The sequence below is a fragment of the Parasteatoda tepidariorum genome, chromosome 8, assembly GCF_982258835.1.
Source record: "Parasteatoda tepidariorum strain Cologne lab strain chromosome 8, Ptep-v5.0, whole genome shotgun sequence".
NCBI lineage: Eukaryota > Metazoa > Arthropoda > Arachnida > Araneae > Theridiidae > Parasteatoda > Parasteatoda tepidariorum.
The window spans coordinates 12104195-12392552 of record NC_141762.1 but is presented as its reverse complement, the minus strand read 5'-3'; the positions used below and the strand labels follow the sequence as shown (position 1 = coordinate 12392552).

General features: G+C 29.6%; 8 protein-coding genes across 17 annotated transcripts; 5 read left to right on the top strand and 3 right to left on the bottom strand.

Annotated features, from left to right (window-relative positions):
• Nucleotides 1-51588: 51588 nt before the first annotated feature.
• On the top strand, nt 51589-72111 carry LOC107439200 (uncharacterized). Of its 5 annotated transcripts, none has more exons than XM_087149850.1 (9): nt 51589-51941; nt 53520-53762; nt 54995-55154; nt 56447-58166; nt 61151-61366; nt 61593-61660; nt 64175-64469; nt 68477-68577; nt 71663-72111. In XM_087149850.1, exons 1-9 carry the CDS (start codon nt 51776-51778, stop codon nt 71787-71789), a joined length of 3096 nt encoding a protein of 1031 aa, XP_087005976.1. In that variant the 5' UTR covers nt 51589-51775; the 3' UTR covers nt 71790-72111. The 5 variants fall into 5 exon arrangements, with proteins under 5 accessions (XP_087005976.1, XP_087005975.1, XP_087005974.1 ...); XM_087149849.1 differs by having other exon boundaries at nt 64172-64469; XM_087149848.1 differs by having other exon boundaries at nt 64130-64469.
• A 16113-nt stretch (nt 72112-88224) lies between these two features.
• On the bottom strand, nt 88225-92693 carry eIF2Bgamma (eukaryotic translation initiation factor 2B subunit gamma). Its single transcript, XM_016051711.4, has 2 exons — nt 92475-92693; nt 88225-89570 (listed from the first exon to the last, which is right to left on the bottom strand). Exon 2 carries the CDS (start codon nt 89568-89570, stop codon nt 88263-88265), a length of 1308 nt encoding a protein of 435 aa, XP_015907197.1. The 5' UTR covers nt 92475-92693; the 3' UTR covers nt 88225-88262.
• Myt1 (protein kinase, membrane associated tyrosine/threonine 1) lies at nt 90579-113780 on the top strand. The gene is made up of 14 exons (XM_087149362.1): nt 90579-90592; nt 93033-93192; nt 95387-95540; nt 98289-98386; nt 99131-99213; nt 99373-99498; nt 100578-100653; nt 102168-102293; nt 102379-102470; nt 104856-104962; nt 109828-109940; nt 110223-110295; nt 112511-112631; nt 113681-113780. Exons 1-14 carry the CDS (start codon nt 90579-90581, stop codon nt 113778-113780), a joined length of 1443 nt encoding a protein of 480 aa, XP_087005488.1.
• An 8967-nt stretch (nt 113781-122747) lies between these two features.
• On the bottom strand, nt 122748-141125 carry LOC107439196 (LIM/homeobox protein Lhx4). 3 transcript variants are annotated; one of them, XM_071180908.2, is made up of 5 exons: nt 141001-141125; nt 132762-132939; nt 130614-130825; nt 128148-128290; nt 122748-124357 (listed from the first exon to the last, which is right to left on the bottom strand). In XM_071180908.2, the coding sequence occupies exons 2-5, from the start codon at nt 132884-132886 to the stop codon at nt 124094-124096; spliced, it is 744 nt and encodes a 247-aa protein (XP_071037009.1). In that variant the 5' UTR covers nt 132887-132939; nt 141001-141125; the 3' UTR covers nt 122748-124093. The 3 variants fall into 3 exon arrangements, with proteins under 3 accessions (XP_071037009.1, XP_071037008.1, XP_015907189.1); XM_071180907.2 differs by lacking the exon at nt 141001-141125 and adding an exon at nt 140640-140916; XM_016051703.4 differs by lacking the exon at nt 141001-141125 and adding an exon at nt 135385-135534.
• Nucleotides 141126-148030: 6905 nt separating this feature from the next.
• Nucleotides 148031-232304, top strand: l(3)80Fj (lethal (3) 80Fj). The gene is made up of 54 exons (XM_087149853.1): nt 148031-148258; nt 148349-148439; nt 151291-151483; nt 152681-152783; nt 153703-153801; nt 157244-157378; nt 159927-159995; nt 160692-160800; nt 160888-160962; nt 161045-161173; nt 162209-162361; nt 162497-162594; nt 163113-163188; nt 164773-164925; nt 165544-165630; nt 166704-166776; nt 166994-167159; nt 168636-168804; nt 169955-170088; nt 170741-170919; nt 172514-172607; nt 175063-175185; nt 175495-175693; nt 176978-177309; nt 178513-178593; nt 180683-180826; nt 182228-182355; nt 183125-183314; nt 184791-185027; nt 188631-188825; nt 192885-193131; nt 193859-193980; nt 194068-194182; nt 195956-196135; nt 197227-197447; nt 198330-198398; nt 198493-198631; nt 200045-200241; nt 200615-200804; nt 203656-203726; nt 203801-204016; nt 205320-205522; nt 207193-207316; nt 207435-207527; nt 208200-208343; nt 209534-209803; nt 211395-211508; nt 212163-212393; nt 213789-213982; nt 215594-215805; nt 216913-217061; nt 218499-218603; nt 219416-219628; nt 232044-232304. The coding sequence occupies exons 1-54, from the start codon at nt 148244-148246 to the stop codon at nt 232170-232172; spliced, it is 7977 nt and encodes a 2658-aa protein (XP_087005979.1). The 5' UTR covers nt 148031-148243; the 3' UTR covers nt 232173-232304.
• A 114-nt stretch (nt 232305-232418) lies between these two features.
• LOC107439206 (transport and Golgi organization 2 homolog) lies at nt 232419-252963 on the bottom strand. 3 transcript variants are annotated; one of them, XM_016051717.5, is made up of 8 exons: nt 252727-252963; nt 240674-240815; nt 238507-238632; nt 237699-237813; nt 237544-237617; nt 234899-235061; nt 233600-233710; nt 232419-232660 (listed from the first exon to the last, which is right to left on the bottom strand). In XM_016051717.5, exons 1-8 carry the CDS (start codon nt 252742-252744, stop codon nt 232531-232533), a joined length of 879 nt encoding a protein of 292 aa, XP_015907203.3. In that variant the 5' UTR covers nt 252745-252963; the 3' UTR covers nt 232419-232530. The 3 variants fall into 3 exon arrangements, with proteins under 3 accessions (XP_015907203.3, XP_042907746.1, XP_042907747.1); XM_043051812.3 differs by lacking the exon at nt 252727-252963 and adding an exon at nt 244442-244580; XM_043051813.3 differs by lacking the exon at nt 252727-252963 and adding an exon at nt 244506-244537.
• elgi (E3 ubiquitin-protein ligase NRDP1 elgi) lies at nt 244685-246193 on the top strand. The gene has a single exon (XM_016051716.4). It carries the CDS (start codon nt 245016-245018, stop codon nt 245952-245954), a length of 939 nt encoding a protein of 312 aa, XP_015907202.1. The 5' UTR covers nt 244685-245015; the 3' UTR covers nt 245955-246193.
• Nucleotides 250913-286673, top strand: LOC107439204 (lysosomal acid phosphatase). Of its 2 annotated transcripts, none has more exons than XM_016051714.5 (9): nt 250913-251132; nt 258202-258297; nt 260554-260634; nt 272979-273134; nt 275025-275120; nt 279643-279732; nt 280917-281037; nt 281122-281207; nt 286021-286673. In XM_016051714.5, exons 1-9 carry the CDS (start codon nt 251046-251048, stop codon nt 286300-286302), a joined length of 1095 nt encoding a protein of 364 aa, XP_015907200.1. In that variant the 5' UTR covers nt 250913-251045; the 3' UTR covers nt 286303-286673. The 2 variants fall into 2 exon arrangements, with proteins under 2 accessions (XP_015907200.1, XP_071036793.1); XM_071180692.2 differs by lacking the exon at nt 250913-251132 and adding an exon at nt 251410-251559 and having other exon boundaries at nt 286021-286447.
• The last annotated feature ends 1685 nt before the right edge of the window (nt 286674-288358 follow it).

Genomic DNA, 288358 nt, shown 5'->3' with positions numbered 1-288358 from the left:
GCAAATGCGGGTTAGCCCCATAACGCAAATGCGGGTTAGTTCCGCCAAAAAGTCCTCCACGAAGGCGAAGCCGGGATAGCCTGGTCGGTAGGGCGCTGGGCCCATATCCAAGAGGTCGTGGGTTCGATCCTCGCAGGCCGAAGACTCCCCGTGTAGTAAATGGTGACTGATGCACGTTAAATCTGTCGAGTCTCAAAGTCCTCCATGTTCCCACAACAAATCAATACCTCTGGGGGTACTGATCCAGGAGTTTCCTTGTCTTCTGGATTGGTTCAAAATTACAAGGCTACGGAGTTGAACGTAAGTAGTCGTAAACCCATGAAATTGGGTCGGCTGTTCAACGACGGTTATAAAATAAAATAAAATACTTGATACAGGAGCTGCTTTGTTTTCTGGACTGGGTTTAAAATTACAAGGCTACGGAGTTAAACATTGGTAGTGGTCAATACGGAATTGGGTCGGCTGTTCTACGACGATTATAAGATAAAAAATATCACCTATATTCCTAACAAATTATTATTTTGTATCCTCTACACTCTTAATAGTAATTATATGCGCTAGAAAAGAAATAAAATGTTTGACGGAAATTCGAAGGAATTAAGTAATTGACGTTTAGAAGCTGATGTTATTTTAAAAAAAAGTTTTTGTATAAATAAACCTTAGATAATCTTTAACCTTTTCTTTATAAATAAATAAATGAAACAGAAAGAAAAAGAAAAGTTTAAAATAAGGTAAAGAAAACCTCTTTATGTTAATTTTTTTTTTCCAGGCTTATTCTAATTCAAGATTAAAGATTGGGTTTCTTTATTATTTTTGTTCCCCTCTACACTTTAAAGTAAAGACACGTTTTCTTCAAAAACGAAAGTATATTACGCCGAAGAAGAAAACAAAGATCCCTTTCGAAGATCTTTCTTCCCTGTGCTAGAAATTATCGATTCGAACGATGCTCGGCTTTGATTCTTTTCCAAGAAATTTCTGCTTTCACTTTCTTTCTTTTTTCTTCCCTCTTTCTTTCTTTCCTTTTTTTTTTAATGTCAGTAAAATTTATTGTGGCGAAGGGGGGAAAAAAAGTTGTATCGTAAGGGAAAATTCTAACTAGGTTATATAGGAATGGTGAAAGCTATAACCGGGAATGGAAGATGCAAAAGAAATTGCTGCATAAAAATAAATTTATCGAGTGACTAGAACTTGTTTTTATCCTAAAATATATTCCATTATACCAAAACGCATTCCATTATGGTAAATTAAACTATTTTTTATCATGTTAAGAAGGGTAGAAAAAATCTTTCAAAGCTTACCTGTCAAAAAGTATTTGAAGTAGCATTAATAAATTTAAGCGTCGAAAAAATGGTTGTAATGGTATTGATTCTTTCAAATTGGTTTTCCGCAATATATAAAGTTTTTTCGTTTTTTAACACCAAAAATGGAAGTAATTACTTTACTCCAAAGTGGTGCAGTACCAAAGACAGTTCCCAGCGTAGTGAAACATCAAAAATTAGTAATGCCGCTTCAAAAACCTGGCAAAAAGTATTTGAAGTGGCATTAATAAATTTAAGTGTCGAAGAAATTACAGTAAAGGTATTCATTCTTCCAAATTGGAACGTTTTCCATCCATAAAAAACTGGTGTTTCTCAACACCATAAATGGAAGTAACTACTTACTTTACCCCAAAGTGGGTAGCTCCAAAGACTGTCCCTAGCGTAGTGAAACATCAAAAACGTTCTTTTACACGTCTTGGTGTAAAGTAGCAGCCTCCATTTTGGGTATTCAGTAACATTAAGTTATTTATAAGTGCAGCATGATTAGATCAGTACAGACGAATCAGTACAGTTATTTTTATGAGGTATTGCAAATGCATTTACGAGGACGCATGGATACACTAATACTTGAAATAAAATTAGTTTGTAAAACAAAAGTACTCCTAGTAGTGAAAGAATAATAAAACGAATTCAAACTAGGCTTAACAGAACCAAAACGTATAGAAATTACACACTGTAAAACTTTTTACTATTCACAGAGACTTAAAAACTTAAGTATATCCTTATTTACACAAGTAAAAACATACAGACATTTTTCAACGACATATTTTTTTGAGGAAGAAATGAACTATGTGTGACAAGCAGTACTTATTAATAGTTTTTGATATTTCAAAATTTAATACCGGATGATAAAACCAAGAAAAAAAAATTGGTAGTCAGGGATAGTTCATTTCTTCTGAATAAACTAAAAAATTGAGCCATTCTCCCTGTCAATTATTCAATTCAATATAGCCAAATAACGAATTTCCGTCATTTGACTGCTAGTGATTGACTGTGAAGTGAAGAATTTTATTTTCCTAGGATTGGGTGAAATCTTTTTAATAAGAGTCAGAATCGAGCTCTCACAAAAGTCCGCAGTCAAAATTGGCCTTTACGTTTAACAGTTCCTGAACTGATTTTAATGGGAAGCAAAGAGTGGTCGTTTTCAAGAGGTTTCACTGTTTTTTTTTTTTTTTTTCCCAATGGCAGGCACTGAATTTGAATCTTTGCCTATGAAGATGCCAGAATTGTTACTCATTTCGTGTTACCCAGTGGGCACCTGTGAATCAAAGTCACGGAGGCGAGTAACGTTGCCCACGCCACACTGCCACAAACCCGTTTATAGGGTGGTCCACATTCACACATCACACACACACAACAGAGGACAGCACACAAAGAGAGTGAGAAACATCCATGTCCAGAGCGGAATTCGAACCCGCAGCCAATGGCTTCGAAATCAGGCGCGCTAACCGCTCGGCCAGCTGGGTTTTACACTGTATTAACTGGTGGTACTGCCAATTTTTTCTCTTTTCCGGAGTACAAACTGCCCAATTGTAGTTTCCCTGAATTATGAATCATGTTATATAAACGCTAAAATTGTTTACATAAAATGGTAGTCAGAATACATATAGAAACAACTAAATGTACGTTTATATATTAAATTAAACAAAAAATCCTGTACGTTTTGCAATCACAATAAATCCTTAAAATAATAAAACGATCAGGGAAAGATTCACAGGTATGTGTACACTGACAAATAACCGTGTTTGGGAACAAATAAAAACTTGAGTCTAAGTTCTCTCAAGACTACTAAAAATTTTATAAATCATGCTTCCGATTCAGCAAGTAAAGTCAATAATATTCCAGTATAATTGAATTTATAATATGTTTTTGGCTAAAAAGAATGTTCCCAAAGTCTGCGCATTTTTCAAAATTTCATAAATCATGCTTCCGATTCGGCACATAAAGTCAATATTCCAGTATAATTGAATTTATAATATGTTTTTGGCAAAAAAGAATGCTCCCAAAGTCTGCGCATTTTTCAAAATTTTATAAATCATGCTTCCAATTCAGCACATAAAGTCAATAATATTCCAGTATAATTGAATTTATAATATGCTTTCGGCTAAAAAGAATGTTCCCAAAGTCCGCACATTTTCCAAAATTTAGCTGCCGTTTTTAAAAATTTTCCAGACCGTGCACATTAAAAATATATCAGGTTTGAAGGCGTTTAAAAAAAATGAAACGAACTTATTTTAAGTAATTTATATAATTTTAATTGCTTCAATTTCGAAACGATTTTAAATTTCTTGAAATATAGCTGAAAAAGAGTCTTTATTTTTCTTCCTTAATTTTTTTAAAACTTTTTTTGCGAGCCAAAAAGTTGTAGTTGCGTGCAGCATCCTTTGCATGAATGAACGTAAATTATTTCAATATAAGTTGACGTACATCCTCTTTTATTCTTCAAACGTAGTAAAATGTCAATTTACGTCATTTCCGGGTGATGCGTTTCTGTGTCCGCAATCTGACAAAGAATGACATAAAAACAATTTGTGTTCACTTCATGGAAATGTTTGTTACTATTGCCACTTTGATATCGCTTAAATTAATAGTTGACGAAAGGAAATTTCCTCACTTTTTATTAAATATCAGATTGGATTGACGTAACTAAGTTAACATTTAATTTCTTTTAAACTTAGAATATGAACATGAAAGCCGTGTAGAATAAAAAGAACGGGATTTAAAATACTTTCTTGATAATTATTCAAATCACTGTTTTTTTCTCTAAATAATAAGTGTAGAGAATTTTTCTCTCTTTTTTTTTTTTAATAAGATGGCGTATCTAAGTTAACATTTACTTTTTTTTTAAACTCAGGATATCAAAGTGAAAGCTTTATGGAATAAGAAGAATGGGATTTAAAATATCTTCTTGATAATTGTTCAAATCAATGTTTGCTTTTTCACGTTCCTCTAATTAAAGGCAGATGGTGGAGAATTTATCTCTTTTTAAATATATTGACATATCTAAGTTAACATTTACTTTCTTTTTAACTCAGGATATCAACATGAAAGCTTTATGGAATAAGAAGAATGGGATTTAAAATATCTTCTTGATAATTATTCAAATCAATGTTTGTTTTTTCCCGTTCCTCTAAATAGTAAAAAAATTATAGAGAATTTTTCTTCTTCTAAGAAAATGGTTGAAAAAACTACCTTTTTCAAAAAGTTTCCGAGCAGTTTCACAAAATATTTACAGTATAAAAATGTATAATCTACGTTTGCAAGAGTAGTATTTTGGTCTAAGGAATTGATGACAAGTGTATATGTGTATATGCTTCAGATGGCTAATCTAAAGTTTTAAGCATGTTTATTTATTTATTTTATTGTTGGCAGCACTCCGTATGCCCCAGCTGCCACTTTTTATGCTTCCTACGTAAGGAATATTTTTCCAAAGGTGATAACAATGACATTGACAGCAACTAATCCTGAATTCTACTGGTATATGTTCTATGCTCTAACTATTAAATACTTATGTAATATACTTTTCGATTGAAATAAAATTAATATTAGCTTTTGCCATTAAATTTCAACACATAAAATGACCTTAAATAATGAATTTATGAGAAAAACTATCAGTGTTGCATACGTACCATTTTGTTTTTAAAATTTTAACTGGTAAAAAAATTTGGAATTCCAACTATGTTTCTTTTTTCTTTTTTTTTCTTTACTTTTATTAACTTATTTAAAAATAGAGATATCTTCTTTTTATTGTAGATTTAAAAGGCATGCTATGCCTGTGAACTCAACCATAACCGATAGATAAAAGTTTTAAACTGTTATTATTCCTTTTTATTTAATCTTTTTTTAAACATTTTACATTACACTTATCTTACTATATCTTTCAAATCAGATGAAAACTAAAACGCTAAAATGTTAGATTAGAAGTGGATGAATTACGCTCTTTTTTTCTTTTCTTTTTTTTAAAACATTTTCTGAACGTTGCTCCATTAGAATATGAGATTCGAAGATAAAAATAAAGAAACATATTTTGGCCAACTAAATGTTTTCCTTAATATCGTTGGATTGCTGATTAATTTTTATATGATTTTATGTATTTAAACTTTTTTAATATTCATTCGCTATTTTTTTTTTATTTATTTTTTTTTTTTTTGTAGAATAGAAGGAGAAAAAGAAATGTTTTCTTCCTTTCTTTTTTGTAAAAAAATTAATAAAAGATTCCAAAAACTATTTCTAAACTCAACTAATGTGTAAATCAAGAAAATAAACTATGCATTATAAAATATTTTAACTACAAAAATATTTTTCAAAAAAGTAATAAACGCCTACTAAAATCGCATCGTCCATCATGATGTTCTAAAAACCTGTCAATAAAATAAGACAAAATCTTACTTTAAAAAATATTCGATGACCCGAAAAAATAGGGATGGTATTTAAATATTTAGCTGTAAATGTACTAAAAAACGTGTAGTATGTTTTCTGCATCAAGTCAGCATGCCTAGAAACATATATATTTCTTGTTGATCATGTTCAGACAGTGTGTTCATGACGCACATGTTATGTACAGGCAATTTATTAAGGTAAAAACAACGAAAATGTGTTAATTTTATTTTGATTTAATACCGTCTTTAAGCTCAAAAAAATCAATATACATCAGTATTTCTTACACACGTGCTTAGATTTATTTATTTTTCATGGATTTTATGAAGATAAAAACCCGAATAAATCGAGTTATTAAAATAATAAAATGCTTCTCACTAGTATAGCAATAGATCATTGTCTGCAATCAGTATTACAGATTATGCAGCAGTCTTATAATTCTTCATAAATTGATATAAATTCTTCATAAAATAATATATAACTAGGAGGCTTCGCCACCTGCTCGCTGGCGTTCGCCATCCCCCGGAACTGCTTTCGCAGTTCATTTCGGATTGCTTCACAATCCGATGCTCGCTTTGCTCGCTCATTGGATACGTTCTTAACGTCTAGCTTTTGTATACTTTTTTGAACACAGAAGTTCCGAAAACTTTTCACTGTAGAAAATTCTAAACCTGCGCATTTCAAAATTATTTTGAAATTGCAAACAGTTCGCATATTTTTCTTAATCACACTATTCTAAATTTCAGTTGTTGAGAAAAGTAACTGTTGCAAGTTTTGTTTTAAAGTCTTTCCCACCAGAGGGCTAAAACCATGTGTTGTAAAACAATATGAAATAGTACTGAACGCCGGATGTAAGGCATCGGCTTCGATGAAGATAATTTTGTGAGAATTTTTCTGATAATTCGGTGAGAATTGACCCGATTAAACATATGATGCTTACTACGAGCTCTTGCGCGCCGAAGCCTATCAATTAAAACGTATTAGCGTTTTATATAATATAGATAAGCCATAAGATGCTCACTACGTGCTCTTGCGCGCCGAATCCTATCAATTAAAAATTAAAACTGTTGCCAATGCGAGAAAAGAAATATCATCGGTTTTATTGATATATACGTATTAGCGTTTTATATAATATAGATTCTTTATACATTAAGTATTATAGTAAGATAAGATTCTTTAAGATAAGATTATAATAAGATTCTTTATACATTAAGTATTATAGTAAATAATTAAGTACTATCTGATGCTCATGCTTTAATACAACAGATTATGCTGCAGTCTCCTGATGCTTCTCAGTTTTATAGTAAATAATGCTTCAATCTGATGCTCATGCGATCAGTACAACAGTTTATACTGCAGCCTGCATGACTTCGTAGTCTTATACTAGTAAATAATGTTTCTATCTGACATCCATGCAATCAGTACATCATATTGTGCTACAATCTGTTGTAACTTCTCAGTCTTATGCTAGTAAAAGATCATGGAATCAGTGACATAGTTTATGCTGAAGCCTCTTAATGATTCTCAGTCTTATAGTAAATAATGCTTCTATCTGATACTCATGCAATCAATATAACAAATCATACTGTAGTTTTCTAATACTTTACAGTAGACCTGAAAATTTAAACTTTCAGTAAGTCGCTAGTTGACGTTAATAACTTAATAGTCACTTCTCCAACCTAATTCAGTCTGTGACCGAAATCGATAGGTTCTTTTCATTTAAAAAACACTTTTTTCAATAAAAAAAACTTTTTTTGGTTGGAATAAATTATGTATATATATTTTTTAAAAAATAATGTAAATGTATGACAAAATTTAATCAAACATTCTGACTCTAAAGAACTTCATTTAAAAATATTTTAAGAGGCAAAATATATTTATTGCATACATTGCAACTTTGAAATGTATGAAATGTTATAGAACTCTTTTTTTTCAACATTAATTTTTCCAAAATAAATTGTTGGACTCTTAAGGATCAAAATTTTGAATGGAGATATTTGACATTTTTTACCAGGGTCTCTTTCTCCTGTACTTTCATACAGTATGATGAAGTCCGCCGTTATGGTCCACCTGCTATACCAGCCGTAAGCAAAAAGTTAAGCAATCAAAAGAAAAAACGGTAGGAAAATGTGATGAGAAATGTATGTTTTTTTAAAAAATTTTTTGATTCGTCCTTTCTTTTATTGACTCGCCACGTGGCGGGTTGCGAATGGTTATTTTCAGGTCTACTTGACAGTTTTACAGTAAATAATGCATCTGCCGAATGCTCATACAATCAGTGCAGCAGTTTATGTAGCAGTCTCTTCATGCTTCTCAGTCTTATAGTAAATAAAGCCTTTGTCCACTGTTCATGCAATCAGTAGAACAGATTATGTTGTAGTTTTTGAATCCTTTTAGGTCTCATAGTTTAGACTTCTGTCCGATGTTTACGTCATTAGGACAATGCATTGTGAGGTTGTTTGATGTTTCTCTGTATCGTAGTAAATTGTACTACTGTCTGATGCAATTGGATAATAGAATACTATCTGACATACGTTAATATCAAAATAAATTACACTGCTGATTGGCACTTATCATTTTAACAGATAATGAATCTGAAACATGAGAAAAAGCATGTACTGTAAAATGAGATACTATCTGATTGCAATACAGCACGATCGCTAATATAATATGATAGGTGTAACATGGCATAATTTTATCGAAAATTCGTCAATGTAGCAAATTATAATGTTGTAGGATGCTAAGTGGCACTTTATTAAATTCTGCATTAAAAAAAGCTGCCTATAATCTTTCATGTGATCAATTGCTTGTATTAATTACCCTTGTATTAAACCTTTTCTTTACATTATGGGGCAAATCGGGAGTCCTCTTGGTCCGCCTACACAAACTCTTCACATAGTGGTTCCACATAGGCTTACACTTGCACTAACTCACCTGTTCCCGATTTAATAGCACATGGGCCAAAATCAAGTATACTGCGCCAATCACTTTATAGTAATTGGAGGGAATGGGTTGCTTAGTATTATTGTCAATAGGGCTAATTACTACGATAATTGCCAAATACCGAAATAAAACTTATTTTTTAAATTTTAACCTTGTAAGGAATAGTTCAAGTTTGAAGCATCTAATTTTGTTGAAAATGTTATTTCAAATTACTCTCAATTAAGCTGATTAACCCGATTGATACAAAACATTGAAATCAAATCCTTTTTTTTTTAAATTTTTTATTTGTCTTATTCATGGCCCAAATTTGAGGCTTGGTAAAAACTTGTTATTTAGTATTACTGTCAACTAAAGCTAATTACCCCGGTAATTACAAAATATCGGAATGTTTTTTCATTTATATCGGAGTATTTTTTATTTTTATTTTCTATTTATGTCTCATAAGGAAATATATCTCATATATTCCAAATTTTAGCTTTTTTAACCCCTACTCCCTAATTACCCTGATAATTACAGAACATCGAAATGAAACTTTTTTTCAAGTTTCTCCCTTTATCTGATAAGGAACACGTGATCGAAATTTGTGACTTTTATCTTTGTATCTTTAGAAACTTTTTATTTAACATTAACTCTCAATTGGGGGTAATTTCCCCACAATTACGAAATATCGAAAATAAACTTTTTTTTATTTTTCTACATGTAACCCATGGAAAAAGAACCCATTTTGCGAAATTTAAATTTTTAGTCATGCTGCCCCAATCACTTGATAGTAGTTGGTGGGAATGGGTTATTCAGTATTACTGTCAATAAGAATAATTACTGCGATAATTAAAAAATACGGAAATAAAGTTATTTTCTAATTTCAATCTTGTAATTTGATAAGGAACATATACCACAAGTTTGATGATCCTAATAAGGTTGAAAAGTGTTACTTTAATTACTCTCAATTAGGCTGATTAACCAGATAGACACAAAATATCGAAATGAAATCCTTTTTTTATTTATCTAATTCGTGATCCAAATTTGAGACTTTTATTGTGGTAAAAACTTTTATTTAACATTAACTTTCAATTGGGAGTAATTTTCCCCCATAATTACAAAATATCGAGAAAAAAAAACTCTTTTAATTTTTCCAGTTATCTGAAAAAAAAAATTTAATTTTAAATTTCAAAATTAATTATTTTAAATTTAACTTTCTGACTCAGTAATTACAAATTTTTCATAGCTGGTAAACCCTATTTGATGGAACATCTTTCGGCGGAACCCCTAGTAAATAAATAAAATTAATAGTTGAGTATATACTAAAATAATAATTAACTTCAAACTATTTTGATCAAAATTAGTGAATGAAATTTATTCTGTCGTTGTTTTGTCAATAAAATACTTAAAATTATAAGTTTTATGTGAAACAGTTGAATTCGCAGGCCTGAAATGGCATCTCGACAAGTTCTGAATTTATTTTCAGTGTATGCAAAAGTTGAAAACGAATAAAGTATGCTCGCCGAGTTACAGTTTTCGAGAAAGAGCTGTTAAATCCATTGAGAAAATTTTTAAATTCATTTATCAGAGAAACATACTTCATTATTTTAGGATTTGATCATTTCATATTGAACTGAAAAGTTGGATGAGAAATAATTATGCAGTTTTTTTATAAATGCATATCATTTTCATAATTTATTCTAGAAAAAATGTTTCTTTAAAAAAATTTCTATTTTTTTTATGTTTTACTTGATATTTCATTTAAAAAAAAAATCAAAATTGCGAAATTTTATTCCAAACTGTCAAATAAATGATGATTTGTTGTTTGGATGTGAATATAATGACAGGTTTCAAAAATCATTACTGGTTTAACTCTCGAAACCCCTTTGAAAGTTCCACGGAACACCAGAGTACCGCGGAACTCCACTTGGGAACCACTGTTCTAACTTAATAGGAAGTGGGAGAATTGAAGATGAGTGAGTGAGGGCTTTGCCTTTTATAGATAAATATTTATCTTATTCATAACAAAATAGAATTAAGCAAAATAATGGAGTAATACGCTTTCACTTTTGCTCACGTCTATTTGCATATTATGATTTAGGTTTGGTAATTGTTTTGGAATGAGAATAATACTGCACTAGCGGGAGGAAAGGGAATTGGTGCCTTGATCACCTTGGACAGAAGGCTCTTCCCAAAACCAGGTGTAGCAGGGGCACCGGAACTGAATTCATATAGTTTCCTTGCCCTTCCTCTCACCTGTCCCCTTTCCCGGCACGTACGCCATCTGGGTTTATGTAACTGATTTTGAAACACTTGAGACTAGAATAGTAGTGCCATCTATGGAGCGATGTCTGAAATGACTTAAATATTACTGGTGCGACGGTTTTTATTAACTTAAAATGCTCATAATAATAATAATAATAATATCCAATGAAATTTTTTTTTTAAATTAGCCAATTTATTTTTTAAAAATGTGAAGCTTTAAATAACAAAATATTTCAGCAATATTTTGTAACTTCTTAAACTGCTTGTTAAATAAATTTGAGAACTAATAGGTAAATTACGAGTTGTTGAAATCTTTTAATGAATTCGTGATTAGAAATAACAACACAGTGCTTAATGTTTAAGAAACATACCCAGTGAAGTATTAAAATTTTTTTTTGTTTCAAAAAAGATGAAATTGAAAAAAAAAAGTTTCGTAGCAATAAATAAATAATAAATTATTTTGCTACGACTAACGAACATTTTTTTAAGAAATGTAAACAAACAAACCGAAGCATTCTATACATTGCGTCGTAAAATATTATTTAAAAATCATATTATAAAAAAAATGCTAATAAAAGTACATTTATTACAGAGTAAGAGGGAAAAGGTGGATTGTGAATTGTTATTTACATAAAATTTTTTTTTTCAAGAACAAGGGTAGTCTAGGGTCAAAAGTGAGTACTTTTTTAAAATAAATAATAGTAATGAGAAAAATTATTTCAGTAATTGATAGTGATATGTTAATGTTAATTACCACACAAATAAGCCAATAAATAATGAAAGGCTAATTTTTTGCTCAATTAATTTTTACTATTAATTTTTATTATTACTACTAGGCTCTACTCCCTGTTCGCTTCACTCACTAATCCCCTTAATTTCCTCTCCTTCATCATTTTTTTTAACGTTAATATTTTTCACAAAAATGCGGAACATTTTGTTTTGAAAATATACAACTATTGCAGCTTTATGTAAGAATATTTTTAATGTGTATATTGTAACGAAATAGACGATTACCTGGATTTGAAGCATAATCATTTGCAGTAGAAAAAAAATTAACTCAAGAAATACAAATTTGGGAATCAATAATAAGAAATAAAAGATGTATAATTTTATTCGCCGAGGAGACTTAAAATAATTAAAGAAAGAAACGGTTTCATCGGTTTTAAAAAATTTTAGGAAACAACAACTTTTTTATGCGTCTGCACAAAAAAGTAAAAAATAAAATATTTCTTGTAACTTACAATAATCGAGTTTATATGGTCTCGGTCAATTTGTCCAGTATTATCTTTAATATCGTAATTTTATCGTGATCTTTATTATCGTAAAATTTTTAATAATAAAACATTTATAAAAAATTTTTATCATTAAAAATTATTAGTAAATAGCAACTAGCCTGCGCGAAAAAGTAATAAATAAAATGTTTGTAATTTACAAAAATCGAGTGGTGTTTTGTATGGTCTCGGTCAATTCGCCCTGTTATATCTTTATTTTATATAAAGTCTATCTTAAATGGTGTATCCGCACGGATTTGTAGCGCCACCTAGTATAACTTGTAACACTGAGAGAGAGAGAGTGTGTGTGTGGAAGCAGAGCTGTAACGAGCTACAAAAAAGCTCTCTTCCAAATAATAATAAATAAATATTGTGAATTTACAGTCCGCTTATTTTCTGTTTATTGAGCGAGTTCATATTTACCTGAGCGTCGACATGAGTGGTCCGCTCACCAGGAGAAAAAATCAGCAAAATTAAAACAATTAACGAAAAGAGTTTCGTTATGAGTTCCAAGAGATAACCATTGTGGACAGTGTTACGAGAAAACTGTGGATTCGTGCCTTCCCATTCAAAGTAGGATTGTTTTGATTTTTTATAAAATACTTTAATTTACAATGTTTAAGAATTGTAAAAAAGATGATTTAAGGCTAATTGCCCGTGAACTAGATCTAGAGATTAGTGATGATATGACTGTGGTAAACTTAATTGATATAATTAAAAGTTGTGAAAAATATAAAACTGACTCTGAAACTGTTAGTGATCTAGTAAGTTTAATAGTAGAAGAGCGCAAGTCTGAAGAATCAAAACAATTAAAGTTAGAGAATATAAAGCTCGAGAGAGCAAAAACAGAACTAGAAATTGCACGTATTCGTGCTGAGCCAAAGGAGCTCGAGAGAACAAAAACTGAATTAGAAATTGCACGCATTCGTTCTGAGCCAAAAGAGAATAATATAGAGCTAATTGAATCTAATAATTCCCTAGATTCTTTGATTAAGAGCGTTAGAACATTGACCATTAAAGTGCCGAGTAAACCCGAAAATTGGGGATTCTTCTTTACATCGTTAGAACGAGCATTTATAGTTAAGTGTGTGCCAGATAAATATAAATCAGAGATTCTTCTTAATCTACTTGGGGAAAGATCGTCTAATATTATCACATATATAAGTGATGATGATCTTAATAATTATGAAAAAGTGAAAGAAATAGTACTTAGAGAATTTCAGCCAACGGCTCAATCTTGTCTGGACAATTTCAAAACAACCACGCGCCAGTTAAACGAAACGCACGTCCAGTTTGCGTCACGTTTAACAACTAGTTGGGATTATTACTTAAAATTAAGAAATGTGACAGATTTCAAAACATTAAATCAGCTAATAATTTCTGATAAACTCTTCCAAACATTGGACAGGGAAACCGCTACTTATATAAGTGTAAAACAATCGGACACCTGGTTTGAACCAATTAAACTAGGAAAGGAAATAGATTTATTTATGACTTCTCGCGGAAAATCTTTAACTAAGTGCTCTTATAATAAAAGTCATAATGAAAGAAATATTTCTAAAACCTTTTTGTCTGATGTTAAGAGTTCGAAGTGCATTTTATGTAATGAAAATCACCCCCTTTATATGTGTTCTACTTATAAGAAATTATCTGTGTATGAGAAACTGCAAATTGTTAAAGATAATGAATTGTGTTTTAATTGTCTTGGTAAACATAAAGTGATGTCTTGCAAATCAAAATATTCTTGTGCTAAATGTGGTAAAAGGCATCATATTTCATTACATTTTAATCGAGAACATAATTATTCCGCGAAATCAAAAATAAGAGAGGAGAACATTATGAATTCAGAATCGAATAAAAAACAAATTGATAGAGGAAATCCCCCCCTCTCTCCACTTGCTTCTGAATTTACACCCGCAGCATGCGAAGAGCAAAACACAGGCGCCAATATCTTTTCGGCCACGAGTAGTTATGTCTGGAATAAAAACAAAACAGTTCTTTTGAGTACTGCAATTTGTTATTTATGTGATTCTTTTGGAAATGAGAGTGAAGTTCGTGTTTTATTAGATTCGGGATCTATGTCTAATTTCATAAGTAAAGAATGTGCAGATCGCCTACAATTGAGAAAGAATAAAATAAACATAGTAGTGTCTGGGTTGAATGATTCAGCTATTTCTGTTAGGTCTCAAGTTTGTGCTACTTTAATAAATAAAGCCCGAACTTTTAACGCAGATCTGAATTTATTAGTTGTTCCTAGAATTACGGATCTCACACCCTCAAAGAAAGTAAACAAGTGTATGGAAGGGTTGGAAAACATTAACTTAGCTGATGAGTATTTTCACATTCCGCAGAGAGTTGATTTATTAATTGGTGCGGAATCCTTTTTTGAGCTAATAAAACCTGGGCAAATTTACCCTCCTAACTCGAATTTAATCTTACAAAATTCTGTGTTTGGTTATTTAGTTAGTGGAAGCATATCAAATATGGAGGATAATAAAATCCATTGTGGGTTAGTTAAAGAAACTCTTGATTTAGAACAAACTGTTAGAAGTTTTTGGGAGATAGAAAATATCGAAACTGAAATAATTGAGAGTAAAGAAAAAATTATTTGTGAAGAACATTTTAAAAACAACTGTGCTAGAAATTCTGAGGGACGGTACATAGTAAAGATGACTTTAAAAGAGGATCCTAAGCATTTGGGAAAATCTAAAGAGTTTGCGTTAAAGAAATTAAATCTGATGTGGAAACGTTTAATTAAGGAGCCAAATTATTTATCTTTATATAAAGATTTCCTTCATGAATATTTAGAGATGGGACACATGTCAGAAATTTCGGATGATGAGGAGGAAGAGGCCACTTACTACATTCCCCATTTAGGAGTTTACCGCCCTGATAAGCAATCAACTATCCTAAGAGTTGTTTTTAATGCGAGTTATCCTACCTCAGCTGGTAATTCCTTAAATTCTTTGCAATTAAATGGAGGCATAGTTCAGAGTGATTTATTTTCCATCATGACAAGGTTCCGTAAATATGTCTATGCCTTCACAGCAGACATAAAGAAAATGTACCGAATGATCTTAATTCACCAAAGTCAAAGAAAATTGCAGCGTATTCTTTGGAAAGAAAAAGAGAACGGACCTGTCAAAACCTACGAGTTGAATACCGTCACTTACGGTACGGTGTGTGCACCATTTCTAGCAACTCGTACATTAAAGCAAATAGCTATTGATGAAGGAGAAAAGTATCCTCTTGCTGCTCCAGTCATTGAAAATGATTTCTACATCGATGATGTGTTGATCGGCTCTGATAATTTAGCAACTGCAAGAGAACTTAAAAATCAATTAATTGGTATTTTAGGAAATGCTGGCATGCAACTCCACAAATGGCACAGCAACTGCGCAGCGTTAGTTTCTGATGGTGAAGAAATATATAATTTTACTAACTGTGATGGAACTCAAGTGCTAGGAGTTTCCTGGAGTCCGATGAAAGATAGTCTTTATTTTAAAGTTACCTGTAGTGCATCACAAAGAAAAGATTCGAAAGTCACGAAGCGCTGTGTCTTATCCACAATTGCACGCCTTTTCGACCCCCTTGGATTGCTTGGACCAGTAGTGTCAAAAGCAAAGATATTTTTGCAACAGCTATGGTCTTTAAAACTGGACTGGCATGAAGAACTGCCTGAGAAACAAATCCAAGAGTGGAAGAAGTTTGTCGAAGCTTTAGAGAGTGTTAACAACATGGAATTTGATAGATGTATACTTACAGAGGGAGCTGACATGATTGAAATTCATGGATTCGCCGACGCGTCAGAGGTTGCTTACGGTGCTGTTGTTTACTGTAAGTGTGTTAAAAATGGTCAAGCAGCGACTATCAAATTGATTGCTAGCAAAAGTCGTGTATCACCTTTGAAAAGAGTAACCATCCCAAGACTAGAACTTTGTGCCTCACTGCTTCTAGCCAAATTAGTGAAAAAAGTGATAAAAGCTCTCGATTTGCCTATATCCTACATCTACTTATGGAGTGATAGCATGATTGTGCTTTCTTGGATACGTAAGGAGTCATTTCTACTTAAGACTTTCGTTGCCAATCGTGTATCCCAGATTCAAGACTTAACTAACATTGACAGTTGGAGATATGTACCATCAACTGAGAACCCTGCAGACATTATCTCCAGAGGTCTCGATCCTGATAAACTTTCACAATGTAGATTGTGGTTTGAAGGACCAAATTTCTTGTGTAACAGTGAATATCCAAATAGAGACATTCCATCCAGAGTTATTGAAGATGAATTTTCTAATGAATTTAAACTATCTAGTGACTTTAATTGTTTTATTAGTGATAATGGTAATTTTCTTGATAATTTTCTGGAAGTTAGTAATAATTATAGTAGACTCATTCGTGTATTAAGTTTTGTATATAGGTTCATCGATAATTGTCGGAGCACTTATGACACATCAACTGGGTCTTTGTCTCCAGATGAACTTAAAAGAGCTGAACTAAAATTGGTAAGTTTAGTGCAGAAACGGGAGTTCAGCAAGGAAATCAGAGATTTAGAAATTACAGGTGAAGTTTCAAAGCAGAGTAAGGTAAGAAATTTATGTCCTTTCATTGATAAAAAAGGTCTCTTAAGAGTAGGTGGACGTTTGTCCAATAGTAATTTGTGCTTTGACAAAAAATTCCCATTGTTGTTACCAGAAAAACATAAATTAACAAAGTTGATAATTATTAGTAATCATATTAAGAATTTACATGTTGGACCTCAAACATTATTGTTTATTATAAGGCAAAGATTTTGGCCAATCAATGGCAGATCTATTTGTAGAAAAGTAGTTCGTGAGTGTTTGTTGTGCTTTAAAGCTAAACCAATAACTTGTGATCAACTTATGGGTGATCTACCCAAAAGTCGTGTGAGTCAAAACTTTCCATTTGCCATTTCAGGTGTGGACTTTTGCGGTCCATTTGCAATTAAATACAAGAACCAACGGAAAGGTACTTTTCAAAAAATTTATGTCGCGATTTTTGTATGTTTCGTCACAAAAGCGATTCATTTGGAGCTTGTGACAGAGTTGAGCTCTCAAGCATTTATAGCTACATTAAAGAGATTTTTTTCGCGTAGAGGAAAAAGCAGTATTCTGTACTCAGATAATGCGACTAATTTCGTTGGGAGTAATAATGAGTTACAGCGATTATTTAGCTTAGTTAAAAATCCTGATAAGAGTTTATGTAATTATATGAGTCATGAAAATATCAAATGGAAATTTTTGCCACCTAGGAGTCCGAATTTTGGAGGGCTCTGGGAAGCTGGAGTGAGATCCTTCAAATATCATCTGAAAAGAGTAGTGGGTGATAAGAAATTAACTTATGAAGATTTTTTGACTGTAACTACTCAAATTGAGTCAGTTTTAAACTCAAGACCGCTTACCCCGTTATCTTCAGATGCCAATGATTTGAGCGTTCTCACTCCAGGCCATTTCCTGATCGGAAGACCGTTCACATCAATTGTTGAACCAGATGTAACCAATGTATCTGATAATAGGTTGAGTTTATGGCACAAAACCACTAAATTCGTGCAATTAATATGGAAAAAGTGGCACAAAGATTATTTGTCAACTTTGCAACAAAGGTCGAAATGGTACATTGATAAGCAAAACATTAAATTTGGAGATATGGTTTTGATAAAGGAAGATAATTTAGCTATATGTAATTTTCCAATTGGTAGAATTGTGGAGGTCTTTCCGGGAAAGGATGGCAGAGTTCGTGTTTGTAGTATTAAAACGAACAAAGGGATCTTTAAAAGGCCCATTTCCAAGATTTGTTTATTGCCAATTGAATGAATATTTTTTAAAAAAAACTTTATATTACTTTTCATAATCATGTAAAATGTGAAATTTATCGTGTAATAGCAATTGTTTAGTATAGTAATATTTGTGTAATAGTAGTAATATTGTTAATAGTTGTATTAATATTGTTGATTGTTAAAACAATGCAACGCCCGGCGGTATGTATCCGCACGGATTTGTAGCGCCACCTAGTATAACTTGTAACACTGAGAGAGAGAGAGTGTGTGTGTGGAAGCAGAGCTGTAACGAGCTACAAAAAAGCTCTCTTCCAAATAATAATAAATAAATATTGTGAATTTACAGTCCGCTTATTTTCTGTTTATTGAGCGAGTTCATATTTACCTGAGCGTCGACAAATGGTGTTGCAAGAACTTTTTTTAAAAAGTTTTTAAAGAAAGCAGATTAAAAGTTGGTGTTTTATTTATATATTTTTATTTTTAAAAAAAATTCGAAAAAAAAAATCTTATTATTAACACTTTTATTAGTAAACGACAACTTTCTTTACGCGTCTGCACGAAAAATTAATAAATAAAATGTTGCTTGTAAATAACAAAATGGTCTCGCTTAATTTGCCCCGTATTATCTTTATTTTACATAAAGTTTTTCTTAAAACGTGTCGCAAGAACTTTTTTTAAAATTTTTTGAAGAAAATACATGAAAAGTTGGTGTCCTATTTGAATTTTTTAATTAAAAAAAATTTAGGAAAATTTTTTATTATTAAAAATGTTTAGTAAGCAAAAACTTCTTTATGCGTCTGTATGAAAAAGTAAAAAGTAAAATATTGCTTGCAAATTACCAAAATCGAGTTTATATGGTCTTAGTTAATTTGCCTTCATTCTTCATTATCTTCATTTTATATCCAGTTTTTCTTAAAACGTGTTGAAAGAACTTTTTTTTTAAATTTTTAAAGAAAGAAGATGAAAAGTTGGTGGTTTATTTATATTTTTTATTGTTATTCGAAAACCATTTGCTTTCTTTAAAAAAAAATTTAAGAAGTTCTTGCTACGCATTTTAAGATAAACTTCATATAAAATGAAGATAATATCTGGAAAATTAACCAAGACAGTATAAACTCGATTTTTGTATGTTGCACGCAATATTTTATTTATTACTTTTTTGTGTAGACCCATAAAAAAGTTGTTGTTTCCTAAAATTTTTTAAAAGCGATGAAACCGTTTCTTTCTTTAATTATTTTAAGTCTCCTCGACGAATAAAATTATACATCTTTTATTCTTTTATAAAAAATTATTATTATATTTATTCTTAGAAAAATTATTGCTTATTAAAAATTTTTAAATTATTTTATTTCATACTTTTTAGTTTCAGGATTCATTGTTTTTGAAAAACCTTGCAGCATATTCCCCCCCCCCCCCAGAAATACGTTTCGAAAGCAAACAAACAAAATAAACACGTTGTTTCGGGTAACTTTAGGAATGCTAAATCGATGACGTAGCACCGATATACGTGCCATTCACATACTTGCCAACTACCACGCTTTTTTGCAAAATATTTTATAGAGTGAAAGACATTTAAAAACCAAAGCTTTTAGAATTTTTGGTAATTTTCCAACATTTTAAAAGCCTTACGATGAGACAGCTTGAACTAAGTAGCGTTCCATATGAAATTTGAAATTATTTATATGTAGTGGTGTGGAAAATAAGTTTAAATGATTAAAAAATAATGCATAAAAACATAAACGTAGCTACCACTAGAATAAGTTTTTATAAAAAGCGTAGAAAATTGGCTGCCCTGCATTCACGCTGATGACTGAACTTGTAAAAAATAATTAAGCATCAAAGAGCGCGCGATAAAATCTTAAGTAGAATCGGTTGCAATTTTATTTATACAATGGCTAATGTAAAGCTAATGCGAAAAAATTATTTTCCAAACATTTCATTTCGAATGGAATACTTAAAACCTTTAAGTGATTTTCAGATCTGCAGCCGATATTGCTCTACAACAAAGACAGACAAAATACTAAGAAAGAAAAAAAAATTGGAAAAACAAAACAGATGCTATTATCAATTAAAAAGCAAATAATGTGGACAACTGGATGAATAACAGAGTTATTCCAGTTGTTCACATTTGCCCCATGTTCCCACTAACCCTCCTGTTCCACAATTTAGAATTTTTTGATCACTACTTTTTATCTGTATTTATATTTTTATCAAACGAATCCAGTGGGTTAAAAGATTACAAATATTTATATGAAAAAAGAAATTAAATTTTTTTTGTTGCCTGATGGCACCTAATGAATCATGCATAATTGAAAGAAACTTAGCAAGGAAATATGCAATAACAAATTAACAAGTCCCAGCTATTGCCCTAAAAAAGGTGGGTTACGTTAGAGGAAAAAATGCATAATTACATAATTGGAGACTTCAGCACCAGCAACTTTAATTTAGTGTATTAGAGACAGTTATAATTTTTTTTAAGTGTCTTATTCATATTTTTAAACGCATCGCATGAAGATGAAAATAACATATGAATATTTCAAAAAAAAATTTAAGAAATATTTTTGGACCAATTCTTATAAACAATTCATTTTTGAGAATTAGAAGCAATCGTGTACTTTACCGGTTATTTACCAATATTCGATTTAGAAAATCGAAACATGGCTTGGCTGAGAGGCATATTATCGAAGATAAACCACTACAGCCAAAATAGCTAAAAAAAAGCGATGCTCCCTTGCTACGCATTTTCGCCTTCTCCTACTACTAGCGCCACGACAATTTTTGCGACATTTTCCCATTTTTATGACAGCAGTTAAAGACTCATGCTGCTTAATTTCTTCATTTGAAATATAAGTAAAAAATATGAATTAAAAAATGTGAATACTCTTAGCTACATATTTTCAAAAGTCAGAATTTTCTAAAAATATCAAAAAAAGTTCTATTTTTTGTAAGAAGTAAGTGATGAAATTTTTTTTTCATGAGCACCACTAGATGGCGGATCCGGTCACTATAGTTAATAGTTCCATAAAGTTTTTAACTAATTAAAATCAAAGATATCGATTTACTAAACTATAAAATTTTATTTTTTTACAAAGTGGGCTCTCTCCTTTCTCCCTTCTTCCATTAAAAAAGGGTGAAAACTACTTTAATGACTCATGAATATCATATAAAATGAGTTTTGTTCATTTTATTCCTGTAAGGAATAATGAAAAACTATTATTTTCATAATTGTCACTGGATAGTAGCATTATTAGGAAAGACGAGCCCGATTTAAATTTTATAAACGTGTTTAAAGATGGAGAGGTGCCTATTGATTAAAATGAAAATATGGGGCTGAAAAAAAAATTGGAAGCCAAAGAACTTAAGGCCCAGCGAAAGATTCGAAAACAAAAAGTGCTTAAATTATGCAATAAAAGATCGAAACACATTAGAAATTACCTACTGAAAATCAAAGGGTTAAAAACAGGAAAGTTTGGAACAACACTACTGAACCAACCAAGGCCCATAATGGGCTGTAATACTGAAGTGTTGTTTTCATCACCTTAATACCAGAGAGACTTATTCAGAAGGTTAGCAAATATTTATCCACCATAGCTGTTCTATTTTTCATCCAGACTGTTGCCATCCAACATACAAGAAATAATTTATGATCATCTTGCTTAATCGATTCATTATCGATTAAGAATAATACTACAGTACCATAAAAGAAGAATTAATTCTAAAGACACACGGGTACAGTCGAAAAATATGAACTCTATTCTTTTTATCTAAATTCAATTTGAAACAAATCTCATGGTAAAAAATTAGGAAAAATTCACAAATTGAACCAAGTAAACAGACTCCATTAATAAAATGAAGCTGATTCAAAAGTTTAATTTTTGGAAATGAGCTTTTAACGCCACCTATGCTTTTAATTATGTATATTATGGAGAAAAATGGCTTTTAAAAAATTAGTCTAAATATTTTGACTCGTGTATGGATAATTTCACAATTGGGTATACTATAGCCTACGTCACAGGATGTGTTATTCCTACTAAATTTAACTAATAAACAGTATTTTCTGCGAACCTGATTTTTAGCAACAAGTAAACATTACATGAAGTCCCTTATGAAAATTTAAGGTATATTTAAGGTTGATTTGAGGTATTTTTGAGGTATTAAGGTTGTTTTGAGGTATACTTGAGGTATGTTTAAGGTTGCAGAGAAAACAGCAATAAAAATTATACCTCGTAAAGGTTGTAATTAAGGTGTACGAGGTTGATTTATATATACTTCAGCTTGTTTTGAGGTTGTTTAAAATTCACTTCAAATCAACCAGACTGATAAGGAGATTTTTAAGGTATACCAGGTTTATTTTCTAACACTTGTAACAAAAGAGGTATTTATTGAGGTATATGAAGTCATTTTATTTATACCTAAGCTTATTTTGAGGTTGTTTTAAATTCACTACAAATCATCCAGACTGATAAGATGATTTTTAAGGTATACGAGGTTGTTTCTCTTACACTTGTAACAAAAGAGGTATTTATGAGGTATAAAAAAATCAACCTTATTTCAACTAACGAGAGTGAGGTAATTACGAGGTATAAAAAATATACCTTATTTCAACTAAAGAGAGTGAGGTATTTATTGAGGTGTTGAAGTCATTTTATTTATACCTAAGCTTGTTTTAAGGTTGCTTAAAGTACACTTCATATTAACTAACTCACTTCCCAGAGTTCCATGCGAGCCGGCAAATGGCGTGTGTGTTGACAATCGAAAGTCTATTCGAAATTCGGTAAGTGTGCTTGACATTTATTAATTTAGTTTTATCACTTTTAATCAAATATGCTTCAATTTTGAAACTTAAATTTTATTATTTTTGTTTTAACGACGCGTCCTGATCTTAAATAATTTAAGTTGGAGGATATTCTTAGAGGCTATCGTTGTAGGCTTAGCAATAAGAGAGAATAACCGAAATATTTCTCGTCACTGTTTTGGGTAACATTACTGGTGAATCGTTACAGCAGGTTATGCACAGTATATTTTATTGTTTGTAGTTCAGTTCAATAGAACTATTCTTTTTATTTTGCTTAAATGTATATGTTTTAATGTAGCAGTATGCACGCTGATTAATTGAGAAAAATGCTCACAATTTCTCTTATAAATAAATCATTGAAAATTGAAAAATTTTTAAAATAGCAACTTTGCTTTGAAATTCTACTATAGCTGTATGCCTATCATTTGGATATCTGTTGCAAAGTTTATATTATTGTTTATATATATACAAAGTTTATATATATATATATATATATATATATATATATATATATATATATATATATATATATATATATATATATATATATAACATAAAAAGCTTCAATTAATCTTTTTATGTTAGTTTCTTTGCTATAAAACAACTCCTACTTTATTCCTAATTAATTATTCTATTTGAAATACTTTCTCACACTTTTAAAAGCCACATCCTGTTCTTAAATCTATTTTTGGCTCAACTATGCATTTAATTAAGAGCAGGACATATTTCCCTTGCTTTGTGTGGGAAACGCGCGATCTCTTTCATAAACCAATAGCAACTACTAAGATTTCCCTCTTTCCCTAAATTAAGACATTTTACGGATTTTACTTTGCAAGATTTTCCCTAACATATAACCAAGGAGCGCAACTTTTCACGTGCACTTTCACTCAATCTCATGACTGCTCTTGTCTAATAATTAATAAATAAATTTTGTACCCTCCTTCCCGACCTAAGACCTGTTTTAATCCTTCCACTCGGCAACGACGTTATATATATATGGGTCATTCTCACGAAAACTGTCATTTTTCAGTTCATGAAATCCCAAAAAAGTAAAGTGAATAAAAAGCTCTGAAACTTTTTATATTAATAGAAATATGCAATGGCATTATAAAGAAAGTATATATCCTATAAATTATACTTAATATTTAAATTAATTAATTTTTTAAATAATTAATTTATAATTAATTAATTTATAATAATTAATTAATTTAATAAATAAATTAATTAATTTAATAAATTAATTTATAAATTTTTTAATTTATTTTATTATAAATAAATTGCCCACCTTTTTTTTAAAAAAAAGTGAGGGAATGACACTAATAGTGAGGGAATGATATTTTATTTTAATACATGTTTTTATCTAAGTTACATCTACCTAAAGTTTGAAAATGATAACATACTAAGTATATCTAATATTTATTATAATTTAGTCTTATATATTTAATAGTTTTTACAGGTTTGGGAAATAAAATTGGCTGGCACGATTGAACAAAAAAAATTTGATAATATACTCATCTTGAATCATTCCCTCACTTCAACGTCATTCCCTCACTTTATACACTAGTGAGGGAATGACGAATTCAATAAAATTTAAAAATAGCAGTTAGGCCTAATTAATTTCTGAAGTTAATCACATACAATTATATTCATACAAGAAAGCAACATATAATTATCCACTTTCTCGATGAAGTTGTATTTTATTTTACTCTAAAAAATGACATGAGGGAATGACAAATGTAAAAAATTTTACCTGGTTTGATTCATTCAAATTTATTCCACAGCAAAGCTTCCTTAAGTTGAAGATGGAAACATACTGCAATTTTGTTCTATGATGCCAGTTGTTAACTTCTGAAGTTTTTATTAAAATATTTTTATTCTAAGAAGATTGCAGGTGATAAGAACATTGTAGTGAGGGAATGACGTGAAACACTGGGGACAAAGTTTAAAATAGTGCTGTTTTAATATTTTTATCAGAAATTAAACTTAAAATTGATTTTCTGAATTCTATATTTCAGTATTCTGAAATAAAAAACACGAATTTGTAAAAAAAAAAAAAAATTTATTTCAGAAACAATTTTTTTCTTTTTTTAAATCAGCAGTGGGGACAAGTGAGGGAATGACATATTGGTATATTTTAATTACCTAAAATAAATAAAAAATAAAAATTGATAATTTTACTTTTATTCTTTTGTTAGCTTGCATTCTGAAGGACACTTTCCCTGAATTTTTTTTTCTCGTAAGCTGTAAAACAAACATAAAATATACTGGGGACATAAAACTGACTGTTTTTGTGAGAATGACCCATATATATATATATATATATATATATATATATATATATATATATATATATATATATATATATATATATATATATATATATATATATATATATATATATATATATATATATATATATATACAGAGCTTATCCACAGTTCCCTGATATTACTGAGATGGCCTAGGCTGTAAATAGCACATGCGCGACGGCGCAGAAGAAGAGACAAGCAAGCTGCAGCTCAGCCTTCCCCTAGGATATAGTTCTGAATTTATACCTAAAAGAAAAAGTAATCTCTCCTAATAAACTACAGAATTTATGTAATTGTTGATAACAATAGTTTGCTAGATATTTGATAATTGAAAACTAGTAACTGTACTAGCTCACTTCTTCATGTTTGATCACAAAACTGCTATTTTCACTACATGTTATTTTCTCGCATTTTACCCACGTTAATTATTTACTAAGCAGATTGTTATTACTTATTAGAATATTGGGCAGAATGAAATTAAATCCAATTTCAAGTTTATATGACAATTTGTTTCAAGGTTATGAGCTTTTTCATGCAGCTGTTTATGGTTCACTACTTCAAAAATGTGCGAATTTCGGAAGTCTTAAATATTTTAGAAATAAGTCAGTATAGTATGCAATTTTAATCCTGAATTGAATAAAATCAATTGCGAATTTATTGTTAAAAGTAATATGCATTATTTTGAGTTTCATCCTATGGGATGTGTATTTATATTTAAACAAGTGTTTGTAACAACTAACTATTAGTTTTATTCTGCTCGGTATTATAAGTTATATAGGAGATGTTATACTCAACTTATTTTAAAAGTATTATTTCACATCATTCTCTCTTAGACATTTTCCTCTCATAAAATTACTCACAACTTTAAAATAAATGCCCCTTATCCGCTTGTAATTTGTTCTATTCGATTGAGTGTAAAAAAAGAATAAAAATTGGTACATAACTTTAAAATTTTAATTTATTAAACGATTGTAGATTCTTGATTACATTGATTAAAAATTATTAAAATAACTATTTTTTAAGAAACTCTGATGTGATTGACAATAACATAAGTCCTTTTCAGAATCAGCGTCAAAAATTTAAAAAAAAAGCTGCTAGTTTCATGAAGTCTGACAAAAAGTTGAAAAATATAGACTAGGTTTATTGAGTTTAAAGATTTTTAAAAAAGAAATGGAAGGAATACTAATTATTAAACTTACAAGTACCATAATGTTACAGATGTATAGAAAAATAAAGAGTGTTAAAATTGCATAATAAGATTGGAATTATACAGGGTGTTTATAAAGTCCCGGACCCATTTTGATGTTTAATAACTCATAAAATAATAAAGATAGATTAAAATTAATAACATTAATGGTTAGATAGACTCAAAAAATTTCATGAACCTTGTCAATGAACTTCCACGTGTGCCCCCTTCGTCGCACGGAGAATATCAAGTCGATAGTCAATTTCACGAGAGGTAGCTTTCTTTTTTGCAGAAAAGACAATCTCATCAGTCGTATACTTAGACACGTTGGAAAACTTCGTATTTCCACAACTAGAAGAGCTTCAGCCACATGTCTTTTTGCAACAAGATGGTGCACCACCTCATTGGGGTATCATCGTTCGTAGTTCTTTGAATGACCATTTAACAGGAGGATGGATTGGGCGAGGAGGTCCAATTCCTTGGCCACCCAGATCACCTGATATAACGCCGCTGGACTTTTTTCTTTGGGGATTTATAAAGAACAATGTTTACAGGAGGATCGTGTCGAACATTGATGGCCTAAAAGCCAGAATTACAACCGCAATAGCCTCTGTGGATGCCGACATGCTTGCCGCTACCTGGCGTGAAATTGACTATCGACTTGATATTCTCCGTGCGACGAAGGGGGCACACGTGGAAGTTCATTGACAAGGTTCATGAAAGTTTTTGAGTCTATCTAACCATTTATGTTATTAATTTTAATCTATCTTTATTATTTTATGAGTTATTAAACATCAAAATGGGTCCGTGACTTTATAAACACCCTGTATATTTGAATTTCTGTAAATGTTGTTAATGGTGATACTGTCTTCAGTGTATTTTATTTTGTGGCTGTGATACATGTCATGCTTTTTAGCTACGAGGATTGAATAGAAATGGCAGAAGATATTTATCTGAAAAGGAAAATTAAGTTCTTTCAGTTAATTTAAATGATAAAAAAGCATTTTTTAATATTTAGAGACCTGCCACTATTATTGTAAATATGACTTTCTTACTAATTTATATATTTTTTCCTTTTAGGTTCCAATAATTACAAGTTTCAACATGTAGACGGAAACAGTATTTAAAATAATTTTGTTGGTTTGTAAAAAAAAGTGAAATTTTAGTTTTAAATAAAAGTACTTTGAATTTCAGCTGACTTATTATTTAAATTTGTAGTTTTATAGTTTTAAAAATTCAAGCACCTTAGACAACTATCTTCTAAAAATACGAGTATGAGTTCCCATAAATAATTTTTACTAACTGTAGAATTTGGATAAGTGTTATTTTAAGATGATTTAAATCAATCTATTAAAATTATCGAAGAATTATGCATTTGAAACTTTCTTTTATAGCTTAACAAAAGAAGCAATTACTGCCGAAGGTTTAATATTAAAAATTTCAGGTTGATAAATGATCTCTACTAGTGAAAAAAATGTAATGTACATTATTCTTCACATATATATAATATCTTTATATATATATATATTATATTTTTTATATAGTGAGTCTAAAAATTAATAAACTAGGTGGTCCGTATAACACCTCACCTTCGTAAGTGCTAAAAAAACATCCTTGGTTGATAAATTAATGCTTCTAAAAATACAAAAATATATACTTGAGGTTACGAAATAATAACTTAAGGTAGAACCTGGAACACATGGCGCTAATTAAAAATAACCTTTCCAATTGTTGAAAATACACTTCAGGTTGATCTATAACAACCAGAAGTGTAAAATGGCCCACCTTAGGTTTAAAAATATATACCTCTACAAGCATAAAATTATATACCTGAGGTTGAAGAATAATTACCTGAGGTAGAACAAAATACATTTGAGGTTGATTTATAACAACCAGAAGTGTAAAACGACACACCACAGGTTGATAAATATATACCACTACAAGCATAAAATTATATACCTGAGGTTGAAAAGCAATTACCTGATGTCGAGCAAAATACACCTGAGGTAGATTTATAATAAGCTGAAGTGTAAAATGACACACCATAGGTTGAAAAATATCTACCTCTACAAGCATAAAATTAGATACCTGAGGTTGAAAAATAATTACCTGAAGTCGAATAAAATACACCTGAGGTTGATTTATAATAACCTGAAGTGTAAAATGACACACCTTAGGTTGTTGAATAAATACTTCCACAAGTGTAAAAAAATATACTTCAGGCTGAAACATATATACCTCTGGAGGTATATTTAAGGTATATTTGAGGTTGATTTTGAGGTATTCATTTGCACCCTTTTCAACCTTTACGACGTATTTAAACAACAACCTCCTTTATACCTTTAAAATATACCTCGTTTATTCATCATTTATACCTCGATTTTTTCATAAGGGGTGTGTTGTTATAAGTCGCTACTCGGCAGGTTGGAATTGAATTAGTCTAGTTCCTTTTGAAATATGAATTTAGTAAACATATTTAGAACTCAGCTTATTAATTAAACTAAAAGGTAAATGTTATTCCTAGTAAGTAGAAGTAGTTGTGTTTTTTTCATATTATACCCAATTCCTTTCATATGAAATCAGCTTTAAACGTATCCCACGTGGCAAAAAAATTATGAAAGAAATTTGAAGTTTTCGCCAGATGATATTAAACAAACAGACACTATTAATAATATGCAGCAAATAAGGCGTCATATTTGTAACTTTGATGAAAAAGAAGAGCTAGACAGTATTTTCCACCTGTCATAAAACATATTTTTATTATTGGCGATTCTAGAGCCATTTATACTTTTGAATTTGGGCGATTTAGACAAAATTAAATTTTTTACAAAATGTTCTATAAACCTTTCTCAGCATATATGAGAGTAAATGGAAAAAATGGCAATGGCTCTTTTACATGAACCCAGTTTCAAACGAAACTCTGAATAATATTTCAATTAGTACCCATAGCCAAAATTTGATTGGTAGGGCATTGGGTCCATGACCAAGGGGGCATAGGTTCGATCCCCGCCGACCAAATAATCCCCGTGTACAAAATGGTGACTGATGCACGCTAAATCTGTCGGGGTCACAATGTCCTCTAAATTCCCATAACTAATCAATACCTCTGGCTAAAATAGCCTGGTTGGTAGGGCGTTGGACACGTGGTCGTGAGAAAGGGAATTAGAATCAAACCGTCCGAAGAATCAACGTGTATTAAATGGCGACTGGTGCACGTTAAATCAGTCGGGGTCACGAAGTCCTCCGAGTTCTCATAACAAATCCATATTTCTGGGGGTACTGATTCAGGAGCTCCCTTGACTTTAGGATTGAGTTCAAAATTACAAGGCTACGGAATTGAACATTGGTTGTGGTAAATTCAAACCTCTGGTCTGTTGTTCAACGACGGTTATAAAATAATACGAAATAACTCTGGAGGCACTGGATCGGATATTGATCACGCTCTGGTTCAGGTCAAAATTACGATCTGCAGATGAATGAATGTGTCCTCCCTGTAAAACGTGCTGTGACATATGTGTGTGGCAGAAATTGAATTCTTGGCCTTAGATGACGCCACTGGAAAATACGAAGAGGCTCATCCCTCTGCCTTAAAATAGGCTTGTCAGTATTGACAAGTGCCATAAGACAACAACAACAACCAAAATTAGTTAAGCGTCATTTTATTTTGCTTTATAGCCGCCCTTAAACTGCCGACTCAATTTTTGAGTTTACGACTAATGATGCTCGACTCCGTAGCCCTGTAATTTTGAACCCAATCCAGAACATAAAAGAACTCTTTGATCGAGTATTGGAAGAAATAAGCCTTCGTGGATGACTTTTTGATTGGACTAACCCGTATATTAGCGTTACATCGAGAGGAAAACCACGGAAAACACCTACAGTTAGCTCGAGGTCAAGGGAACTCTAACCGATGACGCGTCTACCACTGGTGATATTTTACGTCAGCACTGTGGTCGGTGTGAGCCGCAGATCAGTTATCACTGTCATTCGAACCTGGCGCACTTCATTAGGAGGCAAGTGTTCCATCTGAGAATTTTGCTTTTCAATGCAAAATTAATTATTTTTTTACTTCAATTTCTGTTGATTTTATATTATTTAGTTTCATGGTAACACGTTTTAAAAACATAACTGTACACAAACTAAACATGTTTCATAACGAATGAAAAATAATTAAATATTATAGAGCGCTCATTAAACAACTTTTTTGATCAGAGCTTTTCTTTCTTTTAATTTTTTTTAAATCTAATACGTGAAAGTCCGATCATTAGGCCAAAAGTAACTTAAAGTGATTTTTTTTTTAAAATTCTTTTTGCACAATTTATATGTGTACAACCTACGTTCTAAAGTAGGAGTACGACCTCCCATTATAGAAACCTAATCTCCTAACCTTATACTTTCCATTATAATGACCTATTTAGGAAATCTTGCTTGCTGTTCCAAGGACGCAAAAATATTTTAACGCTCATTACAACATTCACAGCGAACTATCTTTCCGATATTGCAACTGAAATTTATAAAATTTTTTTAAAAAAAAGTGACTTAAACAATTGAATAAATAAGTCTAAGAAGCTAAAGTGGTTTGTTTCGAGATCTCAAAAATAAGCGCTCATGTTCAAGACTTTCCAAACTTGAATAAGAAGTGACAAAAGTGATTTGAAATAGAAAACGTAAAGTTGCCAGCGAAATATGGAAATATAAAGATGAGAAATTAAACAAGAAAAGCCATAATAGCTGAGAGAGGAAAAAAAAGACAAAAAACAGAACAGGAAAAACCGCAGTGGGCGAGAGGGGAAAATGCATTTCAACGGGCTATGGGCAACGGGCATGCTTTCATTCCTTTTCATAAAAGTTTCACAAATAAACTAATGATGAATATTTACTCTATTTTTACACTCTCTTTCGACGCATGTAAAAGTCCGTTACCCAATCAGAATTGGAGATATAAAGCGTGCGGCATTTTAGATCTTCTATTATTTTTTCTCACAAAATTATGCCAATACAATTCTGCAATCTTCAGTATTTAAATTATATTTAAATGGTAAACAGTTTTTCGATTTTTTATAAGTATCTTTATTTTTCGACATTCCTTAGAGATTTTTTGGGGAATTTGATCATTAAGAAATATCAAGGAATTTTCGGAGGGAATTCTGGAAAATTTTTGTAAAAACGTCAAGAAGTTGTGTGTATATACATATAAAATCAATTTACTTAAACAATTCTCAGAAGTATTAATTGTTTGATACTTTTAGCTGAACAAACCAATGTTTATTTCACTAAAATGACTTGTCAGAATTTTTTCACATATTTAAATAGAAAAGAATTTTAAAAAAAATCATAATGATCAAATTAAAATGTGTTATTTAAACGTTTATTTATCAAAATTCGTTTTTAAGAATTATTAGAAAATTAAAACTATGAGAAATAATAAAATCTGAAACATTTTTTTGAACTGTGATATGATCAAAAGTTTTCAAAAACTTATGATCGATAGAAAATACTTGAGAAAACATTTAAAAACTAGAGTTTTTTTTTCTAAAAAAAAGTTGAAATGAGATTTATAAGAAAGGAAATTTAAAATAAGGAATCTTTTCATTGAAATATCGAACTTTTTTAAAAAAAAGAAAAAAATTAAATTGTGATTTTTAAGAAGCTTTTAAATATTTTGAAAATACTTCTTTTAAATCGGAATTTTCAGAAACACGAATACTTTTTAGTGAGGAGTTTAAAAAATTATAACTTTTACTAGGTTTTCAAAAGTAGTTAATTTATTTTTTGTCTTAAATTATCAGAATTATTTCCTCTCAAAGTTTGCTTATTGTTACTAATTTGACAACAAAAAAAAAAAGGTGCTATCTTCACATCTTCTGTTCGAGATAGCAGCGATTCTACTGTTCCACCTACTGTGTAAAACCTTACCCTTTTTTTCTCCTGAATAGCAGTAGTATGCGAATAAAGGTGACCAGATTTTCATAAGCCACATTTTGGAAACAAATCAGTAGAGTATCCTCGCAAACATTTTACGATTTGAGAATACTCATATATTTATGGATTATAGTAATTTATGTGTTACGGAATCATTATTGTATCTAAAACACTTCTGCTTGGATACTGACAACACATGTGCCCATGGAGGAGTAGGCACAGTGTGGCACTATGCGATACAATGTCCGCTTACCATATTCTACCACATTAAACAACCAAAGCTAGAATTCCTCATAACCTGGAAGAGATCTATCTATAAAAATTTTAAGTTGAAACAGAAGGCAACCAATCTGAATAATTTTCTACAAGAATACGAGGAAATCCTGAAGTAATTTTCATGAAAAAATGTTGAAATTATGCTATATGGTGAACCTCAACTACTATTGAACTTGACCAATTAGCCCCGGATGCTTTCTAATCAAAATGCTTTAACTAATAGAAAAAAAAATTTTTTTTCCAGTTTTTGTGGGGTTTTTGTTTTAACTTTACTTTGTGTTTGCTTTCTTTTTTCTTTTTGTTTTTTATTTGTCTATCTGTCTTGTCTTCCAACCTTGACCATTAACCGACCAAAATTTTTTTTTAAATTGTAAATTAATATCAGATGCACAATTATCTTTATCAAGCGTGATTCCATTACTAAAGGTCTGGTTTCTTAGGACAAGCGCCTTATCTGAGCGTCAGCGGGACGTCAACGTCCCGCTGACTCCAACAAAATACTGGTTTGTTAGCTCAAGGCCTGGTTTCTGAGAACTAGCGCCTTATCTGGGCGTCAGCGGAAAGTTGACGTAGAGGTGACGCCAAAAATATACTTTTTTGTTAGCTCAGCGTGAGCAGTCGGTCCAACGCAGACATTATCTCTCATTGCGCATGCGTTAATAACGTAAACAAATATTTATTTTGAATTTGTATTGATTTTGTTATTGTCGACCAGTGTTTTAGAGAACAAATAATGACTTTGTCCAAGAAAAAACACATTATAGCTGAGCTAAATGAAGAGTGCTATGTTTAATGAAGAAGCTATGCTTAATGTCAAAATCAAAATCTTGGCTGATTTCAATGTGCTGTTGGATGTTGTCCGTCATTGCTTCTGTGGTTAACGTAGCGTTGTAATCCAACTGCAGTCTAGTTGGACGGCAATTGTAGTTCAAGATGAGCGTTCGATGACGTATACTATCAAACTCACAAATGGACCAATCAGAGGTTAGCGCTGATTTCCAGCTGACGGCGTCCTGTCCTAAGAAACCGGGCCTTAAGCAGTATTGAAGTATCACATAATATTCTGAATTTGAACACTTGTAAAATAAATGAGTACATGATTAATAAAATTTGTTTATTTTTTGCTGAAATTACTTGAAGACGAGTAAGGCGTTTCTATCTGTTAGTTGAAGCGCCTTAATTAGTTGTTATGTGGCTTTTTTGTTTCTCGTTTATATTCTCTGTAAGGCTAAACTATCTCGTTGAAAAAAAATGTGAGTTTCTGATTTTTTCTCTCGATGTTTTACTGCATGTAAAAAATATTATATGTTTTTGAAAAAATTCGAGGTCATTTGAGGACGCATGCTAAAATTTTGGGGACATTTTCTGTCTTGTTTGAAAGTTTTTAAGAGCAATCAATGGATTTTAGGACGTCTGATAACTTTAATATAAATTTAATACAATTCTTACATCCTCCACATTAAGAATATCTAAAATATATATTAAAATTAACGAAATTTAATTTGAGCGGTGTGCTTAGAGCAGCAATAATTTTCATACAGCATAATCATTGGAAGCAAATCAACTAAACCTAGCATTGCTAAATAATTTATGAATAAATTATCCGCAAGGCTGCTTATTCCAAATGAATAAATTATGTTTCGAAGACTCACCGAATTCTTGATTAATAATTAAAAAAAGCATAATTAGTCTCAACTCATCACTATGAAAATTTCCTTTCTAATAATATTCTTCTTAAAAGCATTATTTGGTTTTAATAAATTGTTATTATGTTGCTACGTATGACACTTGCCAATATCAGCAGGCTTGCTAATACTGCCAAGTGAATTATTTTTTTAATGCTGAGTAATCTTTCTTAACGCAGAGATTTCTTGTTCTTCAGTGGTGCCATCTATGGCCAAGAACCAAGAATAGGACTTCAGCCACACGCACATCACATCCCGTTTCACAGAGAAAATCTAATCATGCAACATTCATTCATCCACAGGTCGCCATTTTGATCTGTACCAGAGAACGATCAATCTCCAATTCACTATCCCTAAAGGCATTTTATTTTGATTTTATAACCGTTGTTGAACAGCCTATCCAAATTTTGGGCTTACGACTACTAATGTTCAACTCCGTAACCTTGTAATTTTGAACCCAATCCAGAAGACAAGGGAACTCCTGGATCAAGTACTGAGAGAAATTTGCCTTTTTGGAGGACTTTTTGATGGAACTAACCCGCATTTGCGTTACATGGAGAGGAAGACCACGAGAACCTCCCTCGGTTAGCCTAACGGCAAGGGGACTCTAACCCATGATCCGTCTACCACTGAGGATATTTCATGTCAGAACTGTGGTCGGTGCAAGCCAGATGCGGAATTCGTATCGACCAGCCATCGCCGGGACGAACCCCAGTTCACCTCACTGGAAGGTGAACGCTCTATCTCCTGAGCCATCGCGGCTCAACCCGAAAGGTATTGATTTGTTTTCGGAACTTGGAGGACTTTGTGCCCCGTCAGAATAAATGTGCATTAGTCACCATTTAATACACGGGGACATCCTACCGACCAAGCTATCCCGGACCCTGGTAATAGTGATACTAATTGGGCCATTTGCTATTTATTTGGCATTAAGCATCTCACTTTTTTTTCCTTTTCTGCACAAATCAAATTGACAACAACTCAAACTCAACATTTTTTATTATACACAAATTAACACAGTGAATTATAAAAATACATATATTGCAGAAACTTCTATATAAATCAAATAAATTTTTTTTTTTTTAGATAATTATGAGGTAACAGTTGCACTGATAGGAAAATAACAAAACTTCAAATTGTTCTAAAGCATTGCATTGACTTTTGCATTAAGAGGACGCCAAACAGCAGCAGAAACTTGCTGCTGTTTGGCAAAGGTGGTAAATATAGTTTTCAACGAATTTTTTTTTCCAGTTTGAATATTTTTAATGTGTTACAATCGGGAAATTTAGAATTAGTGGCCCTCGATTATTGACAATTCCATCTTTAAGTATTATTTTTTGCCAATAATTGTTCAATAGTAACTTATTACCATTTATTTTTTTGTTATCACGGTATGATTTTTCAAATTATTTTTGTTGAATTCTGATAATAGTGCAACACCCGATGTTCGAATTTAGTTATCACCTTATCCTCAATTTACTCCATTTTATAGCCCATTTTCTCCATAGTTATTTAGCTATTCTTAGTTTTTAATGCATTTTTAGCAGTTATTACAGTTATTTTCAGTACTCATTATAGTTTTACAGTAATACAGTTTTCAAGTATATTATTGATTTGCTTCTTGAAGTTACTATTAGCTTTGCATATTTATATATATAAAAAAGCATATTTTCTCCTTTAATTATGAAATTTAGCTAATGTTTAGAAACATTTTGAGATTACTGTAAATATTGATTCTTTAGAAACAGGCTGCAAATTCAATTCGTACAAACTATTGTTTTTGTCTATAGCAGATAGAATGTCAAAGCTGTTGACTAAATTATTATGAATTATCAAAAACTTTATTTTAGTTCAGACTTGCTGACGGTGGTGTGTGTGCATTCATGTATCCATGCACACACATATATATATAGCTTTGCACTTTGCACTATTTAATACATTTACCAATGTGTAATATTAAAAAAAATAAACAAAAACAATGATTTGTCGACATATACATAATAAATTTTAAATACTAATTTTGTTTTATTTTTATTACAGCTCAAATGAGACTATACATGGAATCAAAATCCATGAGCCTTATTGAAAGAAGCAGATTTCTGTCAGAAAAGATATGCGACTTTAATAAACCTAAACGTATTGAAAAAACTTTATAAATTATTTTGTTAATAAATTATTTTGAATTTTTTTTCTTGTCGATTTATTGCAAAAAATAAATTGTGTTTTGTAAATTGATTTAACATCTGCGTTTAAAATGTAGGTATTCTATTCTACTTTATGATTTCTTAATTATTCCGTAAAAAGAGACGGAGGAATCTTAAACTTTTAGGTAACATATTTTTCATCTTAATGCTAATTTGCCAATAAGCACCTTTTTCTGAACCTAGCTGCTGTTAGGTATGGAAATTGTACAGATTATTTTACAGGCTGCGTAGCGTTTTTAAAAAATGCTTAAAGGTGCTTATTTTCGATTTTGTTTTTTAAAAGCTCTTAAATGTCCTTTTTACATTGGGTGTTTTCAAAAAGTGCTTAATTTTCCCTTTTCCGAAATGTGATATTTTTCTTCACCATGTTGATTTTCGCCACAAATTATGCAAAAAGACATTGTCCTACTCAACGTTTTCACAATTAATTCAACCCCTATCTATTTGGCGTACCGCCGGTCTGTGTAGTGTATGAAAACACCATTTGTTTTACATGTTTGATGAAATACTTGCGGGTCCGCACTTGCGTATACTGAAGTGGATTCAGAGGTAAGGATTTTTGATTCTCGTGTGAAACCCTCCTGCATTTTGCAAGAGATTCTCAATTTCAGACTTCATTTTCTGCTCTCTGTAATGTAATCGAAAAATCTCACGAACTTTTGCTGATTACGGAGACCAACTGAACATTGTCACTTTTTTTTTCTCTATTAGCTATAGAAAATTTCATTTCTCTTGTTAATTTCATCGTTTGTGACGCGCACTCGTCTTCGTCATTGTAAATAAAACCGGATTATACGATCAACTGTCAAAAACTTGCCAACCCTGCCTAATTATAATATTTTTCGAAGTGCTTACAAATATTTTTTGAGTGCTTGTGAAAAGTGTTTATTTTTTGTTGAAAAATTTGGCTATGCACCCTATTTTAAATTTATTTAAATGAGGCTTTTTTAATTGATATTTTTTTAAGGAAATCTAAAGGTCCTTAATATATGAAATTATTGCTTTTTTAGAAAAAATTATGATAATATTAAGCAAAAATTTAAAAAAAACAAACAATGTAATTCCTTTCACTGAGATTTAAATTGTATGTAACTTAAAAAATTAGATAATTTGTGTTGTTTAATATGTTTGCCGACTAAGATCATTATAAAATATCACCAAGAGAGTAGTAAATTTCAATAAACAAGTGTACACCTATTTTTGTTATTAGGTTTTTTATGTTCCTCTAAAAATCCATTATACTATGATGGGCATGCTATGTGGGCCCAGTATAAACATCCAGCATACTATAATGGGTATGCTATGTTGGCCAAACATAAAAAAACCATTGCACTATGATGAGAATGCTATGTTGGCCCATTATAAAAATCCATCAAGCCTTGATGGGAATGCTATGCTGCCCCATTATAAAAATCCATCATGTCATGATATAAATGCTATGTTGGCCCATTATGTAAATCCATTATACTATGATGGGCATGCTATGTTGGCCCATTATGAAAATCCAGCATACTATGATGGGAATGCTATGTTGGCCCATTATAAAAATCCATCAAGCCTTGATGGGAATGCTATGCTGTCCCATTATAAAAACCCATCATGTCATGATAGAAATGCTATGTTGGCCCATTATGTAAATCCATCATGCCATGATGGGTATGCTATGTTGGCCCAACATAAAAAGCCATTGCACTATTGTTTAGTTTTTAAAAAATTTATTATTCATTGCTATTTAATTTTCAATCTGAATATAGTATATTTTATTTCTTAATTGTAACTTTAAACGCTAGCAGCATCAATTCATCATATATCATTTATTTTGTTTAATTCAAATTCAGAGATGTCAGCACAATTTTTGTTTGAGTCTGCGCAGTAGTAAGTTTCATTTTCGAACCTTTACTTTTACTTTGTTTTTCGTCACGGAGCAAATTATATACGAATTCGATGTGTTGTAGATGGTTATAATTTTCTTTTCGGGACCAGCTCCCAAAGATATTACGATGATACATTCAAAATTGTTATTTATCGATAGCTATTAGCTATATTAATTTACGAGGTGAGTCGTTTTTATGTTTTGTTGTCATTAGTTGTGCTGAACTGTCTGAAATCGTTTTCATGTTTAATTAACTAAATAATTTGCTGCTATCTTATTTTCAACTTGTTTACTGTTAAAAATTTCAATTCAAGTTTATCTTTTGTGAAATCAATTAATATCCAGTATCGTTAATTGTTCAATATATTATTTGCAGAATAAAATGTTCTTAAGATTCTTAATTTGTCAGGGTTTAAATTTTACAATATATATTTTTTTTCTTTCTCTTTTTTTATTTTGGTAATTAATTTTACCTGGTCCGTCGTTTTACAATTTACAACTATACAACTATGATGGGAATGCTATGTTGGCCCATTATAAAAATCCATCATGCCATGATGGGAATGCTATGTTGGTCCAACTTGAAAAGCGGCCAATTCCTACCTTGGGATGTTGGGAAAGTTTGATGGTCACATCAAGCTGTATGATGGTTTTTGTTGGGAATTCAAGTTGGTTACCATCATATTTAAGTTGGTCCATCAATGGAAAACCATCTTGATTTTTTGTCTTGGGCAGTGAATTATAAAAATACATATATTGCAGAAACTTCTATATAAATCAAATAAATTTTTTTTTTAGATAATTATGAGGTAACAGTTGCACTGATAGGAAAATAACAAAACTTCAAATTGTTCTAAAGCATTGCATTGACTTTTGCATTAAGAGGACGCCAAACAGCAGCAGAAACTTTTCATCGCAAATTCTATTTTACCTCCATGATTGATTAAAAAATTTAACTCATATGGATGTTTGACCGTGTAATGCTAAGAGAACAGATGGCGGTAGGAGTTAAAATTTGTCTTCAGACTTCCGGGTTACTACTTCCGATTGATTTTTACGTCTAAGCTTGAAAAAGGTTGCCATCAAATATTATTATACATGTAAAGTGTTTTTTAAATTTAATTTTCAATGAAAGAAACAGCATAAAAATTTGGAAGACTCCACAAGGCCTGCGAAATGCAATCTCAAAAATAACTATCGGTGATATTTTACACAAATATAGCCGAATAAGAGATAACACTCAAAATATGGCAAACATTAAACTTTATTTATAATGGGATATTAATTTCGTTAAATATGTTTTAGGCTCAAAACCAGTTAGAATTTATAAATTACATAAAACTCTTATGAATAGTAAAATGATGCGCAAATTAAAACATAAATCACATTAATAAAACTTCCTAGGATACTAAGTCCGTTCACACATCACCTCGTAAGCATAACATAAGCGGAAGGATACACCGGAAGTTTTCTAAATTTCTTCCCGTTTTAGGAAGCTTCTTTTTGTTCAGCCAATCATCCATAAAAAAAAAAGTGAGTTCAGATAAACCTATAGAGCAAATATTGAAAAGTAATTTTTAAAATATCAAAATGAAAATAAATTATGAAAAGATAACTGAAAATAACGCAATGGAAAAGTTCTCTTCTAATAAGTTGTTTGAATTTTGATGTTTTCAAAATGTTTTTTTTTTAAATTTTTTATTCATTAATTGAAACTTTATGGCTTACTCTCTTTTTCTCTCTCTTGAACTCACTTCTTATTTCTTTCGAATTTTAAATTAGTAATGGAGGTGAAGGAGAATTTGCGACTAAAAGTTTTTTCGCATGGTATAGTGTTCTCTTAAGTCAACGAAAGGAATTTTCTCTGCCAGCTGTAATTAGTTGTTGCGATGATTATTTTTAAACTATATCACTTTCTTATCAATGCAGTATAATAATTATTTTATTTTATTTTATTTTATTTTATTTTATTTTATTTTATTTTATTTTATTTTATTTTATTTTATTTTATTTTATTTTATTTTATTTTATTTTATTTTATTTCCGCCGTTGAACACTCGACCCAATTCTGAGTTTACGACTATCAATGTCAACTCAGTACCTCATCAGAGGTCAGAATAGCCTGGTTGGTAGATTGTTGGATCCGTGTTCTTGTGAGCGGGAGTTCGATTTCAACCGGCCGAGAAATCTGCGTGTATTAAATGGTATGGTGACTGGTGCACGTTAAATCTGACGGTGTCATATAGCCCTCCACGCTCCCTAAATCCCACATCAATACCTCTCGGGCCGGGGTGGCTTGTTGAAAGGCACTGGGTCCATGTCCAAGAGGTCGTGGGTTCGATGCCCGCCAGCAGAAAACTTTTCGTGTAGTAAATGGTGAATGATGCACGTTAAATCTGTTGGATTACAAAGTCCTTCGTGTTCCTATAGCACATAACAAATCATACCTATGGGCAGTGGCGTAGCTAGGTAACCAAGGGCCCTGGGGCAAATTAAAAAATGGGGCCCCACTGCTATGTAAACTGATTAGGTTTTATCAAATAAAAATGTGAAATATACAAATACCTTAAAAATGTGCACTGCAGGGCAGGTAATAAAAATATTAAACAGTAACAACATAAATTACAATTAATACTTGGTGTAGGTTTGGCTAATAAAACGAAATAGAGAAGATTCAAGGGTTTATTATATAAAGGTCGGGCCTACCAACTGACTAAATAACAATAATATTTACAATTTTTTCCTATCTTCAGTTTTCGCAAAAGTATCAATGACTTCGTTTAAATCCAGGCTTGATGCGGTTTTGTTTTCAATTGCTATTAGCGATAAATGTCGGAGTCTAGTTTGACCCATATTATTTCTTGAATAATTTTTTATTATTTTTAATTTGCTAAATGACCTTTCAGCTGCTGCAGAAGTGACAGGAATTGTAAAGAATAATAACATTGCTGTAAATACTTCCGTCAGGTCTCATTCTAGCACTCCATATTTGCTCATTATTTCCTTACATAATTGGTGAACAGTCCATGCTTGAGTAAGTGGAGGTAAAACTAGGTGGTAAATATTAATAAATTAAAGTGAAAAACTCGGGCCTATTATATCTGAATATTTTCTTTGGAATTCGTCACACTTTTGTAATAAAGTTGCTTCATCAATAAAAATGTTGCTGTTAGAAAATCGAATATATGACAGACTGCACTCATACCAATAAAACGGCATCTAATTGCTGTGTCTAGTACATTATTGAAAATCTCAATTTTAAATATTTTTTCTCGGTTTGGAAATCGGTGATCAGCAGCTAATTCATCAAAATGTTTTTTAACTTTTTCTTGAAAATGGGTATCAATACCATATTTTCTTGCAGTTTCACTAGTCTCTGCTAAAACTTTACTCGCCTCGCCCAAATTGATGTCGCATTTTTGTACAGTTTTGGATGCATAATTGATGCCGTTCAATACACTGTGCATGAATTCGCAAAGCAACACGAACTCGAAATTTAGCATTTTTGTTTTAATACTCTCTGCTTCACTACGCTCATCTTTATTATTACTATTTCTGATAATGCTTTGATAATATCAAAATAACGAAGTTTTATTGCAGATATCGTATTGACCCTACTGGACCATCTAGTCGGATTTAGTTTTTTTTAGAGTGGTGTCCGATTCGCCAGTGAATTTTGACAGTAGATCCCAACGTTTGATGCTGTTTCCGAAAAAGTTATACAAGTCTTGCAACGTTGCGAAAAAAATCTGTATTTCCCCACAACTGCTTACAGCATCATTTATCATCAAATTTAAATTATGAATGGCACAATGTACGTACTCTGCGTTAGGCTGGATATCCTTAATATGCTTTTGTACACCATTATACACACCACTCATCACACTGGCTCCATCATAGCCTTGCCCCACACATTTTTTAAAATCTACATTTTTGTCGATAAATAATGTTGTCACTTGGTTGACTAAATCTACTGCGCCATGTTTGATGGCTGCATAAAAGCCTAGAAACAATTCTTTTACTTCTATATCAATTGACTGTCCATTTTCCGATCTGGTTATTACTGCATACCTCACAACAATGCTTAGCTGATCTACCTTCGACATGTCCTGTGTCGTATCCATTATGATGGCAAGAAACGGTGACGCTCTAATTTGTTCTAGCAGATGGGTTTCGAGTTTGGTCCCCAAGCTCTTAATCATTTCATTTTGAATTGTTGCACTCAGATATCTTGTAGATCCTAACAACATAAAAAAACACAATTTCAAAAAAGTCCTGATATTAAACAGTTAATAATTATAAACAAAATAAAACGATAAAAAAACTTATTATATTATTACCTTTGGGCATATCCAAAACTTGCCACAAAATGTGATCATATCGAGCGACAAGCTATACGAAGGACAGAAAATTTCCGTGGTATCCTTTCTGACGTAAGTCTTCTTGATGTCCTCTCAAAGCCAAAGAACTCTTTGCTAGGGTAAGTATGATATTGAATAACCTTTGAAGAACCATTTTCCAAAATGATGCTTCTTTGCGAATTTCATTTTCAAGTTCCTTGTCGATAGTATTAGTATCGTTTTTTTTCTTCCAAAATTCATACACAGCACATGCTTCCGAATGGCCACTCGAACAACTGTGTAGTTTAATTCTTTCTGATAAATGCTTCCAATCTCGAATTCCCGTACACCAAGCATTATGCCTTTGTGAAGCAAATAACCAGCAGGGTTGACAATAGGCAGCGTCTAGTATTTTGGAGTAACACAACCAAAAACGATTAACTGGCCCGTATTTAGAATACGAAACGTAGTACGATTTTGAAAAACACCTATTGTTCTGGTTGATGTCTGTTGGAAAAGGTCCTGAAGGCTGTAAAGGCCCCATATTAAGAATTAGACGTTTTTCGCTATCACTTAATATCTTGTTCGTGAAGTTTCCCAAGTCATAAGAAGATTTATCGAACACATTTTCGAAAAATGTAGAGGTCTGTGGTTCCTCCAAACCCTCCGCTCTTATGTGTGTCATGCAAACATCATTCACGTCCACTTGATCGGCGGCGGAGGTATCTCCAACTGCAATAATTGTCGAGTCTTCTTCAGTAGGCTTCTTAACCAACACTGCAGTTACCACATTATTTGAGTCACTATCAAAAGAAATATTTTGGCCAGATGTACTTGCAGAAGGCTGACTAAAAAACTTGTCAATTTTGGGCAATTTTTGTTTACTATCTTCTCTTTCTTGGCGTTGTTTGCGTTTAAATGCACCACTGGGTCTCTTCTTTTTATCCATAATTTCAGTTTTCTAATTTATTTAAACAATACAATATTAGATTGTGCTCGAGTAGGTAGGTACTCACTGTTCACTGACGACGTTAAAAGTAAAATAAAAGGAAAGAGAAACACAATGATACGCTACAAGTGTCGTTGGGGAATCCCCGGAAAAAAAATTATCACCATTAGTGTTACCACATTTAACGGTGGAAACTGTAATGGTTGGCAAATGGTTGGCGACCTTTTAAGGCGCACTTGGAGCATTTTGTCACCCCGTCGGAAGGATGCGAGAGAGAGAAAGGTAGATGTATGTTTCCAAAGGCGCAGGCGGAATAATACAAAAGGGGGTGCAACCCTCTAACAAACTACCCCCCCCCCCAAAGAAAAAATTTAAAATATTTTGTTATTACATTTTGTTTTGTTATTACATATACTTCCACCTGTTAATTTTTTTCAAGATACATTTTTTCCTTGTTAACAAGATATTTAAAAAAGAATTTAGAATTTCCTGTACTTGCAAATTTTGCCACGAGAAACTGTACTGATGGCGCTGGCATAGCTATTGACTTTGAAACACAAATAACTACAAACAGTAGTTTCGTATACTAACGTGTTTGGGCACGCTTAACATTGGTATTTATTGTGTTGATGAAGTTTTACAGCTGTGAGAAGTCAGTTTGTGTTATACACCTTTGTTAAACGAAATAATTAATAGAAAATATAATATTGCTTTTATTTTATTAAATGAAATTTAAAAATATAGCTTAGATATCTGCCAAGTTCATGCTCAGTGTGCATAAGAAAAAAATCAAAGATGACTCAGAATTCATTGAAAAAGTTATTAACAGATTTGGACAGCAAACAAGACAATTGCAATTCTTATTTGTTTAAACAATTTTTTAATTGTTATGTATCAATAATTACTTAATTATTTGTTTTTGAATGAAAACATTTTTAATAAAAAAATTTTTTATAACAAAATTGTTTTTCTGTATCCGGGCCAGGGGGTGCAAGTGCACCCTCTTGCACCCCGCTGCCGGCGCCCTTGTATGTTTCATATAATAAGGTATTCTAAGAGCTGGAAGCTCTTACTGGAAAACAATGCCTATTTCTTTTCTTTTTAAATAAAGTTAAGTTTTATTGTTTTAAAAATCTGGTCTGCTTATTTATTGGATAGGAAAGGCATTACAGAGATCATGAACGATCTCCTGCCCGCGGACCTGAATTAATGTACCTACTGCAGGTGACTTCACGATATTTCGCGTTATACAATGAGCTGTAGCCGAAATCTATAGATTTGACACGATTTATTGACTTAACGGACATCAATATGAGTGGTAAAATCAAATAAAATTGAACCACTATATTGACCAGTACAAAAAATTTTATTGACATTTGCTTACTTACTCCTGATACAGCATTAATTTTTTAACCGTTCTCGAAAAAAAAATCTTAACTCGAATTCACAATAAAACGCACATCGATGAATAATAAAACGCACATATCACTATCCGTCAAATTGACAACAATGCCAACCTACAGAAAGAATTTAGGGGAATTCCCTAGGCATAACTTATGAATTTCTCTCAACTGAGTTGTCATGATTAAAGTGGGGTTGCAACCTGTCATATTTATTTTGAAAATGGGAGAAATTTCCAAAACTTCAGTTCAATCGAGATTTCTGGTAAGGATTCGAGGGCTGTGTTGTTATGTATTATTTCAGTACATATTAAATAAATGAGCAGGATCTAGCATCTCGCAAACACATTTAATAACAACTTAACGAGATACACAAACACAAACTGAAACTAAACATAAAAGTAAACTGAAACTAAAACTAAACAGTTACAGTTAATCTGGCTGATGCCACATCTCCCCCCTTTAAAGATTTAGTCTATTGGGAGCTTTCACAATTCTTCCAGAGCGAGTCACAACAGTTTTTGGAGATACATCCTTCTTCTGAGTTAACACTGTAGGACCTAAATCCGTTATTTCTGGTAAGCTCAAAGCTCCTTCTGTTATCTCTTTCTGAAAGAGCTTCCTCTAAATCATCGTTTAGCGGTGGAATCTGTAGTTTAGATCCTGGAATCAAATGTTTCCTATTCCGTCGAAGCACTTGTTTGCCTTCTTTAACAAAGTATGACCTAGGTGATTCAGCTTTTCTCTGTACAGTTCCAACAGCTTTCCTATCAGTTATCCATACCTTGTCACCCGGATGTATTGGTTTCAATTCATGAGCATTGTGCCTCCGATCATAATCCTTTTTCTGTCTTTCTATTCTTTTTCTTCCAATATCTCCTTCTCTATTAGCTTTGGTTGAAGTAGTGAAATTGCTAAAGGTAAGGTTGACTGTAGTCGACGCCCCATCAACAATTCAGCAGGACTGTAGCCGTTCTTTAAAGGTGTTGTCCGGTAACTCAATAAAGCCAAGTAAGGATCTTTAGACTTTTTGAATCTTAATTTAATTATCTTCACTGCTGCTTCAACAAAACCGTTGCTTTGAGGATATCTTGGACTTGAAGTAATGTGCTTAAAACCGTATACTTTTGCAAAGTTTTGAAACTCTGCTGTTCTAGTAACTTCAAACTGTGGTCCATTATCTGATCTTACAACATTTGGAATTCCATGTCTGGCAAAAATCGATTTGCAGTGTAAAATTACTTCTTTTGATGTTAAACTATCCAGTTTTGCCACTTCTGGATAACGTGAGTAAAAATCTGTAACTAATAAATACCATTCTGCATGGAGTTTAAATAAGTCCATAGCTACAATTTCCCATGGTCTCTGAGGAAAACTAGTTGGTTTCAAAGGTTCAGAACAGTTTTTAGCTTCCTGTATACATGAAGGACAGTCCCGAACTAATTCCTCTATTTGTTTACTGATGCCAGGCCAGTATACTGCTGAATTCGCTAAAGCTCGACATTTATTGATTCCCATATGCCCTTCATGGATTTTGCCCAATATTTCTTGTCGTAGCCTATTTGGCACGATTATTCGGTTTCCTCTCATTAATAAGCCATTCTGTGTGGAGATTTCATATCTTAGAGGCCAAAAGGGTAAACAGGATGGTACTATCTGGTTTTTCTCCGGCCAACCTTGAGAAGCGTAATTGATCAACATATTGCATGCTGAGTCAGTCTCTTGTTCTAGTTTTATCTGGGAAAGTCTCTCTGAAGACATCGGAGCAGATTCTAAAACTTGATTGATAAAAGCTTCAACTTCCTCTTCCAATTCCAGATTTGGAGTTTCTTGTTGATGTGGTGCTCTAGATAGTGCATCTGCTACGCAAAGATTTTTCCCAGGAGTGTGGAAAACATCAAAAGAATATCTCATGAGCCTCATTTTGAGACGTTGTAGGCGAGGTGTTAAATCATCCAAAGATTTTCTAGTAAGTATTGGGACAAAAGGTTTATGATCTGTCTCCAAAAGAAACTTGGTACCCATTAGATAATTGGAAAATTTTTCGCATGCGTAAATTTCGAATTCGTAAGTGCAAGGGCTTCTTTTTCTATCTGAGCATAACGTTGTTCAGTAGGAGTTAGAGTTCTGGATGCATAAGCTACCACCTTGATTGTAGAATCATGCTTCTGACACAGTGTGGCTCCCAATCCATAAGAAGAAGCATCGGCTGTAACAATTGATTGTTTGTTTAGGTCATAGATGGTAAGTATAGGTTCTGATAACAAAATGTCTTTTAACTTTTTTAGTGCGGTTTCCTGAGGAGAGTTCCAAACAAATTTATTCTTTGTGGATAACATAGAAATCAAAGGTGCCATAATATCTGAAAATCGTGGAATAAATCTTGCTAAATAATTTGCCATTCCAAGTAGCTGTTTCAGTTCTGTTTTGTTTGTTGGGCTTCTGAAATTTTGTATGGCTTTTACTTTGTCCTGATCTGGGTGTATTCCTGAGTCATCAATGACATGACCAAGATATTTTATAGATTTAACTGAGAAACAGCATTTTTGTTTATTAAGAGTGATTCCCGTTTCTTTCAGACGGATTAAAGTAGATGTTAGACGTTCATCATTCTCTTTTTGATTTGAACCCCAGACGAGTATATCATCCATGTGACATATAATACCAGGAAGACCTTCTAAAGCTTGTGACATTCTATGTTGAAAATGTTCTGGAGCAGATGATATTCCGAATGGTAGACGTAAGAAACGAAATCTGCCAAAGGGTGTGATGAATGTTGTGAGATATGAAGATTCTTCATCAAGAGGAATTTGCCAAAACCCAGAGTTTGCATCTAATTTCGAAAAGATTTTCGCCCCAGCCAAAAGTGATAAATTGTATTCTGTTGTTGGCAATGGGTGCCATTCTCTTTTGATGCTTCTGTTGAGTGTCGTTAAGTCGACACATACTCGCACACTTCCATCTTTTTTTCGTACTACCACTGCAGGAGAACACCAATCAGTAGGCTTTTCTACCTTCTGAATAACATTTAATTCTTGCATTCTCTGTATTTCTAGTTCAGTTTTCTCCAGAAGTGGTATTGGAATTCGACGTGGAGAAGTTAGAGCATATGGTTTAACATCACTATTAAGTTCAACATGGTAACTTCCTTTCAGTAAGCCAAGTCCTTGAAATAACGAAGGAAATTCATGAAAAGGATTAAAACTTGTAATGTTGAGCACAGACTGAGATTGGATATTGGGACCAAGTCCAAAAAATTTTATGGCAGGTTTTCCTAATAAACATGTTTGGAGTCCTTCTATAACATAAATTTCTTCTAAGCACTTTTTTCCATTATATTCAACATTTTCAAGCAGTTTTCCCATTAACTTCAAGGGTGTTTTATCGGGGCCAAAAATCCCTTTATCTGTACTTTTTAGTTCTGCATGTTTGAGTACTGTGGAGGCAATACTGCTTGGAATAACAGAATAGTCTGCACCACTATCAATTTTAAATTGGACGCATTTTCCTAGTATTTTAACATGAACAACCCACTCATCTGTGTTTTGTGTACTTCCCACTAGTCCTACAAAACCAGCATCACAAAGTTCATTGACTCTTTTAATAGTAGATAAACAAACATTATCCCAATGTCCTCTTTTCTTGCATTTTCTGCAATTTGAGTCCTTTGCTGGGCAGTTTCTTTTTTCATGTGGCTGTTTACCGCACCATTTGCAATTTTTTCGCTGATAATTAGTTTTCGAATCTTGATATTTACTTTTCGACTCATGAAAATTACTTTTGTCTGCATTAGTTGTTTTATTATATTTCTTCTTTTGACTAATAGCATTAACTGTAGAATTTTCAACAAGTAGTGATTGTTGTTTCTTAACTGATTCCGAAAGACGTACTTTGTCCATTGCAGTTTGCAGGGTAAGTTCAGAATCAAGTTGTAATTTTTCGCTTAAAGTTTGATCTTTAATACCAACAACTATACGGTCACGAAGCAATTCGTCATGTAAATTACCATATTCACACTTGTCAGCAAGAGCATATAAAGCAGTAATAAAATCATTGACAGACTCACCTTCTTTTTGAATTCGCCGATTGAACTAAGCTCGTTCGAATATTATGTTTCGTTTAACAACAAAGTGAGTGTCGAAACTATTCAAAACCTCTTGGAATTTCTTTTTATCCTCTTCCGATATACTGAGCGAAAGAAATATGTCCTCGGCTTTATCACCCATGACGTATATGAGAGCATCCACTTGTTCCTCTTCTGTTTTTGTTATTAGTCCAGAAGCAGTTCGGAAACGTAGAAATCTTTGCTTCCATTTAGGCCATTCCGAGGGAATCGAAAAAGGAAATGATTCTGGCGGCGTTATATGATATGCAGGAGCTGATGTCATGATATAATTTCAGAATATCGAAGGAGAGTCAAAACTTACTGCGTTAATTTGTTTTCTTTTACCGCTGCCACCATGTGTTGTTATGTATTATTTCAGTACATATTAAATAAATGAGCAGGATCTAGCATCTCGCAAACACATTTAATAACAACTTAACGAGATACACAAACACAAACTGAAACTAAACATAAAAGTAAACTGAAACTAAAACTAAACAGTTACAGTTAATCTGGCTGATGCCACAAGGGCCCCCTGAGCTTGAGGGCCCCGGGCACTGCCCCGCCTAGCCCCTAGGTAGCTACGCCATTGCCTATGGGGGTACTGATCGAGGAGCTTCCTTGTCTTCTGGATTGGTTCAAAATTACAAGACTGCGGAGTTAAACATTAGTAGTCGTAAACCCAAAATGGGATCAGTTGTTCAAGGGATAGTTATAAAAAAATAAAATAAAAAATCAGTGCCTCTGGGGCTACTGAATTGGAGATTGATGATGCTTTGGTTCAGGTCAAAATTACGATTTGCTGATAGATGATATATTCGTCATCAAGAATACGAGAAATCACCAATTGCTGCACATTGTTGGAATCTTGGTCATAAATTCAGTTTCGAAAGTGAAAAAATTATTCCCCCCCTCTAATCATATCTGCTAATTTTGATGAACTGGAATCTTGTTCTATTCATATGAATGCCGATTCCCTTGATAAGCGGCCTCAACCCTCGCCATCTTAGATTCTAAGTTAAATTTTTAATTTTTGTTTTCTCGATATTTCTTTCGAAAAAGAAAATAAATAAAGAAAAGAAATATTCATATCACGGGAAAAGAAATATCGAAAAGATAGAAAGGTCACTTTATTAGACTAAGATTAATAGTGCTTGGTAATTTTTAGAACTTCTATTAATTTTTCCTGAAAACTTTAAATAAAGCAATAAAATGATGCGACTTGTGGTTTTGACCAAGTAATTTAAAACTACACGCCACACGGTTTATAGACTTTTTTCTTAAATATTTTCTTATTTTAGTTTAAATTGATGAAAAGCGATTAAACGGACGCTAAAAATTTCCTTAACGAAATGGGAAAAAATTGTGATAACTCCTTGATGTTTCTATGTAATCTAAAAATGATTTTCCTAAATTCACTAAATTATTATTTATGAACATGAATGCATTTCTCTAAATTTCGAAAATCACGAAAAAGATCCTCTTAAATCTTCAAGTGATATATTTTTTCACCTATATAATAAAAAACTGATTTCGGGTAAAAACATTTAAAATTTTCCCTTTTTCATATGAAAATATTATTGTTGAAAAACAAAACAAAACAAAAAGGAAGCAGAAATTCACCCAAAAAGTCATTTTTAGTGTTTAATTAAAAAAAAAATTTAAATTTTTAGAGAAATATATAGTTTGTTGTATTGGTTTTAAATAACACCATTGTGCTCCAACTTAATGTCACGTACCGGTCTACATCAAGTATAATAAATAGACGTAATTACAATCGGATAAGGGGGTTAAAATTATAAATTGTAACGGACATTTATAGGACAAGCTACAAATTGTTCATACTTCAAATTGGTCTTATTGCATGTGCTCTGTAATTCGATTCTCATCGATACTCTGTTTAGATTTTTTTTTTTTATTTATTTTAAATTTGAGAAGACCATTCAGCTTTTGTATGATTTGCCTGAGGTTCGAATTCTAATGGCAAATACTGATCGGACAACAATTTGAAAAGAACTTGAACACAAATACACAGTGTGCCTTGTATGGATACAGTACCTCCTATCTGAACGGAATTAAAATTTACTTAATAATTAAAAGTACATGGGACTAAGTTATATTTAAATTAAAATTAAATTAGAATTAAATTAAAATTGAAAATAATTAACTAATTGATAATTTAAATATTTGGTAAGATTATCTAAAATAGGAAACAAATTCCCAGAATATACAATCGTAGATTATATTGAATTAATATTTAATTTGAAAAGTTTCGTAGAAAATGCGTCATTTACCGCCATTAACTTCTTCATTCTCACTACATTGAATTTACGTGTCATATATCAAAACGCGCATGCGCTAGCAAGACTTCTCGCATGTAGTTTCGAAAAATTTAGACTTGATTTAAGAGAAATCGGATATGCGTCGACGAATCCAATAAAACAGACGATGATTTTTGAGGATCTCTTGCTTTGAACCAAATGGAAGTTTAAAGACTCTCCATAAAAGAACAATCTTAGTCTTTTTAATGATACATTTGTTTATATTCCTTCCTTTTGGTACCTAGCTGGCCATTTTGCTCATAACAGTTTTCAGTTAATAAAGGGTTATTAAATGTCTAAACTGTATCCGCGAACTTGAAACATAAGAATTTTGATATTTTCTGTTTGTTGTTGTGAGTTGTGAATCTGTCTTTTAATTGTTGTCGTTAATGTGAATCGTATAAAAATGTTCAAATTTTTATGATATGTATTTGATAACATGTTTTAATTATGTAAACCATGTCATCGGTGTTCGCTACGGAAGCGTTGAAGATAACTGTAGCTCAGATATGTCAAAACATTGGTTGGCATGCTGTTCAGTCTTCACCCCTAGACATACTTGTAGATGTTTTACAACGATTTGTATCGGAGATCTCTAAAGCGGTTCATAATTATAGTGTACAGTGTAAGTAAGTGCTCGAAACCTTATCTTTTTACTCTCGTTTTTGCCATATACTGATAAATAATTCTGGTTTAAGAGTAAGTTTTGGTGAGTTAGTTGTTTTGTGATTTCGGTTAACAGTAACCAATTTTATTTTGAAATTATTGTGCTTATCTGATAATACCATAAATTATGAATCGTATTTACTATAGATGCAATGTAAATAATGTAATTTTTTTAAAATGACATTGCGATGTCTGATTGCATTATATAATATTAGACATTATTTTTGTTTACATTTGTTTTATTTTATTGCAATATATAAATTTTTTGAAGAGTTTGTATAGCTCATGTTATTTTTTGAAAACTTCTCCGCCGGTATTTTCAATTTAAAGTGTGCATACACTTATTAGAATTGAGTAGATTAGTATTGATTGCCCTTTGGATTGTATTTATTCACAATTTGTATTAATACAAATTGTATCAATTATAATTCGAAGCTTAATTTTCATCCCTGGTTTCAGTTCCTTATTTGTATCTCTTTATGATGGATCAAGGTGCTCTTTGAAAAATATCCATATCGTTATCCAATAAGCTGGGCTCCTACGGGTCATACTAACAGGGAAACACTGAACTATACAAAATATTACAGAAATGAAACCGACTCGAAGGGTATAACTCTTGTTCATCTCTGGGCAAACCTCTGCAGGTTGATTTATTTTATTAAATAGTCTTGATTAAAATCAATTTGTTGCCTTGGCGATCGTAGTTGGCGTGGCAGATCGCGATACGGAAATATTCCTCACGAATAATAAAGCAATTTTGTTTTGTTTGTGAACATCTTATTTATTTATTTTTATTTATTCATCAGATATTTTTAAAAGAACTAATAAAGTTTCAGTCTTTTAATATTTTAATTTATTTATAGATTTATTTAAGACCCACGGCTCCACCGAAAGACATTTAATTATTTAGCATTCCATAGCCAAAAGAAATTGGAAACTGCTGATCTATATAACGCTTTTTTTATAATCAGTCGTATTTAAAATTCGATAATTAAACAGATTATTGATTGTCTGCATGAGTGCTCTTAGAAAACTGCTACTATTTTAAATATTTTTTGAATACTGAATCATGGGTTGCCATTCCACATGTAGAACTGGGAAATACAGGGAATTTAAAAATCACCAAAAATGCTGGGAATTTTGATTTTTTCTTTACAAACTGGGCAAATACAGGGAATTTTGTTTCTTATTTCCGTCTTTTAAAAAATGGTGACCCCTCAAAGCGTATTCTATGGGATATTTAACCATGATGTTTCATCTTTACTCAACTATTTCATTTACTGTAGCATTATTTAAGTATGTTTAGGTGTTTTTCCAGCAATTAAAACTAATAAATATAATTAGCCTTATATAGCTCACACAAGAGCACAGTAAATATTGTTTCCTCTTAATATTTTGTGTATAATATGGACAGGGAAAACACAGGGAACTTTTTTTTCAGATTTGAGTGGCAACCCTGTTAATATATTCAAATTTTTCATCTTATAAATTTTATTTTATTCTTTAAATTTTAATCCTGAATGTTTTTTGTTTTCAGATAATCGTACTGAAGTAAACCTTGATGATCTTGGCTTAGCATTTCAAGATTTTAGCATTTTACTTCATGAGATTCAAGAATATGCCAACAATGTAGATTCTGTTCCCTTTGCATACAAAATTGTAGATTTCCCGATTCAGAGGACACCTAATTTACAAATTCCCAAATCAGACAGCCGGGAAGTTTTGATGCGTCCTGAGCACATTCCTAGCTATCTCCCGCCTTTACATCCTGATCTTGATGGTAAACTATTATTTTTTGTTTACAACTATAATATTTTCATTAATGTATTCCTAGCTCATTAAATGTTTGTTTATGCTTAATGAATAGCTTAATGCTTTTGAATAATTCTGACATAATTTTAAATGCTGAGTTGGAGTTTCTTTCATAATCAAACATTTGTGGTCTATTATTTCAAGCGTAACTCTTTGCCTTTCACTATTCTTAAAGAAGTTATTGCAAAATAATGATTTAATTTAAAAAATTTCCTAGGACAGTTGTGTCACTTTTTCAAAGAAGGCTACAAAAAAAAAGTATTTGAGGTTGAGGAGCATGAAATTCAATTGTTATATCTAGTATTAAAAGCTTAATTTTTCTTGACAGCTGTGAGAACCATATCAGTTTGTCCTAAAACAAGAAAATTTTTCTTAAAACTTATGTCTTAAACTAAGCTTCAATTGTAAAGTCTGCAAATTTTCACATCTTTTCAGACAAGGTATATTTTTTAAGACAAAATCAAAAATTGGATGGAAATCATTTAAATTATTCTTAAGAAATAGAGTTGAAAAAATGTGTTTTTTCTTCTTATTATTATTAACTGAATGCTATTATTCAAATTCAAAATGTTGACATTACAGCTATCATTGTTTTTGGCAAAATTGCATACCTTACTATTCTGGCTGTTTTTTGTCATTAAAAAATGAAAAACTACTTCATGAAAAATTATTAATGGTTATTGAAAATTATTTTTATAAAGATCACCTTTAATTAAGATTAATTTTATAGTAGTACTATTTTATTGGAATGTGTTAAATTTTCAAGCTATTTCAAAAATTTCAAATTAAAAACATTTAGGGATTCCAATGTCTCATTTTTTACCTATTTTGTAGCTAAAAGAGCTTCATTAGTCTTTCGAATCATTAACTTTTTGTAACATAAAATTAAACAAATGTAGAGTAATTCTATAAATGATTTTTAGTTTGTGCTTTTCCTAACACATATTTGCTGGTTTAAGATTTTATCAATTTATTTTGCCATAAATTAGTGTGTTTCAGTCAATTGTCAACAGTCAGTGTATCAATTGTGTTAAATTATTATTTTTTAAAATTTATTGCTTAAATTCTATACAAACCAACTTTTGCTTTAGATAGTTGTAGCATGTTGTAGTTGTATGTAATTATCAATGGAAATATTTAAAATACTTTTCAGATTTTTTTAATAACAATTTTAAAATATTCTTTTTATTTTATTTTTAGAAGAATCATTATATCCTCAGCCCACTAGTATTGATGGTTTAAAGAAAAACGGTGATGTTGGAGTGAATTGTTGCGATTCCACATCATCCCCTCTAGGCAGTCCGAGACATGGAATAAAGCGATCTGATTGGTCTACAGATTCATTCAATAAAAGATCAAGGTCTGTAAATTTTATCAATAAGTATTTACTGCATGGCTCATAACTTGATTGAAAACTTTCATTTGCATTTTCATGAAAGATCTTAAAGTATATTGAAAATACTACAGTTTTACAAACCACATGTATGTATAGCAATAACTACCGAAAAAAATATCACAAAAGTTACTTAAACTTATGGTGAATCAGCACAGAAAAAGAGCATCAAAAGTGATGAGCACTCTAAACGTTGAAATTTGCATACTGCAAAAGCATTGTATTGAAAACAATATAATTTTTTAAATTGAAGAAATTTGCATATTGCAATAGCAATGTATTGAAAACAGTATAATTTTTTAAACTGAAGAAATCCTTAGCGACGACCACCAGAGAAAACGAACCCCCCAAAAAAGCTTGAAACTGCATGTCAAAATTTCTGATCTTTTTTATTTTTCAAAAATGAATTATATTTGCAGGTGTTTCAGCGGGCCGTACATCTAGAGCTAGCAGGCTGCAGGTTGTGCACCCCTAAGCTAATGTATCATTAGCATAGCTGTAATTTAAACAAATGAAGTTTATTGGTACTACTTTAAAGAAAACTTATTTCATAATTTTTTATAATTTTAGTTTAATGCAGAATTTTAAAATCTATTTATCCATATTTGATAGACGGCCGGAGAATTCATACTTATCATTATGAATTTTTAGTATGAATACTGGGATAAATTCATACTTATTTGATTAAAAAAATTAGTATGTTATTTGTAACTGTGCAAATTCAATGCAATAGTGTATATGAATAAGATAAATCTAATAGTATGAAAAATAAGATTTAATTATGTTATTTTAACAATTCTTTATATAATTGTAAAATAAGTCATTATTGTATTTATTCACATAAAGTATTAAAAAAGTCATTTTTATTTCTGAAAAAATGTTGTAATTTTTTTCTGAGCTGGTGTTTTTTAGTTTTTACTTATTTTAAAATTATATATATTAAACAGCTTGTAAATTAATAAATACCATTATTTAAATCAGATTGCAATTATAAGCCGTTTCCATTTCTTTCTCTTGAATTTTAAAAAAAAAAAACCTATTTTATCGAGAACCTATTTACTGTGGATTTTTTTCTACTGCGGAAGAAACTTGTCATCCCTGATTGAAATAGAGTTGTTGAAGGAAATTGTTATTTATATTTAATACAGCTGTATTTATTTTTTATTTTTTTGTTGCCTTGAATTACTGCATCAAATCATTATCTGCCTAACCACATTACTTTTGTTGTGTTTAATTAATATTAGCTTTTTGTATTTTAGGTACTACATAGAAGAGGAAGGAAGGCCTATGAGAGAGGTGACCAGTGTATTTATGACCCCAACTGGATTTGTTTCTCCTGTTCATGAAGGAAAATCAGCTGAAGCATCTCTTCCTTGCTTAGTCGATTCCCCACCTCCTACACCTGATCCACCTCCTCAGTCTACAGTTTCCTCAAAGAAAGATTCTAAGGTTAAAGATGTGAAGAAGGAGAAGTCATCTAAACCTAAAAAAGACAAAGAATTAAGCAAGAAAGATTTAAAGAAGCTAAAATCTTCCAAAAAAGAGAAAGAAAACAAAGACAGCTCCAACAAGCACGAGAAACTGGGGTCTCTTTTGGTCAGTTCGAAGAAAGAGCACGGTAGTTCTCACAAGTCGAGTAAATCCGACAAAGCAAAGCCTGAAGACCCCCTTCGACCGAAAAGCAAAGACAAAATCAAGTTGAAATCTCGGAAAGATGAGGCTCACAAAATGAAGGAAAATTTCAAGCTGGGAAAGATGAAAGCAAAACTGAAGCATTCAGCAGCATCTGGCTCTTCATCCCACGTTAAACCAATGAAATTATCCAGTTCCAAAAAACTGAAGGCGGCTAGATTAACAAAATCAATTAAGCATTTCAAAGGGGAGCGAACTAAGATTGTTGAGCCTCCCCTTCCACCATCTCCACCACCAGCTCTAGTAATACCAGTTTTTCCTAAAGAAATTTGTGAGCCTAAGATTTCCGTGGTTGAGCCAGTAGTTGAAAAAGAAGTGAGAAATGACTTTTTGGAGGATGAGGATATGGACTTCAGAGAAGAATCCCCAGAACCGAGACTCGTCATCGACGATTCTTTAGAGACTCAAGCTCGACAAGAGAAGGAGTCTCGCCTGGAAGTGATCGACTCGTGCATCGAAGCAGTCATCCGCCGTGGCGAAGAGGAGTCGGAAACCGAAAACAAGGCTATGGACGACACAATCAATTCTGTGGTTCGTGGCCCTGGTCCCGGTCCTATGATGCGAAAGCTGGAGGCTAAAGATATCTATGACTTTACCGATGCCTCAGATAGCTCCTCACTGTCGTCGTGTGATATTCCTCCCCATTCTCCAGTGCAACCTCCCGCTAAGAAAGACAAAAAATCCTCGGACAGTAAGAAATCATCCGACAGTCCTAAGCGGAGTAAGAAGGAGAAAAAGAAAAAGGGTGCTAAGGAGGCAAAGGCTAAATCTATGAGTCCTTACTCACCGCCACCCATTAAAAATCAAAAATCTAACTTTATTCTTAAAGTGGATGATAGGACTCCTTCGCCCATTTTAAAAGATGATCTGTTGAGCAGTGATGGCTCTACGCCCAGCTCTTCTCCTAGATCTAATTCCTTTTTTGATCATTCACCACCTCCACAAAGCTCTACGCATCAATCACCATTGCTGTCAAACATACCTTCACGACCACCCCCATTTGTACCCGGTTCTAGTTATAATACGACTAGTCCCTTCACGTCAGTGCGACCTCTCGGCCATATTCAGACAAATCCTCATTTTCCGACACCTCCCCTGTTTGTGAATCCAGGTAAATCAGAGAATGGTTCTTCGTTTCAAAACTTGCAACCTTTGAATCTGGCCAAGTCTGGACCTTCACCTGTTAAAAGCTCACCTGAAAAATCTTTTGAACTGAATTCTGCCTCTCTTTCCTCTCCTAAAGACTCATCAGATCTTATCAAAAAGGCCGCAAATATCTTGGAAAAGGTTTGTTGTGATCTCTTCTTTAAACTTTGTTTATTTTTTTGGTGATATTTTCTGTAAAACTATCCAGTCTAATGTAGGCCAGATAGGATGGAATTCAGCTTCTAACTCTTTCTCCCATTGAATTAAGTACCCTAATTATTTTAAGATAAATGATAATCTGCAAGAGTACTTACTGTTTACTAATACACAAGTTTTTACACAATTGTGAAAAATATAGCAGAAAAAGTCGAACTATATAAGTTTTGCATACGGCAGGCCGATAGCAGTAGGTTCGTTGATAAACAGCAATACTAAAAGGGCCAGGCTTGTTGGTTATTATTTTAAAGACTTGCTTTTATTGGAAAAAGTGTGTTTTTATTGGCTTTTGTATATTTTATTATTTAAAATTATCAGATTGGTATTTAATTTTGTTAATTACTTTTCAGTAATATAAAATTATCTTACCAATTTTATAATCCATAAATGGATATAGTGATGCAAATTTTAATGATGTAATTCCTACACAAAACTCACTTGAAAATGACATTTTTATCTGAAATTGTTCTTAACCTAATTCAATCATGTTCTAATTTCACCTAACTGTGCTTTAAATTGATTCAGAATAGTTATTTTTTAAAATTGTACAAAATCTTTGGTAAGATAGGCATTTTCTATTAAACTGCAAATTATTTGTTCAAAATAACTTATATTTTGTATTATTCATGTACTTATGCTGCACTGTATAATTTAATTTTTTATTGTAGTTCTAGTCCTTAGTTTAAATTGTTCCTTGCACCTTTCAAGGCTAAAACTGTTGCTACAAACTGTCCTAACATATTATCACATAGACATTCTTTTTTAGGTTCTTAAAAAAAAAAAATTTTTTTTTTGACTGCATATTCCACCACTTCATTGGTAGTATATAATATAAATATGCTTTAGAAATAAAAAATAGATATGCTGCAGAAAAGAAATTATGGCGTAGCAAATTATTTATATTAATTAGCATTTATTATGTAATGACAAAACTAGTGTTAGTAACTTATAGGAAACAGTATAGCTTCAACAAGATCTTGGATAGAGGACCGTAGATCTAATTTGCTAAACTTCGGAACTAAGAATAGTCTCTCTACTCTAACTTGAATAGGAGGAAGAGCTGTTACTATTAGGGCTAATTTTAACTTTTCAGGATGCATTTGTAAAGATTCTAAAAAAGGTGTCTTGCAATCACGTTTCCCTATCTCTTTAAGGGCTGCATAAAAATCTTGTTTGTATTTTTCATTTTTATATCTAAAGGCTCTTGTTTCTTTATTTTCATTAGTTTTGCCTTGGTCTCTTCAGTATTATCCAAATATGTCTCAAAATTTAATTCCTCAGTGGAAGAGGATGAAAGAGACTCAATTTGTCTGCAATCTGACTGTCCTGATTTAAATACTCCAATTGTTTTGAGAATAATTTCATTCTTAGTGAAAACTCATAGATGCCTTTTTAATTTGTTCATTATACAATAAAATTCGATGTTTTTGACATACATCTATTCATTCCTGCCAGTTTTCACTCTTTCTGAGAATAGATTTTCCATGTGGTAATGAAACAATTTCCGAAAAACAATCTTACTCAAAAATATGTTTATATTTTGACCAGGTTGGCAAATTCACTATCATAAAGACAATTATGCTCTTATATATTTATTGTAATTATTTTATGTCGTGGTGGTCAAACTCATTTATAATTTTTATTAAAATTCAAAAAGTTTAATGGAATGACATAAGTTTTGCTACCATTTTAAATGTGAAAATAAAATCTTCCGTAAAAACTGGAAGATATATATTGAACCCAACAACATCTCAGTGTCTAGCAAACTAGTTTTTTTTTCATTTATTTATTCTGTCAATAAAATAGAAAATAACTAAATATTTATTTGTGTATATAACCCGTAAATTAAAAAAAATTACTCAATTTTCCAATTATTTTTTTAATATAATTTTAATTTCATTTCAAATTCAAACTGTCCAACAAAAACTGAAGTAGTGATAGACTTGTTTTTAGCGACTTCAAGACTCCTTACTCCCCAAAAAATTTGCTTAATTGAGACTCCAAGGTCATACTCCTCATCCTGCAACAGGTCTCACAGAAAGCCGGTTCCCATCTTTTTCATTTTTTACTAAGTTGTTTAGATGCGAGAGCCTAGTGTACTGACCTTTCCAATTTTTTTTTATAATATCTTAAAAAGAAAGATTTTTGTATTGAAGCAGAATTGTCTATTGTTATAGATTGATTATTTTGCATGATTTTACTTCCAATTACTAAACTACAGAAACTTTGATTACCAAACTCCTCAATTTTTGTTGCATTTAATTCTTATTTTTATATCTATGATTAAGCTTATATGTTTGTGGGGTGATTATGTATTCTGAGCTATTTTTTTGGTGCATTCAGGGTTAAGATGATTTAAATCACTTTATTTATTTAAAAGGAAAAAACGTCTTCAATTTAAATAACCTGATTTTTTAAGAAGTTATTATTTTTATGTTGTAAGTGTTTTACTCAGTTTTTAATATGTAATGGTATTATTGATAATGAATGTTTTTTTTTCATTTTTTTTTTCTCAAAAAAATAAGTTCTTAATTTAAGTATATTCTAAAGGTTGTGATTTTTATTTAAGCTGGATTTCAGGTTTTGTGCAGGCAATAAGCAGAAGGAGTTAGGTATATGTAATTAATGTTAAATTTTTAAGAATAAATGTCAACAGACGTGTGATCAAAATATATTTAAAAAAATTATTAATAAGTTATATTACGTTTTAAATAAGTAAAAAAAAAATATCTGATTTTAATCAAATTTAAATGTTTGCATTTTATTTTTAAGAAAATGGTTTATCATGCATAAGTTCTTGAGATTGATTTCAGTTTATAAAGTTTTTCAAGTACGTGTTTTTATAGTTTGTTTCTATTTAAATATTGATCTGTGACGTAAACAATGAGTTAATATTTGTTTATATATAGCCAAAAATGAAGGATCGAAAAAAAGATAAACTAAAAAAGAAAGGCCACAAAGAAGTAGATAAAGTAAAAGATAAAAAAGAAAAGGAAAAAGAAAAAGAGGAAGTGAAAGAAAAAGAAGTGAAGAAGCCCAAAGAAAAGCCAAAAGGAAAGTCAGAAAAAGGCTCAAAAATTGATAAAAGAAAATCAAAACCTGAAAAGAAGAAAAAAGAGGAAAAGGTTTGTGTTTCACTTTAAAATGTTTTTGAAAATAAAATTCTGTAATTGAATTGTATTATTTTCATCAGGGGGGGGGGGGTATGACTAATTTTCGTTTTGTTGCTTCTAACAAACTTTTACCCCTCCCTAAGAAAAGTAGAAAAGTCTTGGTGGAGATATCTATATTATTTAAAGAAAAATCAAGTCTATTTAAATTCATATAATTTTTTATTTTTGTCTGAAACAGATTAAAGAAGACAGCACTGTGCCAAAAATGACATTGAAATTAGCCAGTGGACCTGGATCTACGAAAATGTATGTTGATTACTTGTTCTATTTTTATATATTTTAATTTCTTTATAAATATTATTTTTTTCAAATTCTATACTTTTTACTGTTTTATATTTAAGGGTTTTCTGTGTTCTATTAGTCTTGTGAAAATGAATTTTCTGAACTTTTGTATTTTGCTTGGGATTATTTAAAAATTTGTCTGATGTTAATTTTACGAGTACTATGGTGTGCATATAGGAAAAAAATTCAAAATTATGACTCTTGGTAGGTTATGATACATTTCCAATTTTAGTTTTGCTTAATTGTTTTTTACATTAAGTTTAATTATATAGCTTAATTGCAATTTTTATTTAAAAAACATGGCAGTTCAATATAACAATTGCAATAAGCAGAACAGGTTTTATTATTGAATGTATTGAAAATGTGAATTTTGAGCTATAGAGATAAAAAATGAGCATGTCAAAGGTAAAATTGCTTTTCTATTTTTACCAAATTGTTAAAATGAGAGGTAATGAAATTGTACAAACAGTGACAAGATTAGGAATTATGAGCATGATAGAATACAATTACAAAATTGCTTTTTATTGTTACCTAAATGTTGAAGGTGATATGTTAGAAAAACAAAGCCAGGGAATATTGACTTAAAATTATATTATAATTCAAGATTATTTTACATGCGTCTTTTTAAATTTTTATTTGTATAAAACTTAAAATTATTATTATTTTTTAATGTCTTTCATTTTTTAAATTTTTTTTTATAGTGAATGCCTAAAGTATAAATAATTTTAACAAATACTACTGAATTTTTTTTTTTATCATGTCTTAACATTATTCCATTCATACTTTTCTCCATTCATTCTTTTATATCTCATCACATTATTGAATACTTCTTTATCAAAAGTTTTAGGACTTTGTCTTTTATTGATCCATTTAGATTTTTATTTATTGTTCTTTAGAAGTATTTTTTTTACTCTTTCTATTCAAAATTTAATTAACGTAAATTTGTGTGTAGTTTGTATATGTTAGAAGGCATGTTTATATTTTTTATTCTATAGTGTAGCTCGCCTATTGTTATTTGTTTTTTTAAATTATGTATTTTTGCTATGAATGATGTATGACTATCTTAAACTTCATGGATTTTAATTCATTCTTCATGCATAGTTGGTGATGGGATATTAATTTTGATCTTACAAGCTCTATTTATTCTTGTAGTAGCATGTCTTGAATGTATTTGAGTTAAATTAAATTGTTTTCTTGAAAATATATTTATTAGATAATTTATTCTCTCATACTCATGAATTTCTTAATTTAATATATCTGAACTTTTAAAAGTGAATTGGGTTGTTTTAAGTTATTCTGCTAGGAGCTATTCAAATATTACTTTAGCATCTAACGGAAGAGGGGGGTTAGCAATTAGCTTATTTTTGGTGAGGTATGAATTGGTTATGTGAAGTGCTAATTTAAAAATTTATTTATAAGGAGAAAAAAATTTTTAACAAAAATATTACATTGGGAACAATTTCAAATTAGAATTGAAAATTGAGCTCGGAGAAAGAAAGAAAAATCAAAAAGTTTAAGATTTTAGAGAGTTTTGAGCAGGGAGGAAAAATGCAGTAGATTCCTACAAGTTAACATATTTTACTGAAAATTTCCTAAATCAAAATGAAACATAGATTTTGTTTTATGCAAAGTTACATATTTTGTTTGAATTTAATGTTAATATCAGTAATCAAAATTAAAACCAATACCAAGTTGACCAGGAGCAGAAGCTCTCCAGCAGATTATTACAGCATCTTCAGCTCATTTAGTCATCAAAGCTTTCTTTTTATGTGTACCTAATAATAAAACAGGAGCAAATTGCTGAAATTCCTTTTTAAAATATTTCTAACTTGTCTCTCTCTTAATTTGTTTCTAATTTTTAAACTTGTGTCTAATGAAGATTAAAGAGCTAAATTGAGAATATTTGGCAAGAAACAAAAGGGAACTATTTATTTATTTTTTTTACTTGATTACAGTATACTTAAATAACTAGTATGTTACACTATTAGATTTATCTGAATTTCGAGAATAATAATCTCTACCTGAGAGCGTTGAAGGAAAAGCAAATTTGGATTCATGAAAATAGTGCAATATTCACTGCGACCGAGGGATGTTTTGACTTTCTAACGTTAATATGGTAGGAATTTTGTAATTGTAATATTTGAACAGCCCCTTAAATAGCTGGGGGATCTTTTTGTTTCATTCTGTCTCATGCATGGATTAATAGGTGTATTTCAGTGGTTCTGTTATCTCAATAGGCTGAAAGCATTTAAATTTTATAGAATTTAGGACTAGCATATCTATATTTTTTATATTGCTGGTACTTTTTCTTTGGGTTCCTTTGTATATAGCATGTTTTTATCTTTATTAGAGGTGACTGGATTCCTTGCATGTTTATCAGTGACTGCATGCTTCCTTTGTTTAATCTCCCAAAATTTTATTCTTCCCTTCCAGCTTTGTTAAACCTAATACAAAAAATTCCACATCATTATCTAGCAGCCCATCACCCTCACATGATATGGAAGATGATATACCATCTCTTCCACCTCGCGTTCCTACACCGTCGCCTCCACGTGAACCAACGCCTCCACCTCGGCCAAGAACGCCAACACCTCCTCCGCCATCACCTCCCCCTGTTGTGAAACCTGTGAAAGAGCTGAGCCCTCCTCCTGTTGTTCCGCCTCCTGTAACAAAATCTACACATTCCAGAGGGCGTGGACGAGGCAGGAAATCAGCTTCTGCTGCTAATCCGCCTGCAAGAACAGTTATTACTGAAACTCTTGGGACTATTGTTGTGAGTATTCAAAAAAGTTATTCATTCATTTACGCAGGAATACCAACTAAAACACATTTTCTGTACTTTCTGTGGATTATAACTCTGCCTATAGGGTAGTATAGATAACCACGGAAAATTATTAAAGTAGAACTTCAATCGATTCTTTATCGTGGAAATTTTTTTTGCGAATGAGAGATACAGAGAAGCGACGCATGCGAGTCAATATAAAATAATGATTTAAAAATGTATTGACATTATCAAACTTTAACATTAATAAATTTACAATAAGTATTAAAAATGTTAAAATAAAATTTTTTGTTCTTACTAGTAGAAATGTTTATGATGCAGAGGGAAAGTTAATTAACATATATATTTGACATTTTACAAAAGAAACGAAAAATAAAATGTAGATATAGTTTGAATACACTCTTCTCTTTGCAACTAAAGCGATACATTTTCAACATGTGTAACAGATTACAGTTCATTTTTATCGTAATTTGGTGTGATTAAAGAAAGTTTTAATCAAATGCAGAAAGTTGTGATTAGGGGTGTAATGAATATACGGCCGTCGACCGAATATTTAGCCAAATATTCAGTTGATCGTTCAAATATTTGGCAAAGTATTTTTCGGTACTTGTTTCATTATAAATAGTTTTCATATATTTAATTATGAAACTTGCACACAGTTTGGAAACATATGTTCTGGAAGACAAATAAAAAATCGAAGTTTAAAGAATTGTAATTTGTTTAATAAGAATAATAAGAGAAATAATGTTTAATAAGAGAAATAAATAAAATGTAGGTATAATTTCAATTCAGTCTTCTCAAGTAATACATTTTCAACATTTGTAACAGATTGCTGTTCTTTTCTGTTGTAAATTAGTGATAATGCTGAAAATTTCGAATTATTTTAAAAGCTTTGAGTTGTGCAACTGTAACACTGGTACTGTAACTATAATTGTAAAAGTGATAATGCTGAAAATTTCTCATTATTTCAAAGGCTTTGAGTTTTGCAACAGTAACACTGGTTGTGATTCTGTTTCACAGTCTTTATTTGTATTATTTACACTTTTTCAGTGTCTTTGATTCCATTATTTCAGTCCATGTCGGACCACAAGTGTCATAATTTGCACTGTAAATTAAACTACAATAACTCAGGTTTTACAATTAAATTATCCGTAAGGTAACAACTTGAATTTTTATTCCTTTTGAGTTAAGGTGCAGCAAGAAAACTCAGATAAAGTTATTGCGTCGTAGAAGTTCACTATTATTTTTTAAAATTTGTGTGCTCATTTTTTTTTGACTACCACTTTCACTGTGAAATATTACATAATATATCAAGCAAATTAATACCTCTGAGGGGGCTGAATTTGAGATTGATCGTTCTAAGGATCAGGTCAAAATTACGATCTGTGGGTGAATGAATGGAGTATGATTGGGTTCTCCCTGTATAACAGGCTGCGACGTGTGTGTTACTGAAGTTGTATTCATGGCCATAGATAGCGCCATTGAATAAATAAGAAACACAACCTTCTGTCTTAAAAATCGTTTGATTTCAAGCAGGCTTGCTGATTGGCAGGTTGAAAATTCCACCTTTTACTTAGCATTTTAGCACATGCAAAAAAAAAAAAAAAAAAAAACCCAACCTATTTATAACATTCAAAATAAAAATATCACATTTGAGTATATATTTTAATTTAAAAATTGTGCCTAAACCATGGAGCATGGTGGATTTGAAGAATTTGTTCTTGTAAAATTCGAAGTAGCTTGTAAAGTTCCGTAGTAGAACTAAAGAATTTGTGCTTGTAATTGAAATTTATGCTTGTAAAAATTTTCTTAGTGATCTTAAATATGTTGAGCATATATTTGAAATTTATTATCTATGAAAAGATTTTAAAATTTTTTGAAATAAATGAAATTCAAATAGGATTTTCAGGATTTGCCACTTTTCTCAAACTGTATGAAAATATGTCACTTAATACAAATTGCAGACACTTAAAGGAAAAAGTCATACCTTATTTATTAAAATAAATTAAACTTTCTATATTTAAATTCACATTTCTGCATATTGCCTTTTAATTACATTATTGTTTTGGTTTAAAGTACTTCAAACGCTATAAATTCTGTTACCTCTGTTAGTTAAATTATTTCTTATTTTCAAATTTCCAGGGGTGGTTGTACTCTGGGTGTACCCTGGACTTCTGGGTCTAATTATTAAGAGCGAGGGATATTTTTCTGAGAATATTGTGAAATTCCGTATTTCTCAAGACCATTGGTTCTCAGATTTTCATGTATCAAAAACTTATAATCCGATAAAATTTTTACAGGATTCCGCAATCTAAAATTAAAAATTTTAAACATTTCCTAATTCCCATTATTGAGAATTTACATACATGTTATTCTTTTGGTGCGGTAGATTTTTGCTATTCTTATTCGCACGGCCTAAATATGAGTTTTTTTTTTTTATTAGCGTAATTTTAAAGTTACACGCTGTGATTCGTATTCATTTAACATTGTTCACGGCGATTGGTATTCATGTGATTCAATTCTCCAATGTTGTGATTTGTATTTACACATTTTCAAAATAAATATTTTAAATTTGTATTCACGTGAATTTAAAATCCAATGTCAAAATTTGTATTCACGTAAGTCCAATAGTGCAATTTGTATTTACGTGTTTTTAATATCAAACATTGATTTTCGTATTTTTGCATGATTTAAATATAAATTGCGTTTGGTATTCACATGTTTTTAAAATTTAATATTGCGATTCACAGGGTTGGCAAGATTTTGCCGCAGGTGGAAAAAACCATGGTAAATATCGGTAAAAACCGTCCTGGCAAAAACAGGTTTTTGCCAAGCAAATTGGCAAAAAGTGGCAAAAACCTATATTTTCCAAGATGAGAGGACAAAAACACATTTTTGATACAAAATTGAAATATATACTATGAATATAAATAATAACAAAAAATTAACGAAATTATTATTCCATAATTAAATGATAATGTAATAATATATCATTTTAGTAGTTTAAAACATTATTGATTGGAAAATTTGTGATTATTCTCTTTTTTCCAGTGAAATGAACTTATTTTAAATTAATATAACTATAATTTAAAGCATAAAATATCTATCAACATGTGTAGTTAATTATTGTACAAATAATAATTTTTTATAATAAATAATAATATTATACAAATAATAATATTTATTTATTTACAAAAAAAACATTTATTTTAGGATTCTAAAATAGATCAAAAACTTTCAATCGTTTAAAAATTATTACCCTTATATTAATTATTAATATGTTAAAAATAATTTTTTCATGTAATGCATCAAAATTATTATTCCTTATGATTGATTTAAATTTGTTTCAAGTATTTTGTAATAATATTTAATCAGCAATTTAGATAATTTGGTTTTTGCCGGTTTTTACCAGGTTTTTGCCACTGTCCTGGCAAAAACCCCTTTTTGCCGGCAAAAACTCCAACCCTGCCGATTCATATTCACGCAATTTTAAAATTCTGATATCGCGATTCATATTCACGAAATTTCAAAATCCATCTTCGAGATTCTTGTAAGAACCAAGATTTTTTTAATCATTAATTACTATAAAGATGTGATATTTTTCATTGGTAAGTACTTTAATTATAGATCTTATTTCAAAAATTATGAGAGATGCAAAACATATATGGTATATAAATTAATATCTTAATATTGATTTTTTGGTCATTAAATTTTCAGGATTTTTCACCTTGTGTCACAATTACCTCTGAATATCTCAAAATTAAAAGCGTATGGCTTGGCAGATGTATTGAATTTAAATTATCTGTATCTATTCTACAATGGCAAGCTAAATTTGTCAATGACAAAAATCACTGTAAATTTCCATTGATTAAATTTCTTTTTTGGGAAACCTTACTGTTGTTAAATTAGTTAAGTGTTGTAGTTAATAGAAAAATTATGAGATAACCTTGTTTGAATCTGATAATGTTTTTATTTTTAATATGTGTACTTTATCGTAGGATGAAAGTGGCAATAAAATTTGGATTTGTCCAGCTTGTTCTAAACCTGATGATGGAAGTCCTATGATCGGGTGTGATGAATGTGATGATTGGTATCATTGGTAAGAAATTATTTATGCCTAACTGGTTTAAATGGTATAAAAGGATTGGAAATCTAATGGTGGCAACAGCATATTTTTGCTGTATATTTTATTTCTACTAATTAATTTTAAGATTCTATCATTTAAATCTATTTAATATCCAGTGGGTGTAAGTTTCTAACAATTTACTGTACTAGTGGGCTGCGCACCCTGCTCTCTAACGCTCGCCAGCCCCCGAAAATTGCTACGCAATCTTATATCGCTCGCTCGCTACTAACTTAGGTACATTGCAAATGCACAAAATTCTAAGAATTCAAAACATTCATTCAAATCCATATAACAACTTTTTTTAAAAAAAAAAAAAAACATCTTTTTATTAAATACTAAGTCATTAAAATAGTTTTGAATTCAAATAAATGACATGTAATTCGTTAAACCTATTAGAAATGTGTATAGTATAAAATCTTAAGATAAAATTTCTAAAACTGATATCTCTTTAAAAAGGTTAAAATTTTGGCTATAATTAAGTCTATTAAAAATTGGAATAAGTGAATTGCAATGGAAAAACCTGCATAAACAAATAAATTCGTGATATAAATCAAAAATCGTCAAATAAATTCGTAATATATAAATTCGTGAAAAAAAAAACGCTTTTGGCAAAATACTAAAATAGAGATCTATCGACAAAGACTACTCACTTCTGCCTAGCTTATGCTCTCTCTGTTTATTTCAGTTTCCGTTTTTGAAAGCGCTATATGTTGAGCCATCTCAGCTAGATTTGGCATGTGACATTTTTAGCGGCAATCATTGGCCGATTTTCTAGCGTTGCCATTCGGGGAGTTGTAATGCGGCTTTTTTTGTCGCCGTGTAAGAGAAATATATATATAGATTACTTGATTAAAAAACTTCAGAAATATTCAGGCGCAAATGCAAGTCGTCATGTTTCAAGTGCTAAAAAATATGCTCCCATTCTCAAGACTTGTTAAATGTGAATGAAAATAAACAAAAGTGATTTGTAATATAAAACGCAATGTTGCCAATGAAAAATAGAAAGTAGTGGTGGGAAACTGAAGTAGCTGAGAGTGATACAAAAATAAAGATGGAAAACGGAGGAATAATTAATGTGACTGAAAGACCCAAATCAGTATGAAATGCATTTTCCACACGCTATGGATAGTTGGCGTATGGACTAATGCCGTTAGCAAAGGAATCAGCATTCATATGAATGAAACAAAATTCCAGAGCATCAAGATGAGCTGATGTGACTGGGGTGGAATTTCATATGAAATAGGATATTTATTGGGACCTCCATTTATTTGGAAATAATTTTGTCATTGTCGAAATTGAATTTATCCCTAAGATTCCAACAATGTGCAGTAATTGATGATTTATCATATTCGAACCAGATAGTTATATCCATTACAATAAATGATCAATTGATGCACAATGTTGGAATATTGGACATAAATTCCATTTGCCAAAAATATTTCCAAACCAAGTCAGCATCAATTGCTTGATTCCCTTGTTGATGACATTAGTCAACCACCTTTCCATAGCACATAGAAATGTTTTTACCCCGATTTGCCCTTTTCGGCTATAGGGTTTTCACTTTTTCTGTTTTTTCAACTTTATTTTTGTTTCACTTTCGACTACTTCGGTTTTTTAAGTTTTGTTCCTCGCCTTTCTTTTCCATTTTTCGCTGACAACTCTATGTTTTGGATTTAAAATTACTTTTACTTCTTCTCATTCACCTCTGTTAAGTTTTAGAGAATGGGCAACTATTTTCGAGCTCTTGAAACATATTGACTTTTATTTTGATCTGTATATTCTTAAAGCCAACTAAGTATTTTAGTCGATTACTATCTTACCGCTTCAGTTTCTTGGGGTTATTTATTTCATTGACAGTGTTGTTTGCAGGTTTTAGCTTTAGGTAAAAACTAGTGGAAGTGATGCTTAAATCTTAGAGCCAAGCCACTTCTTATCTATATCTAAAGGTATTTTGTTAAAAAATTAATTGGGTTGGTAAGAAATGTATTAAAATAATGCCCGTTTTAGTTCATGAAACAATTTTTTGAAGATTATGAGTAATTTTGAAATAATATTTTCTTAAATAAGTAATTTACAAAGCTACTTATTTTTAACATTTTTCTTCTTCAAATTATTAAGTTACAGCTTCTCTTGACAAAAAACAACTGCATGTAGTGTTTCCTATAGTTATTTTCTTAATGTTCCTTCAATTAAGTATCATTCATACTTAACTAAACAAGTTTTAAAAGTCAAGAAAATTTACTTGAGTAACAGTAGAACAGTATGTATATTTTTTAAAAGGAACTTCAAATAGTGCAATAACAGAATTTTTCAGCATCAATGTGCAGCACCAACAAAATTTAATTGTAAAATTAATGGTGATTAACTTACCTTTTCCTTTTTATTCCGCCGTTCCTTTTCATTTTAATTTTTCCTTTAGGTTTTTTAGCTTATTTTAAATTTTTTTTAAAAATTTATTTAAGTTTTATGCTAATTCTTTGTGGGTATTTCAATTTACTCTTGCTTCGTTGATGTGTGGTGGTTGTGTCAAATAAATGTTTTTTTTTTTTTTTTAATTTTCATTAAAAAAAAAACTGTTTCTTTAGTGCAGCTGGATTTGTTATTGTACCAATGTTGAAATTTCATTTCTTGCAAATTAAAATAATTTACTAATTTGAATAACTTTTTTTTCTTTTTTTTAAATTTATTACTCGATGTATTTCTCAATATCATATATACTTAGTGTGACTTACTTCATTCCTTATTGTCTTCTGAATATAAATGGATAAGTCTCCTACTTTTCTATTTTCTCAGACTGTCAAATCTAGAAACATTTTACCATCATTGTTTAAGGTGCTATCTAATTTTTCTGCTTAAAGTTGAATTGCTGAAAGGTTTTTTTTTAATATTTAATTTAAAAATCCTTTATTTATAAGTGAATTTTAACTTTTTTTTTATTCTTTGCTTTGTTTTCAGACATATCCATTAATGATTGTTTTATACATTTTATTGCACTAATCTAAAATCTATATATACATTTAATAATTTTTAATGTGTGGATTATTTTTCATTGCTTTAGGGTTTGTGTCAATATTGTTGTCCCTCCAAAAGAAGAAGATAACTGGTATTGTGAGCGTTGCACTAAAAAGCGCAAGATTAAACCAAAAGACAAACGCCGCGGTAAGAAGCACAAAAAGGAAAAGTAGAAGTACTTGTTTACCTTAAACATTTCCACTAAACTAACAAAAATTCATTTGGAGACAAGAGGTATTCTTTTATCCTTTGCCATATGTGTGTGCTTTGAACTTTTCAAATTTTTTCCTCTGTCAGTGACTTCATTGTCGAAGACATAGTTTTAAAAAAGTGCGGCAAAGACAGTTCGAAAGTAGTTTTTACAATGAGCTGTTGTTCCAGATGAACTAGGGAATGAATTTAGTGTAGAGTAATTTAATGAAAATTATAGGAAGTACAAAAGATTGACTTTGGTGGTGTTGTTACACCTGCTGTAATAATGTGTTTGTTAGAAAAGCTTTATTTTAGGAAAGTTTTGCAGCGTAAAATATTCTTTTTTTTATTTAAAAAAAAAAATTGTAAATCTGCTGATAATGTTTCTTCCAGTAACTATAGAAGAGTTTTACCCTTCTTTTTTTGTATCCATTTGTTTTGTATCCAATTGTTTAGTATTTATATTTTTGTACACTTTGTAATTGCCTTTAAGGGCCTTATTAAGTATACTAGAGTTGTGTGCCTATGCAAGCAGCAATAATTTTGTTAGTGCTAAGTTTGTTTTGGTGGCTCCCTTTCTTAACATTAATTGGGATCTGGTGTGCATTTTTCTGTAAAAAAAAAAAAATTTAAATTTTGATTATTTTTTTACACTAATTTTAAAAAAAATAATTCAAGGGTTTGTATTAGGTATTGAATATCTTTTGAATTATTTCAATATTTTTGTGTTCAAACCAAAACTAAGTTATTAATATAGCTGCCAACTCTATTGGATTTTCCAGTAGTTTACTGGTTTTTGCCAGTTTCTCCTGATCTACTGTTTAAATAAAAATTATCCTGGTTTTTGTACATTTTAGTAAATTCCCTAAAATTGAGTGAGTCTTTTTTAAAAAAAAATCTCTATTGAAATAGAATTTTTGTGCAGGTTTTTACTTGTTTGAATATTTAAATAAAGATTACTAATACATAAGGCATCAAGCCTTATTTATAGAAATCAGTTTAAAACTTTTTTTTGTTCTGAAATGTTCAGTTTATTTTTGTTCAGAACACCCTTTTTAAATTAATTAAAAAAATATTTTAAATATTTTTGATGAGTTAAATGCCTATTACTGTTCAAAATTATAAATGAACATAAAATTTAGAGTATATTATTTAATTTCAATCATAACTGGAAGAAAATAACAGCTTTTCCTATCCAAGTTGGCAGCTATGTATTAATGAATGTTGCTGAGCTCAATAATTGTTTTTCAAAATGCAACCGCTAACAGTACATCAAATGTTTTTTTTTTTTTTTTTTTTTTTTTTAAAGTTTTAGCTTGGAAATAAAAAGTTTCATTTGTCTTATTTCACACTGAAATTCAGAACAATAATTTGTGAAAGATATTGGATATCTTAAAATAATTTATTTAGAATTAGGTGCTATAATTTTAGTAATATATTTATTTATGCTTATTGTGGAAAAAAGTAATAAATGATTATACTGCCAGGGAGCTAATAATTTTAGGTCCACATATGTGGACTTCAAGTTTTAACTAATAAAATAATATAAATATTTCGAATGTTAAATTGCAAAGTAGGAACAAGCATACATAATATTATACTATGGTCTGTTTAAATACAATGCCGAATGAGATGCAATACCAATGCATTGCTGCATGAAATCTCAGTTTCAAGCAATTTTAATTTTGCAAATGAAGCAAAATAAACATTATCTATAAAAAATATTTAATTCTTGGGGGTTAAATTTCAAAATTATAGAAAAATACACAGAAAGTTAAAATTATTAAATATATGTTTGTACCTTAATATAAAACAATTAATTAAAATACACATAAAATATTACTAAATAGTTATAAAATTGAAAATTTATAAGATTTCACTTGACTACTATGCTGTCATAAATTTCTCCTTCCGTACCAACTTGGAGCTGCATGCTCTTGACTTCGCTATTTTTAAATATTTAGTAAATACAAATTCAAAAACTTCATACAGACCAAAAAACTACTAAGTCTAAAGAAAAAAGTTATTTTTAGAATAAGCTAAATTATATAATATTTAAAATCAGTTACATTTTTGAGCGTGTAGATTTAGTGTCATTTTTCAAAAATCACTTCTGTTTATGTGGATTTCTACCCAAATAACTTACATGTTCTTCATCTATTGTGGAATCCCCAGATAGCTTAAATATTCACAAATGTTTCACTGTTGATAAAACATAAATTTTTTTATAGTGTGTTTTTCGAAGCTAAGATTCACATATGAGGTAATGAAAAAATTATACAGCCACTAAAATTATATCTAATATTTTTTGTAGATTTTTGAAAGTATACAATATATATATTTATGCCTTTTGTTCAGAATAATATGATATGTTACACAATTTTTACTTATGATTACTATTTTTATGAAAACAGCCATGAAAAAACATGTACCATTTATATTAGATATCTTAACATCAATTAGGTGTTAAAAAGTATACTACAACTTGAATAATTGTACCTAGTGTTAAAAACAATAATAATAAACCATAATAGAAATGAATTATGATATGTTATAAACATAAAAAATATTTTTCTGAACACAACCATAAAATGTAAAATTTTTTGTTTCTGCTATATAAAAGTTAGTTTTATCTATTATTTTTACACACTATTTTTTCAACAATTTGTATTAGATATTTGATATCTTAAACTATTTCTATTATACATGTTTTTTAAAAAATATAAAAACAGATTACATTATCATTATATGTTTTTTTAACATAACTTATGCAAATTATGTTTCTCAAAAGTAGTATAGCATATTAATTGTATTTTGCATGCATATTCACTGCCAATCAATTATAAAAAATAATTTTTTAATCCACATTTTAATATTGTAGTTGATTTAATATAGAATAGCTGATTAATTTTGATAAAATAATTCTTTAATTGAACAGCTTAATGTAAAAACATGTTAAGTAACACTTCTAATAAAAATTTTATTCTTCAAAAACACTCAAATTTCAATGAAAAACAGATTACATAATTGGCCAAAAGTGTTAAATAATTAATTCTGGTAGAATTAAATTTATTTCCTGGGCTTTAAGTATAATTTTACATTGACATAAAAAATGCTTTGTTAACAGTTTTGTGACATTTCTAAAGCTTATTTTCTAAAATCCCTAAAAAGGTTACTTAACATATTTTTATTATAAGCTGTTAAATTATAAGTGAGTTGTCTTTTGCCTTAACTTCATTGCTTTTTGATAAGAATGTTTCGAACCTTTTATTAAAGTGCTAGTTATAGTTATCAACTAATTTTTTTCGATGTCTACTATAGATTTACTTCTGAACTTAATTATTATTTATAAGAAGGGTAATAATTAAATCAACGATTTTTAAACTGCACAGTCTTCCTATTTCTATAGTCTTATTATCTCTGTTATAAGATGAAAAATTTTGATTTCCATTTATACTTTCAGTCGACTTCCTCGTTAATAGTATTTAATGTGCTCAAAGGATAAAAATTTATAAAATTAATCTATAAGTATCTCCATGAGACATATGAAAATATATCAGAATTTGAAATTATGAAAATGTGATGCTTTAAATTGAGGGAATAAAAATATACCAACTTAATTTAAACTTAAATACACTTCTTTTTTCATAGGGTCATTGCTTGTGTAACTGTGATGGATGAGTTCAGTAAATTAAAAATTTTTTCTTGTTAATTGAATAGCAGAATTCACGGTGTAGTAAGAAAAAGAAATATTACCACTAATTTTCAAATTATGTTTCGTAAATTTCCTATTAAAAGCTCTCTTTTGGAATTGATTTAAACTTTTTTCTTGATTTATACTTTGGTTTTTGATTTAGATATGAGAAGTTGATATAGTATCATGTATAAGTTTATATAGTATCAATAATTACAATATCATAATTGAAATATTTCTGTAAAAGTTGATAATTTGACCTAATTTTTGAAATAATTAACAGTATTTTGATAAATTAAAGGCCAGCAATATATATATATGGAGCGGGACCCCGATTTTATGTTTTCCGCTTGACTATCATTATAAAACGAACGAAATGGGAACACATAATATAGGGGTGAGCAAATTTAAACATATTTTTCAAGAATCGACACTTATAAAATTAACTGTTAGAAAAATTTATAATCTTTACTTTTTAGATGCAATTTCAACAACATCCCTCTGAATTTTAATATTTGTTTGCTAATTTGCTTTTATTATTATTTTTTTTTATTATTATACATTTGCAAATAAATGTTTCAGAGTTTTTATGCTGTGACACTCTTGATCAATGATTAGAAGATCTCCCGGAACAGCTCTTCAAACCGCTAAGAAACAAGTCTCTCTTTTATTTTTTAAAAAAAGAAAGAACTTGAAAAAAGTTTGTGTGAGCTTTGCAGAGAAAAAAATGGTTTTGATCTGTTAATAGAAAAATTCCTATAAAATGTCTTAAATTAAGGAATTTTTTATTGCAATCTTTTAAAGCTGATTTAGAACACATTCTTACTAACAATGGTCGACCTGATAGTCATTGTTAGTACTAGTGATTATCTACAGGGTATCTGCCCACCTGGAAAGTCATGAGAAATCATAGAAAGTCATGAATTTCGGTATTGAACAAAATTTGTCATGAAATGTCATGGTTTTAACTATTTTTTTAAAAAAAATCATGGAAAGTCATGGATTCAGGTCGCCGAAAAATCAAATTTCTAAAATAGAATTTACCTCCCCCCCCCCAATTGCATGGTGTTCCGAATATCTGAAATTGTCCCCGCTAACAGTTATATTTTATTAAAATATAAAATATTTTTATCTTTTTTTAAAAAAATAATTACGGTGTTCTTTTAATAAAGGAAAGAAAAAACATCCTTTCTAGAGTGAATTATCTTTTAAATTTCTGTAATTTCAGAATTTTTGTTGCTTAATTATTTTATTATATCAATTTAAAATTCTATCTGAAGCAAACCAGTCATTGGCGAATTTTTTTTATTCGGAAATGAGAACAGAAAAATAGGGAGTATTTCTTTCCTTTCCGATGAACAAGAAAAGTATCTTTTGAATATAATTCTACTGAAAAAAAGTAACAAAATTGTTTGCTTTTGTATTTTTTTCCTGCTATTTTATTGCTTCAACTCTTTCTTTACTCTCTTTTTTAAATTTAAAATCTATAAATATGAAGATGCAGAGTATAACAGTTTTGGTTCTACCTATCATTTCAATTAATATTATTATAATGCTTTTTAAATTTATTGTTCTGTTTTTGTCGGAGAAAATAGTAACTTCGTTAAGTCATGAAAAGTGCTTGGTATTAGTCATTGAAAGTCATGAATTTGAAAATGAAAAATGTAGCAGAACTAATTGTTCTGATTTAGTTTTCAGAGTTTATTTTCTTATGATGCAAAGTAATTTGCATGCAGCTTTTAGAGAATGAATACTGGGGTTCATAGTTATTTTGCTTTTACTATGCCTACAGACGTTAAACTTAAACACTTACAAATTATTTTAGTTTGAAATTTATATATGATAATTTTTCAAAATACAAATTTTATTATAGCATCCTTTTTTAAAGTACTTTTTCAATATTTTAAGATATTTTTATGCATCAATTTTCTAGCATACTCTTTGATAGATCTATTTCTATCAAAATTTAATAATCTTTATCTTGGTTTAAATATTGTATTTGTTATAAAAGTAAAAATTTGTTGAATAGGGAAAATAAATATTATTTAGGTTTTTCACTTTTTGTTTCCTATTTTTTTTTTTTTTTTAATGAAAGAAGTATGGGAAAAAATGTTTTTAATTACTTCTAATAAAATTATTCTTTTATAATTTTTGTTGCATTAGTGAGAGTTTTGTTTTGTTAGGGTTGTGTGTAATGTTTATCAATATCTGCAATCAAATATGAAACTACCTTTAAAAGAATCATCTATTCTCTTATTTTATCATATGCAATAAGGGATGGAAATAATCTAAAAAATTTAAAATATGAATTTTATATCTTTTTTTATATGTTGCATTTGAAAGAAATGAACACATTAAATGTTTGCAATTACGAGTTGTCGATTTTTTTCAATTAAAATACTTTATATATATATTTGAAAATATTGTCTGATATTTTTTTAGAGTATGCAGTAATTTTTTAAAATTCATATCCTTTTTTTTTATTATTGCTTGCAAATTATAAATTTTTCTTATAACAAACTTTTGCTGTATTTGTCTTAATTCTCAATTTTATAACATTTAATTAGAAAATTCCTCATTGTTTATGCATGATTCTGTTATGTTGAAGTTAATGACATATTTTTCAAAATTCTTTTTTTGTTTTTTGTGTGCGGTTTTTAATATTTTAATGATATTTTTTTCTGTTTAATTTTTAAATATGAATTATGTTTATCAGTTGCAATATTACTGTTTTGTATGTTAACCAACAACAGTAATGGGAAACACTATTTTTTCTTTTATTAACCTTTACATGTAATACATATATATTAATGTAAAAGTGAAAGTATGAGAGACTAAACATTTTTCTAGTAATACCTATATTATTTGCTGCCTCTTATAATTGACATTTTTTAATTGATTTTCTAAATCTTCTGAACCTAATTTGATTTTTGTCTGTTATAATTAATATATATATATAATTATATACATACAGAGTTCTCCCTGTGACTAAAAAAGGGCAGGGTGCTTCCTTCTCACAGAAAAGGGCATTTTGAGTTTTAATTGAGCACTCACTTAACATTATAAAAATTTATCAAATTGCGTAATGTTATAAAAAAAATTTTCCTCAATAATTTTTTAATTACCTTTTATTATTTTAAGTATGTATTCAAAAAGTAGTTCTCCAAGATTATCAAAAAAAATTCATAGTTAATAAAAAGAATTATTAAAGGCATGCTAAAAAACAATCTCAGAGCATAATTTTTTTTCCAAAAAAAGTAAACTAAAAAAAAATGTTTAATTGATGGATTTAATAATTTTTTTTTCTCAAACCTAATAATTTGAAAGCTTTTTTCCATAGTTTAAACTGAAAATTATAAAAAAAATTAAATTTTTTTTTATTTTTAAAAAAAGATATTTATTTAAAAAATAATTTTAGAGTTTTAAATTTCGTTAATATATCCAGCTGAAAAAAAGAGATATTAAAAAATTCCTTAATAAACCCCCTGAATTTAATTTCATAAAAATTAAACCTGTTGAGAATAATCCTAACAAAGTAAATGTTTGTAATAGTAATCAGAATTAAACCAATAAACACAAATGATTTTATCAGTGTGTAATTATTGTTAAACAGTGATTTATTTTTTAAATTGGAATATGAGTAAAACGACAGTGTTTTTAAGGGATGGAGGCTTATTTTTTCAAAAAGGGCGCATTTATAGGATGTTAAGGCTGGCCGCTCTTCTAAAAACGCTTTGGGAGAACACTGTATATATACAGCATTTATTGACTTTTTACTTATCCTGATACAGCATGCCAAACACTGCAAGCAAAGAGTTAAAAGCAATAGCTAACTATTATGAACAGACTTGTTAAACTATCAATTTCTTACGAAGAATTTAAATTGTTTAAAAAATTAAAAGCATGTCAACCAAAGTTAGAGGGGAAGAGAAAAATTTTCTTAAAAAAGAATGCTTAAAAATGCTCCTTTGCTTAAGAAAATTGAATTGTAATTATAATTTTTTGCAATTTGTTGTTGGTATTTTTTTTCTCTATAAAATAAAATAAAAACTAAACAGAAGCATTTGATGGTAATAATAGTTTGAGCTATTTATTTTTTACAACAAAATTATGGCACCCCTGTTTTTAACCCACTAGTAATTTTGCATATAGAAAATAGTTTTTCTCTTTATCTTCTAAATGGTTGTGAACATGAAAAGCCTCACTCAAAATTCTACCTACTAAAAGTTCTGTACATAAAAAAAAAAGAGAGTCAAATTTTTTGGTGCCGAAACACCTACATATCTAGAAAGAGACAATCTAGAATTAGATGAGAAAAATGACCTTTCATTACCATAATTTTCTGATAGTTTTAGGGCAAGGAAAATGAGCCTGAACCAAAGTTGTATAAAAAATGTGTGAACATTTCAAAGCAATTGAAATGAAAAATGTCAATATCGCCAGTAGGTTTAAAAAAAAAAAAAACTAAGCACATACTGAATTCTATTTTCATTGAAAATAAATTTTTCATTATTAAAATTTGCTAATTTTACTGTATATTTGTTTCGTTGTGGATGGATTGTAGTTACAACAAAGTGTATATTATTTGTTGATGTTCGCACAATAGCTATTACTGTTGTACAAAATTTAGACATGTGACTTATTATATCTAACACTTATCTGTTTCTAACAATTGTGAAGCAGTTCATAGCTATAATGTTTTTAATGCTCATTAAGGCGATGAATGCCTTAAATTATAAAATTACTCAACCGTAATATGTACATATGGTTTTAATATTTATTTTTTACAACAAAAAAAATTATATAATGTAACATATATTCTTTTTCACCGAATGGCACTGATCAACGAGAAATATATTTTGAGAAAATAACTTCCTCAAACTGTAATTCGATTTTCCTAATATTTTATGCTAATGTCATGATTAAATATCGAAACTGCAAGTGCTTTAAAGATGTGTCAAATATTTTGATCTTGAAAGTTGGTTGACAGAAACAGCCGTGTGAAACATCATTGTAGAAATTAATGAAACAAGGAAATATTTGCATGTGAGTGTAATTCACACATTATTTGTGTCTGTTTTTACCGAATCATTGTGTATCATTTGTTTGTTTTTTTAAGTTTTTCTAGAATATAGACTGCATTCATCTGTCCTTCTGTGGCAACGAAGTGTAATAAACTGTTAAAATACATAATCGTGTTTCATTGCTGCTTTCTAACTATTTTAAAAACCATGTTTGAAAATAAATCAGTGTGATTTCATAGATGATAGAAAATATTATTTTTTAGTTCTCTGTTTCAATATAGTTATCAATAGCGTTCACACCAGCAATATAAATTTAGTGGTCCAAAAACTATATGGTATAGTTCGTTCACCAGGAGTTGGCACTTGGCTCCACTTCTTCGGACGAAGAGTTCTTTTCAGTGCGGGAACAAGAGGGAAACGTCTCCAAGCTTGAAACCCTTAGATAGTTGAATTTGGAATTCGACATTGAAACCACCCTTAATGCGCATGCCGAACAAAGACAGTGATTTATTTTTCAATCACTTACTTCGCTTTATCATCTGCTGTTATACCTTTCATTACTCTAACTAATTAAATATATTGCAACAGAATGTCTCAAACTATTCTCTCAAAAGGGAGAAATTTCATCAAATTTATGAAATATTTAATGTTAAAAAAATGCACATAAAGATTGCTAAATAAATATTTTTGTGATGCAATTTTCAAATAGTAATCTTGTTCACATCCTTCTCCCAAAAATAGTATTGAAGCATACCACGTGATGAAGGTGGAGCCAAGTGCCTACTCCTGGTGAACGAACTATAGACAAACGAGAGAGAAAAAAATCAGACTTTAATTATTTGTGTTATGGTATATATCAAAAATTGTTAATTGTCAGCAGTAACTCTTTAAAACTAATAAGGTTCATTACTCCAATAATGATCAAAGATTAGTTTATATTAAAACTAAGTGAAAAAAAAAGCTAAAATAATATTAGTAAATAGATTTAATATAGATATTAAAATGCTGAGACCAAATGAATAAATAAATGAGAAAAATCAGAAAAAGTAAATTCTAACAAAATATTATATTAGTAGTTAATTATCTAAAAATTTCCAAACATATTTCAAGGTGTCAAATTTGTCGCCTTTATATGATTTTAGAGACATTAGTAGAACAATTGTCGCCATACTGGCGAACCCTATTTATTAAAAATCTTAGTTTAGTTAAATATTAGAAGGAATTTATTATTAGAAATAATTTCCCAGTGTTTAAACACAATCTTTAAAAAACATAGATATAAGTTCCTATTTGAAGAGGCACAGTCACAATTAAATCTTCTTTCTCAGTGGAGCTGTAAATCCTCTAAAATTTTAGTAAATAATTTTTAATGATAAGCAAGTGTTTATTTTCTTAAGTGTTTACACATTTTGAAAAAATTGTGGAAATATTTTTTACGGTGCTGAAGACGTGAATAAATTATTTTTGTAAGCTTGAGTTAAATGAAGAGAATTCTCATCTCAGCTATGGATTAAATATGTTCAATTTATGTTTTCATAATAATTTTCAAATTTGCACTTTTTATCTACTGCCATTGGCTTTGATCATCAGATTTTTAAAATATTGGAAAAGGCAGGAAATCAAAAAATTTATAAAATTTGTTTTCATAGCTAACTAAGTAAAGGATGTTCTCTACATCCTAAAAAGAAAATTGATTCAGATTAACTGCACTATTTTGTTGAGAAAAGAAAACATTATGTTTAAGGCTTAAAAAGAAGAATATGAAAATTAGCCATCTTAACTCATGGAGACGTATTTCCCGGAGAAATATTAAGATGACGTATGGAATGATTCCAAATTAAATTCATTAATGCAAGTCTTAGACATTGAATATTTATTACATAATTATATGTAGCTTTTAACCATTCTTTGGGCGATAATATTTAATAAAAAAATATTTACTTTTCTGATATCGAGAACAGTGAAACCACCAGGAAGGACCATCTCTGTGTAGCCACCTCCTCTATTTGCGCAAAGCTCCGCACCAAATGCAGAAAAAGGTCAAATAAGGAAACACGAAAAAATATCAAAATAAAAAATATTAACAAAACAAATAAGTAGATTCAAATGTATTCAGAATATTTGTGAGGGGCTCTTATTTTGACGATCGCTGAAATAAATTGACCACCTAATGTTACAGTCAGAGTGCACTAAAGAATATGCTATCAATGTCTTTAGAGTTAGAAGTTAAATTAGAAAAGAAAAATTTATTTTAGAAAAAAGCTAAGCGTCTCAAACAAACAAGCATTAAAGCTAATTTTATGATATATAATTAAATGCAAACTGAAACAAAAAAAAACATAATTGTTTATTTATTTAAAATAGTTCTACCATTCATAATTGGTAAATTTGTTATTACACATAATTATATAAGTAGGAGTCATTTTTATTGACCCTAAATTTTATTCGTCGATCCGGTTTTCACGATGCCAACACAAGTGGCATTTCTGCACCAAGAAAATGACACTAAGTATTTTGAAGTCAATGGAAGTAACCTGTAAGAACGACCAACCTCCATTATACTGTGGAACGTTTCACTGTATATAAATTATTATGATTGCTTTAATGTAAACATGAATGCATATATTAATTTTTATTTTATTTTCTTGGAGACAATAAAACACAGAACTTATGTTTCTTACGGGGGAAAAAAATGTGCACACATTGCTAATTTTAGCAGTTCTTAATGTGTCAAGCTCAAACTTACTTTGGAAGAAGTTATTAATTTCTATTTTGATGATTCCAGACAACAACTGTTTAACATATGAATTTGTAACTCACGATTCAAACTCGAATTAACTGCTTGTTCTCTGGTGTCAATACTCAGCAAGTGAAATAGCAACGTCTTTGATTTTTATATAGTCTTAGGTAATGCTGTCGGATTTTATACACAGTTAGTGGATTTTGTGGATAGCAAAGCAGTTCATGTACTTATTGCAACAAAACTTTCTTGAACATTGTAAACAAGTACAAATTACTGTAATTGGGAATGAAAATAATGCACTGAACTCATCAGCCAGTAGCAAAAAAATGAATTGTAAAACAAACTAAAAGATGCGCAGGATCGTTTTATGACCACAGTAGCTAATGAAACATCAAGGAGAAAATTGCCGGTGGCAGAGAAAAATGCCGTACATGTCTTCTAATTATACATAAAAGGCCAGATAATGATGGAAAACTCGGCTATGAGTAAAAAAGGAATAAACAAGCGCCTAGTTTTCTAGGAATCAGACATCATAAAGTGCATGGGGTCATAAAATTACCCAAGCATCCTCCTTTGACTACCCTCTATGAAAATTTCTAGGTACACCCCTGCCTATTTGAATATTTTCAACATTACAGAAATTTTACTGGTCTTTGGCAAAAAATACAATACGCAGGCATATACAAAAAACTTTTTTTTTGTATCAATTAATAATTTAAAATTTTTGGTTTAAATTGAGTTCAGTAAAAAACCCAAAAAGTTGGAAATAGAAATCCAAAGATTTTAAGTGTATAACACATTTTAAATAATTGAAAAAAAAAAAAAAACCCAACTGAAATTTGAGCAAGAAAAATAAATGTTGGAAGAAAATTATAAAACGAGTCAAAAACTTATTGATGAGAATTTTTTTTAAATACAATTATTAGTCTTTATGTTTGATTTTAAAGTTGTGAGTATGAATCCCGATGTGTGATTTTTAATTATGTGAATACGAATTCTAATCTCATGAATACAAATCCCTTTGGAAGATAAATCAAGTGAACGAATCGTGATTTATAATCTAAAATCATCTGAATACAGATGACGATGTGTAATTTTAAATAGAGGAAATATGAATCTGATGTGTGGTTTTAAAAAGTGTAACTGTAATTTTAAATTGCGTTTACATAGATAGGAAAAAAGGTAAAAAAAAAAAAAAACAGATATTTTTTCCGGAAACTCGGAAAAGTGGAACATTTTTTGAAAAGGCGGTATCTTTCTTTTTATGAAATTAAAAAAATCGAAATTCCGTCAAAAAGTGGACAAAAACTCATCTCTGAGGTTAGAACTTGGGCCTATTGCGAGAAAGACCCCATAACATTTCAAACTATGTTAAAATATTTGCCTAAAAACACTATGACTAAAAAAAAAATGCAGATTTGTAAGTTTGAGTTTGAATAAAGTCGAAACAACTTGAAGAAACATAAATAATGCCACCTCAAATAAATGTGATTGATTCATTACTATAATAAAGTACTTCCTTTAATGCACTCAAAATCTGTAATAAATCAGTGTATTGACATTGAAGAAGTCGCTTTCATATAATTCAAAACAACCGTTGATATGAACCGTAGTATGACGCTGCATACAAATAAGGTTAAAACTTTTTCACATTGTTTTAACCTTATTTGTATGTAGCACAAAGTTTACTATTCTTTATTTGAAATGAAAGCTTCAAAAAAAAAAAAAAAATATTACCATAGCTGCAAACTTTTCTATATTTTGCAGAAGCCTTCAGCTTTTACGTTCATCTTCTGCACAGAGATCAACTATGCTGCATGTTGAAAATCTACATTAAAACTGTACTTTCTGAATTACTTATATACACTTACGTGTGTGTAAACTATTCTGCTTTGTTCAAAGAAAGAAATCTTGAATTTTCCTAATTGATCTTTAGGTTATACAATTAGGGGTGCACAACCTGCGGGCCAAATGCGGCCCTTCGACTACTGAAGTACGACCCGCGAAAGCTTCTAAACACAATAAAAAAATTTAAAAAAATGGCAATTTTTAATCGCACTTTTAAGTCATCACGTTTTGACACAATCAATTTTAACAAATTCTTTAGTAAATGTACGTTTAACGCGCTTTCTTTAAGCCGATTTTATAGTAAATATAAATGATTTTTTTTAAACAGTTATTTCCGCTTTTCTACGTGATTTCGAAAAAAAAAAATTTTATTTAAAAAAAAAATAAATTATTTTTTATAATGTATTATAAAAAATTCCAATTATTCTATTACGACATTCTATTACCCAATTATTTCTATACTTTTCCACATGATTTTGACTATCCCGTTATTTAACTATGATGTTATTACGACACGTGGTTTTTAATCGCGCAATTAAATAATCACTTTTTGCCTAGTTATTTTATTACTTTAAATCCTAGTTATTTTTCCTTCGTTTTTATTTCCGCAACGAATATGATTTGGTCGATTGTGGTAATGAATTGTGATTTGTTCAAAAACCAAATATTTGGAAGAAAAAAAAAAAAGAAGACGAAAAAATCGACTGAACGCCGTACACTTGGGGCCAATTACAAAATCTTTTACTGCTACTAAACACTGAAACTAAAATTTTAATGCTCAGAATAATATTTCCTGGAAAAACGTATTCATAAATTAACTCTAAAAAGAATGTTTTTGTCAATCAAGACGAATCAAGAACGTTTTTGAAAATGTCGAAAAACGAAACAGAGAACATAAAAACCAATCTTAATTTTTGAAATTTTTTTTTAAAGCTGAATCTACTGGCTTTCAATTACCAGAAAAAGCCAAGAAAAAAGAATTAAGTCATCAGAAATGCTATTAAAAATTACTGCGTTATAGTGAAAACGTCTAAAAAAAAGTTTTTTTTTTTTATTTAAAGAAAATAAAAAGATAGAAAAAACGTTCTAATTTTTAAAATGAAAAACTTATGACGAAAATTTCAATTTAAATTTTTCTCATTGCCATAATTTTAGAAGAAAAAAAATTGCTATAAAATAAACTTTATTAGTAACCTTATTTTTAAAAAAAATGCTGAGTCATAATAAAAATGCCTAAAAAAAGAAAAACAGAAAAAACAAATTTTTCTTAGTTCCTGAAACAAAATTTTAATACTGAAAATCACACTTTTCTATGTTACTGGTTATTTATATTACAGTACAAGGAAAGAGTGATAATAAATTAATAGTATGAAACGTTCTGTTAAAATGCTGGGTTATAATAAAAGCAGCAAAAAATGGAAAAAAATCCTTCTCAATTCTCAAAGTATCGAAAAAATGACAAAATTGTCTGATTATGATTTTTTTAAAAAAAAGTAATATTTATAAAAATTCAAAAAAACTTAGAAAAATACATTTCTAAGAAATATTCTGCCGAATATTTGACTGATCATTCAACCAACTGAATTTTTCACAGAATGACCAAATACTAGTTACATCCCTCCCTAATTTAAATGCAATGTTATTTCAACTTGAAAAATTCATAAAATGGCGGAAAACGTGAATTTTTAAACTGCTCACTGTTTGTAGTTTAGATTTCAATTTTTTGTTGCTTAAATAATCTTTTTCGATAAAAAAAGGAAAATGTTTACGATATAAAAAAATCTAATAATTAGTAAAATAATTATGTACATTACAAAATAAGCATTGAATTTTATTTTGAACTATCACAGTTTTGTTTTTATTTTAGGCTTTTGTTTAAAACCTATAAATTTTCTTCAATTAAAATATTTAATTTGAATTTATAATACTTAAATATGACTAAACTTTTTCCTACTTTCATTCTGTGGGCATTGCAGTTTTTTTTTATTTATTAGAATTTAATTATAAAATGAATTTTCGTATTGCATAATATGATAAAAAAAAAACCGTTTCTTTTCTTCAATGTTTATTTATTTTGATAAATCTATTGTTCATATAATAAAAATAGCAAGTTTCTTTAAAAAAAAAAAAATTATAAGTTTTTTTTATTTTTGAATGAATTCTAATAATGGAACACTACTAAGTTATTGATTTTACTAAGTTTATTGATAAAAAAAATGGAACGCTTATGTTTAAATAAACATTACTACATTTGTCATTAACATGTATAAATACATGTGCGGCCCTTCGTTAGCAAACCTGCTGTGCAAGTTGCCCTTCACTCAAAAAGGTTATGCACCCCTTTGCACAACCTTTTTGATATACATGAAGCAAAATATAAGCTTTTGCACATACATGAAGCAAAATATAAGATAAACGCTTTTAATAGTACAAAAAAAAAGGGATAATATTTTTCTTCTGCTTCAGATTTATTTGAATTAATTACATTAAAACACTACATTACATTTGTAAAACAGTATTTTCTTATTGTTGATTCTTTGGTTTAAGAATAAAAAGTGAAATCACTTAAAACCTTCTGAATTTTATAAAAGGGGGCAGATAGGTACAGATTTCTCTATTTCATTAAAAACATGGATATATTGGAGATCGAGATCTAGTCTGGACATTTTTTACAATTCGTTAAAAAACTCTTAATATGATTTTGAACTCTTGCAGTATTTTATTAATGATAATTTGGATGTTTACTCTGCACTCTGGTTTATATCTGGAATTACAAAATTTAATATTTCCATAATATTTTTTAGAAAAGGTTATTTTTGTCCATACTAGCCTCACTACATGGGACAATAGTGGAAAAATTTGGGAATTTATTAAATACTAATCTTTGATAACTCAGAAAACTAAAACTAAATTAATTTCAACTTAAAAACTTATAAAGGAATAAATACTGACATATTTCAATTGAAATGCTATTTTTTAATACAGTCCCCTTGTCATCTTTCATTTTTTTTAAAAAAAAAAGATTACAGATTGTTTTAATTTCAATAAATTATTTATCCTTTTAGGAATAGTATAATTTATTTTTTGAAAAAGTTAAATCATTAAGATTCCCAAATAATTTATATTTTATTGTATTTAGTACAAATTAGATTTGCATTAACTGTTCAGTTCCTTGAAATATTTCATTATTGAGCTTAGACATGGATTTAATAATTTGATCAGAAGCAACCACACAGTTTTTCAAACTACATCTTTCTTCTAATACAACATTTGAACAAATTATAGACCCTTGAATACTGCACTCTTTCCCAATGCTCACATTGTTCATAACAATAGAATTGACAGTTTTAGCTCTTTCATCAAATTTGCAATCATTGCCAATCATAGACTGTTTAACGGAAGCTTTGGCTGCCAATTCGCAGTCATCTCCAATGATGCTCTCGCCATCCACTTGCGATTTTTGAAACTCGTGCGATTTTAATTCTTGACCGGTAACCAAATTGAAATGTTTAATGAGTTTTTTATTGATTTCTGCATAAGCTACGAGATTATTTACCCTGCTACAGAAACAGTCTTTATCCACATATGAATAACACACAAGATTTTCCTCTGCATCTGGGTTTTTCGTGGATGCAATATGGCAAGAGGATAATTCAAAGGCTAAACTCTTCAGGTCAATCCAATCTTTATCTACGGTAGGGTCATATAAGTCGCTATTACGATTCTTCTTTTTAAGACTAAACTGTTTTTTTACTGCTGCAGGTAGAAACTCGCCTTTTAAAGTGGAAATGTGCTGATTCATCATAATAAAGTGTATCAAATCTTTCTGTATTATATATAAGTGAGCATCCATCAAATTGCTGTGCACTTTGATGTTTGGATACTGTTGAATGACTTTCATTCTCAGGGGCACATTTTCCTCAAAATCAGCTTCAGAGTTGATAAAGATCAGCCTGTTTGTTGGATCCAAGCCGATTATGTCCCTTTCAAATTTGCATTTTTTCTTGGAACCAGGCATCTCTACTTCTCTCAAAGATTTTGGAAATGGAACTAATAACATTGTGAGGGAAGAGCTCTGGACGCGATGCAGGTTTATCATATCTTGAAGGTTGAAATCGGAAACTAAATCGCAACTTAAGACAATAACATTTTGCTTAATCTTATCTTTTATAAAGCGAAGACTGTCTGCTGTCCCCCAGTCTTCACCTCTAGGCAGGGCAACTATGTCCAGGTTAAGTCCAGTTTTATCTTCAATTGCAGTTTGAATTTGAAGTTTTTCTGTCTCTCGGACTATAACTATTGCCTCAGCAAAGCCTGCTCTTTTCAGTATGTTTAATGAACACATAATTAGGGGGACATTACCAACAGGCAGGAGACATTTAGGAACAGAGGACATTAGTTCTCGCATTCTTGAGCCTGTCCCTGCAGCCATGATTACTGCTTGAAACTCCATCTATGATGAGATAAGAGACAATTTTTAATGAAAAAAATATTAGTTTTCTTTAAAGATCATAGTTTTTAAATTAAAAAAAAAAGCTTCTAAAATCAAATAATAAAAATTTTATGCTAAAAGCCAGGACAACAAACACTGAGAAGAAAAAAAAAGTTATTGAATCTCTCTGACTTTTATAACTGGTGGCATAAATCTCATTATTTTTGCAGTTACACCTTATTTTCATCTATAAAATATTTTACATAAGACTTATATGTGCTCTTAAAATCAAAAATAAGCTTTTTTTTTTCAAAAAAAAATTATTACAATTAATAAATTTTTTCGAAAAAACGACTTTTGGGTGTCTCAAACTAATTCATTTTCCCTGACTATTAGGATATAAATATTTTATTTAAATTCCCTGTTCTGTTGCCATCCTGAAAATATATATAATGAAATTTGGATACCCAATTTTCAAATTATGACTATTAATAGATAGATATTAAATACATTTAAAATAGTTAAACATAGATATGAATAACATATTGATTTAAAATTTTCACAGTAACAAAAATATTTTTTGATTGATTTAAAAATATAAAGTTCTTCACATTAAATTTAAAGAAAAACACAATTCTTTTATTACCACAATTATAAAGACTTTACTAATATACCTAAATATAAAAAAATTAGGCAAATTCTTTATTAGATCAGAAGAACATGCAAAATATCTAAAATCCAGTAGAGTTGACAGCTTTAATTTTTTCATTAATGGTTACATAAAACTGATTAGTCAAAAAATCATGTAGATTTGGCTTTTTTCTGCATTAAGAATATTTTGCTTGTTAGTTGCATTTGAACAATGAAAAATAAATCATACTTTTTAAAAAAATATGTTAAATAAAACAACCTTTTGGCATATCTTTATGAAGATAGTATATACTATCTACTATGTATGAATAAATCGAAACAATGTCAATAAAACAATAATTATTTCTTTTCAAACTCAGAGGTGCACAAGGCCCTAAAATGACAAGTAATAGGTAAGGTAATGCATAATTTGCCATATATTATGGTTGCAGTTAATTTTAAAACCTTGTTTTACAAACTTACTAGCAGGAACCCTGTTCAGAAAAAAAATTTAAATTTTTTCATTATTTTCTAAGAATTTTGAAAAATTAATATTTTTAAAAATACTACTAAAATCAAGTGTTCACATAATATCTATAAAAATTCTCCCTATTTAACAAAGGGGAAAACTGTTTCTTTAACTGGAAAAACAACATGTAAGTGGAATATATCTTAATAATATTATATAGGTAATGGATAATTTGCCATATATTATAATTTCAGTTCATTTTAAAAACCTCTTTTACGAGGTTACTTGCAGGAACCCTAAGCAGAAAAAAAGATTTAAATTTTTTTAAATTTCTTCTAAGAATTTTGAAAAATTAATAATATTAAAAATACAACTATAATCAAGTGTTCACATTTAAGAAAATGTGTTTAAAACTTTCTCACTAAATAACAAAGGGGAAAACTGTATCTTTAATGGTAAAAACAAAATGTAAAAAGGATATTTCTTTAACACACAAACTGAAATTAACAACTTAGTTCATATCTATGCAGTTTTTTTCCCTAAGTGTTTATAGAAGGATACCCCTTTGATCCCTATAAATGCACTTTTTTTTGTAAAAATAAGGTGCTATTCCTTAAAAATGCTACCTTTTTTACTTTATTTTCCAGGAAATGGTTGTACAATTCAGACTAACAGATAAACATGTCAAGCTGAACATAATGAATGAGTGGAAAGAGAGACCAGCCAAACAGAAGTCATTGGCGAGTCAATACTAAAAATTGCACATCATGCATTTTTACAATGGATCCAGGTAGATGAAAGTTTGAATCCTCTTTTTAAGGTTAATTGTTAATTTTCCTAAGAATTGGAGGATTTTTTCTTTTCCAGAGTGTCCACCTTGAGTTTGCCAAATTCTTTATTTGTTATTTTTTTAGCATCTTAATTTTTGTCACCATGATTTGGCAATCTTTTTGGTGCAGCACCAATATGTTTACATAATGATATCATTTAGACGTCCAGCTCCTTAAATGGAAGATATTTCTATATTGTGATCTGTTGCGGCAACATCTATCACCAAATGGATTTTTAAACTTGCAATTTTTTAAAAACAAAAACATGTAAAGGTTTGCACGGGAATGGCTACAGGTCGTTTATCCCCTTCTGTGATTTCTGTTTTGCCAATACTTGGCGAATATTCTGCTGCAGATTACAATATGGAAATCTTCCCGTTAAATGCCTTAGTAATGATTTGTTGTTTAAACTATCAGAGCTAAATTCGACAAGAAAAAATTGTAGTATTTTAAATCAGAGAGATTTCTGTATCGTATATTCGCAAAGTCTTGGCAAATTCCAGGCAGTGACCCACGAGAAACTTAAAAAAACCATCACAGAAAGGGACCAACTCGAAAGGTATAGCTCATAACCACCCCCCTTTAAAATCTATTTGGCACCTTGTCGATACGGAATATCCTCTTTAAATCAATACAAGAACCGCAATGGCAATAATAAAATCCGAAGAAATACTTAATATGACACAGGGTATACAACAGCAAAGTCAGAAAATGGGAGAAGTAATTACAATTCGATTGCATCATAATTTAATTCTTTTAAATTTAGACAATTACTTTGATCACTTCATTCAATTAGAGATAATGAGACATAGACGAGAATCACTGTGTAAAATATGTATTTTGCAGAAAATTATTTTTCAAATAAGATAAAAACGTCGCGACGTGGATCAAGTGTAGAATGATCAATGGCAATAAAACAAACTTTACTCCCAACCAAAATGAAAAAAAAACTAATTTTGTTGAACAAAATATTGATGAAATAAAAAAAATGCTTACATTCAATTTTGCCTATAAAATCAACTAAAGTTTTTTCAATTATATTGCTAAATCACAAACAGTGGATATTGTGATTTATTTATTTTTAATTTGTAGTACGCAATAAAGACTTTTGACTGCTTACTTCTTTGTCATTAAAACCTTTACATTATTATCAGTTTTCAAGAATAAAAATGAGGTTCAATAAAGTGGCGAGTTATATGCATCAACATTTTGCTTAAGTGTTTATTTCTTAGATTAAAAGATATGGTTTGGCAACATAATAAAGATCATATTTATTTACGCGCGAAATTATTTTTTTTAAGTAATAAATTTTCCTGTCGTGCTTTTTCCTCTTTATCTTCGTATCCTAATAGTTTTGATTTCTTCTTATGTCATAGTTTTTACTTGTAAACGCGTTTGTTAAAAAATCAATACTTCCTAGTCATAAATAATTTCGCTGTAAAATAAATTCGAATTAATTGTGACATTCGAATCTTCGAAAAGAACATTTCAAGACCAAAATATGACTTTCATCATAAACTGTTTGAAGCCTATTTTCCAAAAACCTTTGTAAAGATTTGTTTATTATCTCTGTATATTTCAAGGACTAACTCTGGATCTGAAAAATAGAATTTTAAGCATCAGAGATGGTGACTCTGATGTATCAGAATCAGAAGTTAAATCACCTCTACCAGCTCCTAAGTTTTTTACAACCCAGTCGTTCTCTTCAAAGAAGGTTGAGCTATTTTTATAATATTTCATAAAAAGCCATGTTGATTATTGTTGAATTTTGTTTGTTTCGTGAGTAAGATGACATGTTATTGTACTTATTCTGTATGTCAATTTATTTTCTTACAATATAGATGCTAGTTCTTTATACAATTTTAAGCCCAAAGTTTTACAATAGCAAAATTATTTTTGAATATATGAGGAAAAATATATATAAATGTACCAGTCATAAATGATTTTTATTTGCAGTGACAATTTTTGAAAATATTTTATTAATCTTTACCATATTTTTGTGTTGATTTTTTAATAAAATTTTTAATTTTCAGAAATTGTGTCTAAATTTTTACAAAATAGGTACCATTCAAAAAAATCTAGACAGACCCCCGCCATCTTTGATTTTTTTAAATTTCTCCTGTGATTTTTTAAAATTTTTTTTAATTCTCGCTGCCTGGAATTTGGCAAGACTTGGTGATTATTCTGTAACAGATCCTGATACAAAAATCACTTTAATTATTAAACAACATCATATAGCTTGTTTGTGTATATTTATCTTTAAAGTCCTTCTAGTTAAACCCCCTTTTTACCCAGATAGACAAAAATGTGCAAAAATTTTATAACAAAATTTAAATGGATGAAATTGAATGTTCAACAAGAATTTTTTTTTGATGCTTCAGCGAAAACAGTGAATCAATTTTCATATAATTTCAACATTTTAGGCTTCAAAAGTAGTTTGCAATCGTTCATAAAAGATAACAAAATTTTTTGAATCCATTCCCTCTCTTAGTCAATTGTCACTATGTGTCCTATTTCACTATGCCCACCATTCCTTTTTCACATGTAACGATAAATTACCCAAAAATATACTAACAGTTCAGAAACAAAGTAATTCTATTTTAGATTATATTGCATTTTGATGCAAAAATATGTAATCTGATGACTTGTTGAAATATTTTTTATTTTAACCAAAATGTATGTTGTTACTCTTCCTGTTATACCTTTTCACTAACTGTTAAATTTCAAGGATCATGTGTGATATCATTTCTGGTTAGCACCTTAAGAGTAGTTTACTAAATATTTATTTTTTAATGAGATAACATAGCTTTAATGATTTAAAAAACATGATGAATAATCATGTTTATTCCTTTTCTTCTGTGTGTTGTGTAAGACTGGGCAATAAATTGATGCATCGGAAAATATTGACGCTATGCAATCATTGCTGATCTGACGTTTGAATTGTAAATTTTTCGGATCATCAGAAATTGCGAGTTACTGAAATGTGTGCGATGTATCGATGACTACACGCATGATTCCCAATAGTACATCAGTGGTTTCAAGTGCGTGCGACGAGCATTTTCCTCCGTAAGTGTACAGTGATAGCCGTGGCAATGATTGTTATCTTTCTTCATTACATCATGACTCATTGTTTTGCCAACACGATGAATCCTAAAGTGATTGAGAATTGGAGTCTAGATTAATCTCTTAGTTATAAAAGTGTGTGTTTTCTTTTCATTGTGCAAATCCTGATAATTTTTTTACTATCAATCCAGCTGTTTATTGTTTTTTAACTGCTATTTTGCAGACATCCACATTTTTAAATATTGAGAAATAATTATCTTAGTTAGGAAATATAAAAAATGCAAAATTTATTTTTTAAAAAAAAGGCATTTTACTAAGTGCGACTTGTTAATATTTTATTTTTATTCCAGGATTCATTGAACTTTTTTATGCATTCCTTTCTCCTTTTTTTTTATTAAACATTGATAGAAATGAACTAAATTCAAGATGAAGAGAGGTGTAACTCGGATTGAGTTCATTTCAGATTGAGTTATTCAAGAGTATTATTTTATTATTTGAGTTATTCCAGAGCATAATTGCTTTAATTGATCAATCAATCAAGAAGAGCAAAAATTTGAATTTATTCAGTACGAAATGTAAAACATTACTGTTCCAAAACATCGCAATGCAACAAAAGCTCGCGATATTAGCATGACGATGCATTGCAATGCTAAAATTTTAACATTGCCCAGTCCTAGTGTTGTGAGATACATAGAAGTTAAATTTAGTGTTGCTGCCTTTCAAATAGTATGTATTTCATTTTCAGAAATGATAAATAAAGCAAGTTGGATATTAAGTTTTTATAAGTTTATCTTTCATTCATTTTTACAAGAAATTTATGTACTGAGAATTGTTTTGAATTTTAGGATAAATCTTGTCAGAGATTAAGGTTTGATCAACCACCTCCAACACCCAAAGGAAAAACAAATAGTAAAAGTTGCTCATCTGTAAGCCGTCTGTCTTCCACTAGAGATGGTTCTAGCTCTGCTCAAAGTGTTAGTTTTCGTGATTCAAAATCTTGTATCCTTTTTTTATTTGATTTCCCAGTAAAATATTTTAACACTAAAAGTTTCAGGTACGTATAGTGTTGAGCTCAGTATGCAATTTTCATGTAACAAAATGCTTAACTACATTTTTACCAATATTTAACACATTGAATGCCGCTCTAATTTTACAGGGCTTGTCCGTCTGGCCACACGGTAAATAACTACGAACTAAATTTGCAAATATTAGACAGATTTTGCTTGTTTTTGAAAAGGTTTAGCATGGCATATTTGAAAAAAGTGGTGAATTATGTGAACCTACCCATTGTTTAAAAATAGTGGTGGATAAAAATCTACTAAATTGAATTTATTAAACCAAGAATTACAATTAATAAACTACCACTTGAAAATATTTATTTGCTATCTGGAGCAAGTTGGCACCTCTGTGTATACAGGATGCGTAGCATTTTTAAAAAGTGCTTAAAGGTGCTTATTTTCGTTTTTTAAAAGCCCCTATGTCACTTTATGGGAAATTATCAAATGTTGATGGCAAAATTGTTGGGGAGGTAAGGTATCTCTTAAATTGTAATTGTTTCCACATAACCAGCAGGGTGTATAGCATTTTTATGCTTAGATGTGCTTATTTCCGTTTTTTAAGAGCCCTTAAATTAGCTTTTTTCATTGGGTGTTTTTGAAAAGTACTTAATTTTCCCTTTTTCAAAATGAGATTTTTCATTTACCATGTTGATTTTAGCTACAAATTATGCAAAAAAACACAGTTCACATTGTTCTATTCAACGTTTTCATAATTAATTCAACCCCAATATATTTCAGTGTATTGTCAGTCCGTAGCGTATGAAAACGCCATCTTTTTTACATGATTCAAATTTTCATGATTTTTGACAATTGTCAAAAACCAATGCCAAAAGTTTTTTTTTTTTTGTCATGACGGTTAAAACAAGATAAAACCCTCAATTTTCGAAAAATGTCCAACCTTGCCTAATTAAGATATTTTTTAAAAGTGCTTAAAAATATTTTTTTAGTGCTTGAAAAGTGCTTAAAAGGTGTTTATTTTTTGTTGATAAATTTGGCTACTCACCCTGGTGTATAAATAAAACTATTTTTGTGTGTTCTATATTGCATTAATTTTTTCAAACCATTTTAGTAACGATAATAATATAAAAAAATTGAAAATTACTCGAATTATGTGTTTCTAATAATCTTGGCTTCACCGGTGATCCCCATGGCATTCAACATGTTAATATTAGTTTACTATCCTACAATGATTTTTCCCAATCATCAAATATCATCTGTAACTTGAATTTTTATTTATTATTTTTTTAATTATAACTTGAAAATTTTTTGGTAATTTCAAATGGTGCCTGGTCAAAGCAAATTTTGGTTAATCTAATTCTTTATTAAAAGATATATTTTTAAGCTTTAACTTAATTGAGCATCAAAACATTAATGTTGTTGAATTGAGAAGATGAATGAGGCTAATGGCTGTAGGCATCCAATCTGGTCGAAGGGGATATCCATTTTGACGACTAAGGTCACTAAAACTTTCTTTAAACCTATCTTCTATCATTTTAATAAAATAAAAATTTTGACTGAAAAATATTTGAATCAAGCAAAATATTTTATGAAGAATAAAATATGTTTTTTAAGCGAATTCAATAATAATGAAGTTTCTGGATTTAAGATTTATTTTGTTTGAAATAATTCATTATTCTTTTATATAAAAATTACTTAAAAATATGCATATGATTTTTCTACTAGTTCACGAAATTCTGCAAATCTCAATATTGTTTGTGGACTACTGCGAATTAATATCTTAGATTCCAACATAATTTTTTTGGGAATTTGATTTATCTCAACTTAAAATTTCATTACTTACATAATTCTTGTTAACATAAGACATTTATATTGCCTTTACCAGTACCTTCTTTTCTTCTTAAGTTATTTCATGTTGGATAACGTTTTTTAAGCAGATTTGTTTGAACAAAGAAGACTGGGAAAAAAATCCATAATAGCTTTGGGATTAGAATTAATGAATTACTGAGACAAACAAAAGAATTAAAATTCATAACTTAAAAAGTAATTCCAAAATAGCAATCGTTTAAAAAAACATTTCTCATAATTTTTTTTGCATCATTTTATAAAATTTTAATTTCAATATCAAATTCCGATTTATAATAGTAGAATTATTTAATTAATATTATATATTTGTCCCCTTCTTTATTTGGCTACAACTACAAATTTTATTGCTCTCAATACCATCGTAAATTTACATTTTAATCTTTTTCTTTTCTTTTGCTGTTAATGCAAATTTTTTAAAATACCGATATTATGAAGCTCAAACCTCAATTTGTGTATTAGTTAATTCTGATAGGATGATGTAATTTTTTTGCTTTCGATTTACTCTTTATTGCTGCTAATAGCCACATGGTTTTTTAAATGCCGATATTTTCAAAAAATTTTATAAAGGAAGAATAAATTCTAATTGCATATTTATTTGTGTACTTGCTTTTTGTGACGCTCAATCAATGCTAATTCCATGCGGCTTTTCGATCTTTTTTTTTTTTTTTTTGTGTGTGTGTGTTTGTGCAATTATTGCTGTTGGTTTTCGCATTTTTTTTAAAATCGCAATGTTACTGTAATTTGGGAAATTCAAATTTCACACTTGAATATTCATTATTTCTGTTTAAATTATGCATTTACTATTTTGAAATAGACATATTTTTTTATTAAATTATACCTGTTGTTTTCACTTAATATCTAGTAGCTCTTTCTTCCAAATATGATTCCAGCAATAAGAAATTATTGTACCTAAATCAGTGTTTTGATGTGATTTGCAAGCTGGGCTCTGGTTCTTTTGGAGATGTGAGCAATTTGTTTTTATGAGTATTTGCTTTTATGAAAAATGAAATATTTTACAGTAATTTTAAATACTTTTTGTTAGGATAGCCTGGTTGGTAGGGCACTGGGTCCCTGTCCCAGAGGTTGTGGGTTCGATCCCTGCCGTCCGAAGACTCCCCGTGTAGTAAATGGTGACAGATGCATGTTTAATTTGTTGAGTCTCAAAGTCCTCCAAGTTTCCATAACAAATGATACCTCTGGGGGTACTGATTCAAGAGATTCCTTGTCTTCTGAATTGGTTCGAAATTGCAAGGCTACGGAGTTGAACATTAGTAGTCGTAAACCCTAAATCGCGACGACGGTTATAAAATAAAATACATTTTTAATACAAAATTAAGATCTACAGTAGTTACTGTGTGAATCTGTTATGTTAAAAATTAGGCACTTAGATATGAAATTCTTGTGTTAAAATTAAGTTTTTACTCATTCTAGCTATGCTCTAAACCAAACTAAGCATTTTATAAAAAAATTTACTATTTAGTCACTTTCTACAGTAGACACTGGTAATTTTTTACTCCATTTTAAATTTTTATTTTTATAAAAAATTCAAAATATTGAGACATCTAATTTTTTTCCTCATTTAAATTGTATTATTAAATTAAAAATAAATAGTATTTAAACAGGTTCATTGTAAGAAAAGAAAAAGTTTATAAAATTTTGCTTCATAATTTATGCCAAATCTTTAAAATCTGATATAATTTTTAATAGGTGTTCAAAGTTAAATCTAAAGATGATGGTAAGTATTATGCAGTGAAACGAGCCAAAGAAAAATTTGCTGGAAAAGCCGATAGGTATGCAAAATTACTTTAACATGTTATTAGTTTATTTTAGTTTTCTACAATACTGCTTGATAATTATTTGTCATTTTTTATACAAATTGATTTTTTTTTTTTTTTTATTCTGCGTTATTGTCTCTGTGGTTTTGCTAATCATCACAACTTTCATTTTAGGAGTCGTAAGTTACAAGAAGTCCAGAAACATGAGAAGCTTCCTTATCATCCAAATTGTGTAAAATTTTATAGTGCTTGGGAAGAAAAGCAAATCTTGTACATACAAACAGAACTATGCAGTTCTAGGTACAAACTTATTATTGTAAATGTTTTTTCCGCATAAATTTACTCTGAATTTCCCGTTTTTGAAGTTGAAAAAACAAAAAGACTTATCTATTTTAAATTTTAATTATTGTTAGCACACTTAAAACTTTAAAGGGACTATCTTATAGTTCATATTAAAAAGTCCAAATTTTATGTATTTTTTGTTTGGGTCCTTTACTTACCTCTATAATATCTTAATGATGAGTATTGCAAGTATCGGGACATTTAATTATTAACTTTAAAGTGTAATTGTGACATTTCACGCCAGATCAAGCTTTTTTGACTAGCTCATTCTTTAATTTTGATGAAATTTGGTGTGCATATAATAACATAAGTGATGAAGAAATTTTATTTTGAAAATTGTTTAAATTATTGACATGTTAAGCATTAAAATTAGGGCATAGCAAAAACAAATTAGAATCAGACAGAAGATTAGTTTTCACATGGCATGAGTACAAATTTAATATTCAAACTGATTTGCTAATTGGTAAATTTGTCAAATGCTTTTCTCATGACAAGTTGTATAAAATTACAACTTGGTTTTAAAAATAAAAAAATATTATTTTCATGCAATTAGATTTTTGTCATTTTTTTTTCTAAGTGTTATAGTTACAAACTAGAACCAAATACTATTATAATTTGTTAAATATTGTTTTCCTTACTAAATACCTAAACAATTATCAAATTTACTTATCCAGTGTTTTATAGATTTTGATTATTTGTAGCTTTCTTTTGCAAAGGTTTTATTCTGAGTTAAATCACATCCAACAAAACCACAATCACTGTTTAAAACTAATTTTTCCTCAGAATGAAAATGTATTTTTCATTTTTTCTCCATTTTTTTTCTTTCCTGTTTCAATTTTGATATGTCTTTTTTTTTATTATCGCTTAGACATAAAATTTTATATAAGTTTGTACAATATGAAAAATAAAGTTTAAAATTAATATTAAGTTGCAATGAAGATATATGATTAATTTTGATTAGATTAAATATTTCATTTGATTTATTGTGTTTTTCCCAGATTCAACTAATAATTATTTTAATTTAATCTGTTTTGCAGCTTGAGTCAGTATGCTGAAACAAATCATGATATTCCAGAAAAAACTATTTGGAAGTACCTAATTGACCTATTACAGGTAATGGTTAAATTGATATTGTAACTTATCAATAGTAAAGAATTATTTTAAAAATATCAATTTTAAATGCTGATAAATTAACGTTAATGTTAGAAGAAATTGCTTGTAGATTGCAGTTGATGATACAATGTGCATTTTAGAATATGAAATTGTTATTGATTATTATGAGTACAATTGGGTGATATATTTGCTAAATGTCAATGTAATGCAAACATTGTCAAACGATCATAGTATCTTCTGTTTCTTGCAAAGCTCTGACTTAAAGCTGCTCAGAACTCTGGCTTATAGCCTCTAATGTAAGATGCTTGCGATGTAACGGTATAACAATTTAGTGTGCAGGGATGCTTGCCTATGCTAACACTGTTACTGAACTGACGAAGATAATGTTGATTCCGTCTAACTACAAAGATAATGTTGATTACGTCTAACTATGAAGACAATATGGATTTCGTTTAGTTACAAAGACGTTTATTTCTTGATGTTGAATAGCTTGGAGCGAATATCAAAAATCCCAGTTTTGTGCATGGATTAGCGTCTTAATGTAGAGCACAAATGTGTCATAAAATTGAGCTGGTCTAGTTATTTGCAGAAAATACATGAGCAGGACTTACTGTAAAATTTTTTAACAGTAGCAATCAAATAATTGTGCTGAAATATACTTAAAAAACAAAAATTCAAAACTTAAAATCCGTTTTTTTTTTATTTAGCTACTTAATTTATTATTTTTTTTAACTATAATCAATCACTCTATCTTAGACATCAAAGTATATGCAGGAAAAAAATATACATATTTAAACATAGGAGATCATAGACACTAGAAATGAAACAGGCTCATTTACTGAAAAAGTTTCCTGGTTCCGACAGGCTCAGACTTGTAAGGAAATTTTCATGAAATTTTAACTACTTTTAAACAAAGATTTGGTACAGTACAGTTACGAAGCATAAAAAGTAAAATTTATCAATTGATAGGGATAAAAGGGCTTTTAATGACTAATTTTCTTGTTGAGGCAACAAAGGCATAACAGCTTCTTAAAATGGTAAAAACTCCGATGACTACTTTGAACATCTTCCCACGAAATTTGCAAAAACGCATGTAGACAATTTACATCTTTATACAATGAATAATTGATGCATAAATCTTCAGAGCTTAAAATTAATAGTGGTCTATTGGTCCAGGATAACTTAAATTAAACTCAAACCCCATAAAATTATTAGTGGATCTCAAGACAAGTAGCCAATGTAAAAGGTTGGTGTGCTGTTTTGGTTTCGCGATTGAGACATGTAAACAGACCATTGGAAATGTGTATTGACTTGTAATATCTTTTAGTACCTGGTTATTTAAACTAGGTAGTGGCTTATTTTCTACTGCTTAGTGTGTGTGTTATTGATCATTTATATATATATGGAAATTAACTATAGATGTAGGCTACTGTAATAGAAAAAGGCAAAGAATTCTCAGAATAAATTGTAATTGCAAATACCCATTTAATTTTATTATTTTTTACTCTCTTTAGGCTGTTAAACATTTGCATGATCATAATCTAGTTCATTTAGACATCAAACCAGAAAATATTTTTATATCTGAAAACAACATTTGTAAACTAGGTGATTTCGGGCTTGTTCTTGACCTCTCTGTTAAGGTAAATTATGTATTTCTTTAAAAATTGTTGTTTATCTTGATATATAATGCTTGAATCTTCAGATTTTTATCGTTAATGTTTTCAGTCTGATGCCACTAATGCAATCGAAGGAGACCCAAGATACATTGCTCCTGAGTTAATGGATGGTATTTTTACAAAAGCAGCTGACATTTTCAGGTCTGAATTTTTTTAAAATTCGCTTTTTATTACTTACAAATTGTGTTTTTTCCCAAATTCGTAACTTTTAAAAAAAAATTCAACTTTTGTTTTATTTAAAAAAAATAATAAATTAATGTATATTTAATTTTATAAGTAATTTTTTAACAAAATAAAAAATTTTAGTCTAAAAAACTTATTCCTATAATTAATTATATGGTGGTTTTTTCTATGTAGTGATAATTAGTTTGTGTTATTCAAAGTCGAAAATTTTCAAAAAATTTTACATTATAAACTTTGATAACTTTTTTGATTGTGTTTGTGTTTCTAGATTCCCTTGTATTTGACTTATGTGCGGTAAAAAATTCAGCTTGTGATTGTCTGTATAAATGAACGTTTTATATTTCAATACAGTGAAACCTTGCATTACGAACCATCCTGCAAAATTGAAGCCTCTCTTACAGGCATATATATATTTTTTTAAAATTCCTCTTGAATCTTCTCTGAATTAACCATTCTGCACCCTCTCCGCAAACCGGACACTCCCATAACAACGTGGACAGTTGTTCAGTCCCCAAAAAGTTATTTTTAATCTCTTGAAACTAAGCTACAGTTTTTCTAGATGTGAAAAAAGAGAAGGAAAAAAAAAGAAATAAAGGGAAAAAAAACTTTCTGGAAAAATCTATCTTTTTTGCCATTTTCAGAACATGTAAAATTTTTGCCTTATCCATGTCTAAAAATGTTGTTAGTTTATTTCACCACTAAATCAATCATTTTTCTGTCACCTTTTCTCTTTGCAAAGAAAAGAAATAAAATGTTGCTGCTCGTGTGAAATATTTTCTCTTTTGATCTTTTCATCTGGATGACTCAGGTTATGAGACCTAACAAGTAAGTTGAGATAAAGCATTAAATATTCTCAATTCTCCTTCCCAATGAAAATTCCTTTCTTTTCCTAATCAGTTTGACTCCTGCACTTAACACACAACTAGGTTTTAAAGAAAGAAAAAGAACAGTAATTGAGTAATCAGGCTTTTCATATAAACAAACATTTATTTAGACTCTTTCAAATAATGATTCTGAATACAACTCCATAGGAACTGGTACCTTACAAATAAGTATTGCCATAATTTTTTTATATGCATCACAGAAGCTTCAAAGATGTACTGCCATGTTTTCTATCTTTGCAGATGTCATAGTTCAAACAAATTCTGATGATCCTATTTCCAAATTAACAAGTTTGATTAACTTGACTGGAAAAAGTGTTACCAAGGGTGATGGTTTTTTAAACATTGACGAAATTTTTGCAAATAATGATTGCAATAATCCTATTTTCAAATTAACAAGTTTGATTAACTTGACTGGAAAAAGTGTTACCAAGGGTGATGGTTTTTTAAACATTGACGAAATTTTTGCAAATAATGATTGCAATAATCCTATTTTCAAATTAACAAATTTTATTAACTTGACTGGATAAAGTATTACCAAGGGTGATAATTTTCTAAGCATTGATGAAATTGTTGCAAATAATGATTGCAATAATCGCAAATAATGATGTTGAGAGAGTAATAATGAAGAAAATGATAACTTTCTGAAAAAGAACCAAAAGTACGAACTTTGTGTAATACGCACACTTGTATTGAGGAAATGAGAAATTTTTATCTATCCAAGAATGATGAAATTGATGTTAATATGCTAAATTAAATAAAAATGTACCTAGATGATATGGTAAGTTGCGCCTGTTTAAAACAAACTTATTATCATGTCTTTCTTTTCAAATGGGTAAACACAGTCAAAATAAAACAAAGTCTTATTAAAATTTCTAATTTCCTTAATATTCTAATTTAGAATTTTGTAAGTTTAAATAAATATCAAATAGTTGTTAGAGATTATTTTCTTCATCATTGCATTTATTCTAAAAACATCTATATGATTGCAGTTTTGTATATTTTCATATCATTGCAATTGTTCTATATTGCAATCATACTAAAAACTATATGGAGTTATACCTCATATTATACCTCATTATTAGTGTACCCTTCATGTAAACGAACAATTTTTTTAGCCCCCAAAAGTGTGTGCTTAACCAAGGTTTACTGTATTAGTTTTTTTTTATTTTTAACTATTATTATTATTTTAAGATATCTTGTTAACTTTTTATTGTTCTAGTTCTTAAGTGATTTAAAGTCTGTCACTGATTCTTAAAAACTGTCAATTTCCTGTTTTGTTTTAAAAATGTAAACAAATAAAAAATTGTAAAAATTTTTTTTCCTCAAAAAAGTGCCTGGATAAAAACTTTGAATTTCTCAAATTCATTCATCATTCCTATGTTTTAACTTTTTTTTTTTTCTTTCCAAGAAAAAAGAGAAATTTTTTGGTGAAATTTTTTATTTTTAATACATTTTACAGTCTTGGGATAACAATATTAGAGCTAGCATCTGATCTAGACTTACCTAGAGGTGAAGAATTATGGCATCGCTTAAGGAATCTTGAAATTCCCCAAGAATTTCTTGAAGGTAAATATTTGAAAAATTATAATTAAATTTTGAAATTATTGTTCATTATCAATTACTATATAATTTATTTATTTCCAAGCTTATTTTGAAATAAATAAATTGTATAGTAGTATAATTAATAATATAGTTTACAGGGTTGGAGTTTTTGCCGGCAAAAAGGGGTTTTTGCCAGGACAGTGGCAAAAACCTGGTAAAAACCGGCAAAAACTGGTAAAAACCGGCAAAAACCAAATTATCTAAATTGCTGATTAAATATTATTACAAAATACTTGAAACAAATTTAAATCAATCATAAGGAATAATAATTTTGATACATTACATGAAAAAATTATTTTTAACATATTAATAATTAATATAAGGGTAATAATTTTTAAAAGATTGAAAGTTTGTTATCTCTTTTCATTTTAGAATCCTAAAATAAATGTTTTTTTACAAATAAATAAATATTATTATTTGCATAATATTATTATTTATTATAAAAATTATTATTTGTACAATAATTAACTACACATAGTGATAGATATTTTATGTTTTAAATTATAGTTATATTCATTTAAAATAAGTTCATTTCACTGGAAAAAAAAGAATAATCACAAATTTTCCAATCAATAATGTTTTAAACTACTAAAATGATATATTATTACATTATCATTTAATTATGGAATAATAATTTTGTTAATTTTTTTGTAATTATTTATATTTATAGTATATATTTCAATTTTAGGAATAATTTTGTATCAAAAATGTGTTTTTGTCCTCTCATCTTGGAAAATATAGGTTTTTGCCACTTTTTGCCAATTTGCTTGGCAAAAACCTGTTTTTGCCAGGACGGTTTTTACCGGTATTTACCATGGTTTTTTCCACCTGTGGCAAAATCTTGCCAACCCTGATAGTTTAAATAAATATATTTTTGTTACACAATTTATATTTGTTCTAATGAAATCTTATTTTTTCTTTTAATATCATGTTCTTTTGCAGCGTATTCTATTTATACAATTATGTGTAAGCTTTTTATTCTTATTTAAATTAAACATATTCAAGTTATACAATTTATATTTATTCTAATGAAATAAGTTTACCCCTCCCATATGATATACTCGTAACAAATAAATTTTTTGAAAAAAGAAAATTCAAGGATTCCTCAAGCTACTAAAATGCGACTATTTGCTACTATTTTTGGCCTTAGGCTACCATGGCGACTTTTTTTGCCTGAAAAGGCTAAAAAAGCAACTATTTTCAGGAATAGGCGACTATTGGGAGACTTTTTTACTCTTAGCGAAGTTATTTTTATACTTATACTTATTTTTCGTAGACCTACTGTTACTTTGCGATTGCTGCACAATCGCTGTTATCTTAAACTTTCGTTCTGAACTCAATTGATCAATGAAAAGAAAATATAAATTAAAAAAGTTTCTTCATTGGTTTTTTTCAATTATTATTTTTCATTTTAAGCGATACAATTTAATAGGGGTATTTTGTTCTTAATTTTGTTATAAAAAGTTAGTTTTTTTTCAAATTTATTTAATGTAGGTAAGTATAATAATTTGATTATTTTTAAACCAATAAATGTTCAGTTGTTTTTATTTATAAAAAAATCAAAATAAAATTTACCTTTATTCAATTTGCTTTTATTTTTGAGGAACTGAAAACAAAGTTTTAAAAAAATTGGACTATTAGTTAAAAAACAAAATTTTTTTAAAAAAATTAAATAAAGAGTTTAGTAATGTTTGGACGCTTTTTAATAATTTAACATTAGTACTTAAAGTATTTTTTTTTTAAATTTTATTAAAATTCTTTCAATACTTGTTTGTTTTATAATTTGTTAGATAGTCAGTCTCATTTTTAAATAAATAAATCTTTAGACAATTTTATTTTCAAAAACGAAAATAATAATAAATAAGTAAAAATATTTTTACATTTATTCAGTACAGAATTTGACCATTAGTTGATACTACTTTATATTATTTTAAATAATTGAATAAAAGAGGGTCTAATGATGTTTAAGCATGGTTTTTTTTTCCAACAAATAATTTAAAAAAAATAATTTTTTTTCTAAAGTGAACATTTCTTTGGTTTGTTTCCTACTTTCGTTTTTTTTCTTTTAATTTTAATGCATGTATGTACAATATTTTGTTACAGTATTATTTTTAAACCAATAGATCTTATTTTTAATTTAAGAAAAACTGAAATAAATTTTGGGTTTGCTTTTACTTTGACTTCTTTATTATTTTAGTTGAAAAAATTAACCAATGATATTGATATTATAGTAGAATATGTTTAGAATTAATATTTTCTTTTGTAATAGATTTATTCCTTTTTATTTATTTTTGATTGATTTCCCATAGGTAATTTCTGAACATATGCTAAATCGCGATGTCTAATGGACGATGTATCATGATTTAAAATTTCTGACATCAACCAGTCCTTATCATAGTATTTGACAATTAAGCTACAATTTTAATTATTTATAGATTTAGACAACTATTTTCATGCTTTAGGCTACTAAAACAGGGATGAGATTCTTCCGCGGATTCGCGGATTTCCGCTTTTTTTCAAATTTTTCCCTTTTTCCCGCTAATTTCCGCTGAAATTTTGTTTTTGCACAAGTTAAAATATTTTATGAGGAATTTAATTTTTCGCGGAGGGAAATTATTGAAGTCCCTTTTCTTATTTATTTACGCACTTATTTTCTTATTTTTTCTTATTAATTATATTTACTTACGATTTTCAAAGATAAACAGAAAATTCAATCTACGCCCTATCTGCTAACCCTTCCGCATTTTTACTTATTTTAGCTATTTTCTCCGATTTCACGCACAGAAAATAAGATTTTCCGTATTTTTTATCCGTCTGCTGGATAGCTCGTATTTTCGTAATTCAGACGTCGCTGCTTCGAAAAAAATAGAGGTGGATTTGCGGTGAAAATATTTATTTGCTCATTCAATTAATCTTGTAAATTTTTATTATGTCTAAACAAAAACAATACAAACAAGCCTTTTAGAAATCACTAGTCCAGACTCTGCAAATATCTCGATTTTTATTCACGCGATTTTAATATCAACCATCGATTTTCGTATTTACCTGATTTAAAAGTTGCACATTGCTATTCTTATTTACGCTATTTAAATATCGTATATTATGATTCTTATTTACGACATTTAAAAATCCAATATCGTGTTTTGTATTTATACATTTTTAAAATCGCGATTTTATTATCAAATCTCGATTTTCGTATTTACCTGATTTAAAAGTTGAACGTTGCGATTCTTACTTACGAGATTTAAAAAATCAATATCGCGATTTGTATTTACGAGCTTTTAAAGCCCTATGTAGCAATTCGTATTCACGCGAGCTTGAAATCCAATATCGTGATTCGTTTTTGTGGTTGTAATATCGCTCGATTTAAAAATTATGCATCGTGATCAAAAAATTAAAAAATCATGATATGTATTTTCGCATTTTTTAAATTCGATGTAGAGTTTCATGTTTACGTGATTTAAAAGTCTCATATCGGGATTTATATTCACATGGTTTACAAGTTTAAAAATCGCACTTTTTTGTCACATTTTTGTTTATATATATATATATATATATATATATATATATATATATATATATATATATATATATATATATATATATATATATATATATATTGGATTTCCTCTTTTTTACTTTCTGACTACTCTCATCCCTGCTAAAAGCAACTATTTTTGTTCATTTTTTACTGTGGCAACCCTAAAAATTGCATCAGCATCTTATTTTAGTTACACAATTAAACATTTTATTGTTAAGGCTTTTATTATTAAAGCTTTTAAACATAAGGCTTTTAAGTTTTTGTTATTACTGAAAATATTTATTTTTGACTTGGGTTACTTTAAAGAATTATTTTTGAATTAACTTTTTTCTGATTTTAAAAAAGTTAAAATAGAAAAAAATATTAAGTTTTTAAAAAGTTAATGCTTGGGGCCTCTTTAATCTCAACCAAACTCAACAGTCAAAGTGGAGCAAACGGAGGGGAAGATTCTTTTTGTGCGTTTAATCCTCTCTGTTTTATTTTCACAAAGAAACTGATATTAGATATTTAGAGAGGTATCTTTCAAAACATGCAAAATACAAATTAAAAAAATTATAATATAAATAATATATAAAGAATTAAAAAAATTAATAGTATTTTAGATTCTCTTTCTCTCTCTCCTTTTGGGGGAATTATTCAAATGCCATTGTGAAATCCGAATGTTATGAAAAGCAATTTATATTATATATTTGTTTGTTTTTAGGTGTTTGATGAATATATTTGTTTGTACAATTTGCATTAAGATAATTTTTCAGAAATATCCAAATCCATTTTCTTGCTTAAACAAATTACACATTAAATTGCCTATCTTAAATTACTAACCACATAATTTTATTGCTTTACATGTATAAAAAAGAAAGGCATGGATATTTTAAAAGTGCTATCTCTCTTAATGTAATAAAGTAATATCTTTATTTCTCTTCTTTTTTGAAAGATAGAGTGCTATTGAGTGATTCTCTGTCATCAAAAGTTTGTTCTTATAATAAGACTTTAAAAAAATCGGAATTTTATTTAAAACCCAAGATTGCGAACGAAGAAATTAAGAAATTTTTTACTAGGAAATTTCTTTTAAGAAATTTTTTTCTTAAACATAGAAGTAAGCAGTGAGAAAAAATTAAAAAATTTTGAAAAAATTAAATGCTGGAATTCTATATTATTTAAATGTACGTTTGATATAGTTTTTACTGAACCTACTTAATTGACTCCATAATTTTATTATGATTCATCTTACAAAATTGTAATAATAAAATGCATTATAAGTTTTTACCTATTAACTTTTATCTTGTAGGCCTCAGCAGTGAGCTTATTGAGGTCATAACCCTTATGATGGAGCCTGATTACTCTAAAAGATTGACAGCTGATAATGTATTAGCCATTGAAACTGTTGACAAAGTATGTTTTGTATTATTTCACATGAAACGTTTATTTATGTATATGTATATCTAAAAAATTTTTTAAATCTCTTAAATATGGTACTTTATTTTATAGATATACAAAAAAAGACGAAAAGTATATAAATCCCCATCATCAGTAAGTATATTGCATTATAACACATTGAATTATTAAGTCAATCATTGTTTTTATTATTTTTTTTAAAAGTACTCACCTTAAATTTTTGAGAAGTATATTAAAAGTATTTTTCATTTGTTTGTTAATGATATATCTTCTTTTATCCTCATTTAGCTTGAAAATGTTCCTAAAGTTAATCCAAAAAGTTTCAGGTCATCTTCGGAATGGAGTTCTAACTTATCTGATGGTACATTTTAAAATTTATTTATTTTCTTTACTAGTACATGTTCTTATTAATTGCTTCTTATATTTGTATGTATAATCTATATTGTAAAAACCGGATTTTTCTGGATAATGGGTATTTAAGATAAGCAAAGATAAAAACATCCTTATTCTATAAAAAAATAACAAATATATGATAATTAATGTCAATTTCAACCAACAGTGAATAAATCCGGGTGTTTGCACGGCAGCTGTTCAGATTTCTACATTGTTTTTAAAATCTCGGTATTTTTATAAGTTGTGACCCCCAAATTCTGAATCACCTATTTCAGCTAGTAATCATTTCTCGATCCACTAGATTAGCAACTATTCCACAGTGCATCCTCATGGTTTTAACGATCCTTTTTTTTTTGTAATTATTAAAACGAATTTTTACTTGGTTTTTAAAATTTCAATGTTTTAATATAATACTATTTCGCTTGCCAAACTTCTAATCTTGCATTTCGCACTCAATTATTGAGGATTCACTCGCAATCCCGCATGAATTTAGGATCGCATTTTCGTTAGTTAATGCAGCCAATTATCATAGGTTTTTAATTCTCGATTATCATACACATGAAATTTCAAATTGCACATTTGTAGAATTACTTTTTGAAACACTCTGTTTGTGACAATTTTATCGTCCCCGTAGTTTTGTCGATCGCATTTCAACACTTTGAGATTTGCTCATAGTTTAAATCATATTTTAAATTTTAAAATTATTTTTAATATAATATTACGATTCGCAAATTCTGAAGCATCCTTTTGAATAGTCACTTAATGACCCACTTTCGTTGTGGCGATCTCGTCTTAAATTTTTCCAGAATGGGAAATTTTTTTGCACTTTCAAATTAACTGAGTGATTCTTAGCGGTAATAATTGTTCTATGCGAGACATGAGGAAAAAATATGGGTTTTTTTTCGTGCTGTAGTGAAATGACGGATTTCCTTTCTATGATATCCAAATTTTTTTATGTAATAGCAGAAATCAGATTAAAATTGAACAAAAAAATTTTTGATAAGAATTATTAAGAAGTGGAAATTAGCCCAACAGCTTAAATTTCGCATCCCTGCATACTTTTTAACAACTCCCAAGTGTAAAAAAATCAATAATTAATTAAATGTTTTTGAAAAAGGAAGAGTTTTGATTGTTAAAAAGTGTCCGGAAAAGAGAATCATCCGATAACCGGATATCTGGATATGAGACTTTGTACTGATATATACATATATATCACAAAGTCAGTTGGGTGAGTTAGGCAGACAGGCAAAGGATTTTTAGAGAACATATCAAATTTTATTTAACCATTATTTATTATGTCATAATTATTTAAATGTGCTATTTGAAACTCGCATGTCGTAATATTATCATAATATAAGTACAAGATTTTTCATAATCGCATAGAAAAGTGTAGAAATAACTGCCTTTAAGAAATTTTAAAAAAACGATCATTTATAATTACTATAAAAGCGGCACAATTAAAGCAAGTTAAAAAGTGATTACTCTAATTTGAAATTTGCTCATCATAATATCGAGTTAAGAATTTTTTTTAAAATTTTTTTTTAATTTTTTATACATGGAATTTTGTAGCAATAACCGTGGAAAAGCATTTGAGAAATAACAGAAATTTACAATATAATCTGTGCAAATTGAGCGCAACAAAAAAATTATGACTGAAATGTGCGATTCAAAACTTTAGACTTTTTCCAAAAAAATTATAGTGTTCAGAAGTTCTTGGGACTGTACATCATAAATTGACTGGTTAAATCTAAGAGGTCACTAAGTCCTCCATGTTTCTAAACAAATCAATACTTCTTAGAAAACTTAATTAAAAATTGATAGTTCTCTGGTTCAGGCCAAAATTTCGATTTGTGGATGATTAAACGGGTTCGCCCTACGAATGGGCTGTGATGAGAGTGTGACTGAAGTCATATTCTTAGATATTGATGGTGCCACTGAAAAACAAGAAACATATCCTCTGCCTTTAATTCGTTTGGTTTCACCTAGCATGCTTTCTGATATAGACAAGTGGCATTAGAAACAACAACAGGTTTAGCATTTATGTAACAAAATTTTATTCTTAGGATTACAAATTATTATTTTAAAAAAAACTGCAAACCATTTTGGTATTTTTTATTTCATATATTTTGATTTAAAAATTAATTCTTTTTTTTTCTTTTCTTGTTGCTCTAATTTCTAAATAGATGTGTTTGACCAGAGTACAAATGGTAGCTTTGGTTCTTTGCATGGTCCATTCAGTGAGAAAAGGCTTGAACTAGACTTATTATTCAATGAACACTCTAATTCCAGTTTAGATTTTTCCAGGTAAACATCACCCTAAGCAGTTATTTAATATTTATTTATTTTTCTGGAAATGCATATATATCTGATATTTTGTTAAAAAAAAAAAAGGTTTATATTGTACTAATTTATTATACATTCATGTAATGTCTTTCTATTTATTTTTTACAAGCAAGCAATAAATTCTTTTTTTTTAAAAAAAAAAAAAACATATTTGGTTTAATACTATATCTTTATTACAAAATATTGATATAGTTTCTTTTAAACATTTCAGAAAGTAGCACCAGTATGTTTACTTTATTTGGGTAAATTAATAAGAGACTGACTCTCTCTCTATATATATATATCTATATAAATTTTTGGAATTAGGATTAGTTGCTATGGTATTCACTAAGCATTTTCTATTAAATTCATTTCTTAGATCTCGCCTAGGTATGTCCACTCCTTGTAGCTTTCGTTATTGGGATGCAAAACTCCATGATACATCTGGATCACCCTGCTTGTCTGAATCAAAGAAAAAAGAGTATGTAATCTGACTTTAGATTTCTTTATTGTACCAATTGTTTTACAATTACTAATTATTGTACTAATTGATAATCTAATAATTAAATTAACACTTCTGCTACAAAGGGTTTGGAGTTCTGAAGTTGAAATATAACTTCATAGCTGTCTTGATTTTCCTGATAAAAAATGATTTTCTCCTTATTTGACCTGATTTTTAACTTTTCGTCTTCATATTCCTTATATTTGTGTGTGTTCTGGACATCCCAGTTGATTATTTAATCTCTAAGGGTCTTTTTATTTAAGTTTATAGTGTTGAAATAATCAAAATGAATAGCAAAATTTGAGAATTCCAATTTAGGAACCGGTTACTGATTATAAATATCAGGATTCTTGCTGTCCTAAAATGTCCTAAAAAAGTGCTAAAATTTTTTCCCAACTTTTTTAGGGCCTAAAAAGTGCTAAAATTTCTTCTGAGTGCTAAAAAAGTGCTAAATATTTTTTATTTTGGCGTTTTGAAATTTTTTTTGAGTGATCGGTTTCCCTAAATCCTTAAATTCTGTTGCCTTCAGCTCTCCTGCTGCCTCCATCTTTTTAAAAGATTCTTGGGCTTTGGGGAAAGAAGTTCTTTCTTCTGAGATTTTATGGGCTTTAAAAGTTGTAGAAAGCTAATGCTCCTACAATTCTTCCAAAGACACTGGAAAATTATTTAGTACAATGTTTCCAGACAGTTCAATAGCACGTCATTTCACCTGCAGTGAATCTGAGTGTGCATATCTCTGTCATTTTGGACTTGCACCTCATTTTAGCATGCTACTTCTGAAGTGCATTGATAATGCCAAGTTTTATACATTGCTTTTTGATGAGTCTTTGAACAAAGCGACACAGCAGAAGCAGTTGGATATATATATCCACTTTTGGAACCCAGTAAAGAACATCGTAGAGACGCGATACTTAACATCAGCTTTTCTGGGCCATTCTGTAGCAGATGACCTTTTACCCTGTTTTTATGCATCAGTCAAAAATGTAGACCTTAAGAAATTATTGCAGATTTCTATGGACGGTCCTGCTGTCAATTGGAAGTTTTATAATAATATTCAAGAAGATTTGTTAAAAGAACATGGTGTTCAATGCAATGCAATGCAATAGGAAGTTGTGGGCTTCATATTTTAAATAACGCATTCTACAAAGGTGAATCTGAAACAGAATAGCTCATTGGTTCCATCCTGAGCTCAATCTTCTATCTTTTTAAAGATTCACCCACAAGAAAAGAAGATTTTATTAATCAATCAACTGAGAACAAATTACCACTAAAATTTTGTAACCACCGTTGGCTGGAAAATGCACCTGCAGCTGAAAGAGCAATATTGCTTTGGAATGATCTGAATTCTTATGTGAAAAATGTTGGCAAGTTTAGAACAGTGAAATGTAAATCCTTTTTAACTTTACAAGAAGCAATAAAAGACAAATTAATTCTTGTTAAGCTGAACTTTTTCTTAAATGTGTCGGAGCTAGTTTCACCTTTTTTGAAACTGTATCAAGCAGATCGGCCACTTTTACCATTTTTTGCTGCAGATATCCAGGATTTGGTATTACATAGTGTGCAATTATATTACATTCTGAAGCCAGAATCTACAGAAAACTTAAATTCTCTGGAGAAACTGTGCCATTTTAATTTTTGTGATGAAAAGAATTATGTCTCTCTGACAAAAATCAGTGTAGGTTTTAAAGGTGACCAAATTTTAAAGCAGTTGGCCTCAAAAGTTATTTCTGATCGGGATCATATTAATATAAAGAAAGATTGCAGAAAGTTTATCACCAAAATGTTAGAAACTTTACTAGAGAAATGTCCAATAAACTATTCTGTTGTTAGAAATGTTGCTTGCATCAATCCAAAATTAATGTCAGAAAACAAAAGCAAGTGTGTTCTAAAAATGAGAAACATATTAAATTACTTAAGTCAAAAATAGAAAATTGAGGAAAAAGATTGTGACAAAATTAAGCTGCAATTTGCATCATGTATAGATTAATTATGTAATTTTTATTTCATGAATCGTGAAACACTTTATTTGTATTTTTTTAATATCATGTATAGATTAAGTATGTTATTTTTACTTTACATCAAGTGCTAATTTTTTTTTCTTAGTCCTAAAAAAGTCCTAATTTTTTTGAAATAATTGAGCAAGAACCCTGAATATGGTTCTGTCATATAACCTCTCCCACAGGTTTCATTGTTTAAAATTGTTTTGGGAAGTTAAGTCATTTTATGAAAAAGAAACTCTGTTAAATATTTTGCATGATCAAATTTTTACGATGATGAATTTAAAGGTCATATGATTTTATTATTGTTATTATTATATTTAGCAAATATAAAAACTCTTGTGGGATGGAGCTATGTAGTTTCACAATTATTAATTTGTTTCTTTCATCTGATTTAAAAAAAAATTTCATAATATATGTATAATATTATTATTATAGAATTTTTGAATAGTAAATTGATCTTGATCAATTACAAATTGTGGTACAGTGAAACCTGCCAAGTTGGGCATCTGCATAAGTTGACCTCAATTATCGTGAACGGAATTTTTCCTATATAATATAAAGAAGCAAAACCTTTGTAACTTGACCATCTGTCTATCTTGTATGTTGACCACTGAAATAAGTCAATTTTGTCTAGGAGTATTATGAAATTCTATTCCAAAACCCTCATAAGTTGACCAGAAAAAAAATTCAGAACATTTTCTGTCATTTTGGCAATGTATGTTAAAATTTCACTTGTTTGGTGAAATAGTGTAAAAAACTAATCTAAACACTTTTGTGAGTTGACCATCAGGGGAAACTGTAAGGGGTCAGCTTTTGACCATTTCTTTCATCCGTTCATTGAAAACAGGTGTGCTAGTTAAAAATTTGCTCTTCCAGTTGCAATAGTGAGCATTTGAATAAATGAAATCTCTGAAATGTGCTTTGATCCTTTATTTATGGTCTTTGATCTTTAAGTGTAGTAAATAAATTTTTAAGTGTTCAAATAATTTTATTTTGTTAAAGTTTTCAAATTACATGTTTTCGTGTTCTGATATTTTAAGAAATTATATTTATTAAGCACTTCACATGCATAACTAACGAACTAATTTTTTAAAAAAAAATTTAGTTAAATATTAGAATTATATGTATCAAATTGAACTTCATTCAGGTTTAAACACATTTCTTAAGATATTCATTTGCATATTTTCTGAATAAAATTTTTAAGTCAAGTAAAAAAAAATTTTAATATATAGCAACATAATACAGGAAGCGAAAAAGTAAACAATGACCCACCACCTCTATAAGTTGACCACTTGTCTAAGTTGACCACTAAAACAATGGACCACAAGTGGTCAACTTACACAAGTTTTACTGTATTAGGGAATATTAAATAATTCATACTGATAATTTTTTGATGCAATGCTACTATAAAATTTTTCCATGTATGGATTTAAAACTATTATAAGTTATTCTGTATTGATAATATTATATTAGAAACTGTAAAAAATTTTCATCCTAAACAAATAATTCTGAAATTTAAAATAGTAATTTTATTCTTCTGTGGTAAAATTTGTTGTTGTTTTACACTTAAGTAGAGCAATGTTTACTGTTCCAAAAAATGTCCTGATTTTTTTATTTTTTGAAAAATGCTAGCCAAGCTTGTATGTTTGATGATTCGACATCATCATGGTAATGGATCCTGAAAGGCTGTTCTAACTTGTCAATTGTTAACAACCATTCTTTCCATTTTATGTCGAGTTAAATATAGCCTGCCAAACACGAATTCCCTGAAAATGACACATTCTATATTTTTTACAAATAAATATTTGGATTATTTCGTATTTAACATAACGACAGGCACACGAAGCCATGTTTAATGAAATAATTATCATAAGCAAACTAATAATGCAACAAAGTTGCCAGTTACACCAAACAAAATAATCACGGTTATAGCAAAATACAAACAAAAATTAAATATAGATTAATTGAAAAATTTTTACAAGAAGGAATTATTTTAACAAATTCAATATATGATATGGCATTGTATTTAATTAACTTCACATTATTAAAATTTTGACTTTAGTGGATAAATGTAGCTCAACCTTAGCAATCTTGCTTATAAACAACCAGCTGACACTGAGGTCATAGGTCAGGATAGAGTTGAGAATATTCCATTTGTAATTATAAAAGCTAATTTTAAGTCATAAATATCTGTGCCTCTTAAAATTTAATCTTATCTTTATATAAACATATACACAAGAACATTTTCATTTGCCCTTAATTTATAAATTTTTTTTTTTTAATATAGTAATTTTTGATTGGTCTCTATATAATTTGAGTTATTTTAATTATTGTTTTATAAGGTTATGCCACTGTGATAATCAGTTTTGTTTTTATTTACGATTATTTAAGTTTAATACTATGGTATAATTCCTGTTTTTTTTTTCATTAAAATTTTATTAGACTATCTCCTAGTGAAAACATCAGTCCCCCTTTCGCTAAAAGTCCACGTTTGCAATTATTTCCTGACTCTGACTCAGAAGGGGAATCTGAACAGAACATGAGCTTCCCATCCAAAAATTTAATGAGGGTAAGTACAGTCTACTTTTATTTCAAGCAGACGTGCCAACTCTCCCGCATTTTGCGGGAGTCTCCCGAATTTTGAGTTATTCTCCCGCCCTCCGGAATTGATTTGAAAAACTCCCGAATTTTACTGCGATCGACGGCCAAACTCAAAATTACCTAATTTTTCCGCGAGTGCGAAGGTAAGTTTTTCTTTCAGCTTGAATTCCATCCCCTCTTATCAAACTACCATCTGCCTGAAGCGTAGCTGAACAGCCCCCTCTTCAACGTTACCTCTAAAAACACTCCTATTTCCTATATCACCCGCCCCCTTACACTGGGGGCGGGTGAAATCTTCCTCTTCTTTCGTGTGGAGTTGAATGCAATGACGTCACATGTCGTTATCGAGTGACGTCCGTTCAGGAGTCGGGAAACTCGTACTCTCGATAGTTGGAATTGATATTGTATCTTGCTGTTTTTATAGTTTTTAATGCGTATTTTTCCACGGTTGGCAGCAAGCTCGTAAACTAGCAACGTGATATCAATTATTCGTTTAGTCTTCGTATATTTAAAAAAAAAAAATCAAGGATGTCTTAAGTCGAAACGGAAGTATGGATCAATTTCAACAAATCATGTACCAATGACTTTAGCAAGACTTAATTGCGGAGAGCTAAGTCTGCAACTCTTTTTTTCATGCATACAGTAGAGAACCATTTATCTGGTATCCAGATAATCCAGAAAAAAAATTTGCTCGGTTCTCCCGCCATTTTGAACTAAAACGATATGGAAAAAAAAGCGGAAACTGGACTAATCCTTGAAGTTGAGTAGAGGAAAATGTGAGGAAGGGAAGAATTTTTTTCCCTGTTTACCCAGAGAAACGTCATTTCTTCCGCGACCTTGAAGATTTTAGATCTTGATTCTCTTTTTAGGTCGTTAAACTCAAAGGAGTGACATGATGATTTCGTTTGCTAGTTTGATTTACGAGGGGGTGGGGAAAATGCATTGCACATGCATATCAGTGAACAGAAGATGAAAGAGAAAAATATATTTATCTATTTGACATCGATTAATAAGAATAAAATGTTTTTCTTTTGAATAAATTCTGATTCTTTGGAAGTGCGGTATCATTCGCAAGTTTTTCTTGATGTGGAATCACACCTGCTTTAATTAAAAATCGCGTTTTTATAAAAAAAAAAAAAAAGGAGAATTGTTTATTAATTTAAGCATACAATTATTTTATGAAGCAGATTGCAGTTTCGTTTTTCTGATTCCACTACGTTTTTTTTTTCTTTTTCATGATAAATTTTGCACTCAATAAAATTATTTGTATTACCAAATTTTTTCATTAGTTTTATTTTTATTTTTTTTTAAAGTCCGTTGATCTTGCCTTGTTCTAGGTTTTAATATTTATGCTAGTGCCGTTTTTTAACTATCGTTTCGGTTCGATAATTTTCAAGTGTTGTTTTTATTTAGATTAATAGGTTTTCCTTTTATTTTCGCCCCCCCATGAAATATATTGCGTTATTTAATCATTGGTTTTGTTTATTAGTTGATTTAGGAATCGTAATTATTTTTTAAACTTGTTTTTCTTGTCTAAACTTGCAAATTTTTTTATTCTTTTAAATTTTATTTTTCTACAATTTTTTTCCTTTTTAGATTTAGGAGTGCTTTTCTTTTTTCTCTTACTTTAAAATGTGTTTACATTTTTTCCTTGTAATTTGGGTTTGATAAAACATCGATTAACGACACTTTTTTGTCGATCCAGGAAACCGGGAAATTAAGACATCCGGGATAGCGATGGTCCCGAGCATCCCGGATAATTGGTTCTTTATTGTACAGACATTAGTATTGAATTGGTTTTTTAAAATAAAATACTTATTCAATTTGTTTATTTTTTAAAAGTTTTTGTGTATTTTTATTACAGTGTCGGGTTTTTGAATAATGTTTTATTAAGGAAATGGTATTTATTTAAAGAGTATCTACCTAATATAGTTTTGTGTTGCTAAATCTGTGTTTAATTATTTTATTTCCATTTAATATTTTTAAACAATTATTGCTCTATTAGTGTGTAAAATTTCTTGCATTCTTATATTTAATAAATTTTTTACTTAAAATTCCTTAGAAGTGCCAAATGTTGCATACCATGCACCTTTTTTTACCCCTCCTGAAATCTCCTGAATTCTTGTTAGGGAAACTCCTGAATGTTAATTTTGCTAGGTTGGCACGTCTGTTCAAGTTAAATGTGTTACCCAAACTGAAAAATATTTATTCTTTGTTTAAATAAAAGAAGGAAAAAAACTTTTATGATTGTTTTTGAATATAGTAAATGTAATACAGTTTATGTTTTTATTCTAATAGAACTTAAGTAAAAATGTTAGCTTTTTTTGGCACACATAATTTGCCTATTTCAAATGCATCTTTTTGTTTTGCAGCAAAAAAATTATTAAACATAGATCCTATAAATATCGAAGGAGTGTAGAGAAATGTTTTAATGATACAAATAACATTCAATGATAAGTATGAGAATTAACTGTTAAATGTGTTGTAAAAAATGCCATGTGGGTTGCTCCACAGCCTACAGATATGCATTGACATAGTTAAAATTTGAGGTACTAAATGAGTCATTTTAATTTTTGTTCTTAATACAAGGTTTTTTTTCCTTCAAAATTTCAGTTTTTAATACTTTTTTGGCGAATTTTTTTTTCACTTTTTTTTTGCTTTAAATACTGGATTTTTCCATTGTATGAAATTTTAGTTATTTTTCTCAAACTCTATTTTATAAGCTCCCTCCTAAAATTTTCTTTTATTTATAATTAAATGTTTCCCAAACAGAATTATTTATTCTTTGTTCTAATAAAAGCGCGGGGGGGGGGGGGGGGAGGATTTCGAGACTCCCTAATGATATCCTTGTTTCTAAATGAAATTTTCATTGCACCTTAAGTTTATCATAATTTTATTTTCTTTGTTTTACCTTTTTAGGTTTTCAGTTCACTAACCCCACCTGAACGTTCCTGAATTATTTACAGTGTTGTTAGATTATTCTTTGTTTTGAACTACCAAAAAATATGTAAATATTGTAATTAGTTATAATAAACCTATTTTCAATGTTCATTCTTTCTTGAGCTTGTTAAATATTTCTTCTGCATTAAAGCTTTTCATATCAAGTGATGTAGTTTGAAATTGTTTTTTTATTCGAACTTCTTTTAATGTACTGGAATTTTTATGATTGGTTGCATAAAATATTAAGTTGGTATCTGATGCTTAAGTACCTTCTGGCCTACAGTTTAAAAGTACATTTTGCAAACCACTTATTGTTAAATAATTTTTCTTATCCGAAAAGCATCCTAAAATTTTTATTGGGGACCAAGGTTATCATTTTTCAATCAACATATTTCTTTTATGGTTATATATAAAAAATTTCGCATTTGCTGATTACTGTCATTTTTTAATAGTATGGTGCATAGCGTTTTTAAAAAGTGCTTCAAGGTGCTTATTTTCGATTTTCTTTTTTTAAAAGCCCTTAAAGGTTCTATTTTCATTGGGTTTTTTTAAAAAGTGCTTAATTTTTCCTTTTCTAAAAGGAGGTTTTTTTCTTTACCATGTTGATTTTTGACGCGTATTATGCAAAAGCGTGCTTTTAACATTGTGCTGTTCAACGTTTTCGCAATTCATTCGACCACAATCCATTTCAGCGTGCAGTCTGTCCATAACGTATGAAAGCGCTAATAATTTTACAAGTTTGATGAAATACTTGCGAGTCTGTATGTGCGTCTGCGGAGCTGAGTTCGGTGAGATTATTGCCTTCTCTTGTGTTACTCTGCTGCATTTCGTAAGATATTCTCAATTTCAGGCTTCATTTTCCACCCTCTGATATTGAACCGAAAAATCTCTTTATCTTTTTATAAAAGACTAATATAATCAAGAAATGAGTTATTTGTCAGAAACTGGATATTTTATCATGATCATGTAAAGTCTTAGAAAATTATTTTGCATTTTGTGTATATTGCTTAAAAATATTTTTGAGTGCTTAAAAAGTACTTAAAAGGTGCTTATTTTCTGTTGGAAGATTTGGCTACGCACCCTGAATAATATTTAACCATCTTTTTAAAAAAGTAATATAAATGGGAAACAATAAAAAAACATGATTTTTTTTTGTTTCCATTTAGAAAACTTCTCATTTAGGCTATACCTTTAAAATCTTTCAAAGTTATATATTTTGCTATCATAATTCATTTGTAATGAATCCAATATTATCTTTATTATTACTTCGGGTATTACTTCACAAAGTTTTTAAAAGCATATTCAAGAACACTGTGTTACCTTTTCAATTTATATTTTTAGAAGAGAAATATTTTTTTATTATTATTAAATAATTGAATAGGTAAAGCAGTGCTTTTTTGAACATCCTTTTAAAAATATTAGTTCCATTTTATTTATTTTTTTAATTTTCCTTAGACACTGGTCAGTTTATAATTAAGATTCAAACAGTCCTTAAAAAATTTAAAAAGAGGTACAATAATAAGATTTATTTTTAAAAAATTGTGTTTACTACTTGGCTTTGTGTTTCGAATAAATATATGTGTCTACTAGTTACAAAATCTCTAGTTTCATGTATCTAATTTTTAAGTGAAACTAATGGATGATGATTTCAATAAATAAATAAGCATAAATAAAATGATTTTTATTTTTTTTTAAAAAAACACATTCTAATTGGTTTTGAACTAAAAAGTAAAGAATAAAAATTTGTGTGTTACTTACAAGATAGATTACAAGTTGATAGTCTTGGTTAATTTTTAGGTATAATGTATTTATAATGCTGTATCCTAAAATGTATTGCAAGAATTTCTTATAAAATTTTTAAAGAAAAAAGATTAAAAGTCAGTTTTTGAATAACAGTATAATAACTAATCCAAATAAACCACTAACTTTTTATTGGTTTTCTTTAAAAAATTTATAAAAAATTCTTGCAAAGCAAACTTAATATAAAATTAGCATAATGCCTCAAAATTAACTGAAGTTAAATCAACTCGATTCTTTAAAGTAGCAATGCCAAATTTTATTTATTACTTTTTCGTGCAGACCCATAGAAAAATTGTTGTTTCTTGCAAAATTCTTAATTACTTTATTTCATACTTTTTCGGATTCTTTAAATGTCTGCAAAAAGTTACACCATATCCCCCCCCCCCCAGGAACGCATTTTAAAAGCACAACTAAACAAAATAACCATAGTAGCAAATAACTTAAATGCTAGTTTTGTGAACTACGTGCCCATTCATATCAAAATAATTAGACTTTAAAGAACATTTTCTAAGAACCCAGGAGTTTCATATTTCTGGGTTCCAATTTAAAATGTGTATTCTTAACCTCTTTATCCATCTATTATTAACATTTATAATATTATTGCATCTATTGAGACAAAACAAAGAATTTCAAATTAAGCAGTGTATGCTTAAACTACCAAGGCTTTTTTTAATACTGATCAAACACCTGCATCTAAGAAAAGCAATACTTTCCGCTATTTATATTTAGATGAACGAAATTTCTTTTAATCTATAAAGTTTTATTTAAGTTTTACCTGCATAAATCTTATTACAGGGTCCCAGAGAATGCATCCTTATTTTTGTTCCTTCTACTCTTTTTGATGTAATTGTTCTAAAGCTTTTTAATTGCAAGATAATATTTGCTCCATAGCATATTTTCACTGAAATATTTATTTTTTTAAATTAAATTAATTAATGACACATCTTGATGTGACCTCCACTTGAATGAAATGCCAGCAGAAACAACAAATGGACAACAGTCAATAAGTTAATACAGGCTAGCCAAATAGCGTGAGTGTAGACCAAATGCAATAACGCACAAACTTCAACTAAGAGAATAATACAGGGCTTTTTGCTATAGAAATCACCCTCCCTAAAGAAATTCATAACCTTTTATTACAATTATTTGACCCAAGCTCAAAAGGTCGTGAGTTCGATCCCCCCCCCCCCGGTGAAGACTCCCTGTTTACGAAATGGTGCACACTAAATCTGTCAACCTCGCAAAGTTCTTCAAGTTCCTATTACAAATCAATACCTCTGGGGGTACTGGAAAGAAGATTAATCGTGCTCTAGTTCAGGTCAAAATTACAATAGCGGATAGATGGATGGTGTGTGAATGTTCTTCCTGTAAAACCTGATGTGAGAAGTCAAATTCTTGGCCATATATGGCACCACTGGAAAACAAGAAGAAACTCACCCCTCTGCCTTAAAATAGGCTTGTTAGTATAAACAAGTGGCATTAGACAACAACTTTTTATATTTATAAGAACCTCACTATTTTTAATTGATGATCTTTTTCTCTAAATAATTCAAACATTTAAAAAAACATATTTTACAAGAACATTTTTAAAAACTTCTTTTTTACAAAAATTGTACAGTAGCATCAGCTTGTGAGCAATAGAATGTTTGCTGATAAACTGTCAACGTGATATCAGAAAGTAACCAATCAGAATAGTTTTTATCTAATTTTTCATTGTGCAGTGAACTCGTATTTACTCCAGGAGAAATGTTTTTAGGTTTTTCACATCCAGATAGTTTACCTGGATACAATTTCTTTTCCCAAAATGGCTTCTTTGATTCTTTCCTCAAACGTTTCTCCTTGGCTCGCCGATTTTGAAACCAAACCTAAAAAATAATTTAAAATAATAAGGATTAAGTTGAATCATTGGGTTCACGTGCGTTCTAAAATGTCAGGACATCCGCTAACCACGTGATAGATGGTTCACTTCATCTAAAAGCTTTGAAAAAAAATAATTTTAAGCATATTATAGTAGTATTGTTCGAAATAATGACCAGACCGTCATTTTGTACAGTACGCAAAAAAATAAACGGACCACCTTGAAAAAGTCATATATTTTAAATTCATTTGATTTCTTAAGAATTATTCCACTGAGTTCACTCTTATTTTATATATTACCATTTGAAATTACATTCTTTAAAATGATGCAACAAAATGTATATTCTATAATTCAAATTTTTTTTACTATTTTTAAATAAAATTATATGAAAATAACATTCAATAAAAGTTATATTTTGCATGAAATTGTCTTTGGATAAACAAATTTAATGATTGTGTGCAAAAATCAGGGATGTGATTCTTCCGCGGATTCGTGTATTTTCGCTTTTTCTTCAGATTTTCCCCACTAACTTCAGCGGAAATTTTGTTTTGCACAATTTAAAATATTTTATGAGGAATTTAATTTTCCGCGAAACGAAAGTATTGAAGACCTTATTCCTCCCTCGGAAGTTTCTCTAAAAATCATTTCCTTGGGATAAAACTGGTTGACCTTTATTACAGGGATGAGTTTTTCCGCTTTTGTCTCTCAATATCAGCCTTTTTATCAAAAACTCCGATTCTCTAAAAGTATCAGGGTTTTTTTTTAAATGTAAATATCCCGCTTTTTTTTTTTTTTTTTTTTTTTGAAAATTCAATTGTTGAAATAAAATAATTATATTTATTTGCGATTTTCAAAGATAAACAGAAAATTCAAACTACGCCCTAGCTGCTAACCCTTCCGCATTTTTATTTTAGCTATTTTCTCCGATTTTACGCACTGAAAATAAGATTTTCCGTATTTTTATCTGTCCGCCGGATAGCTCGTATTTTCGTAATGCAGGCGTAGCTGCTTCCTGTTTCCTGGCGTTAAAGCAAACGGAAAAAAAAAGTAGAGGTGGATTTTGCGGTGAAAATATTTATTTGCTCATTCAATTAATCTAGTAAATTTTTATTTATTTTGTCTAAACAAAACAAACAAGCCTTTTAGATATAAAGCCTTTAAATATCTCAATTCTTATTCACGCGATTTTAATATCATCGATTTTCGTATTTACCTGATTTAAAAGTTGCTCATTACGATTCTCATTTACGCTATTTAAATATCGTACGTTATGATTTTTATTTCCGAGATTTAAAAGTTCAATATCGCGTTTCGGATTTATGCATTTTTAAAATCGCGATTTTATTATCAAACATGAATTTTCGTATTTACCTGATTTAAAAGTTGAACGTTGTGATTCTTATTCAGGCGATTTAAATATCGTATATTGTGATTCTTTTTTACTAGATTTAAAAATCCAATATCGCGATTTGTATTTTTCGCTCTTTTAATACCCTATGTAGCGATTCGTATTCACGCGAGCTTTAAATCCGATGTCGTGATTCGTTTTTGCGGCTGTTATATCAAACATCGATTTTCGTATTGATGCGTGCTTTAAAAATTAGACATTGGGATTCGTATTCGCGCGATTTAAAAATTAGGCATCGGGATTCGTATTTACGTGATTTAAAAATTACTCATCATGATTCGTATTTTAGCATATTTTAAATTCGATATAGAGTTTCATATTCTCGTGAATTGAAAGCCATCATATCGGGATTCATATTCATATAATTTTAAAATTAATCATCGGGATTTATAATCACATGGTTTACAAGTTTAAAAATCGCACTTTTTTTTGTCAAATTTTTGGATATAATATATAGATATATTCATTCTTGTATTTCCTTTTTTTTACTTTCTGACTGCTCTCATCCCTGAAAAATGTTTCAATTTGCTAAAATGTTCTCGAGATACGATGAAATGAGCTCTCCTGACCTAACTATGGGGACCATATATATTGGGGCTGAGAAATCCGAATCCAGAAGAAAAAAAAAAGATATGTTTATTCAAGGAAAGTTCGTTTTTGTGTCTTATTTCGTAACTTTAAATATCGTGCGCACTAATTAATTTACATATCTCAGATCACCGCTCTCTTTGAATGTGAAGATCCAATCATTAGATCAAAAGTTATTCAGGGTGATCCGTTCTTTATTTTGCGCACTGTACATATTTAACTTTAAAATCATTAACTAATTAAATATATGATAAATCGATTATTAAAAAGATAATGACTTAATAAATTATTTTATTTTCACATTCTAAGGAAGAAATTAACAATTTTAAATTGAGAGTACAATTCGATTTTAAGTAATTTTATTCATCAGTTTTCTTAAATAACAATTTGTAAAGAATCCAATATTTTCTGATCCACATTTTGCCAGATATCCACTGCTGATTTCACTTACGACGCAATACTAGATAGAAAGTGCGTGTAGAATTTCTAAAATTGGGACAGGGGCAATGAAGAGAGATTGGATTTTGCAAACTGAGAGGAGAAGAGTGGAATGTGGTGCTCAACAGCTTGTTTCACTCGTGAATGCTTAGCCTCTATATTTAAATTTTGAACTGAAATCATACGGCTTAGATTTTATTTTTAACTAAAGTGGTAGCTAACATAAGAAAATTTCTGTGGTAGGTAAGTAGGTATTTAATTTACGTCACACTAGAGCTGCACGATGGGCAATTGGCGACTCTCTGGGAAACATCCCTGAGGATTCTCCGAAGACGTGCCAGCGCAATTTTGATCCTCTGCAGAGGGGGTGGCACTCCCGCTTCGGTAGCCTAACAATCTGCGTGCGAACTCGAGCACTTTACGGTAGAACAGTTTAACGAGGACCAATACCGCGCACCCTCGTTCCCATGATAGTTAACATTCCAACACGTGTGTGTTGTTGTTGTTCATTTACGTCACACTAGAGCTGCACAATGGGCTATTGGCGACGGTCTGGGAAACATCCCTGAGGATGATCCGAAGACATGCCATCACAATTTTGATCCTCTGCAGAGGGGAGGGCACCCCCGCTTCGGTAGCCCGACGACCTGCACGCGAAGTCGAGCACTTTACGGTAGATCAGTTTAACGAGGACCAATGCCGCACACCCTCGGTCCTTACGCAGACTGACCGCAGCCAGTGATACTTGACTTCGGTGATCTGCTGGGAACCGTGTCTTAAAATTTTTCTACTTCTTCCTTCATTTAAAAACGAAGTATTACTTTATCATCATTTGAATTTTTCTCGTCTAAAACGAGAGTAAAATTTTTTACTTAACTCAAGTAACAAGCAACTTTTGAAAATATCCATCATGAGTGCAAATCTTTGTTCACAAATTTTAGCGAGAGTTTAAACCAAATTGTGGCTGGCATAGGGTTGCTTCTCAGCAGATTAGGCGATGAAACAGTTGCCAAATAGAACCGAGGTGAGTGGAAGTGCCCAGGAGTCGACAATAGGGAAAATCGCATACCGCGAACCCTCGGTCCCTACGCAAGTTGAACAAAGTGGTCTCCCACCCGCTTACTGACCGCAGCCAGTGATGCTTGACTTCGGTATTCTACGGGGAACTGTGTCTTTACAATCAGTCCACTGCGGGACAAATTTCTGTGGAGTTACACGTTTAAGTTTCTTTGAAAAATCAACTTCATCTTGAAATTCTTTTATATCTGTCCTTGTCTCTGGAAATTTCGTTTTAATGAAGGTAGAAATGATAAACATAAGTAAATTTTGGTGACGTTATTTTGAAAAATCAGCTTAATCTTACCTGAACTACCCTCATATCTAACCCTGTCTCTGTGGATAGTTGTTCTCGTACAAAACGACTGGGTTTGGCACTCCTTTTGTAGGCTTGTTTCAGAGTTTCAAGTTGTGTTGGCGATATAGTTGTTCGGGGACGTTTGCTGGCACCTGTGCTGAAACAGGAATACTTATTTATTTAAAGTGTTTGCCGAAAATATTTTAATAAAGAACATATTGTAGGTAGCATTTGAAATTCGAAGTTTATTGTAAAACTAGAATTTAAAGTTTGCCAACAATTTTAAATTAAACCAATTTTTTTTTCTTTCTCAATTTACAATTGAGGAAAACAGAATTAATTTAAATTTTGCTAGCGTATTCAAGTTGTAAGTTCTATAGGCGATCACAACGCTCGAATACGCTATCTGAGGAGAAGAAGGGTTGCATGCCTTTGGCCCTTCCCTCTCCTCCTCTTTTCAGTTGTATAGGAATGTACTACGATATTTTTTCCTTTTCTTAATATTTTTTACTTAATAAAAATATTTTTCTAAATTTGCATGATGCTTTCTTTTAGAACTATGCTTAATGTGGTTTTCAGATCCAAGTTTAATAACTTAAAAGATTTTAATCTATATGAAAATCAAGACAGAATTATTTAATAGGAACTCTAAAACGAATTCTTGGTAGGAGTGGTAGGAAATTTGAGTAATGCGAAAAGCCTTTTTATCAATAATACGGATTTTTAAACTACATATTAAGAGTGACCATTACAGTTCACCTTGTATACATGAATAACTGTTTTGAACTACAAACACTTAAACAATTCTATTAGAAATAGGCTGACAGCTGGAAAGTTATATGAAGAAAACAGAATTTTAATCTAGAGTGAGAGTGGAATCAAATATTAAAATATGCATTTGACTACCACTGGACTACAAAGAGGAGCAAGTTGGCATTTCTGAAGTATGAATAAATGTTAGCCGCTACATCTGTCGTATCTAAAATGACGATGAATTGAAGAATTAACTGATAAGAAGTAGTGAACTCGAGCATTACATTTCTACTAAGAAAATTGCAATTTAATCTTGTGGAGGAAGTTATTGTAATGATTTTAACTATAATGTTATTGTTAATCATTATAGCTAAAAACATTACAACAATTTCATTGAGTGCATAAGTTATAAACAAGTACATTGTTTGCCTACGGTATTAAAACAATTTTTTACACTCAGAAAATGAAAGGGCCGGCAAAATTAGTTCATTCTTAGCTTATATCCAGTATAAGCATGTATTTGTATTTATTATAGTACATGATTATCTAGCCAAAAGTATCCAGACATCCAGTCACCTCCTAGGACCTTCACACGGATTACCATGAACGAGAAATCCGATACTTCAGTAGTCCGAACGTTGTGGCATCTTTCTTATTTCATCCTCACCGCGCTGTTTGGTAGGTACTTTATTTATATCACGCAAGAGCTGCACAATGGCATAATAACAACGGTCTGTGAAACATCCCCGAGGAAGATCCGAAGACAGGGCACCACATTTTTGACCCCCTGCCGAGGAGATGGCTCCTCCTTTGATAGCCAGAAGACATGTGCGTGAACACGAGCATTTTACAGCAGAACAGTTTAATGAGAACCGATACCGCTCACCCTCGGTCCCAAAGCTGGCTGATCAAAGTGGCCACGCACCCACTAATTGACCACAGCCAGTGATGCTTGACTTCGGTGTTCTACTAGTCTTGTCTAACTTTGTCTTTACAATCAGTCCTCTGCTGAACCACTGCGCAGTTTAGAAGTCCAGACGTTGTGATATCTTTCTTATCATATCGTCCACTGCGCAGTTTATGTTCGTTACGTCGGACTACTAAATCGGACCGGGCGGAGACTTTCTCTCTTCTAGGAGGTGTTGTACGGATTGAGGGTTATATTAAAATGAAATTACTTCCCTCTTTGCATTAAGGATGACCTGTTGTCGTCAGGGAAGGCTTTCCACCCATTTTTGATGTGTGGCCATAGAAGTTGACTTCTGAGCATCCATTACAGCTGAAGTTAGACAGTTGGGATGGTCAATTTGGCTGGCTATGTAATCCGTGTTCGAATTCGTCCCAAATGTGTTCTTATGAGATTCATACCGGGACTGTGCCGGAAAAAGCTAACTCAGATTTTGAACATCTATTTTGGCAAAACCATGGCTTCGAGAGTCTCGATGTATGAGTGAAGCAGTTATTATGCTGGAAGAGGAATGAGCCATCCATGAAATATTGTCATAGAGCTGGGAGAACAGCGCCGTTTAGAATGTCTACATGCATCTCCATCCCAGAGTTCATCTTTCTGACCACAGGAAATAAGGAACCCAAGCCAAACCATGAATGCCATCCTAATCAACGACCAGATCCACTTCATTGGTTGCATGTCCGAATACTTTTGGCCAGGATACAGTATTTGTCAGTATTTCAAAACGACATATTTTTAATCGAAAAACTTACCGTTGTTCATTAAATCAGACGCTGCAACATAATCTGTTTCGCAAACAAGTGTTTTGTCCTCTAGCAGGAAAAAATGGTCACCCGTAGTTAGAAGCCTTCCGCAACAAATGCATGCAAAACAATGGGTATGGTAAACAAGATCTTGCACTTTCCGCACTGTTTCCATAGGCACAACGCCTTCGCAACAACCACTGCATTGAACGCCATACTTTCTATGAAGAAAGGAATTTCGTTAGTAAATTTTGAAACACTTTTAAAAAAAATTTATGCTAGACAGTACACAGAGTGCCCATTAAAATCTCACCTACCCTCTTAATGACTGTAGCAATAGTTATAAAAGTTATGTCTAGGTTTAGTGAAGTTATGAGCTGCAAAGATAGATAGCTTATGGCGCCACCTGGTGAAAGCCTGCGAAGTTAGTTATCCTTCCTTAAAAATGGTGCAAGATAAGGGGAAAAAGTGTATGACCAAAACTGATGCGTAATTTATTTAGCAAAAATAGGTCGGAAAATTAATAGTTACGTTAGAGTTTAGAGAGCATTATTGAATCATATATAAATATAGATCATGTATTGTTGTTGTTGTTCATTTACGTCGCACTAGAGCTGCACAATGGGCTATTGGCGACGGTCTGGGAAGCATCCGTGATTCTCAAAAAACCTAACCATATATTTAAAACAAAATATCGCAGTATTGACTTGAGATAGAAAGTTGTTTTCTTGTATACTTTTTAGACGAAATTTTCCCTGTGTGTTTCCATGAACATAAAAAGAGATTATTCATTTACTATATCCTAAAATTTTTTAAAATTACCTAAAAGTCACTCTCCTGGCCAGATTGTTTAGAATTTTTTACCCTAACATTTCAATAATTAAATTGTTGTTGTTGTTTTTAATGCCATTTTCCAATACAGGCAAGACTGTTTGGTGAAACCAAGTGAACTTAAAACAGCTGGTGCATTTCTTGTCTCTTAGAGGCGCCATGTATGAGCACGAATACGACTTTAGGCACACACGTCGCAGCCAGCTTTAGAGGGCGGACTTATTCATACATCCATTTATTCATCCATAAATCGTAGTTCTAAAATGAATCAGAGAACGATCCATTTCCAATTCAGTACTTCCAGAGGCATTGATTTATTATGAAAACTTGAAGGACTTTGTAACCCGACAGATTGAGCGTGCACTAGTCACCATCGACTACACGGCTGGTGGAGATTGAACCCACTACCTCTGGACATGGGGCCAATGCCCTATCAGCCAGGCTACCCATTTTGCTTTTATGCACAGGGTACCCAAGGAATATTGGGACAAACTTTAAGGGGAGGTAGAGGACATTACAAGGATTCAGATTTGCATAACAACTCATGCTCGGAAACGACCCCGTTTGCCAGTAGGTAGGGTTGCTCACATGAGCATTGGAGGAAACAGATCTGCATTGCAGCAGTTATTTGAGCTGTCATCACCCGTAGAGGAGTATGCAACGTTTTACGAACATTGAGCTGGGAGATATGCACATGATGTACGGATTGACAGAGGGAAATGTACGAGCTGCAGAAAGATTGCTTCGCGAAAGCTAACCATAGAAAGATGCACCGGGCAGCCGATTGTTTATCAATTTACATCACAATTTATGTGAATATGGATCAAGTAATAGGCTTAGTGAAGGCCAGCTCGCGTGACTCGAACTTTCAGCGTGGAACAAACTGTGTTGGATACTGTTCTAAGGAATCCGTGCACCAGCTTTCAAGCCATTGCTGCTGCCATAGGAGGATCTTCGAGTAGTGTTCATCATATTTTGTTTGCGAAGTAAAGGCTTACACCCAGACCATCTTCAAAATATTGTCACTGATTTCCATATATCATTCAGCGTGTGTGCATTTTCCACAGTGGTATCTCGACCAAAGTCTCCTAGACCCGCATTTCCCGTCCTACGTTTTATTTACGAATGAGGCGAACTTCACGCGAGTTGGTGTGTTCAATCACCACAATGCGCATTTATGGGCAGGAGAGAGCCGTGAGACCACACGCTGCCAACATTCGAAAATATGAGAGGACTAAGATTAAAGAAAATCCGATATAAAAAATAATTTGAAAGGAATTGTGACGTTAAATGTTAGTTGAGCAATAAAAACAAGTTTTATTTTACCTGTAGAAATGCTTTTTACAAAAAATAGCTCGGTCTTTGCTATAGCATCTGTCTGTCAGTGGTATATCGCAAACAGAGCAACGTATGCAGTCTGGATGCCACAACTCATCTTTCATTTTCATCATTGTTCGATTTAGAATTGGATTTTGACAGCCTGTACAGCATAGAACAATTTCACCTGAAAATTAGTTGAAATATGATTGTTTTAAAAATTTTATACATAGTATACATTTGAAAAGACAACCTTAAAACATAAATGAAATTTTCAGGTTTTAGCATATAATTGCATCATCAGGAGTTTGAGAAATTCCGGATCTGTAAAATTCACGGATATATAATTTTCCGAAATATGTTCGAAAAATTTACAAAAATAAATAAATATAAAAATTAAGAAATAAAAGAAAAAAATTCAAATTTTGTTTTTTAGGTAATCTCTATAACTAAGCAAGAATTTCAGCTAAAAATGATATATCTTTTTCTTTTAATTACAATTATTAAAGCCTTATTATATATTAACATATATTATCTATATATAAATATAATACAAATATGGAGATATATTATTATACACTAAATTATATCAACTGAAATTGTTATTATGCATTATTATTATGCATTAATACATATTAACCAACATTGAGAAGTATTACTATAAATATATTATCACACCTTAATACATATTAATGGAAATTGACATGTATTATTATACATTAATAGGTATTAACTCAAATTGAGATGTACCATTATACATTAATATATATTAACGGAAATTGAGATGTATTATTATGCAAAAATATAAAGTAACGGAAATTGCGATATATTATTATAAATTACATTATTATGTCTTATTGTATATTAATGAAAGAGATTATACATTAATGTTTATTATCGCAAATTGTAATATATTTTTATACATTAATATATACTAACGGAGATTGGGATGTCATATTATATTAAAGTTTACATTGACACCTTTCTCATTTATATTTTAGAGATTATTAAGTGGTAAAGCTTGAAAACACAATATTTTTCGATTTAATTTTCAATCTGTCCAATATGATTGAATTTGGTTCATAATGGTTTGTCATAGCCTCTATCTAAATAATGAATTATAAGTTGGAATTTAACAGGAAACCTCTCTCTTCTCCAGAAAATGGATAATAATAATAAACATAAATGGCTGATGTATAATGTTTTTCATTTCTAAATGCAATTTGAAGTTTAATGACCATAATTAGTCTAGATATAAGTGAGCCACAATAATTTTTTATTTAACGTTTTTCTGTAAAATTTTTTATGAGCTCAATTTTGATAATGAACATCAATAGAGCCGTGGTTGCTCAGAGGGATAGAGCACTCGCTTCCCAATGATGTAATGGTTCGAATCCCAGAGATGGCAAGTTGATGCAGATTCCACACCCAACAAGCACCGACTGCAGTGCAGTTGTAAAGTAGAATACGAATCCCCTTGTCGTAGGGTTAACCGCGGGAGGTTTCGCGTTTTTCTTCACCACGTAACGCAAATTCGGGTTGGTTCCATCAAAAAAAGTCCTCCACGAAGTAAAATTTCTTTTAATACTTGATCCAGGAATTGTCTTCTCATTTGGATTTGGCTCAAAATTACATGGCTACGACAGTAGACATTAGTAGTCGTAAACTGAAAATTAGGTTGGCTTTTCAACGACGGTTATAAAAAAAAATATAAAATTATAAATGAACACCAGGAATAGAATCTTTATAAAATTATATCTAAAAATCATAAAAAGTGATTTGATATATATTAAATCCTTTCCACGCGGTTGTCATATACTAAGTTTTACTTTAGTTTTTTTTTATAACCGTCGTTGAACAGCCGACCCAATCTGATAGGTTTACGACTACTAATGTTTAACTCCGTAGCCTTGCAATTTTGAACCTAATCCAGAAGACAAGAGAACTCCTGGATCGAGTATCGGGAGAAATTTGCCTCCGTGGAGGACTTTTTGATGGAGCTAACCCGCATTTGCGTTACATGGAGAGGAAGACCACGAGAACCTCCCACGGTTAGCCTGACGGCAAGGAAACTCTATCCCATATTCCGTCTACCACTGAGGATATTTCACTTCATTACTGTGGTCGGTGCAAGCCGCATGCGGAATTCGTATCGACTGAGATTCAAACCCGGTTCGCCTCAACCGAACGCTCTATCCCCTGAGCCATCGCTGCTCAAGTTTTACTTAAGTAATAATTTTCTTTCTTTTTAAAACGGAGGAAAGAATACTATTTAATGTCACCTATAATGAAGCAACCTTGTTTTTTTTAAACTATCGCCAGCCTTTAACTACTTGAGAAAATTTTTTTTTTAATTTACCTACGATATATATATATATATATATATATATATATATATATATATATATATATATATATATATATATATATATATATATATATATATATATATATATATATATATATATATATATATATATATATATATATATATATATATATATATATATATATATCAGGAGGCTACCTGTTAAACCATTTTTTCGGTTGAAATTTATAGTCATTTCAGAATAATGAATTTATAGGTTTTTTTAAAAAATAAATATGGAATTTTTTTCTGGTTAAAACTTACCGTTATAAAGCATGTAGTTTTTAGTTAAAAGTTGAAGAAAATTGTCTGCCATGCCAGTCGGATATTTCTCAACATTTTAAGATGAATTTACAACTTCGTATCGATGGGGGAAAAAATCGATATTTTATGATGAACCACGCCTTTCGAAACTCGCCGCCTATCAGACGCGCTGATCGTCTTAATCACTTATCCACACAAAACAAATGCTCAGTTTCTTTCTCGTCGTTTAAGGATTAATCACTAATTTTAAATCAGCTGAATTGGTAATAGTTGAATTGTTTAATACCAGCCTTGATTCAAAGAGATCCCGGGTTTAACGAAGAAATTTTGAATAAAAAATTGGTTTTACATAATATCCTGTCAATAAGATTATTGCCCGGATTTAAAGTGGAATTTTCCCGAGATTCAACCAGAAATTAATTACAGTTTATTATAGTTGATTAACTAATTAAATTCTAAATTTTCTTTAAACCAAAAATATTTAAATACTTCAATATTTCCCAAGATCAACCTATTCGCGACAATTGAGAATTTTAGCGTTCCTTAGGATTTTAATTTGACATTTTTCAGACAAAATTAAATTGTTTTAAAAATTTATATTTTATTTTTTATAATTTTTATAGTATATGCTATAATTTATATATATATATATATATATATATAATATAATTTTCTCATATATTACAATTTATATAATTATTTTAAAAGTATTTGTAAATATATGCGAGTATTTTTGGAAAATATGCCACCTATTTTTTCGTAAGAAATTATTTTCAAATGAACCTCGTGCTTCAAAAATTCATTAAAGAAAGAAGGAAAAAAAAGGAAAAAAGAAAAATCCCAAACTGTTCACCAGAGCCGTGGTGGCTCAGGGGATAGAGCATTCTCCTTGCAATGAGGTGAACCGGGTTCAAAATCCAACGATGGATGATCGATTCGAATTCCGCATCCGACTCGCACCGACCACTGAGCTGACGTAAAATATCCTCAGTGGTAGACGGATCATAGTTTAGAGTCCCCTTCCGTCAGGCTAACCGTTGGAGTTTTTCGTAGCTTATTACCTCTCCATGTTACGCAAATGCCGTTTAGTTCCATTAAAAAAAAGTCCTCCACGAAGGTAATTTTCTCCCAATACCTGATCCAGGAATCCCCTTGTTTTCTGAGTAGGGTCCAAAATTGAAAAAGTGAGACTAAAATCACAAAAAAAGCACTTAAAATTGCAATAACTTTTGAGCAAATAGGAAATTAAGAAAATAACTAGATTGCTTTGTAGAAACTGTTCGCTAGATGACAAAAAATATCCAAACAAGCAAACTTCTCAAGGATATGTGACATCACTTCCCAACCAAGCTCCAATAATTTAGTTCATGTGGATAAAGATGCGTGAAACCTCGCATAGGAATAGGATTCTTTTGCGACCCTTCATGTTGCCTCGACCTTACACCATCTAAGTATCACTTATTTAAAACTTAGCAAAACATTTTAAATGGCAGAAAATTGAATGACAACAACAACCTTAAATCGCATTTGGTTGATTTTTGCTGATAAAAACCAGGAGTTGTATAAGTGCAGAATTATGAAGTTACAAGAAAGATGACAAAAGGTTATCGAACAAAATAAAAGATATCAGACTAAAGTTTATTTTCTGTGTAGAAAAAAATTTAGTGGCATCCCGCACTAAAAACACGAAATTACTTTCTTACCAACTCAATAGTCATTCCTATCCATTCCATGAGGTACAACGAGCCAAACACAAAAACAAAACGGAACACCCTGAATAACTTTTTATCTAAAGATCGGATCTTCACGTTCTAGGACTGAATCTTACTGGTTCAAGGTGTGAATTTATAAATGCTAATTAATTAATGTAGACAATATTTTGAGTTATGAAATCAGAAACAAAAACATATTTTCTCTGAATAAACATGTCTGCTTTTTTCCTACAAATTCCGATTTCTGACTCCCAAAAATATAATGGTTATCTGCAATCTCGGAAATATGGTACCCATAGGTTGATCAGGAGAGTGGTCCAAAGTTGGGATTCCTTAATGATAATTTTACTTTTTGCTTATTTCGGCATATCTTGAGAACTTAAGCTAAATAAAAAATGTTCGCACATAATTATAAAATTCGTTTATCCAAAGATAATTTCATGCAAAATTTAACTTTTAGTACATAATTATTATTTTTTAATATTTTATTTAATAAGAGTCGAAATAATTTTGGATTGTAAGGCATACATTTTTTTTACATAACTTTAAAGTATCAAATTTTACATGGCAAAATGCAAATTTGAGTGAAATTGATTGTACAATTCCTGAGAAATTGAATTTTAAATATACGACTTTTTCAGAATTTGATTTCTCAGAAACTATTCGACCGATTTCGCTCAAATTTTGTATATTGCAGTGCTAGTTTATACACTTTCAAATAATGTGAAAAACTGAATACCTTATATTTCAAATTGTTTTCCACTACTATTAAATAAAATAATAAATATTTACTAAAATTTATTTTTTGCATGGTACATGTTCAATTAATTTTTTGCATAATAAATATTCACTGAAATTTGTTCCTTGGCTAAACGAATTTTAAAAGGTTGTGCAAAAATTTTTCCTTTTGTTGAAAAAGTCCTCGAAAGATAGCGAAATACGCAAAAAGTAAAATTCACATAAAGGGGTCCAAACTTTGAATCGTTGTCCTGACCAAACTATGAGGACTATATTTCTCAGATTGCGGCTACTCTCTATTTCCTGAGGGTCAGAAAACCAAGTCATTTGAAAAATAAAAATGGTATGTTTAGTCAGAGAAAGTACGTTTCTGTGTCTGATTTCATAACTTAAAATATCGTCTACATTAAATAATTATTATCATAATCGAGGTCCTCTCCTCAAACCATTAAGATTGAATCTTAGCACGTGAAGATCCGATCATTAAACAAAATGTTATTCAGGATGGTCCATTTATCCTCCCGCGCAATGTACATTGTTTTAACAGTGCCAGTTACCATTAAAATTTACCATTTTACAGGATTATTTTTTTATCTCAGCTTCTGTAATTTTGATAGTTCTGTTCCCAACCTTTATTTTTCCATTATTTGTTGGCAACTTGACGTTTCTTTTCTTTTTTTTCTCTTTTTTTCAAACTATTCTCGTTTCTTAATCATTTAACATTTTACAGGGTGTTTGAAAAATACGGAAATGGTCAGGGCTCGATTAACAGATCTTTAGGCTCTGGACATAAAGCCACTTAATGGTCCATTAAAACAGGCAACAAGTTTCAATTGATATGCATGTCTTTTTCCACCTTAATATCAAAAGATAATTTTTTAGATAACAGTAATTTGTAAACACCCTTATTTAGAAATACATCATGCAGAAATTCAAAATTTAATTTAGCTCTAAACTTTTATTATGAGAAAAAAAATTAAAATTTAATTGATAGCGCAAGAGTTGCTGGTGTGAATAGTGAAAATTATGTTCGGAACAAGTACTTATCAAATTATGTTATTGAATTGCGTTATTGTGGTAGTGGTAGTATAAAAAATTACTATTTTCTTACTTAAATTTGGGAGTAAATTTTAAAAATTTGGGAGCCCCTACAAATTAAAGGTCAAACAAGCTTAAAAAAATGAAAAATATTTTCTTTTTATGCGTCAATTGGGAATTGGATGGATACTTACTAGCTGGGGTTCCTGGGCCTGACCCCCTTGATAATTTCATGTTTTAAACTCGCTAGAAAAGCACGATACAAATTAAACCGTGTTGAAACACGATTAAAATTAAAGGAGTTATTGCAACTGAAAAAATAAAACATTTTTAGCAAACACCTCTTTGGTCAGTTGGTCCACTATAACAAGGTTCCCATTGTCTGGAAATGTTTTTAATGCGGTAGCGAACGTGAGATAAATCTTGATAATTTAAGCGGTCAATAAATTTTTAATTTACGGAAATAAAGAAAAATATCTTTAAAAAAATTTCTTAATTCTCAAGTGAAAGCTCAATTAAAGCTTTTTTCAATAGCCTTGAAAAATCTTAGCAACCACTCATTTGTTTTTTCTAAGTCGTGGGAACCCTTTATAAAGAATTTTAAGCATCGCGGCTCCATATTCGTCCTGTTCCCCTGCATTGCCCTGAATCTCCATATCTCCCTTACTGATTCACCGCTTATAGGCTCCTTACTGATTCATTTTATATATTAGATTATTATTTTATAACTTTTGTTGAACAACCAACCCAATTTTGGGGTTCACGACTACTAGTGTTCAACTCCGTAGCTTTGCAAATTTGAACCCAATGCAGAAGACAAGGGAACTCTTGGATCAAGTTTTGGGAGAAATTTGCCTTCGCGGTGGACTTTTTGATGGAACTACCCCGCAATTGCGTTGTATGGAGAGAAAAAAAAAAAAGAAAACCTCCTACAGTTAGCCTGACGGTATCCTCTAAACTATGATCCGTCTACCACAGAGGATATTTTTACGTCAGCACTGTGGTCGGTGCGAGCCGGATGCGGAATTCGTATCGACCAGCCGTATATTAGATTAAAATCAAAAGAGACATAAAGTTCTCTCAGTGCAAAATAATAGTGAAGTAATAGGGGTAATAATAATCAGCAACGCATCGAACCTGCTACCTTCCGAATTCATTTGCGTAATTGTATTCTTGTATTCCGAATTCCTGTATGTTAATGGCGGTGATTTTACTTGCAATCAATTTGCCATGACGATACTTAGATATCGTATTAATGTTGATTAATTATTTACGCGTTGGAATAGTTAGTTAGTTAGTTCATTTACGTCGCACTAGAGCTGCACAATGGCCTATTGGATTAGCGACGGTCTGGGAAACATCCCTGAGGATGATCCGAAGACATGCCATCACAATTTTAATCCTCTGCAGAGGGGATGGCACCCCCGCTTCGGTAGCCAGACGACCTGCGCGCGAAGTCGAGCACTTTACGGTAGAACAGTTTAACGAGGACCAATACCGCACACCCTCGGTCCCTACGTAGACTGATACGAGTTGGAATAAAATGAACAAAGTGTGGCCATTTTTTCTAGCACGCAAGGAGTGCATCTTAAAACGAAAAAATATATAAAACATCAAGAGTAGTTTTCCAAACTTTTAAATGGTCAAAACATCCCTCTATCGAAATAAAAGATAAAAAAAAATTATTTTTCATTAAGTTATTCTTCATTTAATTGGTTATTAAACTATTGTTAGATTAGTTGAGGAAAGTGATAAATCGATACGTACTAATTGAGTATATCAGCTAATCGATTTTTCCTTAATATTCATCCATCCTTACATATGCCACCTGCGATAACTTAAAATGTCTATTTGTGAATGAGTATTTCAACTTCGAAGGTTGCTGGAAAATTTAGCCAAGCTTTATGAACTATTAATTTAAGATTAAAAATGCTTCTCCAAGTGCTTTATTTATCTCAAAAAATATTTTAAGTGTTCTAAACGTTTTCTACGCATTTTCAGTTCTGAAACGCCAAAACTTTCACAAATTTTGAAGAAAGAAAGAAAGAAAAAAAAAAGAACAAAGATATTCGTTTTTTAAACATCAAACAAAACAAAAAATGGTGTGTTAGACTGTCAAATGGTGTACCTTTTGTAGATATACTGCAGTCATGGATGTATCAATGTTGACACAACTGCTTAGGCGGCGTCTATTGAATTAGAAGACCTTTATGTGAAAGAACGGCAGAATGTAAAAGCCTCCTCCTCCTCTATTTAACTTAGAAAGACTTTCTAAAGGAAACATTTTCTCTTCTCCTGACATGCACTACTTTTAAACTCTATAAAACAGCTTAATCGCGGATGCATTCCATATAAAAAATAAATTATGATATTGTTCCACTATTCTTCAACAATATATATATATATATATATATATATATATATATATATATATATATATATATATATATATATATATATATATATATATATATATATATATATATATATATATATATATATATATATATATATATATATATATATATATATATATATATATGTATGTATGTATGTATGTATGTGTATATATATATATATATATAGAGAGAGAGAGAGAGAGGAATTAATAAAAATCCGGAAAATAAAAGAATAAAAGATATAATCTTTTCATCAGCTCACACAGTTATATCCGCAAAAAGGAGTGCTTTCTAATATTGTATCAATATAGCCAAAGCAAAATATATCAATACAATAGTGTGAAGAGCACTCCAAAAATATTTACAACAAATTTTGTAAATAATTTTTGAGTGCTCCTCACACCATTGTGTTGACATATATTGATATATTTTACTTTGACTATATTGATACATAATTTTTAAAAAAATAAACACATAAAATTAAACTTGAACAGAAAAAGTATGAAAGTGAAATTTTACTTGTAATCCAGTGCGTTTGCTTCTTTTTAAACTGAAAATATCTTGTAAAAGAAATCCTCTTATTTATGAAAGATTTTTTCTTCTAATTTTTAAATTCTATTTTTGGCACGGATTTTACTACTTCAGCCAAGACTGATGGAACTGGTAGACTGGATAGATTTTCTCTTTTCTTTTTTTTCTAATTCCCTATCAGCCTGTCTTGCTTTAGCAATAATTTTGAAGTAAAATTCAAGATTTTCTGTTGATCCAAAATCTCTATTGATAGCATCTTCGTAATTGGAACTAATTTGTGGTCAGATGGTAAATGGGGGGAACTGCTGAAGTTAACGTTTGATGCTTGAGATTGAATCCCAGAAATATCCTTTTATGAATATTGGATTGGTGGTGTCAAGGAGGAACTGCCGGAGATGATGCTTGACGTTTCATCCCGACATTTTCCATCTGGATTGGTAGTATAAAGGAGGAATTACTGGGGATGTTGTTTGATGTTTCAAATGAAACACCAGCATTTTCCTTTTCTGAGTATTGGATTGGTGGTGTCAAAACATAACTGCTAAGGATGATGTTTGATGTTACAGTTGGGTTTTCAACATTTTCCAGGGATAAATGTTGGTTCTCCTCTTCTAACATTTTTGATTTCATTGACGGACTTAATTTGAAGAATATTTCACGAATGTCATTCAAGTCAATGTTTATTGGATTTTCTTCTGATGGGATCGTGTACACTTCGTTATCTTCGGATGCTGTCAGTTTTTGGTTTGCTGTTGATGCAATTGTAGGGTGCTATATTGTTTCACAATGTATTTTTAATTTTAAAACGTAATGTGGATAGGGTAACGGGGAGTCTTTTTCCTTATAAACCTTAAAAGCAATTCTAATCTGTTAGCATATATTTTTTTACCATTCCTTTTTTTACACCCACAACTTGAAGTTTTCAAATTAAAATATTTCTTCAAGTGGGTGTAAAAGATAAATTTTTTAAAACTATTTTGGGATTTCAAATTCAAAAAGTTTTAGTTAAGTTTTTTTACTTAATAAATTTTCTAGTCACAACAAATTCTGTTTTATCCCATTCAAACTGACTCACTATGTTTAACTTAAGCTTTTGTTTCGGCTCTCAGAGATTTCAGTAAGTGGCTCAGTCTGAGCAAAAGGGTATTTAGTGTTCGTGCGAATGTGATCTTTGCATTTTTATGACCGACACGTTTAACAATATGCTCTGAAACCTTTAAATTTATTTGCTATAAAAATAAAAACCCACGTGATTTTCACTAATTTTTTCTCCCTTCATGTCATACGAATCTTACAGTGGACTAACCATAAGACACGGCTTCCATTTGATCACTGAAGTCAAATATCTCTGGCAGGTGGTCCAGTTCGTAGGTAGGACTGGGCTATAAATCGATGTATCGAGACATATCGATTTAACGCATATATCGGCAAGACGATACAGCGACTTTCATTCAAGGCGATGCATCAGAAATCTGATTAAAGCCGTCGAGTAAAGACAACGAGCGCAAAACGATATAGCGATATAAGACACGCAAGGATATAAGAACGATATAGCGATATAAGACTCTTCTCTTACGTTCCGATGTCGACTCGCACTGTGGAAAACGATGTTCGTTTCGTTATGTTGAAATGGCCTTGATTGGTGAGCTGTAGAATCAGAATCAGAGTTTTGAGTTATATCGTTATATCGCATGTTCCTTTTCGCACCTAATAGCTTTTTTTTTTCGTTGTCGCGACTTTACTTGTAGATTATTTTCAGTGGACTAACTTCGTGATCGCCGATGTTACCTTGTTCTGAAGGCAATCTATTATTGAAAAGAATATATAAAGAAGAGTTTCTTCATTAATTAGATAAGTTTTTTTTAAAAAAAACTTCTTTTTATTTTTAAATGCGAAAATTATCGGCAATCTAATTTAGGTTCCCATAAAGAATTGTATTTGTTAGGTTATTTTTTTACTTTCTTTTAATTTATTAAAAACTTTTTGGATGAAACTTCTAATAATTTAATGAGTTTTTATTACTGATTTTAAATTTATAAATCTTGTTGTTTTTATTTTTAGAAATAAAGTTAAAACAAAATTTATTTTTGCCATTTGGATTTGGACATAAGTCAATTAACTTTGTTTATACAAAAAAATTTGAAAGGTTTGCGTATTTTATTCATTTTTTTAAATCATTTAGCACTTCGTTTTATTAGAGAGTATAATAATTTTCTTTTAAAAATATTCTTTTCATATTATTTGTTAATTAGCTAAATATATTATCGAATATCACAATTTTTTTATTTTTAAGAAATTAAATCTTACTTTGTTTTCCGTTCATAATTCGGTCATTATTTAATTTAATTTAATTATTTATCTGAAATGATAAGGTCCCGCAGTGAACTGATCGTTAAGACACGGTTCCCTGCAGATCACCGAAGTCAAGCGTCACTGGCTGCGGTCAGTGTGCGGGTGAGTGACCACTTGGATCAGTCTGCGTAGGCACCGAGGGTGTGCGGTATTGGTCCTCGTTAAACTGTCCTACCGTAAAGTGCTCGACTTCGCGTGCAGGTCGTCGAGCTACCGAAGCGGGGGTGCCATCCCATCTGCAGAGGATCAAAATTGTGATGGCATATCTTCGGATCATCCTCAGGGATGTTTCCCAGACCGTCGCCAATAGCCCATTGTGCAGCTCTAGTGTGACGTAAATGAACTGTAATAGAACTATAATAACTGAAATGATAATAATAAAAAATAGTGTTTTAAAAACGTTTTTTTTTTCTAAAATTTATTTAGCACTTTGTTTTAAACATACAAATAATTTTTAACGTTTCATTTAGAAATTGAACATTACGATCGAACTTAATAATTATGTAATTATTTATGCATAATAGTACAAGAAAATATTAATTTGTAAAAAACGCTTTAAAAAAAGTTTTTAACATTTTGTTTTACGCGTATTATGAATTTCTAAACAAGCATTTCAATAAATATTTTAAGTAAGATTTGTACATTGTAGTCAATTTATTTAATATCTTTCTTAAGCAAAACATATATATCTTCAAATTTATAAATTGATTTAAATCAATCTGAGTATGAAGTTTTGATAGAAATCTGACTTTCTGTGCCTTACAAGTAAGTGAAATTCAAAAATACTATATCGCGATGCAAAACTGACGATGCATCACGATATATAATTTCTAATATCGCCCAGTCCTATTCGTCGGTGATAATTTTGACTAGCCTTACAAAGAGATCGAGGGTACAAGGTATCGCCTCTCGTTGAACTGTTCTATCATAAAATGCTCAGTCAGAGCAAACGTGTATTTTAGTGCTCGCGCAAACGAGATATTTGTATTTTGATACACTATGACGGACACGTTATTTGTTCTACAAATTACACCTAATGTGCAGGAGTGCTAAGTTCTTCACCATCCATTTCATATGAGTCCCAGGTCTGAAAGTCCCTATATATCAAGACGGAAAAGAGTAAAAACTGGTAGCAAAGAAACTTTATTTTTAGCTAGTTTTCGGGAAGAATAAATTCCATGAATACAAATAATTTTTAAATCGTATAAAGCATATTTGTGACTGCTTCTTTCCCGAGAATAAATTAATAGCAATGAATAGTTTACTGTTAACAATAGATTTACTCCTCACGAAAACCATCTATTATTGAAATGGTTTTACTACTAGTTTTTTCTCCTTTCCGTCTCACTTTCAGGCCTGACGAGTTCTATACTGGAGTGACAGTAAGACGTGAGTTCCAGTAGATCAATGAAGTCAAGTATCTCTGGCAGTGGTCAATGAGCTGATGGTAGGTGATAATTTTGATCATCTTACAAAAATATTAAAAGTATCGGCCCTTGTTAAACTGTTCTAAGTGTTCGATTCTGCCCCCAGGTCGTCGGGCTGCCGAACCGGGAGAACCAACCCCTCTACAGAGGATCAAACTAAGAATGCAAGTTTCCGAATCATTCTCAGGAATGTTTTCCAGACCGATAGCCTAAAGTAAATGCCTGCTTCTACGACATTTCATATGAGATCGCTTTTAAAGCTTGGACTTCAATATACATATGAATTTTACAGGTTATTTAAATATCACTCAAGAAATGGTTTTGGAACATAACATTAATGGTGCCATTTTATTAAGATATATAATAGTGCCATAATGGTACAAAATTTTAAAATGCCACAATGTTGAAAATTTGAAATTACGACTTATAAAATAAATGATATATTACTTATAATCTGGAAAAGACAGTTCTGAAGAAGTTCTTCATAATTAGGATTGCTTTAAGCTAGTTTTTGCAGTTTGAAACGGGAAATTATTTATGGCAATGATTTGAAAAGTATGGAATTGGAAAGAAAAATTGCTAACAATCAATGCCTTTAATTGTTACACTTTATCAAAAAGAGTTTCAAAAAATTGAAAGCTGTTACATTGTTGCTAAAAATATTGACAACAATGCTCTTATACCAACAACAATCCTTATTATCTTGGTCATAAATCCGAGGACAAGGAAAGACATGCTGCCAGCTATAATTTTAGGGCTGTTCACTACCACTCTTTTTGCAAATATTTTATACATTCATTGGTAACTAAAAACTAAAACTCTCAGAAACTTTGGTAAATTCACCAACATTTAAAAGCTTCAATACGAGGAAGTCGGAACAAAGTAACGTTTAATATTAACTTCAGAATAATTTACATTGAGTCGTGGAAAAATAACTTTAAATCAAATTTACGAAACAAAAAAAATCATGAATTTAAACATGAACATAGCTACCAATAAAATAAAAATTATTGCAATAAGCGTAGAATGTTGGCAGCCCTGTTATTTTTTGCATTTTCAAGATAACTTTTAATGCTGTTTTTTTCATCCACAAACTATTTTTTATTTATTAAAAAATAGTTTGTGGTCTTAACAGTCTTAACACAATTTAATGACTTTAAAATAAAAAAAAACTCACTATCTGGGCTGAATGATTTTACAAAAAAAAAAAAAAAAAAAAAAAAAAAAAACTCCTATTAGTTTATAACTAAATTTAGTATATATTTAGACCATATTATAAAACAATAAAGTTTTTATTAACATAGATTTATTCAATGTGAAATGGACCAACGGCAGTTGTCATCATGCCATTGATTTTTATTAGTCATTGATTAGTTTGGTTCAAACAATTAGAAAAAAATATTTTAATCCGTTTGCATCTTTTAATTTTTCATAAAAAAATTCCTTAAAAATCTTAGATCCCCATAATTTCAAAAGGAGTGAGCGCGCAGCAGTGTGATAATTTTCATTGAAACTTTCATTTCTAAAGATTTTTGTTATATATAGTTTCAAAATTTAGAAGTGCGCAAAAAACAACAAACATTAAATTGCTTTTGATCTAATGATAACATTTTCGCGCTGAGTTAGGATGCTCAAGTGCTAAAATTCGAAGGCCTAATGTAAAGTGTGCTAATTAGTTAGCACACGAGGTATTTCAAATTACGAAAATTGAATAGGATAGAAATAGCTAGTTGACTGAGTTCTGCTTTGGAAACAATGAATTTCTTTTCTGAAATTAATTGCAAAAACTATAAACTATAAGAGAGCACAGCTGAGAAAACTGCGAAATGTATCAACTAGGGGGCACAGTCTGAAAAAATTAACAGACAATGCAAATGTTTTAAAGGGTTTGATGAAGCATTACTATTGTTGAATTTGACGTGTCATTAAACCCTTCCTTAAATTTAAATTTCGGATATGTCAAATTCTTAATTGTTCTGACAGAGAAGTAATTTAAAAGAATATTGAATTACTGTAGATTGAAAATTTCTATCATTTTCTCATACCGTGGAGTTGTTAAGATAAGTTTAATTTTGCTCTTATGGTAAAACTATGTATCTGCAAATTTTGAACAAACTTGTGTAATAGAATATTTTAAATACATTTCGGTAAGTACAAAACTAATTTTTAATTTATTTAATTTTTGGAGGAATAAAACTTTATTTATTTGTAATTCTGATTTTTAATTTACTTCAAATAAAGATCTATGATTATCTTATTTATTTACATGTAAAGTTACATTTGTGTAAATCATAGAACAATCTGAATTTTATAGCTTAATAACATTTTTATGGTTTTTATGAAATTTCTAAATAATTGACGATTCCATTTAATAAGGAATGATAGGTTTAGACCAGGAGGTGTCTCTCATTAAGACTTATATGCTACTTATATATATTCCTTTACAACTGAACAAAGGAGAAGAAAATGGAAGGATAAAAACATGGAACCTATATTCTCCCTAGATAGCGCATTCAAGCATCGTGATCAGAAATAAGACGGGTTCACATTAGCATTATTAATTTCGCAAGCTATCGACCAAGCTGTTTTTACTAACTGAATTTGTAATCGTCGGCAAGTTTACGTTTTCCCCTGTTTCAAGAAGATACCGAAAATTTTTGGCATGGCTGAATCTCAAGTAATTTGTTTTTAAATTTTAAGGATTATACATTTTAGATATATAGTAAATGCATAATACTCTAATGTTACATGTTTTGGTTTTTTTCAGACTTTAAAAGATATCCCCTATGCAATTCAATCTGGACGACTATCAGTACGTAAACAAGTATTTCAGCACTTAGATGAGATAACTAGGAAAAGTAATTACTTATCTTTATTTTTTATTTCCTATTAAACAATTTTGAAATTTCTTAAATACCTGCCTCTATGTAGATAATAATTTTTTTTTTTTTAACTGGCTTTAGAGTGTTACAGTATAAATTAAATGTTTTTGTATGTCTTACATTCAATGTTTCTAATATTATTTACTTTGATTATTTTACCTTATTTATTTTAGTATTTATTCCATTCAATATACTGTTGCCATGTCTTATAACTTTGAACTATTTTTAAATTGATTACTAGATTGATTTGACACCTGTCAAGACAGATTGATTCGATATAATAATATATGACAAAATTTTTTAACTTTAGAGAAAAGTACAGCATGAAAACTAAGCTCTCAATATTGTGTTTTTTGGAAAATTTTTATGAAATTAAAAAGTCCGAGAATCTATATACAATTGATGTAACCAATACTCACATCTCAAACAAATGTATGATTGAAAGATTTAATATTGTTCTTCTTAAGTGTTTATGGGCTATCTTACTTTTATTTGGGTTATTTCTCACCGAAAACTGTTCCCATAAATTGAGCCATGGCATCAAATAAAATAACCAGTTTTTTTAACTAGGATTAAATTTAAAAAAATACATGTACCTATTGGCTTGCCTGGGGATGGATATGAGTTTTTCTTCTTCAGTTTGCCGAATTCTGTGAGGTTTTATTCATATTTTGTTATATGCCTTGAAGTGTGATTATTTTGGATCATGTACTGGAAAATAAGTCTTCTCTTTAATTTTATATTTTCTATAATTACATGAGTGTTTATCTATGTAAATAAAATTATCTTTTCAGTATAGAAATCAAAAAGTAGATTAAATGCTCAAAGTATTTTGCAGACTAGTTTTAACATTTGATTTATTTTTTTCGGGTTTGGTCAGTTTTAAGGAAGAACTATAATTTAGATAAAAAATTTTTTGAAGCCAAGAATTTAAAAAAAAAAAAAATTATAACTGGATAATTTTATTTTATATAGATGTAATATCAATAAGCCTTTCTATTAAATATTATTATTTAAAGATTTTTTATTGAATTAATTTAAATTGAATAAACAGCCCAAAGTTGTTTTAAACCTATTTCAATCATGTTCTAATTCATCCCAATTGTGCTTTATATCAATTACAGTCAATTTTTTTTTTAAAAAATTAAGCTTAATCATTCAAAAGTTTGGTATTTTCTGTAAAAATGTTCATGATTTCTTTGAAATAATTAATATATTTAGTTTAAAAAGTTTGACGATTGGTAATTATAGTTAATTTTGTATTATTCATATACTTATGCTGCATTGAAAAAGTAATTTCTAATTGTTCCAAGTAGTTTATTATTTTAAATGATTGTAAAAAAAGGTTAAAGCTGTTACTTCAGATTGTGTCAAAAGCTAAGTTGGTAAAAATCAAGGTTTTTAATAAAAATAAAAATAAGTGTCTGCAATTGATTTGAATCATATTTTTTTTACATTTACCAACAAATATCTGATAAGATATACAGGGTATCCACACACCTGGAAATTCATGAATTTCGGTATTGAACAAAATTTGTCATGATTTTAACTATTTTTTAAAAGGAAAATCATGGAAGGTCATGTATTTAGGTCGCTGAAAAATCTAATTTTAGAAATGGAATTTAAAAATACCCCCCCCCCCCATTTCATGGTGTTCTGGATATCTGAATTTGTAATAAAATCCCCACTCAGTCATATTTTATGAAAATATAAAAGGTTTTTATCATGTTCTTTAAAAGTTATGGTGTTTTTTCAAAAAATAAAAGATAAAACATCATTTCTAGAGCGTATTATCTTTTATACTTCTGTGATTTCAGAATTTTTTTTTATTATTTTTTATTTTAACAGTTTAAAATTCTAGCTGAAGCAAGGCAGTCATTAGCGAATTTTTTTAATTCCGAAATGAGAACAAAAATATCTGGAGTATTTCTTTCCTTCTGGATAAACAAGAAAAGTATCTTTAGAATATAATTCTGCAGAAAAAAATTTTTTGCTTTTGTATTTTTATCAGCTATTTTATTGCTTTAACTCTTTCTTTACTCTGTTTTTTTAAATTTAAAATCTTTAAATATGATGATGCAGAGTATAACAGTTATACCGATCATTTCAATTTATGTTATTATAATGCTTTTTTTGATTTCTTGTTGTGTAGAAAATAGTAACTTCGTTAAGTCATGAAAAATCATGAATTTGAAAATCTAAAATGTAGCCGATGCCCTGGATATATCTATAGTACATAATAATATATATATCAATCATGACAATTATCAGAAAAATATTAGTTATAATAAAAACTCCTTTTTTTAAAGCTTTAGCCTGTCTTTTTTAAGCTGCTTAAACCAAAAACAAAAAATCATAGACTATTTTTGGTCTGGTTAAAACCGCAACTCTACTATTGTCTCAAATTCTTTCTTTTGACTGGTTTTTTCTTATATTATTATGTGTTATGTTATCAGGGGTCTGTCTAGGTTTTTCTTAAAAGTTCCTATTTTGTGAAAATTTTGACATAATTTGTGAAAAATTAAAAATTATATTAAAAAGTCAACACTAAACATGGTAAAAATATAGATTTATTGTTTTTTAAGGGAGACAAAAATAAAATTTTAAGAAAAAGTATTTTGTGAAAATACCGTTTTTCCTAAAGTTGAATTTGTGAAACTACCGTTTTACCTAAAATTGAATTTGTGAAGGTACCGCTAAACGGTAGTAAATTCGGCCTGGACAGACCCCTGGTTATTCATCATATAATAGCTTTAGATGAGTAGTTGATTAAGCACTCTAATTGAATATGGAGATCTTCAATTAATAGTTTTCTTTCTCTTTGTAGATGCTCAGCCACAGACATTTAAATCAATTTGTAAGTTGTTACAAATCACTCTTCCTCGTTATTCAGACAGAAAATCTACAACACTCGTTGAAAATTTCGTCAAATTGTTGGTGAATACTCAACCCACAAGTGTACCATACCTAATCAAAACTATTAAAGATGTAGCAGACACTTATAAAGATTTGTACTGCACGTAAGTTGTTTTTGTATATAGATAACATTATTTTGAACAATTGACTCTCTACATTTTTTAAATTGCTAATTAACACCTATTAATTACATTTGCCATAAAGGAACAAAAAATATTGTTTTTCAGAAATTTTTTCTCTCCATAATTTTACCGAAATACCCTTTTTAATGTCGTATCAAAAACTACTTAGAACAGATTTATTCAAGCAGTTTTTTTATAACATTGTTTTTTCTATTTCCTACAAAAAAATTAGCAATATTTAATTGGATTGGTATCATTTTTTCCTCATCCACACATTATCTACCTCACTGTCTACGTATAGAATAAGGTAATTCAACCTTTAATCTGTGTTCAAAAATGTAGGAATTTTTAGAAGAAATTATTTATCTTGTAACTACTTAGAAAACGTTGGCGAATTGCTTTGTCGGCAGATCACATAGTTTTAAGTAAAATGTTGACTAAAGCAAAAAAAAAAAAAAAAAAAAAACATAAAGCACAAAAAATTATATAATTGACATACTTATAAAGTACATACGTACATACTGTGCAAAGTACATAAATTGACGTACTATAATTTCAGTTCTGTAAACAAGATATTTCAGCAGCATCTAAATGTCAAATGAAGGTAGAGAAGTAAAGAAGTTTAGTGGAAAGTTAGTGGTTGAGTTGTAAGTTTAAACTTGGACCTAAGAACACGAGAGATACGTCCAAAATAAAGATATTAACCAGTTTTCTATTGCTATACACAGTTGGAATTCAAATCACGGATTTGATTTTTCTTCTACTAAAACCATTCAACATTGCTCTTCACCTTCCAAACTTTAGTTTTGAGTGTCATTACATTATTTAAAAAAAATTCTAATTTAGTTATTGATCATTCGAGTATTAAACTGTTTCTCAATATTTAAAAGTTCATTTTAATTTAACCTGCTGCTTGCCAAATCCCTTTACACTTGTTTCTCCCCATTGTTATTTCCTTGTTGAAACTTGTTCCTCTGTCCCTATGGTTGAACCACTTTACATGTGTTTGTCTCCTTACTTCTCTACCTTCATTTAACGTTTAGACACGGATGAAGGTTCTTGTTTTTAGAATTGAAACTATAGTATATGAATTTATGTAGTTTCATTTGTGTATTATTCACGTTTTTTACTTTAGATTTGCCGATTACTGAATGTGCTTATATATTTTTTTATTTTTAGGAAAGGAGTTGCACATATCTGTTATGCAGCATTTGGCTGGTCCTGCCATGTGGCCAATGCATATTTCAATATCGAAAATGAAAAGGAGGATTTCCAAACCCTTGTATGTATTTTGGTTTAGTTAAATTTTTCATAATTGAATCAAAATATTTAATAATTGCATTATAAGTTTTTACAATTACAATACTATTTGTACAATTAATTTATATTTTCTTTCATCTTCTGACTGTTAAGAGACAAATTTGAAATAATTTTTTCTCTATCTAGTGACATTGAAAAACTGATTTTGCACTTTTCTCTTGGACTGATAGCCAGACTAAAATATTATAAAATCATTGTTATTGTTTGATTATGTTCTATTTTTATTTCTTAATTAAATTGTTTCTATCTTTTCTTATTGACTACCATAACTTACCTTTCTTTTGTGTAAGGGTTGTTGGAAAATACAATTTGGCTTCCTAGAGTAACAAAGTTTTGAAGTCAGTAACTTAATTAACCTTTACTGTTTTTCGAACAGCATTGAGTTGCCTCAAATTAAAGCACAAAGTACTGTTAATTTTATATGATATTTCATAGTACAATGTATATGATGATTTTAAAGGTAAAAGAAAAATTTATGTTGCATGCACTCTTTTTTTTCTTTTCTTTCTTTAAAAAAATTTAAATACATAATATTTTTAGCTTTTTCTCTTTCTATAAATAGTTTTTTTTAAAAATAATTTTTAGCTTTTATTTAAATTATTTATTTTTTATACTTAAACATTGTCAGAAATTTAATTAGTGAGATAGAATTCAAATTCATTCGTTTTTATGTTGTGATGATATGTACGCAGTAAGTAAATGTTTTGATAGTTTTCTTTAACTTGTGTCTTTTATTGTATTTATAATTTTTTGTATTTCTAACAAAACTGCTCCTTAAGATTATTGTAATATTTTACTTTTTTTTGTAAATTACTTATTTAGATTCTACTTTAGTTATATAATGTTTCATTTTATTGTTCTTTTTTCTCTTTTTTTTTTAGCTTCAAAGTCAAGCTGTATTATTATTTTGTGTAACAGGTGCTCAAAGCAAATTTTTGAACTGTAAAATTTATGCATGTGCAACAAACTTATGGAAACAGGTAACTTTATTTCATAATAATTATCATGTGACAGTGTTTTCATTCTTTATGCATTGTATTCCATTAAAGAAAAAAAAAAAAATTGTGAATGTGTGAATATAAATAAATAAAATACGAAAAGAATATTTAAGAGTGCCATGGAGGTAGATTCTATCCTATTTCTGACTTCCGCCAAAAAAATACACAAATACTAATTTTCCATTTATTTAGTCATTAATTAAAATTTTGAAGTATTTTTTTTTTTTTTTTTTAATTTCAATTTGTCTTATAGAACTTTTTTGTCATATTTAATTTTTTAGACCTAAACATTTAACATTCTAAATAAACTATTAAACATGCTTTAAAAGATTTTAAAAATAATTTAAACTTTATAAGCTAAAATTTAATTTCTTATTTCCGTAAAATATATTTTATTAAATAATATGAAAAAGTAAGTAAATAAAAGCTCATAAATATTAGTTAATGGCATTAATATAATTCTTAATAGCTTAACACATTAGATGAAAAAAGTAAGAATCTGATTCCAGAAAAAGACATTTTTAAAAGCAAAATTACCCTTAATATTATAATATATATCTTGTAAAGATTTTTCATTTCTCAGAGTTAAGATATTTTAACACTAACTGCCCTTTTAAAGTTTGACGTGGTGGCTTACCCTATTAAAGCTTTGATGCGGGGAAAATTTTTTTTAACATTAAAATCAATAAAGCACCCCCTTATTTTGATGAATACCGCAGTGATTAAGGAGGGGATAAACGGTAGTGAAGAAAATGTTAAGCTTCATTTAAAAAAGAAAAAAATATATTTGACTGGGCATAATTAAATTGGATTTGCAATGAAATAAATAAAATAAAGGAAAAATTATTGTAGCAAAAAGAAGTAAATATAAGCTTTAATTAGTATATCTTCTACAGCAATCTTTTTTTTTTTTAGATCTTGATGTGATCGCAGCACAAGCAAATAGTTTTTTTAAAAAAATTAGCAAGGAACTATTTCATAAAAAGAAGGATAATTTATTTATTTTCATTAATCAGAATCCAAAAATCCATCAAAAGTAATATCGAATAATCGTCTAAGTTAGGGTCAACATGCTTTTAATTCAGTTCAGTATTAATGTCTATAGATCTGACGTTAACTTACACTAATCGGGAATGAAAAAGCCTATCTTTGTTTCCATCAAATGCAATGAAAATACCACAACGCTTAAATGAGTTTGAGATCGTCTCTTCTGAGACTGCCTCCCAAGTGGCCAACATGAAGCCATTCACATCTTGCAGAGTTGGCTTTCTTAAATTCCTGATGAGAGTCTTTAGTTTATTCCCGTAATTGAGCATGCATTCTCTTCTTAATGCACTTTTAAAGGGTGCCATTCACGAATCATCTGCTGGCTGCAGGAGGTCTGAATTAAAACTATATCAGTGTCGAGGCTTTTTAATTTTCGAGGCTCGATTGAGGCACACTCCGAGAATATCGGGAAATCGAGAATCGTCAGGGAAAAGGAGAATCGAAAAAAGGCAGAAAATTGCCTGGGAAAAACATCAATTTACCTTGAAAAGGGACATTGTCAGGGAATTTGACACCCTGTCAAATTGCAGTATTTCACTCTTCCGTTTTCAACTGCAATTTTCTCTTGCGCAATATAGAGGAGAAAATCATTAATTTTTTTCCGAACCAACCGTCATTAATTGTAGCCTCAAGATTCTATTCTTAAGTGTTTCTGGAGTGTTGTCAGTTAAATGTTTGAGATAGGATCTTGAAACTTCTGCCTTGAGAGTATTGGCATGTTAGATTTTTTTTAAATCCACTTTTATTTTTTTATTTAAGTTTTTGTTATACTTGATTTATTATGACTGTTTTATTATTTCGGATCATGCATTAATTATTAAGAACAAAATGTATTTTTATGGTCTCCTATTCTTAATTATTTAATATCTATTAAAAAAATGTTTTTTAATTGAATGAATTCTGATTCCTCAGAGGTTTAGTGATTTGTGACTTTTAGAATGAGTTTATACTTAGACATACAATATTTTATTACTAAAAGCAGACTATTATTTTATGAAGCAGTTTGCAGCTTTCTCTGGTTCCACAAATTTTTTTAAATTTTTTTTATCCTGTTTACAATAAATTTTGTATTCAATAAATTAGTTCTTATTTATGAGTTTTAAGCTAAAGAATTTAATTGATCTCATTATATCCTATCTTGTATGGGGTTTTTTAATATTTATGTTAGCTCTTCTTTTAATTATAGTTTGGTTATTTTTTAATGTTTTTATTTAATTTGATTAATAAGTTTTCTTTGTATTTTGTCATTTTCTTTTTCCCCCCTAAACCAGGTATGAAACATATTGCATTTTTTACTCATTTTCTTCTGTAAATTCCCTTTTTATCTTGTTTATAATTCTGACTATTATTTCTAATTAGGTAACATTATGTAAATCATCAAATTTTTTAAAACCAAATTAATTTATTATTACTTTTTTAAAATGGCAATTTTATTCATAATTTTAATGTGCATTTTTATTAAATAAATTTTTTTTTTTAATTTAAAAAAAAATTCTAGAGTTTTATGTAAAATCTATCTAGAAAATATCTGGGAAAAATTTCTTTTGAGTGTGAACCCTATCAAATGCAATTTGAATTAATTTGTAATTTTCGGTAATCGGTTTAAAAAAAAATCTATATATTTCAAAAATATCGGTATATTTCAAAAATTCACGAGAATATAAATAATAACTAAGCAATGAAAGACATCGAGATTTCGAAAAAACAAAGCAAAAATTCCTTGCGATAGCGTCTTAAAGAACGATTGAAATACCTCACGGATTAACAAGAATATTGGCGCTAAATGAGCGCATCAAAGAATGATTTCTGGAGGGGAAGAAGTCTTTCAACATTTCTGCAGAAAAGAAATTTTTTACTTTGTTTTTTATTCTTCTCAAATAAGAACAGAAAAATCACGATGTGCGAAAAAGGCATCTTTTAATTATAATTTTAGAGATAAAAAAATTTCTGCAGAAAACCAAAATTCTTTACTACTTCTGAAAAATCAAATTCTTTACTTTCTAAAAGAAAATTCTTTCTGCAAGAACTCGGTAATATTCTGTGACAATGTCGCCATATTGCCGCGAATCTGCCATGCGGTTGTTTAGAGCTAATAAAGGTGTTATGATTGGTGAAGGATGGTTTGCATAATTAGAATATTAAAATACAATTGTGCTTGCTGTGTCTTCTACTTGGTTATCAATTAAAGTATATCAGTTGAACTACATAATTTTAAAAGGTGACCACAAAGTCAAAGGCTTGTTCATTTTAAATTTATTATAGATTTCCATTTATTTCTTCATATTTTGTTTGAAGCATATATAGTTTAAATTTTAAGTTATATAAATGTTGGAAGATATGTTTGCAGCTTATACAGATTTTATTTATTTTTTTTCAGAATCAAAAAATTGTTGAAGCATACTTAATTAATTTAAAGATACTTCCTGAAACTCAACATTCATTGAACCTAATTGGCTTTTTTATAAAGTTTTTGGTCGAAAAGAAACTTAGAGATGCACTTTCACAAATTAAGGTAGTCTTCTTCGTTTTTTAATGTCTTAAGTTTGCATACTTTGTCTAGATATCTTTAACATATGGTAAAACTTTATTTTAGTTAAAAAATGTTTTATTATTTGAAATATATTTTCAAATTTATGTTTTTATATTTGCATGACTTGTTATATTTGACTTGTTATTATCACTTATTACTGTTTAAAAATAGGATTTTTTTTGAAAACGGAAATAATTATCCAATCATTTAAAATTAAAAATCTATCAAACTAAATTATTTAAAAAAATGGTCTTTGATACTGTTAATTGAAAAGGAGTAAAATAAACGAATATATTTTGTGATTTCTCTTCTTTTATCTATCCATACTTGCTAACTCTTCCTGTTTTGAAAGAAGACTTCTCTATTTCAGACTCCTTTTACGATTTACCGATTAGTAACCAAAATTGCTCTGCTTTAAGAAAATTATTTACAGTTTTTTCTTTTTATACAAATTCGAGTAAAAATCCGTAAAAAAATAAAAATTCTAATAAATAAAGCAGGATTGCCACTCCACAGGGAGAACAGGGAAAACCTGGAAAATGCAGGGAATTTAAAAATCACCTAAAATAACAGGGAAAATGCAGGGCATTTGAATTTTTTCTTTGGAAAATGGGAAAATACAGGGAATTTTGTTTCTTACTTTTGTGTTTTAAAAAATATTGACCACTCAAAGCGTAATTTAAGGATATTTAACCATGATATTTCAGCTATACTAAACTATTTAATTTATTATAGCATTATTTAAGTATGTTCAACTGTTTTTCTAACAATTAAAAACTAGTATATAGATAGTTAGCCCAATATAGCTCACACACGAGCTCAGTAATTGTTGTTTCCTCTTAATATATCGTTTATAATTTGTACAGGGAAAACACAGAGATTTTTTTTTTCAGATTTGAGTGGCAACCCTGTAAAGGTGTAGTAAAAAAACTGACTAATCTGCCTTAATGATAGAAAAAGAAATGGCGGGTAATACTTCCCTCTTGCATTTTTGGCACTTTCTCCATCACTTTCAGAGAATTAATAAATAAAGTGAGTCAATGAATTTCATGAGTAACCGCATACGCACGAAGAATGCCACTTATTTCTATCCAAACTGGATCTTACAGCTTTTGTAACCGTGCAAACAAGCATAGAAAAAATAAAAAAAGGAAGTGTGTAGCGTTTACTTAGATAACCAGAATGGGTGTTAATTGAAAGGTTGTATTATGTGTCTATTTAATTCACCTTGTAACTTAAAAATTTGGTGTAGCTCTACTGTTTTACTTGCTCTTATGTTTTGAGAACACTGGGACATACAAGCAACGTGTGTGATCTTTAATCAAGTCATTGTAACACAATTTGTGTTTCATCTTGCATTATATGGTTATAAATACAAATGCGTTTAATATTTAAAATGTATGCTGCATCGAAAAAACGATATTGTTATTCATTTTGGGAAAATTATGAATATTTTATTTAAATTTTTTTTTTCCGATTGCAATTAAAGAATTAATTTAAAATTGAACATATTTATTTTCCATGATATGAGCAGCTTTTTGAATTTTGTTCGTTAAAGCTCATAGCGTTTTGTATGTTTACTTTTAAATAGAGTTCTTGCTGATGTTTTATTTCCAAAAATGCATTCCAATATTATTATTTTAAATTAATTGCATTGATTAAGCTCTATTGCTAAATGTACTTTATAACGTTCGTAACTTCACAGTATGGCTTTCATTCCGCAAAATCTCTATTGATCAAAGGAAATTTCTGTTTTACAAATATTTTTTCTATTAAATATCCTGTGGAAAATTATTGAAAGAACCTTATTTAAAGGCCTTTTTTTTTAAAGTTAAAATAATATAAATTTGTTGTGTTCTAAATGTTCTTATTTTTGAGTTTCAGTCTTCCTAATTGCTACTTTTAGAGGTTGGCAGATATATCTGTTCATAAAGTAAAATAAAAGAATGTTTCTCTCACAGAAGTTCAATCAAAACATTTTTTTTTATTATTTCTTAAAATATGGTTATGGAAATATAAATCAATTTAGCTCTTTTAATTAATTTTAATTCTTTTTATGAAGGTTTTTTATTGATTTAACAAAGTTGAATTATTTTAATTTCTATTGAGAATTTGTTTCTTTAAATGAAATTTAATAAACAAAGGGAACTTTTTTTCTTATCATTAGTTTTCAGCAACACTTTATCAACTTACTTTGGATGTATAATGTTGAATGATATAATTGGCTTGAGAACTAGATTGTCTGAGTTTGAAGACTTATAACATGCAAAACTTATTAATATATAAGTTTTGCATATTATATGTCCTTAAGCTCAAAAATTTGGTTCTCAAGTCATTAGAATCTACATTTAATCCATTTTGCTAAAATAAAATATTTGGTTGAAAGCCTTAGTAATTAGTTACCTTACAATTTTCATATTTTCTTTTCTTTAAGTAGTTACTAAATATATTAAGCAAATTTGCATGATTGTAATAAGCTAGGGTATTTTTATTTATTAAAAAATCTAAATCTCATATTTATTATTTTTAGGAGCATTCTATTCAATTGCTTTGTAAAGTTATTATAGGAAGTAAAATCAAACCTCAACTCCACATTTTAGTAAGTATTTCACACAAAATGTTTTCTCGTTGAATTTTTATAATGCTTTTTATATTATTATTTTTCTAATATGGTGCTTTGCATGCTAAAATCTGTTATTCTGATCCTCTTGTTATACCAGTTGTTAGCAAAATATTAATTGGTGTTAAATATTCTTCGTATACTCGACATTGTTGTTTGAATTATGTTTCTTGTTTTAAAAAAAATTGTCACTTTTATGACTGTTTACTTGAAAGTAATAAGATTGAGGGGTTAAACTAACTCTAAACTTTTAAAAAATTTTTTAATAATATTTAAATAAAATCTTTATTATATTTATGTAAAATGCATTTTACATAAATTTGCTAATTTTTTTCGAATTTGTTTTCCTTTAAAAGTAAAATAATTGTTTTTTTTTTATCACCTTTTCAATGATGAATTTCTTTTTTTATCAGGTTCAGGCTATGCTGCTTACGTAAATTATAAATATATATATATTTATATATAGTTTAGGTTAATGAGAAATTAAGGAATAGTAAGAAACTTCTATCTTGTTTTGTTTCTTAATCCTGAAAAATATCCTACAAAACTAAAAAGTGACAATTTTCTAATTACCTGTAAAAAATTCACTTCTAAATCTTTTACATTGCAGTTTTGTTTTAATTCATAATTGCTATGTTAGTTGCTTAACTGCATTACAATATATATTTATTTCAGGAATCATGTAGTTCACTTTTACGACAAGTTACACATGATGATTTCAAAAGTATTCTTCTGCCCTCTCTGCAAAAAGCATTGCTTAGGAACCCGGAAATAATATTTGAAAGTAAATTGGATTTCTTTCTAATTTAGCTACTTGTAATTTAAATTTTGTTTGCATAACATAGTTTAAATATATATTTTTTGTTTTTAGCTGTCTGCAAAATTCTCTCAAGCGTATCATTGGACTTGAGTCAGTATGCCTTGGATATTGGTAAAAGTCTCGGTGGTGAGTTTTCAGCAATTCTTTTTTTTTCCTTTGATATTATCCTTCTATTCTGCTTGGTTCATAATTCACATTTTTTTTATAGTTCACTTGCATTCGAAAGAAGATCAGTGTAGAGAGGATGCTGTGACAGCTACTAAATGCTTAGCTCAGCAATGTAGTAGCTCTCAAGCTGTGAAGGATTTAGTTGAACATTATTTTGCAATTTTGAATGGTAAGTAAGTTTTGAGTAGAAATTCCGCAATTCTGATTTGGTAGTTATTTTAATTTTAAATGTTTAGGAGATCTTGTGACTCTGATGAAGAACACACATTACCAGAATTCGTTTTAAATTATTGAAACATCTAAACAAAAGCACAAAAGAAAGTAGAATTTTAAATTATGTACCAAATATTTTTATAGCTATAATTTTGTATAGGATATTTAAAGAAAGTGGCGATTGCAAACCTGTCATTAAAAAATATGTTTTAAAAAAAGCCTTTATCGAATATAAAATTTCATAGTTTTTGTTGTTAAAAATTAATTCAAAAGTATTTATTTTCAGGTGTTATAAAAATTTTGAAATTTATTTTGCACAATTAAATTACAATAACCGGCAATTAATTTAATATTACTTTTCAAGTTATAAATTTAAGAATATAATCAACATAATAAGAAATTTTTATTCTAGCTTATATAATGCCTATGGCAAATGAAAAATATTGTCATTTATTTAATTTAATCATTTTTAATGTGATGTAGTTTGAATTTTATTTTGTAAACAATTTTTATAAAGAAATTCCCGATGCCTGAAAATTGCAAAATAGTTAGCATAGGATTTCTTCTTTGTGGAATATACTGCAATTATTTCCTTTTATGTAAGTGGTTTTTGTTAAGAATTTGTTCTGCTGTTATTATAAAAAACATTCAAATATTATTTTTGCTGTTTAAATATTGTTTTAACTATGTATATTTTAATTATTAGTTGTTAATCTAATGTAGTTAAGTATGCAAGCAAATTATAAGGTTATAAGTATGACTAACTAGGGTAAACTTCTAAGTATCGAACAAAATATAAATGAAAAATACATTGTTGAAGTTTATTTTTCCTTTTTTCCTTTCATGCAACCCAATTTTTTTTTAAAGAAGAAAACTACAGATAAAACTACATAGTAGTGTTTTAAGAAGAGAGTTTAGTTCAATGATTTTCAGATGTCTTATGTATAAGTCAACCAAAATAAATTATATTAATTCTTAATTTTTATTTTAGGTTCTGAAGGCAAACTCACTGTGGTAACACAAAGAATTGGAGTTTTAAGTGGAATTGGGAATCTAAGCTATAATATTGTTACTGGTTCTACATCTATTCAAGCACTGTGTGAAATGGCTGCTGAAAATTTTATACAATTCCTTAAACATGAAGGTATTTAATGCTTGAAGGTTTTATGAAACCGTTATTACTTTTGAATCCTCATCTTTAACTTTCACATTAGAGATGAGAAATTAAGATTAAACCTCTAAAATATGTACAAGTTTTTAATTAAAGTATTTTTTTTAGTTCATGAAGGTACAATATTGCACACTCTTTCCATGCTTTCACTGTGGTGTGCGAAATTCACCATGCAGGTGCCACCTAGTGTAATGGAACTATTTCAGGTAAGGTATTATCTTAGTTGTTAAAAGTTAAATTTCAATTTAAGTCTATATTAGGTTCTATAATTGAAAAAAAATCTTATTATTTAAATCTTAGTCTTAATGATAAAAATTCTAATTGATTATGGATTATGTCAAAATATTTGCATTTAAAAAATAATTAAACCTATAGGTCATATTATTTATAAAATTTCTTCTTGATAAAGATTAAAAAATGTAAATGTAATGTATTGCATTATAATGTTGAGTTTTAAAATTTTTCTTTTTAAAACTTTATTACGTAAATTTTATTACATATTAGCATGTGTTGACACTTTTTTTTAAAAAACAAATATGTCATTATAACCTAGTTTTTTTATTTTACTGTATTTTAACGTCATTCAAAAACATCCATGTCAATAATTTTTTTCTTTTTTAACAAATGCAAAGCAATTGATAAAATTTAATTTAGAGTTTTACTATTTATTTTGCTTTCTGATATGCACGGAATTCGAAGCTTTAATGATTTCTTTACTTTATAGAATTGTCTAGTTCAGAAGAATTCAACATTTTCCATTCGCAACAGCTATATTCTTTGTATGAAGACTGCTTTTCATGGTTTGTATTTTTCTTAGAACAAAATTACATTACTGGTTTAACTGCAATTTCATAAATTGCATATGTCTTATGCTAAAAAACAGAGTTTAACTCTTTAATTTTTTTGAGATGGAATTTTTTATTTTTATTTTCCCTGTTTTCATAGAGTCAAAAATAACATAAGTTATTTTCTTCTATAATTGAATGTCTATTGCTTTGCCTTTCCTTTCAGTCCCATTCTTTCTCTGTTTAGAAAATCTTGTGATAAGGTTTTTATCTGGATACATTCCTTTACGATGATAAATGCGATATTTCCAAATAAAGAATAATTATCCTAAGATAAAAATTATTCTTCATAATATGTCTATGTCTTGGTGAAATAAAAATGCAGTTGCAAATAAGTTTTGAGATAAAAGCAGAAAACTACATATTTAGTCTGTATACGTTTTAAAAGTAAATTTTATTTTTAACCGAGGAAAGCAATTATTTTGTGTTTTTGAGTTTCATAAATAATAATAATGAAAAAAATCATTTCCACGGAAGCACAGTGAAAAGAGGAAAAATATTGATTGTGTTACATTTTCAAGGAAATATTTTTGCATTCTTAAATTGATAAGTCAGGTCAACTACCTGTTGCAAGTTTTTATCTTAAAGGGAAATGTCACACATGAGGTACAACAATGAGTTTAGCTCCAAATTTCTGAACATAGTTATTACTATTCTATCTCAATAACTTTTCAGCATTCTTTTTTTTTTATCTCTGAAATATTTTTTGTCATTATCTATATTCTGCTTATAATTAGAAAAATACTCCTATTCTGGCAATAATAAACTAAATTTCCTGATATGGAAATTAATACTTTCACAACCTGTAATTACTACATATCAAAGCTGACACCCTTCATAATTCTTTTGACAAAAATATCTTTGTGCTCACTGTTAAAACTCAAACATAACAGACATATTATTTTACTCTGCAGTGCAAAGTAAATGTTGTTTCTGCCATGAGGTCTTCATATTTATTTTAATTTAAAATTTTGTAAGCAATCTTTTTTGGTTTATTATCTAAGTTATTTATTTTATTTTCAAAAATGATTGTATTTTATCGGCCCTTAAAAGAAAAATAATAGAGAAAGAAGAAGAAAGTTTCCCATTTTTTTTTTACATACTTTATTATGTTCTTTTATTGTTAAATTTTGAAGAAATTTTCCTTGTCACTATCTTTCCTTTAATATGTCAATTTTTCAGTTTAATTCTCAAAGCTTCGTAGTTCCGGGTTTATTTTAAAATTGTAGCTTCTTAATTTTTCATTCAATTCATGAATACATATATATAGTTAGTTTTCTCGTAAAAATATATTTATATTTAATTAAAGATACTCATAAATCATTATCTTTTTGAAGGTTCTGTCCTAAAATAAATGAAGTTTTATTTGCAAATAACGAAGTAATTTACTAAAACTATCAAAAATAATATTGCTATAGTTCATATTTGAGGTCTCAATATTCATTATGTCATACTTTATTACTGACGATTCAGTGTTGATTTAAAATATTTTAATGTCTTTTTATGTGATGTTGATATTTTATAATTTTTTTCTTTCAGGCAACACATTGCACCAAGCTTTAGATTTAATTCCTGTCCTAGAGAAAGCCTACAATAAAGCGATCAGTCAACCCACCCAAACTAATGCTGTTGTTGAAGGATTGTCAGCATTTAGTCTTTTTTTGAATTTGTACTCATATGATAGTGAATCTGGTATGTTTAATTTTTAGTTGTGTGATATTACTATTTATTTTTTAAAAATTACTTATGCATAAAATGTGCTTTGGATTTTCTTCTTATCCAATCCAGAAGTCTAAATAATAGTTGTTATTGTTCTTATTCGAGCATTATTAATTTAAAATTAGTATGAGTGCAATCAAGGTCAAATGCACGTACATCTTTTCACTTAATTTCTTAAAAAAAATAAATCATAATAGCCCTAACTCTGCCTCTCACTTTGAACAGCATCTTTCCGTCAATAGCTAATTTAACTTAACGATCTTAATTAAAAAAAATTAAAACAAGTTTGTTTAGCAACAAGCTGAGAATGTTAAAAAGAATCATCAATGAAACGTATAAATATTAATGAGAGACTTGCAGATTATTATTATGAGGATTGTGTTTTGATAATTTAATTTGGTCTTCCTAAACATTCTTGTCAAAAATATTTTTTTATTGGCTGTGGCTTATTGGCTTTTATCATTTAGTGTCCCTGTGACTATTTTTGCCTTTCTTTAAATTTATAAAGAAACTTTATGTGCATAAAAATTTTATTTAACTTAAAAATTTTATTCTATGCTTACATTTCTGCTATTTTTAATATATTTTTAGAAACAAAGCTGAAAAATGTGATGAACGTAGATGTGAACAAGCTGCCTTTTTTCGCTGAAAAGTTCCTTTCTTATGTTACAGATGATGGTATGTATTAAAAATTAAAAAGAACAATGCAAAATTGAAATAAAGTTCATTTTTATCTTATTAATCCTTAATGAAATAGTTACATGAATTACATTTGGTATTGGTGGCATATTTCCTATCCATCAAAGACACATTTTATTTTTAATTCCTAAAATTGTTTATTTAAATTAGATCAAGTCCATGAGCCCAAAAACATCTTAAGCAGAGATTCTTAAAATCTTTGACTAAGTTAAAATTTAAATATTTTCAAATGTGTGCTGATAATGTATGAGTATATTGGTGCAGGTGGGGCCGGAATAGCTTAGCTGTTAGGGAGCTGGACTCACATTTGTGAAAACGGGAGTTCAAATCCAGCGGCTTGAAGACTCCCCATGTTGTAAATGGTGACTAGTGCACATTAAATCTGTATTGTCACAAAGTCCTTCATGTTCCCATGACAATTTATACTTCTGGGGGCACTGAGTTGGATATTGATTCATCTGTGGATGCGTGCATGTGGTAGGAGTTGAATTCTTGACCATAGATAGTGCCACTAGAAAATAAGAACAATCGTACCACAGTGCTTTGATGGCATGCGACAACAACTACATTGACGCAGGTCCTAAATGCCTTTGTTCATTGAAGAGACTTTTCAAGTTTTCACTGGCAAGATGTTATAGTATGCAATTAAAAGTAAAGTTGAACACCAAATACAGTAGAGGTACTCAGACTGCTCTGGCCGGGTTTGTAAGCAGTCTTTGTTAGTGCCTCTTTCAAGGGCTCTAAACAGATATTACCAAAGGCAATACCTAATTTTGCTTCACCTGAGCCTATACTGGACTAACTAGAAGTGATTTAACAGTTGATTCCCTGTCCGTTCTGGATTTTCTATTTGTCAATGATCTAATGGAGTATATCGGACTACATCAAATTTCGAGGATTAGCCATATACATGTTAGCTATCAAGTGTTTAACAGGACAACAGCCATAATATAATTATGATTCATAATTTTCTTTTATAGCATTTTTACTATCATTATATTCATGTTAAATATTTTGAAGAATGATTAATAGAATTTTCTCTGACTTTTCAGTTCTTTTATCTGTGATGTATGTTATTGAAAAATTAGTTATGGAGCATGGACATGGATTTAAAGAAGAATCTAAGTAAGACTTTTAACAAATAAAATTAATTATCTGTCATAAATGTTTTTCATATTTTTTATATTACATGCATCTCAGTTACTCTTTTAATGTAAGACAATTTTTAATTTTAAACGGTTTGAAAACCTCTCCTAAATATGAAGGGAAAAAAAGTCACTCATAGAACCCTTTAACTTAAATTTAAAATCAGTGATTAACAAATATGCATTATTTTTTCCAGCCTTCTTATGAGAGCAATTCTTTTCATACTCACAAGACCAACGTTTAAGATTCGAATGCAAGCATCTGGACACCTAAAAAAGATGCTCTCTGCCTTGGGTGGAACTCGATTGGCTTGCGCCTTACTCAAAGAATTTCCGTCATTCCTGGAGACTGTTAAAATTAAAGTAAAAATATTATTCTGCTTCAATTCTTTCATTACCCATCTTGTGCTATCTTAATTTATTTTCATTTTGTAAAAAAAAAAAAACAATAGCTATTAATATCATTTTATCAATGTAGAGCTTATTGGAAGAAGCAGGTTATTGACATTTTAGTGATTTTGAGTAAATGAACTTTAAAGTTTAAATGTTACTTGTTTTTGTTATTTTCTCAATCATTATGTTTTTAATGTATTTGTGAAGGAATAACTTATAGAATTTTTGTAGGTATATTTTTTTGACCCTAACTCTTTTATAAAGGAGGATTTTTTATAATTTTAGTGTATGTATAGCATCTGCTTATTTTGTTCAATGAATATTACTTTGTTGAAAAAGCTAAAATACACATCTAATTAGGCTTATTATTTTCAAAATAAAATTTTAGCAATCTCAATTCGGAACAAACTGGCATCAAGTTTCCTCTAGCTTAGTTAGTATACTGTCGATTGTGAGGCAAACTGAGTTATATTTTGCCGGTATTTATGCTTTTAATTGTAATTCAGTATTTGTTGATTGAAAAAGGAATTTTTTTAAATAACGCTGATTGTGATCAAAATATGCCATTTTGTTACTTGCATTACATGTTTGTGACTAAATAAAAGTATTTTTATTAGTTTCAATACAAAAAATTTCTATTGGAGTGGAAACAAATAAATTCTTTTCAATTAGTTCATCTCATCAGAGTAAATTTATGAAAAATATACTTATTTCTTTTTTATCCCGATTTTACATTATCCTGCTTCGTGCTACTCCGGCAGAAAACGTAAAATCAGAGTTCCACTGTCTGTCTATGTGTATATACAGTTTCTGGCCAAATTATTAGACGCACTATAAGATTCTATTTAAAATCTTAATTATCAGGTGATATTATACAGCTTTATTCTCTTTACGTGACTGAAACTGATTTGCACTTGTTTACATTCGTTGAATGCATGTTTAAATATAAAAGTATCACATGTAAATTCGAGCAAAACATGTAATATTAAACTACAGTGCGTATAATAATTTGGTCTAATTATTATAATATGGCCGGTAAATGTATATCCGTGTGTGAGGATAGGTTTTTTTGTCTTGCTCAGACTAAGACATTTTGCGTTGTTGTTGTGCTTCAGTCTAATTGTTATAAATTGTAAATTAATGCAAAATATAAAATGTTGAAAAAAAATAGTACAAGAAAAGGAGTATTTTAGATGTACTTGAACTGATGGTGGAGCACTTTATTCCACTTGTAAAACACTAAATAATTCTTTGTATAAGGAATAAAAATTGAAAGCACATAAAATCTTGAGTAATTTTGCTGTAAATCTTCTAAATTTTAGAGAAATGAGGAATGATAGGTTTGCTTTTGATATCTATATTCACTATATGTGTATTGCAATTGAAATAATGGTGGACTGTTTCACATTAATGAGTGCTTTTCACACTGTTCTATTTATACTTCAGAAACCATCTAAGAATGATGACCAAGAGGCAGAGTCTGACAATGGGGATGTTAATGTTCAAGTTCTTCAGAGTTGTTTATTTGCTTTGTGCAGTGGATCCAATTTAGATGAACAAGAAGTCCATCAAATTTGTATGGATTGTCTGATTCCCTCACATTTAGATGTTATCTGTAAGTCATATTTTAATTTTTATTGAATTAATATTTTTATCTTCATAAATTATTAAAAAATGATCAAGTCCACCTCAGTATTTCATTAATTATTTATTTTCAAATTATATTTTTTTCTGTCGTCAGTTTTTTTTTTTAATGCTTCACAACTTTGGTTGTTTGTGACAGGCGAAAGATGTCGTTTTATAATTTTTTTATTCCCTTTGAATTGTTCTTGAGATGTAATTTTTTTAAGAGATATTAATAGGTTAAAAATATTACAGGTTTTATTTATTGCCTTGCTGTTTTTGTTTAAATTTCTATATAAGATGCAGGGCCCGTGTTAAGCAATCGACACCTTGCCAAATGCGATAAAATCGTAAATTTGGCAAATAAAATTGTGTTTTTGCAAAAGTATCGGTGAATAATTTTTTCCACTGGTAGGAAATTAAAATTACATCAAAATGAATTTTTCTAAACAAATCAGAATTTTATTATTCGATTACAGTAATTTTTGGTAGATGTGCAGTATAGAATTGAGTCCAAATAATATAAGCCTGAAACAAATTACGATAAAATAGTTTTCTATGGGAAAAAATTAATTATAAAAAATTGTGGCATTTGACGAAGAGTTTCGAAACTACGCAAATACTTTTGATATTTGGCTTATTTACTGGTTAATAATTTTAAATCCTTAGCTCTGACCCTGAGGTATAAAGTAATTACTTACAAACATCGAATGTTTTTTTTTTTATCATTTAAATTTATTATTAGAACAAACAGAATGCTAACAAAACGAAAACAACTTTCAAAATGTACAGCAGGAATTTGATTTTAGTTTGTTGTACCCACTGATGATATATATTTAAATAATTTTGTGGTTTAAAAATGTATTATAAAATTGCATTTTACCATAAAGTTTTATTTTTCCATAATGATCCAATTTTGTTGTTTCCCTATTATATTGCAAAAACAATTTTTAAAATTTTTTTATCTTAATTTTTCTAGAAATTTGCACATAACTATTTTTTCAGGGGAAATATATAATTTTATAGTGTGGTTTAAATTTGAGGTCCATATTTTTTTTAAACTATTGTAAATTCTAATAATTTTTTTTAAATTTCAAGTTAAATTTTTTAAATTTTTAAGTTCTTTTCTTTTGTTTTTTTAGATCAGTCGAATTCTTCTCTGTGGCAAAAGATAGCTACAAAATTACATCAAAAACCTGCAGAATATTTAAAATTGAAAAAAGATGAGGTAGTTGATTTAGTCATAGATGATAACAATTCAGAAAATATTGCACAGGTAAGGCAATGATTTTTTTTGTTGCTTTTTATTTTTAATATTAATTACAAATTGATATATGTTGTATTTGTGTTTAATTTACATGTTATTTGTCAAATGCATTGGATAATTAGTGCATTTTTATTTTAAAATAATCTCAATTGTTACAAGTCTACGAAATCTCTGGTATCCAAAAAGCAAAGGGCTGAAGTATTTTCATTTGGGCAGAGTTCAATGTTTTATTTTGTTTACTTTTTTTTCCACATACATTCACTGAAATTTTTAGACATTTTTTTAAAAATTTCTAATTGGTGATTTTGCCATCAGAGTAATTTTTGTGCACTAATGTTGTAATCTCTACAAATTAGAAATGCACTTTGGTAAATAGTTTCTTTTTTTGTTTACATTTAATATCTTTTTTTTTCATGTTCTATTATACCAATTAAAATTTCTCTCCCTAAATATGCAAAATAAATTATAGTATTTAAATTCATTCAAAGAAATGGTTTTGATGCTTCATGTAAAAAGGGAACTTTAAACTTTAGGATCTTATATTATTGTTACTTCATATGATTAAAATATTTTTTTACACTCCTTTCTGAATGTAAATTGTTAATTTTTTAGTTTTATTTCAAAGTGATTGTCTATTTCTTACAGTTTTGATTTATTTCAGGCCAAATTGAATGTATTAAAAACGTTAGTGCAGTTACAACCCAAAGAAATTGTTCCTGCTATTGTTTCCTTCACAATTAATTTACTAAAAGACAATGCATTTGGGCTTGTCACTAAAGAAGAGTACCATATATTCCTTACTCCTGATGGAGAACTATATGATGCATCTGTCATTGAAAAGTAAGCAATTTTTTTTTGGAACCAGTTCTAGTTTTAGTTTTCAATTCATTTCATAAATTCATGTTTTTACAATATATTAGCCAGAATTGTCAACTCTCAGGCTTTGGTGGACCTCAGGCCACCAAAGTATTTTCTCATTTTTTTCTTCATAATAAATATATGAGTTGGCAGATCTGTATGGAGTGTATTTGGTTTATCCTAAATTCCTTTTTGAAATGTCTGATGAACCAAAAAAGAATAATTATCTTCATTCATCCTGTAAAAGTCAAATTAGCTAATTAATTTAATTAATAATTAATTTAGGGTAATGTTTCATTTGTTTCTCTCTAAGGCACTAGACTCTTGTTGATAGTTTTTCTATATTAGAAAAGAAAAACATGACAAAGCTCATTTCTTGATATTTTAGACTCAGTTCTGTGCTTTATAGTGCAGAGATATTTCAAAAATTGTTTTTTTCTCCTTTTTCTTTTGATCGTATCAATACAAATTTTATTTATATTGATCCTGTAAAACCAGTAGCAAGAAAAGTAATGCCTGCAGACTATTGACAAAGTTAAAACTGGTGGCATTAACCTTTCTCCTTAGTGATGTGATGTGCGAGAGAATATTTAGAACAGCAAAACTCCTGACTTCTGATCTTTCTCTGAACAAACTTAATTGACTGGCAGAAACAGTTTCAGAAAAGCTTTTATGTAACATTTAAAAAAAAATAATCAATTTTTTTATTTTCTTTAATCCTTTTTTCCTTATGCTATGCTGTGGTTTGATAAGTTTCAGAGCCTTTTAATTTCCAAGGTTTACCAGATTTGTATTATCATTCATTTGATAATAGTTTAAAGATTTTGTCAATCAAATTAATTTACTCTAGTAGCTGAATTTTTTTTTGCGCTAATCGCCTTTAATCAGAAATCTTCATATACCCTCTCCACTTTAATGAACCTTGATGATCTTTCTGCCATTTCATTTTGAGTCAGTTTTAGTTTAGGCATCATTTAATCAACTTAACGACAGTTCTCAATTCCATTTACATTCGTTACAGTACTAAGAGTTTGATTCTTTGTATTGCTAAAATTTATATTCGACTTACTTGAAATAATTATAAAAAAGTATTGAAATTTTAATTGAATGGTTGTCACTTTGTTCTTTTTTATCAGTGCTTCATATCTTTGTCAATATTTCAAACAGCATATAATTGACCTACCTGAACTTAAAATAGTTAAATACAAATCATTTTTTGATAATGAGGTGAAAAGTAATGGTCACCTATCTGAAGGATTTGGTAGGGAGCTGGTATAACAAAGGCATACAAAAACTGTCAAGAGTACTTCGAAATGTATTGACCACTTATGTGTAAAAATAGACATTTAACCTTTTAAAATAATGTAAATATTATTTTAATTTTTTGTATTTCTACAAAAAAGAACCTTATTTTTGAAATTTCCTTTGTAACTTAATGTTAATAAATTTTTCTATTTAATTGATTTTTCTTCCAAGTTAATTTGACAGCAAACAATTTACTTCATTAGTTAAAGTAAAAATACATAGCAACATATTCATTGAAGCTTAAATAGTTTTTTTATTTGTTTTTTTACAGTTTAAAAGAGCACACAAATATCAATAAGAATATCAAGAGGGAAAGTAAGCTTTACTCCTACAAAGAACAGATGGAGGAAATTGAACTAAAAAAGGTGAGTTAAAAGGTTTTTTCTAACGATCTAATTACTTTAATTTTGGTGATTTTTTTTTAAGCAAAAATATTATCATTAAATTATTAACTTCCTTATTTATATTTAACTATTTTATGCTTCAAAAATGAACAAAATTCTAAGAATGTTTTTCTTGATTATTTTTATTGTAACATGACAGAAACTGCGTTGTTTTGTTGAGGAACATGCTAGTCAAAAAATTTATTGCATTTTGAACATTTAGTCTTTTAATTTTTAGTTTTATTTAAATTTTAGTAGTTGTGATGCATGCATATATTTTTGCTATGTTGTAATATACCTAACAGATGCCCGAACTTGACTTGATCGAACATCCTGTGCAATTTCTAACAAATTTGCAGAAGCGATCAATACTAAATAAGCACCCATTTCACATCACGTTATTGTTAGCAGATTATGTCAAGCTGAAATTGAAGCATTGCCTCACAGGTTAATAAAGATGAAATGAAAAATGATTGACGAGGGACGAAAGAGTGTAGGGAAATTGAATAATACAAAGTAAAGAAAGAGTTTTACTTTCTTAGAATTATTTAAGGGAATGATGAAAAAACTGCTTTAGTGCAAAGGGGCCTTTTTCTCTCAATTCCAGAGAAGCGAAAATTACCTATTTCCTTCCTGCTTAATGATGTAAGTGAGAGAGGGAGGAAGAGAATAGATGTGTGCAATAACTAGGGAAAGGAAAGAGAAAAGCTTTGCTTTTTAAGACATTGTTGCCACTCCACAGGGAGAATAGAGAAAACCTGGAAAGTGCAGGGAATTTAAAAATCACCTAAAATAGCAGGGAAAGGACAGGGAATTTTAATTCTTTCTTTGCAAGCTGGGAAAATACTGGGAATTTTGTTTCTTATTTTCGTCTTTTAAAAAATGGTGACCACTGAAAGCTTAATATATGGGATGTTTATGCTTGATATTTCAGCTACACTAAACTATTTAATTTGTTATAGCATTATTTAAATATGTTCAGCTGTTCTTTTTTTTTCCTCTAAGTTTTTCAAGCAATTAAAACTAATAAATATAGTTACCCCAATATAGCTCACACAAGATCTTAATAATTGACGTGTTTCCTCTTAATATGTTACGTATAATATGTACAGGGAAAAGACAGGGAATTTTTTTTCCAGATTTGAGTGGCAACCCTGTAAGAGTGATGGGGAAAAACTGGTTTAAAAGGAGTGTGTATAGTTTGCTCTCATTTTCAGAGAAGCGAATCTTTTCATATTATCTTTCTTTCCAGTCATTAGGATTATTTATGTTTTTGAAGTAAATCATATCAAACATGTAGTTTGACCTATTTCAATTAGTGTTTTTTTAACTGCTACCTCATGAAAATGCATGTTTTTTGACAAAATTTGTGTGGGGGCTTTATCAGTATTTTATGGTACTTAATATTTTAATAGTAAAAGTGCTAATTAGAAATTTTTTTCAATGTGAAAGGATTTATTTAAGGTGTTTGTTTTGAGGTTAATATGATATGCACAATAATTAGAACAAATAAAAATTCTAGCTTGTTCAGCAAATAAGAATCCTCAATGAAACATTAATGAAAACTTTAATATTGATCACAATGTTGACATTTTTTCAGGGTTTTGTTTTCATTAAAATATAAAATTTAAATGTTTATGTTTATTTCAGTTAGTCTAATGTTAAAAAAATCTGAAACATTTTTCTACCTAGTCTGATTTCATTAGAGCTTAACAGAGTAAGTCAATTTAATGTAAAGAAAAAGAAAAGATAAAGGATAAAGGGGTATGAATAGTGTTTACTTCAATCATTGCAACCTAAATATAACTTAATTTATTTCATTATTCAAAGCAGATAATTTTTCCTGATCATATTAACCTCATTCTCAGTCAGTCAGTTATTATATTTCAATGATAGAAACTTTCTTTAGTCTTGATGGTGGTAATGTTCTTTTTTATTTAGTATTAGTCTACTCAATAATGCTGTATTTGTAATACTCTTACTTAATTGTACATATTTGATAAGTGCAGCTCAAAATAGTTAAAAAATTTTTATGTTATAAATATTTGTTCCTATTCCATTTAAGAAACTAAAACGATAAGTGGTAGCAGGTAAAAGTTGTTATTCAATATAGTCTTGTTGTAATTTACAAGAAGCAAAACACAATGGTGGGCGAGCAGTTGAAAATGATATAAAAATTATGGGGCATATTTTTGTTCTTATTTTATTTAAGAAACTGGAATGTAATAACAGCTATATTCTCTCGTGATAAATATTTTTTCAAATTTCAATTAACAGGAAACAGAACAATGGTGGGGGGAAAGGCGAAAAATTATATGAATTTTGTTACGTCATAAATATTTCATCTTGTTTCACTTATTGAAAAGTAGAAAAATACTGCTGTGCAGCTAAATATGTATATGCACAATAATTATTTGTTCTATTTTACATTTAACAGGAAATTGAAGCTAAGAAGAGAGCCAAAGGTATGACAAAAGAGCCAGAACTGACTAAGAAACAACTGGAAGCTAAGAAGGCTCAACTTGAGAAAGAAGCTGTAATTAGAGCCAATATAAAAGAAGTAAAAAATAATTCCCTCTTTTTTTTTAAATAGAATTTTTTTACTGTGATTAATACAAGAAAAAAATTGATTAGTAACAATATTGATATATATTTTCATCATATTATGATGAAAATCTTCTAAGTCAAGTTGTAAGATTCCCCTTAAATATTTCATGAATTACAACAGCAGAATGTTTGTATTCTTTGAAAAATATTCTAATCTCCAAATACAGACAAATGATCTTTATATTCCATTTAAAATCAAATAAAAATTACGTTTATAAGAATATTGGAAATGTTTACAATTGATTATGAATTTATTTTGCAGATAGATAGTCGTTTCCAGCGTGCCTTAGATAAACTTCAGACTTTAATTGATGCAAATGCAACAGCATTAGGTTTCTACATTAAAGACTTGACCTCTACCTTAATTAATCTGTTTTCATCTCCCTTATGTGCCTACAGAGCAACACACATGTATGTGAACCTGTCACATGTGGTTTCAGCTGGTGTTCTTCTTACATGGGGTATGTTGTTATTTACTGTTTGTTTTTCAATATGACTTACAGATAATATTTTTCTCACAGATATAAATTCATCTGAAGTTTAGTATATTTATTCTAAAAATGCTGAAATATTTTCTTATTCTGATAATTTCAATGAGGTTTATTACTTTCAGGCTTGTAGTTAGCCTTCTTCTATTTCTTATAAACTACATGTTTACACCTTAAATTAATTTCTTATTTAGCTCTCTATTATAATCAACTGATCATGCATTTCAACGCTTTTTATTTCTTGGAATTGTGAGGCAAACCTTATGAATAGAACTTTTACATGTAAAGGTGAAAAACTTTATCATATTCAATATTAGTGGTTATTAAAAAGATTCAATTACTGATCCAAAGATGTAGCTAAAAAATATTTCTAATAGGTAAAACACTCCACTGATCTGTTATATTTTTATAAAAAAAAGTTAATGTAGTGAATTAAAAAAAGAAAGAGTATGTAGAATAGGAATTGTGATGCAATATGCTATTTTATAACAAAATTCAATATTCTGAAAATCAAGATATCAAAACAGCATAGCATCCCTTTATAGGGATTGCCAGATCAAAGAACCACTGATAATTTGTTTCATCGTACTCCAAGTCAAATTTAGTGGTCTCAAGTATACACTATTAAAAATTTCAAGCCCTGTTCCTTTATATAAAGGTATATTTCTGCAATTTTCTGTTTTATAGCAAAGAGTGTTATAACCAAAGATGTTAGCCTTTTTTTAAAATTAAGATTATGTAGATAAAATTGCTATTATTTTTAAATACTAACTGTTTCTAGCAATTTTGATATTATTAATTCAATTAAATTTTATTCACTTTCATTAAATTTTTGACACACCGATTAACTTAAACATTGTTCACATATTACAAATTTTTTTTCAAGCGTATGATAGAATTCCACATTGATTGCTGTATTCAAGTTCCCTCAAAATTCTAGTTTATTTTGTTTAGAATTATGCTATTTTGATTCATTTGTTGAACCAAGAACATTGCAATCCCAATTAAAAAATATTGTTCTCAAAATACATTTAATATGTATGGTTACCTTTTTGGCAGCATTTACCTGTGTAATATTTGGAAAATATCATTCTCAAATTGCATTCAAAATATATGTTTTTTGGGGACATTTACTTGTGTAATATTTAGAAAATATTGTTCTCAAAATGCATTTAATAGGTATGGTTTTTTTTTTTTAGTGGGATTTGTTTGTATAATTGTGCTTATTTATTTATATACTGATTTTTTTTTAAATAGGAAAACCGATTGCATATGCAACCTTAAGACTGATAACTGCTGCTTGCGATCTTGAACCATCCTGGACTGAAATTGATCTTGATGAGATTGTGTCTAAAATAATCAAATTTCTGTACCTAAGTACGTGTGCTGCAGCAGCTTCTGGATATGATGAGCAACTTCTATCCCAAACAGCTCAAAACCATTTGAGTGCTCCTAGTTTTTCATATTGTTTCCCGTTGTTCCAGCGCCTGCTCTTGACTCGAACATCAAATATGGAATTGCTCGAACAGATCTTGTCTATCATAGGAGAGCATTCAGAAATCCGAGCCATCGACACATCTATTGATAAAGTAGGCCGTTTCTTTTATTCTCAGTTTTTAGGGTTGGGGGGAACAAAGTTGGTAAAAATCACTATTTTTTTTTAAAAAAAATTAAAAGATATCAGAAAATTTTTTTTATTGAAATTTTCTTTTCTTATTTGCTAAACTACACATGGTGGCCATTTTCTTTGCAAACAGAGAAACCCTGGAATTTTCAGAAAAATTCAGTTCACTCTGAAAATTCTGGAATATTAGCGATTACTAATTACAAACCATTCAACACCAAATGTGTTTCAATGTATTATTTATTAGGCATTTAATTTATTAAAGCAGTATTTTTTAAAAATCAGGTAATACATACATAGAACTTTTAATTAAATTAAGAAAGGAATTTCTTAAGGTTAATGAGGAAAGGGCATTTCTTCTGATAAATAAGGAAATTAATGGTTTCCTTATTTATTGTTATATTTTTACAAAAACTTTCTTAATATGTAAAGTAAATATTTTAAACTCGAAAAATAGAAGTTTTAACTTTCAGATGTAAAAATATTTTATATATTGTGTCAATATTTTATTTATTTTAATTTTATTGTTGAAAATTTGATATTCCCCTTTGGATGAAATCTATATTTTTAAAGTCCTTTTTTTTCCGTAAGAGCTGAAACCTGATTCAAGTAAAAGCCAAGGGCGCAGAATGTGTACAAATGTGCTTGAACAAGGTTTGGGTGAAATTTTTGGTCTCATTAAAAACAAAAAAAAAAAAACCTACAAATTTTTTTTAATTTCTTAAAAAATTTGTGTTCTTTAAATTCAATTTCTTATTAAAAAAAATTGCTGCAAATTTTTTAACTGTAAAAAATATGTTTCCCTTAAATGTTGTTTCGTATTAAAAAATCTAATTCCTCATTCCACATCAACTTACGGTGTAAAAAGAAAAATACAACAATACATATTCTAGTTTATTTAAGAACTCTAGTCCTATTTAAGAACTTTTTTTCTTCATAAAAAAATATTAGGAAAATTCTTATATAATACAAACTTACTAGAAATATTTTGAAAATGGTATAACTAAAAAAAGTGCTATAATTTTGGAGAAAATTTCAAATAAAAGCTATGATCTGGGAAAAAATTTGACACTGAGAATTTTCTGTAACTCTAATGAAAACTTTATCTAAGAGTCCTTTGAAATTTTAATTTGTGAAATCCTTTTCATCGCCTTTGTACCAATTTCAGATTTATCAAGAGTGTGTTCCAACCTTAGCAATGTTTGATGTCCTTATCAAAGTGATTTGCCAAACTACTGGCCAAATTCAGGTATTTTTTGTCTTAACTTTTTCATTTATCTAATTCTTTACCTTATTCTTATTACAGAAGCATGAATTTAAAAATATTTGGAATTGGGATTTATTTATTGTGCTTAATCTTCCCTTGTGCTTAAATTTTTATTTCTACTAAAAGTAATTTTTTTTGTAAATTTTAATGTGTATATCTTGCAACAAGTTAAAAAGGGTTCTTTTGGCTATTTTCCAAAATATATAGGTGATCATTGTACAGTGCGCAAAAAAATAAACTGACCACCCTAAATAACTTTTGATCTAATGACCAAATCTTCGTGTTATAGGATTCAATCTTAAAGGTTCAAAGGGGTGACCTCAAATATGATAAGGAATTAGTTCCGTCGATATTTTAGGTTACGAAATCAGACAGAAAAATGTACTTTCTCTGTATATACATACCCTTTTTTTTTTTGACGAATTGAGATTTCTGCCCCCAAAATATAGGTGGTTGCCGTAATCTGGTAAATATGGTTCCAATAGTTTGGTCAGAAGAGCATTTTAAAGTTATGACCCCTTAATGTTATTTTTACTTCTTGCATATTTCGCCATATCTCTAGAAAAGTTTTGCACACAATTTCAAAATTCATTTAGCCAAAGATAATTCCATGGAAAAAATAATTTTTAGTAAATATTTAAAATTTTTTATTAGTTTGTTTTACAGTAGTCGAAAAATTTATGAATTTCCTGCGTTCTTTAAAACTATGTGGAAAGTTTTATACCTTATAATTCAAAATTTTTTATAGGATGTGATTAAATAAAATAATGAAAAATAATAAATATATACTAAAAGTTATATTTTGCATGGAATTAGCTATGGGTGAAAGAATTTTATTATTGTGTGTAAAAATTTTTGATTCGCTTAAGAATTTCTTGAGATATGGCGAAATAGGCAAAATGTAAAATTGGCATTAAGGGATCCTAACTTCGGAAAGCTCTTCTGACCAAACTATTGGGACCATATTTTCCAGATTGCAGCTACCCCATATATATTAGGGGTTAGAAATCCCAATCCGTAGTAAAAAGGGTATCTTCATTCAGAGAAAGTACGTTTTTATGTCTGATTTTATTATGTAAAATATCATCTGCGCTAATTAATTAGCATATTTGAAGTCGCCTCTTTGAACCATTAAGAATGAGTCCTAGAACGGAAAGATCCGATCATTAGATCAAAAGTTATTCATGGTGGTCTGTAACATGATTAATCACTATAGTAATATTACATAAATTAATCACTCTACAAAAATTTTTTCTTGCACTTAAAATGTATATAAACTATTAAACTAAGACTATAAATCTATCAATTAATAAATACTGAGGGTAGGTGCCAGCAATTTTGATTTTTTTTTTCAAAGTGACTTACGAGTTTATTGTTGCCAATTTATCATATGAGACATTTTTGTTAAGTTTGCTGATATTAAGAAACTATAAATTCTTTTTGTTAGTTAAAAGTATTTAGTTAAAGGCACAATTAATAAGAAAGTGTTTATAATTGGCAAATTTTTTTTAATTTTTTATCCTGCTCTTTTCAAAGCATATAAAAACTACTGAAATAAAACTTAAAATATTTAGTATCAATAATTTAATTATTATCTTAATGTAAATTTTAAAAGTACATTATATAATTTTAAATGTTTTGCAAAGATTGATGTCATGTGAGAGCAATTTAGATTTTTCAGTGCTACTCACAATATGGTCACAATATGTTCAAAAATTTTTGCTAAATTGAGTTGTCCAATTCTTTCATATTTAAAGTATTATTTTTATATTTTAATTTTGTTAGCATGCCATTAAATACATTTAAAAACCTTGCTATTTTTAACATTGTGTAATGTGAAGTTCAGTTAACCTATTTATGAAAACTTTAAAAGTAACTGCCAAAACAGTTTTTGAGAACCTACATGTGCTTTAAAAAAATCATGGTCAAGAACTCACATGTGTGATTCATCTTTCCTGTTTTAAAACTAATCATTAAACTTTATTTCTTTCAATGAATGCAATTTATTGAACAATGTTGAATTATTTTTTATTACTGTCAACTATTACTCTATCTTATGTGATATTTTTAGACCTTAGCTATGAAAACTTTACTGAAAACTGCTGAAGCTGTATCAGGAGATGATAATTGTTCTGTTGCTGAAATGCCTGAAATCGACATATTATTATCAGCTCTTTTTCTAAATGATGAGCAAGCCAGGCTGTCTGCTTTGCAAGTGAGTTGTTACAATTAAGTTATTTATTGTTTCAGTAAATTAGTTTTTTTCAATGTTTTATACATAATTACTAATGAATACATGATTTATTCTTTTTTCATTATTAAATATCAATAATCATAATTATCAAAAATTAATGTATTAATTTCCACTGCCATTCTCTCTCTTACCATTCATTTTACGAATCTCGTAACTGTAAAATCCTTATTAATGACAAAAATGTACAAATTTAGTTATTTCTGTTTTTATAAAATTGCTTAAATTTGAAATATTGTAGAATTTTTGCTTTTTAAATATATTTTATTCAATTACTCACTTTTGTATCTAGGATTTTTGAGTTATTCACATTAAAAAATCAATATGTGCAAGTGAACTGAAATTAATTGGTGCAAAAATAAGTACATAATTGCTGGGTGAGAGCAAAATTTTCATGCTCTATCTGAATTTTTTTTCCCATTAAATGTTAGACTGGTAAAATTGCAGTGAAATATGAGGAGAAAATACTTGTTTGATAAGTGAAAATACTTAATGGTAAGTGTGAGAAATTCACTTGAATTTATGTTTACATACGCATTTTGTCCATCAAAAACGCATTTAAAAAAAAAAAAAAATCTAACCGTTGATAGAGAAACCTTACCACACTCACTGTACTCACCTGACATCTAGTTATTTCTGATTTTCATATATCTGTTCTTGAGCCATGGTGGCTCGGGATTAAGTGCTTGCCTTCCAATGAGGTAAACCAAGTTCGAATCTTAGCTATGGCTGGTCGATTCAAATTCTGCACTCGCCTTGCACCTACCACAGTGCTGATGTAAAATATCCTGATTGGTAGACAGACCCTGGGTTAGAGACCCTTTGCCGTCAGGCTAACCGTGGGAGGTTTCATGATTTCCCTCTGTATAACGCGAATGCGAGTTAGTTTCATCTAAAAGTCCTCCACAAAGGCAAATTTCTCCCATTACTTGATCCTGGAGTTCCCTTGTCTTCTGGATTGGGTTCAAAGTTACAAGGCTACGAAACTGAACATTAGTAGTCGTAAACCCTAAATTGGGTCAGCTGTTCATCTGTGAAATTAATCAATATAGAGCTGATAATCGGCGAATCAGTGAGGAAGATTTGGAAATTTTGAGGCAGTGCAAGGGAACACGACGAATATGGAGCCGCAATGTTTAGAAATCTTTATATAGGGTTCTGATGGCCTGGAAAAAATAAATGAGTGGTAGCTAAGATTATTCAAGACTATTGAAAAATGTTTTCATTTAGCTTTCATTTGAGAATTAAGAAGTTATTTCTTGTCAAGATGATTTTAATGGAAAGGAAGAAAAATAAATTGCCTTTAAATATCTACATTATTATTTGTTTATTGAATTTTGTTTTTGTTTCTACATTTCATTCTAGAGTTTAAGTGCAATTGAGATGGTGTTGCCGACCCCCGATGCAGATTATGAAGATGGTATGCATGTTATGCAAAGAATTTTTGTTGCTTGTTATGATGAAGCAGAGCAAAATAAGAAAATAGCAAAAGAGTATGAGTTTCTCTTTAATCTTCTTTTAGTATTGCTGTTTTTATTATCATTATTTTGTATGTTTATCTTTCACATATTTAACTTTTTCTTGATTTCCTGTATTTACTTTTCATGTATTATTTCATGTATTTGCCTTTTTGATGATTTTTGACAGAGATCTACAACTTCTTGTTGCAATCTGAATCCACTAAGGACGATGCTATCAATGACTTATTTTTAAAGTTCAAAGTTAAATTAGAAAAAAAAGAAGTTACTTTCGAAGAAACTAAGCACTTCAAACAAACAAGCATTAAAATTAATTAATTTTTATGATATTAAATTAAAGCCAAAAGCATAATTGTTTATCTAATTAAAATAGTTCTTTTTTACATAATTGGTAAATATGTTTTTACACATAATTATATCAGTAGGGATCATTTTTATTGATGCTAAGTTTTATTCATCTATCCAGTTTTCATGACGCCAACACAGGTGACATTTCCGCACCAAGAAAGTGACACTGACTAAAATGTAAACAGTTTGCAAAAATAACATTTTGAAGTCAATTGAGGTAGCCCCTAAGAACAACTGACCTCCATTAAGGACTATTTTTCTATGAAACAGAGAGTGGTCGGCCCCTTTTAAAATAACATGTTGTTATTATGAATATTATATGTTAAAATAACATATTGTTATTATTAAAATAACATTATGTTTATTTTAAAAGAGGATTTTTTTAATCTCTTTTGTTTCTAATTTAGAAGATCTTTATTTCTTTTTTCTTTATTAGATTATGGAATAACTTAGGTTTTGCTGAGCATCCAGAGTTATGCCGTCGATTACTTAAAGACATAGTACATAAGGAAGTTCTAGTGAGACAAAGTGCAGCGAATGCACTTGCTGCTTTATTTAAAGTATTTCCTGAAAACTTACAAGACACAATTGATGATCTTTTAAAAATTTATGAAGAAAAGCTATATGTAAGTAGTTATGAAATTTTGAAAATAATTTTGTGTAATTATCAAAATGACATAAACTTTACGTAAAAAAATTTACTCTTCAAGTATATGAATAACAGTTTAGAAGTCTAGATAGGTAAAACAAAATGTATTATTCTCAAAAATGCTTCATTTTACATGATGAGGCTTTGGAAAACAATCTTCATATATACTTTATGTTGTTTATATGCTTAAAAATATATTTTTTGTATAAACAGCTTTAATAACAGCAAATTATTGGTTAAAATGGATCTTTTGAAAAACAGTCTTAATTTCTATTGAATGGTATTTTTAAACTATATTTAAAAATATCTTATTCTTTAAAAGGCTTTATTTTATTCTGCAAAAGATCTTTTGGAATACAGATTTGATATCTTATTTACTTAATGCTCTTTATATATTAATCTCAGAATAAGTATATTGGGTTGATAATTACAAGACACAATTGATGATCTTTTAAAAATTTATGAAGAAAAGCTATATGTAAGTAGTTATGAAATTTTGAAAATAATTTTGTGTAATTATCAAAATGACATAAACTTTACGTAAAAAAATTTACTCTTCAAGTTTATGAATAACAGTTTAGAAGTCTAGATAGGTAAAACAAAATGTATTATTCTCAAAAATGCTTCATTTTACATGATGAGGCTTTGGAAAACAATCTTCATATATACTTTATGTTGTTTATATGCTTAAAAATATATTTTTTGTATAAACAGCTTTAATAACAGCAAATTATTGGTTAAAATGGATCTTTTGAAAAACAGTCTTAATTTCTATTGAATGGTATTTTTAAACTATATTTAAAAATATCTTATTCTTTAAAAGGCTTTATTTTATTCTGCAAAAGATCTTTTGGAATACAGATTTGATATCTTATTTACTTAATGCTCTTTATATATTAATCTCAGAATAAGTATATTGGGTTGATAATTAAGTTACTGTCATTTTTTTTAATATTCAAACATTTAATAATATTCTGCATATCATTAAATGTCTTTGGCATAATGTTCCAGATCATTCGAAAGAGGATGTTTTGATCGACTGATATCGATGCTATATTCTTTTGTTCTAGTTAATTTATGTTAATTTTCAGATCCTTAAAATGGAATGTCAATTAGAGAAAAATTAGCATTTGCCTTTTAAAGAACCCTTTGAGATTTGTAAACCAAGTTTAAAAGTGGAAATTTTAACCTCAAAGATGCTCTTTATTCTGGCCATATAGATGAGCTTAATGAAGAACAATTAAACCAACTTTAGCGTAAAAATTCATATTATGCAACAAAGGAAATGGCAGGGAAAATGGACTTCTACCACACTTTAAACTTTCAAATAATTAAGAAAGAAAAAAATCTTAGTTGCTAACTCAATATTTTTATTTTAAAAATTCATAATGTTTATCAAATATTTTTTTTAGAATTATTATTACAAACTAAACTTTCAATGGATGTGTTTCAGATGCCTCCTCCAGTATTGGATAGTTTGCATAGAGTTGTGTCTACCTCTCCTCCTGACCAATGGGAAGCCAGAAGTGGGATTGCGTTATGTCTTGGGAAGCTAGCAGAACATTTGAGCCATAATCAAGTGGTGGCATTAATGTCCTTTTTTGTTCCTGACGGCTTAGGTGATAGGCATCCCACAGTTAGAAAACATATGCTCGATGCAGCAGTTGCGATAATCGATGTTCATGGCAAGGTATGGTATAAAATTTCTTGTGTATTGTTGTAAATTTTATGATATATTTTTTTTGAAGTTTCTGTAAAAGTATCATTTTGGGGATTTTAATTTGTTTTCAAAGAACCACTAAATATTATTAGTGTTCCAAACTGAGTCAGGAAATTAGATTTTGTCAAATAAAGTCGGTGAGTATTGCAATCGCTTAGCCAAAGTACAAAAAAAACCTGCAACTACACCTGGAAAATAATAAATTTTTAAATTCTTGGTAACAGTAAGGCATCAATGTTCATTGTAAATAAATATAAAAATAATTGCAATTATTTCTTGTATGATTTTCGCTTCCACATTTTACATTTCTTAGATTTATTCAAATCAAAATATTAATCACTACAAAATACTTATAACAAATTCTTCTTTTCAAAATTTTTTTTTAAAAATAAAATAAACCAAACTTTTTTTTTGATACTTTTAAAATATGATCAAAAGTAGTGTTGTGTATCTAGTGATAGCTGATAATAAAAAAGCATCTAGTGACCTATTGACTGAACATTTTCTTAGCTAAAAAGCTTTGCTTCTTAACAGTAGCTATCTAATCTAAACTAATTTGGACATCCCCTCTTTTTGGCTGGAGAACTGAATGTTTTTTTAAATAAATTTTTTTTTTCAAATAATTTTCTCTATCATTAGTAAAATGTATTAAGGATGAATTGAACTATATTACGTTTCAAGTTTTTTATTGCAAAATATTGGTTCCATTTTTATTTTACTTTTGCATATTTAAATGTTAAATCTTCTCCTAGGGAAAAATCTGTTTCTTACAAAATGCAATTTTTGATATTTTCTATAAAAAAGTTTCTAAAACTTTCTTAAGATGGGGAAACTTTCTTAAGATTATGGAACCAAAAAAAACAAAAAAACAACAACAAACAAACGACTGCTGTTTGTCTGCTTAGAATGTTGCATAGAGTTTTGTTAAAAAATTTTCTAGGAAAAATAAAAGTTAAGTAATCTTATTTCTGAATTTGTTTGGGAACTTTGTGTGTTATGCAATTTTTTTCATGATTTATAAAAAAGCTGTTGTTTTAAAAAATGGCTATTTTTTGTTCTTTATTACTTATCATTGCTTTATATTTACCTTAATGTATGGGTGCACAACCTGCGGCCCGCGGGCCAAATGCGGCCCTTCGACTACTGAAGTGCGGCCCGCGAGAGTTTCTAAACACAATAAAAAGAAATTTAAAAAATGGCAATTTTTAATCGCATTTTAAAGTCATCACGTTTTGACACAATCAATTTTAACAGATTCTTTAGTAAATGTACGTTTAACGCGCTTTCTTGAAGCCGAATTTATCGTAAATATAAATGATTTTTTTTAAACAGTTATTTCCGCTTTTCTACATGATTTTGAAAATTCCGAATTTTTATAACGACGCGAGTTTCAGATCGCAAATTTAAATAATCACTTTTTGGGCACTTTATTTGTGACGATTTCATCTTAAATCTAAGTGATTTTCTATCTTTTTTTTGAAATTCTTTCTTTTTCTTCAAAAATTTTTCTCGGCAGTTATTGCTATGCGTTCCTACGTATTATAAAAAATTCCAATTATTCTGTTACGACATGCAAATTTTAAATCATGCATTTGACGCGCTTTATTTGTGCTGAGTTCAGCATAAATATATTTTTTCCTAATTATTTCTATACTTTTCCTCGTGATTTTGACGATCCCGTTATTTAACTATGATGTTATTACGACACGTGATTGTTAATCACGCAATTAAATAATCACTTTTTGATACGGTATTACCGTACAGTTTTATCGTAAATCCTAGTTATTTTTCCTTCTTTTTTATTTCCGCAACGAATATGATTTGGTCGAATGTGGTAATGAATTGTGATTTGATCAAAAACCAAATATTCGGCAAAAAGAAGAAAAAATCTATTGAACGCCGTTCACTTGGGGCCAAATAGCAAAATCTTTTAGCAGTATAGCAACACTGAAACTAAAATTTCAATGCTCAGAATAATATTTCCTGGAAAAACGCTAATTAACTCTAAAAAATAAGGCCAATCAAGAACGTTTTTGAAAATGTCGAAAAGCAAAACAGAGAACATAAAAATCAATCTTAGTTTTTGAAAATTTTTTTTAAAGCTGAACATCTCAATTTTTCAATTACCAGAAAAAGTAAAGAAAAAAGAATTAAGTCAACAGAAATGCTATTAAAAATTACTGCGTTATAATGAAAACGTCTAAAAAAAGTTTTTTTTTATTTAAAGAAAATAAAAAGATAGAAAAAATGTTCTTAATTTTTTAAGTGAAAATCTTATGCCGAAAATCTCAATTTAAATTTTTCTCATTGCCATAATTTTAGAAGAAAAAAAATTGCTATAAAATTTTTTTTTATTTGTAACTTTATTTTTAAAAAAATGCTGAGTCATAATAAAAATGCCTAAAAAAAGAAAAACAGAAAAAAACAAATTTTTTTTAGTTCCTGAAACAAAACTTTAATGCTGAAAATCACACTTTTCTATGTTACTGGTTATTCAGGGAAAGAGTGATAATAAATTAATAGTATGAGACGTTCTGTTAAAAGGCTGGGTTATAATAAAAACTGCAAAAAATGGATCCTTCTCAATTCTCAAAGTATCGAAAAAATGACAAAATTGACTTGTCTGATTATAATTTAAAAAAAAAAAAAGTAATATCTATAAAAATTCAAAAATAAAAAAAACTTAGAAAAATGCATTTCTAAAAAATATTTTGCCAAATATTTGACTGATCATTCAACCAACTGAATTTTTCACAGAAGGGCCAAATACTCGTTACATCCCTCCCTAATTTAAATGCAATGTTATTGCAACTTGAGAAATTCATAAAATGGCGGAAAACGTGAATTTTTAAACTGCTCACTGTTAGTAGTTTAGATTTCAATTTTTTGTTGCTTAAGTGATCTTTTTCGATAAAAAAAGGAAAATGTTTACGATATAAAAATCTAATAATTAATAAAATAAAATAATTAAGTACATTACAAAATAAGCATTGAATTTTATTTTGAACTATCACAGTTTTGTTTTTATTTTAGGCTTTTGTTTAAAACCTATAAATTTTCTTCAATTAAAATATTTAATTTGAATTTATATTACTTAATTACGACTAAACTTTTTCCTACTTTCATTCTGTGGGCATTGCAGTTTTTTTTTTAATTTATTAGAATTTAATTCTAAAATGAGTTTTCATATTGCATGATATGATAAAAAAAAATATTTCTTTTCTTCAATGTTTATTTATTTTGATAAATCTATTGTTCATATGATAAAAATAGCAATTTTTTTTTGTAAAAAAAAAAAAAAAAAAAAAAAGTATAAGTTTCTTTATTTTTGAATGAATTCTAATAATGGAACACTACTAAGTTATTGATATTACTAAGTTTATTAATAAAAAAAATGGAACGATAATGTTTAAATAAACATTATTACATTTGTCATTAACATGTCTAAATACATGTGCGGCCCTTCGTCAGCCAACCTGCTGTGCAAGTGGCCCTTCACTCAAAAAGGTTGTGCACCCCTACCTTAATGTATTATTATTATTACTCTGTTAATTGTTTTTCTACTGCTTTCAGGAATGTCTATCAGAATTGCTACCTGTTTTTGACAACTTCATGGACAAAGCACCTGATAACTCAAGCTACGATGCAGTTAGACAAAGTGTTGTCATTCTAATGGGTTCTCTTGCTAGACATTTAGACAAGGACGATCCTCGTGTCAAGCCCATCATTATAAAACTAATTGAGGCTCTGTCGACGCCTTCTCAGCAAGTGAGTTATAAAATGTCTTCCTTTCTTGTGTGTGGGACTTGAAGAAAGAATTACTCTGAAGGGAATTTTAAATTTCTTATTAAAGTACAGACGTGCCAACTCTCCCGCATTTTGCGGGAGTCTCCCGAATTTTGAGTTATTCTCCCGCCCTCCGGAATTGATTTGAAAAACTCCCGAATTTTACTGTGATCGACGGCCAAACTCAAAATTACCTAATTTTTCCGCGAGTGCGAAGGTAAGTTTTTCTTTCAGCTTGAATTCCATCCCCTCTTATCAAACTACCATCTGCCTGAAGCGTAGCTGAACATGCTTTATTTTCCCCCCTCTTCAACGTTACCTCTAAAAACACTCCTATTTCACCCGCCCCCTTACACTGGGGGCGGGTGAAATCTTCCTCTTCTTTCGTGTGGAGTTGAATGCAATGACGTCACATGTCGTTATCGAGTGACGTCCGTTCAGGAGTCGGGAAACTCGTACTCTCGATAGTTGGAATTGATATTGTATCTTGCTGTTTTTATAGTTTTTAATGCGTATTTTTCCACGGTTGGCAACAAGCTCGTAAACTAGCAACGTGATATCAATTATTCGTTTAGTCTTCGTATATTTAAAAATAAAATAAAATTCAAGGATGTCTTAAGTCGAAACGGAAGTATGGATCAATTTCAACAAATCATGTACCAATGACTTTAGCAAGACTTAATTGCGGAGAGCTAAGTCTGCAACTCTTTTTTTCATGCATACAGTAGAGAACCATTTATCTGGTATCCAGATAATCCGGAAAAAAAATTTGCTCGGTTCTCCCGCCATTTTGAACTAAAACGATATGAAAAAAAAAAGCGGAAACTGGACTAATCCTTGAAGTTGAGTAGAGAAAAATGTGAGGAAGGGAAGAATTTTTTCCCCCGTTTACCCAGAGAAACATCATTTCTTCCGCGACCTTGAAGATTTTAGATCTTTATTCTCTTTTAGGTCGTTAAACTCAAAGGAGTGGCATGATGATTTCGTTTGCTAGTTTGATTTACGAGGGGGTGGGGAAAATGCATTGCACATGCATATCAGTGAACAGAAGATGAAAGAGAAAAATATATTTATCTATTTGACATCGATTAATAAAAATAAAATGTTTTTCTTTTGAATAAATTCTGATTCTTTGGAAGTGCGGTATCATTCGCAAGTTTTTCTTGATGTGGAATCACACCTGCTTTAATTAAAAATCGCGTTTTTATAAAAAAAAAAAAAAGGAGAATTGTTTATTAATTTAAGCATACAATTATTTTATGAAGCAGATTGCAGTTTCGTTTTTCTGATTCCACTACGTTTTTTTTTCTTTTTCATGATAAATTTTGCACTCAATAAAATTATTTGTACAGTAGGGAACCGATTATCCGGAACGATCGGGACCATCGCTATTCCGGATAACTGATTTTTCCGGTTTTCTGAATCGCTACAAAAAGCCGTTTTTTTATTGTTAAACCCAACTAAAAAAAAAAAAAAATTGGAAATGATCTTAAAAAGAAGAAAAAACGATAAAGTAATACAGTAATGATTATTTCTAAAATGATGGTATGGTAAACATCTTTCAAAAAAGAAAGAAAAATCCTAAATTCTTATGAGGAAAAAATTTTTTTTTTCTAAAAATGGCTGAAAATTTATCGAATTTTGTTCCGGTTTTTTGGTTTTCCGGTTTTCTGATTTCCGGATAACTGGTTCTGCACTGTATTACCAAATTTTTTCATTAGTTTTTTTTTTTTTTAAAGTCCGTTGATCTTGCCTTGTTCTAGGTTTTAATATTTATGCTAGTGCCGTTTTTTAACTATCGTTTCGGTTCGATAATTTTCAAGTGTTGTTTTTATTTAGATTAATAGGTTTTCCTTTTATTTTCGCCCCCCCATGAAATATATTGCATTATTTAATCATTGGTTTTGTTTATTAGTTGATTTAGGAATCGTAATTATTTTTTAAACTTGTTTTTCTTGTCTAAACTTGCAAATTTTTTTATTCTTTTAAATTTTATTTTTCTACAATTTTTTTCCTTTTTAGATTTAGGAGTGCTTTTTTCTTTTTTCTCTTACTTTAAAATGTGTTTACATTTTTTCCTTGTAATTTGGGTTTGATAAAACATCGATTAACGACACTTTTTTGTCGATCCAGGAAACCGGGAAATTAAGACATCCGGGATAGCGATGGTCCCGAGCATCCCGGATAATTGGTTCTTTATTGTACAGACATTAGTATTGAATTGGTTTTTTAAAATAAAATACTTATTCAATTTGTTTATTTTTTAAAAGTTTTTGTGTATTTTTATTACAGTGTCGGGTTTTTGAATAATGTTTTATTAAGGAAATGGTATTTATTTAAAGAGTATCTACCTAATATAGTTTTGTGTTGCTAAATCTGTGTTTAATTATTTTATTTCCATTTAATATTTTTAAACAATTATTGCTCTATTAGTGTGTAAAATTTCTTGCATTCTTATATTTAATAAATTTTTTACTTAAAATTCCTTAGAAGTGCCAAATGTTGCATACCATGCACCTTTTTTTTACCCCTCCTGAAATCTCCTGAATTCTTGTTAGGGAAACTCCTGAATGTTAATTTTGCTAGGTTGGCACGTCTGAAAGTATTTTAGGGATTTAATAACTATTTATTAATAAAGGAATAAATTAACAATGATAATAATTATATGCAAGGACTTTGCTAATCTGAAGCAATTTGTACATTGCCTGTTTGGATTATCTGAAATTACGAGAGAGAGAAATAAAGTTTTACTAAAGGGACATCTCTATTTCTTACATTTTAAGTATTTTTTGAAATAGTGAGATCAAATTTTTTGATCATTCCTTAGGCTTACTAATATAAAATGTTCATGGGTGACTTCAACTTTAACTCACCTCAATATCTTATTATCCTTTTGTACTGATATCCAAACCTACAATAATTTTTTTTTTTTTTTTTTTTTTTGTCTTTGCAAAGCAACATGTCTAATAAATATTTTTATTAGTCTTGGTCCTAATTCAGATACTGATTTATTTGACAAAGCAAAATATACTTTGCAGGATTATATTCAATTACAATTTGAATATTTTATATTTTAGATGTTAGTTTATCTAGAACTAAATGTTAATTTTCAAATCCATTTAATATTTAAATTTTTTAAATATGTTATGAATTTGTGTAAAATACTTAGATATAATTCTTTAGGAATAAGTTGTATGAACAAAATGAGAGATGATTTTTTTTTATCCACAGATTATCATATTTATCTAGTTTATCTTTAAAATAATTTAGTTTTTGTTTGGATAATTTGTTTTAAGGAAAAATTTTGCCTGTCATGACTTTGACTTGACTTCAAATTTATTAATAGTACAAAAACCCAGAATATGTAAATTGAGTTTATTTAAAAATCTGATTTGCTAACTGGAAATTTATTAACAAATTGATTGATTAAAACTTTAACTAGTTAAGATTTCTACAAATAAACTTTCAATGAGTTTTTAATTTCCAATAATTTTTCATTAATCAGATGTTTTGAGAATATTTAGTCATTAGATATAAGTCCATATAAGAAGTATTTGCCACAAATTTAATTTCATGAAAAAAATTATATAAATAATTTAATTAACGCGAAAGAGGGAATAAACATTAATTTTAAATTTCTATTGAGATAAACAGTTACTTTTAATACAAGAAATGGAATGTAGTTTACCTCACAATACTGTGAAGAATGAAATGGTAAAAGCTAATTTTTATTTTTCATTGATTTTTTGACCAGTTTCATTGTGCAAATTAATAAAATTTTTTTGCAACTGTGTTTGCATCAGTGATGGGAAGAATGTAGTCTTCATGTGTTCAAGTTTTTTTTTTGGGGGGGGGGGGTTGAGGGGCATAACCAAGGTAGTTTGGATACTAATTAATCAAAATCCTTCTATTCTATTAATAAATATTGTTGACATACTTCTAAAAGCATTGTAATGTGAATGTGATTGTAAAAGTTGTATCTTGTTCGTTATAAATGTTATGTATTTGCATTTTATTAACTGGTTTTGCTTTTGTTTATAGGTTCAAGAAGCCGTAGCAAATTGTCTTCCACCTTTAGTGCCTGCTATAAAAGATGAAGCACCAGCTCTTGTAAATACTATACTAGAACTTCTTCTTGGATCATCAAGTTATGGAGAAAGGAAAGGTGCTGCATATGGTCTTGCTGGTTTAGTAAAAGGACTTGGAATTTTATCGTTGAAACAGCTGAATATCATGAATACTTTAACAGATGCTATTCAAAATAAGAAGAATTACAAGCACAGAGAAGGTAATTTGGTGTTAATTAGAAAATCTTTTTTCTTGTTTTATTTGACTCTAGCATTTCTTTTATAATTTTTTTGCAATCATATACTAATTAATTATGTGGTTGATGTGAAAAACATTTTAAAAGTGTTTTATTTTTTAATAGTAAATGCAAAAATTAACCAGTTGAGAAGTCATTATGCAGAATTTATTGAAGTTCAATTGACCTTGCACATTTCAAAACGCTTTATCAAAAATGGTGGTTGCTTAGCAGTTTTTATGGAATTTATTTTTAAAGAATGTTTTTGTAACTACAACCTAACATAAAATAGTCAGTTATAAAAACATTAACTTCTACGTATTAGAAAATGTTGAGGATTATTAACAGATAAATTTGAGTTAGAAAATTTTCATTGACAATAGCTTGAAATGCATTAAATCTTTACTTTTTTTTATCTCTTACAAGCTTTAATTTTTTTTAAAAAAACAGTGAGTCTTCAAATGTGAATTCTTAATTAAAAAATAAATAAATAAATCTATATGTACTCAAACTTGTTCAGAACAATTGTTCATCATAAAACACTTGTTGCATAGAATGCATTAAATGTTCTTATTTATTATTATTTTTTATTTTTTACATTTAGAATGTTACAAAACATTACGAGCATTTCAGAAGAAATATTATATTTTTATTAAATATTAAAGATCTTATTATATTTTAGCTTTAATTTTTTGTTTAATGTGAACTATAGGTGCATTATTTGCCTTTGAAATGCTCTGTAATATGTTGGGAAGATTATTTGAACCATATGTGGTGAATTTCTTACCTCATCTCCTGAATTGTTTTGGTGATGGAAATCAATATGTTAGAGAGGTAAATATGATTCTCTATCAGTAACTCTTTAGCTTTGTTTTGAAAAAAAATTTGGAATTTTCAAATTTTTTTTCTTCCCTTCTACAGGCAACTGATGATACATCAAAAGCTGTCATGAGTCGCCTTAGTGCTCATGGAGTCAAACTTGTTTTACCATCTTTAATTAAAGCTCTGGAAGAGGATTCTTGGAGGACAAAAACTGGTTAGTTTTAGTAATAATGATAAATCTGGTTAATTGCTGATCCTGTTCTGTCATTTCGCATTAAAATAGTACAAAACATACAATTAATTTATAATTTAAAAAAAAGTTTTAAAATTAGCAATATTATAAAACTGAAACAAAAAACACGTTTGGAAATGTAAATTATTATTTTTATTTTTTTGTACTATTTTTTGTATATTTTTTTTAAAATTTTTCTTTTTGGGAATTAGAAGTGCTATTTATTAACATTCAATTTTCTACCAACTTTGTAAAAACTCAGATAATTAATAATTTTAAATTATGATTAATCTTTATTATTGTTATTAGAATAGTTTCTACGTATGCAAACTAGCGAAACATTTTTTTGTTAAAAATCGGTTTAAAGTTTATTTTTCTAAAAAGAACTCTTAAAAGTAAATATATATAAATCGACTAAAATATTTCTTAAATAATCATCTTTTTTTATCATCCTGTTTTCTAAATCAATTTTTATTTATCTTGTATGTGGTACCTGCACTCTTAAAGAGTTCATTAAAAGTCTTATTTTTCTCTCAAACATTCTAGAGGCTCTTATTTTGATTCATAAGAAAAGACTTCATTTTATAATTTAATTTGTTTTTCCTTAATTTTTCTTATTTTATTGTGTAATTGAAGCAAAAATTTGTTTGCTTTCATCTATGTATTTAATTTTACCTATACAGTAGTAGAACTTGAAATTAACATCACCAGCCTATGAATGACAATCACTTGCTTTTATTGTCTTTTCAGCCTGGGCACCTTTTTCTATGTCAATAATGTAAAAATATTCTGTTACTTAGAGTATTCTCTAATTATAATTCCCTGGCATATATTAATACTGATGTTCTGATTAGAAAAAAGCTTCTAATGACAGTATCGTTAGTGGTTTCAGAAAAAGTTTTAAATCATTTTCGACTCAGTAAAATGCTTACCATTTCAAAACAGCCTGATCAACTTTATGAAGTATTCGCAATGTGACAATGACTTGCTGATTTGTGAATTAGGGACAATTTAAATGACTGAAATTTTAGAATCTAGTGTTCATGAAGAAGAATTATTTATTGAAGCAGTCAACATGTTGGTGAGACTTAAAATTTTCTTTCAAGAACATGAACAAGAGGGAAAAATCGTTGCCATGGAAAAGTTGGAAAATTCATTGTGTGCTTTTAGACAAAAGTAAATAAATAAAAAAAAAATGTTTTTTTTCCATTAAAATAATATAAGTTTTTCTTTTTACTAAATAAATAGCATTTAAATTTAAGATTGAATTTAGATATTTAACAAAATTAATTTTTTAACTTAATTATGTTTAAATTTTAGTTTTCAGGAAAATAATTTTCATGTCCCCAACATAACATTTTTGTCCAATCGGACAAGAGTCATTAAATTGTGGTTCTTCTGTATGCTGAATGTAGAATTTTTTTTTATGTAGACTGTATAGTTTAAAAATTTTACTTAAATTTAGTTTTTATGAAGTTCAGGAAATTTATCAGTGAATTTATCTTTGAAAAATTTATCAGTGAACTTGGAAAATTTATTAAAGTGGCCTTAAATATAAATAATATAAGTCAGGAATGAGAACTCCGTTATTACTTTCCCCAGTATTTCTGAAGTAATTTTTATTAGTTCAAAAAGTTTTAGTATTTGATATTTGAAGTGCATATTAGCAAAATGTGTGTAATATAATTACTTTTTCAATTGTTTGAACTTTTGTTTCTTTTCCCTTTTATTCACCAATATCTATTCTTAAAATAGGTTCTATTGAATTGTTGGGTGCAATGGCATTTTGTGCCCCCAAACAGTTATCTTCCTGTCTACCAAGCATAGTACCTAAACTGATTGAAGTTCTTTCTGATTCTCATATGAATGTTCAAAATGCTGGTGCTCAGGCTCTTAAACAGATTGGTTCTGTAATTAGGAATCCAGAAATTCAAGGTAATTATTTTTCATTTTTCAATTATGTTGAGTAAGTGAAAAAATATTTTTTAAATGGTTATATTATAAAATTGGCCTTATCTGTAGTTATTTACTTGTACAAATAATTTGTACTACTTCTGGTTTTGTTTAAAAAAAAATTCATATGAGCTATTCTACAATGTATAGAGACCTCTTTATAGTGTAACATTAAAAAATGAATGAGATTTTTTTTACAATACCCATATTATATTGTATTAAAAATAGGTTGTTCATAGTTACTTTAACTCTAATTTGAAATCATAAAAATAAGGGTGTGTAAAAATTTGTGAAAATTTGATTTAGTGTTGTAAATATTTAGAAACTGCTCACTGGGGATTTTTTTTTTTCTGTTGAAAACTAGTTTATTAAAATACTTGACAGATTAAATTTATTTTCTTTATTTGAAAACATTGTCTTGATCTTGAAAAATTACACAATTGACTGAGAGTTTTAATTAAAACCTGCAGAGCTAAAAAATGAAATCCATATGTTACAAAATTTTTACTTCCTTTCAAAAAAATAAATAAATCTAATGAGAGTTTTTATTTTGCTCAATGTTTAGCAATTAGTCTTCCAATTTAATATGTGTAAAATTATATACATTTCATAAAAATATGAGTTTGTGAACTTCACTAAATATTAGCCTGTCTTTAAACTGAAATGTGGTTTGTCACTTTTTACTCCCCGAAGTCAAGTTATATGTAAATTTAGAAAATTGAAATAGTTGCCAAGATAATTTTTTTTTTAGAAAAAATTGTATATAAAGTTTGTAAAGCTACTGCTACACCTTCTGCTCTCAGGAGATTAATTTTTATGTTAATTAATCTGTTAATTATGAAGATAAATTTTAAAGCAAATTCAAAAGTTTCATCAAGGGAGTATGAAAACTTTGAGACACAATAAACTAAAAAATTCCAATACTGACAGCTGACATACCTCTTTTATAAGTAGTTAAGAAAACTCAATTGTAACCCCTCTTTTTTTTTCCATTTGAAATTTGTTTGTTGTTTGCATTATGAAAGTTGCATTTTCTTTCTTAACTTCTAAATTTTACTTCTTTTTTTTTTTAGCAATTGTTCCCACTTTGTTGGATGCATTGCAAGACCCATCAAAGAAAACTTCCCCTTGTTTAGTAGCTCTTTTAGATACAAGATTTGTCCATTTTATTGATGCACCTTCCCTAGCTTTAATAATGCCTGTTGTTCAGAGGGCTTTTCAAGACCGGTCTACTGAAACACGCAAAATGTCAGCCCAAATTATTGGAAACATGTATTCTTTAACAGATCAAAAAGTAAGCATTCCTGATATATAATTTAAAATAAGTACTTAAGTTCTTTTTAAAAGTTTTTTTTAATACTATTATTGACACCACATAGGCTTAATTAATCAAGCTTGAAGTTTTTTTGATTAAATGTGCCAAGAAATAAAAAAGTCATTCAAGTTGACCCTTTTCATATCTAATAGTTTTTTTTCTTCTGTATTTTATTTTACAACTTAATGTTTTTCAGTAAAATATCTTGCAATATATAGCTATTGAGTTTGGTAGTCTAAAATTGCTCCCACCCCCCCAAGGACAATTTTTATTTTTTAAAAAATCATACATTTTTACTTAAATCTTTTCCATTTAAGATATGTTAGTTTTCCAACACAAATGAATTATGAAATCGAATCTATTAATTCAGCAATATTGAGTTAGGAAACCTAGTTAGTGTAATTTTTTTAAAAAGCAGTCATTACTTACATTTTAAGATGCAATCATTATTTACATTTTAAGAGGCAATCATTTTATTTATTCTTTAAACTAAGAGTAAAATTTTATTTATTTATTTTTTGGTGGTTTTTTGTGATTTTTTTTGTATTTGCCTCTTAAAATGTATTATTTACATTTTAAGAGGCAATCATTTGATTTATTCTTTAAACTAAGAGTAAAATTTTATTTATTTATTTTTTGGTGGTTTTTTGTGATTTTTGTTGTTGTTTGAAATTCATAAACTTTTTAGGAATTAATTTAAATTTAAAATTTTGGTACAAGCAAGCTTTTTGGTGCTCTGGTAAAACTGGGAAATATTTTTTCAGAAATTGAGTATGAACCAAACCTCAATTATAATAGCTTTAATAAGTTTGTTTTAAAATTATTTTCTTATGTTTGCACTGAAATTTTCTTTCATCCCAGGATCTTGCTCCGTATTTGCCCAACATAATTCCTGGATTGAAACAATCACTACTTGATCCAGTACCTGAGGTAGGTCTTGCTTTTTTACTTTATTATTATTTTTTTTTAATTTTATTTTCTAGTTGATATGCTTATAAGTTCAAAACTTTTTATTTCTTGACAGGTAAGAAGCGTGTCTGCTCGTGCTTTGGGTGCTATGGTGAAAGGAATGGGAGAAAGTAGTTTTGATGATTTGTTGCCTTGGCTCATGCTGACTCTTACATCAGAATCCAGCTCTGTGGACCGATCTGGTGCTGCTCAAGGTAATATTATTAACTTTTTAGGTTTTAATTAAATTAAGTTTAAGAAAAGGCACCAGATTAATAGTTATCAGGTGGTGTTCAAAATTAATAGCAGAGATGCCAACTGCTCCGGACACGCCAAAATAATTAAAAAAACGGTAAATAACTACAAAGTAGATTTTGCAAATATTTGACTATCTTTGTTTGTTATTTAAATGGTATAGCATGACATAAGTACGATAAAGTGGTGAATTATATAAGTCTACGAATTATTTAGAAATAGTGGTGGATAAAAATCTACTAAATTGAATTTGTTAAACTGAGAATCACAATTTACAAACTACCACTTTAAGATATATATTTGCTGTCCGGAGCAAGTTGGCATCTCTGTAATAGTTATCTTCTAACCATTGAAATTTGAATCGAACCACAGAAAAATAAATTTAAGTACTTCCCTGTATCAGCTATCAATGTAAAGCGATGGTGTACTTTTTTGATAATGCAATTTTTGTTTTGTCTTTTTGATCAGTGTTTTAGTGACAAAATGTGTAGTAGTATATTTTATTTTGAAGGCTTAAAATTAATAGTTGCCTAGTATCTGTGGGACCATTGGAATTTGACTCAAGGCACTATAAAATAATTTTATGTAGTTCCCTGAACCGGCAATCAATGTAAAAGGATGGTATTCTGTTTTAGTTTTAAAATTTATTATTATATTTTTTTTTTGGTTAGTGTTATTGTAACAAAAGATGTAATATATATCATCATAATTGTCAATATTGCACATTCTTAGTATTTTAAATTTTAATTATATGACACTTTATTAACTTTATTTTAAAAAAAAATCTAATAAAGACATGTAAATGGGCCAGTGAAAATGTGTATGGACTAACAATGTATTTTTTTCCCTGGGCTACGAACTATTGACTAAGCTCTTAATTTCTACTCCTAGGAAAAGTAGTTTTCTGTTCTTAATGCAACTGTAGTTTAAAATCGTGCTTATTTTTTCACTGATGTGCATTCTTAATTCTTACCGTTCATTATGTGATGTGGAATATATTTGTTGCGGATTTGCTATGCAAATTGAATTAGTCTTGTAAACTTATTACACATTCAAATTTTGTACTTTTTTTATATTATTAAATTCTAAATTGAATAAAATATCACTATCCAAACATCCACAATCATTTTATAAAAATTATGTAGTAATTAAAATAATTAAATTAATATAGTTGTTACAACAAGGGTAATAAGAGAGCAGATAATATAGAGTTGGTTATATTTATTTATTTTTCTCACTATCGGGCGCTATTTTTACGTTGTAATCATTGAAGTCAGCTGACTGAATATTAATTCTGACTGCCTGCTGTATTTAGTTTAAGCGAAAATTTATATGTTTTGTTCCTTAAAGATGTCTGCCTATTTCTGTTCTAGGTTTAAGTGAAGTTATTGGTGGCTTAGGTGTGGAAAAATTAAAATCATTTATGCCAGAAATAATTGCTACAGCTGAAAGAATGGACATTGCTCCTCACGTCAAAGATGGTTATATAATGATGTTCATTTATCTACCTATGGTCTTTAAGAAGGAATTTACTCCATACATTGGACAGATCATAAATCCAATTTTAAAAGTAAGTTGTTTTCAATTCACGCCCTTTGGCTGAGTGTTAGTGTTTTGCGCTGTCATGGCTCAAATCCTTGGTTCGATCCTCGGGCCAGACGAGGTTTACCCAGCCTTCCATCCCTTCAGTGGGTCGATAAAATGAGTACCAAGCATGCTTGGTAACTAATCATTGGGGAATCCACGTTGGGCTGACCACCCAACCGGAACATCTGCGTTGGCACCCCAGAGTCCAACAGTAAAGGAAACAGGTGGTCTCAGTAGGCCTTGGCCCACAATGTGCTGTCGCACTACTGAGTTTAGTTTGTTTTAGATTTTTAATATTTATAAATTTGAATATTTATCCGTTATGATTTTTTAATTTAATTTTTGCATTTAAATAGGCATTAGCTGATGAAAATGAATATGTAAGAGATACTGCGTTGAGAGCTGGTCAAAGAATAGTTAACATGTATGCTGACACTGCCATTACACTGTTATTACCTGAGCTTGAAAGAGGGTTGTTTGATGATAATTGGAGAATACGTTACAGTTCTGTGCAGCTACTTGGTGATCTGTTGTACAAAATATCTGGTGAGATTTTTGACATCTTAATTATTAGCACTCAGTTATTATTTGATATTGTTTATTTTTGGTAAGATTTTAAATTTTTTCATTTTATTTCTTAATTTTCATTTTCTTATTTTTTGATCCACTTTTTTAAATGGATTTAAAGGTATTATGTATATGAAGGGCTCGGGGCTACATAATAAGCCATATTTTTTTTCAAAATTGTTTAGGTCCATGTTTTTGATAAAAAAACACCAAGATTTCTATATAGGCAATAAAATGTTCTTGTTTATTGCTTTGTTATTAATTGGAAACTCATGAAGTATCTGTTTTGAAACAATACCGAGCGTTAATTTGATGTAAAAATATCATTTATAGGAAAACATAGCTTATAATTACCTAAGTCTGTCATATAAATTTGAAAGTGTTGGTTATTAGTTTAGTTAACAGTGAATATAATTATTCTTTCATCTTTCACAATTGCTAGCAATCAACAAATTTTATATATATCTAAATCATAAATTTTTTTGAAAATGTATCTACTTTATTAAATTCTTAAATTTGGATATTTGAGTTCTTAGTTTCTTTAATTGAATGTTTTCTTTATTTAAATATAATTTAGGGTTGAATTTCAGATTATTGATAGCTCATTATACTCTGCAAGTTAAGAAAAAACCATTATCCCTATGGAGAGAGCCTGTTTGCATCTAAGTGCACGCTAAAGGGATGTCAAGCTCTAAGCACAAATTAATATCAACATTCCAACTCTTGTAATGACGTAGCATGGTCTCCTTTTTGCTTATAAAATATAGCCCGAATTGAATTTCTGTCCTACGAGTTTAACTTTTCAGGGATGAGGTTTTTCCGCTTTTTAGCGGATTTCCGCCTTTTTCGCTTTTGTCTCTCGAATTTCAGCCTTTTTATCAAAAACTCCGATTCTCTAAAAATTTCAGTCTTTTTATAAATATTCCGCTTTTTCTGAAAATTCCGCTGTTGAAATAAAATAATTATATTTCTTTCCGAATTTCAAAGATAAACAGAAAATTCAAACTATGCAGCTGCCAATTCTTCCCCATTTTTAATAATTTTCTCCACTTTTACTTGTAAAAAATAAGATTTTCCGCATTTTTATCCGCCCGCCAGATAGCTCATACTTTCGTAATTCAAACGTCGTTGGATTACCTGATTTAAAAGTTGTGCATTGCGATTCTTATTCATGCAATTTCAATTTGGTACATTGCAAGTCTTATCTACGAAGTTTAAAAATCCAATATAGCTATTTGTATTTAAGCGTTATTTTTTAAAAGTCCTATGTAGCAAATTAGTTTCTACATATTTTTAAAATCCTATATAGCGATTTGTATTCACGTGAGTTTAAAATCCAATGCCGTGATTCGTTTATGCAGTTGTAATATCAAACACCGATTTTCGTATTTACACGTGTGATTTAAAAATTATGCTTTGGATTGGTATTCACGAGATTTAGAAATTGTGCATCGTGATTCGTATTTACGCAATTTAAAAATTAGACAGTGATTTGTATTTTCACATTTTTGAAATCCAATATAGAGTTTCATATTCTCGTGATTTCTAAATCGAATATTGTGATTCATATTCACACGATTTTAAAATCCTTTATCGCAATTCTAATAAGAAGTTAGTTTTTTTTCTTGAATTAGTTACTATAAATGTGGCAGTTGTTCTATTCACATTTTTGAAATCCAATATAGAGTTTCATATTCTCGTGATTTCTAAATCGAATATTGTGATTCATATTCACACGATTTTAAAATCCTTTATCGCAATTCTAATAAGAAGTAAGTTTTTTCTCTTGAATTAGTTACTATAAATGTGGCAGTTGTTCTATCGACGATTATTGGTGTATATATAGACATTACAACATCAGCATAACTGAATGCGAATATGTTTCTGATATTTATGCTATAAATCACGTGATATATTGATAAATTAGTTGACAATTAATTTTATATCAAAACATAGTTATCTATTATCTTAAATCGTCTGGATTTTATTATTAAATGATAGCACGCATGTAAGATTTACTCGCGTGAAAATTCAGCTTTTTTGCCTTTTGGCCAATCTCATCCCTGACTTTTAAAAGTCTTTATATTGTTTTTAAAGCATAATATAATTTGATAGCTGAATAAAACAGAACTAATGCAGTCACGAATGATAACTTAATCCTTTACTGCAATTTTCTTTTCCTAACTTGCAATGGAGTATAGGGTCACACTAGTAGAATAAAAAAATATCACCAAATACGAGTTCCAAGACCTATTGTCCCACAGTGGACTGATCGTTAAGACGCGGTTCCCAGCAACTCACCGAAGTTAAGTATGACTGGCTGCGGTCAGTGTGTGAGTGGGTGACCATGTGAATTAGTCTGCGTAGGGACTGACAGTGTGCGGTATTGGTCCTTGTTAAGGGCTCGACTTCACATGCAGGTCGTCAGGGCTACCGAAGCGGGGGTGCTATCACTTCTGCAGAGGATCAAAATTGTGATGGCATGTCTTTGGATCATCCTCAGGGATGTTTCCCAGATCGTCACCATTAGCCCATTGTGCAGCTCTAGTGCGACGTAAATGAACTACAGCAACAACTAAGACCTATTAATTTTTCCTCTTTATGTTTCATTTCATTTTTCTTCTACACTTAATTTATAAAACTGTTTGATATTTTTAACTTGCATGTGTAATTATATTTGAATTTAACACAGTATCGTAGCTTCTGTATCTTGTACCACCTTCATTCATTTTAATTAAAAGTAACCTAGCTGCTATATGTAGTATTATATAAAAGCTATTTGATCTGTTTCTATAACTTTGTTTATTTACAAAAAAAATTTCCTCTTTAGGTGTGAGTGGTAAAATGACTACAGAAACAGCTGATGAAGATGATAATTTTGGAACAGAGCAGTCCCATAAAGTAATATTGTGTTTCATGAGTCTGTTGAATTCTATGTTTTTAGCCATGCGTGCTTAATTGTAATGTAATTCCAGGCTATTCTGGGCTCCCTCGGTGCAGATAGACGTAACAGAGTGCTTGCGGGTCTTTACATGGGTCGTTCAGATGTTGCTCTTATGGTGAGGCAGGCTGCATTGCATGTCTGGAAAATTGTTGTTACCAATACACCCAGAACTCTCAGAGAAATTCTACCTACTCTGTTTACTCTTCTACTTGGCTGTCTTGCTAGCAATAGTTATGACAAAAGACAAGTAAGTGACTATGATGATTATAAAATAATTATTGCTGTTTCTTATCAGTACAATATACTATTTGTCACATTTTTGTTAAACTGTTATGAAAGATTGCTTTGAATTTTATGATACATTAATGTATACAAAACAGAAAAAACTCATGTGCAAGAATTAGCAAATTCTACGCATGTAAAAATTCCAGTTACTTGTACGCTATAAATGTCTATTTTTAAATTTACCTTATTTTCTAAGGGAAAAATCTGTTTTAATAAAAACAGAAAAATATTACAATTGACCATTGTAAAAAAATGAGAATTAAGAGGAAAAAAACTAATGCTTGCTGATAAAAAATTTTTAGTTCATAAAATAACAGGTAGTGCTCTTTTTGCACTAAATATTTGTTTTCAACTGAGTGAAATTGTAGGAAGGTGATTTATTGTGAATTAATTAGTATGTTGTAAAGTATTTTTGAATGTTCTAATTCATCTTAAAAAAAATCATAAATGTCATCTTAAAAATGCAAATATAATAAAATTGTTGTAAATATTTTAAAGATTATCATGACCTAAAATTATACTTCTATAATTCATTTTCTGAATGATATATTTAAATTAATGACTAAGTTCTATTTAAATGATTTTTCTAATTTAGGACCTTTTTTAAAAAAATAACTTCAAGCATTTTTACAAACACTTGCTTTATGAATATGTACCAAAAAAAAAACATTTTCTTTTAAAGCCCTGCTTTACAGATTATAAAAATATGCATATTCAATTGTATTAAACTAGATTAGCTATTGAAGGTGTCTGTACGTTTTAGATGCAAGGATAAAATACCTTAACTGTTAACATAATGTTCAGAAAAAAAGAAACTGCCTTTTTCCTCATTCCTTCATGTTCATTAGGGACTTAAACTGTTATGTAAAAATTGAGACTTTATAATGTTAACATCAATGTTTTATGTTGCTTTAATTTTTGTTTTAATGTTCCCTCAAATTCAATTTTTTCTTTTTTGTGGATTTTCAAACATTTCCTAAGTTTCTTCCCCACATAATATAAATTTGGATTAGTCTCACTCAAACAGGAGTAATAAAAGCAGTTTTTTCCCCCTTACTTGAGGAATTTATCCTTAATTAGTTTTCCTTAATTCCGTTGCCTCTGATGAATTATCAAATATGAGCGATTTTTTTTATTTGCAATAAGGTTTACACAAATAATACCTTTTTAAAGTGTTTTATGTTGTAATGAATTCTCAATATCAAAATAGATGTTGTATTTAGATTAGTATAAATAAGTTGACTTGAATTGTTATTTTGCAATAGGTTGCAGCCCGAACTTTAGGTGACCTTGTTCGTAAACTGGGTGAGAGGGTGTTGCCAGAAATCATACCTATTTTGGAGAATGGTTTAGATTCTGATCGTCCTGATCAAAGGCAAGGAGTTTGCATTGGTTTAAGTGAAATAATGGCATCAACGAGTAGAGAAATGGTTCTGACTTTTGTTGACAGTTTAGTGCCTACTGTCAGGTAAGATGTTTTTAAATATAAAACATTTTAAATAAGAAATCTACAATGTTCAACTTTTAATCTAGTATTTCAAAAGAAAAGTATGAGATTTTAATGAGTTAAATTAATAACTTGGATATAAAAATTATTTCCTGCACAATTATATGATATCCTTGTGATTATAATTTAGATCCCTTTTTATATTTTATTTATAAAGATTACAATGAAAACGTGAAAAATTTTAGAAACTTATTTTTAAGTTCTCTTTAGAAAAAAATTGTCTAAATATCTTGAAGTGATTAATTTAATCAAAAATAATATTGAAGATGATCCAATGCAAAAGTAAAAGTTTCCAGTTTTTTTGACATGCTTCTGTACTTATTGATAAATGTAAGATGACATTTAGCATTAAGCAAAAAAATTATGATAGTAAAACTAACTCAACCAAATAAGTTTTCCTCATCTTTCACTGTGTACTTTGCTATTCAATTGAATTCTGTGTGTAACTTAAGATTTGTTTGTTAATAAAGTATTCACTTTAAAAAAAAAAATATATCTATATATTCTATACCGTAAGTTGCAATTTTGTTTTAAAATTTGAATGTGTGAAAAAAAAACCTTAAATCAGAGTGCAGCCTGGAGTTTTTTTTTAATATGCAAAATTTTTTTATTAAAAGCAAACTACTGTTAGTAACATAATGAAAAATTAGTTCTTAGATAAAATGAAAATATTTTTTATATTTTCTTATATCACTGATTTTGTTGGCTAGTTTTCATTAAAAGAAGAATTGTCTTTTATTATTTAAGTATAAGAATTCATGTTTGATTTTTTATTTACTAATAAATCTGGGTGCCACCCTTCAGTCCTCAGAAATAAAATCAGTCTGGAGAAAAATTCGGTGGTCTGAATTTAGTCCTCTAATAGGTTTTTTAAATTAATTATTCTAAAAAAATTTTTTTCTTCTTAAAAAGCATATTTTTTGTTAAAAAAATAAATTAAAAAAAAAATATTTCTTTTTCATAGTTATTGCTGTAATTCTCTCCTAATGTTTTGGAGGATTAAATTAAGATGAATTTCTTTTAATGTAATTTATAGTTAATAATGAAGTGAAAAATAAGTAGAGATATGAACAGCTCCAAGAAAAAGTTAGTGGTGTATTTATTCCGTAATTATTGTAAAATGATATACCAAGTTAACTGTTATATTTGTTTTGTTTGTTGTAAAAATAGACTAATAAAATGAAGAAAATAAATATTTTCTTTAAAAAAAGTCATTGATATAACATGCGGGCCATTTTTGTGGAAAGGTGCATTTAGCAGTCAGTAGGCTACAAATTCTGCTAAACAATGCTGAACTTTTTTAATTAGTTGAAAAAGTTCAATATTAAAATTTTTTAGAGTGGCCTTGGATCATGCCTTTTTTCTATTTCAAAAGTTTCAACTTTTGCCCCTGGACTCGCTCAATGACTTTCTTTCCATTAACAATAATTTTGTATTTGTATAAAGCTTTTCAATAAAATTTTGCCAACTAACCTATTAATTTCTTGCAAATTTATTTCTGCATTGTAAAAAGTATGTTACCAAAAAAATGAACTTTTAGGCCTTGGTGTGAGGATATTGCTCATAGTTTACGAATTTATGTTTTTAAGTAGATTCTGAAAAGTTCCTAAAATTAATTGTGTATATTTTAGACGTGCTTTAAGTGATCCCCTGCCTGAAGTGCGTCTTGCAGCAGCAACTACATTTGATAGTCTCCATTCTACAGTTGGAGTTAGAGCTTTAGATGACATCTTACCTCATTTGCTTAGACAGTTGGTAAGTTGCCCTTTTTGCTCTTTTATGATTGGCTACTTTAAAACGTATTTCTTTATGATTGGCTTATTTATTTATTGCTTCATTCCTGCTAGGTTTAATATTTTAAATGTCATTTTAGGGTAATCCAGCTCAATCTGAATATGCTCTAGATGGTTTGAGGCAAGTAATGGCTATTAAAAGTAAAGTTGTTTTGCCATATCTTGTTCCACAGGTAAATTTCTAATTTTTTTTATTAAAGCATTTATTTAAAATTTTGTTTGACTAAATTTCATTGCTGTTCTTTTTTGTGTATTTTATACTGATTAAAAGTTGTACTTTCTCTATTTTGATTTATTTATTGAAATTATTATCAGTGACAAATTAAGATAGAGTTGGTCTATCATTGTATATTGGTCATGTTGTATTAAAATTTGCTTTTTTTTAAAAAAAGGTTTAAGTGTCTCTAATATAGATCAACGTTAACTCCAAAGGCCACTGGCCAACTAAATGTTGCAAATGACAATTGAAGTTGCCACCTGTTAGTACTTTTTTTGTTGATAATGCATATGTGTACTATTTTTCTAATCAATGTGGAATTATGAATGTCATAATATTCACCAAAAATAACTTTATTTCATACTAGTTTCTTCACATTTTTCATTATTTTTTAAATGTGCCTTTTAATCTTTACCAGAAGTTTTAAATTCTCAATTTTTAAAAATGTGGCCATGCGTTTTAAGATGTGCCTTTTTGAAAATGCTACAGCTGGTCAGTGACAATTAGCAATGTTTCTTAATTTTGCCCTAGAGGAATATAGGGAAAGTAAAAAGGGAAATAAAAATTATAAATTTTTAACAGTTTTTGGTAGTTATTTAACACTAATGAGCATTACCTTTTTTTATAGCTGACAGCTCCACCTGTGAACACAAAAGCCTTATCATTCTTATCTGCTGTAGCAGGAGATGCTCTTACTAGGCACTTGCCAAAAATTCTACCTGCTCTTTTAACAGCTTTGAGTTCTGCGATCAACACACCCACTGAAATACAGGTAATCTTCATAATTTAATCAATACTTACAAACAGAATACTGCAGAAGATCTTAATAATGCAAACCTTGAAGCATTGAATTATATAAAAATGTTATGTTGTTCAGTCGAACCTTGATCCATCGTTCCCACATTTTTCGCTTTCTGGTATATATGTTATTTTAACATTCTCCTCGTAAATGTTATTCTTATAATGTTAATAGATACCTGTTTAGATTATTTTTAAAGTTTGAAGATTCCCATTTACATCGTTCAGAAATTTTAGCGGTGTTTTAAAGAAATATTGAGGTTATTTGGTTTTGAGAAGACAGTAACTCTTGATGCTAAGGATGAAGGCAGAATTAAAGATTTGTAACTGTTTGGGAGAAGAGCCTCAAGCATCACTTTAGATGTTTATGCATCAGTTTATTCAAATATTGAAACTTATGGTGTTGTCTGGACAAAAATGATTACCAAAACTGAAGAAGTGCAAAGTTATGCCTATGAATACGTCAAGTGGAACCAGAACTAGTTGCGAAATTCGCAAAAGGCAACAAATTATGAAAAATTATTGTTTGTGCTGAGAAGAACTATGTTGAGACCAAAGTTTCCAAATATTTTAAATAAATAAATGTATCTTGTATAACAAATATTTTTACATCTATTACTTAAATTTTCAAAAGAAATTTTTTATACTTAATATGAATTTAATAATTTTTAAGCCCATCAATTCTTTCATTTTCAATTCATTATCTGATCTTTTATGTTGACCCTTATTTGTGGTTATCCCATAATCTTTGTTTGAAATTAATCTTTCTATGAGAAACTATCAATCGAGGTTCTACTATATTGATCATTTCACATATCATTAAATTTACATACTAAACATGGAAATTTTCTGTGGAACAGATGAAAATTAATACTTTATACCGATTTTTACGTATAAGTACTTAAAAACACGGAAATATGCCCTAAAGTAATTATTTACAGAAAAAATGCAAAATTATTAAGAGCATTTGGAATAAAATCCAACAACTTTATCGATTTTGTTTTGCTTTAGAGATAATAAAATAATATGGTGCATGAAGAAGTGCATGATATAGATCTTCTGATGTATATTTGTATAAAATATTTCTCGTTATTTTTGTATTGCATTTTCTTATTGAAAAGTATTAAAAATATGTGTTTTTTATAAATATGTTTTTCTTCCTAGACTTTAGAGTATTGCCAAACTGTTGTTTTGGCGGCAACTGATGACTTAGGTGTGCGAACAATTGTTGATCAGCTTTTGGAAGCTACAAGAAGTGAAGATCCTCTACGAAGGCACGCTGCTGTTGCTTTGTTGTGTTCATATTGTTGCCAGAAGAAAGTTGATATTTCTCAACATGTGCCTCAGTTAATCCGTGGCCTTATCCGCTTATTTACTGAAAAGGATCAGAAAGTACTTCAGCTTAGTTGGGAAGCTTTAAATGCCGTAACAAAGGTAAGAATAATGGTTCAATTAATATTTAACTATCATCATTTTGCTCTTCACTGAACATTTTTAAAAGAAATTTTGCCTGCCCTTTTTTTGCTTATTTTTTCGCAGCATTAGTGTTTATACCAATGATATTTTATACTTAGTGGTTAAGTATAGAGCTGTTTAATTGTATAAATTATAAAATAAATGAGTTTTACTTTTTAGAATAAGAATTTCAGCCATAAAGCCCTTAAATTTCTTAAATATCAAATGAAAATAACTTAATTGTATGTATTTAATGTCTAGATGGCAGCACTACTTAAAAATTCTGCTCTGGATTAACAGGGTGCATAGCATTTGTAAAACGTTTTTAATTGTGCTTATTTTTGATTTTCGTTTTTATCATTGAGTGTCTTTAAAAATTGCTACATTTTTTATTTTCTAAAATGTTTCTAAATGGTTTTCATGCTATTCTATTCAACGTTTTCAGAATTTATTCTACTACAATGCAAAAACTTTCAACAATAACAAAAAATTATTGGTGCAAATATCCTAATTATTATATTTTTTTAAAGTGCTTCAAAGTATTTTTTAGTGCTTCAAAGTGAGTTATTTTTGTTGAGAAAGTAGGCTACACACCCTGATTAATATAAGCATCAATTGTTGCAATCCAGTATCAATTTGCTGCACCATTTATTAGTTTTATTATATACTAGTTTAGTACATATATATTAGTTTGGAAATAAGTACTAACTGAAGAAAGTTCTCTTGCTAGTTTCACTCACGCTTCATATTCATAGTATTTATTTATCTCATATCAGTTTTTATTAACCTTGATATCTGAAGCTATATTAATCTTTTTACCGTGTTATTTAGTACTTACAATCATATTACATTTTTCGCCTCATTTTTCATGCTATACTTTTTTTTTCTCCATAATTTTCACTTCGACCGCTTTATTTTTGAACTTTTGCAATACTCATTTTGTGCTCTTTTGACAGATTTGATTGCTCAGGAAAGAGAGAAATTAAAAATGTTTCATTAAGTATTACATTAAATTTATTTTTTAGTCTTAATTAATGTATGAATTTGCGATTGTACCCTATTTGAATCTGTAGACTTATAATATTTTTATTACTTAATTGAATTTGTAAATAATAAGTACTTGTTAAATGTGTTATTGTTTTTATCAAAATATTTGCAGTTTTGTATTCACTTTGTCTTCTGCCTTTTGTTTTTAAGGTCAATATTATTAAATCTGCAATTTATGCTAAAAATGCAGTAAAGAAAACTGTTAAAGTGCAGTTTAAGGAAAACAATTGAAGTTTTACTTTGATTTTGCATTCCATTTGTTAAGCAAGATTTGAATTTATATTGATATGTATTTGATACAAAAAGTTTCAAGTTTTTTGTAATTGATATTTGATACTCAGCATCAGTTTGTAACTGATACCTAATGGTACTTACCCATCTTTACCCTCCATCTGTATCTGTTGTGTATTCTTTTCTTCCATTCAAATTTTTTTTGAAAATGGGTATTGATAATATCTGTATACTCAATGAGACATTGAACTTTTATCTTGGAAGTAATTTTTATACATTCTTTCTTTTGCAGAATTTAGGTCCCTCAGAACAGTTGAAAAGCATAAATGATGTGAGGCAAGCAGTCAGATTTGCTGCTAGTGACTTAAAAGGCGAAGAACTTCTGCCTGGTTTTTGTCTTGCGAAGGTATGCTAAATTATTTTGGGATCTTCAATGTGTAACAAAGTCAAGAATTACAAAATAATATCATAAAAAGGGCTAAGGGGAAAAAAAAGAAAGGGACCTAATCTTGACTTTTTCTTATTTTTATCGTGTAATTTAGTTTTTCCATAGAAGAAAATTAGTAGTTTCTCTTTACTGTAAACTAGTAATTATTTAATTTCATATAGTCAATTCTTCCTCCTCACTTTTAAACTCTTTTTATAGCATGACTAATTATATTAATCATTATATTTTTTTCTTTTTTTACTTTAACTACATAAATTCAGGGCTTGAATTAAACAAGTAAGCCCTTGTTCTGGGACCACTTAAAATTTTGCACATACTGTCATAATATTGGTGGTCCCTGATTTCGGTTTAATTTTTGTCATTGTTTCATCTTTATTGTGAACATGACACTTAATCTGTATTTTAATTTTTCATTCCATTTTATTAATTAAAAAAAATCGAACTTCAGCATATTAACGGACATGGAAAGTAGTGTACAAACTAATAATATTTTTAAAAAATTTATTAATTTACATTGCAGTTTTTAATAATTTTAATGGAACTATTGACATTTTGTTGCATTTTCTTGTAAAATGTCTTCTGATTAAAAATCTTTTCAATATTTTTTTTCAGGGTATATCTCCCATTTTACCAATCTTTAGGGAAGCCATCTTGAATGGAGTGTCGGAAGATAAGGAGCAGGCAGCGCAAGGTCTTGGTGAAGTTATTAAACTCACAAGTTCAGATGCTTTGAAACCTTCAGTCGTTGTAATTACTGGACCTTTGATAAGAATTCTAGGTGACCGATACAACTGGCCCACTAAAGTGGCATTTTTAGAAACACTGGCACTACTGCTAGCTAAGGTAAAATCTATCAAAGATTGATTGAAAATACTTTGAATTTTGGAACCACTTATTCCTTTTAAATTGACTAATTCAGTAGCAAGTATCCATAGAAAAAATTTCACAGTACCTTCCACAAATTGTTACTGATCTTTTGAAACTTTTTCTCCATGAACTTCCAAACTCAACCTAGAACTGCATTTTACTTTGATATCAGATAATTTAATGCATGGTTCATAATTTCAAATTTTTCTGTAGAAAGAATTTATTTACAATATTGTTTAAAATTTTCATAATCCAGAATGAAATGAAGGTCTGAAAAATAGTGAATTAAGTAGTATTTTTGTGAATTGTATATCTGTGTATTGTTGTATTAAAAGTGATAATTAAGTAGTAATTTTTCAATCAGTGCCAAAATAAGCAGCAATTTTTTTAAAACTAAAATGTAAATAATATGAATTTAAATTCTATTCATTGTAAAACAGTTCTAGAAAAGTCTTTTATAATTTAGTTACAACCAATATGGCATTAGCAGTTTATGATGGTTATAGACTAATGGTTTAAGCCAGAATTATTAAATAGGAGTAAGAAGCTGTATGATCTTTAAAGGTTTATAATCATTCTGTCTGGAAAAATGAAACTAAAGACACTATAACTTAATTACTAATTATTTTTAATAATTTAATATCCAATTGGCTTAAAGTTAAAAGGCAAAACTGTTTGTATAATATTTTTGAATAAAAGTCATTTAAATTTGCACACATTATTTACTTAAATTTGTTTGTATAAAAATTTATTAATATTTTTACTATGTATAAATAGTTTATATCTTTAATTTTTTAGTAAATCCTTGAAATATATATTTATTTTAAATTTATTTTGGTTAAAAAAAAATTGTCTTTAAAAAAAGTAAAATGTTGGACGATTTGAATCTTTTTTCACCTTAATGTAATATCTTATTAGGAATTTTAATGCTATAATTAAGGTGTATTTTTTTCTGAATTTATTAAAATTACATTTCAACAAAAATTTTAAGCTAAGTATATTGTTTATTTGACTTCCGGGCTGCGCTAATTTTGCACCCCCGTGTTAAGCTATTTCGGAAACTGTGCACTCATATTTTGAATAAAAAAGTATTTTAGAGTTGATTTTAACTCGCTCTATTTATGGCCAGATATTTTGCCTCTCTCCATGTCTTTCCTATTGTTTTCAATTCACTTATAATTGTCTTGCGCCAAGTTTTTTTGGGTCTTCCTCTTTTTCTTTTGCCGGTAGGGTTCCAATCAAAAAAAATTTTACCTTAAATTTCTCAGGTTAATATAGTTACTGTAAAAGTATTTGTTGTAGTCATTATTAAAATTAATATTTGTAATTAAAAATTATTGCTGTTGTCAAATTTAGTTTTTATCTTCATAGGTAGGACAAATGTTGAAACCCTTTTTACCTCAACTGCAAACAACATTTTTGCGATCTCTTAGTGATGGGCATCGCTCTGTGAGGTTGAGATCTGCAAGTGCTTTAAGTTACCTCATTTTAGTGCACAATAAGCCTGATGTTTTATACTTAGAACTGCACAACGCTGTAAAAAGCTCTGAAGATAATTCCTTAAAGTAAGTTTCTGCATTTTTAAATTATTGCTTAATGAAACTTTTTATCATGTTCACCTTTCAACAGGGTTGGGCTTCTTAAATTTTGTGCAAGACATGTGGGTTTTACTGTCTTTAAGTGTCCTAAATTGACTAAAACTGTCTTAAATTTTCCAAAACTTTGAACATTGGTAAAAGGTAAAAATTCTATATGTTTAACCATTGTACACATAATAGTTATATATATTTGATACTTTTTATGCAATTTACTTTAACTTATTAAAGGAGAACAATATAATATAAGAGGAAAAATTAATAACTTTTGAAGCTGCACAATTCATTGAATAACAAAAGTTAATACCTTATCCTTTAAATATGAATAAATATGCTTTTAATACTGATGAATTATGGTTTTGCATCAGAATAAATAATGCAATATTGAAAATAATAAAACTTTTTTAGTAAAACAAAAACTTGTATTCATTTTGTTTCTTGTTCATAAATTAGTCTTTTATTTTTTACAATAATTTTTTAAAATTGTGTCATAATTTGAATGAAAAGGTTTTAGACAGGACAGTTTAAACCATGGATTAAACCATTCTGTCCTAAACATTGCCAACTCTGCCTTTCAAATTCTAATATTAGCATTTGGGGGTCCTTGTGTCAATGTCTCTTAATTTCACAATTTCTGTTTTTACCTTCAGAGTTTTAAAAGAAATTTTTAAAAATGAGTTATTTCTTGCTGACTATGCATTTAGTGCCTTACTGTTTTACGATTTCTGATGTTACCTATAAATTTTTGATAAATTTAATTTTTCATTTTTTGTGAACTTTGTAATGAGAGTTTTTTAAAAAGTTTTAATAAATAATTTTTCTCTATGTGCTGTTAAACAGAAAAATGCTTCTTAATGAGGCAACTCTTATGCACACTACATATTTAATTAGGCTTATAAGAAATGACTAGTGCCTTAATTTAATTTTACTTTTCTGGAACTTTTCCTATGTTTACCTGTTATAAACATTACTGTGTTATTTGTTACAAATTTAGCATACCACCTTGTCTTCAAAATATAATATTAAAATCAAATTAAATCGATATATCAATCAATAAATAAATAATCAAATAGCTAATCATCAGAATGCACCCTATGGTTTGCACAAAAATGCAACAAGGTGGTTTCATCTATGTTTAATAAATTTAATTGTAATCTAGCCTATCTATTTTTGTTTGAATGGATCTCAAACAGGCAATAGAAGGAAAATGAGGCAAGATACAAGATTGTGTGTGTGTGTGACATGGGCATGTGCTAATTTGCCGGTAAAGTTCGCCCTTGTCAGACACGGGTAAATGCGTTAAGGGGTTGAACAAGATATTAACACAAACTCATTATTTACAGTGACATCTCAATTCATTAACCACTGTACTTTCACACCTATGTAGTTATTTACTCTTTAATCTTAATCTTATTTGTTAATATTAATTTTAATCTTATAAATGTTTTATTTATGAGAGTGGGCAATTTCTCCCATTTAATAATTGAAAATTTCTATTAAAGTTTCATATGCATCATTTTATCCCATGATTTTTTATTCAAAAGAAGAAAAATCTTACATTGAAGTTTTAATATGTTTCAGAGAGACTATGCTACATGCTTTGCGTTGCACAATTAAGCAAGCTGGTGATAAGATGTCTGATCAGATGAAAAGGAATATTGTTACCACGGTTACCGGCATGTTGGGTTATCCAGATGATTCCTGTAGAGTGGTTGCCGCTGCTTGTGTGGGAACTTTATGTGGATTTTTATCGGATGACGAGTTTGAAGATATTGCCAGAGAAAACTTGTTAGGTTAGTAATATCTCTTTTTTTTAAGTAAAAATAAAGGCATTCTAACCCACTGGCAGTTTTGACATTCTTATTTTTACGTCTAAATGTTCTTTTTTTCTTTTTAATCTGTGATTCAGTGTAACTCTCTACCTTCCCATTAAAAAACTGATATGAAGGGACATTATTCTATCTAATTCTAGATAAATGACTGTTTCAGTGTAGTTCTTTGCCTTTCCATTAGAAAACTGTGATGTGAAGAGACATTTTCCTCCAACCTAATTCTAGATAGATTGTAATTCAGTGCAAAAAAAAAAAAAAAAAATAAATCCTGATATTTTTTCTATGTACAAGACCATTTATTGGTAAAAAAGTAGGCGAGGTCTTACAATAACACAACAATTTGGGGAAATAAAAGAAATTGACTTTCTATGTTCAAAACAGCTGATGATTTATGTTTTTTTATTACATTTTATTTTTAGTTATAAAGATGCATTAACGCTAATAAGTTAATATTCATATTTGTTAATTAAATATTATTTTTTAGTTATAAAGATGCATTTGCATACCTTATTTCTATGGGTTTGTCTAGATATGTTTTTTCTATTGTCATACAAACTTATCATGACATGATAATATTACTATTTTATTGAAAGTTGATAATATGATATGATAAATGATATAATAGTTGATAATATATGATAAATTTATAGCATAAAAATGTTTTATGCTGTATTCATTGGTTTAATGGTATTATTTTGTTTTAAAAAAATCTAACCAATATTTTAAATAACCAAAACATGAATGAAAATAATTTCTGTATTCATTTTTCTTTGCAACTACTTCAAATTTTTGTCTTACTATAAGACCTTATACAAATTTCAATTAGACTGCCTAGTCTTTTGAAGTTATTTTAAAACCAGCTAACGCATGTAGTGTGTGTTTTTTAAAACAAATTGTTGGAAAATGAGGCCACATTATCTAATAGCTTGTTGAAAAACTTTTGAACATTTGTAAAAGTATGTAATTAAAATCATATTATCTTCATTACATTTTAAACATTCTTGTCTGTAGGATCCCTTAGAATTGGTTGTATAAGACTTGTGATTTTTTCTTTCTTAATTTTTTCAGATGATGATACTTCTCTAGACTGGACCCTTAGACATGGAAGAAGTGTTGCATTAATGGTTTGTTTGAAGGAAGCACCCACCAGAATTCTGAATGATGATTGGGCAGAAAGAATAATCAAAGTGCTCTTAGTCTATATCACAGCTGATAGGGTAATAATCATAACTACTTGCCTCTTTTATAGTACATAGTTTCAAAATAGTTTAGTTCAACTATAATTGTAATAAATTTTAAAGTATCTTTGCATACAATAATTTTAAAAAAAATGTCTACAAGTCTGCATAAAGAAATATTGCATGTAATTTATAAAAATAGATTTTATATAGCCTTTTCCTGTGTTCATTTTATATTACGTTTATCTTAAAATGTGTTTCTTATAAATAAATTTATTATAAAATTTTTTAAAAAGCGGATGAAGAGTCTTATTTGGATTTATTATTGTTATGAAAAGTCAGTAGTTTATTTAGATTATTGGTATTCAAAAAACCACCCAGTTTTCACTCGCTTTTTTTATAAAAAAAATTTATAAATCTTGCAACACATTTTAAGATAAACTTTTAAAAAATCATAGCTATCACCCATTTACATTTTGCAGAAGCTTTCTGCATTTTTGCATATTTTAGCTATTTTTAACACACAGAGATAAGTTTTTCTGCAGTTTTACCTGCCCGTCCGATGTGGACAGAGTTAGTCATACATCACTTCCCCCCAAAAGTTCGAATAGTAAGATGAAAGCAAAGTTTAATATGGAATTTCCTGTTAAAACTGAAGTGACGTATGTTTTTTGTTGAATTTAAAAAACAAAATGTTTTGTTTAAATATACAAGTATTAAGGGTCTGATTTGGGTAGAAAATAATCAGTAACATATATACAAAGTGTGGCTATCAATTTTCAGGACTAATCTAATTACTCTTGAAAATATTATGGGAATTGCATGCTCGTTTGAGCTGTGATGAGACATTAAAGCACTAAGCTGCCATTGCATACCTGCCAACTCTTCTAGAGTTTCTGTAAGATTTTATTTTTACTTTGGTAGCCACTTTTAAGCTTTCAAATTCTAGTCTTGTTTTAATAAATTTGACTTTAATGATTTTGACTACCGTTATGTTTGAATAATTGAAACATGCTTATTGAAAAACAGCTATTCATCTTAACATGTTTTAATGAGTGAGCTAAATATAAATGAAAAATTATGCTTACAATGTCAAAGCATGAATTTAATTTTACTACCACTAGATTAAAGCTTTTTTGAAAAACGTTTAAGTTGATAGGCATGCCGTTGTGACAGACTGGGTTTCAATGCTATGTGGTGGCTAGGAGACCCTCTACTTCAGATCTATGAGTAGCAGCCTGTCTGGAAAGTGAAGATGATTAAAAGGCGGTACTGACCTCCTGATGCTGTTAGTCAAGAAATTGTGGACATAGTAAATTTTTGATTAAAAAAAATTTGTAACAAATGTACAATAATTGAATTTTTATATGTTTATTAACTTAAGATTAATAAAGTACCAGTTTTAAAAGTTACATTATGGCTTGTTTCTATATTTCAGTACTTGAATATAAATTATAGCCATTTTATTTTTTTCAGCTTGCCATAGTCTTGAGTGGTGTGAGAGCTGTAGGCTATTACATGCTATATATGTTACAACAAGAGAAACCTATCCCTCAGTTACTGCTAACTACATTTGCTAAAGTGAGTGCATTAGTGTTAATTCAATCCTTGATGTGATCGAACTTGGTTTTTGCTTACTTGTAACTCACCTATGTATTTAGTTCACATGTTTTAATGTTATTTCTTCCTTTTAGTCAAAAATTTCATGATTTTTTTTTTAAATTAGTTTTTTCTTTTAAATTAATGAACAAAAATTTATATACAGAAATAAATTTTAACAAACAAAATAAATTCCAAATTTGTGAAGAAAAAAAAATTTGCAGTTTTTTAAAAAAAAATTCAATTTTTAATTCTGTTTAATACTTTTTTCTCTGTCCAATACTTTATAATACTCATTAATACTTTATCACAATAAAAATTATTAATGTTTATGAAAAGGTTACTGTTTAAATGTGTTTTCCATATTTCTACAGAGTACATGAAATAGAATACAAATGACTATGATTTAAAATTTGCTTTTATAAATAGTAATGTGCAAAAAGTTTTATGCTGTATAAAATCATATTTTTAGTATTACATATTATAATTCTACCGAATGTGAAATTTAAGTTCAGAAATTTCAAATAAAATTCTGTGGCTATAAAAATTTGATTAAAATTTAATAATAAAAATCAGTTTTGAAATAATAAAAATAAATAATATTTGAAATATTGATAAAAATTTAATTGTTCAACTAGCAAATTTTTTCTATAATGAATTATAAAATCATAGGTTTTGATTATCATATTTATAGATATAATTGTAGGGTTTGATCAAATAATTATATTTATCGATTGAATAAAAATGTTAAAAAAAAAAGCTTTCTTTACTAATGAATTTTTATTTACTTTTAGAGCATGAATCACACAACAAATGAAGTGAAACAAACAGTAGCCCTCACAATACACTTCTTATCTAGAAAATTACCTTTACCTATTTATTTCATGAAAACCGTTGTTCCCCATTTAGTGAATGGAACAAAAGAAAAGAACACGATAGTCAAGGCAAATAGTGAATTTGCCTTAGTTTCTCTACTAAATTTGCGTACAAATGAAGAAACTGCTCAGGTAAATGCTCTTTTTTTTCTTCTCAAATATATACAGTAGGGAACCGATTATCCGGAACGATCGGGACCATCGCTATTCCGGATAACTGATTTTTCCGGTTTTCTGAATCGCTACAAAAAGGAGTTTTTTTTATTGTTAAACCCAACTAAAAAAATTTTTTTTTGGGAAATAATCTTAAAAAGAAGAAAAAACGATGAAGTAATACACTAATGATTATTTCCAAAATGATGGTAAGGTGAACATCTTTCAAAAAAGAAAGAAAAATCCTAAAATCTTACGAGGAAAAAAAATTTTTGTTTAAAAAATGGCGGGAAAATTTATCGAATTTCGCTCCGGTTTTTTGGTTTTCCGGTTTTCTGATTTCCGGATAACGGGTTCTGTACTGTATATTGTTTTAGCTTAGTTTATTAAAAAGTATTTATTAGTTAGTATTACCTTAGATTGAACTTTTAGTTTTTGCTTTCTTTGTATGCAAATGCTAGAAAAACGACAATTTGACTGAAAAATTAATTGAACTCAAACTACTCAATCCTTGTTGTTATGCTAAGAAATTATGAACTATCTTTCAAATTTCATGGGAGGGAAGGAATTCTTGCAACTGCTGAAATGTATTTATTGTTTGTTCTCAAGACTTAAATTACTGATACGCTGCTTGTGCAATAGAAAAATCAATGTTATTCACACAAAAATCCAAATTGAGATTTTTATATATTTGCCTTAAGATATCTAGCGCATTTTTTTTCAAAGTCCAATTTTTTAATCAATTCTTTAAAATTCTATTTTAGCGATAATAGGATTAATAAGGGGAAAAAATAGTAGAGTCAAGTTGCTTTTCTTCAAATCTATCATGTATCACTTACACTTATTGTTTTTCAAGTGCATGACAATGCAAGGTTTGTACAGTTTTTAAAAATCTGTAAAAGTTGTTTCAATAATTGTAATAAAAAATTAAAAAAAAATTATTAGCTCAACTTTAAAATAAAAAAAAAATTGAAATTTTCACAATTAAATATATTTATTATTAGGAAATATTAATTGTGTTAAATATGAACTTATTAAAATATATTTTATTTTCTTACTTTTGCTGTCATTTTTTAGTTTTTTAAGGACTTTACAAACCCTGTGATACATTTTGAAACTGAGTTGTTAATTTTAAAACTAAAATAGTCATTAAATTAATATGAGTTAATTTTAAAACTAAAATAGTCATTAAATTAATATTGTCAAGTAGAGTTCTAGACTTTGCTAGTTTCTTGTGGTTTAGTCCAAAAAAAAAAAAAAAATCCCCCTAATTATTAGTTTAGATAATTTCGTAAAATTATATGAGCGTAAATATACTAAAATTATATAAGTATTAAATACATTAAAATAAGTATTACTACTAAATAATGGAGTGGGCTTCATAATAATCCGTGTTTAAAACTTTTTAAAATTCAAAATTTTTATTTTGTGTATTTTTAAATTCGTTTAAGAAAATGTTTCAACTACACTACTGGCCATTAAAATTGTTACACCAGGAAGGCAACAAACCACAAACGTGAAATTTGCAAGACGGTTAAAGCATGTCGTGGTATGCAAATGATTAGCTTATAAGCGCATTCATGCTAAGTATGTAGCTGTAGCGACACTCACAATGTGTCTAGCAGAAGATATTTGACAGTAAGTTTCTCATACGGAAATTGAATTTGAGCATTGTTCTCTGGTAAAAAAGTTTTGTTATGCTTAATGTTAATGGTATGTAAGAAGGAGAAATGCCTACCAGCTTGTGTCTGAGTTTGATCGATATCAAATTGTGGCCTACCGGGATTGCAGTTAATTATACCGAAGTATTGCTGCTCGCGTTGGTCGAGATCCCATGACTGATCACGACTGTTAGCAGAATATAGAATCGATGGGTTCATGACGGTCGTGTGTAACGCCATGCAGGATCTCAGCAGCTCACTAACAGCCACGAAGACAGACATGCTATCCACATGGCCTTAAGGGATCGTACAGCTACTCCACGAACCCTGAGTTAACAAATGGGATCATTTGCAAGACAACAAGTGTCTGCTCGGACAAATTAATGACATTTGCAGCACCATGGTTTCGACTACCCATGACGCTGTATTACAGGCAGGTCTTCAATAGTGTGATCAACAATGAACCTTGACGCAGGAATGGCATGACATCGTCTTTACATGTGAATCCAGGTTCTGTATACAGCATCATGATGGCCTCATCCTTGTTTGGTGACATCGTTTAGAACGCCCATTGGCAGCCTGTATTCAATATCGTCATACTGGCACATCAGCTGGAGTAATGGTATGGGGTGTCATTGGATACGCGTCTCGATCACCTCTTGTTCAAATTGTCAACACTTTGAACAGCAGCCGTTACATTTCTGATGTGTTAGGGCCAGTTGCTCTGCCTTATCTTCGAGGCCTCCATAACGTTAAGTTTCAGCTGGACAATGCACGACCGCATGTTGCCCGCACTGCCTTGACCTTCCTTAACACAGAACATGTTTGCCTGCTAACCTGGCCAGCACGTTCTCCTGGTCTCTCACCAATTAAAAACATCTGATCAATGGTTGCCGACCGCTGGCATGCCACCACACGTCAGTCACTTCGGTCGATGAATTGTGGCATAATGTTGAAGCTACGTGGAACGCTGTACCCGTCCATGCTATCCAATCTGTGTTCAACTGGATTCCCAGGAGAATAACTATTGTTATTGCTGCCAGGGGAGGCTGTTCTGAGTACTGATTCCTCAGGATCTATACATGCAATTACCCTGAAAATTTAATCACTTGTTCTTCCAACTATAATGTATGTGCCTAATGATATCATTTCTAATAAATATCATATATCTAATAAATATCAGTGCCTAATAAATATCATTCTGTTATTTGCATTCCTTCCTGGTGTAGCAATTTTAACGGCCAGTAGTGTATTTTAAAAGGGTTAGTTCTTTAACTTCTACCAACTCAGTTTATGGTACAATAAGCTTGCCTTTCTTTGCAAAAAAGCGGTTTTCTCATGTTTTTCAATGGAGAATCACTTGGCAGGGAATTTTTTTTCCTTTATTTTTTTTAACAACTTTGCTTAGTTAACAAGTCAGTGAAAAAGTTTTTTCCTATTATAGTAAGTTAAAAAAATTGTTGTTGATCCATTAATATCTATTTAAATTTGTTGTTATTACAGTAATATATTGGTTTAATGATTATGTCCTAGGACTCCATCTTAATGGTTTAAAGGAGTGACCTTCAAATATGCTAATAAATTGTTGCAGCAGAAGTACAAAATCAAGCACAAAAATGCACTTTCTTTGACTAAACATTCCTTTTTTTCAACAGATTAGATTTTTGACTCCCAAAATAAAAGTGGGTAGCACCAATCTGGGAAATATGGTCCCGATAGTTATATTACTTTTTGCGTATTTCACCATATCTCGAGAAAATTTAATCGAATTGAAAAATCTGAACGCATTTATAAAATTCATTAATTTAAAGATGGTTATACAATTCATTTATTCAAAATGCATGCAAAAAATAAATTTTAGTAAATATTTATTGATTTTTACTATTTTATTCAGTAATAGTCAAAAAAATTTTAAATTGTAAAGCATAAAATTTTTTGCATCACTTTAAAATATCTTATTCTACATGGCAACATACAAAATTTCAGCAAAATTGTTTGAATAATGCCTAAGAAATCAAATTTTCAAAAAAGTCCTATATTTAAAATTTGATTCATCAGAAAATATTCAACCGATTTTGCTCAAATTTTGTATTTTGCCGTGTAAAATTAGATATTTTAAAATCATGTAAAAAAATTTATCCTATACAATTCCAAAATTTTACAACTTATTTTTTATAAAAAATAGTAAATATTTACTGAAATTTATAATTTGCATGGAATTATCTTAGCACACAATTATAAAATTTGTTTATGCAAAGATTTTTCAATTCGCTTAAAAAGTTCAGGAGATATGGCAAAATACGCAAAAAATAATATTATTATTAGGTATTCTAAACTTTGGAGACTGTTAAATTTAAAAAAATATATTATTTTTCCAGTGTTAAATTTAAAAATATTATTTATTATTATAATTATTATACTGTAAACCAGGTATAACTTAAAAATTGGTATTCAGTATTGACAAAAGTAATTCAGGTATAATTTATAAAAATTTATACTGTTATAGTTAAAGAAAATTAAACTAACCAGGGTTACATTTAAATTATACATTGGATCGTAAACGTGGTTAAAATTTATTTTTAATTTCAAGGATCATTTTTAACATATAATGTCCTTTAATAAAATAATAATATAATAGATCGTATAGAATTTGGAATAATTATTTAATAGTTTACACTTGCGTTGTGAACAATTTAAATCAAAAATCAAATAATGTATCTAAAAATATTCAAATAGTTACAGCGTGATTCTAATGTTAAATTAATTAGCATATTCATACTTTAAAACTAACATTTAAATTCAGTATTTACTATTTGTCCAACGTGCTCGTGCCGGCCATCCACGTGACTCGAAAATCTGTTAGAAAAATTAATCTGCTAAGCTAAACAGCAATTTGGGCTGTAATTAATTTTAAGCAATGATAATGGGCATTATTTAACGAAATATTTAGTTATTTAAAAAAAAGGATTATAGATAACCTTAGAGAATCATGGCACTAGACTGCACATGCACGAAATTTAATCCTATCCAAGGAATTAGCACGAGGCATAGTCAGAATTAAAGACAAATATAACTTTTAAAAACAAAAATGTATTAAAACATAATTCTTGGTTACAACACATATAAAACATTCTTCTTAACACAATAATTAGAATGTCTTAGGAATTCAAAATTTTGGTGTAACATCTCCAAAACAAAATCTCAACTGTTACAACACTTTAATATATATTATGGAAAATAATTCACATTTAACAACTTATAAAAAATTAGGCTGGGTTTAAAAAATTTTTTTATTCGCACGTGGTTTAAGATTATCGGCGTAATTAGATTATCAAGTATCTATTTTAAGTTAATTTAACATTATAACACTTTTCGACATTGTTAATTAAAGACGTTCGACATTGTTAATTAATATTAATTACTAATTTAATACGCCAGTTTGAAAGGAAAAAAAAATACTTATCGGTTATCCGGTCCCTGGATCCAGGGCCTAGTAGCCCTTAAATATCTACCTAAAAAAACGTGCTACTTTTAAGGAAAAATTACAAGACTGGCTAACGCGCTCTGCGTCGAAAGAAAAAAAAAAAGAGGGAGAAAAACAGCGCTCTCTGGCAAGCTCTGATAGGCTCTCATACCATTATGTCACTCCTACTCATCCATTACATCACTCCTCTTCAGCCATTTACTGCTTGTTGGGGAAAAATCGTTTGCGAAGGGACTTTAAACTCAAAAAGGGGAAAATCGCTTGCACGTGACCCAGCCACCAGCCAATTGTACAAAACAGATTAAACATTAAAAATAAAATGAAAATAGTTTTAACAATTCAATTAATGGTTCGTGATGTCTCAATTTTTTTTTTTGTTTATAAAAATTTATGTACAGATGAAAATTAATATATAACAAGACCATATTTCTCAGATTGCGCGACCCTATATTTTTGAGGTCAAAATCCAAATCTGACGAAAAAAGGTATGTTTGTTCAGAGAAAGTACATTTTTTTGTCTGATTTCGTGACTTAAAATATCGGCACTAATTAATTAGCATATGTTAGGTCACCCCTCTAACCGTTAAGATGGAGTCCTAAAACGTGAGTGTCCAATTATTAGATCATAAGTAATTCAGGGTAGTCTGTTTTTTTTTTTAGTGCACTGTACATGCGTAATCGCTTTGAAATTCCAATCATTTGCATGTCTTACCTCACTTTACATTTCATGTAATGTATATTTAATTTGAAGATTCCTTTATGGTGTTACAATGTACACAAACACGAGTGTAATTTAGTTATAGTTTCTCTTTATAAAATTATGTCCAAGAATAATTTTGACTGAAATATATGTTTCGTAAAATCTACTAGACTAGTCTCTTTTATATAGGCTGTTATGCCTTAATCACACTACTTGAGAAAAATTATAAAATAAAGCTTTAGTGTTTTCTATCCTTGAAGGCAGTTTGGACTAAATAGCTGAATTAAATAAATGTGCAATTTTTTTTTAAAACTGTAATTTCCATAAAATTGCAAATACAAATGCAATTTTCTCCATGCAATGCTGTATAGAAGGGGTAGTATATACAACAAAAAAAAAAGTTTGACCCTTTAATCAGGGATGAGATTTTTCCGCTTTTTAGCGGATTTCCGCTTTTTTCACTTTTATCTCTTGAATTTCAGCTTTTTTTTAATCAAAAATTCAGATTTTTCTAAAAATTTAACTTTTTTTAATAAATATTCCGCTTTTTCAGAAAATTCACCGATTTTCAAAGAGAAACAGGAAATTCGAACTACATAGCTACCAATCCTTTCTCATTTTTACTTATTTCAGCTATTTTCTCCCCTTTTACTCACAGCAGATAAGATTTTCCGAATTTTTTACCCGCCCTCCAGATAGATCCGATTTTTGTAGTTAAAACGACACTGCTTCTGACAAGCCTTTTAGAGGTCCCAAGCCTGGAATCTGCTAATATCTCGATCTTATTCACACGATTTTAATATCAAACATAGCTTTTCATATTTGCGTGTTGCAAATCTTATTCACGCAATTTGAATATTGTACGTTGCAATTCTTATTTAGGAGGTTTAAAAATCCGATATTGTGATTCGTATTTACGCCTTTTTAAAAACCTATGTAGCGATTCGTATTCACGCAAGTTTAAAATTCAACGTCTTGATTTGCTCATGCGGTTTATAATATCAAACATTGATTTTCGTATTTATACGTGATTTTAATGAATTTGTATTTACGCGTTTTAAAAATTCTATATCCCAGTTTGTATTTTCTCATTTTCAAAATCGTATATCTAGTTTCATATTCACACAATTTTAAGATCAACTATCGCGATTCTTGTAAGAAGTAAATTTTTTTTAAAATTAGTTACTATAAAGGTGACTGTTTTTCTAACGACGATTATTAGTATATGTAAGTGTTACAACATCAGAGAAACTGGAAGGGAATATATTCAAAACTTACATTCTGTGCTTGCAAAGAAGAAAAAATAGGATTTGTCACAAGATGTTTGAAGATGGACTAACGACTAAATATAGCAGACATAAAAGATATGTCAAACAAAAGCAATCACTTAAAAAGGGATTTAATTTAATTTTTTTTTTTTGGAAAAATGGTTAATTAACTCATCATCAAAATTTTATTTATAATTGCTGTTATTTATGCTATAAAATACAAAATTCTTATCAAATAAAAAACAATTATCTAAACAGTTGCTGATTGTCATGTAATTTTTCAAACTAAAATAGCAATTTTTGTATGTTAAGGAGTTACTATATATTTCTACTTCACTGTTATTGATATATTTCAAAGGGCTCTAGTTAGATTAGACTATAATATGAACATAATGATTTGGTCCATTGTTAAAGTTTTTTTTTCCAATATAATTTAAAAGATAATATTACTGATATATTTGCTATAAATCACATAACAGTATTTATTGCAAGAAATGAAATATTAATGTATATTCTCAATAGTTTTAATTTGCTAAACCAGGTAGTTTTTCAAGTAATAATTATCTCATATGTGAACTGAGGAAAAATATAATTTCCAGCTTTATTTTTTCAATTGGAAATTTTTAATTTCACTAAATGTTAAGTATCAATGTAATCATTTATATAATAATAGATTAGTACACAATTGTAGGTCAACACATTATTTATTACCTCAAACTGTCTGGAATTTATTATTAAAGGGTTGCGCTTTCGTAAAATTTATCGTGGAAATTCAGCTTTTTTGCCTTTTGGCTAATCTCATCCCTGCTTTAATGGTAGTCCCCAATTTCATTTCAGGATATAATTTCAGTTTATATATATATAACGTCGTTGCCGAGTGGAAGGATTAAAACAGGTCATAGGTCGGGAAGGAGGGTACAAAATTTATTTATTAATTATTAGACAAGAGCAGTCATGAGATTGAGTAAAAGTGTCCGTGAAAAGTTGCGCTCCTTGGTTATATGTTAGGGAAAATCTTGCAAAGTAAAATCCGTAAAATGTCTTAATTTAGGGACAGAGGGAACTCTTAGTAGTTGCTATTGGTTTATGAAATAGATCGAACGTTTCCCACGCAAGAGCAAAGGGAAAAATGTCCTGCTCTTAATTAAATGCATACTTGAGCCAAAAATAGATTTAAGAACAGGATGTGGCTTTTAAAAGTGTGAGAAAGTATTTCAAATAGAATAATTAATTAGGAAGAAGTTTTATAGCAGAGAAACTAACATAAAAAGATTAATTGAAGCTTTTTATGTTACATCCCCCCTCGCCAAAAATGTTTAGTTAGAATCCCAAAATTTTGAAATTATCCATTTGCAAAATCTTCCCTATGGTAGAAGTACAAATAAAATAACCAAATTTGTAATGGTAACAATATATAAAAGTAATATAAATTATATAACATTTACATATGTTCTCACTATAAAAAATTTTAGCACAATCAAAAATCTGTAGTAGCATTATCAGCAATTTTACAATTTTCATTTTCAACAATTTTTTTTTTTTTTTGACAGTGCAGTTTTTTCAGTTTCAAAAGTCTTTTGTTTAAAAATCACAACACAGTAGAAGTAAGTAGTAAAGAAGTATTCTTCATAAAAACACTATTTAAGTTAAATCTTCAATCATGATAAAAAATTTATAAACATTTGTTAGAAATGTGTAATTTAAAATGTAAAACACAAAAAACATTTTTACAGGAAAAATTTCATTCTGGAATTAGACTTGAGTATTGTTTACCTTGTTTGAAAACAAAAAATAAAAAAATGACACAGTGATTGTTATTGTCAAGTTCAAGATTTCAGTATTGTTTTTATTTCACTTTATTTATTATTTACCTTTCATTTTTTGTCATTTTAATAGCAAAATATTTGAAATTTTTTTTTTTCAAAATCACCTGAAGTTAGGAATTTATTAATTTTCTTGGATTTGCGCAATTCTGTCAACATAATTTTGACAATGTTACGCACCATTATCATACTTAGTCTGAAGAATATTAGAAAACACAAGATTATTTTCAATTCTGCTATTTGAAATTTTTTTTTATTTTATTTTTTTTTTTTATGTCCAAAATTTGCCTTCTGTAACATTTTTTCTTTTCTTTTTCTCTCTTATTCTTCTATCTACTTTCTATATTTATTTATACTTTTTCTTTATTGGTATTTTTATTGCAATTATTAACCCGGATTTCAGGAAATATGTGTACAGACAAATTGCTTTTATAATCAGAAAAGGTGATCAGTCTTCTCAGATTTTACATTACAACCCGTTTAACACAATTTATCACTAAATGAAATCCAAAACAAGCTTTCAAATTTAATATGTTATTAAGGTAAATCAGCTTTTAAAATTTGACTGACCTAGCTATTTTCCTTATTTTTAATCTGAAGTGCAAGTTTGGTTTATTTGCAAATTACCTTTTATTTCTTTTTTTCATTTATATCTTTCTTCTTTCTTTTTTTTTTTTTTTTTGGACATAATTTTTTTTTCTTTTTTTCAGAAATTTTAGCTCGGATATTTTTTTAAAGTAATTTTTGTGCAGAGATCTTAATTGATAATTTAATTTGTCACAATTGTTAGGGAATTCAAATATTTTCATTTCTATCTTAAACGCGTTTTTGAAGTGTATTTGGTTACTAAATTTTTCAATTTGTGTTTGATCGTTTTCCTATCTTTATGTTGTTTGTCTATGGAAATGTCTGAGCTAGAACTGAGCTATGAACTATTTACCAACGTTGAACTAAAGCATTAATGTCTGGTTGTACTTCAATTTAAATTCTAAACAAGTATTTTATTCATTTTTCCAAACTATTTGTATTAGTTTTAACATTTCTTAATTTAATTTTTGCCACACCGTAATTGCATTCACATATCTAAATTAAATTTCAATAATTACTGCAGTTGCATTACGAAAAGAAAAAAATTTAAATGGCATTTTCATTTAAACCCTAATCACTGTAAAACAAAAATATAATTTCTACTACTCAAAAAATCATAGAAGCTGTAACACATAAAACAATATGAAAATAATTTCTCGAAACACTTTTCAATCAAATAAATCAATTAACTGAAAATAAAAATTTAAAGAAATAAAAATTTCAACAGTAAATACTATCAATATATAAAAAGTAGTTTCACTTTGAAACATCAAATATGGGAAAAAATTAAAATCATAATCATTTAAGAAATTGATTTATGAGAAATGTAAAAAACTTTAACTCAAAGGATACCTGAAAAAGTTCGAATTAGTCTGAGATATTTTGAAAACCACAACAGAGATGGGAATACGTTGAAATTCCGTAAACACAATTCCAAAACCAAAGACGTGAGCTGCTAGGGAAAAAATTTGTTTCTTCGTTAAGATGAATCGTAAATTAACACCAATAGTGACGAGAAATTGAAGCTTATTTTTCTTTTGAATGACGAATATTTAAGTAGAACATCGTGGGTGTGAGAACAATTATTCATCGACGATAAGATCCAGCTCAGCACTTAAGAGTGGCAAAATCAACGCTTTCTCAAAGGGATAGTTTCAATAAAACAATTTAATTATCAGGAATTCGATGCAGTTTTTCTTTTTAGTCCAAGGAAGGAATTGAAGCTCAGCTTTCTAGTATTCTCAGGAACGTAGACAAAATATGCAGCATAGACATGGAAAACGGATGATCGTTTAGTTCCACTGTGCGTAGGTATAATTTATAATAAACTAAACGTTTGATGATTGAAGAGATTATTTTTTTTTTTGATGAAGATACAGGATGAATTAATTATTGCCATAAGTTGAAGAAGAATTTGACTGCTTATTTACCAAATGTCCATTTGAATAAATGATTTGAAGTTATTCCATATTTTTGATGTACCCTCTTCCGAAAATGATTTATTTATTTTCAAATGAGATATTTAATATCTTTAATGTACCGTACGAACTGTACCCCTTCCCGACCGTTCAATCCTGGCGACTTATAACGTCGTTGCCGAGTGGAAGGATTAAAACAGGTCATAGGTCGGGAAGGAGGGTACAAAATTTATTTATTAATTATTAGACAAGAGCAGTCATGAGATTGAGTAAAAGTGCACACGAAAAGTTGCGCTCCTTGGTTATATGTTAGGGAAAATCTTGCAAAGTAAAATCCGTAAAATGTCTTAATTTAGGGACAGAGGGAACTCTTAGTAGTTGCTATTGGTTTATGAAATAGATCGAACGTTTCCCACGCAAGAGCAAAGGGAAAAATGTCCTGCTCTTAATTAAATGCATACTTGAGCCAAAAATAGATTTAAGAACAGGATGTGGCTTTTAAAAGTGTGAGAAAGTATTTCAAATAGAATAATTAATTAGGAAGAAGTTTTATAGCAGAGAAACTAACATAAAAAGATTAATTGAAGCTTTTTATGTTACATATATATATATATGCAGTCTCTGGCCAAATTATTAGACACACTATAAGATTTTATGCAAAATCCTTATTATCAGAGGATATTATACAGCATTATTTATTTTATATGGCTGAAACTGGTTTATACTTTGCTTGTCTTCGTGCATTAATTGGCTAACATTGAAAAGCAATACGTTAAAAATAAATACAAATAGAAAGTATATAAAAAAATTCTGAATAAAAACCCATTATATGTATGTATAAATATAAAAGAATTGCAGATAAACTTGTGCAAAACATGCAATTGTTAAAACACTATGCATCTAATTATTATAATACACTAATATAATAAATATTCCATATTTATATAATATCTAGTCTAATTTATTCAATCGAATTTAACCAATTGATACACGAACGTAAACAAGTGCAAACTGGTTTCTGTCTCGTAAAAACAATAAAGCTGTATAGTATCACCTGATAATTAAGATTTTACATAGAATCTTATAGTGCGTCTAATAATTTGACCAGGTACTGGACATACAGGCCACAAATTAACTGGGGTTCATTGATCCAGGACTTCAAAATTTATCTGAAGTGATTTTTTTATTTTATTTTAACTTTTATGTTTTGTTCTAAGGTGGTATTGTCACAAAATATTTCATCATAATTGTGAACATTACACATTTTCAATATTATGATTTTTAATTTAAATTCTCTTTTTTTAACAAAAAAATTGTAATGGAGATTAGTAAATTGGCCAGTGAAAATGTGTATAACCTATCTTTTAATCACTGGCAATTTGGACCAGTTTTTTTAATAAATAAAAGTCTCATGTTAATCTTCTAGTTATAAAATTCTTTGAATTCTTGTAGGCTTGCTTAAATGCAATGGATGCCGGTGCAAGAGAAGCTTTGCAAGATGTTGTGACCAAAGTTTTAAAGAAGGTTGCAAGCCAACCTGAGCCAAAGGAAGAAGATTTAGATGATACTTTGCTTACCTGACAAAATTTTAAACCCCTAGGATTAAAGACATTTTTTTTCATTCAAATGAAGGGCAGACCAAAATTACCTGCTCAGCAATATCATTACAACAAAGACTTTGAATTTAATTCCAATAATAAAATTTTAAAATTATCTGTGTCTGATTCTCAATGTTATTGTAAAGTTTTCTTTTACATTCCAAAGAAAATCTTTTTCAAAACTGTAGAAGAATTTTGGTAATAATATTATATGACACTAAAGAACATAAACAGCAAAATATATTTTATTTAAGTGTTAACAGCAGTATAAAAAATATATAACAACTATGTATAAAGTACTCATTCTACATAACATAAATATTTGAATAAAATAAAGATTTTCACCACAGTAACTTAAATGATTGATTATTGGAAACCCATTGATCATCAACTTCAGAAAGGATTTCAGGTCTGTTCCTTTCAAAATAATCAACATTACCCTCAGCATCAATAGTAATTACGGTGTGACATCTGAAAAAATTAGAGATGTAATGAATAGTGGTTTGGCCAAAGACCAAATAGCAATTTTTTTTTACGTATTTATAAATGTGTTTAATCATTATTAAAAATAAGCTGAAGTCTAAAAAGAGAAAAAAAATCCTTTTAATTCTTAAAGAAAACTTTAAAAAATGCTACGCTAATCATAAAGGCGAAACAGAAAAATCAATCTTAAAGCTGAACATCTCAGTAAGAGGAAAGAATAAAGTCTTAATAGAAACCCTTTAAATTACAGCATCATAAAAACGTTAATAAAACAATTTTTCATTGTTTCAAATATTTCATGTTTCTTAATTATTTTCCTCACTAAATGATAAACAGTTAAAAAATTAAGAGAAAATGTATTAATATTTTCTCTTAAGAGAAAATATTAATACATTTTCAACATTGTGCAAATTCTAGTTCTAATATTTAAATTTTATTTAAATAAAATAAGAATTTTTATATGTAAATGTGATCGATCATTTCTTGAAACTTCTGGACCTTGGATTTCCAGATCGTGGTTAGCGAAAGATCCAGATTTTTCCAGAGCACAATCACTTCTGCCTGTATAAAATCCTGAAGAGGAGAAAAAATTTATCTTACATGAAGTTCAGTTCAAATACCTTACTGGTCCTGCCCAGTAGAAAAATACAAAAAAATAATTCTAAAATGTGCATAATCTACCAAGTGTAAAAAATATGTTTTTGAAACATCACAACTGGTTCAATACAATTTTAAAGTTCTTAAATACATCATTATTTCCACAATGGCAAACATATGAGTCGCTTTATGTTCAGTATTTTGAATAAATCAAAAATTAGGGAATATTTAATCAAATCTCTCAGTCTTTGAGCCTTTTTCAAATAACTTTTAACTTTCATTCCAATATAGTTGTCTTTTTGATTTTTTAGAATAGATAAGTAGTCTTACCTGCTACCATAATTAGCTCCTGGGATGGATACAAATATAGAATTTAATTTTTCCAAAAAATCTCTAGTTTTTCCCTTTCCTTGTTTTCTCATCATGTCATCAACGGGATATCTGAGATTATACACAAACATTTCACTCATTGAAAACTAAATAATTTTGTGTAAAAAGAACAAATAAACTAAGAATGAAACAACAAGTTGGCTATATTTGAAACAGAATAGAATTAATTTTTGAATTATAAATTTGGCTCTTTTTTCTTAACAATGGATGTATCACTTCGAAAGAGTAATAATCGTTTAAATTAAAATCACTACTACTCCTATTCAACCTGTGTTAAAATTGCCAACTTAAGTTTCTCTCTTGAGAAATTAGTGAATCTACTTTTAAAAAAATTCCATTTTTGTTTAAAGCTTCTAATCTTTTATAATGCTTTAAAGTGCATTTTTTTCTCTTCTAAATTTAAAATTTTTGCTTTTGGGTGGAAATTTTTTTTGTTAATACACTTAAAAAAATAATTGTATCCATATTAAAATGAGAACTAATTTGAAAATTAAGCCATTGAAGCATAAAAAAAAAAAAAAAAAAAGTATTCTAGCAACACAATTAAGACCTTAACTTGATCATTGTGACATAAATGAAAGAGGAAATGCAAAATTGCATTAAAATGAATTGAGTCCCATAATAAAAATATTATATAATTACTCAATACTACTATCAGACTTATAAAGTGTCTTTATAAGGTTATAAATGCAGATAATAATAAAGATATCCTAAATTGCCAAACTGTAATGACTCAGTTGTTTAATAAATAAACAACAAAATTTTTTTTCTTCCAAGTCATAATATATAAGCTAGTCGCAAAATAAAATAAGAGGTTTATAACTTCAAAACTTTTTGAAAAGCATATTTTAAAGTTGGTAGAGATTTTTGAGCAATTTAAATTTTTACAGGTTTGTATGCTAAGAAATATTTAATTTCACAAACATTAAATTAAAAAATTTTTAAAAGTTTTTTTTTTTAGCTGCAATAGTACTATTGTACTACTTATATTTTAACAAACTAATTTTAATGTTTTATTTAAATTTTCTATCTAGTTATAAGCTAGGATTTATTTTAAAAGTAAAATTATATGTAAAGATATAATAAACTTTTTATATGGTTTAAAAGTTTTTTTTTGTAAAATTTCTTTTTATAAGGTGAGCATTCTTATTATTAACTCACTTTGGCAGCTTTGATTCCTAGCTGTGTATTTCAATTAACTAGTTTTAGCCACTTATTTAATACATTATCTATCATTACCTTGTATTATCACGCAGTAAGCTGAATAAATCTTCTACCAATGTGTCTTTGGTGGCAACTGAAGTCTTTCCATTTATTATTTGGCTAAATTTTTTTTTGGCCTCCAAGACCTTTGGCCAATAAATTTCTAGTGGGTTAATGCTATTACCAAATGCATGTACACCTAAAAAAGTTAAAATTAAATGCAAAACTTTATGTATTGAAGTATTTTTTCAACAGGCAGTCACAAAAAATGTAATACAAGTTTCAACAGCAAGAATCAAACACATTTAAATAGTTAAAATTCCTTAAATGAGAATTTTAAATAAAATAAAAATATTGCCAATACATTTCAACTTTTCTTTTTGATTGATATCAGATTTTCCTTTAATAACAGCTAAGTTCAAATAAGTATTATAGATTGCATACCAAATATAAGAAATTGCAAAACATAATAAAGCACTAAAATATGAAAGTAAATTCAGACCTTTAAATTCAAATAAATAAAACATCTTTTCATTTAAAAAATTAACTTACAGAAAAAAGTTAATACCAAAATAAGAGAGAGTTTACAAGACATTAAATAAATTTGGAAAAAAACGGCAGTACAATGTATTCTAATTAGAAAGCGTTTACCAAAGAACCTTTCTGCGTTATTAAAAAACTTTACACGATAAATTAATGTTCAGTATTTAAAGACAATATAATATGTTCCTAAATCTAAAAATGCGAAGGCTTTTAAAAATTAATTAACATATTTTAAACAACAGCTAACATGTTTTTATACTTAGCTATGTCCTTCCACTAAGCTTTTGAGTTAAATATTAATATACAGTTGAAAAAGAAAATATTTTTAAAAAAAGTTGTAAATAAGTACAAACTGTCCCAAAAATAGACCAGCAATTTGAAAATATTAAAAAAACGCCAAAGGAGATTAGTTTGGATTTAGCTAAGGAAACCAGCGTTCAATTCTCACGTTTTTAAAGTAAGTTAAGTCCCGCAAAAGACTGATCGTAAAGTCACGGTTTCCAGTTGAACACCGACTGCGGTCAGTAAGCAGATGGGTGACCACTTTAATCAGCCTGCGTATGGACCGAGGGTGTGCGGTATCGGTCCTCGTTAAACTGTTCTATTGTAAAGTGTTAGACTTTGCAAGCAGGTCGTGTGGCTACCAAAGCTGGTAAACCATCCCCTCTGCAGAGGATCAAAATTGCGTTGGTATGTCTCCGGATCATCCTCAGGGATGTTTCCCAGACCTTTGCCAGTAGCCCATTGTGCAGCTCTAGTGCGAAGTAAATAAAATATCTACCTGCCTTAAAGTAAGTTTCACAATTTATGAAAAGATGGTGCCTCTAATTAAAAAGATACAAAACAATGTTGTTACTCATCCCCAACTTAAATCAGAATTCTGATGCATCGCCTAAAACGAAAGTCATTATATCGACCTGCCGAAATATGCATTATTTCTCCAGGCCTAACTCGGAGAGAAGTACTAGAAAATCCTGATCAGGTTTATCATATATTTTCAGATAATTTTTTAGGAATGGATGACACTTTTACTGTCAGACAAAATCCAAATACTACTATAACTATAGTAAGGGCAAACTCAAGAACCCTCCCTATAGCAATAATTTCTGACCTAAAAAACTGAGCAAAAGTCAGGGTTACGGATTCTAAATTCCGCGATGTTGCTGATGAATACACCACTCCACGCAAAACAATGTTTTTAAAATAACTGTCGATTTTACCAACAATGTGGTGCAATCCAAATACAAAATTAACAAATGCTGTTGCGAGTATTTCATTTGTAATGGCCAGATATGTAACAAAAAATATTATTTTAAAATGCTTTCAGTGTATCTGTTGATGAATTTAGCAACAAATTTTAGTTTGATGAGAATAAAATTTTCTGGTTTCCAAAAGAATGCAGCATTTTCATTTATTTATTTTGTATCTCCTTCAATTTTTCTTTGGTTGATTTTTCTAACCATTGATCATTTCTAGATCATCTGGGACAATGTGGAAAAATTAAACATTTATTTGACCCAACTGAGACACCAGTGTTTCTTTTATATGTATTTTTCCCCTGAAATTGCAATTAGATGCAAAGATATATTTTTGTATTTTTTTTAACTATAAAAAACAGTCTAATAGTTAACTGATAAAAGTCTGTTAGATTATTGGAATAATATTTGTGCTAAAATCTAAAATCCAAGAAAAGTATATTCTGAAAAAGTTTCTCTTCTTTTTTCATTCATAATCTAAAATTTATCAATAGTTGATTTTGTAAATTAAAGAAATTTCAATGATGAATAAATATTTCTCTTAGATTTAAATATAAGTGAAAACTTTAAAAATGATTTTAACACAGAAAAAGACATTAGTGTTTCCTACCTGTAGCCATAAAATGTTAAATAACCATAATTATAAAAAATGTAAAAAACCGTAAAATAAAATGGAAATTAATGAAAAATGTAGATGACCCTCATAACAAAAATGCTAAATATAATATTTTTCATTCAACCTAAATTAATACGAAATAGTGAGAAAAAAATATGGAAAACATGTTTAATAAAAATTCTGCATCAAAGAGTTAAAGCTTGTTAATAACTAAAATATAATAAAAATTCAAAATAACTTTAATATAATTTAAATATTTAGAATACCTGGTTCAATCAATATTGGTTGGGATGATGAATAATGGTTACTGTAACAGCAGATTTTTGGCATGTTTCTGGAACTGTAAATTACAATTCATTAAAAATAAATTCAAATGGAAATTTAAAAATATAGACAATTATTTAAATGGTCAAAGAATAACCTATAATCCATAGTAACTAAGAAAAACTCATTATAGTCTTCCCCTTGTGAGCAGATATCTTTAAGGTAACTAATTGAATCCTTATCATCAGCAACATAATCAACTACTAAGAAACCTATAAAATAAATCCTTAATAAGTAAAACATAAAAAAATCTGCAAATTAATTATAACTACGTTTTAAGTATGCATAATTATAATTGTCATATAATAGTTTTATCATGAAATTCCAACAAAATAATATGCTACAGAAAGCATTTTAAATTAATAAATTATTTCTAAAGCATTTTAAATTAATAGACTAAATGAGTATGCTATAATGTATAATAAGTATGCTACAATATATAATAAGTATGCTATAATGAGCATAATCATAGACATGACGTTTTACTATGAAATAAAAAGTTATGAAAGGAAAAAAAACACTGTTTCATATTTTATAAAAAATATTATGAAAATTCATCTTTAACTGCAATCTTGCAGGACAAATAACCAATATAATAATACTTTATCAATTGAAACATTCACAAAATTTTTATTTAACATTTATTTGTTTTCCCAGATGTTGATTTGCTACAAATAAAAATTCTGTTTAAATTGTAGCAGCAGTCATATTTTATGAATTTAGTATTTCTGAATTCCCTCTAAATAGATAACATTATTTTTACAAGAAAACATGCATTATTTTATAAGTAAAATACTGAAAGGTATTTAAAAACAAAATAATTTCTGTTTGTTTGTTACAACAGCATTGTTTTAATCATAATAATTCAAAGAATAACAATAGTCAGGAAATATTTTAGCAATTACCTCTTCCTTTCTTATTTGGTAGTATTTCTTCGTCTGGCTGTAAAATATTGAGAAGAGCGGCAATTTTTCCAGTTTTACTCATGGCCAGCCAGGTACCACCTTCTTTTCCAGGTTCCATATCCCTACCTTTTACAAAAATAATTTTTTTTAATAAAACTTAATTCTTAAATAATATTTCCTTAAGTAAAAAACTAACTGGATTTTAAAATATCTTCAATTATAAACAAAAATTCAGCAAAAAGATGAATATAAATAGTGGGGAAAAAAAACAAGATACATAAATTTAAAAAAAATATTTCAATGACACAAATTTTAGAATAATAAAAATTTTAATGAATAATTTGTCAGTCATTTAGTGTTAAATAAATTTTGATAACACAGTGAAACCTACAGGAAAGACCACTTCTGCGTAAGCGACCACATCTATTTATGACTAATTTTGGGAAGCAGGGAATTTTTTCCTTACACCTTGTGTTGAAGGAAACTTTAAGGAGAGACCATCAAAACCTCTCCCAGCGACCAGGAAAAACCTCAGCACCAAATGAAGAAAAGATCAAATAAGAAAACATAATAAATTATCAAAACAAAAAAATATTAATAAGTAGAGTCAAATGCATTCAAAATTTTGTGAGTGGCTCTCATTTAGAGAGCTCTTTTGACGATTTTCGAAAAAGATTGACAACCTGATGTAGCAGTCAGAGTGAACTAAAGATGATGCTATCAATGATTTATTTTTAAAGTTAAATTAGAAAAAAAAAAGCGTTTTAAGCAAACTTCTTACTTTTTAAAGCTAATTTTTCTCATATGAAATTAAATGCAAACTTAAAGTAAAACATAATTGTTTATTAATTTAAAATAGTTCTATAATTCATAATTGGTAAAATTGTTTTTACTCATAAATAGAGGTCATTTTATTGATGCAAAGTTTTGTTAATCGATCCGATTTTCAATATGCTAACACAAGTGACATTTCTGCACTAAGAGAATGCCACTGACTAAAATCGTTACAAAAAATCGTGTATCTTCGATAAAATGTTGAAGTTAACGTTTTGAAGTAACCTCGATTAACAACAATTTCACCGTGTAACAGAGAGTGATCGTTTTCAAGAGGTTTCACTGTATTAAAATAATCATTATATATTATTAATTAATGTGAGAAGTAAAGAACCAAGATTACCAGCATTATGGTATGAAATGTTAGAAAGAGAAAAATCATGTCTAATTTGCCGAATCAATAAACAAATACATAAATACAATTTAAAAAGTTTTACATAGAAGATAAACAAAATAATACAAGCATCTATAATATACAATGGTTTTAATAAAAATTAGAATGACTTATTATATAAAGATCATTATAGAACTAGTTTGTTCAATAAGAAATATTCCATTTCTTATTTTATTTATTCATTTAAAAAAGATTACACTAATCATTTGCAAATAATGGTAAATTAAACATTTATCAAATTTTACTAAATAATTTAAATGTTTGCAAGAATTTTAAAAAATCAAAACATATAGTGAGTTGAATGATATATTGTCATGAAAACAAGGGAATGAAGACAAAAGTAATATTTTAAAGTATCCAATCAAATTTTTTTCCCTGTCAATATTCAAAGTTTTATCCATTAGCTTTCAAAACCTCATTAAACTTTTGTTCTTCAAACTTTAGAATTGAAGTTTTATAGTGGAACCTCAATATTAGGTTTTCTGTCAGACTAGCATTAAAAAGGTCACAATCAGCCAATAATACCCATAGGTGTATCAAATACAACAATATTGCAATCATAAATGATAACTATTATAAATGAATAAGAAAATATTGCAATCATAATTGAAAACATAACAAATCAAAAATGCAAAGTGAATATTGTATATACTGATAATTATTGAATAAGAGCGCATTGTGAGCGTTGATAAATTTTATTTTGGTTAAAAAAAATATTAATAAAGGTAAAATTAACGTTTGTTAGTTAAATTGGAAAAACACTGCGGTATATTCCTAAATATTGGTAATTTTGACAACACATTGCAATATTAAAATTGGGTATTTATTGGTAGCTAGGACCAATGCTCATATTGGCAACAACAACTCAGAAAAGCATTGCCAACACTTGGAAACTAAAACCATTAAGTACTACAATCTTAAAAAAACAAATGATGATACCTCCAATTACATTAGGAAAATTCTCCCAAAACTCTGCTAGTTTGGTCGGACGATTGTAAATTTCATCTCGAACACTTGCCAGAATTAAATATAATTCACCTGTTTTAGCATCTGGATTCACATAAAAAAGTAGCAAACACATCTACAAAAAAAATAGAGAGAAGAAAATTTAGTCAAAAACGAAACTAGTCGAAAACAATGTTTAACGATAGTGGTTCCACATGGAAAACTAAAAATATTTTTTAATAATTAAATAATTTTTATAACATTATTAATAATGTCAAAGTATATAAAGATGGAATATAATGATAAACAGAAAATTATTCAAAGATAAATTTTGACTTTATCTACCTACACTTTCTAACGAAAAATGAAGACTAGTTTAAGAATAAATTTTGGAGAGGCAACTGATTTTTACCCTCACAAAATCAAGCCTCAAATGTATAATACCATAAACAGTTTTTTAGGTACTTATCAGTTATAGGGAGTGCAAAGTCAACTTTGCCAATACTAAGCAGTGGTCTGCCCAGGCCAAATTTACTACCGTTTAGCGGTACCTTCACAAATTCAACTTTAGGAAAAAAGGTAGTTTCACAAAATATTTTTTGTTAAAATTTTATTTTTGCATTCTGCAAGAAACGATAAATTCATATTTTTACCATAGCTTTGTGTTGATTTTTTTAAATATAATTTTTAATTTTCACAAAATAGGTACCTCTCAGAAAAACCTAGACAAACCCCTACTAAGCAACAATCCTGAATTCTGGTTTAACATACGTACTAGCTATCAAGGGCAGGAAAATGCTAAAATATTTGTAGGTCAAATAAAATAATTCTTTAAGAAACAAATTATTTTAAGGAAAATTACCATACTAAATTAAAAAAATAAATAATCCAGTTAACTTGAAATTCTGACACATAATGATTAATAATACTCATACAACTTATTTTATATCACATATTATTTGTGAAAGATTACGATTTTGTTTAAAACTGCTTTATTCCAGTTGAATTAAACTTTTTTCTTTCATAAAACAATTTCAAAAGAAATAAGAATAATTTGAATTGTAAAAATGCAAGAATAATTTGTTTTAAAACATCTTTTTTTTAAAAAACAAAATTGCCAAAACTAATCAATAAGTTAATTTTGAACTTCCATTTTTTTTTATAAAAACAATTAAAATTTATGTACTTACAATTTGCATACTTAACAAAATTAATTTTATTCATGTGATTAAAATTTTACATGCACTTATAACTATTTTTTATGATTTTTTTTTGTCTGCAGCCCTCATCTTAGGTAAGGTTACTCTTGCGAGATTTTTAGAAAATTGAAGTCAATTTGTGTTGTTTGTCCTGGTTGAAAATAATATACTGACGACATATATTCAATCCTGTAAAAATGTCATGGAGTCTAATACAAAAAGAGATCAACTATAATAAGAAATTGGTATAGATTTGGGAGGCATCTCTACCCACTTTTCAGGGTGTTTTTCAATCCTCAACTTCGGCAATAGATAATGATTTGGTGTGTATTAGAATATAGTCAACATGGAGATTTAACTGATTGCCCAGATGGAAGATAATTGACATAATGAATGTTAGTATTTTTTTGTTTTCATACCTAACATTTTCTAAACTCTATAACTAAACTCAGTGGCATGACAGCCCATAGAGGGCCAAGGCCTACTGTGCCCATTTCAGTTTTCTTGACCTTGGACTCTGGGGTGCAGGAGCAGATGTTCCAGTCAGGTGGTCAGCCGAACGCGAAAAACCCAGTGCTTAGTTTCCAAGCATGCTTGGTACTCATTTATCGACCCACTGAAGGGATGAAAGACTGCTTGCCCGGCCCGAGGATCGAACCAGGGACCTGTGACAAGACAGCGCGAAGCGCTACCACTCAGCCACCGGGCGTCCTCACATTTTCTACAGGAATTTAATTATTAAATTTTGCGTTTAACCCCTTAACTGCCGCGGGCGTATATATACGTCTCGGCCAGACGATGCGTTAACTGCCGCAGGCGTATATATACGCTTTCCCGAAGTACGATGCTTTGCATTGCGCTGCTATAAATGGAACTACACCCCCTACTTCAGAATGCAGTAAAATGGCCTTGAAAGTGTTTGCTTTGCGAGTGTATTACTAATTTCGGAGGGGAGGGGAATGGGAAAAGGATGTTATGGAAAAGTGATATCGTATTAATCGCTCGTGTGTATTTATTTGAGTAAGGTCGGGTTTATTCTTTTTCCGCTTTTGTTTCCCGTATGTATTTGGTGCTTTTTATTCTTTCCATCAACATCTTCAAAGAAAAATGCTTCGCGAAAATGTGCTGTTTGTTCAACAAAAAAAATTCGTCGTGAATCCCGCTATCAGTGCAATGGATGTGATGTTGGTTTATGTGTCCACCATGTTTCAGGATTTATCATACAACAGCTAAGTTTTGACATCTTTTATATTGTATTTTTATTATTTAATTTAAATTTTGTATTTTCTTTCTTTCCTTGTCTTGTAAAATTAAACTGTTTTTAAATTGCAAAGCGTGCATCATTTTCCCTACCAAAACACCGTGTAAGAAAGTGCACTTGAGCGAAAAACGGTGGCACTGGGGAGTTAATCACGTTAATTTTACTCGGCAGTTAAAGGGTTAAAATTGAATTTAGATTGATGTTAGTGATGAACTTATAAAAATTTTGAAAGATTTTACATTGCAATTTTTTATTAATTGCAGATTGTTTACAAATCTGTGACCTAGGAGTAATGATTTGCTTAATGATCTGCAGTTGTTTTTTTGATAATTTATGTAATGTAACATGTTTGCTACAGAAAATTTATCAAAAATGGGTGCATGTTCATTACAAACCAGTTGCCCAAGAGTAATTATTCTTCATAGATCTGCAAGAATTTTAAATTTATGTAATGTTAAAATAGATGGTTTTCTTTTAAGGTTTAGGGCTGATGTTTTTAAGTCAAGTGCCAATATTTTTTTAAGGTTGTTTTGTAAAATTGATGTAATGCAAGTGAACCTTAAATTTCGTAGGGTAGCAATATTTGATTCAATTTTCAGTATTGGGTGCAGACACATAACAAAATAGTTACCTGGCAGCTAACCTTTATTATAGATCTAATATTATTTATAAAATGCATGCTTAATATGGCAGCAAAACAAGTGAACTTCGAATTTAATAGGTTTGCAATATTTGATTTCTTTTTCGACATGTGGCAAAACTGCACCAATAACAATACGAAAATGATGGTAGGTGTGAAAAAAAATCCCTAGACAGCAGGTACAGATGCTTGACAAATCTGTTCCAAGAATTTTAATATTCCATGTAATGTAAATCCTCTAGTTCATTTTTTTTTAATATTAAGAATTTTTAAACATTAATTTTGTGTTTAGAACCATGATCGATTACAGTATGGTTTCATTTTTTTCATCGTCAAATGAGTTCAAGCTCGGTGAAGTTAGTTATGATAATATGGATGAAATATAGGCGGCGTTCCATAACAATTTATTACAAACAATAGATTCAGTAAAAACTACAAAAAAATAATAAATAATTAAACGAGAATAGAAAACATACAGGAAAGAGGGGGACAAATAAATGCAATAAGATAAATTGGAGAAAAAAAATGCCTTATAATTATTTTCGTGCTAATGAAGACTACATATTTAAACAACACAATTAGTTAAAAGCAGTAAAGTTACATGGACAGAGAAATAAAAACATTAATTTTTTCTAATAAAATATACTTAAAAATAAAATTACATCTTAGAAATAGTTTTGTTTCAATATAAATAAATCTAAGCAAAATTGAAGTCACTGAATTTACTTGTTGACAAAAAACAGACAACGTTTCCTCTGACTATTTCTGCTCATTTTAAACTCCTCTGACGGCAATTGTTCCAAAGACAAATCTTCGTTAAAATTCAAGAAAGAGAAAATACAAGTAAGTTAAAAAAATTTCATTTGAAAATCAACTTATGTTATTTGCTTTTGAAAATGATAATAATTACTACTTTTTCTTAATAATTACTATTAGATTTTGAAAAACTATTGAATGGCAACTTATGTTATTTGAAAAATAGTTTTTGTTTATTTATTGTCTGGTCTGCTGGTCCGTATGTGTCAAATTGTCTTTTCCTACAGTTAATTATTTTTAATATCCGCATGACATTAATGTTATTTGCTTTGTATTAACTTATTATCATATCTTAATTATTCAATACTGCTTCCTGTGGTATCTTATTCTAGTTTTTAAGTTTTTGTTCAATAGAAATGTATAATTGAATTTTTTCATTAAAAATCTACAATATCATTATTTATTAGCATTTAATTAAAAATGGGATACGATATTACTCGATTCGAAGGTGAAGTTGACGAAGAATTGATCTGTCCTATTTGTTCTGGTGTTTTGGAAGAGCCCTTGCATGCTCCGCAATGTGAACACGCTTTTTGTAAAAGTTGTATTAATGAATGGCTTGCAAGGCAACCGTCTTGTCCTGTAGACCGTCAACCAATTACTCCAAATGAATTGAAACCAGTGCCGCGAATTCTGCGTAATTTACTTTCCCGTTTACTTATTATGTGTGATAATGAAAAATTTGGCTGCTCTGTTATAGTGAAACTAGAGCGTCTTGAAATCCACAAGGAAGAATGTGAGCATAATCCTAAACGACCTGTTCCTTGCGAGCAAGGGTGTGGATTGGTTGTGCCAAAAGATGAATTAAGAGAGCATAATTGTGTTAGAGAAATGAGAATGCTGTTGCAAACTCAGCAACTGAGGATCAACGAAATGCAATGCAATCTGAATGAGACCAGGAAAGACATTGACTTGCTGAAAACCTGCGTGCAAGAATGCATTCGTGCAATGAGATTAGCCAATCCAAGTGTTCCGGCATTAGTAGAAACTCTCGAACAAGACGAAACTATGAGATGGATCGGTTCTCTACAGCGAGCTCGTGTAACGCGTTGGGGTGGCATGATTTCGACACCTGATTCCGTTTTGCAAACCATGGTGAGAAGAGCACTGAGTGAAAGTGGTTGTCCTCCACACCTAGCTGCGGAGTTAATGGAAAACGCTCACGAAAGAAGATGGCCTACGGGTTTGAGTACTTTAGAGACCCGTCAGTCCAATAGGAGATATTATGAGAATTATGTTTGCAAAAGAATTCCTGGTAAACAAGCTGTTGTTGTAATGGCTGTTGATAATCCCCATATGAATGATGATATGGTCTTAGATCCTGGATTAGTCATGATTTTTGCTCATGGTATTGAGTAAAACTATTGTGATGGAGACTGCTCATTATTTTTGGATGTTTTAATGTATTCTGTGTTATTTAATCTCATTTTTTTTCTGTCTTTCTTATCATTAAAGAGATATCTCGAATTGATATGTATAGTGAGTAAATTTTTCTGTGGAAAATATATCTCTTGGTCCTCTTACTTATATTGTATTTACCTACACAGCTATGTTACCTATGTGATAAAAATTTGAATAAAAGGGTTACTTGAAGTAAATTTTGTATTTTATGACTTTTTATTCTTAATTTAAATTTTAATGCAATTATAAAATATTGTCTAATAGAAACTAGAAATGTTTTATAGTTTAATAATAGGGTATGATTTTGGTATTCTTTTTTGCCGCAGTTGTGTTTAAATGTTTTTCATTCAAAAAATTTGTGAAATTCTAACTATGACTAAATTGAAATTTTCACTGAATCCTGAGAAAGTATTATTACTTTTTAAATATTACTTTCAAGATGTTTATTTTTTTAGGTGTGCAGTATTTTATTAAAAATTACATAGCATAAAAATTACCCTTTTCGCAAAGGTCGAATCATATATGCCTTTTGTACAGACTTATCTCAGGCCCGGGTATTTTCACCCAGGCATTGTTGGAGAACTAGCCTAATGCACTGCCAGTGCATCTATGCCTTTTAAGCTAAAACAATTTTTAATAACCAGTAGATAGCACTATGTATATTACATAGTTATAGTATTCTGACCTTCAGATGGTTCATATTCTGCCTGTCTGTGTTATTTTGCTCCACAACTATGGCTGGGGAGGAGGAAAATCATAATGTAAACTCTTTAGTTTTCCGCACGATTCTCATTTCTAATAACTCTCCGAAAATTTTTTTTGTTTCTACTTTTTGCTTATGTTGGGTTTTCTGAGTTTAAGCATCCGTTTTGTTGCAGTTTGTGTTGCTTTCTGATATATTTTGCACATTCCTCTTTTGTTATTTCGGAAAGCCTTACTCCAGTTTATTATGGCAAGAAAGTGTTATTTATCAGTATGATAAATGAACCAATTAGTGATACAAAAGAAAGTGATGATTCCTTTGCTAAAGAGTTAGAAAATAATATTAAAAGTTATTCTGACACAGACATTTTGTCAGAGACTGAGCTCGCTGAATACCTGCCTTCCATTTCCCGTAAAAGTTTGGCTCAAGATACTGCATCTTTGACTCGAGAGCTTGAGGAATTGCATCCTCATATTTGTATATTGTAGGAAATTTTTTATTGATTTGAAAGTATATGAATATGTTTTTCCAATTAAAACTTTGGAATAATCGAAATGCACTTTCAAAATTTTTTCTTAAAGGTAAGAATTTTTTTTCTCTATATTTTCATATAAATTGAAGAAAAAATATTATTAAAGTCTAGATTTAATTTATATGACAGATTATGTAATAATCTAAAATGGTACCAAAAATTACAGCGGTAGAACTTAATCTTCATTTTTTTTTCCTTCTAAATTTAGGCCTAGTGGTTCAAAATCCACGCCCTGTAGTATAATTCCTTTCACTTCCTCCCAAGTAAGCATCTTAAACAAAGATGCCCTGTTGCGAAAAGGTTAAGGAAATAGAATTCCACAAATATATTTGTCTAAAATGTTGAAATTTTCTAAATTCTTATTTTTAAAGAGAAATTAAAATCTCCCTTACATAAATATAAAAATTATTGTTTAAAAAATTTTTTTGAATATTTACGAACTAAGAAACACTAATAATATATTAAATTCATTTGTATTATCAATTAAATTAATTTTTCAGAAGAGGTAAACAAATTTGGTGTGGAATTTATGAATTTTCCATTTATTTCATACTGAAATCATATTTAAATTTCTTAATAATTTAGTGTTTTATTTTTTAGTTGTTCAATTAAAGTTTAATAAACTCAAAAGTGTCAAAATAAAGTCTGTAATTTTGAGACAAATTAAATTAATTATTATAATATTCATTTCAAAGTCTTCTTTCGATTTATAAAAATAAACTTTGAAGTACTCTGAGTAGAGCAATATCTTCTAACTCCTAAAAAATTGTCTCTGACTCCACTGGCTTGGTTTAAATTAAGTTTTGATTTTCTTGAAAACCTTGCATCAACATTTTTTTGATAATATGAATATTACTGTAATGTTTAAATGGTTATTATAGTGCTTGATATTGTAATTTTTTTTTTAAACAAAATCATTAATTTTGGATAACTTGGATCATTATAATAATAAGCCTCAAGTTAAAGTTATTAGGAAATCTATAAGATATTTCTGTGAACCTGATGTATTCTAATCAAAATTCCAGAAACTTATAAAATATCTATGAGGAAACCGTTTGATGAGAAAATTTGATTGTAAGATTTTTGTTTGTAAAAAAAAAATGTGGCTTATTATCTAGGTAGCTGAATCTGCTGAGTAAATCTGCTGCACTATCTTCAGAAAGCACTATCCAGAAGTTTAGTCTGCAACTTCAACATCACACTGATATTATTATTGTTAAATTTCAGATTAATCATATATATATGAAGCAAAATTGGCAAATATAAGATCCTCATCAATAAGAGCATTATGTTGTTTAAATTTGAGTTCAATTTTACACAATGATGCTACAAAAATGAAACAAATCGAGCCTCTAACTAAGTATCAAAAAGAAAATTCTTTACTTTTTGTTTTTTGTGTTATTCCCTCAATTCATCTTTTTAATTTTCGTATAAAACAAGTATCGAGAACTTTTGAAATGGTTGTCAGTAATTTTCTCTCATTTTTTCATATGCTTTTTAAAAAGAAAAATAATAAATAAGTTGCATCTCCAACTGCTGTGCTTGAAGGCTTATTACGTACCACAATTCTTTATACCAGGGGACAAAATTTCCTCTCGTCAGTGGCACCCAAATATTTAGAACTAGTGAGTAAGTCTAACTAGTGAGTATCTTAACTAGTGAGTATCTTAAAATATTCTGCTTCAAACAACCATATTTCCCTACAGTTTGTAGCAATCAAATATTAAAAATGGTGTGCAAGACCCAAACTTATACTTTCCAAAATAGTAAATTTATGCCACTCAAATGTGTTAACACCTTAGGGGGTTTCCCTCACAAAGAAAAAATTCTCGAATTTGGTAGAGAGGAGAGAACGAAACTATTCATGTAATTATATCCCAATCTCTTTAATGAGCAAATGTTGTTTTTTCAGAGTTGATTGAATTTAAGTTTACTGATATAAACTCGGATGAAGTTAACAGTGAAGAGTGTTCCACTAGTCTCCAAAATTTGCTACAGATTATAAGATTTTATACTATTTTACAGTTTCTACATCTTTATGGCTACCAAACAATTATTTTAACCATACCTATCAAAAGTTTAAATCCATTCACATCTTCATGAAAATTGTACCAAGAAATAAGTTTAGTCTGGCTGTTACAGAGTGCAAGAAATAAACGTAACCACACTCTGAATAACTTTTGATCTGCCCGTTCTAGGACTCAATCTTAATAGTTTGAGAGGGCTAATTAATTAACGTAAACGATATTTTAATTTGCGAAATCAGACACAAAAACGCAATTTCTTTGGACAAACATACCATTTTTTAGATGAATTCGGATTTTTATCTCCCAAAATGTAAGGGGGTAGCCGCAAACGGTCCGAAGTTTGGACCCCATAATGTTAATTTGACTTTTTGCATATTTCACCGTAAATCGAAAACTTTTTAAGCCAATTGAAAATGTTTTGCTCACAATTATAAAATTTGTTTATCCTATTATAAAATTTGTTTAATTATAACGTTATCCTAGGATAGTTCCATTCAAAATATAACTATTCGTAAATATTTATCTTAAATAATAGTCGAAAACATTGAATTGTGAGATCTAAAATTTTTTTGCATCATTTTAAAGAAAGCAAATTTTAAATGGCAAAATATATATTTATATTTTGGCATAGGGTGTTCAAAAATACTTTTTTCTTCTTCTTTTGTAAATAATTGTCTGTCCCTAAACCCCCCTGAAAGCTTTAAACTTTATTGCAAAGTAGAAAAAAATCGTATGATCCAAACGCTTTTAAAAGTACGATATAATCCTCTTAGTATTTCTTGCGAAATTCAAAAAAATATCGAAAACCAAAAGTGTGTTCCATTATTGTAGGGTAGTATATGTATATCCTACCCTACAGCACCTGTTCTTATTTTTATTCGATGTTTATGTATGCTGTTACTATCTATAATCTGCTATTGGAAAAAGAAAAAAAATTATATATATATATATATATATATATATATATATATATATATATATATATATATATATATATATATATATATATATATATATATATATATATATATATATATATATATATATATATATATATATATATATATATATATATATATATATATATATATATATATAAAGAGAGAGAGAGCAAAATAAAGATTTTTAGAAACAAAATGTAACATTAAAAAAAAAAATGTAAGGAAAAAGAAAAATTTGCTAAAGAGCATTTAAATAACTTTCGAAAAAAATTAGAATTTTGAAGCTCATAAACAAATATCGCCTTTTCGACCTACCAAATTTCAATTCTGCAGTTGCATTCTTGCGGCCTGTACCATTCATATATTTTTTCCGACAAGTTTAACAGTTAATAATTCTCGAACGTATAAATTTTTTTTATTCTATAGTAATCCCTGTCAGCTATCCCTGTCATTCTATACACCTGACTTCTTGAATAGTTTCTAAGTCTTATTGTGCAGAATGACAAATTGTAACGTTAAGTTCAACACCCAAAATAGCGGCGGCGTCGACGGCCCTTAAAATTATTTATTTTATAGAGATAGATAGATGTTCATTGTTTCATTATAAACCACGTTAGTTATTTCACCATTACTATTTCGTTTTTATTGAAATCAAAATTTCAAATGCAGTAAATCGTGCTGGACATTAGAATTGGAAATACGAGACACGCTTCATTGTTGTGTGTGAGTTAGAACTTCATTTTATTTTATTTATTTTTTTAAACATTGAGTAAGAAGAATTGTAAAAATAAAATTATCAAGCATTCCGTTTTGTAAGAAAATATCTTCATAACCTTTTTCGACGAAATGTTTGCAATATGGCTCAGCTACATGACTGTTACTCTTTGGATGGGAGTAATTGGATGCGAATATAAACTGCAATTAATACAAATGGTGAGTTATTTCGTTAGAAAAAAAAATTAGAGTCGTCAATATTGGTAAATATTATTAATTATGATAAATACTGAGCATTTTTCATTATGCCTTACTTCCAATATCTATGGTTAGAATCTTTTCTCAAAATTGAAATCCAAAAATCGTAAAATTTAGGACTCATTAATTAATATTGAAACATGGAAAAAACGAAAATGCTATCAACTATGAGAAATGCTTCACTGTTGTGTGTGAGTTAGAACTTTATTTTATTTTAATATTGTAAAAGAAGAATTGTAAAAATGACATCATCCAGTAGTCCGTTTCGTAGGAAAATACCTTCATAACCTTTTTCGACGAAATGCTAGCAATATGGCTCAGCTACATGATTGCTACTCTTTCTATGGGAGTAATAGGTTGCGAATATAAACTGCAATCAATACAAATGGTGAGTTATTTCGTTGGAAATAAATTAGAATCGTTAATTTTCGATAAATATTATTAATTATCATAACTAGTTTGTTTTGTTATGCCTTATTTCCAATATCTATTTTTAGAATTTCTCAAAATTGAAGTCCAATAAACGCATAATTTAGGGGTCATTAATTAATATTGAAACGAGGAATAAACGAAAATGCTATGAAAATCTGTCGATATACTAATATGGAAAGTGGAATAAAAAAATTTCGAAATCCAGACTATTGTCTGATTAAACTTGGTGGTGTCTGTAATAATATCTTTAAAATTCCTCTCCGGCAATCCAACAGGTTTTAATGTTTTCATCGTCCTCTCGCAAATGATTCATTAAAGAGTCGCGATGGCTTAGGAGATAGAGCGCCCGTCTCCCAATGAGGTATCCCAGATTCGAATCTCGTTGGTGGTATTGGTAGAATTGGTGGAATTCGAATCTCCCAGATTCGAATTCCACCAATTCTACCGGGCTCGCAGCGACCATAGTGCTGATGTAAAATATCCTCAGTGGTAGAAGGATCAAGGTTTAGAATCCCTTTGCCGTTAGGCTATCCGTGGGAGATTTTCTTGGTTTTCCTCTTCATGTAACGCAAATGTCGGTTAGTTCCATTAAAAAGTCATCCACGAGGACTAGTTTGTTCAATGCTTGATCCAGGAGTTACCTTGTCTTCTGGTTGAGTTCAAGTTACTGGGCTACGGAGTTAGACATTGATATTTTTAAATTCGGAATTGGGTCGGCTGTTATAAAAAAAATGATGACTCAGGTTTTTTTTTTCAATTCAATAGCGTTTTCTTTTTAAAAAAAAATTAAATGAACTCGATTATAATATTCAAAAACTTTTAATGAAATTAGGTTTTTCTAAAAATATTACCTTTCAGAATCTTGTGATATAAATTGTTAACCTAAATCTGCCGTGCAATAGAAAAATCAACGTAAGCTAGCAACAAAGGATTCAAAATTGAGATTTTTATATATTTGGCACTATTGTATAATAAGCTATAAAATGCCAAAACATTCAAAAATTGGAATTTTTAAATAGTTTTCCTGAAATTATATTTTAGCGTTGAATGCATTATCTATCAAAAGAAAGAAAATACTTATCAAATCATAATTTACATTCCAGTAATGACTTTACTTACTTACCGTTTTTTTAAAAATCATTAGGAAGCTCCACTCACCAACTCTCGTGGTTGCACGTTATTCATAATAGTTTTTCCTCTTTAAAAGTCAATAAAAGAAGATTATTTTTTTTATAAAATGTATAATTACTATAATTTTATGTAAGCAAATTTTACTAATACGTAAAATGTAACGAAATGAGAGAATATCTGGATTTGAAAAATAATCAACTGTACTTGAAAAAAGAATTAAACTTAAGAATACAGTATGTGCAACACAATAAAAAATAAATGAAAAGTTATTTCAGTTGTTAACAATCGAAACGATTGTCTGATATCGTGTGCATTGGTGGAAAGGGGGGGGGGACAGCTTTTATATCTCTTCACTCTTTTTTTAAAAAGTTTCAGTTCTTCGATAACATCAAGTTACGAATGCACGAGTTCATAAAATTAAAATCGCAAAAGAGATTCATTTTTCTACAACCCTAGGTAAATAATTATTAGTATTTAAAAATAAAAAATGCTAAAATGCTCTTGAAATTGCAATAACTTTCGGGGAAAAAAAAAGAATTTCGGAAACAACTGTCGTTAATTTTATAATTCAAAATTGAGCTATCAGCACGTCAATTTTTACTCAGTAGTTGCATTTTAGCTGACAGAAGATCAAACCATGGCCAGCGCTAAGCTTTCGCCGCCTCATCAAATGCGATGAAATCGTACATTTGGCGAATAAAATTGTGTTCTGGCAAAAGTATTGGCGTATAATATTTTCCACAGGAAAATAAAAATATGTTAACTCTATCCTCAAAATTACGCCAAAAAACTTTTATTCGAAACTAATCAGTATATTTTTATTTGATTACAATAATTTTCGGTAGAAGCGCCGCCTAACCAATTAGAATTGGATAAAAAAATATAAGTCAGAAACAGACTATCGTAAAATAGTTTTCCATGGGAAAAAAATTAATCCTAAAAAATTGTTAAGATTAGCATTTGGTGAAGACTTTCATAAAATTAGCGAATACTTGTGATGTTTGGCTAATTTATTGGCTAATAACTTGACATCCTTAGCGCGGGCCCTGTCAATCAACGCATTTTTTTTTACTACAAGTTTAACAGTTAATAATTCCGGAGCTAAAAATCGATTTTTTTCCCCCATTCTATCTAACTCCTTGTACGTTTTTCTATTTACCTTCGTAATTTCAAGTTTCTAAGTCTTGCAGATTTTGAGCAACAAAACTAAATGTAACGTAAAACAAAAAATTAAAATAATAATAAAAATTTTCCAAAGAAGCACCTAAAATTGCAATAATTTTCAAACAAATTAAAATTTCGAAAAAGAAAAGCGTGAAGTTAATTTTATATATAAGGTAGGTGGGTACTTTATATTTACTTTGCAATAGAGCTGCACATTGAGCTCGTAAAGAGAAACATCCCTGAGGATGATCCGAAGTCGAGCACTTTACGGTAGAACAATTTAACGAGGACCGATACCGCGCATTCACGGTCCCTCCTCAGGCTGATCCAAGTGGTCACCCAAACACTTACTGATTGCAGCGAGTGATATTTGACTTCGGTTTTCCACTGAGAACCGATTCCTTACGATCAGCCCATAGTAGGACGATTCCATGTAAAAAAAAGTGGAACTTTTGCCAAATTTCAACTCCGTAGTTGCATTCTTGCCGCCTGTAGAGCGGTCCATTAGGTATTTTCCCCCGACAAGTTAAATAAATCGTTCACGAACCAAAGAAAATAAAAAGAGAAGCAGTTCAGCTCTGCGAGTACGTAACTAACTCGGGGAACTGTTCGGTGTGGTATGCTATGCTAGAAAAACAACTTATAGTGTGAGCAACATACTCAAATTTAGCAGAGTATTTAGCAGCTCATGCGAATACGAAACAAAATAACTCTTATGAACCGGTTGTCTGACAACTCTACGTCTATGATTGGGTACATCGAACTCCTGCCTTTTTATTCTTTCTTTCCAAGTCAAAATGTGTTGACAAAATGTGGTTGATAAAAATGTATTCGCAAAGAAATATCAGAATTAATAGTACAGGGCTGTTCATCAAGAGTGTAATATAAACAGTACAAACCAATAACAAATAAAAAAGAAGAGACTTTTATTCTCCTCCCCTAACCCCAGTAGTTGTTGGGAGGAGAGGAGGGATCAAAGCCGCTTCAAGATAGTCTGATGCTAAATATCCTTCCTTCCTTTAAACATAGGGACCACAACAAATCTTGAAGAACTAAACTGCTGTTTGTAGAAAATGCAACACCATGAAAGAATCATCAGAATCAAATGAAATTTAATGCAGAAACGACTTGTACTGATACAAATAAATGATGAAATTTTCAAAACAAAAGAAACAAATTAAGCGTCCGAAATCAGTATTTGGTGCAGCCACCACGCGCTGCAATAAGTGCTGCTATACGACGTGGCATGGAGTCAAACAGATGTTGAATATCTGCTTGAGGAAGAGAATTCCATATCGCTTGTATGCGCAACCAAAGTTCGTCTTTGGAAACTGCAGGACGCGGATCACGAGTGAGACGCCGACCAACCATATCCCACACGTGCTCAATAGGCGACATATCCGGCGAATAAGCAGGCCAAGGAAGAAGTTGCATGCGTTGTGCTGAACAGAAGTCTCTAACAGTCCGCGCAACATGTGGGCGTGCATTATCCTGCTGAAAGATAGCTCCAGGGATGCCTTGAAGGAAAGGAACGACTTCGGGCTGTAGCACTTCACGGACGTATCTGTTGCTATTGAGATTACCCTCAATTCGTATCAAATTGGATCGTCCATGATACGAAATCGCACCCCAGACCATAACTCCGGGTGTTCGACCACTATGTCGTTCAATAATACACTCAGGAAGGCAGCGTTGACCGGCATAACGTCTAACACGAACACGGCCATCATGGGTCCACAAATTGAAGCGTGATTCATCTGAAAAGACAACTTGGTGCCAATCAGCTCGCCAGTCTCTGTGCTCAAGAGCCCACTGCCGACGCAGCCGTCGATGATCCGCCGTGAGGGGAATCCTGTATAATGGCACCCTTGCACGCAATCCACGGCGCAGCAGACGACGACGAATTGACGAAGCCGACAATTGTACACCTGTAGCAGTAGACCAATGTGCTGCCAGCTGCCTGGAGGAAGCTGTGCGATCATTCACCGCCATGCGGAGCAGGTGTCGATCATCGCGCTCTGACGTCACCTTCTGTCGTCCAGTGCCTGTTTTTCGAGTTGTTCGGTGCTCGTCGGTCCACTGCTTCCAAACTCGCATCACTGTGGAACTGTTCCGCTGCATACGAGCTGCTATTGCGCGATAGGAAAATCCTCCTTCTCGAAGGCCGATTATCCTCCCTCGTTCAAACTCCGTAAGTTGCTTGAATTTCTTATTCTTCTGTCGTGGAGGCATACTCAGGTCTCACTAAACGTTTGCCACTAACAAATAATCATAGACTATTTTCAACGTCCCGCTACAGCACTTTATTTATACGCTTTCAGCATCAATTCAGAGGGCGCTGCGCGCGCCACGCACGCGCGATGGCTCTGAAACTTTATTAATTTGCATAATATCCTATAATTGACATTTGCTGCGAATTTCATTTGATTCTGATGATTCCTTCATGGTGTTGCATTTTCTACAAACAGCAGTTTAGTTTCGATTATGTGTATGGAAGCTAGCCTTCTTCCCCTATGTATATTCTTTGATCGAATTAACTATCGAATGTTATATTTTTTTTTCGTTCTTTCTTAATTCCTGTACACTTTTCTACACACCGTACTAATTTCAAGTTTCGAAATCTTATAGTTTTCGCCTAGCAAACCAAAATGCAAACCGAAAAAAAAATAAACGGACCACCCAGAATAACTTCTTATTTAATAATCGGATCTTCACTTTCTAGGACTTAATCTTAATGATATAAGGGGTGACTTCAAATATGCTTATTACTCAGTGTGGACGATATTTTACGTTACGAAATCAGACAAAAAAAAAAAAACGTACTTTCTCTGAATAAACATATTTTTTTTCGACGGATTCGGATATCTGACTCCCAAAATAAAGGGGGTAGCCGAAATCTAGGAAATATGGTCCACATAGTTTGGTCAGGAGAAAGATCCAAAGTTTGGAAACCCTATTGTTAATTTTGCTTTTTGAGTATTGGACCATATCTCGAGAACTTTTTAAGCGAATTGAAAAATCTTTGCACCCAATTATTAAATTAGTTTGTGGAAAGATAAATCTATGCAAGAGAGAAATTTTAGTAAATATTTACTATTTTTTTTTATCATTTTCTTTAGCAATAGCCGAAAAATTTTGAGTTGTAAGGTATGCAATTTTTTACATCATTTTAAAGTCTAATTTTACAGAGCAAAATGCAAAATTGTTTTTTATAAGTCGTATTTTTAAAATTTGATTCCTCAGAAACTATTTCACGATTTTGCCCATATTTTATACTTTGATATGCAAAAATTACGCACTTTAAAATCGTGTAAAGAATTTTGCATCTTACAATTCAAAATTTTTTTGACATTTATTAAATAAAATAATAAAAAATAACAAATACTTACTAAAATTTATTTTTTTTGCATGGAATTATCTTTAAATAAACGAATTTTATAATTTTGTGCGAAACTTTTTCTGTTTACTTAAGTTCTCGAGGTATGGTGAAATACGCAAAAAGTTAAATTAACATTATAGCGTCCAAATTTCGGATCGCGCTCCTGACCGAATTATGGGGATCATATTTCCCAGATTACGACTACCCCCTATGCCCCTATATTTTGGTGGTCAGAAATCCGAATCAGTTTTCTAAAAAAAGGGTATGTTTTTTTTATAAAGAAAACTGATAACTGAACCTAAAAAACGGAGAAAATATGTTTTCAGGTCTGATTTCGTGAAAAATGCATTCAAAAATTTTTCGACTTTTATTAAATAAAATTATTTATTTATTCAGTGAAAGTTTTTGCACGAAAATATCTTTGGATGAACGATTTTTTTCAATCGTCTGCAAAAACTTTTCATGTTTCCCATGTTACGACTACCACCTATATTTTAAATGTCAGAAATCCGAATCTGCCGGAAAAAAGGTGTGTGTATTCAGAGAAAGTAACTTTATTGTTATCGTCTGTACTTATTAGTTAGTATATGTGAGATCACCCCCTCAAACCATTAAGATTGAGTCCTACAGCGGAAAAATCCGATCATTAGATCAAAAGTTATTTAGAATGGTCTGTTTTTTCTTCTTTTTCTTTTGTTTTTTATTTATTTATTTATTTTTGTACACTGTACATCCTAAAAGAGCAGCGAGGATTTCCTTACTATTTCTAAAAATAGAGAGATAATTCAACACTCATAATTCATATTTTAAAAATACAATTAAAACTTATATTATCATAATCACGATAAAAAAAATTTCCCCGTGATTACTTTATTGTTAAAAACTAAATGTTCAATCTGCTAATAATTAAATTGACTCTTTCAGATTTATCGACATGGGGACCGAGCTCCTATTTTTCAATATCCAAATGATCCGAATCCAATAACTGTGTGGAAGGCCGGTCTGGGTAATCTGACTTTGGTAAGCCATTTACTTTTTTCGGTGATGTTTGATTTTTTTCAAAGTATAATAAGCTGTTGTATATTTGTCTAGATGTTGCCGTGTATGACCGACGTCAATTTTTACCGGTGAATGTCAACAATCACATAGTCGCTTTGGTAAATGTCCGAAATATTGGCTACATCCGATTTGCTACTAATTTATTCGTTGATATTATTATATTTATTCGATATTTTAATATCTGCTGAAGATAGATTAGGAGAAACTTAAGTGTTCGGAGTACCGGTTAAATGCATACAGGGCAGTGGCAATTGACATTGAAAAAAAACTCTCCTGTAAGGATTACCGGGCAATAGCGCTGAACCTTTAAAAATTTTTGACGTAGGGCATACCGGGCAAAATTAGATTAGATTATTTATTAGACTTAGTATATATTTCGGACATTTACCAAAGCGACTATGTGATTGTCGACATTCACCGTTGGAAGTCAACAACCATCAATTTCTGCCATTCACGGTAACATAGAAATCTGTTTTAGCAAGTCCGAAAGTCCTTGTTGTTAGGTGTTTAAATCTTCGTGTTAAATAAATAAGTTTTTTTAAAAATTTTATTATGTTTTTATTGAAAAAAAGTTAATGTTTTTTAAGTATCATATTACTTATGATTAAAGCCCGGATTTTGATGACCTAAAAAATCTCAATTAATGCCCTTAAATAGTGCGAAAAATGCACTTAAAAATTGCGCTGAAAAGGCCTCATGACATGACTTTAAAGTAAAAATATTGAACTAAAACAATGTTTTACTCTTTAAAATTATTATGAGTCATTTAAAAAAATATAAAGCAATGCAATACTTGTTCAATAAAGTTTGAAAAATATGTTTATATCCTAAAATAACAAAAAAAAGGAAAATATATTGACTCCAAAACATTTTCATTTTCTATAAAAACTTTAATGAATATAACAACTTCCATCTCATAATATTGCTAAATATCAGAATTACTTTGGATTATTAAATTTTCTTTGATATTTTGAAATGTAAACGAGCGAAAATAAATTTTTGTGTGAAAGTAAATTTTTATTCTTGTGTGAAAGTAAATTTTTATACCTGGAAAAGCTTCTTTCAACGTCTACTGATGTTATTGGTGCGTACTTGAAAAAGACGGTCTCACTTACTGACAATTATTCTTCAATTTGAAAAGATGTTGCTTCACCTGTTAATATCCTAGACATTTTCTTCATTGTTTGGAAGCCAGTGTAATAATAAAAAATTATAACAAAATAATAAAAATTGGAAAAAAATTTTAAAAAAAATTAAAAAAATTCTTTAAAATACAAAATACGCCGAAAAATTTAAAGAAAAATGCCCTATAAATCTAAAAAAATGCTCTAAAGGACAAAGAATGTCCAAAAATGCAAAAAATGCAAAAGTCATCAAAATCCTTGCCTTACTTATGATCTTCTATTATTTTGGCTCCTAGTGTCAGGATTTGATTTTTATGTTCTACGAAACTTAGCAGTATAAGCTTAATGATTAATTTATGCGCTAATTTTAATCAACAATATTTTATGTAAAACATAATTTTAATTAAATTAAATATTTTTTTGTATTTTATTATTTTAATTCAAATCAATAGAATGGAAAATCTATAATGTTAATTTAAAAAAGTTACTTTTTAAAGCATTAATTGTTTTCCGCTTAATTTATAAAATAGTTTACCCTTTTTCCAACAAATTTGAAAAAGTTTAATTTTTAAAATAATAATTTGCATATAAATTTTCTTTGACTTGAAAATTAATGTAAGAAACTGCAAATGATGAGAAAATAAATCTTACTAACTATTACAGAAATTCTGTGTTAGCGAAATCATGGACCAGCGAAGTTTTGTACCCGTGGAGTTACGTATCGGCAAACTTTTATTCACGCAAAATTATGTTTTGGATCCGCTAAGATTTGACTGCGAAGTTTTGACATCCACCCTTGTAAAATAAAATAATAGTTTTGAAAGATAATCACGCATATATTAACCACTGAAATTTCATATATGAGCGAACCATAATTCTTTGTATCATATAAAGGGTTCATAGTATTTTGTCGATGGAGACACTATTCCACAAATGTCATTTTTATCTCAAACTATTCCTAAGTATTGTTCCCAGGTGGTTACTTTAAAACTTAATCAGTACTTTACAAAGGGAATCATTTCATGCAATTATCAAATTTTCTGTTTGGCACTATATTGTTTCAAAATCAGTAACTTGTTTTTGTTTGTTTTAGCTGGGCAAAAGACAGCATTGGAGTTTAGGACTGTTATTCAGATCACACTACAATAATTTTATTACTACGAGTCCCACAGAGGTAGTTGTTCAGATTACTATTACTAATAAATCAATTTAATTCTTTTATAGAAGTGTATGTGGTGGTGTGTCAAGGGGAGTTAAATTTCTGAAATATAAATCCTAACTTTCATTGCTTTTTCATACTACTTTAAGTACAGTGTGCAAATTAAAAAACGGACCACCTTGAATAACTTTTCATCTAATGATCTGATTTTCACGTTCTTGGACTCAATCTTAATGGTGCAAGGGGATAATCGCAAATATGGTAATTAATTAGTGCTGACGATATCTTAAGTTACGGAATCTGATACAAAAACGTACTTTCGCTGAATAAACATACCTTTTTTTCGTCAGAGTTCTGATACCCAAAATATAGGAGATAGTCGCTATCTGGAAAACATGGTTCTAATAATTTAGTTAAGAGAGCTGTCCAAAGTTCGAACCTCTTAATGTTAATTTTACTTTTTGCGTATTCCACCATATCTCGAGAAATTCTTTGGAGAATTGAAAAGTTTTTGCACACAACTATAAAATTCGTTTATCCAAAGATAATTGCATGCAAAATATAACTTTTAATAAATATTTATTATTTTATTTAATAATAATCGAATTTTGAATGCAATTTTTTGTATCATTTTAAAGGCAAATCTATATGGCAAAATACGACATTGGAGTGAAATTGGTTGAATAGTTTCTGAAAAATCAATTTTCGAAAGAGTCATACTTCTAAAATTCGGTTTCTCAGGAACTATTCGACCGATTTTGCTCAAATTTTGAATTTTGCCACCAAAATCAGAATTTTTTGAAATGATGTAAAAAATTGTATACATTACTATTCGAAAGTTTTTCTACAATTATTAAATAAAATTATAAAAAACTAGCAAATGTTTACTAAAAGTTATTTTTTACATAGATTTATTTTTAGATAAATAAATTTCATAATTGTATGAAAATTTTTCAATTCGTTTAAAAAGTTAAATTTGCCTTAAGAATTATGATGAAGTAACTAATATTTAGTAAAATTAATATTTAGGGACTTAAACTTGGGACTGCTCTTTTTACCAAACTATTGAGAACTTACTTCCCTTGCGGCTACCCGCCTATATTTTGAGGGTCAGAAATCCCAATCCGTCGAAAAAAGGCCTGTTTATTCAGAGAAAAGTACGTTTTTGTGTCTGATTTCGTTCTGAATATTGTCAGCACTAATTAATTAGCATATTTGAGGTCTACCCCTTCGAATCTTTAAGATTGAGTCCTAGAACGCGAAGATCCGATCATGAGATCATAAGCTATTCAGAATGGTTCATTTTTTTATTTCGCACACTGTAGAAAATAAAAATATTTCGATGAAATCAAAGCATTTAGGAAATTTCTGAAAATGTAAAACACCGGTTATTATTAAGAATACCCGGTTATTGATAATAATAACCAAATAAGCCGGTTTAAGTGAATGAGGTTAAAATTTATAAGCACAAATGAGTCAATCAAAAGAAAAATTTAAAAAATGGTTAATAAAAATCGAAGAAGCAAATTTTGTTTTTAATGATCTTTATCACCAAAATAGATCAGTAAATTAAAGGAAATGTTAAAACTGACCAACTTAATTTCTAAAATTCACATTAAATTAAAACTTTTAAATTTTCTGAAAAAACTTATGAAACATTTGCCAACATTTTTTTAATTTTTTCTTTGTTGTGGGTACACAGCAAAAAGAATGTTTTGATTTTTTCTTAGAATCTAAAAAGAATTTATAGAATGATTCACAAAAAAAATCTGGTTTTTTTTCCACCCCTGAGAAATTATGAGACTAACTTGTGCGTAATATAATTTTGATGAACAGTTTTTGTCGATATCACTGCTTTTTATTTACATATATTATTTAAAAACTTAAAATCGTGTGCTTTTAATATTGTAAACAGAATTTTTTTTCGAACCTAAACTACGATACCTTGAAATTGCAATAAAATATTTTATCGCTAAGCCCATACATTACTGTGAAACAAAAGAAAATTGATGGTCGCTTGCATCCTTTCTTTTTTTCCCCTGACTTTTATTGATTTTCCGTGAACATACTCTTTACACATTTTGGAAGAAGAAGAAAAATTGAAGCCAACAATGAAAATATACATTTAACGCTTTCATAAGTTCTAAGAAAAATGAAGTTTCATCACAAATTAATATTAAAAAATAATGCAAATAAAATAATTCTAACAATGTTTCTCATTATAGTTTTATTTTATCTGCTATGTTTGGCTACTGATGATCATGATAGAGTCTCCATTTTTTTGTAAGTGAGGATTTAAACATTAGACCATTTTTCCAACTAAAAATTGTTGCATAGCTGCAATTAGCTGCATAGCTATTTTGTAACCGTCGTTGAACAGCTGACCCCATATTTTGGGCCTACGACTACTAATGATCATCTTCGTAGCCGAATTCATAACCCGTTATTCAATTTTAGTTTAGACCGAATCCAGCAGACAATTGAAATCCTGGATCAAGTATTGGGAGACATTTGTCTTCGCGGAGGACTTTTTGATGGAACTAGCCCGCATTTGCGCGATATTTAGAGGAAAACCACGAAAATTTCCCATGGTTTGCCTGACGACAAGGAAATTTTAACCAATGATCCATCTATTACTGAGGATATTTTACGGCTGCACTGCGGTCGGTGCGAGCCGTGTACGGAATTCGTATCGCCCAGCCATCGCTGAGATTCGAATCCGGTTCGCATCATGGGAAAGCGAACACTCTATCCCCTGAGCCCCCAAGGCTCACTGCCATTATTTTATAACCGTCATTGAACAGCCGACCCAATTTTTGGATTTACAACTACTAATGTTCAACTTCGTAGCCTTGTAATTTTGAACCCAACTCAGAAGACAAAGGAACTCCTGGATCAAGTATATGGAGACATTTGCTTCCATGAAGAACTTTTTGATAAAACTAACCCGGATTTGCGCTCCATGGAGAAGAAAACCACGAAACCCTCCCACGATTAGCTTGACGGTAAGGGGACTTTAACCCATGACCCGTCTACCACTGAGGATATTTTTACATCAGTACAGTGGTCGGTGCAAGCCGGATGCGGAATTCGTATCGAATAGCCATCACCGGGATCGAACCCGGTTCACCTTATTGAAAGGCGAACGCTCTATCCCCTGAACCATCACGGCTTGCATTTTTGCGCCGCTGATTTCACATATGCGATCAGTTTCTCTCTACAACCTACAATTCACTGATATGTTCCTAAAAAGAATTTCTTATCACTCCAGTGAGTAATTATAGCATACCCACTTCTTTGCTGCGGAAGGGGGTGGTAGAAAGAAGACGATAATATATTTAAATTTATGATGCGATATGTTAAGGTTAGAGGTTGTTTGCCTTAAGTTGGATTTTCAAAGGTGCAGCTGAGTGTATATGAATGTATATCTATACGTTCTTCATAAACTATGTTCAGACAAAAAATAAATGAAACTAAAAATACCATTTAAAAAGACCCACGACTTTCCGATCAAAACTAATTTGACACTTGAAATCTGCTGACTTGAATTAGTCAAGATTTAAGAAATTGAATAAATGCAACAAAAAATGTATTCCCAAATCTAATTGTAAGTAAGAATTATTCTTAAATTTCATTAACAGCTGAAAATCACATAAGATAATTACCAAGCTTTTAATTTAAATGTTTAATAATCTACTGTATGACAGAGAAGTCAACTTGCCCAGCTTTTTTGGGGGGAAATTTCTTAGTGGTGGTTACATTCATACTTTAGTACATTCAATTTGAAGTTATTTTTTCCACGGCTACATGAAAATAGTTCGTAAGTTCATATAAAACGGCCCCTTGTTCCTGTAATATTGGGGTGAGACTTTTAAAATGTAGCCAAGTCAACTTCAACAAAATCTATCTTTTGTTACCGCAATAAAAATTAACTTTTTCGGGAAAAGTTAAGTTAATAAACAAATAAATGTTAATAATTATGAGGCAGACAAAACACAATTTCACAAAATTGATGGTAGAAAGCCTGCATTTGTATTCTATTCCTTCATTTGCATTTGTATTCATTTCAGACCAATTGCACCACACCATGTGTGCATTTTGGGTCCCACTTCTTTTTCTAGCCAATTAAGATTGGAAAGTTGAAGGTTTAATTTTTCAGGGAAACAAAAAATTTGAGCCCATCGCATATTGATAAGATAATACCACCTTCAAAATTTTAAATCATAGGATTGCAAACTTTTAAAAATTAAAGCGACATCTAACGCTACAAATTATCCACATAATTTAAACATAGGTATCCTACCACTTTTATCATAAGTAGTAGTAGCTTATTTACGTCACACTAGAGCTACACAATGGGCTATTGGCGACAGTCTGGGAAATATCCCTGAGGATGGTCCTGAGATATGCCATCACAATTTGGATCCTCTGCGGAAGGAATGTCAACCCCTTTTTGGTAGACCGACCTGCTCGCGAAGTCGAGTACTTTACGGTAGAACAGTTTAACGAAGATCGATACCGTCCACCCTCGGTCGCATCAAAATGGTCAGCCACTTGCACACTGACCGAAGCTAGTGATGCTTGACTTCGGTAACCTACTGGGAACCGTATCTTAATGATCAGTCTACTGCGGGAACTTATAAAGGCACTTTTTACGCCAATACAAAGAGGTAAATCTACCCCTTTTCGCCAAGGAATGAGTAAAGAATAAAATAGTGATTTTAACCTAATGGATAGGGTATACTTTGTGGTTTAGTCTAAACTTTGTATTGACTAAAGTTAAAATTAACGTTAATAAAGCACTTTATTTTATTTGAGCGTTATACTAAGTTCAAAGAAACTTGTATTTGCTAACTGTTACTTTTTGTACACCTAAAACTAGTTTTAACTTAAGGCTTGCTTTATTACACATTTTTCTATATAACATAAGAACGAAAGAAAGAAATGGTCTGATGCAGTTTTACAATGTTTTTGGTGAATTTTTATTGGGCGGAAAATCACATAAATCCCGTTTACCCACATTTTTCCATAATTTTTTATTGTTGTTGTTGTTGTATTGCAGCAGCATAAAATTAACCTCTTCTCTGACTGCGTCGCATCTCATACTCGTTTTTGTGTCTGTATGATCAGTGTCGCATCCCATGCGACGAAGAGAGAAATTGCATCATTGAAATTAAATGCGTTGCTATTAACATGTCCCTTTAAATCCCGTAATTATTTTTATATTTTTGAATAATGCTTAGAGATGGCGCAACTAGTGCCACTTTCTTCACAATTTTCGCAGTGAGATTTCCCGCCTTGAATTGAAATCAAAATCATTTTGTACTTTCCGTAATTTTGCTTTCATTAGTGTTACTGCTGCATGTCAAAGTATTTATGATGAATTCAGAGAGTGAGTTCGAGGACAGTGAATTTATTATCTCACAATCGGAAGAATGTCTTTTACATAATTTTGATAATTATTTTATGCAGATATTTATCTTAAACACCTGAAAGCAATAGAGTTAATAAATATATTATCACGGAGTGTTTTTTTTTTTTTTTTTTTAACTTGGGTGTTTTGCAGAGAAAACTGGAGATCAGTGGAAGGTATATAAAGATCTAACATATTTCACCAGTAATAAGTCAAGCAAAAAAACTGCTTGTTGACAAAAATATTTTACTTTTACGAATTTAGGATAGAACATGCATTAATTTTCAGCAGTAAAGGAAAGTTCTTTTTTTTTTTTGGGTCGGAAATTTGAAAAAAAAAAAAAATCCGACAGAGAAGGGGTAAATAAAAGTCCTAAAGGTATTGTTTTTTCGGTAAAATATTCCTGTATCCCAAATTTAAAGGTATTTACCTGTAATATTTTTAATTTTTATTTTCCTCCGCTATGATTGATTATCTTTTAATTAAGAGTTTAAAACTAAAAGATTCTTTATAATGTAATTCTATGATATCATTGTATTACGATTTTAAGATAAACTTCTTTAAATGAGTGTCTAAACTTATTAACCGTTTTACAATTATTATTTTTGGCGAAAATTACATTAATACAATATTATAAATTACATAGAAGAGATTCATTAAATGATTAAGAACTTAATAATAAGTTTTATGCACAATGTGATTCAGGTATAAATTTTATTTAATACTAGGGTGCTTCATCCCCTGTTCGCTACGGCTCACCAAACCCAATGTTTGCTTCGCAATAATTGTTGTTTCTTGGCAGAAAATAGTTTTTCTACTAAAGCTAACCCTTTAATGGGCCATTTATTTCTAGTAAGGGGGTACATTAAAATACTTTTTGAATTTAGAAAATTCATTTAGTTTAGTTGATAAAATTAATTTGCATTTTAACAACATTTTTTTGTGGTAAGTACGTTTACTGCTACCCAACAGGTGTTATAAATAAGTATGAAATTTAATTACTCTAATTTATTTTCTTTGCAAAATAAATTTTATAAATACTCCAAACTGAAAAAGGAATTAGATAATATAACTTATTTTAGATTCCTTAAAAACAGGCATATTGTAACCAATCTTATTCCATATTGCTTCCTAAGAGCTGAAGTTAATAAGAAACGGCATACCAAAGTGGTGGTAAATATGATTACAACAATTGATACATATGATTACAATTGATACATATGATATGATTAAAATTTTTTCTAAGTAATCATTTTTTAAAATAACATTTGTATTGTTATAACATTATATTGTTCAAACAAATTTGATTATCTCACAACCGTAATTTAATATTTTCGCTTACCAAATGGGCGGATATATTAAACACTATTTTTGCTGGCATCTCATTGTGCATGAAGCTGATAGTAAGTTCTAAATCATTTAACAAATCTCTCTAACTGTAATTTTTTACAGTACATTAATGTTATTTAAAAACGTAATAATTTTAGTGCAGCAAAATAATTTTAAATTCGCGATCGCAACGAACTATAGGGGGCGTTGTTGTATGAGACGCTTACCTGCGATTTCTATATGAACCGTCATTCAGTTACTCTGGAGACGTCGTTAATGTAGCGTGTAGCATTGCAACGTTCCTTCTTTAATGTGGCTTATTAAATTTAAAAAAGAAAAATGCTTGATCTTCTTTCTTATACAACCGAAAACAAAATGGTATCTCTTTTTATTAGAGAAGGAACATCCAAAACACATCGGAAAAATATTTGTACATTAACAGAAAAAAATACGTATATTCTTATAAGAGTTAAAACCTAATGCCCGAGAAATAGTATTACTAAATTTAATGATATAACATGAAAGGCCCATTTAAACTTTACAATCTATAGTTTTAAGAATCATATTAGTTCAAAAATTAAAATGAACAAAAAGTATACATAAGCCTCATAATTTTATGAAATTTAATTTAGTAAAAAAAGTTTTTTGACAACAATTTTTATTAAAAAATTTCAAGTTTCAATAAAAATCATTATTTAGAAACTAAGAAACGTAAAATAAAGAATGCTGACGAAACAAAAACAAAAAAAAAGACAATTCTTTTTTGTCGCCATTTTTAGTGCTACGAATATTCGTCTTTGGGATTTGCCAAAAACAAAACAAGATGCAATTTTATTTTTCAGGAGGGAAATATTTTACCGAAAAAACGAAAATGTACCAATTCCCACAACATAAAACTTTATCTTGGTAAACGTACGTTTTGGAAATGTTATTTCATTTGGAATCTTATTCATCAGAGTTCATATGGCGATATGATTGTTTTGAATCTATGCTAAACTCTATATCGGCTCATTTTCCACCGAAATCCGATTAACTATTTTGATTTTAAATAAAGTGTTTTATTTTATGAATTGTCGCAAAAATTTTAAGTGTAGATTAGCGGCTCTTAAAAACCGCCAAATCTGTAGCGGCGGTGGCGTTAATACGTTAGTACCGAATTTTTATTCCATACTTTTCTGAATCATATTACTTCAAACATTGGAATAATATACAAGAAGTATACATAAACACATAATGTTATACCATTTAATTTTTCAAAAAAAGTATTTTGAGAACAATTTTTATCAAAAAATTATAAACTAAAAAACGGAAAATAAAGAATTCTTAGGATAAAAAAACGATTTTAAGAATTCTTTACATTGAAATAAAAACTTTCATATTGTTTCTTTTTTTATTATTCTTATAGTTCTTAATCAGACGTAAAAACCCATTCTGTAGTGTAGAGAACCATCATCAAATGAAAAAAAAATATTTACAAGCAAATTTTTTATTGTAAAAATCATTGCACTTACCTGATTTATGATTCCCGGAGAATTCCAAAATGATAAGTTCCTTGTTTGAAAACTTTATTCTCAAATAAAAGATACATAGTTTATCCCTTCATTACTTTTAGATAACATACTACACAGCAAAATTTTATAATTGATATGAATTTGAATATGTAGCTAAAAACAGAATTCGCGATCGCAACGCTCGAGTACGCCGTCTAGCGGGAGCCTGTAAATATCGGACATTAATTTATCACGTTTTCATTTAGTTCCATCAAAGTCATTGACTGAATCAGACGCCATTTTTTAGCAGCAAATAAGAAACAAAATTTCCCTAAGGAAAAGGCCGAAGAACTTGAAAAAAATCTCCAGAATATTAGTAAATCTTTCAGGAACAGAACACGCCAAACATTTGAAGAAAAATTCGTCAATAATTTTTAATTTCTATTATCAACAAACTTGCAACTGATGACTTCCGATTTCGGATACTGTTACAGATGTGTGTATTAAGGTAAAATGCATTTCTTCTGTCTTCAATTCATTACGAATTAAAGTGAAGTCAACATTGCTTTCGTCATTCCAGTGAATAAATATGAATTCAGAACATACAGAATTGTAATAGTTATAGCATATTCTTCTTCGTTATAGAATAGTATATATTTCTGTATCCATATAATTCGGAAAACAACAATAAAACATTATCCAAGTTATTTGAAATAGTGCCATTTGTGCTGATTCTTAATTAATTTAAATCGTTTTCTTGGTAAGTTTTTTTTAATTTTGAAAGAATAAGTTCAACTAGAATTCAGCTATTCTGTTTTTAGCTACATATTCAAATTCATATCAATTATAAAATTTTGCTGTGTAGTATGTTATCTAAAAGTAATGAAGGTATAAACTATGTATCTATTATTTGAGAATAAAGTTTTCAAACAAGGAACTTATCATTTTGGAATTCTCCGGGAATCATAAATCAGGTAAGTGCAATGATTTTTACAATAAAAAATTTGCTTGTAAATATTTTTTTTTCATTTGATGATGGTTCTCTACAGAATGGTTTTTTACGTCTGATTAAGAACTATAAGAATAATAAAAAAAGAAACAATATGAAAGTTTTTATTTCAATGTTAATAATTCTTAAAATCGTTTTTTTTTTATCCTAAGAATTCTTTATTTTCCGTTTTTTAGTTTATAATTTTTTGATAAAAATTGTTCTCAAAATACTTTTGAAAAATTAAATGGTATAACATTATGTGTTTATGTATACTTCTTGTATATTCCAATGTTTGAAATAATATGATTCAGAAAAGTATGGAATAAAAATTCGGTACTTACGACGTATTAACGCCACCGCCGCTACAGATTTGGCGGTTTTTAAGTGCCGCCAATCTACACTTAAAATTTTTGCGACAGTTCATAAAATAAAACACTTTATTTGAAATCAAAATAGTTAATTGGATTTCGGTGGAAAATGAGCCGATATAGAGTTTAGCATAGATTCAAAACAATCATATCGCCATATGAACTCTGATGAATAAGATTCCAAATGAAATAACATTTCCAAAACGTACGTTTGCCAAGATAAAGTTTTATGTTGTGGGAATTAGTGCATTTTCGTTTTTTCGGTAAAATATTTCCCTCCTGAAAAAATAAAATTGCATCTTGTTTTGTTTTTGGCAAATCCCAAAGACGAATATTCGTAGCACTAAAAATGGCGACAAAAAAGAATTGTTCATTTGTTTTTGTTTCGTCAGCATTCTTTATTTTACGTTTCTTAGTTTCTAAATAATGATTTTTATTGAAACTTGAAATTTTTTGATAAAAATTGTTGTCAAAAAACGTTGTTTACAAAATTAAATTTCATAAAATTATGAGGCTTATGTATACTTTTTGTTCATTTTAATTTTTGAACTAATATGATTCTTAAAACTATAGAATGTAAAGTTTAAATGGGCCTTTCATGTTATATCATTAAATTTAGTAATACTATTTCTCGGGCATTAGGTTTTAACTCTTATAAGAATATACATATTTTTTTCTGTTAATGTACAAATGTTTTTCCGATGTGTTTTGGATATTCCTTCTCTAATAAAAAGAGATACCATTTTGTTTTCGGTTGTACAAGAAAGAAGATCAAGCATTTTTCTTTTTTAAATTTAATAAGCCACATTAAAGAAGGAACGTTGCAATGCTACACGCTACATTAACGACGTCTCCAGAGTAACTGAATGACGGTTCATATGGAAATCGCAGGTAAGCGTCTCATACAACAACGCCCCCTATAGTTCGTTGCGATCGCGAATAGCTGAATTCTAGTTGAACTTATTCTTTCAAAATTAAAAAAAACTTACCAAGAAAACGATTTAAATTAATTAAGAATCAGCAGAAATGGCACTATTTCAAGTAACTTGGATAATTTTTTATTGTTGTTTTCCGAATTATATGGATACAGAAATATATACTATTCTATAACTATTACAATTCTGTATGTTCTGAATTCATATTTATTCACTGGAATGACGAAAGCAATGTTGACTTCACTTTAATTCGTAATGAATTGAAGACAGAAGAAATCCATTTTACCTTAATACACACATCTGTAACAGTATCCGAAATCGGAAGTCATCAGTTGCAAGTTTGTTGATAATAGAAATCAAAAATTATTGAAGAATTTTTCTTCAAATGTTTGGCGTGTTCTGTTCCTGAAAGATTTACTAATATTCTGGAGATTTTTTTCAAGTTCTTCGGCCTTTTCCTTAGGGAAATTTTGTTTCCTATTTGCTGCTAAAAAATGGCGTCTGATTCAGTCAATGACTTTGATGGAACTAAATGAAAACGTGATAAATTAATGTCCGATATTTACAGGCTCCCGCTAGACGGCGTACTCGAGCGTTGCGATCGCGAATTATGGATACAAAAATATTTATAGAAAAACGATACCTTTACGACTTTTATTAATTTTATGCTGATGACAACCAAAACAATATGGGAATGAATAAGGAAAAACTGGATCCTACCACGTGATTTTCAGCCCAATAAAAATGCACGGACAATGGAAAACTGCGACACCATTATTAGATCTCTATCTATCGTAAGATATCAGCCTGTTCAGTAAGCGGAAATATTAAATAACGGTTGGGAACTCCCCAAATTTGTTATAACGAATTTCCTTTAATTTTAAATGTTATTTAAAAAAATGATTATTAGCAAAATTATTTATGTTTAATAGGTAGGTACTTTACGTCACACTAGAGCTTCACAATGGGCTATTGGCGACGAACTGGGAAACATCCCTGAGGATGAGTCGAAGACGTGCCATCGCAATTTTGATCCTCTGAGGAGAGGACGGCTCCCCCGCTTTGGTAGCCCGACGATGTGCGTGCGAAGTCGAGCACTTCAAGGTAGCACAGTTTAACGAGGACCGATACAGCGCACCCTCGGTCCCTACGCAGACCGATCCAAGTGGTCACCCATCCGCCTACTGACCGCAGCCAGTGATGCTTGACTTCGGTGTTCTACTGGGAACCGTGTCTTCACGATCAGTCCACTGCGGGACTCACGTTTAATAGATCTTAATAGAATGACAGGGTCCCGCAGTGAACTGATCGTTAAGACACGGTTCCCAGCAGCTCACCGAAGTCAAGCATCATTGGCTGCGGTCAGTGTGCGGGTGGGTGACCACTTGGATCAGTCTGCGTAGGGACCAAGGGTGTGCGGCATTGATCCTCGTTAAACTGTGCTACCGTAAAGTGCTCGACTTCGCGCGCAGGTCGTCGGGCTACCGAAGTGGGGGTGCCGTCCCCTCCGCAGAGGATCAAAATTGTGATGACATGTCTTCGGATCATCCTCCGGGATGCTTCCCAGACCGTCGCCAATAGCCCATTGTGCAGCTCTCGTGCGACGTAAATTAACAACAACAATAGAATGACGGGAAATATTTGAGCGTGAGAAGCGGGGGGGGGGGGACACAAGCGTAAGCAAACAGAGTTCATTATAGTACATATATTTTAGGTGAATAATTTCACCTTTCGTAGAAAAAAAACCTGTTTTATGTCAAGAAGCACGGAGGAATTGGTGAGGAAGCAGGGGGGTTTAGCTACCTAGTTTATAATAATTGATTAATGTTTCAGATCAATGTAATGAGTGCCGTTGATGACCGTTGTATGAATAGTGCAGCCACTAATCTTGCATCGTTCTATTCACCAAAAGATGATTGGATGTTTTACAGTAACGTGCATTGGCAACCCATTCCCATACATTATATGCCTTCAGAAAAAGTAGACAAGGTAATAAGCACTTCATTAAAACTATCTAGTTATGAATACGTATTAACAACAATTTAAGGTATACCACTGCAGCCATTCCCAAATGGGATTCCACGGAACTCTAGGGTTCCATGGAAGTAATAAACGGGTTCCGAGATTTGGGACTTTTTTAAAAAAATTTTAAATCTTTAAATATTTTTAAATTCTTTATTCACTTAATATTTTGGTTGCCTGTACGATATTATACACCAACAACAAATTCGCAATAAGGCTAGATTTGGTTTCAGGACTGTGAATTCAATAAGAAGAAGGAAGAAGAATGCGAATACCCACACCTATGACGTCTGCGCCAGCTGATCGCTTATAAGCAAAATAGCGCGTGAAAGTTGAGCTAAGTTTCTCTATGTAAGTCAGAATGCTAATTAACATAAAGTTAATTTAATACATCGCAGTATCGTACATCGAATTTGTTGAAATATAATTCTTTCTAGTCTACGTCTTTCACTCAATTTAGAATTATTATTTGTTCATGTATTTTATAGTAACCGCGATATAATTTTGTTTTGAGTATCTGGCAACTTCCATGCATAATTAATTTGTTTACGTTCTACATGGCTTCATACAAGTTTTTTTTTTTTAATTAAGTAAGAAATCTATCGTAAAAGAATTGAAATCTTCGTGAAAGAATCTTCGCGTAAGAATAGAGATTGAGTCACTTAAGATAATTGATACTTGGCCTACTCGAAATAGAATGGAAAACAATTGCTAATGTGAACAGATGCCACATTTCAACAACCAATCAGGATCGAGATACCCACACTACGTCACTTGCAGGTATCCCATTGTCAATATAAAACCTAATTTTAACTAATAACTAAGATAGTAACTAAGATTTAACTAATAACTAAGATAATGATGAAACGAGGAAAAATGCTATGCTTCTTATTAAATAAGTCTCTTGTAAGGTAATACTTATATAATTTTCCTTATATACTTTAAAATCGGCTTTCTGTAGAAAGAATGATGATCATTTAGAGTTCCCTAGTCTAAAATAATTGAGAACAGCTATACTACAGCGTTCAACAATTTAGTTTTTTGTTTGTTTTGAAAATGGCCATAATTAAAATTTTAATTTCATTTTTTATAAGCAGGAGTCCTAAAATTGTAAATCTAAAGTAAACTCCAAAAATTTACAAAATATTTTTTTTATGGAAACAAGGGAAAATTTAAGCATAAAAACGACAACAAGATATAATGCATAAATATCAAAAAGAAAATTTTTTTTTTAGATGTATAATATGATAATCTGTGTTTTGAAATAAAATCGTTAAGACATTACAAATATGCAATGAGATGGAACTAAATATATTGTTCAATAGTGATTTTTTAAACCAAAATTTTAAACATTACAAACATTTTAAACCCAACTAAAAATTTACATTCACATGTTGACCTTAGAATTTAAATCAAAACATACCTAACATTATGCAAAATCTACTTGCAAATTTTCAAAGAATTCTAGAATAAAATTTGTTTGTAATGTGTGTAAGCGTTAAGAGATTTTCTGAGAGTCAAAGTTTTTCTGAAAATGAATTTCAAGTATTTTGCATAATGCTATTCTGGTTCGTCTGTCAGCATATGCAAAAACACTAAAGTTTCGATTCTAAAGATTTTCGAACAAAAATTTAAAGAGATTTAAGGAAGCTAATGGACAAAAGTTTAAATATCGGCAATAAAAAAAAAAGAAAAAAAGAATCGAAATATTTACCGGCTTTGCTGATTTTCACTCCGTCTAATTATTACATTAAAACTATTTAGCTATAAATACGCATTAGCAACAAGTTAATTCATTCTTAAATTGTTGTTAACATAAGTAAATCAGCAACATTTTAATGTTTACTTTTATTACAGTATTTAAGTCAAATTTCTGATTGTCCAAAAGCTGCAATGCTAGAAAAGCAATGTATCACCTCCCCAGAAAACAAAGCATTTGATGCGCAACACAAGGTAAGTTATACAGGGTGTTCCGTAAAGACCACCCTTAATGCATATTCTCAGAATCCTTGCTTCAAAAATGAAGGCAAAAAAAAAGTTCACTCATTAGAGGCTGACCAATTACCAATTAGTATAGAGAACAACAGATGTAACTAGCATCAAAACAAGTTTGATTGGAGGTTGAAACTTGAAATTGTTTCTAATTATCATTTTTCAACTCCTCTTTGTTTTATCCCTCAATCAAGCCTGTCTTGTTGTTTATAACTTCCACCTTACTTGACCGTGATTTGACAGATTTCGAAAGCGTTTTTGTTCCTTCGTCGCTTAAATACACTGGTTATCATAAATTAAGGAAAAATCACAAAAATAGCGATAACTCTTTCAAAAGTAAGCCAAACCGTGCAAAATTTGCATATGTTGTCCACTAAGAGTAGCTGAGTAAAATTGCAATATGCAAATTAGTGGCGCTGCACTCGGCTTACGTCATCTGCCTGGAGCATAAAAGTCCAAGTTTGAGAGAAAGCACACAAATTTTACTGTGATTGCGACATTGAAAATCTGAGATAGCCAATTCGTAATAATGACCTCTAGGCATCATTTGCCTGAAGAACTACGATGGAGAGCCATCGGGAGACTAGAGGCAGGGCAGAGTCAATCAGAAGTGGCCAGATGGCTAAATGTGAGTCCATCTGTGGTTCATAGACTTTGGAGGCAATTTCAAACCACAGATTCGGCATCTAGGAGGTTCAGTCAAGGACGGCCAACTGTTACGACCAGTGCCGATGACCGATATTTGACATTAAGTGCACGCAGGAATAGAACCGCTACTCCGACACATCTTAGATCCTCTCTTGCTGCAGCCACCGGAAGGTTGGTGTCAACGTCAACTGTGCGCAGAAGGCTCCACGAAGGTGGTCTGTATGCGAGACGACCAGCCATTTGCGTGCCGCTCACATCACGCCATAGGAGAGACCGTTTGCAGTGGGCCCGACAACATGTCCACTGGACGTCAGATCAATGGAGGCCTGTTCTCTTTACGGATGAGTCCAGGTTTAGTCTAGAAAGTGACAGTAGACGTTATTTGATATGGAGAGAACCTGGGACCCGTTATCATCCATCAAACATCCGTGAAAGAGATGCATACGGAAGAGGCAGTGTCTGTGTTTGGGGAGGCATATCCTTAGGAGGGAGCACATACCTCCATGTCTTTCCAAGGGGAACCGTGAATGCTCAGGTTTATCGAGACAACATCCTTGATGCTTATGTGCGCCCATATGCCGGGGCAATTGGTGATTGCTTCCTGTTACAGGACGATAATGCAAGACCACACAGAGCTCGCATTGTTGATGATTATCTTCAACAGGAAACAATTACTCGCATGGAGTGGCCAGCTCGATCCCCGGACTTGAATCCTATCGAGCACGTTTGGGATGCTCTAGGGAGGCGTGTATCTGCCATCAATCCGCCCCCTCAGACCCTTGCCACGCTTGCAACTGCTTTACAAGAGCAATGGCTCTCACTTCCTATTGAACTGATAGACCGCATAATTGAAAGCATCACACATCGCTGTTTGTGCTGTATTGCTTCTAGAGGCAATCATATTCCATATTAAAGGTACTTTTTCTATTGCAAACTGATACTTCCAATTTGTTTATTTTATACATGTGCTAATTTCTATACTACTATTAATGTCTGATAATTTCTTTTTATGTTGTTTAATACCTTACTATGTGTTGTATATTGTGGGTAAGTTTCATAAAATTCCATGTGTAATTTCTTGAGTTATCGCGATTTTTGTGAATTTTCCTTAATTTATGATAACCAGTGTATTAACCTGTTTGAGGCGGGCGAGTCATATATGCATTCTCAGGGTGTTGATAATCAGGGTAAAAAAAAGATGAAACTGGTAGCCGCACTACTTCTATTGCAGCTTATTTGTGGGCGGGGTAATAATAGTTTGCTTTATTTAATTCACCACTACTTAAGTTTGAATTAAAAATTGTATAGTTACACTTTTAACTCGCAAGGATTGGATGTGTTAAGGCTTGGTTTCTTAGGACAGGACGCCGTCAGCTGGAAATCAGCGTTAACCTCTGATTGGTCCATTTGTGAGTTTGATAGTATACGTCATCGAACGCTCATCTTGAACTACAATTGCCGTTCAACTCAACTGCAGTTGGATTACAGCGTGACGTTAACCACAGAAGCAATGGCGGACAACATCCAACAGCACATTGAAATCAGCCAAGATTTTGATTTTGACATTAAACATAGCTTCTTCATTAAACATAGCAGTCTTCATTTAGCTCAGCTATAATGTGTTTTTTCTTGGACAAAGTCATTATTTGCTCTCTAAAACACTGGTCGACAATAACAAAATCAATGCAAATTCAAAATAAATATTTGTTTACGTTATTAACGCATGCGCAATGAGAGATAATGTCTGCGTTAGACCGACTGCTCACGCTGAGCTAACAAAAAAGTATTTTTTTGGCGTCAGATCTACGTCAACTTTCCGCTGACGCCCAGATAAGGCGCTAGTTCTAAGAAACCAGGTCTTGAGCTAACAAACCAGTATTTTGTTGGCGTCAGCGTGACGTTGACGTCACGCCGACGCCCAGATAAGGCGCTTGTCCTAAGAAACCAGACCTTTAGATTTAAAGTGAAAGCAAATATAAGTCTGTCAAATTAGCTATGCCCAAACTTAAGCTACCGCTTTTTATTTTTTACTGTCCTGATTCCGTGTGACTACATTTATGACTCGCCCGACCCGAAAAGGTTAAGATACGACTCCCAAAGTGAATACTTTTTTGTTTTCATTTTTTTATTAGGATTTTAAAAATACACATTAAGGACTCTCTTTATGAAACACTCTTTCAGGAAGGCGATTTGTAAATAAATGAGGTATCAAATTAAGAGTAAATTAATTTAGATAAGAAGAAAAAATGCATTACGAAATTCATTATCTCTACATGCGTTTGCGCATAAGCACTATAGCAGGGTAGGCACGTAACACTAGAAAAGTGGTGGTAATATTAAGAGGAAAAATTGTAATTTATCATGGTTGAAACTACTAGAATAGCTTAATATCTCTAAATGCGATATGTTACCACTAAATTTCGAAAGCCGTTAATACGCAGGTCCCGCAGTGGACTGATTGTTAAGACACGGTTCCCAGAAAAATCACCGAAGTCAAGCATCACTGGCTGCGGTCAGTGTGTGGGTGACCCACTTGGATCAGTCTGCGTAGGGACAGGGGGTGTGCGCTATTGGTCCTCGTTAAATTGTTCTACCGAAGTACTGTTCTGTTTGTTCGAAGTGCTCGACTTCGCGTGCAGGTCGTCGGGCTACCGAAGCAGGGGTGCCACCCCCTCTGCAGAGGATCAAAATTGTGATGGCTTGTTTTCGGATCTTCCTCAGGGATGTTTCCCAGACCGTCGCCAATAGCCCACTGTGCAGCTATAGTGTGACATAAATGAACTACAACAATCCGCAGACTGTCTGTCTAAATTAATCCTTTAAAGTGCGGAATGAATTTACCTAGTCATGTGCGCATTAAGGGTGCCTGTATCGTTAAAGTTCATCTCTCATTCTACCAATTAATTTGTTGTTTGATCGCATTTGTTGATTTGATTATTTAGGTACTGAAAACTAATATAAATAAATTGTATCATGTTAATATCCTTCGATGTCATAATATTTTAAACCGTTTAATTTTTTGTAATTATATTTTTGAAGTGATTGATGATTGATTCTATCAACTAATGTGTTGATTGTTTGAAGTAATTTGATTGTTTGTATAATGAAAAATAATTAAGTACATCATCATCGCAGTTGACCAGACTTCCCAAGGTGAGCCAATGCCTTCCTGATTAATAAGTACATTGTGTTAATTTAGGTGCACAGAAACGTTGTTGTTCCAGCAGGGTACTTGGTAATGTGTTGCCTACTAGGTAATGAGCAGATTATCTAGGAATTTGCAAATCATCTAAATAATTTGAGAAATGAAACAATTTTTGGTAACTTTAACTGATCAACTGCACATTAGCTAGATAGTCTATAGCATAAATGATTTCTATACTTCTATACTTTTGCTGGAATATATATATATTGTAAAAGAATAAATAATGTGCAAAGAAATTTGTTTAAAATTAATTTTTAATATTTTTTTTATCATTTACAGTTATATAACAAGTTATTAGTAAATATTAACAATGAAAAAATTATATATTGTACAAAATTCTAAGAAATTGTGTCATTATATACATCACTGTTTTTCTAATTGAAATTAAAAGCAGTCAAAATGACTTCCTTAGGCAATCTAGTGTTAAAGTCATAGTTTTTAATTTTTCCAGTTATTTACGAGTCCTGTATAAGTATAAAATTATGGTTTTAATCAATTCAAAAATATTTGTCCCAATAAATCTATTATAAAGTATTGGTTGAATAATTCAGTTTGTAAAGAATGATATAATTATGCTTTCTTATTAGAGTGAACTGTTATTTTAATTTATTTCTCCTATTTGTTATTTAGGAGATGTACGACTATTTAAGTCTTCATAGTGGAAAACCGATTAAAAATTGGTTTCAGCTGACCATGTTTCATGACACTCTACTAGTGGAGGTATGACATTTTTTTGCTTACTTTTTCTCTCTCTCTCTGTTCTACAATCCTATACATGAAAATTTTTCATTTTATTAACTTGCTGCGACGAAAATAATTGATAAAAAAATTTCAATTTCGACATTAGATGATCAAGTTAGCCATCTAAATTCGATGCTATTTATTTTAAAACACGCTTAAGAAATATTAATACTAAAAAAAGATTGCAACTAAAACCTTTATTTAGTCTGGAATACTTTTAAAAAAAAAATCGAAATAATAATAAAAAATAGCCACCAGATAAATTATTATTGATTATTTTGCCGAAAAATTGCGATACTGTTGAAATTTTAGTTTTCCTTTGTTCAATTTAATTTTTTTTATAAGCGAAATGGAAACTTGAAGGTAGAGCTGGAAAATATATCGTGAAAACGTGAAACGTTAATATTTTTTAAACAATCGTATATTGTGAAAGACCAATATTTTTTAAACAAAGTTTTATCGAGAAATATCAAGATATTTAAACAACGGTATATCGTGAAATATCAGTATTTCTTAAACAACGATATATCGTAAAATATATCAATATTTTTTAACTACAATAAATCTTGAAATATCAATATTTTTAAACTAAGGTATATCGTGAATTATCAATATTTTCAAACTGAGGTATATCGTGAAATATCAATATCTTTAAACAACAATATATCGTGAAATATCAATATTTTCAAACAGCTGTAAATCGAGAGATATCAATATTTTTAAAACAAAGGTATATCGACAGGTATCAATAGTTTTTAAACATTAAACAACGGCGTATGTGAAATTGCCATATTTTGTAAACATTCGTGAAATACCAATATTCTTTAAACAAAGCTATAGCGAAATTATAAAACGTAATTACTGATGTACCGTTAATCCCATTAAAAACTAAAAAACGAATATACGATAATGTCACGAGGATGGTCAGTAACGATTATTATCAAAAACGACGATAACTATATCATAACCAACAGTTTCTAAATACGGTATCGAAAGTGTTTTACAAATTCAATCTATATAACGAATATATTGACCTATGTTAAAACAAAATAGTTGAATTAGAATTTATTATGAAATATTCCTAGTTTCTTCCATTACTATGTGTCGATTTATCACGATATCATTGTTAATAATATGTTGCTAATTATGTATTTTTTTAAAAGAAAATACACAACCTAAAGATACCTTCTTGGGTTATACCATACTGGGATGAGATTGAAGATGTTGCAAGCGGTGTATTTTATAGGTTTTATAAAGTTCCTGAAATTCAGTATTTTCGAGGAGGTAACATTGTTCTTTTTTGTGCAAAAATAAGTATGAAGCCTTTTCACAATGTGGCATAGTATTAATTTTATTTCCTTTCCGCAGGTCCATTGCTAGGAATGATTGTTGATAAAATGATAGGAAAAGTTAGCGGTGATTTAGCTGAGCTAAAAGTGCAAGTATATTCAGCTGTAAGTCCCAAATATGGTCATTCAATAATACTTAAAAAATAGTAATTAATTTTTGTGAGCGTATGTGTGCATGTGTTGTTATTATTTCTAATGACACTTGGAGAAACCAAACTTCTCAGCCATTGGCCTTTTTGTGAATTAAGTCAGGAAGGTACGCCTCTCATTTGACAAAAGAGCACCACATAGGTGAAAGTACGTCTTTGCTTAGAACCCCACGGATGGATGGCAGCCCCACTCATTTGTGTCTTCAATTTAAACATAGATCTGAAGGGGAAAGAAATTTTCTCCTGATCCCTGTGCCCATGGCACTATTCAGCGACATAGGACTTTCGATTCCACAGATTTTACGAACATTTTTTACTCGGTGGGTCTGAGCGGGAATCAATGATCGAATCCTGGTCACTCAGGACCGGAGTCTGATTTTCTAACCTTGGGCTACCACTTCGTTGTGCATGTGTTAGAAAAGTCTAAGTGATTTTCAATTTTCTTAATTAAAAAAGAAATAGTAATCGGAATAGAAGCTATAATTTCGTAATTCCAGTTACGGTGTTGTTACGCGTTTCAGTGCTGGTAGTACATAATTATAAAACAGCAAATACTGGTTGTAAGTTAATAGTTAAGTAAGATCAATATTTTAAAAGAAAATTTCTTTAAGATAGTTCAACGCTTAGATATATGCTGGGGATATTTCCGTATCGTGATCTGTCACGGCAACTACAGTCGCCAAGGTGCCAAATAGATTTTAAACTTGCAAATTGAAAAAGAAAAAAAAAACATGTAGATGTTTGCCCGGGGGTGGCTACGAGTTATACGGTTCCTGTTGGTCCATTTCTGCGATGTTTTCTTTCTTTCTTTCCAGTTTTTCTTGGACCGCTGCCTGGTAGCTGCCATGACTTGGCGATTATTCTGCCACAGATAGCGATACGAAAATCTCTCCTTTATGCCAAAACGACATATTTAAAAAAATGATAATTTGCAGTGGTGGTCCCCTGAGCGAATATGAATGGTGTTTTCAACATTGCAAACAACAATCTCAAGCTCTTCATATGCTCTACTTCCGGTTAGAAAGTATACAGCTGCTTACTACAGCTTATTCTGTGAGGCGAAATTTTCAAACAAATAATTTTGTTTTTAATAAAAGAAATAAATTATATAGTTTCTGAGCTTAAATCTGTTGTACTTCATAAGTTATTAATGATATTAAGTATTTCTGGTCAGTTTGAAGTGAAAATTTGTTTTAGTTATTTATCGATGACAAAAAGGTGACATGGTAGCTAGATTTAAAAAGAACTTGGTTTTTTGGCAGTCTCGATTTGGATTCTTTTTACTTGTTTATAACTCAGGGATGAGAGTAGTCAGAAAGTAAAAAAGAGGAAATCCAAGAATATATATATATATATATATATATATATATATATATATATATATATATATATATATATATATATATATATATATATATATATATATATATATATATATATATATATATATATATATATATATATATATATATATATATATATATATATATATATATATATATATATATATATATATATATATATATATATATATATATATATATATATATATATATATATATATATATATATATATATATATATATATATATATATATATATATAAACAAAAATTTGACAACTAAAGTGCGATTTTTAAACTTGTAAACCATGTGATTATAAATCCCGATAAGAGGCTTTTAAATCACGTGAATATGAAACTCTACATCGAATTTAAAAAATGCGAAAATACAAATCATGATGCGTAATTTTTAGATCACGATGCATAATTTTTAAATCGCGCGATATTACAACCGCAAAAACGAATCACGACAATGGATTTTAAGCTCGCGTAGCTACATGGGGTTTTAAAAGCTCGTAAATACAAATCGCGATATTGGTTTCTTAAATCTCGTAAATAAGAATCCCAATGTACAATATTTAAATCGCCTGAATAAGAATCGCAACGTTCAACTTTTAAATCAGATAAATACGGAAATTGATGTTTGATAATAAAATCGCGATTTTAAAAATGCATAAATACAAAACACGATATTAGATTCTTAAATCTCGTAAATACGAGTCATAATGTACGATATTTAAAAAGCGTAAATAAGAATTGCAATGCGCAACTTTTAAATCAGGTAAATACGAAAATCAATGATTGATATTAAAATCGCGTGAATAAAAATCGAGATCTTTGCAGAGTCTGGACTTGGGATTTCTAAAAGGCTTGTTTGTATTTTTTGTTTAGACGTAATAAATAAAATTTTACAAGATTAATTGAATGAGCAAATAAATATTTTCACCGCAAATCAACCTCTATTTTTTTCTCTTTTTTTGTTTGCTTTCACTCCAGAATACAAGAAGCAGCGGCGTCTGAATTATGAAAATACGAGCTATCCCGCCGACGGATAAAAAATACGGAAAATCTTATTTTCTGTGCATGAAATCGGAGAAAATAGCTAATATAAGTGAAAATGTGGAAGGGTTAGCAGCTAGGACGTAGTTTAAATTTTCTGTTTTTCTTTGAAAATCATAAATAAATATAATGATTTTACTTCAACGACCGAATTTTTTTTTAAAAAAAGCGGGATATTTATGTATATATATACGTATATATTAAAAAAAAGCTCGTAGAGAATTGGAGATTTTGATAAACAGACTGAAATTCGAGAGACAAAAGTGAAAAAAATCTCTTCCCTGTATAAAGGTCAACCAGTTTTATCCCAAGGAAATGATTTTTAGAGAAACTTCAGAGGGAGGAATGAGGACTTCAATAATTTCGCTCAGCGGAAAATTAAATTCTTCATAAAATATTTTAACTTGCGCAAAAAAAATTTTCAGCGGAAATTAGCGGAAAAAATGGAAAAATCTGAAAAAAAGCGGAAATCCGCGAATCCGCGGAAGAATCTCATCCCTGATAACTGTTTGTTCTTGTTGCAAGCCGTGAACCATCATACGTTAGTGTTAGCATACTGTTCGGGCAGTGAAATTAAGTTTATTTTACAAATTACCACTTAAGGCCTGGTTTCTTAGGACAGGACGCCGTCAGCTGGAAATCAGTGCTAACCTCTGATTGGTCCATTTGTAAGTTTGATAGTATACGTCATCGAACGCTCATCTTGAACTACAATTGCCGTCCAACTAAACTGCAGTTGGATTACAACGTGACGTTAACCACAGAAGCAATGGCGGACAACATCCAACAGCACATTGAAGTCAGCCAAGATTTTGATTTTGACATTAAACATAGCTTCTTCATTAAACATAGCACTCTTCATTTAGCTCAGCTATAATATGTTTTTTCTTGGACAAAGTCATTATTTGTTCTCCAAAACACTGGTCGACAATAACAAAATCAATACAAATTCAAAATAAATATGTGTTTACGTTATTAACGCATGCGCAATGAGAGATAATGTCTGCGTTGGACCGACTGCTCACGCTGAGCTAACAAAAAAGTATTTTTTTGGCGTCAACGTCCCGCTGACGCCCAGATAAGGCGCTTGTCCTAAGAAACCAGACCTTAAGATTTAAATTTCGAGATTGGTATATTATTGACAGGGTAAGAAGTGTTTTATAACGATCTTTTTTTTTTTAGATGACGATTCTTACGTCTTGAAATGATAGGTCTTTAAATGGCGATTCTTATAACGATTTTTTTCAAACACTAATAATAAATCAGGTAACAAATACACGTACACAAGCAATACTACTCTAGAGAGTCTCAAAACACGATGATGACGTTGAGAGCCAAATGACTTCAAAATGCACCTGAAGCAATAACCCGGAAGTAAAGGGAGTAAGAGCTTGCTGTGTCCCCTACTGCAGAAACGTCATCCATATAGTTTGTCTACGGTAAGAACTATCCCCGCCATTAAGTCTGAGGCCGTCTGCTGCTATGGAAACAAGAATATCGCATTTCAGGGAGGGTAGTTTCTCTTCACTCTAGGGCTAACACAATAGATTGAAGAAAAAGATTCCTGTTCTTTCCCCGATCCGAGCCAAATGCTGTCCTAAACAATGACCCAACCTCTACTTGAAATAGTTATAACTCGTTACCATAGTCACCGCCAAGGGTCCAGACAAATGGCTAGGGGAGTTCTCACTTTTGACAAACTATATGTACATCAGATTTATGTTGTTTAAAATTTGGTGGTTTCTTCGCAGGTAGGTATAAGTAATTGAGAGGATCTATGCTTCACGCTTTTATCCTTTCCCTTGGAAAGGTTCCATGATTGAAATTAATAAATGTTCACTAAAAATATAGCATTCGTAAATGAGATATGAGTCATAGCTAAGTTTTTGAAAAAATGACAATAAAAGTATAACATTAGTCTAAGAATGTGTTAAGCAGGGGCGCCAAGATGGGAGGTCGTTGTAACTTCCCAAAGATTTTCACTATTTGACGAATTTTGCCTAACCATTCGGCATATTCAAGAAATTTCATTTTCTCTCTCTTTCTGTTTTTAGAAAACAGTAATGAAATTAGTCAATATTACACCTTTGCTTAACTTTTTTTGAAATTTTTTTTAAAAATAAGCACATGTATCCATTTATAAATTCTCATGTCTTTCTCAACAAATCTAGTCTTTCGCCATTGAAAAGCCCGTTTTTCAATTACCAGTCAAGTAGATCTTAATTCTGAACAGAAACGATCAGGTTTCATTTTCACCAGAAATTGAGACCGAATATGCCACAAACACTCCTATAATAAGTTTTATTTTATTTTATTAAAACTAATTAGAACTTTCTAATTTGCAATTTTTTTCTTTCTTTTTTTTTAGCATGATTCAACTGTTGCTGTCATTCTAGGATGTCTTAATATGGTGCCAACCAAACTCGTGCCATATGCTGCAACTCTTATATTCGAATTATACAGTGAAAAAGAGAGTGAAAAAGAATTCGTTCGTTTACTGTATCTGAATTCGACTGAACCTGAAACAGCCAATCAACGGCCAAATATTTTAATAATGGATGGTTGTCAAGAGTACTGCCCTCTGGATTACTTCATTAAATTTACTAAAAAATCAATCCCTAAAAATTGGGAAAAAGAATGCCAACTGTAGATCTAAAAAAGTTTCTCAATTGCAAACTCTCTTTAATTTTAGTAAAAAATTATAGATTGACATTCGCATTGTGGATTTGGAAGCAAGGATTGACTTTGGTGAACTTGGGCGAAGGTCCTGAACTTTAGTTTAGTATTGTGAAATACTTTACTTACTTCAGAAATGTACTTTATAATGATTACTTACTTTAGAATGATACTTTAGAAATGTACTTTTTTTAATTTTATGAGTCAAAAACTCTTAAATTTAAAAAAGTCACGCTTTTTCAACTAAATCTTACCGTTTCACGTATCCTCATTGAACAAAAAAATCACATGATTCCCATCTTCAATCAACAAAATCACATCTTTAATAAACAAAAAAGATTCAAATGTTAGTCTGTTTCTCTACATATCAAAAGAGTTAAATGTCTAATCATCGCATCAATGTATTCTCATTAAACAGATAAATCACATGATTAGGTCCTCAATAAACGAAAAAGATCCAGATTTCTTTGGCTATCATCAGCATAAAATTACAATGATATTTACTTGTGAATAACTTATTTATCCCCCATTTAAAATATTATTACATTATTCTCTGTTATTACTATTATTTCAGTATTTAATTATTCAAAATTCAATGTTCGAAAATAAAAGTGTAGTTTCTTTATTATTAATTAATCACATAATATTCCCTATTACTCAACATATCATGATAAAAAAAAACTTATTTACCGTTTTGCAATTATTAAACGGTAAATATGTTATATTTCGTTTTTAATAAATTATTAATGTTCTAATTATTTTCAGGAGACGACGGTATGCTATTGAAATAACTAAAATTCTAAAGCAATGGTACGAATAAACTTTTCGCACGATTGCTAAATTCGAATAAAATTGATCGGCAAAAATTGTTAAGCGAGTTTCTTTAAAATCAAATATTAAATAAGAATTTAAAAGGAAAGCTTGTGAATGAAGTTTTAATGACAACCATTTCCAAGCTATTAGGTTTAAATTTTATTCCAACAAAATAATTTGTATTAATACAATAAAAAAGCTTTGAATCTTTTAATTAAACAATTTTTTATTGTCATGTAATAATCTCTTTATTATCAATAAGCAAATATAATTTCGGTTTGTGGTGACCGAAGTCAATTAATTTGTTATTAAAAATAAAAACGGTAGTACCAGAAAGAATTGGATAGCAATTGTTTGATATGCTCTTAGTGCCGCAGTTCCCAATTGTTTTCGGCTACGGAACCCTAAATAATCAACCTTATTTCGACGGAACCCCAACTTTCTAAATAGATTTTAAGGTAATTGTGAACGTTGTAACCTATAAGAGACTATATTTGAAAAATGAAGATTTTCCATCTTTTTTATCATTAATTATCTTAAATTAGGTTTTAGGTCCGACAGAAATTTGCAGTGCTTGTGCTATATCTAATCTAGTTACGACTTTGTGTCAGATCATAGGCTGAAAATGATTAAAATAAGCTGAATTATGGTTAACTTCGAAGTAAAAACTTAAAAGAAGTGACATAAACTTTTGGAAATGGTTATTATTGAAACTTATTTCTTTATTAAATAATTTAATTATTTTGATTGAAAAGCGCGATGGGAAATACAAATGAAGTATTTTATAAATGCTTACTTTTTCGTAATTTGTCCAATAAATTGTTTTTAGACATATATTTTCCATTAAAAAACGGCCATTTCTATTTTATTGGCCTCTTACTTGAAATAATTTCATAAAAACAATTGCAAGATTAAATAAATTATAGTTCGGATCTGAATATAATTACAACTTTCAAAACTCATTATACTGGTAAAACGTTAACTTCCAGAACTTCTTTAACTCTTCCGCAGAACACCATTTGGAACCTCTGCTCTAGTGAAACCTACTGAAATTCTATAAATAAGAATTTATATTTTATCGATTTATTTATTTGTATTGTTATTATCGTTATTATTCTTTTGTGCATTTCAGAGAATTATGGAACAAAAATTCAATCGCAGTTATTACAGAGCTTTTGTCAATCTAATTATGTTAAAAATAAATCTCAATGTAAGTT

What these genes read in the sequence shown, in the direction of transcription:
- LOC107439196 (XM_016051703.4), bottom strand. Translation starts at nt 135,436, where the DNA reads ATGGCAGACAATTTTCTTCAACTTTTAACTAAAAACTACATGCTTTAT. An exon ending in TGTAAAAAGCATTTCTACAG is followed by an intron (nt 130,826 to 132,761) that starts GTAAAATAAAAC and finishes CTTTCTTCATAG; the next exon opens with AAAGTATGGCGTTCAATGCA. An exon ending in TAGATATGAGGGTAGTTCAG is followed by an intron (nt 124,358 to 128,147) that starts GTAAGATTAAGC and finishes ATTATTTTTTAG; the next exon opens with GTTTGGTTTCAAAATCGGCG.
- LOC107439200 (XM_087149848.1), top strand. Translation starts at nt 51,776, where the DNA reads ATGTCATCGGTGTTCGCTACGGAAGCGTTGAAGATAACTGTAGCTCAG. An exon ending in CCGCAAATATCTTGGAAAAG is followed by an intron (nt 58,167 to 61,150) that starts GTTTGTTGTGAT and finishes GTTTATATATAG; the next exon opens with CCAAAAATGAAGGATCGAAA. An exon ending in TGTGATGATTGGTATCATTG is followed by an intron (nt 68,578 to 71,662) that starts GTAAGAAATTAT and finishes TCATTGCTTTAG; the next exon opens with GGTTTGTGTCAATATTGTTG.
- eIF2Bgamma (XM_016051711.4), bottom strand. Translation starts at nt 89,570, where the DNA reads ATGGAGTTTCAAGCAGTAATCATGGCTGCAGGGACAGGCTCAAGAATG.
- Myt1 (XM_087149362.1), top strand. An exon ending in ACCTAATTGACCTATTACAG is followed by an intron (nt 100,654 to 102,167) that starts GTAATGGTTAAA and finishes TACTCTCTTTAG; the next exon opens with GCTGTTAAACATTTGCATGA. An exon ending in TCCAGTTTAGATTTTTCCAG is followed by an intron (nt 112,632 to 113,680) that starts GTAAACATCACC and finishes TGTTGCCTTCAG; the next exon opens with CTCTCCTGCTGCCTCCATCT.
- LOC107439206 (XM_016051717.5), bottom strand. An exon ending in TTAGTTACTATGGATTATAG is followed by an intron (nt 237,618 to 237,698) that starts GTTATTCTTTGA and finishes TGTAATTTACAG; the next exon opens with TTCCAGAAACATGCCAAAAA. An exon ending in ACCAATATTGATTGAACCAG is followed by an intron (nt 235,062 to 237,543) that starts GTATTCTAAATA and finishes TAACTTTTTTAG; the next exon opens with GTGTACATGCATTTGGTAAT.
- elgi (XM_016051716.4), top strand. Translation starts at nt 245,016, where the DNA reads ATGGGATACGATATTACTCGATTCGAAGGTGAAGTTGACGAAGAATTG.
- LOC107439204 (XM_016051714.5), top strand. Translation starts at nt 251,046, where the DNA reads ATGTTTGCAATATGGCTCAGCTACATGACTGTTACTCTTTGGATGGGA. An exon ending in ATGACACTCTACTAGTGGAG is followed by an intron (nt 279,733 to 280,916) that starts GTATGACATTTT and finishes TTTTTTTAAAAG; the next exon opens with AAAATACACAACCTAAAGAT. An exon ending in AATTCAGTATTTTCGAGGAG is followed by an intron (nt 281,038 to 281,121) that starts GTAACATTGTTC and finishes TCCTTTCCGCAG; the next exon opens with GTCCATTGCTAGGAATGATT.